This window comes from Gastrolobium bilobum, unplaced genomic scaffold (assembly GCF_033153095.1).
Source record: "Gastrolobium bilobum isolate Gb01-03AN ecotype WA unplaced genomic scaffold, APGP_CSIRO_Gbil_v1 utg16495, whole genome shotgun sequence".
Classification (NCBI taxonomy): domain Eukaryota; kingdom Viridiplantae; phylum Streptophyta; class Magnoliopsida; order Fabales; family Fabaceae; genus Gastrolobium; species Gastrolobium bilobum.
Window position 1 is genome coordinate 86687 of NW_026897958.1, and position 263513 is coordinate 350199.

Here is a 263513-nt window from a genome sequence, read left to right on the forward strand (position 1 = left end):
AGTATAAATTTTACCTGTGAATACAAAATTGTTTCTCTGAAAAATCTGTATAAATCAAAGGGTTTAATAGTTCTGCCTTTTACAGTAGAAAAAATTTATCCATTATACTCATATAAAGGTTAGTAGATCACACTAATTTTTTTTTTTTTTTTTATAATAGGATTTACTCACTTTTATGTAAGTATGATAGATAATTTTTTTTTTTTTGCAGTAAAAGCAAAAATATTTTTTCTTAAATTAAAAGATAACTTTTAATTAAAAAAGAAAAAAGCTGGTAAGTTTAATACGATGAACATTTGTAAATTTTTAATGTAAAATACGTTTATATAAAATTACCCTGCTAAAATATTGAACAGTTAATTTATGTCAACATCTCATCTAACGTCGACATTAGGTCATCAGAACACCAACCTTTATTGTTGAGACAACAGTGACCTTTCTATTACAAAAGAAACAGAGTCGAATAAATGCAGTAATTGGCGAGAAAAAAAAAGATATATACAATATTTATAGTCATTTAATGTATAATCTGTACAAGGGACAATTACTTCTTAATCGTAAAATAATTGCACAAATAGCTATATTCAAAGGGAATTGTCTTCTTATGATTGCCAACGAAATGATCATAAAATATGAATTCCCCGGTCATTACACGCATTTGTAAATTTAATTCTCATCTATTGTGGGGCGTAAAACTTATCGTCTTATTATTATTATTTTGGTATTAGAATTTTTTTTTCTTTTGAGCAGAGACTCAAGGGTGTCCCCACTCCGAAGAATAGGATTAATCTCTCCATGGCTTGTAGTGTTTAGGATTCACTACTGGCTCCAAAATGCTTCTCCTAGTCATCGAACACGTGACCTCGTCGGCCACAAGAATTCAATCCCTCGAACTGCAGTCCACTGACCAACTGAGCTAGAGATTTGGTATTAAAAATTTTAGATGAGGTTAAACACCGCTCTCCTAGCAGGGTTAGAGCAGAGCCCATAGGCTGAGAATTTCTGGAAAAAATTATATTCAGCGATTGTCTTATTGTTTTATGGGTTTTATTATGTAAGTGTTGTTTCCAACTCTCACATCAAAAGGGAGAGAGAAAGTAGAATGATGAAAGAGAAAGAAAAACATGTGGATCTCACCTCTTTAATGTGTGTGTAGGAAAGTGAAGTTATATATGTTAAATGATAAACATAAAACCCTTGTTTTATCTCATCATTAATATTAAATGTTTTGTAAGTTGTTGTTTTTTGTTAAAATAAACAGTTAGTTTCCATGGCTTCCCTCGATATAGATTTAGGTTACTATACAATCTTTTAAAAAAATTCAGATAGTTTCACATATTTAAATATTAGTTCCTTGGCGGCCAATAGACTTTAACAATTCAAAATTATAATAAATAATGTTTTATTAAAAATAAATAAATTAATAATTTAATGGGTAAAACCCCTGCAAAATATAAAATTTAAATAAAAAAAATATAAAATTAATATCTTAACACTAGGATTGAAAATAAAAAACTTAAAAATATAAAGACTGATATTGAAAAAGCATAAATGAAATTGTAGGATTAATTATTTAGTTTCACTAACTTTTATTTCAATATTATGATATATATGATTGAATGTTAATTTTAAAAAAAAAAAAAATTCAACATTTAGAGACAATATTGTTTTAATGAGAAACTGTACAAATCAAAATATAACTTTAATACAATGAAAATGTGTGAAATTTGAAATTTCAGTTTAAAATATGTTTATATAAAATATCCCTGCTGAAATATTGAACAGTTAAGTTTACATCGTATCCAACATCGATTTTAGGTAATCAGACTTTAACTACACCAACTTTTGTTTTCGAGACAAGAGTTTAAGTAAAAACAAAGTTACATCGAGAAAGAGGGAAGAGGGGCCAGAGTTTGAAAATTCTTACCACAAATTCAGCTTATTGGAGGCATTACAGTTTTATGATCACTCTCGCTAAATATTTCAATATTTAAATGGATTTTCTCAAAGGGAGAGGGAGAGGATGTGCAGTGGACTCTTCGTCAATGAGTGCTGGAAGATGTTGACCGCGCCAAATACTTTTTGGGTTTTATTACTCTCATTCAACATAAGATAGATATCTTATGTTGTAGAGAGAAAATAGGTGGGTCCCACCATTACAAAAAAAAAAAAGAAAAAAAAAAGATGGGGCACGAAAATCGAAAGGAGAGAAAATGAGAGATGATATCTCATGTTGAAGGAGAGTAATATTTCCCATACTTTTTACCTAACTCTCTAACAGTAAAACATATTATAATCATCCATTGGTTTCTAAATAAATAGAGTGTTGAAAGTCTCGATACCACATTCTTCGTTTCTTTCTTTCTATCTTTCTTTCCAATATCCCTCTTTCCTTGCATCTACAATCTATATTTTCCATGAACATCAACATGTGTGGGTGGGCCAAAACCAAAAAACGTCAGAAATTTTTAGGAATATTAAATACGAGAGTTTCTTGGTTTGCGTTAAATATGAAATGTGACACTTTGTAATTAAATTAATGGTGATCTCGAGTTCGAGTACCAATACGTATATATGTTAAAAATTTGATACGAATAGCTTTATCCCTTGTAGTTCTATCAAGGTTAATCCGATTTAATTCACGGATGATTTATTAAAAAAATTAAAATGTCACCTCATTGTAATTAGTAATTGGAAATAACTTTGTGGTTAATTTGCAAAATTTTGAATGAACACCATCGTTAAATTTTACTTCAATAATAAAAAAATTGTGTAGAATCAAAAGGTGGGTCACAAGAGATTGGGAGGTCAAGTTTAACTATACCACAAGAGAGAATAATGCTTGCGCAAATTGGCTCACAAAGGCTGCACTTGGAGGAGTTTCTGGTCTCCAAGTACTCATGCACCGTCCTAAAGAACTGTTGCAGCTATTTGAAGCTGATTGTAGTAATTTAGTTTTGTCTACTTCTGATATTTCTGTGTAATTTTTTTTTTCTTGTGGCTTCCGGTCCCTTATGCTTACCAAAAAAAAAATTGTAAATGTTGTGCCAAAGCATGGGCCACTCTATTACCTGAAAATAAACTATAGAAAATCATCAATCCAAGAACGGTGTTGAGACAAAGCATGCTGGGCCACTCTGTTTACCTGAAAAGGACCTGAAATAGCAGGGCAGCCCAAAAAACCACAATGTCCAACTAAATTAAAGTCAAAAAAATAAGATTTGGAGGTGTTCATGTTATTTGGTCACAATCACTCATTGACGATGAGATAAGAGAGAAAAATATATGATTTTTAAATAAATGAATGCGATCAAATAACATGATCATATAACTACTTTTTTCATATTAAAGAATCCAAATCCATAGAAGTACCAGGTTAGTAGCAAAAACTTCAGCCAACTTTGGACCTATGCCGTTAGGAAGGGTCCAAGTTGCATTGCCAACTAACATCCCCTGCAAATCGCGTGCCTGCTCAACATAGATCATCCCCTCTCACCCATGCATCAAAATTGAGCTTCGAAACCCCCATTGATTATTTTTTATTACGAGATCGTTCAACTAATATTGCTTCAATATGACAAAGACTGTAATGATTTTTTCTTGTTGGGATATACAGACTTTATTGTAATGATAATGTAACACCTATCCTGCTTCGCCTGAACTTTGATCATTTTTTTTTCATATTAAGTAATTGTTAGAGAATATTATAAATTATTAAAAAGGTCATCATCCAATACCTTAAGATTTTGGATTGAAGTGACTCTTAACATAGTATCAGAGCTTGAGTAACTACAAGTTCGATCCTCACCGTCCCCACTTTAAAGTGGAATTAAAATAAAAGCATAAAAGGTAAATCAAAAATTGAATCTGTGCAATATCCATCCACGCTTCTAAGCTAACGGACTCTTGCACGAGGGTTGTGTTAGAGAATAATATAAATCATTAAAAAGGTCTTCATCCAACACTTTAAAATTTTGTGTTGAAGTGGGTCTTAACAGTAGTAGATTTTCTTTGAAACAAAAAAAAGTGAATTTAAAAATAAATAATTGCAACTTGCAAGCGGTGGACGTCAGACTGAGATGTTGATAAAATTTTCACTTATGACATCTAAAATTATTATTTTAAAATCTGTCTCATAATTATGAGACATATTTATTTTACTTTGTTTTTATAATGTCAACTGTAATATATTACGAAATTGATTATTCGAAAATTTTAATTTATTTTAACCGAATCGAATAGTCTGTGACTCTGTGGAGTCAATAGTTGTTTCTTTACGCGTGACTCGTCATTTAATGTTTAAATTGTAAATCTGTCCAATTATGTATTCGGAATAGCATATCAATACCCCCGTTTACTTTGACTTTTCACTATCAAACTTGAAGTTAGCCATTCAGAATTGGTGAACTCTTCTGAATTCCAATGACGAGCATGTAAATTGAACTTGATATTCTACTGTCCTATGCTTCATTTATGGTGCTCTTGAAGGCTGGAAATAAAAACACATTTTGACGCCATAAACATAAAACGAATCATCTTCCAACGACGGTCCACAAGGTGCAAGAGTCTCAATCTGCAAGTTCAACGCACGTGCTTCCCTTGATAGCCAAATAAAGGGAACGTGTAAAGGCTATATTCAACTAGTATGATAGGACAGCTTTGCTTTCGACTTCGGTTAGTGAATTTTTATTTATTAAGTTATATGTAAATTACGGAAAAATGTTATATATATAATTCTTATTTATTTATAAACTCTTACAAATTATACTATATATTACTAGTAAGACACTCTAGAATGAAACTTTACTAGTAGCATATAATGTAGTTTGTAAGTTTATATAAAATTTTTTTTTGTCAATATAATCTTCTTCGTAAATTATACTATAAATCTTTATTGAGGCTTAATATGTTTTAACCTTAAAATTACACAACCTCTCATCTCTTAAATACTTTGTTAAAAAAGAGAGTAGAGATATACTTTAAGGGAAGGGTTATTCTTATTACTACAAAAATTTATCACTCTTATAACCAACTTAATCACTGTTGAATCAGAACTAAATCTAATGACTTACAATCAATCTTTATAATCCTATTTTTTACTCTTTCATTTTCTCTTATCTTCACCTTCTCTCTAGGCTTGAGAACTCTCTTTCGACCCTTTCTCTTCTCCCATCAAAATTCATTCCAGTGGTCATTGATCGTTTTCGTTGATTTCCACCATCTCATCTTATTCGCAAGATTGTGGGGTTGACGCCAAAAAAATTGAATTTGAAATGCAAGTAATGATTTTTATTTTGGTTTATATGCTTCTTATAATGCCCCTAACCCGTTTAATTAAAAAAAGCATATGATTAAATATTTAATCATGCATAAATGGGTTAAATTAAGTAAAAGACTTAATTAAATAAATTAGGATTACTTTTGATGTAAAAAGTACAGTCAGTGAGATTTCTGAGGTAAAAATGGGTGTAGGAAAAATGACTAGGAATGCAAAAATATAATTGCATAATTTATGAATGATTATATGTAATTGAAATTGTGAGTGGAGGGTAAAAAAATTGAAAGTATAAAAAATCCCCTTGGAGCACCACACCAAGTTCGGCCATATTGGGTATTTAGGGGTTAATGTGCCAAAATAATTAAATTAAATAATTGTGAAAGTTTATATGTATGTGTATGTTGAGATTTAGGTATTAAAGTGAGAATACCAAGTGGAAAATCCATTGGAAACCCTCCTTATGAATTTCAATCACTAGGGTCTTATTAGGGATGATTATGTTAAAAATTATTTTGATGATGTGGTTAGGTCCTAATGCATGGCTTTAGTACGATTTTGAAGTTAAATGGTTTAAGACATAATGAGAAGCACCTTAGCTCCTTTGTATGTTTTGCAACGGCCTTGTGAACAAAAATAGACAAAGTTAGGCTTAAAATTGTTATGAAAATATATGAATAATTACGGACTAAGTGTGGATTCTAGGAACTATTGGTTGTGTCAACTATTTGATTTAAATCCCTAGCTTTTGCTTGTTGTGGTTACGGCCATGTAGGCTTTGTGGGGGGCTAGGAATTGTTAAAAATTATAAATGGTATTTTAGAAGCTTGGTTGGGTTATTTTAGGATCCTATGTGAGTAGGAAACCATGAGGGTGCTTGTGGTACATGTAATCATCCTGAAAATGGTCTAATAAAGAAATTGAGAAATTATGGTATTGACTTGTGTATTGGCATAAATTTGGCAAAAGTGTAAAAAATGAAAGTAAGCAATAAAATGTATGCCTCGTTTAGATTTCATGGCATTGTAGCATTTTATTGATTTTGTTTTGAATTCTTTCTCTAGGTGTGCCTAGGGACAGAGAGGGTTTGAATTGCCTTTGGAGCTAAATAGGTAACTTGTATTACAAGTGAGCAGATTGGTAAAGTTTCAAGAGGTAAGCTCTATGTTTAAGAAGTCTTTTCCTGCTTGAGTGCTCCACCATGGTTAGTGAACTATGGTTGGATTGTATGATTGTTTTTGATGCTTTGTATAGATGCATTCATATAAAGATATTTGATAATATGATATGATTTATTCTGATGTGATTTCTGTATTGATCTTTGGCCATTGATTGTATTGTACTCTAATGTCCGCTTGGGGTCTTCCCTCGGGACTGACGATGTACGCCTTTGATATGTCTGGTTTCGCTTGGGGTCCTCCCTTGGGAACACGTACGTTGATTTTCGCTTGGGGTCCTCCCTTGGGAATGATTACGTACGCCTCTGATAAGATATGTATATATGTATTTATTTAGTGATGATATCTGTTATATGTTGCTTTGTATACTCTGTATCTGACTCTCATGCAGGAGTGGGCCCAAGGGTATGAAGAATTCTCTATAAACCTAGAGCTTATTGAGATTTGTTATCTCACCCCTTTGTGGGGACATCATTTCAGGTTCTCAGATTCCCGGTGAGCCCTCACGAGGCAGGGACACGACCCGTGGGTAGAGGTGCCGCGACAGACTGGATTTTGAGTAGCTGTAGGCTACTGCCAATTTGGAGTGTATTTATGTTGTCTCGTATTCCATTATTTTGTGGATCATGATGTCAGATTCTTTATTTTGTATATGGCCTGTATATGATTAGTACATGTTTTCTGTTTTGATGCATGTACAATTATGTATTTAGGCATGTTTATATTACGATGTAGTATTCAGTTATATGCTTACCTGTTGGATTTGTGTGCTGTTAGACATAGTGGCACGGAGCCAAGTTATGCATGCGCCCTTGGATGGATATATAGTCCTATATAGATATCTGGTATTCTGAAATCATATATGGTATAAACTGTTTATCAGGAACCCTTGAGAGTGAGATTGGCAAATCTCCAGTTGTCCAATTTACAGAGATTACTTTGCCTGATTTTCGTCTTCGTCAAATAAGAATTAAATTAGGAGAAGTATACAATGTGAGATATCATGTGAAAAAGAATTAAAGAAAAAGAAAAAGTTAGCTCGTAATTTCGTAAGTTAAGTCTTCTGCTGTTTCTGTTAAGTATCATATGTATATTAATTGAATCGGCTCGAGACGGAGATGTTACACTTCTACATTAATGAAGAGTTGTCTTATGGCATGATTATTGTGCATTTCAGGCATAATGAATCAATCCTTAAAAGCTACCTATAAATATCATGAATTGATTTTGTTGGCCTAATGATGCTAGAGATGCTTATCCTGTTGATTCACGAGTGAAAAGCATGGAAAAGACGAATTTTTCTAATAAGGAAATAGAAAATGAGAATAAACCTGCAATTTTAATAGAATGAGAGAGACAAATTTACAAGTCTATCATGTGCAATTGGAAGACCTAAAGAGAGAATGGAGAGAGGGTTGTTAGACCTAGAGAGAAGATGAATGTGAGAGAAAATAAAAAGGTAAAAAATTAGGATTATAAAGATTGATTGTGAGCCATTAGATTTATTTTTGATCGAATAATGATTAAATTAATTATAAAGGTGATAAATTTTTATAGTAGTAAGTATAACCCTTCTCGTACTTCAAACACATTAGCTAACATAAAAAATAGGACAAAATCATTTTATCTTCATGAAATATAGACCTTTCTTAACATAAACCTTGATGCTTAGTTTTCATTGAAAATGTTACCAAGTTAGATTGAAAGGAATATAAGACACGTGCATATCATGTAACATTATCATTATAAAAATGGAAGTTATTTTTTTTTAATCATGAACTCCATTTAAGTTTCTCTATTTATCACTTAGCATCTTTATATTTGATTTAAAATGTTTTGAATTTTCAATTGATTTAATTGAAAAAGTAACACTTTCACTTAAAACTAAATTATATGGACAATAAGTGAAAAATAAAATCTGGGAAATAAGATGAGAAGGGCTATATATACTTCAAAGTGATAAAATGTATTCAGCCTATAAAATATCGTTTGGGTTTATTTATTTATTAAATGAATGGATAAATATAAATATGTTAAACTTATTAACCTATACGTGAGATCAGCTTAAAAATTTAAAGCCTTATTTGCTTAATTCACAAACATCTCGTTTAAAAATAATAAATTAGGTTCATTTAATTATGTGAGTTGAGTTTCACAATTTAAAAACTAACTTACTAACTAAGTTAAAAATAAATTAGGTTGACTAAATTATGCAATTACGTCTTACAATAGAGAACTAATGATTGATATCTTCTATTATAATTTTCTCTATTACATTTTTAAAAAAAGAAGAAGTTATATTTACGATCTATTGTTATTGGATCAAAATTAAAACAATAGCTCTCACTTTATACCAATTTATAACTATTAATTTAATTTTGATCCAACGAAAATAAAAATAATTGTAAGAAAAAATAATTTGTAAGTATAACCTCTCATTTTTAAACATTGTGTAAATATAATGTATACAAATCCCTTAACTTTTGAATATAATAGTAAATGAGGATTTTATTCTTATAAGTTTACATGTTTTAAAGGTTTAATTGGTTGTTTTTAATTTGAAGCATGAGGTTTACGTAATCCTAACTAAGTGTGGGATATCAGTGAGAGGATTTTATAATTTGTGTAAGTTCAAAAGTCGGGCTTACCATAACACCATTGAAGAAACAAAAAAGATTTGAAAAGTTCTTGTGTAAATTATCCAATAAAATGATATATATGTTTGAATATGTTGTTTATAATATATTTATTTTTCATTTATTTTTTTTGTGTTTGGATTAATTTATGTGTAACCAGACGCCGCCTATGTGGACTATCTTGTGTTACTTGAAAATTCCGTTGGAACCAAAATGCGTAATATGATTGGTCAACTCTGAACTATGTTTTTTTCGAATGCCATCTAGAACTAGAATCTGCCCTACCTATCACAAATACAGCGTGTATATATATAACCAGTTCATCCGATTAATTTGGTTGGAAGCACTATTTTATTTATTTTTTAATATTGCATTAACTGTGCAAAAATAATTTTAGCATAATCATTACCTTCTTGTTCTATAATTCTATTTGCCCTTGTTCATGCATAGTTGACTTTCCCTTAATGTTTGCAACTACATAGCCAACCCCAAGACATGGATTAGCTGTACAAATAATCAGAAGTCAAAATAAGTTAAGAACCTTCTTCACATTATTGAAAACTTAAAACACCAATCAAAATAATATCTGGGATATGAAGAAGTCTAATGGTCCTCCATGGCTCCATCCGATTTGAGGAACAACTCTTGTCTTACCACTGCAACATGAGAGGTTCTACAATCTTCCATATATTCTTTTTTTTTACCTTCGCTTTTCTCGCATTCTTTTTCATTACTGTACTCTCCGTTGATACCTTAACTGCAACCCAATCTCTTGGAATTAACCAAACCCTTGTGTCTCCCGAGGAGGTGTTTGAGTTTGGATTCTTTAATGAAAGCAGTTCCAGATGGTACTTAGGTACATGGTACAAGGATATTCCTGATAAAATAGTGGTTTGGGTGGCAAACAGAGACACCCCACTTGAAAATTCCAAAGTAACTCTCAAGATTGGAGACAGAGGAAACCTGGTTCTTCTTAATCAAACAGGTTACTCCATATGGTCATCGAATCAAACCACTGCCACAAACCCAGTTCTTAGGCTTTTGGATAGTGGGAATTTGATTCTCATAGAAGCAAACGAGAAAAATACCAACAACTATCTATGGCAGAGCTTTGATTATCCAACAGATACTTTGTTACCAGGCATGAAGCTAGGTTGGAACCTTGACACTGGCGTGGAGCACCGTATAACATCATGGAAAAGCCAAGATGATCCATCAAGTGGAGATGCTTATTTCAGTCTAGAATACCATGGGATCCCTGAGGTTTTCTTATGGAACAAAAAGGAAAGGGTCTTTCGAACTGGACCATGGAATGGTGAGGTGTTTGGTGGAGTACCAATACTAAACACAATTGCTGTTCTTAATGATAGAGTTGTTGCTAATGAACATGAGGTGTATTACATCCCTTCAACGCTTAATCAATCTCGTTTATCCAGACTTGTTGTGAATTGGACGGGTCAAATTCAACGCTATGCATGGATAGAAAGTAGTCAAAGTTGGAGCAAAGTATGGTTTGCACCTGCTGGCGATTGTGATCATTATGGAGCTTGTGGTCCATTTGGTATATGTGACTCAAATGCTTTCCCTGTATGCAAGTGTATTGAAGGGTTCAATATCAAGAATCAGCAGCAATGGGATTTGAGAAATTTTTCTGATGGGTGTGCCAGGAAGACAAAATTGGAATGTGGGAATGACAAGTTTTTGCACAAGATGAACGTGCAGTTGCCAGATACAACATCGGTGTTTCTGGATAAGAACATGACAATATCAGAATGTAAAAATATGTGCCTGAAAGATTGTTCTTGCACTGCCTATGCTAATGCAGAGGTTACTAATGGTGGGACTGGTTGCGTGATGTGGAATGATACTCTCTTGGACGTGAGGCAATTTTCTGAAAGTGGCCAAGATCTATTCGTCAGATTAGCAGCTTCTGATGTAGGCAAGTTTCTTTCATGTTTTATTATTCCCTTAAAGACTAGTTTTCTTATTTATGGGTTTTAGTTTTCTACTCAGCATTGTTTTTTGCTACTAGATTAAGGGGTAAGAACTTCGGCTAATCCTGAAGTGATTTCGTTTGATTGAAGGTATAGCTACCTTGCTTGATATCTTAATGTCAGCAAATTGTATTCAATACTTGGCTAAGATATATACGTTTGATTAGGAAGAAACCTACACTTAGGTCAAATTTAATGCAAATGTCTATACTAAAAGCTCTTTTTCTTATCAGATGACAGCGGGACAGGATTTGTTGGTGGGTCTGGCAAGAAAAAGAATGTAGGAAAGATTGCAGGCCTTGTAGTTACTGTAGCTATCGTAATTTTGGGAGTGAGTATATTCATTTTGTGGAAGAAGAGGAAATTGCATAGTATATCACAAGGGAACACGGAACAGAATGGTAATACACTATTAATGACCATCATCAAATGTGGATACTAAATTTTCCTTACCATGCTACTTAATGTGTTCTTCTCTCCTTATTCTCTAAATTAGGTGATCCTTGCTGCTTCATATAATGTTTTAATTGTTCTCTCTAAACCAGTTAATTTTGATAGAGGCCAGACAACGCTATCACCTGTGGCAATTTTTTCAAATAACATAGAACATTCAGATGAAAGGAACATGGATGACCTGGAGTTGCCATTGGTTGATTTTAATACCATAACAATGGCCACAAACTTCTTCTCTTCAGCGAATAAGCTTGGAGAAGGAGGCTTTGGAAGTGTTTACAGGGTAAATTTCTTTTTATTCAAAATACTACTATCATTGAATCTGTCACAAAGCACCCATTAACACCTAACACTGACACAACTAAATGTGGCAACCGCAGGGTAGGTTGGCTGATGGCCAAGAAATTGCTGTGAAAAGGTTATCGACAAGCTCTGGACAAGGAAGTCAAGAATTCAAGAATGAGGTCAGATCAATTGCAAAGCTTCAACATCGAAATCTTGTAAGACTGTTAGGTTGCTGCACTGAGAAGGATGAGAAGATGTTGATCTATGAGTACATGGAAAATAACAGCCTAGATTCTGTTTTATTTGGTGAGTTATTTTAACATTATGCAGTATGCACCTTCCAACTTATCAATGCTCCTTTCCAAAGTCTGGCTGATTGTTGTTAAAAAAATTGGATTCAAATTGTTGAATTTATGATAACGAATCAAAAACATTTTCCAGACAAATCAAAGAGTTCCTTGCTACACTGGCCAATGCGCTTCTACATTATATGTGGCATAGCCAAAGGGCTTCTTTATCTCCATCATGACTCCAGACTTAAAATTATCCATAGGGATCTCAAGGCAAGCAATATTCTTCTCGATAGAGAAATGAATCCAAAGATTTCAGATTTTGGGATTGCTAGAATTTTTGAGAGTGATCAAACTCAAGCGAATACAAAGAGAGTTGTTGGAACATAGTGAGTAGTACTATCTTAACCTCTAAATTTTGCTTAAAATACCATGCACAATGACCTCATTATTAATATATCCTTCTGATATGCAGTGGCTACATGTCACCTGAATACGCAATGGGTGGATTCTTTTCAGTGAAATCTGATGTTTTTAGTTTCGGGGTTCTAGTTCTAGAGATCATAAGTGGCAAGAAGAACAGAGGATTTTATTCCTCAGATGACCTAAATCTTCTTGGATATGTAAGTGAAAAAGCTAAGTTTACTAGAATGGTGATCATTTATTAACACTAATGGAAATTTTATTGTGCATTGTGATAGGCATGGAGACTCTGGAAAGAAGGGAGTGCATTGGAACTCATAGAATCATCATTTGCTGATTCATATTCAGTATCTGAAGTTCTAAGATGCATACATGTTGGCCTCATATGTGTCCAAGAACGAGCAGAAGATAGGCCAACAATGTCTTCTGTGGTCTTGATGTTGAATAGCGAAACTGCATCAATGCCACAGCCTAAACACCCTGGTTTCGTCCTTGGAAGGAGTCCCAGTGAAACTCATTCTTCTTCAGTTAATCAAGTCACAGTTACAGTGGTAGATGGCAGGTAGGTAATTTAGTCTGGCATAATCAGGCACATACATTTAAGTATCAAATTTTATATTTTTATTGATTTTGAATTGTACTAACCATTGATATTGAAATGTATATAAATACACAAGGTTAGTTCCAAATTGAGAATCTTTATTATGCATCTCAAAAGTGCTAATGCTTATATTCAGTAATTTGTTATGCATCTCAGTAGTCCTGTACTCTCAATACTCCGGAAAGCTTGGAATGAAAGACAAAACAATCCTAATGAAAGCTCACATGCTCAATAAGTGCATGCAAAAGCAATGTCATTAACGATTAACATGGCTTAATTATCAATAAATATGGCAGACAACATACATATAACACATTAAAAAAAGGGAAACAATGATATAATTATAATATCCTATCGTGAATTACTTGCAAGTAGCTAGTACAGCAGATTGAATATACCATGTCTACAGCAACACCAACGTGTTTGAGCATGCGCGTAAGTTGTACTTCATAGCTGAGAATGATATCCTGCAAGAGATTAACCATCTTCAACTAGCCACCCAAAGGCTTCATGTTCAGACCAAACAATATATATACATTATGTATATGATATGACCCCACCTTTCAAGCAAGAGAAATAAGTGGGCTGGAGAATCATGCTGAGTCAGCAAGTTTGTTAACAAAGAATATTCTAGAGAAAGCTAAACAGAAAACAGTTAGGGGCTTGGACATTGGCTGGAAATTCATAGTATAAATAGGAGTATGAAGGGAAAGTCTTGGTATCTGGAATCTATGGGAACTATTGGGATCCTTTTGGATATTGGGAGAGATCAACACCTCTCGAATGTGTTGAGCTTAATTTTCCTCTTTTATCGTAACTGTAGTCAATAGTAGAATTTGCCTTGTAATGGAGTTGATTATCTGTTGTTGTTGTTCTTCTTTCATTTTTGGATTGTAATTTCCTTTCCATATAATATAGAAAATCCAGAAAGTGTTCTTTCTGGGCCAAAATCGTTGTTCTTCTTTTCTATTTTTGTTTTTCTCTGATCCGATTCCTATCAGTATAACATCCTCGTCTCGAGCTGGTTAGTAAATATACATATGGTACTAAAGCACAACGTAATTTAAATGCATAAGCAAAAGTCTTACTTTTAAATTCTACCGTTAACCTATGTGACTTAATGAACAATTTGTTTTTCTTTTTTTTTCCTGATGTATTTTTCCATACTTAATCTTGTTGTACCGTTCCATACCAATACATAGTTCTTCTTATTAACTTCTCAATCCCTAACCATAAGCAATGGTCAATGACCATCAGGGTATGAGAACAAGTACCAACCCTGACAGAGTCAAATAGACATCTCCTCTCTAAACTGGACAAACTAGGAAATTAAACCCCACACAGTAATCATATCCTGCCCATCAGAAAAGTCCGGCACAATTTATACATATACAGATAGTCCCTACAAGGACATAGGACCCATCCATGGGCTCAATCACTATTGGCTCCGTGCCACTACGCATCTTATCATCTACGCATCTAACTAAATAAATACATACATATATGCCTGAGATGTCAAATGTACATACATCAAGTATGAATAAATCTCTCAAAAGATACAAGCCATATACAAAATGATTGGTCATACATCATGACCCCAAAAGAATAAACTACAGTCTCCAAAAAGAAAGACTATAATATTAAATCCATCTGCTCCTCTAGCCCTGGGCAGGCTCCTCAGCCCTAGAGGGCTCTCCAACTGTCGGTACACCCGAAACATGTCCTCAAATGAGGGGAGATAAACTATCTCAATAAGCTCAGGGTTTATGGAGCAGTCTCCACCCATAAGCCCACTTGCTGCATGAAGGGTTAGATACAAAGCATAGTATAACATCATATACATATCATATTCACATAAGACTTCCAAGAGCTTGAGTCCTCTAGTGGAAGTCTTAACAGAACCTTATGAGGGCTTGGGTCCCCCTGAAAGATCCCACATGATAATCCGAAGGCTTGAGTCCCTAAGGATCTCATGCATTGAGGCTTGAGTCCCTCCGCATGATATACTCTCATAGGCTTGAGTCCCTCAATGAAAGCGTATACATGACATTGTTCATTGGTTATGAACCACAAAGCAAACACATCATCTTACATATTTGTCTACATGAATGCATTTATACTAGGTATCTAACATTAAATCACACAATCATCCATACCATAGCCCCATTGGACCATGGTGGAACATACAAGGAAGGAGAAAGTTTCTTAAACATAAGCTTACCTCTTGAAGATTACACAAATTGCTTAGTTGTAACGCAAGAAAGCTAAGTACCTCCCTCCAATGCTTGATCCTCCAACACAATATCTATAGGCACAAACCTAGGGTAAGAATCAAAACCAACTTGTCATTATATAGGTCATATGTCAAGCATTACATACAAGACATCAACACTATAATGATTCCTTAATTAACATATATGACATTCCAATTGGTTAAATTCCATTTCATCTTTGTCACACCCTTACTTCACATATTATTATGCCAATTATATGCCAAACAATAAGCCATTGCTAATTATTCCATAACTTAACAAATAGGACCCTATAATGTGATTTCTTGTTGGACAAGCAACCACTTGGTTCCACACACTCACTTACCCTAAGAATGGTACAAGAGTACCTCCTAGATATTTCTTAACAATTAATTAAGCTTCCGATCCTAAATGGCCCATATGGCCGAACCATACCCCTTAAGGGTACCACACACTCACATGCCCTCAATGTTACAAACTAAGTCATTTGATACCAATTCACTCAAGGACCAAGAACTAGTCTCTATGCCAAGTTATACACTTCACTTGTTCCACAAGTTATTGTCAACTTGGTGACCTAAAGGTCCATTAAGGATTCCAACGATTCAAATATCTCATTAGCAAGTTTAATTACTCAAAGCTAGCCTAGTTGTCATACTTATCATTCAAATAACCCTAAAACACAACCATATCTCAATTCTTCCCTTTGAAGGCCGAAGCACACATACAAGGGTCATAGGGTTTTCATGTTTTCCAATGACTAATTAATGAGTCTAAACACCTTAACTAGGCTCACAAGTCACACATCATGAACATTATCTAATTAAACACACTTCCTCACCTCTTTTCCCACACACATTGCCTACATGGTGTTTTAAGCCATTTTCACACTTTTACATATTCAACAACTAACCAAATAAATCCAGTAATCCCAGTAACATCTAGGATATGTTCACCATCATTTAAATAATTCAAATCACAATTCCAACACACGTTTTCAAGTGAGGGTCAAAATACATAGGGTGAAGTTCATAGGGTTTACCAAACTTTCTTACTTTCAACACTAGTTTATGGTTCATTCCACACCTCAAACATCAATAGACATCTTACAACATCAAAGCATACAACCATTTATAAATTTTCCATATCAATACTTCACATTTCAATATGTTATTTTCGGTCCAAATATGAAAGATACCAAAATGATTATTTAAACCACTTTTCACCAATCATTTTATCTCATAAGCATATTTTCTCAAATTAGCCGTGTCCAAATCAAACTCTACTACTAACATCTCATATAAATTTTTTCATGAAAACCCGAAGTTCATCCACAAGTATTCAAGCAATTAAAATAGGATTTCATACCTTAAATGAGTTCCTAGGCACCTAAGCTTCCATCTCTAAGCTTGAAACCATCAAAATACACTCTCCTTAATTTCGCATGAACAGTACCCGCGGGTTTAGAGGGCTGAAATCTCCTTCCCAAGAGCTTCCCAAGTGAACTATCTTATAGGTTTTGTTCATGAGGTCAAGGGCTACAAGTTTGGTGAAGGTCACTTGGCTTGAAAGTGCCCAAATCAAGAAGCAAAAATTTGTGTGTGTGTGTGTGAGAGAGAGAGAGAGGTCGCTGTTTTCCACAGGGGAGAGGGAAGAGGAGAGTGAACAGTGAGGTTTTTAAAATATTTATATTGACTTTTACCTACTAACTTATGAAAATTGCTATTAATTCTTAGGTTTACACTCATTAAAATCTTAATTTTTTACTAAAAAAAACTTAATTTTTCTTACTTAATCCAATTTAAATAATTTTATTTCCATGATAATAAATTTTGTAAAGAATTATAATAGTACATCACAATTGAATTTAGGTCAATTTTTATATAATTACAATTTGGTCTTTAAATTTTACAAAAGTTATAATTTGATCCTAAATAATTCTAATAATTATTTTCATGGTTGTAATTTGTAAATGACTTGTTTAATGTATATTTAATTTTTTATAATAATAATTTTATTTTTTGAGTTTTTCGATAAAATTATACAGTAAAATTTTATCCGATAAAATTTACTATTTATATTTTTTTCCAAAAAAAATTCAAAATTCGTAAAATTGAATTAAGGATAAAATTTACTATTTATATTTTTTTCCAAAAAAAAATCAAAATTCATAAAATTATATTCTTAATTCAATTTACCATTTTTATTATCAAAACAATTTTTGATTATTTATTTTTCTTGTTAGGGTTATTATATTAAGTTCCTGAAGTAAACTCTTTTTCTATATTTTAATTCAATTTGTTCCACCCTCCGCTGTTTCAGTTCACCACATGAAAGGTGGATAACAAATCAATGGAAGCATTTGATCAAAACATATTTAAAGAACAAATTCATCTTACGCAATACTTCACCAAAATGTTACTCTTCATCAAGTTTTTTACCTAAATGGCACGTGAACAATGTTATTTTTCAATCTGCCATAGGGGTAAGTTCGCTACCCGGTGTAGCGAACTCTGTTTGCTGACGTGTCACGTTTTTAGTGGACATCAAGTTCGCTACACGGGGTAACAAACTTGATTTTAACCAAGTTCGCTACCCAATGTAGCAAACTCCTAATTTTTATTATTTTTTTATTTTTAATTTGGTACTTGTTATTCACTATAAATGTGACACGTCAGCAAACCGAAGATAGCGAACTTGCCCCCCCGTAACAGATTAGGAAATAACACTGTTCGCATGACATTTAGATAAAAACCTTAATAAAGAGTGATATTTTGATCAGTGTTCCCCTTCCTGGGCACTGGCTTACAAGGAATCAAGGATGTCTGAATATTTCATATCTCCGTTGGTTAGATCTCAATCTGCTAGTTCCACCCATTCGCTTTCCTATGATAACAAGTTCAGAGATTGACGTGTTGGGGAACACATTGGAAAAGGATGATTTATCTACAGTATACACGTCCTTGAAATTTCTATAAGAAGGTATCCATGTTCTAATGACTCATCATCCGTCCAATTGGAAATAATATATAATGTAGAAGTCCCAATGGTCCTCGAACATTAAGTAAATTAATTGACAAAATTGCTATCATGGTCAGCATTCGACCCAGTTTCTCCTCGTGCCTTCTAGAATCTGGTCCCGAGCCACCTAAACAAAAAAGAAAAGAAAAGAAAGATTAGTGTTAAAAATGAACTATTATTTCCTTCATTAACGGCACAATTTGGCATTATTATTACGGAAATGATGCTCTACTGCCGTAGGAGAGCACAATTGTTTTCTACACAAATTTATTTTTTGTGTCAATTAATTTTTTTTTCTTTTATAATGTATAATGTGAGATTCATATTTAATTTATCTTTATTTTTTTCTCTCATGCATCCTATAACATAAGAAAATATTTATTATTAAACCCTTTTTATTAAATTGTCTCTTGACACCATCACTGGCAGTCAGGCACTGCGTAGATGACTTTGAATTGAGATTTTTTTTTTCCTTTTTTTTTTTTCTTGTAAGTAGAAGTTAAGTCAAATAAATTTTTATAAAAGTTTATATAACAAATGAGTTTTTTTTTTTATAATGTAGAAAAAAATCAAACACCAAAAGCTCCTGCTAAAAGTTTTTTTTTTTTGTTTAAGTTGTATTAACTTTTTTTGAAATATATATTTTTTTTAAATGAATAACTTTTAAGTTAAAAATGTTATATAATCATTAAATAACTTCTAACTTTATTCTCAGGAGGCATTTGGTATAAGAAAAAAAAAATTATTCCTGAAAATTATAATTCTTAGAAATATGATTGGAAAATAAATTTATTAGAAATGTGACTAAAAAACTGTTTGGTATGTTATTGGCTAAAGTTTAATAATTATATATTACTGGAAATGTGACACCTTCATTATTTTTCTTTTGCATGAATAAACATGCACCGGGAACACAAACAGAATCCTCTACTTTGCTGCAGCCAAAAAAATTGAAAAGAGCATAATTCACACATATATTTGCAATCAATGGTATTCTAGATTGAGAGAAGTGTGTGAAAATTAGAATTCTGGAAGTATAATTTTCTATAAAAGAATATTTTGCATTTCCTTATACCGAATATGGGAAAATCAGATTGCCAAAAGTAGTTTTTAGCTAGAAAAAAAAAATTGCAAAACAAGCTCCAGGTATGGATTTCTTGTTTAAATGAGATGTATAATGCTTACTGATACATAGCCAACCCAAAGAGTTCGGCGAGTTTTAGTAGTCAATAGTCTACGATTACATTTCATTTGTTAACATTTGATAAAAAAATTTAATATAAATGAAAATTAGACACATAACTTAATACAAATTATCTAAAAAATTTAACACTAAACAAAACCTAGTTGCTTAACGTTTAATAAATTAATTCTTCAAAAACACACTAAATTCAAAAGGAGTCATTTTAACTTTCATGAAATTAAAAAGAAAAGAAAAATAACAAAGACTTGTAGAACTAGGAAAATTTCAGGCGAGTCAACCTAAATATATAAAAAAACTTGGTCATTAAGAAGCCTAATCTAATTCTTCATCTGCTTTGAGGAACAATTCTTGCCTTAGCACTGCAACATGAGAGGTTCTATTAACCTCCATATCTACTTCTTTTGGAGCTTCACTTTATTCAGTTTCTTTTCCAATATTGTAACATCTGTGAATACCTTAACTGCAATCCAATCTCTTGAAATTAACCAAACCCTTGTATCTCCCAATCAAGTGTTTGAGTTTGGCTTCTTTAGACCAAGCACCTCTAGATGGTACTTGGGTATATGGTACAAGGACATTCCTGAGAGAATAGTGGTTTGGGTTGCAAACAGAGACACCCCACTTGAAAATTCCAATGGAACTCTCAAGATTGGAGACAATGGAGACCTTGTTCTTCTCAATCAAACAGGTAAATCCATATGGTCATCAAATGAAACCACTGCTACTAACCCAGTTATTCAGATTTTGGATAGTGGGAATTTGATTCTAATAGAAGCAAACGAGAAAAACACAAGCAACTATCTGTGGCAGAGCTTTGATTATCCCACAGATACTTTGTTACCAGGTATGAAGCTAGGTAGGAACCTGGAAACTGGCATGGAGCACCGTTTAACATCATGGAAAAGCCTTGATGATCCATCAAGTGGAGATTTTTCCTACAGGATGGAATATCACGGGCTTCCTGAATTTTTCTTAAGGAACAAACAGATCAAGGAATATCGAAGTGGGCCATGGAATGGTTTGATATTCAGCGCATTACCAGTTCTGAGCTCAAATTTTATTCTTCAAGATAACATGTCTTTCGATGCAACGGAAGTATACTACTTCATTTCAAAGGTCAATAATTCAAAGCATACTAGACTTGCAATGAACTGGACAGGTGAAATCCAACGCCATGTATGGGTAGAAAGCAGCCAAAGTTGGAACAAATTATGGTATGCACCTAATGATGAATGTGACAAATATGTTAGGTGTGGTCCATTTGGTATCTGTGATTCAAGTGCTTTCCCGGTATGCAGCTGTATTCAAGGGTTCCATGCAAAAAATCAGGTGGAATGGAATTTGAGAGACTTTTCTGAGGGGTGTGTGAGAAACACAGGACTGGATTGTGGGAAGGACAAGTTTCTGCGTGTGCAGCATGTGGAACTACCAGAAACAACGATAGTTTTTGTGAACATGAGCATGACACTTAATGATTGTGAAGATATGTGCATGAAAAATTGTTCTTGCACTGCTTTTGCAAACGTGGAGATTACTAATGGAGGGACTGGTTGTGTAATGTGGACTGATGAGCTCTTAGACATGAGGCAGTTTGCTGCTGGTGGCCAAGATCTTTATGTCAGATTAGCAGCTTCTGATGTTGTAGGCAAGTTTCATTAATGTTTTTATTCCCTTATTGACTAGTTTATACTTCATATTTTTGGGTTTTAAGTTTCCTACTTTCCTTTTGGTATTGTTGTTGGTGACTAAACTAAGTAGTAAAATATTTGCTATAGATGTGATTGAGTATAATGTCCACAAATTGTGTTCTGTAATTGGTAATAACTCTACACTAGGCCAAATGTCAAGTAAATATCTCTAATTAAAGTTTCTCTCTCTCTCTCTCTATCTCTCTCAGATGAAGATCACACAGGATCTGCTGGTAGCTCTGACAAGAAAAATAATGTAGGTAGGGTTGTCGGCATTACAGTTACTACAGCTACTGTGATTTTGGGAGTGAGCATGTATTGTTTATGGAAGAGGAGAAAATTGCAAAGTATTTGGAAATGGAAAACCATACAGAAAGGTATTACAAAATTAAAGTCCATCATTAGGTACTGATGTGATATGTTCCTTCTTGTTCTGATTCATATAATGTTTTCCTTGAACCAGAAGCTTTTGATAGAAATCAGCATCCTGAGGTAACATTTAGAGATCCCTCAGGTGAAAGGAATATGGATGACCTGGAGTTGCCCTTGTTTGATTTCAATACCATAACAATGGCTACAAACAACTTCTCAGAAGCAAATGAACTCGGACAAGGAGGTTTTGGCTGTGTTTATAGGGTAAATTTTTTAATCATTGTTTTTAGTACAGTATTATTTATATTGCTGTCATTGTATATTCTCAAAATCTAAAAGAAGCTATTACACACTTAACACTTACACAAGTAAATGTGGCAATAACAGGGTAGGTTAGTTGATGGTCAAGAGATAGCTGTGAAAAGGTTATCAAAAACCTCTGGGCAAGGAATAGAAGAATTCAAGAATGAGGTCAAGTCAATTGCAAAGCTTCAACATAGAAATCTTGTACGACTGTTTGGTTGTTGCGTTGAGAAGGATGAGCAGATGTTGGTCTACGAATACATGGAAAATAACAGCCTAGACTCTATTTTATTTGGTGAGTTATTATTTTCTTTCTGGCTCTGCACCTTCAAACTTAAAAATGCCTTCGTGCCAAACATATATGGCTGATACTGGACTATGATTTATATTTAAATAATTGATATTTATCAGAACTATTGAAAAACTATTCCAGACAAAGCCAAATGCTCCTTACTAGATTGGCAAATACGCTTCAACATTATATGTGGAATAGCTAGAGGGCTTCTTTATCTCCACCAAGATTCCAGGCTTAGAATTATCCACAGGGATCTCAAGGGAAGCAATGTTCTACTTGATAGAGAAATGAACCCAAAGATATCAGATTTTGGGATGGCTAGAATTTTCGGCAGTGATCAAACACAAGCAAATACAAGGAGAGTTGTTGGAACATAGTGAGTACCATACTAACACCTTAATATTCTTTAAGATGCCATGCCTGATGACCTCATTGTTTATATATCCTTATATATATGCAGTGGCTATATGTCACCTGAATATGCAATGGACGGGCTCTTTTCAGTGAAATCTGATGTTTTCAGTTTTGGAGTTCTGGTGCTAGAGATCATAAGTGGCAAAAAGAATAGAGGATTTTATTTATCAGAAGAGTCAAATCTTCTTGGAAATGTAAGAGAAAAAGCTACATTCAATGGAGTGTTAATCATTTTTTTTTTTTAAATATCATCTTCTAACAAGAGATTTATTGTGAATTGCAGTCATGGAAGCACTGGAAAGAAGGGAAGGCATTGGAACTGATAGATTCATCATTTGCTAATTCCTATTCAGCATCGGAAGTTTTGAGATGCATACATGTTGGCCTCATATGTGTCCAAGAACGAGCAGAAGATAGGCCAACAATATCTTCTGTGGTCTTGATGTTGGGTAGTGAAACTGCATCAATGCCACAGCCTAAAAACCCTGGTTTTGTCCTTGGAAAGAGTCCTACTGATACTGACTCTTCAGCTAAGCAAGAAGAATCATACACAGTGAACCAAGTCACAATCACAGATGTAGATGCTCGGTAGGGGAAGAAATATAACTGCAAATTTCACTTTGATGATTTTTGCTTCTTGTGTTTCACTACAATTTTTTTTTTACCACTTTGGGTCTTCTCTACTATCTTAGGTTTACACAATGAGCACCTGCACACAAAATTACCGCAACATAAATTGTGAGAACTAAGAAACAAAAGAAAACTCAGAATTTTGATCCAACAGCATAGCATATAAATACGAACATTTACTAAGAAACCTGCATTGCAGTCATTTCCTGTACATCAGATGATTCTCTCCAAACCCCGAATTGAAAGAAATTCTCAAGTAGTTAGAGATAAATACACCCAGTTTACTAAAATTATAGTACTTGAACAGCATAACCATACATCCTTTAGGATTAAATTTTAAAATATTATATATGATAAATATATAAAATCCCATGATGGATGGAGACGTGTTAGAATACATAAGAATTTTTCGCACAACTTGTTCAAATTTTTTGGAAAGTGAAAAGGCCTATGTAGTCAAGTAGGTATAAGAAATTTAGAAGTAGTAGCAGTGGAAAAAAATTATAATTTTGGTTATCTCTTCTTTTTGCGGCTTCTGACGGTTTCTCCTTTCCTTTATACAACGTGTAAATCTTTATTATCCCTTGAATTAATAACTATAACTTCATTATCACTGATTAGTGAACGCCACTGGGACCAGCAACAATGAGGCTTTCTTTGATGGCTGGTGAAAGCCCATTTTGCTAATGCTTTAATGGAAGCAATCCTGTGGACTATTGATGCCAACAATCCATTATCAAAAGCAACTCCTTAAGAAAACTCCTCATTACTAAATTATATCCGTGTATCACTCTTGATTATTGTAAACATAGTTATAAGATTAGGAGCATAGTAATTAATTGCACCACAATAGCACCTCGAGCCACGCCGAATGAACGTTGCAGTGCCTCGCTACAAAAAATCGCACCGCATCCTAAATTTTGTTCTAAATTTAAATATGCAACAGAAATTTTTTAAGAAATTTTTAGTCTATCTACATCTCTCTTTGTCACTTCTTTTATCTCTACCCTTAAAAATGCTTCTTTAGAATGTAAAATGCAAGAGCAGCTTTGTGGAATTGAAATTGGCTATCATATTTGATGAAGAGGACAGTAACTATGAATAAAGTTCTCGTTGTTATATTTGTTTTTGCTTGTCTATCTGTCCTTCTAAAAATGTCATATGCAGCTGATACCTTGACTTGAAGGATGATGAAACATACGGCAACGACAATGAATTGAATTCACTGCTTGTAATTTGTAAACGTCATTGAACCAAATGAAAACCACTGGAATTGATTCTTTCGCCCATAACCACCAACTGATACACTATATAACATTACAACCCTGCTGCAAAAGTAGGTTAAATCCAAAGTGCAGAGTAGGAAATAAATGTAACAACCACAGCCCCTAGAACCCAAAATTGCACTTCCATTCAAAATTTTCTCATATCAAGAAGTCCAAGACTAAAAACAAGTTTTACTAATTGTGAAAGACTACAGCTATAGATTATTGATCTATCTGATTACCTTATAATCATAGATTATGCAGCTAATATAATCAAGACAGAAGAAGAGAAAATATGGATGGAAATATAAGCACGTTGCTGAAGCTGTAATATATTCATCCATTGCACCATCCTTACCATAGGCAACCAAAGTATCTTTAGGGATATCATGAAACTATGACACAAACATTGTCAAAAATAGATCATTATGATGAACAGGTTAAACCAACTGCATGCAAGATCAATTCATATCAAAACTTGTTTAGTTTCAACTGTTCGCTTTCTATTAATTCCCATATGATTAAGACCAACAATATCTCCACAACTTCAAGTAATACAAGAAACAACAGATTGACCTATAAAAATCACGGATTATTTTTGCAGAAAGAGACCCCAAAATATATTAAAATAAGTACAACTTGTACCAGAAAACCATGTAACAGAGGGTAACATAAACAAACTCCAAATGTAATACTAACATTAAGCGGAAAAATGATAAGGATGCTGAATAGCACATACTAATTCCAACTAGGATTTGTTAAATCCTACTTTGGGATATAATTAAATACTTAAGTCTACTTACACTCCAACCTTACTAAAATTACCATTAAAAGAGACACTAGTTTTGCATTGACACAAAATTATTTAAAACCAAATAAATGACATTCTCTTCCATATGCTATGCTTGTTGCTAGCAGTATCATCATCATCTGAAGGAAAGCTACCATATCAAGGTAACTGTATTAAATATTCTTGCATACTTCAAGGCCTGCAGGAAACATGAGGTTAATGTAAATGTCACCATTTTATTGTAAATGTTACTGTGATATTGTAAAAATGTAACTAGTAATCCCAGTTGTTTTACACCAAACATTAGTGTTTTTCTATTAAATTTTTTCACTGAAAATGCCTTTGATTATTCTGAGTAAGCAAGACATAATATATTTTTCCCAACCATTGGGGAATTCAATCCACCACCAACCTCATCTTTCCCTGCAATTTCATGTATCAATTTTTTTTTATAGAAAAAGAAATATTATTAGCTAGGACAGGGAGAGTACAAGATAGGTTAAGATATCATTTTCATGTATCACGCATTATGCAAGAAAATTTTCATTTTTCATAATGCAAGATTAATAAGAATAAAATGGTCAAAAGGATTGGAGAGCATTGCATACCCTAATTCTTCTTGTTTGTTACCATTGGTCATCTTTATGCTTCCCCAAAGTCACTAGGAAGTGATAGCAGACTCTCTCTATACATAATGGAGCATGGATTCGATAAGAACATATAATCTATGAAGTCTGGACCATATTTGCGATACTTAAGCAGCTTTCGATACTCAAGCAGCTTTCCTTCACCTTCACCGTCAAGTTTCATTATTACTCTCCTTTCTTCTGATCCAACAACAATTTCACCACCTTCGGTGAAGCATATCGGGGAAAAGTCGTTGTCAGGAGCCGTGAGAAAAGTAATCAAAACAGTGGACTTAGTCCAAGATGACTGCACTTTATATTCTTTCATCGTCCATATCTCAACCATTGCTTCACACTCACCCGTTGACCAATAAGTCGCCCGACAATTACACAGACTGAGACATCCTCCGTTTACCGTCAAATTATAAGCTCCAACATCCAATGTCTTGGCAAGATCATATGGCAGAGGAATCTCTGACAAAGTCCTTTCAGTCAAATCAAATGATATAATTTTGTCAATCACATCCAGACTACTACAGAAATCGAACCAATGAAGAGCCCCATTCAAGAATAAGCCAACTTTGAATGCAGACGAGACTTCATCATCCACCACCGAAAATGGATAATTGATACCCTCAATTCTGTTCCATGAATTGGTTTTCAAGGAGAAAAACTCCATGCCAGTTGCCACCTTACTCAATCCAGATTCAGGCAGTGGCATGATAGTAATTACCAAGTAGTCATCAGTTGCTGCGTCATACCCAAAACCACATAAAAATTCGCACATTGAGTAGGGACGAGAGAATGGTATTCCTTTATGGAAACCGGTTGATGGATTCCATATAATAAACTGATAATAAAACCGTAAGAGTATAAACCCTCGACAGGAACCCATAATTCTAAAATTAGAATTATGGAGGGATAATGGAAATGGAGAAGCGAGTTGTACTAGAAAAGAATCATCATGAAACAATGCTTCTAAATCTATGGATACACGAAAAGAATCATACTTAACAAAAAGTCGGTGGGTGGGTGCAGCAGCTAGGTCAAAATGGGATTTTGCGAATTGGGGATCGGAGATGAGACATAACCATGATTTAGACACACATTTGAAACGCAAAAGAGATCTCACCGGCAACTTCAACAGGATTTGTACTATCATATCATCAGGGAGTGTGAGAGTGAGATTCATCTTCTTCTTCTTATTCATCTTCACGTCGTCTCTTATTCACCGTTCGATTTTGGTTTTTTATGGAAAGAGAGGAGAGACTCCAAACCAAACGTCTTCAACAGGAGCAAATATTCACAGCTATCCTAAGATGCACAGACACTCACTATGTTGTATGACACAGACACGGGATATCATATACATATTAATTCTAAAAAAATGTTAAATTTTGATATTATATAATATTTTAAATTTATGTAGTGCATATTTTATTTAGAAAAAAGTGTTTGTCATTATAAATGACATAATATTATGTCATTTTAAGAGAGAGATAGACACAGAATAAATTTTTTTATTTAAATTTTAAATTAAAAAACCACTCACTTTCTCTCTCTCATGATTTTCATTTTATGTGTCTATCTCTCTCCTAAAATTACATAACTTATATCATTTAAAATGACAAACATCAAGCCCTTATATTTAATATTCAATAATTTAACAAAAAATAAAACTAAACTTATAATATCCATCAATTTTGCAAATAAAAATAAGATATCTCAAATGTTTATATTAAACTCAATAAAATAGTAATCGTAGTCTAATGAATCTAATAATTGGAACTCAAAATGCAACACAACGTAACCTTTGAACCTTTTTTTGAGTCTTTGCAACGGGTATTGGAATGTCGGGAAATGTCGGAGTGTCGAAAAGTATCGGATACGACACATCAGAGATTTTGAAGGCATGTTTCGTTCCCCTCTCCAACCGATGTGGGACATTACAATGGTGCTGAGGCATCGTCAAGAGGCCAGATGAGAGATACTATCTGACATAATAGTATGATTTGATTGATATACTTATATGTATTGGGCGTAGTTTTATTTTGGATATTTATTTGTATGCCATGTTATTATTTTGAGAGCATAGGGGATGTCTATGCCATGTTGCTAGTTTGTATATATTGTGGTGATGCATGCTCAGGTCTATGTTACTTATTTAATTGCATCTCTTTTGTTTATTTGATGTAATTATTTAAGTAACATTAGGGCATGTTTGGTGTACAAGATATGATAAGGCCTGATAGTATAAGGACTGATTGTATAAGACCTGATTAAATTTTAATATTATCCAGCATTTAGTATGACATTGTATAAGATAATATATTGTAAAATATAATACTATCCAATGTTTGGTAACGCACTGTATAATACTATATAGAATAAGGGATAAGTTATTCTGTCTACCCTTATTTTGCCTACCTTTGCCTATCCCTTTTAATACCGTTCGATTACAATCTAATTCAAAGGTCTATATTTATGAAATAAAATACATTTTTCCCCTTTTTTTCTCCTTACTTCCTTTCACACCCTTTCTATCTCCTCCCATTTCTCTCTTCCTCTACGATTTGCGTCTCTATGTGACTGGATCTAAAGAAAATCAAGGTTAAAAATTTTCCTCAAAATATGAATAGCCAGGTATAATTTTCTTATGATCTAACTATGGCCTCAGTTGATTGTTGAAGTGGTATCTGACTTGAAAGAAAGGTCAACTTGGACTCAAAGCAATAGTTCACTGCAGTCACGCCATTCCTTGTTTTAGCACACAAATTAATAGATCTAGTCACATAGAGACACAAATTATAATAACCCTCACTAGTAATTGTGGATTTAATATTGAAGAATAATTAGAAGTAAAAGAAATAAAGTCATCTTTGGTGAAAAAAAAGTTAAAATGACAGTTAAGGGATAAAAATGCGGGTAAATAAAGTTATCCAAAAAGTGAAAATAAAATAGAAACGTGACTAGAAAAATATTCTAGTCTATTGGGTAAAGTTTGGCAATGAATAGAGGTGGGTAGATAGATGAACTTATACCCGCTGGTATAATGAACTTGCTTAAGTGACTAGGGAGTCACTATTCCCATTCTCATTTCGTGACTTATACGGGAGGCAGAGACAGAGAGCATGAAAATGAAGAAAAAAAAAGGATTATGATGGAAATCTTCCAAAATTCATAACTTGAGCTAGAGATCTCCAAATCACTTCGTTCCAAAGCCAAACTTGTGAGAAATTTCGAGAGGAATCCATTGGTACTAGTATTTCTGGGTGGGTTTCACTGTAGAGAGAGATCTCCTCCTCCAAAGATTTCGAATTTCATGGAAAAGATGGATTTTGATGGAGCTTGAACCCATGGGAGCTTAGATACTCATCTCTCCTTTGTTTTAGAGTGCATTGTGGTAAGAAATTCCCTTCCTTTTCATGTTTTTATGAAGATTGAATTTATGGTTTCATTTTGAAAATTTGGTTTGATTGAGCATGTTAGAGCTTGATTCAGGTTTAGCTCATGTTGAGAAAAGTGTTTAGATGAGAATTTTAACGGTGAAAATGTATCTGAAAAATTAAAGATACCATATTTTTGAATAGTGTTGTATACGTGAATAGTGACGTATACATGAATAGTATTGTAGAGATGAACAGTACCGTAGTACCGTATATATATGAATTAATGAATCTTGGATTAGAGGTGTGTGATAAGCTTGAATTTGATGGACTAAAGCATTGGAATCATGAAGTTGGCATGAATTCCTTTATGTGCCTCTTAGCCATTTACAAAGGAAGTATGTGCTATGAGTTACTGTTTTACAAATCGAGCATACTTTTATGCGTGGAATAATATTCTAAGGTGTATGGACCTTCGCTTTGGTGAAATAAAAAAGAAAATAAGGTAGCTCCTTTGTATGACCTTAAAATGAGTTTTAGCCATTTTCAAAGGAGGTATATGTTCGGAGATATTATTTCACAAAGTGAGAACACTTATATGCGTAAAATAATTTATATAGGTGGCTAAGCTTGGATTTAGGCACTAGACAAAGAGAAATCTTATAGCTCCATTGTAATGGGCATTCTGCCTTAAGTTGGGACTATCCTAAGACTAAGTGAATGTGTGAAATTTTGTGGGGATTTATTGAACAAAGAACCACCCACTCATGACTTAATATGATTAAGTAAAAAGAAAATAAACAATAAAGTGTGTGTCTTGTATATTTACATGGCATTATATCATTTTATTGAGCTTTGTGTTGAATTCCTTCTCTAGGTGTACCTAGGGACTGTGAACGTTTGGATTCTCGTGGAGCATGATAAGTAGCTTGTTCTTCAAGTAAGCAAATTGTAAAGCTCCAAGAGGTAAGCTCTATGTTTATGGGGTTCGCTCCTACTTTGTGTTCCGCCATAGTGTACGGACTGTGGTCAGGTTGTATGATATGTATGAGATATATGATATAGATGCATTCATATAGAGTTATATGATGTTTTATATATTATGTATCTGACTGTCATGCAGGAAGTGAGCCCAGGGTATGGAGGGTTTTCCATAAACCTGAAGTTTACTAGAGATTCGTCTCTAACCCCGTTTGGGGATATGATTTCAGGAACACAGTTAATTGAAGAGCCTCATGGGACAAGGACACTAACCGTGGCTAGAGGTACTAGTATGAGGATGTGGAGTTCTGGGTGGTCGGATGCTACTATTTGTTTTAGACGTATTTTTGGAAAAGATGTATTGTTGCATAGTGTTCATATTCGATACATGTACATTTATGTATTCAGGCATGATGATATGACTATGTAGTATTCAGTTATGTTATGTATTGGATTGCATGCTATTAGATTTGTGGCACGGAGCCAAGTTCAGCATGCGCCCATAGATGGGTATCTGAGTATATTTTCATGACTGGTACTTCTGGAAATATATATTGTTTAAACTGTCTATCAGGAACTCTTGAGAGTGGGATTGGAAAATCCCCAGTTGTTCGATTTACAGAGGTTACTCTGTCCGATTTTCGTCTCCGTAAAATAAGAATTAAATTAGAAGAAGTATGCAATGTGATATGTCATGTGAAAAAGGATTAAAGAAAAAGAAAAAGTTAGTTCGTATTTTCGTAAGTTAAGTCTTCCGCTGTTTCTGTTAAGTATCATATGCATGTTAATTGAACCGGCTCGAGGCTGGGGATGTTACACAAATCATTAGGTGTGATTTTGTGTCAATTTTATAATATATGTTTCTTAGATCCTGTAACACCCCGTTCTAGAACCGGATTGTTATCATTGCGTACGGCATTAAGCGCAGTTACAATCACATTGGTTCAATTAGAAAACCGGATAAATTTTTCCTTTTTATACAAGCCGGATTCAAATAACCAAGTGCGTGATCATAACTATACATACTTCGCGGAATAGTGGGACAAAACTAAAGGTTATATTCCCATTATACTTGACAATACGTCGTGAAAAGTCTTCATCACTTTAATTATCAAATTAATTCTAAACTCCTTTTATGATTCCCATCTTCTACTATGTTATAGTATTTTTCATTAGCTACGCGTGGCTTCAAACCGCGCTCAAATCGGAGCACCGTAGCCAAAGTTATGCATTTTCTAAGAAAATGGTGTGAAACCTCCAGAACCCCCGCGCCCGCAGCGTGAGATCCACGCTCAGAGCGTGGGAAAACAGAAAGTTGGCGCCCCAAGCGTGAATCTGGCGCCCCAAGCGTGGATGCTACTGTCTGATCTCGTAATTTGGCGCCCCAAGCGTGAATTGGGCGCCCCAGGCGCCATCCACAGGGCTGGGTGACCCAAAACAAGGTCATTTAACCTACCTATGGTTTTTCACTCATAATTTGAGCTATACTCTCTCAAATTACACCACTTCGGTCTCTATGGAAAGATAAGAGGAATGTCTACCACTTCCATAGAGACATCAAAGTCCAATTCCATCACATTGGGTGTGAAAATTGGTCAAACGGACATGATGTATTTGTTTTCTCAACATTTCCCAATTTAGCACTAGGTACCTAATTGATTTTCAGCCCAACCAATTCAACAACTCAACACATAACAAGCATGCATATATTGAATTTCAAGTAGGCATCATTTACATTACATATCCTTTACAAATCATAGAACTTAGCTTACAAAACACTATGATCATTCCCTTGGCTCCCATCAACAAAAGGTGTAACCAAAGGCATGAGCATAGGCTAAGTTCATCCAATGAATCAAGATATACAAATGACCATGGGCTTTCAAAATAAAATCCTATACATGTCAACTACAAAAGGCATGCATAAACTCAAAGAAATGCCATATTTCATGCATAATCCAGATATGGCCACTTGCCACCAGAGGCTCCTGCAGCATCCTTACCTGAAAGGGGGTCCCCACAACACGGGGTGAGATATACGAATATATCCAGTAAACCAGGGGTCCTAGGAGCATCTCTCCACCCCACAGTTCCATATCAGTGTAATAGCAATAACAATAATAATGCAGTAAATACATATCTATGCAAAGTGCAATACATCTCCAGGAGAAATCCCTCGAGCTCTCAAGCTGTCCTAAGGAAACTCAGATGCAAATAGTCCTACTGGCCAGCTAACTACCAAGTATGATTTACGCATCGTCATGCCACATACCAACATAGGGAAACACCATCCTATGCCACACCAAATGCATACACATACGTATAACAAAGCATTACACTATTTTATTGCATTTATATACACAATCACAACCTCCACCCTTTCAGGGCTTGGTAGAACAGTCAAGGGAATTACACCCAAGGTCCGAAGGCTTACCTCAATGCTTCAGTCGACCTTTGTTCTTCACCAATGTCAACAATACTCTACTCCAAAACCAACACCTACACATGGTGTAATGCAATCAACACATTGCATCCAAGAGTATTTCACAATCAACCATCAATTCAAAACACAACTCAAGTATGAGCTTACCAATTCCAATGAGCTATTCAAGCTCCATAGCTTGCTCCAATGGTTGATCACTCACGGTTGGTCCAAATGTCTCAATCCTAGACATCATAAGGATCCAATCAATCATTCAACTCACTAATTGTTCAACATGCTAGAATACTAACCAATCCAAGCATGAATTTTCCAATATTATGAACAATTATCAAATGACTATCTAGGCTCATTTCCACCGATTAAATGTCGTTCCTAGCATTTTTCCCAACATGCTCTAAACTCCATTCTTCCTAGAACATAGCTAATTCAACTACATTTCATAAAAATCCCAATTTACTATTCACAAACCCTAACTCATGCAAATTTCAAGGAATCATGAGGTTCAAGGGTTAGAATCTTACCACCAATGGTCACACAACCAAGGATTGATGGCTCCTCAAGCTTCAATGGAGGTAGAAACTCTCGAAACCCCAATTTTCACCAAAGGGCCGAATTTTTGAGAGGTAATATCTCTCTCCACAATGCTCCCCACTCAAAACAAAGCTAGGATTATGAAAGAGGAGGAGATTTGGAGTGGTTTAGGCTTTGGAATTGCTCAAAATGGTTGAGGTTTGCTCTCTCTCTCTCTCTTCCTCCCTTTCCCTCCTTCTCCTTCTTCTTCCTCTCTTCTTTCCTCTGATTCAGGCTCGACGAAATGGGGTGGGAAATGGGGCTCATTTTGGCTTTTAGTCACTTAACATAGGTTAAGTGACTTTAAGCGGGTATTGGTTCGTCTATCTATTCAACTCCAATAATTACCAAACTTTACCCAAAAGTCTGGAATATTATTCTAGGAATATTACTATTTTTGTTTTTATATTTTGGGTACTTTTGCCAGTACCCATTTATACCCCTTAATTTTCACTGAGTACACTTTTTAACTCCAAAGTGACTCAGATTCATTTAATTAAGCCTTATACTTAATTTCACTCACTAAAACATGTTTAATTAATTAATTACACTTGATTTACTAATTAATTAAGATGGGCTATTATAGTCACCCCACCTTTTAGCGATTTTGTCCGCAAAATCAAGAACGTACCTGTCCTTAAACTCAGGATATTGCCGGAGAAGCTCATCTTCCCGCTCCCAAGTGGACTCTTCAGGCGTCCTTCCTTCCCATTGGACTTTCACCATAGGAATAGATTTATTTCTCAGCTTCTTCTCATCTCTTTCAAGTACCTTCAGTGGCCCAATAGGAGTCTTCAAATTCTCCCGGATTTTAACATTATCAGGTTGAACCACATGAGAAGGATCAGCTACATATTTTCTCAGCTGAGAAACATGAAACACATCATGCAAATTTGCCAATTGCGGAGGTAAGGCAAGCTGGTAGGCAACCGGTCCCACCCTACGAAGAATCTGGTAGGGTCCAATAAATCTCGGACTCAGCTTCCTCACTCCAAGGGCTCGTCCCACACCCGTAACCGGTGACAGCTTCAGGAACAAAAACGGAAAATAAAAAGAACTAGGAGGAAAATATAAGAAAAGATAGGGGTTGAAGAGTTTTTTTTTTTACCAAAAAAAGCAAAGGAGCACAAAAATTTTAGTGGGCCGAGTGTATATTAAAATTTTCCCACATAGAGACGCAAATCATAGAGAAATAGATAAAGGGGAGGAGAGAGAAAGGGTGTGGGAGGAGGTAAGGAGAAAGAAATGGGGAAAAAGGTTTTTTTATATCACAAATATCGGCCGTTAGATGAGATTATAATCGAACGGTATTAGAAAAGTAGGCAAATGTAGGCAAAATAAGAGCAGATAGAATAACCTCTCCCATAGGATAAAAATAAAAATAAAAATCTTTAATATTTTTTTGACCAAAAATAGTCAAATTCATCGTCATAGGAAAGTTACATTGCAAGGCCACTAGAGGAAATCAAAGAAGCTACAGAAGAAGAAAGAATTTGTGCTCTAGAGGTTGCAAAGGCACTCCAAATCAATTTGCAGTCTTCGAATCCATCATTTACCAAGTCAAAGGTTTGGTCTCATGTTTATATTGTTAGAGCATTTCCAGATTCAGTTGAAGAAGATCGAAAAGATATTTTGGAGGAAGATGGAAATACGCTTGCAACCAAAGCATCAAAAGCTGCCACTAAATGTGAACTAGAAAACAAGAAGAAGAAAAAAAGCCGAAAAAGGCCATGGTATGTGAAAATAAGGAATCAGAGTTCTCAAAATAAATAAATAATATTATTGCTATCCGGCAAAGACGTGTCTTCACACGTTGAACACAAACTTTGAAAAGGGGAAGAAGAAATAGGGGTTACGGTGCAGTTACAATCTATGTAGCACCAATACGACACGCGACACGTGACACGACACTCTGACACGTCAATCCTAAAAAATTATGGATTTCGACACGTTGGGACACATTTTAATATTAAATAATATTTTTAATTTATATAGTGTATATTTCATTTAATATTTAATAATTTAACAAAAAAATGAAACTAAATTAATAATACCCATCAACACGTTATAAAGATGGAAGCTTTAATAAAATAAAATAAACTGGGATAAGAGAGAGATGTAATATCAGATAGAGAGATCAAATCATATTAGAGAGAGATCAGAGAGAAGAAGATACAACAAGAGCGTGATAGAAATTGACAACAATGATGCTGAGATGATCTCTTATCTACTTAAGGGGGAAAAAGGCAAAAAGATAAAATTGACATGATCAGGTGGAAGCTTTATTAATATATTTTAACTTTTAAAAAAAAAAGTTTAAAAAAAAATTAAAATTTCTTTAACGAAAATGCCATTTGACCTGTCCGACACGGTCAAATTCGCGTGTCGGAATGGTTAACGTGTTGGAAAAAGTCAACCGCGTGTCCGACACCCGTGTTGGAGCGTGTCGGAGCGTGTCGGACTCGACTCTTCCTGTTTTTACAAGTGTCCGTGCTTCCTTGGTTACAATTGGGAACAAAAAGATGAGAAGGGATTAGATTAATACATCATTTTCTTATCAGGAGTTATCCTACCCACAAGACTTGTTAGGTTTATACACCATTTTAATGTATTAAGAGATACTGATGTATAAACTTATATTATATAATGGTCACACAAAATAACTAAAAATGTCAAAATATATAGTATAAGCTTAGATTATCAGGTCTTATACATGACATCAAACATGCCCTTATTATAATAGCTCATCTTAACTAATTAGTAAATCAAGTGTAATTAATTAATTAAGCATGTTTTACTGAGTGAAATTAAGTATAAGGCTTAATTAAATGAACCTGAGTCACTTTGGAGTTAAAAAGTGTACTCAGTGAAAATTAAGGGGTAGAAATGGGTACTGGCAAAAGTACCCAAAATATAAAAATAAAAATAGTAATATTCCTAGAATAATATTCCAGACTTTTGGATAAAGTTTGGTAATTATTGGAGTTGAATAGATAGACGAACCAATACCCGCTTAAAGCCACTTAACCTATGTTAAGTGACTTAAGCTACCAAAAGACCCCCATTTCCCCCAGAAACCTGTCGCCAGAAAACAGAGGAGAAGAGAAGAGAGGGAAGAAGAAAAGGGAAAGAGAGAGAGAGAAAGCAAATCTCAACCAAATCCATCCGTTCAAAAGCCTAAACCACTCCAAATCTCCTCCTCTTTCATAATCCTTGCTTTGTTTTGAGTGGGGAGCATTGTGGAGAGGGATATTGCCTCTCAAAAATTCGGCCATTGGAGAGATTTTGGGGTTTTGGGAAGTTCAACCTCCATGGGAGCTTGAGGAACACTCCTTGCTTGGTTGTGTGACCATTGGTGGTAAGATTCTAACCCTTGAACCTCATGATTCCTTGAAATTTGCATGAGTTAGGGTTTATGAATAGTAAATTGGGATTTTGATGAAATGTAGTTGAATTAGCTATGTTCTAGGAAGAATGGAGCTTAGAGCATGTTATGGAAAATGCTAGGAATGTCATTTAATCGGTGAAAATGAGCTTAGATAGCTAAATGAGTATACTTGTAAAATGGCAAGAATATGATGCTTGATATTGGATTTCTTGCATTGTTGATAAATGGTATGACTTGGTTGATTGATGATTGTGTCCTAATGGTGTCTAGGATTGAGACATTTGGACCGACCGTGAGTGATCAACCGCTTGAACAAGCTATGGAGCTTGAGTAGCTCATTGGAATTGGTAAGCTCACACTTGTGTGGTGTTTTGAATTGAGTATTTGATGGTTGATTGTGAAATACTCTTAGATGCAATGTGTTGATTGCATTACACCATGTGTAGGTGTTGGTTTTGGAGTAGAGTATTGTTGACATTGGTGAAGAACAAAGGTCGACTGAAGCATTGAGGTAAGCCTTCGGACCTTGGGTGTAATTCCCTTGACTGTTCTACCAAGCCCTGAAAGGGTGGAGGTTGTGATTGTGTATATAAATGCAATAAAATAGTGTAATGCTTTGTTATACGTATGTGTATGCATTTGGTGTGGCATAGGATGGTGTTTCCCTATGTTGGTATGTTGCATGACGATGCGTAAATCATACTTGGTAGTTAGCTGGCCAGTAGGACTATTTGCATCTGAGTTTCCTTAGGACAGCTTGAGAGCTCGAGGGATTTCTCCCGGAGATGTAGTGCACTTTGCATAGATATGTATTTACTGCATTATTATTGTTATTGCTATTACACTGATATGGAACTGTGGGGTGGAGAGATGCTCCAAGGACCCCTGGTTTACTGGATATATTCGTATATCTCACCCCGTGTTGTGGGGACCCCCTTTCAGGTAAGGATGCTGCAGGAGCCTCTGGTGGCAAGTGGCCATATCTGGATTATGCATGAAATGTGGCATTTCTTTTGAGTTTATGCATGCCTTTTGTAGTTGACATGTATAGGATTTTATTTTGAAAGCCCATGGTCATTTGTATATCTTGATTCATTGGATGAACTTAGCCTATGCTCATGCCTTTGGTTACACCTTTTGTTGATGGGAGCCAAGGGAATGATCATAGTGTTTTGTAAGCTAAGTTCTATGATTTGTAAAGGATATGTAATGTAAATGATGCCTACTTGAAATTCAATATATGCATGCTTGTTATGTATTGAGTTGTTGAATTGGTTGGGCTGAAAATCAATTAGGTACCCTTTTGTTTAAACTGGTAAACGATGAGAAAACAAAGGTCATGCTGCCCAAACTCTAGCTAAATCTCATGAGGAGAGGTTGGATGAGTGCTAGGATTTAGTTTTGGGGCATGGACAATTGGAGTTTGTAATGGGGATGCATTTTCCCCTAGGCTTGGACTTGAGGAATGTGGGAATTGGAATTCCCTGGCAGCGCGCTTAAGCGCCCAGGAGCGCGCCCAAGCGCCCTGCCGCCCCTGCGAGTGTCAATGCATTCTGCCTCCTCACGCTGGAGCGCCCAAGTGGGGGCTTAAGCGCCCAGGATTGCGCGCTGGAGCGCCCTGGCGTGCGCTTAAGCGCCCCTTTGCTGCAGAAAGTTGGGTGGCTTACTGCCCCCTCGTGTTTTAGCGCCCAGGGTGGGGCTTAAGCGCCCAGGGTTGCGCGCTTGAGCGCCCTGGTCCACGCTTAAGCGCCCTTCGCCACTGAAGGAGGAGATGCTTCTGTCTCTGCGCGCTAAAACGTCTCCGTGGGAGCTTGAGCGCCCAGGATAGCGCGCCTGAGCGCCCTGTTGCGCGCTTAAGCGCCCATCCACACTGGAATGTCTGATGCTTACTGCCTCCGTGCGCTTAAGCGCCCAGATGGAGGCTTTAGCGCCCGATAGCGCGCGCTTGAGCGCCCGGTAGCGCGCTGAAGCGCGCGGGGCCTGTGACCAACACTCTCTTGTGTTGCTTCAAATTGTCCTAACTTGGGCTACAGTGCTCCGATTTGAGCACGGTTTGAAGCCACGGGTAGCTAATGAAGAAACCTACAATATAGTAGAAGTTGTGAAATAAATAAAAAGTAAATTAATGGTTTAAAAATGGAAAATGAACATGATGTTAAGCTTAATTTATCTGTTTCCGCAAAGTAATATGGTTATGATCACGAAATTGGGTATTATAAGTTCGGTATGTTTTAAAATGAAAAATTTATCCGGATTTTAATTGAACCCATGTGATTGTAACTGCGCTTAATATCATAATGCGATGTTAACAAACCGGTTCTAGAACGGGGCGTTACACTTATGGACATTATATGGAGATCATATGACTATGAGATAGCCTAGATCGTGGATGGCTAGGCAAGACATTTATTCATTTTGGGCTTAGTATATTAATAAATTGTAGGATGAGAATTAATCCCAATAGTTCGAAAAACAGACAAAATGCCCTCTGCGAAATGTAAAAAGAGTAGATATGGTTGCAATACGTAAGGAAAAAGAAAAAAGTTAACCACGAATCTCCGCATTTAATAAGTTAGAATGTGTTGCGCTTAATATCATATGAATGAATGTTAATTAACCGTTTCAGACATGGTATTACAATCTGCTGGTAGCTCTGACAAGAAAAATAATGTAGGTAGGGTTCTAGGCATTACGGTTACTACAGCTACTATGATTTTGGTAGTGAGCATGTATCTTTTATGGAAGAGGAGAAAATTGCAAAGTATTTGAAAATGGAAAACCATACAAACACATTTACTCAAGTAGGTATAAGAAATTAAGTAGTAGCGGTGGAATGAAAATAATAATTTAGGTTATCTTTTCCTTATTGCGGCTTCTGACGATTTTTCCTTTCCTTTATACAACGAGTAAATCTTTATTGTCCCTTGAATTAATAACTATAACTTCATTATCACTGATCACCACCGGGACCAGCAACTTTGAGGCGTTCTATAATGGTTGGTGAAAGCCCATTTTGCTAATGCCTTAATGGATGCAATCCTGTGGACTATTGATGCGAAAAATCCATGAATCAAAAGCAACTCCTTACTAAATTATATCAGTGTATCAATCTTGATTATTGCAAACATGGGGACATATATGCCATTGCCGTTAATGGCACGAGATTGTTAAGCTTGTTTAAATGAAACCATTTAATATGAACACAACCGTGAAGTTTGAATTTTAGGTATAACTGGAACCTCACACCAACCAAATTGCTTAGTTAACAAAATCAAAGGGACGGCAACACATTAGAAGAGGACTTTATCAACAAATTATTTTGAATCGTTTCAATTATATAAGTAATCCAGGGAGAAAATAAAGATTATAAGGGATATAATAATTGGGTTTTCCAAGTTTCAACTTTCAACCATTAATTTATTCCTCAAGAAATTTCTGAGAACAACATCTTCTTTCTTAAAATTTATAAGGGATTTCACTTTCACCTGTCATATTTTATTATAACTGGCAAATCACCATTTGAGAGTTCTCAGCATTAAAAATCTCTATCCAAGGGAAAACTACTCGTGGAGTTTGAACCGCGTGGTCCTGCATAGTGGATCTTATATTAAGTGGACTTGCTTATAAATAAGACTAGAAACCTTTTGTTTATTAATAAGTTGAAACATTTCTCTTTATAATATGTTAGGATGTAAAATGCAAGAGCAGCTTTGTGGAATTGAAATTGGCTATCAAATTTGATGAAGAGGAGAGTAACTATGAATAAAGTTCTCATTGTTATATTTGTTTTTGCTTGTCTATTTGTCCTTCAAAAAATGTCATATGCAGCTGATACCTTGACTCCAACATCATCCATTATAGATGGACAACAACTCATTTCTGTTGGTCAAAATTTTTCTCTTGGATTCTTCAGTCCAGGAAGCTCCAAAAGCCGCTACATAGGGATATGGTACAATAATATTATGCCTCAAACAGTTGTTTGGGTTGCAAACAGAGAGAATCCACTAAATGACTCACGTGGAAACTTAACCATTGGTGCTGATGGGAATATTGTACTAGTTGATGGAGCAGATAACAGGATGTGGTCTACAAAGTCATCAAGATCAATTCAAGAGCCAATTGCAAAACTGTTAGATTCTGGAAACTTAGTCTTGATGGATGGAAAGAAGGGTGATTCTGATAGTTTTATATGGCAAAGCTTTGATTATCCAACAGACACAATGTTACCAGGCATGAAATTAGGTTGGGATAAGACCTCAGGGCTCAACAGATATTTGACTTCTTGGAAGAGTGCTAATGACCCCTCTCCTGGAAGCTTTATCTACAGCTTTGATCACAAAGATTTTCCTGAGTTGGTAATCCGCCAGGGAATGAACATCACATTCAGAAGTGGGATTTGGGATGGCATTCATTTTAATTCAGATGATTGGATATCATTTACTGGAATTACAGCTTTCAGGCCACAACTTTCAGTAACCAATGATGAGGTAGTTTATTGGGATGAACCTGGAGATAGATTAACAAGGTTTATGCTGAGGGATGATGGACTTCTTGAAAGATATATGTGGGACAACAAAATTCTTAAGTGGACTAATTTGTATGAGGCAAGAAAAGACTTTTGTGATAACTATGGAGCATGTGGGATGAATGGTGTTTGCAGTATTAAGGAAGTACCTGCTTACTGTGATTGCTTGAAAGGCTTCATACCTAAATCACAGCAAGAATGGGATTCATTTGATCGGTCTGGTGGTTGCATAAGGAGAACACCCTTAAACTGCACACAAGGTGACGAGTTTCAGAAATTGAGCTGGGTGAAATTGCCCATGTTGTTGCAATTCTGGACAAATAATAGCATGAGTCTTGAAGACTGTAACATGGAATGCTTGAAGAATTGCTCTTGCACCGCTTATGCGAATTCAGCCATGAATGAAGGGCCCCATGGCTGTTTGCTTTGGTTTGGGGACTTGATTGACATTAGGCTGCTTTTAAGTGAAGAGGGTGAACAACTGGATCTTTATGTAAGGTTAGCCGCTTCAGAAATAGGTATGCAAGGGTTCTGCTTTAATATGGCATGTAGTTTTTACCTTCACAATATGTCTTTGTCTTGGTATGAAATAGGAAGATAGAATTCGGAAATCTGTGTTCCCTTTCAGGTCTCTTCATGATCATTTTTTTCATCCACATGTCATGAACTTAAATCTTTTTTTTGTCATCCACATGTCATGAACTTAATCTTTTTTCATGATCATGTTTGTTGTGACACGTTTAACTCTAGGAAAACAGCAATAACATACAGTAAAGCAACAAATTATTTGTTCATTTGCATGTGAATACACTGTATCCTTGATTAGATTTTCTTTTATGTTTACATCTGCATGCTCTTGAAGAAAATATATATATATGCAAAAACTATAGTGTCTGCTTGATTTTTGTGAAGAGTCCACTGCTAATACTGGTAAAAGGACAAAGATGGCACTGATTATTTCAGCACCTTTGGCACTGCTTCTTTTGTGTACCATTTTCTACCTTTCTAAGAAGTATACAAAACGGAGGACTACAACCGATTTGGGTAAGATTTTTAAGCAATTCAACTTTTTCTGTGATAGATTACCAAATAAAAGAGGTTTAGCTGTGATAGGCTCAAGCCTCAAGCCATGTGAAAATCCTTATTTTTTCTAGTCTCAGGACGTAGAAATCAGAATGAAAATCAAGCGTCGCCTCTTTTTGATATAGATGCTATTCTAGCTGCTACAAACAATTTTTCTGTTGAGAACAAGATTGGGGAAGGTGGTTTTGGTCCAGTATACAAGGTAATTCCTTTTATTTTTTCCATTAAGGTCTGAACTTTTATTTATTTTCCTCACAATTTAACCTTTTCCATTAAAAATCAGGGTAAATTGGCTCATGGACAAGAAATAGCTGTGAAGAGGCTATCAAAAACCTCAAAACAAGGCATCTCAGAGTTTATGAATGAAGTTGGATTGGTAGCCAAACTTCAACACCGCAATCTTGTGAGTGTTTTGGGTGGGTGCACTCAAGGAGAAGAAAGAATGTTGGTTTATGAATACATGCCTAATAGTAGTTTGGACCACTTCATTTTTGGTAAGACCAATGCAAAACTAGGTAATTTGCCTTACTTGCAATTTGGAAAAGCTCTTGTGCAATATCATCGATTATCCTATTTTGCTCTTTAGCTTCATATAACCTGTAGTATAATGATTAAGTGAGCTCTCTCTGACCTTCCTCAGATCCTATACAAGGAAAATTTTTGAAGTGGAGGAAACGATATGAAATTATTATGGGGATTGCACGAGGACTACTTTATCTTCATCAAGATTCAAAACTAACCATCATTCATAGGGATCTAAAAACAAGTAACATTCTACTTGACCACGAATTGAACCCCAAGATTTCTGATTTTGGTGTTGCTCACATCTTTGAAGGAGATCAAGCTGCAGTAACAACAAATAAAATTGTTGGGACAATGTAAGTTACATGATGGATTACTTAGATACTTCCCCATTAATTAAGATAATATAGTTTCTTGACAGTATAAAAAAAGTTGAAAATAAAAATAAAATCATCATGTTTGCTGAAAATGTGCAGTGGTTATATGTCCCCTGAGTATGCAGTAAATGGGCTACTTTCCCTAAAGTCTGATGTATTTAGCTTTGGAGTTATAGTGTTAGAGATATTGAGTGGCATCAGAAATAGTAGCTACAACCATCAAGATCATCACCAAAATCTGTTGGGGCAGGTAATCAAAACCAACCATATGAAATCCAATATTAACTTTAAAAGCCACTGCCTGATTTTTCTTTGTAATTGTTTACCACTATTAACCTTTCTTAAAAACTACCTAGGCATGGACATTATGGAAAGAGGGACGAGCTGTGGAAATTATGGATGTTAATTTGGACCTAACAGCTATTCCATCTGAATTACTTAGGTGCCTGCAAGTAGGTCTCTTGTGTGTTCAAAAGTTCCCTGAAGACAGACCAACTATGTCATCTGTGGTTTTCATGTTAGGCAATGAAAGTATTGCACTTGCCCACCCAAAGAAACCCGGTTTCTTTGATGAAGAGTTAGAGTTTCGTGAGTACACCGAGGAGGACTGTTTTAGCAACAATGCTATGACTATTACGCTATTGGAAGCTCGAAATTAGTTGCTGACTTAAAGCTATCATTGCAATTTTTTTCTCTCTGCTTCATTGAGCCGAAAAGCTTTTAGGCAGTTTGATAAACTGAGGAAAGAGCACTATAGGTGCATTACGTGAAGGCCCTACATAACTTTATCTTCTTAGTTATTTTTCTTTTTAATAGATATTTTCTTAGTTATTTTAGTTAATAGAAAACATCACCACACTCTGAGCCTTCTGGCTGTAACATTTCATTATATTCTTATGAAAGAACTTGATATTTGTCCAATCCACTGTGAAACAGATATTAGTTTCTCTTTACTTCATGATGATGTGGGGAAGCCCCCAAGAAAATTACCACTCTATTCATTGATTATAGGAAAACTCTTCCTATCTTCACATAGCTAACTCCCCCCTAATATTAAAATAAGAATAGTTCTAAATTCTCCTGCCTATTTTCCTAATAATCCTCCTAATGACTAAAAAGGTTTTATATTTTCCAACGATATATTATTATATTATTCAAGATTTTGAGACCTCGTGTAGCAGTTAACAGTCATACTCATTAAATAAAGTACCACGCTATATTTGATGAAAGTATAGAAAAGTTTTAGCCACATCAAAATTAAACTCAATATAAATTTCAAATAGATTATAAACCTGACCCTGTTAGTTTTAGATAATGTAGAGACTCTGCAACTGCTAGACATAGAGATGGCCATGTGAGTGTATAATGAAACCAGATGTCAACAGCAGAAAGTAACTTAAAGCCTAAACTAAGTAGTATTTTTTCAATTAAAGTATCTCTTACATATGACACCAAAACAAGATCAAAGTAGATCTCAAAGATCCCGCAACTATCAGAGGAAGGAAGATATACAGAATATATTTGATTTTTTTGGGAATATACAAAAATTTGTTAGATAATGCCATGCTTCGTTCACTACCTAGCATCTAGCAATGTGACAGTGACTTGGTTCACACTCCACGGTTCATCTTGCTTACTTGAAGAAGAATCGGTCTCCCCAGGATTCCTCCCAACGGAAAATCCAGGGTTTCTTGGTTGTGGCATTAGTGAAGTCTCACTACTCAGCATCAAGATCACTGAAGACATTGTTGGCCTATCTTCTGCACGTTCTTGGACACATAAGAGTCCAACGTGTATGCATCTAAGAACTTCAGATGGTGAATATGATTCACCAATTGATGGATCAATGAGTTCCAATGCACTGCCTTCTTTCCACTGCTTCCATACCTGCAAGAAAGCAGTATCAATTGTTTTTTTAGCAAAAGATGATATTATCAACTAAGTAGTACTCTAATCAAAGAACCTCTCTCACGTACATTCGCTAGAAGATTCAATTCATTGTTTGAGTAATAGAATCCTCTATTCTTCTTTCCACTTATGATCTCCAGCACTAGAACTCCAAAGCTAAAAACATCAGATTTCACTGAGAAGTTCCCATCCATAGCATATTCAGGAGCCATATAGCCACTGCAAATTTGAGAAATATACAAATTAAAAGGTTGCCATATTTGGTCATTCAGAGAGTAAGATAGAGCGATATTGTGGTACTCACTATGTTCCAACAACTCTCAATGTATTTGCTTCTGTCTGATCTGTGCCAAAAATTCTAGCCATCCCAAAGTCTGATATCTTTGGGTTCATTTCACTGTCAAGTAGAATGTTGCTTGCCTTGAGATCCCTATGGATAATCCTGAATCTGGAATCATGATGAAGATAAAGAAGCCCTCTAGCTATTCCGCATATTATGCTGAAGCGTCTTCTCCAGTTCAGTAAGGGTCTTTTGGCTTTGTCTGGAACATGGTTATCATAAATATTATGTACTCAAAAAAAAAAACGTAAGACCAGAAAAAGCAAAACATGTCAGACCAACTCACCAAACAAAATGGAATCAAGGCCTCTATTTTCCATGTATTCATACACCAGCAGCTTCTCATCCATATCAATGCAGCAACCAAATAGCCGAACAAGATTTCGATGTTGAAGCTTGACAATTAACTTGACCTCATTCTTAAATTCTTCATTTCCTTGCCCTGAGGTTTTTGATAACCTCTTGACAGCAATTTCTTGGCCTTCCATCAGCCTGCCCTGGTATAGCCACAATCACTCCTGTTAAGATAGGCGTGCTATGGGTGCTTTGTGATTTTGAGTTATAATGACAGCTATAAAGCAACCTACCCTGTAAACAATACCGAAGCCACCTTGTCCAAGTTTATTTGCTTCAGAGAAGTTATTTGTAGCCATTGTTATGGTATTAAAATCAAATATTGGTAACTCTAGGTCATCCATGTTCCTTTCTCCTGAGTTTTCTCTTTTACTTGAAAACACCACCTCATTCATTAGCAAGTCCTGACTTCTTTGCAAAGAACCTGGTTTAGTGACAAGAACAAAGACATTTTTTATCATGTAGCACAACAACATTATACAACATACGCATTCACATGGAGGAACACTACTTGTACATTACCTCTGCGGTCCGTGTTCCCATTCAATAGCAATTTCCTCTTCTTCCATGATAAGAAACCCAATCCCAAAATTATAACAGCGGCTGAAAGTGTAATTCCTACAACCTTACCTGTATCATTTGTCTTGTGAGAGCCACCTGCAGATGCTAAGTCATCTGAGAAAAACATGTTTTTTTAGTGGAGATATCCACTTTATGGGATTAAGACTAGAAACTACAAAGTAAATGATGACTCAACATAATATTGTAAAATAGTCCAGATATAAAATTATGTCACGCTTCTACTTAACCAACTAGGAAGAAACCTACAAGCTCATAGCAAAAATGTGCAACCACTATTTACTGTGTACAAGAGAATGTTCATTGTGCATTGCATGGCAATTATGTAGAAAAGATGATGTGCCAAATCAGCAATAGAATTTCACTTCAAGGACCAAGAGAAGGAAATCAATCAAATTAGCTCAGTTTTCCATTATACTCCTTTTCTGTGCATGTAAAATCAAATACAGAAAAGTGTTTGTTATTTTAAATGACATAAAGGTACGTCATTTTAAGAGAAAGACAGACACAAGAAAATATTTTTTTATTTAAAATTTAAATTAAAAAAAAATCACTCATTTTCTCTCCCATAATTTTTATTCCTTATGTCTATCTTTCTCTTAAAATGACATAACTTATGTCATTTAAAATCACAAACATCAAACTCTTATATTATATTTCAATTATGGGTTTGCTTATGAAAGAAAATTTCAATCACATTAAATACAAAGGAAAATTAGAGAATTTTGTTTGTTTAGAATTTGATACACTTTCCCGTGTGACATAGACCTGCAACATTGGGAGGGCGCCTACCCCCACCGACGTGTATAAAAATCAGCTTTTTTGGGTCCCATCATAGAGGTAGTGCCTTGTTCGCTCGATATCCATTCACCTAATCCTAACCTTTCTTTTCTTTTCTTCTAAACATACCAAAATCCTACCTACCCTTTGGCAACTTACTATGGTCCAGGACATAAGGGAAGGTGATTTATTCCACTTTTATTGAGGACTGACTTTTTTCCTACACCAACTCAAATTCTATTTTGTTTGCCAAATTCAAATTCAAATTCAAATATGAACACATACATACACAGATTTAACTACCTCTGATGTAAATTCAACCATTCTGTCTATAACATTATCTAGATATAAATAATTTTAATGAAGTCACCTAAACTAAAATGTACCAATGCATGCAACTGTATGTAATAATTATGACCCTATACTTGTATCAACAGCATTAGCCTCTGTTTATCTCAGATTAAACTTTCTAGTTTCTACACAATAATATAAATTCATGAATGCAAAAATTCGTTTTCGTTTGAAAGGATATTTTTGGGTTCACAAAATTAAGCGAATGTGAATATGACTATTTATTACGATTGTGAAAAGCATATAACAGTAAGTCTGGCCCAAGGAAAAAATAAAAAACCTAGCGAGTCAAAAAGGTTGGCCCACGTCACAACGTCTAGCAGCCGATCGTTAAAATTCGGAGGGCCCATGCCACAAAGTGAGTGGGCCCAGCAAACTTTTTAAAAAGGTTCTTTAACTAGGCATTTATTAATCTATTAGTATTAGCTCAAGCAACCAAACGAAACAATCTTTACTCACATTTGCTGAAAAGTCACAAACACAGCGTCACCCCATAGCTAAGACAATTGACTAATTATTTTATCAAATCAAAATTTAAAAATAAAATATCCGTTGTTCCTTGATTAATCATGTAATTATTTTTTTTAATGAATCAAAACAAAGGTATCTTAGTTAATAAAAAAAACAATGATATTTTGGCACTTAAAATTTAATTTCAAATTATTAGCATGTTACTTATATTTTATTTTTGGAAAATTTATACGTAATTATTTATGCAGTTACACTTTGATTTCGAAAAGTATAAAAAAATTAATCACATCAGTATTTATGGATATTTACTCTTTTAAAGACAATAATTCTTACACATTGATTTCAGCTCACATTTGTGAAATTTATTGATGTGAATTCCACAAAATTCTGTATTTTTTTTTTCCTTCAAAAAATCATTGAGAGTTTCATTAGGAGAAGAAAAAAAAACTATCAATCTTAATCACATTCAATCAGCTAAATGCATGCATATACCCTCTTAGCCAAACTTCTGGTAAGCATACAAGTATGAAATAGAAAATGAAAGCCAGAATACAAGTAGAAATAGAACCAATTGTTTAAAGAAATAATGCATAGAAGAAACAACGTACCTACATCAGAAGCTGCTAATCTGAGATAAAGATCTTGCCCACCATCAGAATACTGCCTCATGTCTATGAGTTCACCGATCCACATCACACAACCAGTTCCTCCATTTGTAATCTCAATGTTGGCATAAGCAGTGCAAGAACAATTCCTGTGGCACAAATCTTCACATTCCACAAGGGTCATGCTCCTATTCACAAAGGCAGTAGTTGTCTCAGGCAACTTCACGTTCTGCATATGCAAAAACTTGTCACTCACACATTCCAAATTTGTGTTCCTCACACACCCATCAGACCCATCTCTTAAATTCCAAGCCTGCTGATTTTTAGGCTTGAACCCTCTCACACACTCACAAACCGGTGAAGCATTAGAGTCACATATACCATAAGGACCACACTCTCTATAAACATCACACTGATCCTTAGGTGCATACCAAAACTTGTTCCAAGTCTGGCTACTTTGTATCCATGCAAGGCGCTGCAGTTGACCATCTGAGGTCACAATTAGCCTTGAAAAAATGGATTGGTTCCCAATGGAAAATGAGTAGTATACCCCATGTTCATCTTCAGAAAACGTGAATACAATAGAATCTGTATCGGGTTCCATCTCTGGTACCCCGCTGAATCTCTCACCATTCCAAGGACCACTCCTGTATGTTATGTTCTGATTGTTCCTCAGGAAAATTTCTGGTAGTCCATGATAATCTATCTTGAAAGAATAACCTCCTGTTGAAGGGTCTTGTCCTGTGTTCTTCCAAGATGTTATGTGCTTCTCCATGCCTGTGTCCAAGTTCCACCCCATCTTCATGCCAGGTACCAGTGTATCTGTTGGGTAATCGAAGCTTTGCCATAGATACTTGGTGGGGTCACTCAAGTTTGCTTCTTTCACAACTAAATTCCCAGAATCCAAAAGCTGAACAATTGGGTTATTAGCTGTGGTTTGATTCGAGGACCATACAGGGTTACCTGATGGATTGTCAATAACTATGTTTCCTTTGTCTCCAATCATGAGAAATCCTGTGGAGTCCTCAAGTGGGTTGTCTCTGTTTGCCACCCAAACCAGTGTTCTATCATCAATGTTCTTGTACCATATGCCCACATACCAGTTGGAATCGCTCCCAGGAAAGAAGCCCAGAACGAAGGTTTCGTTTTGGGATATAAGGGTTTGGTTGGTTCTGAGAATTTGTGTTGTAGTTAAGGTATCTGCAGAGATTGAAATTGTGGTGAAAAAAGTGAGCGAAGTTAAGAACCAAAAGAGGGAGAAACGGAGGAGGTTGGTGAAACCTCCCATGCTTGTTTGCAGAGCAAACGTGAGAGAGTTGTTTGTGATTGTAAGAGTGGATGAAGTGTTTGGTTTCTTCTTGTGCAAGACAATTTAATTTCATAGTTTTATATTATTCCCTTGGTCTCTGTTATTTATCCGTTGAATAAGGCTTTTCCCAAATTTGAACACAGAAATTATCTTACGGCAATGGCCTTTATTTTCCGAGACTTTTGCTGGGTCAATTGTAGGAATATGGTTGCATCCATAAAATAAATAAGATTAAAGTAACTTTAGGTAATGAACAAATATCACGAAACCAATTTATTTTTTTAGAAGAAAAAAAAATTGATTTGTAATTTCTCTGAAAATTTATATTAATCCTTTTGAGAGATTAAAATAGATCTTCTTTAAATTTTAAAGGGACTATAATTTTGATTAACTGGATCTATTTTAAATTTTAAAGGGACCACAAATAAACTTTTTTTTCTTAAGGAATTAAAACAAGCCATATAACTTTTGTTGACAACTCAAAAAGTATTTTACTCATATCTCTTGTATAGAAGTTTTTTTCTCATGTATTATGACCAATCTGTATTTATGGATATATTTGACAAATTAATTTATTGCTCTATCATCTCAACAAAAATCAACTATAGGTGAAATAACCAGATCATTAAAAAAAAAAAGTAAAAACAGAAACATGTTCGTGGTTCTGCATATACTTTTTAGAAAGGTAAGAGAGAATTAGTGAGACAAGCATGTATATAATATTTGATTGTTTCCTTTTTTTTACCATCAATTGATTGTTTATTTTTAGGATGCTATCTACACATATTTTGCAAGTGACAGTTTTTCTTTATTAGACTTTAATATAATGTTCTTTGGGGTCCAAAAGGATGACTGTATCCACTTAATATAAAAAACAGTAGAATTAAGACAGCTAGTTAATTATGCTTTTATTTTGATTTTGGCAATATTTTTATCTTAAAATTGACTCTCAGAAGAGTGGCGGCCAAATTAGGTGAGGAATCTGGATGCCAAGTGTGGCACCTCTGTGGCACAAGTGAATACAAACAGGCGATTGAAACAAGCTGGCAATATTATACACCATTTATTTGAAAATCTTACGACAATTGATTTTGTTTCTCAAATTTTTTTTTTCTTACAGGTAAGTTATTTGGTAAGCTAATTTTTTTTTGAAAATGTTGAGTTAATTTTACTGATGTTGTATGTTAATTTTTTCACCACATGGAAAAAAGATAATTCCACCTCTTCAATGATAATTTTCCGGTCCATTTTACATAGAAAATTATGGAAAAAAAAATTTCTCAGCCATATTTTTACTTCATCTCCTATCAAACATAGACAAATAATTTTCTCATCCCATTTTTCTAAGAATTTTTTTTTACCTCTTATCAAACATCCCCTAAAGTACTTTTTGGGCCCTCAATAAAAATCACGAGGCCTATTTTAATTTCATGGAAAAAAATTGACTTGTGATTCTTTTAAAATTTAAAATAGATCCAATTAGTCGAAATCATGGTTCTTCTGAAATTCAAAGAAGACATACATTAATCCCTCAAAAGAATTAATATAGGTCTATTTTGAATTTCAGAAGGATCACGAGTCAATTTTTTTTCCAAAAATTAAATTAGATCCCATAATATTTGTTAATAACCGACAAAATACTTTACTCTCAGAAAAATAAGGCAAGTTTTCCACATTTTTCTCTGAAAGTTTGCATACTCCTTCTTCCGAGCCATCATGATTCATGCATGTAATGGTTATCAAATAGCCATAACTCGTGCCAATAATAACACACAAACGTGGGAGAAAAGGTAAGGACCCTATTATAGTCTAGCAACCCATAGTAAGCTTTATTGACCTGTGGAAAGTATGCTTTCGTAACTGCGAAATTTTGCTCACAAGAATTGACCCCTTTGTCAACTTTTGACCTGCCCTTAGAATCAGCTATTCAATATAAATTTATGTAATACCTTTGCTTAATCTAATTATGAGAATATAACAAAATATAATATAATGCTTAATATCAATTTAATCTTTAAATCCTATTCAGCTTGTCTTGTACTGCACCATGTTCTGTGGAAACAGTTAAAAGCTCCAATCCTTAATTAGTGCAGCTCGTGCTCATTGCAAAGAATGCAACTGTTGATATAATTTAACTTATTTTTATGCAATTTCCTACAGTTGAACTCTTTTCCTTTTGGTAAAGTAAAAGTTAAGATATTACTAAAAAAAAAATAAAAAAAATGTAAAAGTTAAGAGGAGAAAAAATTGTCCTATTGTGTATGTTACAAATTTAGCGAAATATGACCAATCAATGAATGATTATTAACAAAAATTTAACCTAAAACCTTTCGGTCAATAAAACTCTTTTTGCATACAGAGGGGAGACATAAAGACACACAGAGAATGAAAAATGGATACAAATAAATGATTATTACACACTACTTTATGAAGTACGTTGATTATTATTGTTGGCTCTTTCACTGAGATTCAATAAACATATTTAGTCGGTGGTTACGGCCCGGCAAGCTATACTTAATGTTAATCTGACTGCAGTCAGTCATCAAAGTTATGATTAACTGATGACCAATTGTTATGTTTACGTAATTCAAATTCATTAAATAATATTGTTTTGAAGACAATATATTCTGTATTTTGAAACAACCTTGGTTTTGGTACTTTGTGGCTGGCTTCTAGATCCTCGTGACGAAAAGGATGTTGAAACTTGACCAATTCGGATAGGAAACTTAATATGTAGAATCGATTCACGGAATTTGCAAGAGAGCTATATTCAACTCAGACATATGTTGAATCAAAAGAAGCTTCTTGAAAGAAAATGACTGGCACTGCAATAAATACAATTGATTGAAGAAGCAAAAACATAAATTAATTCATGAACTTCGAATGCCTAAACTTGGTTGGCCTACCCTAAGAAAGCATTGGATATATCGTGGATAATGATCGAAGAGTGATGAAATATAATTCTCCAATCTTTTTTTCAAGCGTTTTAATTTCGATAGAAATAGAATAATAATTTCTTAATGGAGGAATTTTTTTTTTAATACTGGTATTCAATTGACAACGTTAATAAATGTTGAATAATTACCGCGTGAATTTTAATATTAAAAATAAGGGCAGGTTATATTTACAAATTTTTTTACTTACAAACTACACTATATTCTCCCGGGAGAATACAAACTTTTACAAACTACACTATATTCTCCTGGGAGAATGTAAAGAACATTGGGATACACCACCCCAAAAGCTAGCTCAAAGGGTGAGAGTGCCCAAGGCCTTATAAACTCCACATTAGTTACACATACAACCAATGTGAGACTATATATCTCAACAGAAAATATAGTGTAATTTGTCAAAAAGTTCAAAAAAATTTGTAAACGGATCGTGTCCCTTAAAAATATGGGGAATGATTCATTTATGAATTTTTTGTATAAATTTTTGTAAATTATACTATGTATTTCTGGAAGTACATAACGTAACCTAGTGTACTTCTAGGAGTACATAGTATAGTTTGTAAACAAAAAATTTGTAAATGTAATCCTCCTCTAAAAATAATAATAAATGTATTTTATTCCAAATTTATTTCTAAGTAGGTCCAATTCTAAATTTTTCTTTCAACTTTACATTTACCTACCGAAACATACCCTTAAAATATAGAAAATGCTAGTTTGTTGACATTGATGCACCAGAGCCTCCTGATTTCTTCTGTGCATGTGGAACACGCAACGACTCATGCATGTGATTTAGATCATTTGGCCCCTCCCCAATAGTTTTTGAAGACATGATTATTCACACCAGCACACATGATATCACTTGAAGTCCAAAAGTCTCAAATCCCAATTGAAGTTTTATTTTTTATGATGTGAAACTAGTTTTTTCTGTGTTGAATAATTGCATACCCCCTACAAAGTGAACCTAGTCATTTTTCTTTTAATTGGCCAAGGAATAAAGCACTTTTCTGAAGACAAAAAATAGATACATACAATGTAATTCAATTTTTAAGGGTATAGCTCCAATTCAACAGAGCCAAAAAGGGAAAAGTATAACTATAAGCCCTGTCTATGTTTAAAGGGAGAAAGGGAAATGCAAAAAATGTTTACAAAAAAAGGAAAAGAGAAATGCAAACAAAACTGATGCAAAAAGGGCAGAATAATGCAATAATTCTATCTCCCTACTACCATTGTGACTGTCAAATCATTTGAAACATCAAGGCCATCCACACAAAATTCTCTGTTCTCAGATCTCCTCATAGAAGTAATCAAAGGTTGTATAGGCAAGGGAAGAGTTGATGCTTCACTTTCCAGCATCAACACCACAGTGGACATGTTTGGTCTATGAGCTGCTGAATCTTGAACACATAACATACCGATATGTATGCATCTCAAAGCTTTGTTTTTAGGGCTAGAATCACGAATACAAGGATCAACAAGCTCCATTGCCCTGTGCTCATTCCAAAGATGCCAGGCCTACATCAATTCCATCATAAAACATTACCTTTCAGCACTTGAATAAACTTGGTAACAAAAATGAGAGTAAAGACTCTTTTTGATCCCTAACAAAAAACACGATCCCCACTTTAGTCCTTTACAAAAATAAATTAGTTAGTTAGTCCCTAACAAATTCAAGGTAGACCTATTTTAGTCCTTTTGAGGGACTAATATGGGTCTTTTTTGAATTTGTGAGGGACCACGATTTCAACTAAATGGGTCCACTTTGAATTTGTTAGGGACTAACTGACTAATTTATTTTTGTAAGGGATTAAAGTGGGGACCGTGTTTCTTGTCAGGGACTAAAAATGATATTTATTCTAAAAATGATGCAACTCTCACATCGAAATTTCAGCAAAACTAAGAATTGGCATATTTCTAAGTTATACAGCAAGTCCTTAACAATTACAAACATGATCATGTGTTGGTAAATCCTTTATACAAAAAACAAATACGCAAAGTTGCATTAATAAAAAAATTAAAGAGCGGTTCGAGATACTCACATGTCCTATGAGACTTGAGTCATCTGAGTGACGAAAGCTAGTGTTCCTGCGGCCACTCACTATCTCTAGTAATAATACACCAAAACTATATACATCAGATTTAACTGAAAACAGACCTTCCATTGCATATTCCGGGGACATATAACCACTGCAGCAGATTTATATTGAGATTAGCCTAGTCCAAATAAGAATTAACAAGTAGATGAGTCAGCATACAAGCAAAATCAAGGCATACTTACTATGTACCAACCACTCTGGTTGTATTGGCTTCATTTTGGTTTCCACCAAATATCCTGGCCAAGCCAAAGTCCGATATTTTCGGGTTCATGTTTTCATCCAACAAAATGTTGCTCGCTTTTAGATCTCTATGTATTATTCTGAGTCTTGAATCTCGGTGCAAATAAAGTAGTCCTCTTGCAATGCCTTCAATGATTTCAAACCGTCTTGTCCAGTCTAGTTTTGTTTGTGTTTGCTTGACTGGATCTGCCAAAGTTTACCAGAAAGTGCAAAATTGTAAAGAAAATGTGATGGTAAAATCTTTTCGTACTGATTAAAAATGCAGAAAGAAATGGACAGGGTTAATGTAAAGAAACACACCAAATAAAAAGCAATCCAAGCTTTTGTTTGGCATGTATTCATATACCAGCAGCCTTTCTTCCCCTTCAATAGAACAACCCATAAGTCTAACCAAATTTCTGTGTTGTAATTTCGCTATCAGCATTATTTCATTCTTGAACTCCTCTAAACCTTGGCCAGACCGTCTTGAAAGCCTCTTGACAGCTATTTCTTCCCCGCCTAGCTTTCCCTAGTAAACGAAACAAATAATTTTATTAGATTTTAGCCAGCCTCTTATTCCTAAAAGTTCGGCTAAATAGAATCATTTCTACCTTGTAAACGGGGCCGAAGCCCCCTTCCCCAAGCTTATTTTCTTCTGAGAAATTGTTTGTCGCTATTGAAATGCAACTAAAATTGAAAAATGGAAGTTCTGGTCCACTTAGTTGATTCCCTTCCAAACTAAAGTCGGCTGATCCTGAAAATTCTGCTGACAAGTCTCTACTCTTCCTTACATCAAAGACCGGTATTACATCACTATTCTTGCAGCATGAAGCCGAGGAAACTGTAGGCAAAACTGGAAAGAAAATGAGAAACATACAGAAGTTAATATAAAAAACTGCATTATATACCTATCCATCATCCGAGAGAAAAAATTAGGGAAATTAATGTTTTACCTTTGAGTTTTCCCTTGAACCTCCATACCAGCCATACAATGATTCCTAGGAAGATTAACCCCACCACAACAGCTGATATTATCACAACCTTGTTCTTTTTTCCGCCATCACCTGTATTTGAAGACATGGAAGTCATATATGTGATTAGAACCTGACCATCATTAGAAGTTTGTGAGAACTTCTGACAGATTTATATATTTTGTCCTTCTCATCATCTTCATAGACAAGAAAAGTCAACGTATGTTAATGGTTGAGAAATTGGGATGGCTCCCTAAGATGAAAAGATGACGTAGGGAGGAATAAGAAAAAAAGTGAACCAAAGAAGAAGAGAAAGCATCAGCTGATTACCTATGACAATAGTCTGGTACCAGTTGAAGCAGTTTCTCAAGAACCATGCATGAAAAACAGTACTGGTAAATGTAAATCAAAATTGAAATATTTTTTATCAATGGAAACATAATAAAGGGGACACTTTCACCTTACCTAAATCAGAATCAGAGAGGCGGATGTGCAATGTATTTCCTCCATTTCCAAAGTGCTGAACATCAACCAACTCCCCATACCAAACCATGCACCCAATTCCAAGAACTTCTGCATACGCAGTACAAGAAGTATTCTTCAAACAATTGCTCTCACAATCCTCTGTGCCAATAAGATTAACCACACGTGCAAAGTCCGGCAACTTCATACACTTACGCTCCAAGAAACCATCTTCTCCAACATTAACCTGAGCTCCAGAACTAGTATTTCTCTCAGCCTTCAGTGGGGTCATCCTGTCACATCCACTTGACCAGTTTCCCTTAGCCGACTGATCCCTATGCTTTGGTTGAAACCCTTGTATGCAACTACAGATGGGTGAACCTGAAGTGGATAAATCACATGCTGCAAAGCTGCCACACTTGTTATAAACCTCACATTCATTATGAGGCCCTTGCTGTGTCTCAACCCAATGTTTCTCACCTTCATTCCACTTGAACTCCTTTTCATACCCATCCCATCCTACCTGAAACCTAACCTTGTCAGAGCTGTTTAATGGGTTATATATGAAGTATCTATGTCCTTTATCATCCCTATTGAGGGTAAAACCATAGAAATAGTTTCCTGTCATGTATACACCAGTAAACATCCTACCATCCCAGTAACCACTTCTCCATCTCCTTTTCTCTCCGCCCCAAACAACTATCTGGGGTAATCCCTCAGGATCAACCCCCATGGTGTAATTTCCCAGTGAAGGATCAGTTGCTGATTTCCATGAAGTGAAGATATATTTCTTCCCAATTGCACCATTCACAGGCACCTTCATACCAGGTAAATATGTATCAGTTGGGTTCTCAAAGCTTTGCCATACCTCTTTCTCAACGCCACTGCTTGAAAGAACAAGATTGCCATCATCATGAAGCACAGCTTCGGAGTCATTTCTGGTATTGAAAGCATTACTGGACCAAACTTGGTTCTTCCCTCCATCAAGTATAACCAAATTCCCATCCCTTGCAATAGTGATAGCACCTCCTTTGTCTTTGATGGGTTTGTCTCTGTTCGCAACCCATATAACTGCTGGTCCCGGAATGTTGTAGTACCATATCCCAACGTAACGAGAAGAGGAATTGTCCATAGTGAAGAAACCCATCTCGAAATTGAGGCCATCTGATACCAGAGTTTCACCATCTCTGATCAAGTCACCCCGTGTGATCCTGTTCCTGGAAGTTGCTGAACTTGAAAACACAGTATAGAAACAGAGGAAAGAGAACAGAAACACAAAAACTAAGCGTTGGTATGTGGTTATCATGATGAAGGCCATATTAAAATCCCCTAAAGATGGAAATGGAAGCGATAATCATAAAAGAAGAAGAAAAAGAACGAAGAAGAATCAATGTTCAGCGCGCTTTCGGGTGAGATAGTGGGTGTGAGGATGACGTAATGGTGGCCAACCCGAATATTTGTTTGACCTTTTGATGGCAGTGATGGTTGCGACGCCTCGTTTGATTCTAAGAAGACACGTTTCTGTAGCGGTTGTTGAAGACACGGTTCCGAGATTGGAGAATGAGTTGAAAATTGAAACCCAAGTCATAGTCATATGTATTATTAATGGGAAATTTTTTTGGGAAAAGTGTTAATGATACAATTAGGTCATTTTTAATGAAATCATATATATTTTTACATTCTCTTTCTTTTATTTTCTTTTTTTCCTAATTTATAAAAAAGAAAAAATGACAAAACATACTCAAATAACATAATTTCATTAAAAATAACACAAAGTTATGTCATTTAAAAAGATAAATATTTTTTCAAAAAAAGTCATATTAAATTTTTAATCTTATATCATAGTCATATTAAATTTCTAATCTCATGTCATAAATATAATAAGTGTGGGATACTCCTATTTAAAAAAAGGGCTTGGTGTTTGTCATTTTAAATGACATAAGTTATGTCATTTTATGAGAGAGATAGACACAGAAAATAGAAATCATGGGAGAGAGAAAGTGGGTGGTTTTTTTAATTTAAAATTTAAATAAAAAAATTTATTCTGTGTCTATCTCTCTCTTAAAATGACATAATTTTATGTCATTTAAAATGAAAAATATTTTTCTCTTAAAAAAAATGGCATACCTTTTTATGGTATCTATTGAAAGGGTTTATTTTTTCCTAAAACATGAGGAAAAAAAATCGCATTAGTAATAGGGTTTATTGTTTCTACACATATATAATAAAATTGTATGAGACTCGTATTTTCTCTTTTTTTTTATTCTCTTTATTCTTCTCATAAAAATGTACCTCACATATTTTTATGAATGTGTAGAAAATTGTTCCGGGTTGGTCATATGGGCTTAAGCAAGCCCTAATAAAGCCCAAATCAGAGTTATGATAACTGGGTAAGAGATGTCATTCATGCACGGAACCTGTACAAAGAGCCCAAAATGTGTTTACTACCTGGACATTAGTGGCATAAAGGAACCCTACCACAATCTCAATAATGAATTACCAATAAATGTCCACCACTATTCTAACCGTTTATTATAGTATATATAAGAGGGAAAAATCCAATAACAGACACACAAGATATTAACCCATTAATGTTCGTCCAGAACAGAAATAAAATTTATTTATTATGATACGAGAAATATTAAACTCTTATTAATATTAGGAAAAATTATTTGTCTGGATAATGATTTTAGTTAAAATTATCATTTTTATTTAATATTTAAATTAAAAAAATCACTTTCTTTCATAATTACTCTGTTTTTGCCAAAAACTAAGAAAAGTTTTATGGCTGATATTATGACTAATCATTGACTTAATAAAATTTCAACCATAGAGAAGACACCGTGGGAAGTTTCCGCGCTCCTCGTGATTCACGTTATTGTGTGTTATCTTAAATTTCAACCATTTTTCTCCCCTTTTCTTGTCTTTAGTAAGATTGTCTTTTCGCTAGGATTCTAATTCATACTTATATAAGTTAACAATTAGTGCACATTTATTAAAAAATATATGTTTTTACAACAACATAATGTTTTGTATATATAACTGTTAATACTAGCCCATGTTTGGACTCAATTATTTTATAAAATAGTAACAATTCTTTTAAGGTTCATGTAAAAAGATCTTAGTTATAAAAACTATAAATACATTATTTATGGGAAAAACATCTATCCTTTTAAAGGATAGAATCTTATATCATTTTAGATTCTAACTGTTGATTTCCGTCCATCAACAGTTATAATCTACTGGGTCAAATTTAATGGGCCAATTTTATTATTAATTAATTAATAATTTTGATTCAATAAATTATAACCGTTAATGAACAGAAATCAACGGTTATGATCTAAAATGATATAAGCTTACATCTTTAAACTTATATCCTTTAAAATGACAGATGTTATTCCCGTTATTTATACATTCAAACACCTTTTTCTTTCTTTAAATTAAAAGAGAGAAAGTAAGTATTAGGAGGTATATTTTTCTTTTTCTTTTTGTTTTTGAAAAAAGAAAGTTTTTGAGTTTGGTAAAGCAATAGCAAAAATTTAAGGGTATACACAATTTTAAAAAATTAATAAATATTATAATCAACTTTTTATTTTTATTTCTTTGGTAAATTATGACCGACTTTATTGATACAAAAATTCCTAACTGTATATAATGAAAAAAACTCCTCCTATTTCTATTTCCATTTCATCACCAAATTTTAATTTTAACATTTATTTTTTAAATACATATAATTTCATAGATTTTTTATGCAACTTTTCAATTAATTCTCTATTTATAATTAGGAATGATTATACTTACCACCCTTGCTACCTTTTGGTTACCGTCAGATAATTATTTGAAATCAACAGAGGTTAAATTTTTTTTTATCAATTGTTTATTTCAAATTGATCTAATATTAACCAATTAAATAATAAGAATGATAAGTCCAAAATAGTGGTAACTGGTAAGTATAACTACTTCCTTTATAATTATATAATGAGTAAATACTTTTTTGAATTCTCAATAAAAAAACACGAAACTCATTTTAACCTCATAGGAAAAAAAAATCGATTTGTGATTCTTCTGAAATTTCAGTTATTTAAAATTGTGATTCTTCAGAAATTCAAAGAAGACTTGTATTAGTCCCTCAAAAAAGATTAAAATAGATATTTTTTTCTAATGTATTAAAATGGGTTTCGTGTTTTTTTTTTTTTGAAAATTACTCTTATATAATTTAGTAATTAAGTCCACTTCACGTGCAACATGAACCCAAAATAACATGCAGATAACGACAAATATCAATTAACGAAGTTTGAACGATTGTAAGCTAGTAAAACTTATTTAATTTTTTAAATTATAAATATTTTGCTAAAAAAATTTAAAGTATAAGAAATTATTTAAAAATTCATCATATACATTTACCTATTAATTTATCCAATTTCAATTTATATAATCATTAAACAATTTTAACTTTATTTTTAAAACTCTTATTTTTATCTTTTAACTTGAAAATGTGTTTAATATAGTCTTCCAACCTCATCCCCTCACAGGATCCGGAAACATTCTGTCTTGATATCATATTTCTCTTTAAGTGCAAAATTCCCACAATATCTCGAGACAGGCTTGTGATGACTTAAATTATATAAATAAGTCATCACAGAATGATATCAAGACAAACATGGAGAAGCATCTGAAGTTATGTTAATGTGCACTTTTGGTTGTAAGTTATTGAGAAGCATCTGAAGTAATTATTGTGCTGAAGACAAACATGGATTTTCCCTACAAATTGAAAGTTGAACATTCGTTATTGCCATTAATGTTAGCTAAGTCATCATTTCAAAGACTAGACGAAAAATATCGGCATGCTTATATTAACAAATTGTTGACCTGAGAAGTGAGAATGATGTTACAACTTACAACCCATATCATTCAACACCGGCCTTACTGTAGGCCTAGGAATTGGACCTAAATCCATTCATTTCGTGCAGCCTGATTTGTTATGGCCTTTCACACCGCTTAAGGAACATGACGTTCTACAACCCTTTTTGCTTCTTGGCTAATCCGATTCTTATGTACAATCACAAGGCATCAAGAATAAACAAAACGCTTGCCATCTCTCTCAAGTGTAAACTCTAAAATGAAAGTTTTACCAGTATTGCTGGCGATCAACAATTGCTGTAAGAATTGATTGCTAGATATGGATCACACGCGTAATAGTTGTGTTCTTAAATTTTATGGTACTAGCGCATCGTGTATGTAAGAAAGTAAAAAAAAAAAAAAAAAATTAATTTTGCTTTTTGTCATTATTTTGTTTTACACTATTAATTATTGGACATTTGTGATATATTTCATGGGGTCGTTTTGTCTGTAGTCAGTGTAGATAATTTATTAATATTGAGTCCAAAATAATTTTATTTTAGGACGAAATTCAAAGTATTTTTATAATTCTAATTTATTTCAGAATTATAATAATCTTTTTTATTATATGTTTTTAATTTTAATCCAAAACAACATTATTTTGAAAATAAATATAGATAACTTATTTATTTTCATTTTAGAAACATTAAAGTCATATTTCATATAAAAACTTATCAAATAACATTATTAAAAGTAAAACAAAAACTTGACAGAGAATACTCTCACTTACAAGAGCACAAAGGGTATTATATAATATTAGACAAATATAAGTGTCATGTTCACGGGAAGTCACAATAATAACCAAAATCTAAGTTATCTCTATATTAATTTAGAAAATGAAAATATTTTATTTTATTTTTTCTTATTTACCTAAAAATTTAAATTACTCAATCAACCAAAAATCAGATTGAATAATTAATTTATGAGAAATCATACTCTTACGTTGCATAAGATGGATCTTTCATGTCACTCTCAATGTGCCTCTCTTTTTTTTTTTTTTCTTTTTTTTTTTAAAAGTTGGTAGAGCCCACTTTATTTATCTCTTGATACGAGAAAACTTCTCTCATGCTACGTGATAGAAGTAATCCCGATTCAAATTAAAAATAAAACCAATCACAATAGCATGAGAGAATTAGCATTCAGCTAGCTTCTGATTTTAAACAACATTCACAGGTCCACAGGCGCACTAGAAGGATTAAAACAAGGCCTCATAGGTCAAACGTATTCAAACAAATGATGAAGGCATTCAGGACACCAGTAACTTGGAAACTCAAACATCTAACAAATTCAAGAAAATTTATGTATCACAATGGAACCAAATGAACAAAGCAGTCAAATATGCTTGTACAAAGTACAACAGCAAATTACAAACAAAACAGAACAAAAACTACCTCTCCGCTCTTCCAATTTTCTCTCAATTCCCCTCCCTTTTGTGTCTCTATTCCTCACTCAATTTTTCAGGTATGTTCTTAGTCCCTGTATTTTTTTCGTTCCTTCTTTAAATTCCTCTCTCTTCAGGGCAAATGGCAGTGCCTCTCTCTCATGGTGATTGTTGCTGCTGCGTAGGGTGAAGCGCCTACTAGGGTTTGAGTGTGTGTTAGGACCTGGGTTGTGGGTCTTGGGTTAGCATTGTGGGTTAGTGAGTTTCACTTCACCAAAGCCAAAGCCCAAAACAAAGGCCATGTTTAATTGTATTCTGATTTTATTTTATTTTTCTTAAAACAGTTTTGTAGACTTGTTTATAAAAATTGTTTTTCAGAATAAAAAAAGAAAAAAAATTGTTTGATAAAATTGTTTTTTAAAAGAATTTTAAAACTTAAAAAACTGAAAAACTTGTTTGGTAATTTTGTTTTGAAAACATATTTTCAAAGTTAGAAAACAGAAAACTTTTTTATTACTATTTTTTTTGTCAACTTCATTTTATAATTTTTTTAACTATATGTAAAAATTTAAATACATCTTAATAAAATATTTTTAACACCATAACAAATCACATTATCATCATTTTGTTCACCATAAAATTCTCATAAACTACAGTACCATCATCAAGGATATAATTAGTTGTGTTAGAATATACCTCAAAACCTTTTACCGAAAAAAAAAAAAAGAAAAAAAAAATAACTCAAAACCAATTTGCCTAGAAGCTAACTAGTTAGCAGTTATGGTATTGTTTGTCACTATTTACTCCTCAAGCTCATATTCAACTCATACCCGAAATCAAGCAATGAGCCTAGCCAGTACCATCTTCCTCTTGGCTTAAATTGTCATACCAAGAAAAAATTTTAAAAAATGTTAACAAGGAACATCATAATGACACATCAACTGAACAACATTTTCTGCAGTAGAGAATCCTGATTTTGTGATAAAAACTTGTGCTGAAACAGAAAATTAAATTGAAGAAACACATGATCAATTTGATTCATACCTTCAAAAAAGGAGATTGGCAAACAGATGATGCAGGTCTAGGAGACAGAAGTGCTGATTTTACACTTCTCCGAGTGGTTTTAGGCAACATTATCAATGAAGTAAGTAAAACGTCCTACCCAATCTATTAGATGTCATCGATATTCTAGGATCAAAATTTGCTGAGCAAGTGAGGGGTATTGTGAGCTGAAATAGCAAATTATGTGGCTAAGAAAAGAAATAAACACTTATATATTAATGAGAAATTGACACGACAAATCAACTAATGAAAGTCAAACCATGTGGTATGAATTTTCTGCAAATGGCCAGCCATGCATATTAACATAGAGAGAGAAGCTTTCACAGACTCAAATCATGTATTCAAATGGGGGCATGCAAGACTGGAAATGAAATGTAAGACAAGATTTTCAATTCCAGCTAGTTGCGTACTTGCGTGGAGGTTTGGAATTATATAAGAGGGGGGAAAATAAGAATGTGAAGTGTTCAACAGCATTACCCAAATATATTACTCCTGAATGTTTTTCAGGTTTTTTTTTTTTATTTCTCTTTGCTGCTATTATACGCATTTATACTCTGTAGTTATATGCAAGGTAAGGTATTAAGATTATCACTTAAATTTCCTTTATATAAATATATAATTATGGGATTACGTCCTTTTCCGTTTGCAAAGTTTTATTATGGAAAAAATATTCTCGTGTTACATAAAATAATTTCAATCACATTATAAACACAACATGCCGGGTTCATTTAATTTTTTATAAAAAAAACTCAAGACATATTTTTGATAGAACGAATATTCAGTGAACCCGGCTCATATAATAGAGAGAAAGAAGAGGAGAGAGGAAAAAGGAAGAAAGAGACAGATCATTCAATTAATTTCTCTTTTGATGAGTGTGTAACATGAGAAAAATATAATTTTTTTTTATTATTGGACTATATGTGTGGTATTTATTTTTGTCACTTACCTAACAATTGGCATCGTAGAAGAATTAGTCTCTACATTTTAAATATCTATTTTGGAAATAATAATCAAATCACTGTTTTTGACATGCTATGCGATATTAAAAAATTGACCAGCTGTTGTTGTTGTGTATGTTGAATAACCAACAAGGCATCAACGAACCAAAATCGAATCAAGGACTTCTGAGTATATTAATCTTAAGCAGCTTACTTGTCTCCCCGAAATGAGAACTGATAGACCTTATTATCAGCAAAAATGGTATTCATCTGTTTGCTCACACCTTCCTAAATCTCCAATCGAGACAAGAAAAGCTCATTGATCTCATTAGTATATATTTTCGGTATAATGAAAGTAGGTAAATAGAAAAAAAATAAAAATATGAAAGAAAATAATTATAAAAATAAAGATAAAATAAATATATTATTTTTTCATATTTAATAAAAGATATATAAGTAATCGTTATATTCACAGCAGTTTGTATTTGTCATTTAATATGACACAACAAATTTTTCTACACATACAACATTTTGTGGGCCCACACTTTTTGAAGAAAAAAAAAAACTACGGCACATAAAACGAATGTCTATAACATTACACAATCATTTTTCTTACTATATAACTCTTATAAAATTTATATTCATAATAATGAAAATATTTTTGCTAATATTTTCGTGTTTGACCATACAAATTGGCACTTCCCAAGACACCATCACATCATCTTATTTCTTCTGAAACTTTACTTCCAGTGACGGTTTGTCCAGCTTGGATTCTTCACATTTTTTTACTTAACCTTTTGCTACCTGGGAATCTGGTATATGACTAGACCCCCTGTGGTATTGGTAGCTAATAGAGGAAATTCTTTTTATGTGAATCGGATATGGTTAAGTTGGGTATATATATTTTTTTCTAATAAAAGATAAAAAATTTCTTACATTTTAATTCATATTTTTGTAAATCTTTCCTTTTTCTAGTGCTGGTGTTGGTACATTGATGTATTAAAAAAACGTTAATAGAGGAATAGTGACCATTTTGATACGTCTGACCAAATTATTTATCAAATTGCCACGTCAACAATAAAAATTCTCAGAATGTCACGCGACATAATTCGCTACACTGTGCAACGAAATATGTTTGCAAATAATTCGCTACACAGTGTAACGAATTATGCCATGTCAGGCTGCATAGTCAGCAGTAATGACAAGTGTCAAGCAAGCAGTAATACAAGCATAATTCGCTACACAGTGTAGTGAATTACCGCATGCTTGACACGTGTCATTTTTGCTGACTGTGCAGTCTGGCATTACATAATTCGCTACAGTGTAGCGAATTAATATTTCGCTGCACAGTGTAGCGGATTATGCCACGTGGCATTCCGAGAATTTTTACAGTTGGCGTGGCAGTCTGGTGAATAATTTGCTGAAGTGTGGCAAAATGTCACTATTCCCCTAATAGAGACCAGCCAGTGAAGGTGTGTTTGGTACAAGGGTATCAAAAAGATTACTGGTAAACTTTCTTTGGTAAACGTCAATTACCATGTTTGGTAGAAGTAACAAAAATCAAATTTCAGATATTCAAGATTTACCGGTAATTTAATTATTTACAAAGAAAAGTCACTATCCAGATTACCAAAAATAATATGGTAATTCAGAATTTCAAATAAAGGGAAAGCACAACAACAATTTTTGAGATAAAAATACCCAACACATATCAAAACCTAAACCCAATCTATCAATTACAAAAGTAAAAATAGTTAAGGGTTATTTTAGTAAAATAACCTCATATTCCAAGTCATATTTCGTTCTAAACCAAACATAGAATTAGTAATCTTTACCCAATATTCCCGATAATATTTTGGCGAACCAAAAACATTTTTCGTAACATTTCGAGTAAACTCAATTTCTATTATATTCTCAATAATCGTAATTTCCGGATACCAAAAAATCTTCTTGTACCAAATACGTCCGAAAGGATTCTTTTGGAATCTGAGGACGGAAAAAGTTGACCGCGTGTCGGAAAAACGTGTCGGAACATGTTGGAGAGTTGTCCGCGTGTCCCCAAATGTTGACCGCGTGTTGGACGCGTGTTGGAGCGTGTCCGTGTCGGACACGTGTCCGACACGCACAATTCAACAAAATTGACGAGTCCGTGTATCGGAGAGAAGAACTCATTGATCGCATTAGTTTATATTTTCGGTACAACTGATAGAAGTAGGTACTCTATTACTAAAAAAATATAAAGAATCAATTTAATTCAAAAATTTAAATTACTAAGTGATATTACATTTAATGATTTTTTATTTTTCTAATATGTCTCCTCATATGATAGTTCATTGGCTTTGATTGGTGGATAATGCATCAGACTTAATTTACCTGAGCTAAAAAACTCCACAATATTTAATTATTAGAATGAGCAGTGAGGACTGAACCTGTAATACCAAGACTCTAATACTATGTAAAGAATTAATTCAATCCAAAAGCTTAAGCTGTTGGTGAGGTTACATTTAAAGATTTTATATTTCTCTAATAGGGGGAGGAATAGGGATATGGAAGGAAATAACCATAAAAGTAAGGATAGTTTAAATATGTTACTTTTTTTTTAAATTAGATAAAAGATGTACCTAATGATTGGTACATCCACTGAAAATAATTTTTGTTGGTTGTGATGAATAGAGAGGACGAGGGCAAAAAAAATTAATTTATTTCTTTTTTAATAAAAAATTACGAAAAAGTAGTCGTTTTGAAATTAATTACAAAAATATTGCACTTAAACACGCCCACATAAGGCGTGTTCCAATGCAGAAAGATACGCCCATGTGGGCGTGACCTAAAAGAGAGACACGCCCACATTGAACGTGACCAGTAGAGAGACACGCCCAACAAGGGCGTGACCTCCCTGGTCAGAGAATAGCAACAACAAAAAATTAAGATGGTGATGGTGTTGTGACGACAAGGATGGAGGACATGCATTGGATTTGGATGTACCGCAAGGTTTTTTCTTTCTGTTAGAAAGCAAAGTGGAACAACTTCAATAAATCTTAGATTCCCTAAATAGAGGGAAAATGAAAGGAGATTTGATTTCTCCATTTCACTGCTTCTCTTCCTATCCCAAACTTTCACCAAACAGGGCTAAAAAGATCCCTTTTTAATCCTCACATTGTGGGGCAAACGGGTTGAAGATGGGAGCTCTTTTGTTCCCGGGTACATTAGCTTCCTTCAGATTATAGATAAGCTTACAAAACAAAAGGGTAAAACAAGGTTAAAATGGCTTAAAAACTATTTCATCCATAACAATTCCAAAACCTGACGAGACAAAGCAATTTTAATTCATTATCACATACTTTTGAGAATATTAATCATTTAAGATTTTCACCCTTAAAGTTTAAGCAAGTAACAGACAATGCTTTAGTAGTGTTAATTATTCATCGCCCTCTTCCCCACCAGGAGGAGAAAGATGGGATACTCAAAGCCCCAGGTGGTTTCAGCCAATGGTCTCTACTTTCTATCTTCTCCATCGCCGGCATGCCTTCTCCATCAGAAGCAATAAAGAATTAAGAATTCACAAATAATTCAATTTTGAACACTTCCTGAACCCGTCGAAGTTACGCAGTTTTTACTGTACAAACAGCTTTTACTGAGCAATTTGTACAGATAAGACTTGTATCAAGAGAGGTCACGCCCCATGTGGGCGTGTCTCTCTCTTAGGTCATGCCTCACATGTGCGTGTCTCTTTTGGACGTCTCTCTTTCCTGGTCACGCCTCATGTGGGCGTGTCTCTCTTTTAGGGCACGTCCCACATGGGCGTGTCTCTCTCGTAGAACACGTCCCATGTGGGCGTATTTGAGTGCTATATTTTTGTAATTAATTTCAAAAAGACTACTTTTTCATAATTTTTTTATTAAAAAAGCAATAAATTAATTTTTTTGCTAGAGGACGAGATCCTTTGGTCAACAAATGTGTCCAATATTGCATTTAATACAATAACTTGAATTCTCAATACTGACAATCTTGTGTTCCAAGAAACCACTTCACGAAGCATGTTAGGAATATTGACCATTGTGCCACCTTTTTAAATAAAAAATGTCGAAATGTCACGGGGTCAGAAAATTTGCCAAAATGTCATGGCACCAAATTTGTTACAACTGCCGGTGAGTTTGGTTATGGCATGTTTGCTGAGGCCACCAAACTCGCTACTGGTTATAGCAAATTAAGTGATCAAATCGGCCAATCTGATTTCTTCTTGGGCTTGCAGTTTCTTATGTTGCAAGAGAAATGCAAGTTTTCCTACAGAGAGAGAAAGAGGTGGGGCCCACCTTAAAAAAAAAAAGTGATTGGCACAGACATCGAAGTGAGAGTGATAGGAGAGGAGACTTCTCATGCAACATGAGAAGTCTTTTTCCCTTTCTTCTTTTCAGTTACACATGAAAAAGAGAGATAAACTCATTGCAGGTGTAGCGAGTAAAGTCTAACTAGTGACTCTTCATGATTTTTCAATGACATGCTTTTGACTGCCATTTTTCAACTACTTTTTTGCTGAATCAGGATTTGAATCTCTGTGGTGGTTGAGTGACTCCTCGTTTTGGTTATTGCGTCCTTGGGATTCACTTTCCTTTGGATGTAATGTCTTATGTTGCATCGACATCGATACCGATATCGATACCGACACGATACACCAATACATTAATTTTTAAAAATGTTAGATTTTGACATGTTAGGACAAGTTTTGATATTAAATAATAGTTTTAATATAATATAGTTTATATTTAATACATATAACAATTCATAATAATTCATATAAACAATCTAATATTAAAATTTCTTAACATAAATATAAAGAAAAAATAGTTTTTTATGTCAAATTCTATAACAGAAAATATTTGATTTATAAATTAATTTTTTCATGTAGTTAAAAAGATAAAAAAAAAATTGGATCTAAAAAAATTGTGTTGAAAAACGTTGACCTCGTGTCAGAAAATGTTAACTGCGTGATGAAACGTGTCGATGTCCAACATGTGTCCGACATGCATTTTTTCTACAAAAGAACTTGTCCGTGCATCAGATACCTATGTAGTTGTGCATCTATTGTAATGTCTTTCTCTCTATAATTGGTTAATGGAGCGAGAAACAAGGTTTTTATTTTTTAAGTATTTTATTTTATTTTCTTTTTTTTGAAATGGTGAATTGTTTTTGGCAAAATTGAAAGGAATTAATATTTCTCATATTGTAGAAAATAATCATATCTCCAGCATATATATAAAAGTTGTTGGGCCGTGCACAGGGAGCTCATGACGGGGGAGCGACCGCCAACCATGAGTCAAGTGAGCAGCAACATTAAGTGGGCTCGAAAAATCACAATCAAACTCAAAATCTTAAGGCATTAGGTGCACGAGTCCTTCCATTTATTCAGTGCTCGCTTAGTCTTTTTTCACTGTTGTGTCTCAGAGCCCGACAATTTTCAGCCCGGCCTCAGATTCAATTATCCCGGCTTTCACTAGTCAGCTTGCAAAAGCGATAGTAAAATAACAACAAATCAAAAATAGAGATAGGGAGAAAAAGAACACCAAGAATTTTAACATGGTTTTTACTCTTCACATTGAAGAGGTTTTCCACATTAAAATTCTTGGTGTTCTTTTCCTCCCTACCTCTATTTTTAATTTGTTGTTATTGTTCACTGTCGCATCCGCAAGCCGACGAGTGAAGGCTGGGCTAATTGAATCTAAGGCTGGGATGAAATTGTCGGGCTCTGAGACACAATAATGGTATCAGAGCCTGGTTGAGCTCGAGCTAGCCTAGTGATTGGCTAGGAGACAGTTGAGTATTTGGACCTAGGTACTCAGTTGAGGGAGAACATACCAACGATGAATTTTACACTTAAGGGAGAGATTGTTGAAATATTCACGTGCGGTGAGTCCCACATTGATTATTAATGGGCTAAATCAAATGTATATAAGTGAGAGGACCCATAAACCTAATGCATTAAGGTTTTTGGTTGAGATAAGATGTCAGACCCACTGGCTACGTTCGATATAGCCTTAGTCTATTGGTAATGGTCCCTCGCCACTGGCTTCTTCCTGAACCCACCTGACAAAAGTAGATGGGGCCTATAGGAGCCATGTAAAGAGAAGAGGAAAAAAAATGAAGCTTATATACTTTTATATATGTATAGAAAATACAATTATCTCATAAACGAAAAACAATGGGAATTTTTTCATCAATATTTTATCTTCAACTAAACATACAGTCTTAAAATTTTACCTAATTTTTTCGGTAATATTTCGGCCTACTAAATAATTTTTTTTAAATTTTTCTACCAAACTTGTTTTTCCATCATATTCTTAGTAATTATATATCTCTGGTAATTTTTTTTTTCTCTTCTACCAAACGCTCCGTATTTCATTTATCATTTGCCCAACAATTTGGCATTGTAAACAACACCATGACAAATAATTAATACTTCGTCATATATAAAAGAGGAAAATGACTTTCATATATCATACATGATAGCGTCTCTCATATTGTAGACATAAAACATATGCGACCCATCTATTTTTTCTTTTTCTTTTTTAAAAACTCAAGGCACATCTTTTAACGACTATATAAGTATAAGCGATATGTTTTTTCTCAAGTAAAAGAAGTTTTGATCCTAGACCTGTCCCGAATCGGATTAGTTACGAAGCAATGAACTGATTGGAATATTAAAAAAAAAAAAAGAAGAAGAAGTTGGGATCCTTTAAAAATATATGTTATGAAATTAACAATCAAACCACTGCTTTTGACACTTCATGGAATATTAAAAAAATTGAGAAGTGCTCATTGTTGATGAATGTTGAATAAGTCTTTATACATATTATGGAATTAACAATCAAAACATTGCTTCTGACATTTTATGCAATATTAAAAAATTGGCAAGACTCTTTGTTGATGAATTTCAAATACCCACAAATAAAATCGAAGCAAAAATGGTATTCATCTGATTGTTCACAGCATCCAAAATCTCCAATCCAGAACCCAATAACTCATTCATCTCATTATGGGGTTCAGATTCAGTCAGTTTAGACACTTAACCTTTTTGCTAGTACTTTCCTTTTTGTCCATACACATTGGCACTTCCCTAGACACCATCTCATCATCCAATTTCCTGAAGGACCCTGAAACTTTAAGCTCCAGTGAAGGTTTGTTCCAGCTTGGATTCTTCACCCCTCCAAACTCAACTTTTTCCTACCTGGGAATTTGGTATTCTGTGTCTAGAACCCCGCAGATATGGGTAGCTAACAGAGACCAACCAGTGAAGGATTCTTCTGGAACAGTCAAAATATCTGAGGATGGAAATCTTGTTGTGATGAACGGACAGAAAGAGATCCTTTGGTCAACAAATGTTTCCAATATTATTGCATCTAATACAACAGCTCAGCTTCTGAATACTGGCAATCTTGTGTTGCAAGAAACCACTACAGGAAGCATGTTATGGCAGAGTTTCCAACACCCTTGTAATTCATTGTTGCAGCAAATGAAAGTTAGTAGGAATAAAACCAGCGGTGAGAGAATGGAACTCACCTCATGGAAAAGCCCTCAGGATCCATCCATTGGAAACTTCTCCACCAGTCTTGAAGGCCTAAACATCCCTGAAGTTTTCACATGGAGAGGAAGTCAACCATACTGGCGAAGTGGTCCATGGAATGGTCAGATCTTTCTTGGAATACCTAACATGACCACTAATTATCTTGATGGATTTTACATAGGTGGGCAAGATGAAGGGAAAGGCAATTATTATCTCACTTATGCATTTGCAAATCAGTCTGAGTTGATAATATATGGGTTAGGTATTGATGGAAACACAGCCGAAGTGCATTGGGATTATGGAAAGAGAAATTGGTGGATCTATTGGGAATCTATAATTTCTGAGTGTGATGTTTATGGCATATGTGGAGCATTTGGAAGCTGTGATTCTAGAAGTTCACCTATCTGCACCTGTTTGACAGGATTTGAGCCAAGGAATGTGGAGGAATGGAATACACAAAACTGGACCAGTGGATGTGTTAGGAAGGGACCTCTGCAGTGTGGAAGAGTCACAAATGGAGATGGGTTTCTCAAGCTGCCAAATACCAAAGTTCCGGACTTTATCCAGTGGTCATCTTCTCTTGAAGATGTTTGTAGAACTCGGTGCTTGCAAAACTGTTCTTGTATAGCATATGCATATGATGCTGGCGTTGGCTGTATGTCATGGAGTGCAAACTTAATTGACATACAGAGGTTTTCAAGCGGAGGAACTAATCTTTACATTCGGGTTCCCTATTCAGAACTTGGTAAGTCTTGTTTCTTTTAAATGAACTATTGCTCACTTTCTTGTATATGACACATAGAGCACCTGTTGACTTTATATTAAAACTTTCAATAACAGAAGAAAAGAAGAAGAATGCCACAATGCTCATTGCAGTTACGGTCATAATAGGAACGATTTTCATTGTGACCTGTGGATATGTCATGTGGAAAAGAACTACAAGAGGAGGTAATCTAGCATTGTACTGCCCTGGTAGACTAAAACATCACTGATATTTTTTTGTTGATTAATTGCTTCTTATATATATCCATATTGACCTCAATAGTAAAGCAGAATTAGAAGATGTTTATATCTTAGAGGGCTATTTGACATATGCCACCACACACGGGTTGAATTAGCAGTCTCAAAGTCCTCTTGGTGGTTTCCTTTTTCCTTCAAACAAGAAAAGAAAATGAGTCCTTTCTTTGATTTTTCTTTAATTCGTTATTTTCATTTGTTGTATGTTGGAAACCTAAAACCATAACCGAGCTTCACAATTTAGCTTCTATGAAGAGTTTGTTCCTTCCGCATTCATGTTTTATAATTAAACTAAATTCCATCACAAAGTAAAATACTCTTTCTTGGCATTTTATTTTATAGAAGTTTGTGTTTCTAACTGAAGTTTCGACCTTGTTAACGATTAACCATTTCTTTTTCAATGCTAATTAAGCTTCCCACTTTGTTAAAAGGGATTCTTGGCTCTTTCAAACAGCTTTTACGATCCCTACAATACTATGAACTGCTTTTGATTCTCTTAGTCTGTATAAGACATAGTGTTATGCGATTTAAGAACAATATCTTAAGTAGTGTAGCATTACAATTATACTATTTATTTTTCTATAAAAGATAATTGTGTGATTGTTGATATTTAAATACAGAGAAAAATCATAAAAGAATCCAGGTAAATGACCTGAGTAAACTCCCAGAGCTTTCCCAATTTGAGCTTGAAAAGCTTGCTACTGCAACAAACAATTTTCACTTAGCTAATAAGCTAGGGCAAGGTGGATTTGGACCAGTATACAAGGTATTTTCTTCGTAGTGAATTTCATTATCCCCCAAATCATGAAATTCATTGCTACTTCTTGAAATTTGCTTGCAGGGTACATTGGAAGGGGGACAAGAAATAGCAGTTAAAAGACTTTCAAGAACATCTGGACAAGGGCTAGAAGAATTTATGAATGAGGTTGGGCTAATATCAAAGCTTCAACATCGTAACCTCGTGAGACTTCTTGGATGTTGTATCGAAGGAGATGAAAAGATTTTGATATATGAGTACATGCCAAACAGAAGTTTGGATGCCTATATGTTTGGTTAGTTCTCATCATCTCCTTTTTATTTTATGATTTTGATGTGATAGTATACTAAAATCAAGGGTAAGTGGAGAGGGAAAAAGCGCTTACTTGGTGAGAGTGAGAATGAGTCATCCCTTGATCTTCGACTGAGATCTTCTTTGTTCACCCTTTTGCTTTTGTCATCACAGATCCATCTGAAGAGGTACTAAATTGGGAAAAACGTTTTAATATAATTGAAGGAATTGCTCGGGGTCTGCTTTACCTTCATAGAGACTCTAGACTAAGAATTATCCACAGAGACCTCAAGTTAAGTAATATATTGCTGGATGAAGAGCTGAATCCAAAAATATCAGATTTTGGTATGGCAAGGATTTTTTGTCGCAGTGAAGATGAGGCCAATACTAGAAGGATTGTAGGAACATGGTAAGCATTGCTTTGACCCTTTTGTCTAAGATTTTATTATTAAACTGTCAGGAATGAAAATTAACACCAAAGTTTATGCAGTGGTTATATATCTCCAGAATATGCCATGGAAGGGCTATTTTCAGAAAAGTCCGATGTCTTTAGCTTTGGTGTTTTACTGCTAGAAGTTGTCAGCAGGAGAAAAAATACCAGTTTTTATGAGGATGCTGTATCATTGAGCCTTTTAGGATATGTATGGATCTCCATTTTATTACCTCATTTCAATAGCTATATTTCCTCTTAATGAAATGATAATTTGACTTTGAAGTTTAACAACGTACTATTGCATCTTTTTAATATTTGTAGGCATGGAAATTGTGGAACGATGACAACATTACTTCTTTAATAGACCCAGAAATATCAAACCCAAACTTCCATGCTGATATTTTTAGATGTATACATATTGGTCTTCTATGTGTGCAAGAACTTGCAAGAGACAGGCCTACAATGACTGCAGTACTTTCAATGCTTAACAATGAGACTGTTAATCTTCCACCCCCAAGGCAGCCAGCATTTATTCAAAGGCAGACCATGTTGGACGTAGGATGCTCTCATAAAAGTGATGCAATATACTCTATGAATTATGCGAGTGTAACAAGTATCCAAGGAAGATAGGCCATAATGTTGTTATAAAATGATTACATTCTTGATGCATTTGATCCCAGAAATTTGGAGCCAATAAGCACTTGAACTTTGAATACCAGTGTATAATTTGCTTCTAGCATTTCGGTGGCTGTCTGCAACGATCATCAAATTTAAAAAGCTATACATATAGGCTGCATTTAAAAACATTGCCTATGCCTTAGGATATGCATCTTCTGAAAAGCATTGCCAAAAGGAGGAATAGACAACTCTTATCAATACATAGCCTTATTATTCATAGCTAGTTAATTTATAGAGTAAAGTTTTTCTTGGGTTCTTAAAGAAAAACACGATCCTCCACTTTTGTCCTTTAAAAAAAAAGTAATTTTTTATGTAAATCCTTATTATTCATAGCTAGTTAATTTATGGGTTTATCATCTATCATTTAACATGATCACAAAAATTTTCCTACACACACAATATTTTGTGGGGCCCGTAGCAAAAAAAAAAAAAACTTCGGCGCAAAACGAATCTCTATAACATAACACAATCACTTTTCCTACAACATAACTCTTATAAAACCCTTAATTTATAACCAATTTTTATGTACATGAGCACTTTAAAGTTAACAAAGAAGTCTTGACGAGTATCTCTGTTAGCAAATCCTTCTTCCTTTTATTAGTTTTTCTTTATTAATTATATAAGTAATTTTGGAATAGCGAAAATTTTAGATATCATTACTATTCTTAGAACTAGTTTTGATCAACAGACAAGAGCGATTTGCCAATGAGATAGGAAAATGTAGTTGTAAGAAAAGAAATTATTATTGAGAGAAATTTTTATTTTTATAAGATACGTTGTCTTATGAAATGGTAGGGAAGTCATTTTGATAAAAAGTTTGAAAAAAGATGTTTGATTGACCGAAATATTACAGTCAAAATTTATTTAAATTTGCAAAATCTATGTTTGGGAGGAACTTCGCACCTGTTTTTTTCTCTTTCCCAGTTACCTCAAAATACCATATCTCAAGTGGTATTTTGTAATAGTAAATTTCACCTAAAAATCAACATTAAAGTCGTTTCCTAGCCTTCCTATTTGCCTAGTATTTTTTTTTTCAAATACTTGAGCCAAACATGATATTTTCTAATATCCATCCACACTTTCTCATCAAACCCAAAATAAAACTTGTACGAAACACACCCATAAATATAGAACTTATCCTTGTTGAGACATCAATGTTTCCCAAATTGCAATATATTTTAAACAGGTTTTCAAATTATGGTAAAACTACTATCATATAACAGAATCTAAACAATTTTTATGTAACAGAATCTAAATAATTTTTGGGTTTGTCGTTTCTCCTTTCACTGCTGATGAGAAAAGTTGCAGCAAATTATTAATACTAGGATACGAGGTTGTATCCTGGCCTAAAAAAAAAAAACACATCAAGATTCGGACGCGTATCCTGATAAAAATAAGTGTTGCTGCACTTTTTTTCATCTGCAGTGACAGAAGAAATATATAACCCATAATTTTTTCAGCTGAAACAAAAATGCACGTGGATCCTATACATGTAATAAAAACAAAAACAAAAAATGCAATGCGTCGGTAGGTAAAAAAAATTATATCACGTTACATAATACTCATTTTTTCCTTCAAATTAATTCACTTATATAAAGAGAAAAGACAATTGAGTTGATTTGATCATATGGTCAATTATAACCGAGCAGGTAACATGACCAAAGAAAATAGAAAAAGCATCAGCTTATTATTTTATTTGTTTTCGTTATGTCAACTCATGAACTTTTGCTAATTTCCTGGAAATTATATCATGTACTTTGCAACTGTAGGCATCAATGAGAAGTAGACTTGTCAACTTTTGCTAATTTCCTGGAAATTATATCATGTACTTTGCAACTGTAGGCATCGATAAGAAGTAGACTTTGACAAGTAAACTAATAAAAGTCAGAGGAGGGCACAAATATTCTACAATGGACCAATTAACAAATAGAAGAGCTTTCACATACTCAAATCACATGTTTTATAACTATATTAGTAAGATAACCGTGCTACTTTGCGTGTGCATTTTTTCCCCTATTGTCTTGATCATTGTTTACTAAAATATCCCAGTTTTGGTTTGGAAATAACTTTTAAATATCAATTATTTTGTATTTTAATTCTATGATTTATCAGTGAGAAAAAACTACTAATTTAAAATTATATAAATTAATTAATACTATTTTTTTTTACCAAAAAGAGATTTCACACCCATATTCGGATGTCAACTAATCCATTGATTTCTTTTTTAAATCATTTTACTCCTCAATATTAATTATTTTTATTACTAATTTCGTTGCAAAGTAATGGACACTCAACACTTAGGGATGTGAAATCGGACTGCAACTAATGAGTTGACCCGAACAAATCAATAACGCATTTGGGATGGGCTAGAAAAACTGAAGTCCAAATATATTTGGACCCAACTTAATACGAGATATCTTATTCGGAAGTTCAAAGGCACTCCAAATATAATATTATCCACATAGTAGAGTTATTTTTTAGTTTCTCATCCGGTTCGATAACTTGTCATACCCTATTAAAAGGAAAATTCTCCCAAATCTTTTTTTTCATTCTTATGTTAGAACTCAAGACCTTTGGTTAAGGGTGTTTGATAAAGTAGAGTTAATTTAAATTATAAAACAATGTTTTAAATTTAATTTAAATGTATATATATTTATACTACTTGCGTATTATCTTTTTATTAAGGAGAGATTATACTTATTACCTTTTTTTCTTACTACATCTTACTATCAAGTCTTAATAGTTGATTTCGGCAAATTTAACGGTTATAATTTATTGAGAATTAATAATTAATTAATAAGTGTGATCCAATAAATTATAATCATTAGATTAACAGAAATCAACGATTAAGATTTGATAGTAAAAGATAGTAAGAAAAAAAGGTAGTAAATATAACATCTCCCTGAGACGAAAATCAAGGTATTTTTACAATTATAATTTATTTTAGGGATATAATAGTCTTTTTCATTATAAATTTTTAATTTTTCAACCCAAAACGGCGTCGTTTTGAGAGCGAATGTAGATAACTTATCTACATTCCCTGTAGAAACCAATGTTATTAAAACTGACCCGGTCATTGACCCGGTCGAGGTACTGGGTCACTGGTTTAATCAGTGGGTCAATGGTTCAATCGCATGACCCGATAATTAGATGCAATTTTATTATTTATATTATAAAATTATATACATACTCAAATATCTAAAAAAATGATTAAAATTTCAAATAATTTAATATAAAAAATAATAAATCACATATTATTATCCAATAAAAGATCAAACAAAAATATAATGATAGTGATATGAGACTTTAGGTTCAGAAAATGACATCTCTAACTATAAATTAATTCAAAATTTTCTGCATAGTACATAATTGAGATAATATTAGTGTTGTAGGTACATAACTTATGTAAGTCAATAAGCAAAAAAATATTCAAATATGTCCATTATGATTTTTTTTTGAAAAAAAAATGATTTTTTTTTGGGACCGGGCCGGGTCACCGGTTAACCAACCGGGTCACTGGTTTTTATGAAAACCGGCCGGGTCGGACCGGGTCGCACCGATTCTGATGCATGGCCGGTCCGTTGCTTCAACCAGACCGGTTTATCGGTTCCCGGGTCGACCCGGGTTTAATAACAATGGTAGAAACGTTAAAGCCTTTATTAATATGAATATAATATTTTAATAATGTTTTCGAAACTCCTCGTTATTTCCTTTAAAAGGAGTTTAAAGTCTTAATCATGGACCCGTCTCGAATCGGACTAGTCGCAAAACGATTAAGTGTTGTAAAAATTGAACCGGACCGGCCGGGTCGACTCGGAACCCGGTGAACCGATCATCTGACCAGTCCGATAATCGCATTGGATCGGCCAAGTACCAAACCCGGTGCGATGCGACTAGTTTTGATGAAAATCTGTGGCCCGGTGACCCGCCGATTTATTTTTTTAAAATTTTTTTTTCCAAAAATTATCATAATTGACATATTTGAGTGATCTGTTGCTTATTGACTTACATAAGTTATGTACCTCCAATAATAATATTATCTCATAGTATGCACTATACAATAAATTTTGATTTGATTTATAGTTAGAGATGTCATTTTCTGAACCTAAAACACCAATATCACAATCATTATATATTGGTTTGATCCTTTAGTGGACAATAATGTATAATTTATTATTTTTATATTGGAATATTTAAAATTTATATTATTATTTTCAATTATTTGAGTATGTTTATAATTATTTTAATATAAATTATAGATTTACATATAATCATCGGTCATGCGGTTCAACTAATGATCCAGTGACCCGGTACCTCAACCGGGTCAATAACCTGGCCGATTTTAATAACACTGCGATGGAATATTTCCCATAAAGAATACACAAATATTTTTAAAAAAAATTTAAAGATAGTCGTGCTCGGGATTTAATACCAAATTGCCTCCATGTTATCGATTGGTGGAGTAAGGAGTTACCTGCGAATTGCGATGTACATATTGAAGAAGAAAACAAAAGTTCTTTGCAATAGCGAAAGGTCTAACCAGTGTATCAATCCTCTATCGGCATCCTTGAATTAAATTTAAACATTGGGTAAAGTAACTTAAGATTTTCATATGAATAGATCTTTACGTTTAAAATATGAAAAATATTATATTTACAAATTTTTTATTTATAAATTCATACAAATTATATTATGTCTGACCGGTCATACTTAGTATAATTTATAAAAAAAATTGTAAACGAATCTTACCCTTTAAAATATATATATTAGGAAATTAACTATCAAACCACTGCTTTTGACACTTAATGCAATATTAAAAAAGTTGACAAGTACCAAATGGTGGTAGCTTAGTTCGCGCATGAGAACTAAGCCATGTGTTCGAATCTCTCCAGTACCATCTTTGGGAGGGATTTAAAGCCTTAATCATAGACTCGCCACGAATCGAATTAGTTGCGAAACAATAAACCGATTGAAATATTAAAAAAAAAAAAATTAACAAGTGCTCATTATTGATGAATGTTGAATAAGTCCATATATATATATATATATGAGGTAGGATCCTTTGATACCGGTGTCAAATTTTAAAATTTGACACCTCATCTTATAGTCGTTAGATCAAAAAAGATCAATGGAGTCACATGCTTACAAATCAGAGTCGTTGATTTTTTTTGATCTAACGGCTATAAGATGAGGTGTCAAATTTGACACCGGTGTCAAAGGATCCTATATATATATATATATATATATATATATGGAATTAACAATCAAATCATTGCTTCTGACATTTTATGCAACATTAAAAATTGGCAAGCGCTCTTTGTTGATGAATGCCAGATACTCACCAATAAAAATCGAATCAAAGACTTTAGAGTATATGCTATTTAATCTTATCAGTTAGCCAACATCCTCACCGATTGACAAGTACTTGAAGCAGCATAATCGCCTTCCCAAAATGAAAAAAAGATAGACCTTTGTTATCAGCAAAAATGGTATTCATCTGATGTTCACAGCTTCCAAAAACTCCAATCCAGAACCCAATAACTCATTCATCTCATTATGGGGTTCAGTTTCAGTCAGTTTAGACACTTACCCTTTTTGTTTATACTTTCCTGTTTATCCATACATATTGGCACTTCCACAGACACCATCTCATCATCCTATTTCCTCAAGGACCCTGAAACTTTAAGCTCCACTGACGGTTTGTTCCAGCTTGGATTCTTCACCCCTCCAAACTCAACTTTTTCCTACCTGGGAATTTGGTATAATGTGTCTAAAAACCCGCAGATATGGGTAGCTAACAGAGACCAACCAGTGAAGGATTCCTCTGGAACAGTCAAAATATCTGAGGATGGAAACCTTGTTGTCATGAATGGACAGAAAGAGATCCTTTGGTCAACAAATGTGTCCAATATTATTGCATCTAATACAACAGCTCAGCTTCTGAATACTGGCAATCTTGTGTTGCAAGAAACCACTTCAGGAAGCATGGTTTGGCAGAGTTTCCAACACCCTTGTAATGCGTTGTTGCAGCAAATGAAACTTAGTGCAAATAAAACCAGCGGTGAGAGAATAAAGCTCACCTCATGGAAAAGCCCTCAGGATCCATCCATTGGAAACTTCTCTACCGGTCTTGAAAGCCTAAAAATCCCTGAAATTTTTACATGGAGAGGAAGTCAACCATACTGGCGAAGTGGTCCATGGAACGGTCAGATCTTTCTTGGGATACCTGACATGTACTCTGATTATCTTGATGGATTTTACTTAGGTGGGCAAGATGAAGGGAACGGCAATTACTATCTCACTTATACGTATGCAAATCAGTCTGAGTTGAGAATATATGGGTTGAGTATTGATGGAAATATATACGAAGTGTATTGGGATTATGGAAAGAGAAATTGGATGATCGATTGGGAAGCTATAAATTCTGATTGTGATGTTTATGGCATATGTGGAGTATTTGGAAGTTGTGATTCTAGAAGTTCACCTATCTGCACCTGTTTGACAGGATTTGAGCCAAGGAATGTTGAGGAATGGAATACACAAAACTGGACCAGTGGATGTGTTAGGAAGGAACCTCTGCAGTGTGAAAGAGTCAAAAATGGAAGTGAAGCTGGTAATGGAGATGGGTTTCTCAAGCTGCCAAATAGCAAAGTTCCTGACTTTATCCAGTGGTCGTCTTCTCTTGAAGATGTTTGTAGAACTCAGTGCTTGCAAAACTGTTCTTGTATAGCATATGCATATGATGCTGGCGTTGGCTGTATGTCATGGAGTGCAAAGTTAATTGACATACAGAGGTTCTCAATTAATGGAGGAACTGATCTTTACATTCGGGTTCCCTATTCAGAACTTGGTTAGTTATTTGTTTCTTTTAAATAAATAATTGCTCACTTTCTTGTATATGACACAGAGTGCACGTTGACTTTATCTTAAAACTTTCCGTAACAGAAGAAAAGAAGAAGAATGCCACAATGCTAATTGCAGTTACGGTCATAATAGGAACGATTTTAATTGTGACCTGTGGATATGTCATGTGGAAAAGAACTACAAGAGGAGGTAATCTAGCATTGTACTTCCCTGGTAGACTGAAAAATAACTGATATTTTTTTGTTGATTAATTGCTTATTATATATACACATATTGACCTCAATAGTAAAGCAGAATAGAAGATGTTTATATCTTAGAGGGCTATTTGACATATGCCACCACACACGGGTTGAATTGCCAGTTTCCATTCCTCTTGCCGGTTTCCTTTTTCCTTCAAACAAGAAAAGAGAATGAATCTTATCTTTGGTTTCTTATTGACTCGTTATTTTCATTTGTTGTTTGTGGGAAATCTAAAACCATCACTTGGCTTCACATTTTTGCTTCTATGAAGAGTTGTTTCCTTGCCGCATTCATTTTGTAATTAAACTAAATTCCAGCACAAAGTAAAATACTCCTGTGTGGCATTTTGTTTTAATGAAGTTAGTGTGTCTATCTGAAATTTTGACATTATTGAACAATTACTCTTTCTTTTTCAATGCTAATTAAGCTTCCCACTTTCTTAAAAGGGATTCTTTGGCTCTTGCAAATAACTTTTACAATCCCTAGAATACTATTAACTGCTTTAATTCTCTTAGTTTGTATAAATTGAGGGTAAAGTGTGTGTTATTTTAAAGGATGTAAAGTTGTGTCATTTTAAGAGAGAGAAAGAGATAGATAAAGGAGGAGGGAGAGTTGACAAAAATAAAAATAAAAGTGTGAGTCTCACCTCTTTGTGAGAGTAAAATGATATAAGTTATCTCATTTAAACGGATAAACACTTTTCCCATAAATTAATAGTAAACAATATCTTAATTAGTATAGCATTACAATTATACTTTTTATTTGTCTATAAAAAATAATTGGATAATTGTTGATATTTAAATACAGAGAAAACATTTAAGAAAAATCAGAGAAGCAGCCAGGTAAATGACCTGAGTAAACTTCCGGAGCTTTCCCAATTTGAGCTTGAAAAGCTTGCTACTGCAACAAACAACTTTCACTTAGCTAATAAGCTAGGGCAAGGTGGATTTGGACTAGTATACAAGGTATTTTCGTCACAGTGAATTTCACTAATCTCCCAAATCATGAAATTCATCGCTCATTCTTGAAGTTTGCTTGTAGGGTACATTGGAAGGTGGACAGGAAATAGCAGTTAAAAGACTTTCAAGAACATCTGGACAAGGGCTAGAAGAATTTATGAATGAGGTTGTGCTAATATCAAAGCTTCAACATCGTAACCTCGTGAGACTTCTTGGATGTTGTATCGAAGGAGATGAAAAGATTTTGGTCTATGAGTACATGCCAAACAGAAGTTTGGATGCCTATATGTTTGGTTAGTTCTCATAATCTCCTTTTAATTATATGATTTTGATGTTATAGTATACTAAAATCAAGGGTAGGTGGAGAGGGAAAAAATGCTTACTTGGTGAGAGTGAGAAAGAGTCTTCCCTTGATCTTCTGCTGAGATCTTCTTTGTTCACCCTTTTGCTTTTGTCATCGCAGATCCGTCTGCAGAGGTACTAAATTGGGAAAAACGTTTTAATATAATTGAAGGAATTGCTCGGGGTCTGCTTTACCTTCATAGAGACTCTAGACTAAGAATTATCCACAGAGACCTCAAGTTAAGTAATATATTGCTGGATGAAGAGCTGAATCCAAAAATATCAGATTTTGGCATGGCAAGGATTTTTGGTCGCAGTGAAGATGAAGCAAATACTAGAAGGATTGTCGGAACATGGTAAGCATTGCTTTGTCCTTTTTGTCTAAGATTTTATTGTTAAACTGACAGCAATGAACATTAACACCAAGGTTTATTCAGTGGTTATATATCTCCAGAATATGCCATGGAAGGGCTATTTTCAGAAAAGTCTGATGTCTTTAGCTTTGGTGTTTTACTGCTAGAAGTTGTCAGCAGGAGAAAAAATACCAGTTTTTATGAGGATGCTGTATCATTGAGCCTTTTAGGATATGTAAGGATCTCCCTTTTATTACCTCATTTCAATAGCTATATTTCCTCTTAATGAAATGATAATTTGACATTGAAGTTTAACAACTAGTTCATCTTGTTAATGTTTGTAGGCTTGGAAATTGTGGAATGATGACAATATTACATCTTTAATAGACCCGGAAATATCAAATCCAAGCTTCCATGCAGATATTTTTAGATGTATACATATTGGTCTTCTATGTGTGCAAGAACTTGCAAGAGACAGGCCTACAATGACTGCAGTACTTTCAATGCTTAATAATGAGACTGTTAATCTTTCACCCCCAAGGCAGCCAGCATTTATTCAAAGGCAGAACATGTTGGACGTAGGATGCTCTCATAAAAGTGATGCAATATGCTCTATGAATTATGCGAGTGTAACAAGTATCCAAGGAAGATAGGCCATAATGTTGTTATAAAATGATTACACTCTTGACGCATGTGATCCCAGAGATTTGGAGCCAATAAGCACTTGAACTTTGAATACCATTGTATAATTTGCTTCCAGCATTTGGGTGGCTGTCTGCAACGATCATCAAATTTAAAAAGCTATACATATAGGCTGCATTTGAAAACATTGCCTATGCCCGAGGATTATGCATCTTCTGAAAAGCATTGCCAAAAGGCATAATAGACAACTCTTATCAATATATAGTCTTATTATTCATGGCTAGTTAATTTATAACCAATTCTTATGTACATAATCGAGCACTTTAAAATTAACAAAGAAATATTGACGAGTATTTTTCTTAGCAAATTCTTCTTCCTTTTATTAGTCTTTCTTTATTAATTATATAAGTAATTTTGGAATAGCAAAAATTTTAGATATCATTGTTATTCTTAGAACAAATTTGGATCAACAGACAAGGGCGATTTACGAATGAAATAGAGAAAAGTAGTTGTAAGAAAAAAAAATTACAGTTGAGTGAAAATTTTATTTTTAAAAGCTACGAAGTCTTGTGAAAATCTTTTAAATATAAAACTTATCCTTGTTGAGACATCAATTTTTCAATATATTTTAAACAGGTTTTGAAATTAATTCACTTATATAAAGAGAAAAGACAATTGAGTTGATTTGATCATATGATCAAATACAACCGAGCAGGTAACCTGACCAAAGAAAAGAGAAAAGGCATCAGCTTATTATTTTATTTGGTTTCCTTTTGTCAACTCATGAACTTCTGCTAATTTCCTGGAAATTATATCATGTGCTTTGCAACTGTAGGCATCAATGAGAAGTAGACTTTGACACGTAAACTAATAAAAGTCAGAGCAACGGACTAATTAACAAATAGAAGAGCTGTTTTTTTCCTTGATATACAAAAAAACAAAAACAAATAGAAGAGCTGTCACATACTCAAATCACATATTTTATAACCATACTAGTAGGATGACCGTGCTACTTTGCTTGTACATTTTCCCCCTATTGTCTTGATAACTGTTTACTAAAGTATCCCATTTTTGGTTTTGAAATAACTGTCAAATATCAATTGATTTGTATTTCACTTCAATTACTTATGAGACAGAAAAATAATAATAAGACAACTAAATTAAAATTTAAAAAATTAATAAATATTATTTATTATTTTTAATTTAAAGTTTGTTATCATAAAAAATGAGAAGATTATAAAATCAAGATGAAGATGTAAATTATATGCACTAAGGTTGATGTATTTGATGGTGTCACATCATCATGATTTTGATGATATCATACAAGTTTGGAGATGTTGATTCAAGAGCAAAATGACAATCTAAAATAAAAATTATAAAAGTAAAGTCGTATTATGTGACAGACGTTTCATGACAGTTACGCAAAAATCGTTATCTTATCATATTTCACGTGGTTAATGGTGCAGTTAAGGTAAATGTCGGCTTATTTGCGAGGGTTAGAAGTTTCTTATGTTACATAAAAATGTCAAATCATTCCTGCACAAACATAATAACATGGGTACCATGAAAGTTTAAAAAAGAAAAAGAAAAAGAAAGTTGAAAGCGACGTTTTTTCTATCTGCAGGAACGGATTGAATTCTTATGTTACATAAGAATTTCAATCCCCTATTTGCAATTCAGTGACGATGTTCAACGGTGGTTTGTACAAATCACCCTGGAGTAAAGGTATTACACGACAGTTATATGTAACCACTGCATAACATGATATTCCATGGCAGTTTTATGTTCTGTGACAGTTGGTTGTTAATTAGTAGGTGAGATATATTTTCCAATAAATTTAACTAAAAGGTAATATTTTTTTTAATCTTTTAATCATTTTCGCCCCACTACCAAAAAAATATCTCCCTCCACAATGATTCTCACTCAAAACTAAGTTAAGGTTAAGAAAGAGGGAAAGATTTGAAGTGCTTAGGATTTGGAATCAATGAAAATGGTTAAGAAATGAGAGAGTTGTGATCTTAGGGCTGTCGAAGAAGGAGAAAGAAATGAGGGAGGTTATGTGGTTTATTCACTTAACTTAGTTAAGTTAAGTTTGACTGGGTAAAAACTCATCTATCTAGTTAACTCTGTTCTCTTTCAAACTTTACCCAAAAGTCTGGAATTTTTTTCTAGGAATATTTTTACTTTTACTTTTATATTCTGGGTACTTTTTCCTATACTCATTTTTACCCCATAATTTTCTCTGACTGCACTTTTTATCTCAAAAGTGGCCCTAATTAATTTAATTAGGCCTTTTACTTATTTCAACTCTCTAATACATGCTAATTTACTATTTAATTAGGTTAGAGATATTATATCCCCAAAATTCATATGGGCAAGATGTGCACACACACACACACACATATATATATATATATATAACTCATTATAATTTTGTAAATACATATTTAATTTGTTAGAAAGAATATCTTTTTTTTTTTGAAAATATTCCAATCAGTTCATTGCTTCGCAACTAATCCAATTCGGGGCAGGTCCAGGATTAAGGCATTAAACCCCTCCCAAAGGTGATATTGGGGAGATTCGAACACATGCTCTCACCCCCACCTGCTTAGCTCCCATGCGCCAACTGAGCTACCACCATTTGGTAGAAAGAATATCTTTTGTATATCTGTAAATATCTATTTCCTTATTTCATTAGGATTTGTGTTAGGTCTGGGCTAAGCCCATTAATGTATTTATATATTGTACATCGTGTATCAATTCAATATTACACAGATTTATTTCAATGTTCCTCTCGTCTCTTGCTATTTAACAAGGTATCAAGAGCCTAACCAAAGGAACCTTGATCTTTTTTTTTCCGGTGAACCCACTAATCATCATCTTTTCAAAAAAAATAATAATTAGGGAACTGTCTCATTGTTAGTTTTCGGACGTTTCTTTCCTTTTTCTCTCCGCACAAAGACGCCAGAACCCCGTTGAAGCCTCAGCTCCGTCAACCACCACCATCCGGTGGCTTTTTCCTACGATCCACATATCGACATGCTCGTCTCGGCGGCGCGGTCACAACTGCACCAGTCGGGGGCCCAAAGGAAGTCACACGCGCTCTCACGCGCGCCTGTAAGTTGCGCCACCCTCTTCGCACCTGCGACGCGCGGCGACCCGTGAAGGCTCCTCTCCGGCCATGGCTGGTTGTGTTCTTCTCGTCTCACCGCAACGGTTCTGGATTTGGTATTGTTTTGGTGTTTTGACCTTGTTTTTCATTGACGCATAGATCCCTCTTCTACCGGTTCGTTGTGTGATCTGTCTTTCTGATTTCTTTTTCTAATCTTGATTATGGATTCCCTTATCTCTTCTGTTTTTGGGTCTCCAACTGGCTCTGAGTCGGAGTCTACTATTTTTTCAAATTATATCCTTGCTCCACTGAGTGTGGATAAATTAGATGGGTCAAACTATGATACTTAGTCGTCAGATCTGCGACTTTGGTTGGATGGGCAAGATTATACATCCCATCTCACTACCAAGGCTGATTCTGTGGCAGCTAATGAGCGCACACGATGGAAGGTGATTGATGCTCAGTTGTGTAGTCTTATTAAAGCTACTCTTCATCCGTCAATTAAGCAGATTTTTCGACTTGCCAATACCTGTGAAGCTATTTGGAGTCAGGCAAAAGCATTGTACACCAATGATACACAGCGAATCTATGGTGTGTGTCAGAAATTGATGACTACCTTTGCTCCTCAGGACTTCAATTGTCCTATGACTGAATATTTGGGAAAAGCTCAGAGTTTGCTTCATGGTTTTAATGAACTTCTGCCCCTCACTGGTGATGTTACTAAGGAACAGGAACAACGTAATACACTCTTTATGTTGTTCATTTTATATGGTTTACCTGACCATTTGTCTGTCAATCGGGATCAAATTTTGGGATCTGTTACAGCTCCTACACTGGATTCTGTGATGTCTACCTTGCTTAGGATTCTACCTAAGCCCTTTACGTCACCAACACCTCCTGTGACGCATGTACTTCCAGATGATACTGTTGACTCTCCTGCCCTTGCTGCTCAGGGTTATGGTCGTGGACGTAAACTCTCTAAGGGAAAGCTATTATGCACTTATTGTAACATCCCGAGCGCGGACGAGGGCGGGGAGTGATCGCCGGTGCAAAGAGGCACGGACAAGGAGTGGCTCCTGACAGGCTTCCAGCAGGGGGTTACATGCATGAATGAATCGAATCGACACCCGAAAGAGAGGGATTCCAAAGGCTATGCAGGTATAAGGCTGCACATTTTGGGATAGCTTATAAGAATTAATTGGTACTACCTATGCTAACAAGATGCATCTGTTTTTCGGTAGCCTGGATCGGAAGAACTCCACAGTTAAGCGTGCTTGACTTCGAGCAATTCTGGGATGGGTGACCTTTTGGAAAGTTTTCCCAGGAAGTGTGCGAGTGAGGATAAAGCACATTGAAAAGTCTCGTGTTAGTATATGGGGATAGTCATTGATTCTTGAAGCGGTCGGGCGTTACAAGTGGTATCAGAGCAGTTTCTTAGGGAAACTTGTGGATTGTTGTTATGTTTGCTTGGTGTTTGATGCTTTATAGTTGTTTTGGTACTCTTTATGATTATTGCATTTGTGATCATTGAGTGTGAGCCTGATCAACTCATTTCTTTGTATAACATGTGTAGTGTCAGGACGAGGAACCCGAATAACCCTGGACTATCGAATGCCAATGCACAGCCAGATCCTGTTTTGGCTGCTTTAGTTAGGCCCCGAAGTGGTCGTGGGGCAACAGGTGGGCAGTCTGATCCCGTGGTTGAAACTCTTGCAGATTTGCAAAGGGAGTTGACTGCTAGTCGGCAAGCTAATGAGAACTTGATGAAAACGAATGAAGATACGCGGAATGCTATGGCCGCGATGATGAACGAGTTGAGGACTTTGAGGGGTGCTAGACCAGAGAACCGACAACCCATTCTTCCTCCTCACACTGCCGCGCCTACTCCACATACTCTCCATGAAGAGGGTGGAGCGGGTAACAATGAGGATGAGGCTAGTCACCATTCTGGTAGTCATGTCATCACACTGAGGTTCGTCAACCACGTGTAGAGCATGTCGATGAACATGAAGCCGAAGAAAGGCGATTGACGGCTTTCAGAAAACATAAACCTCCTTCTTTTGATGGAGGCTACGACCCGTTGGTGGCGGCAAAATGGCTCCAAGCTATGGAGAAGATCTTTAGGGTGATGAGATGCCCTGATGCACTGAAGTTGGTATACTCAGTGTGCATGCTGGAAGGTGAAGCCGAGGATTGGTGGACGAACACGGTGCAACCGTTGGAAGCTGAAGGCCAGGAAATTACCTGGCGGTTGTTTGAGACTATGTTCTTGGATAACTACTTCCCTAGGGAGGCTAGGGAAAGGAAGCAAAATGAGTATAACGATTTGAAGCAGGGGACGATGACCATTGACCAATATTTCGCCAAGTTTAATGAATTGGTGAAGTATGCCAACTATGGGAGAGCTCTACCTACTTCAGCTGAGATGACCTCCAAGTTTCAGTGGGGTCTAAATGAGAAAATGTCTCGGAAGATGTCAAATTGCGATATCCGCATTTTAATTCAAATTTGTGATTATAATTGCGCTTAATGTCGTAAGTAATATTAACAAACCGGTTCTAGAACGGGGTATTACATTCCTGTTCCTTAGTAACAGAGCAGGGCCTCTCATCCAGTACGGTGTGGTTCGAGGACGAACCAGCCGAAGCTGGTGGGCATGTAACATCCCGAGCGCTGACGAGGGCGGGGAGTGATCGCCGGTGTAAAGAGGCACGAACAAGGAGCGACTCCTGACAGGCTTCCAACAGGGGGTTACATGCATGAATGAATCGAATCGACACCTGAAAGAGATGGATTCCAAAGGCTATGCAGGTATAAGGATGCATAGTTTGGGATAGCTTATAAGAATTAATTGGTACTACCTATGCTAACAAGATGCATATGCTTTTCGGTAGCCCGGATCGGAAGAACTCCACAGTTAAGCGTGCTTGACTTCGAGCAATTCTGGGATGGGTGACCTTCTGGGAAGTTTTCCAAGGAAGTGTGCGAGTGAGAAAAAAGCACACTGAAAAGTCTCGTGTTAGTATGTGGGGATAGTCATTGATTCTTGAAGCGGTCGGGCATTATACTTATTGTCATCAGACCAATCATACTGTTGATCGTTGTTGGAAGCTCCATGGAAAGCCACCCCAACCTCCTCGGAATGCTCATGTTGCTCAGGCTTCCTCTAGTACCTCTGCTCCAGGGTTACCTTCCGTTGCACAACCTCCAGTTGCTCTTCTTAATGAATTTGTGACTTGGTGGTCTGAGAAGCAAACATCAGGTCCTACTGCATCCATTGCTCCCACTGGTAATTCTTTTGCTGGAATCTCTCAGTTACACTCTCTAGGCCCTTGGACTCTTGATTCTGGGGCTTCTGATCACATTTCTGGTAATAAGTCCTTATTCACTTCCATTTGTATCACTGGTTCATTTCCTACTATTACTATAGTCAATGGGTCTCTGGTCCAATCACGTGGGATTGACACGGTTCTTCTTTTACCTCATTTATCTCTGGATCATGTTCTCTATGTTCTAGATTTTCCTTTTAACTTACTTTCTGTTAGTCATTTAACAAAATTCATTGATTGTGTTGTTTCTTTTACTAAAACCTCTGTCATCTTTTAGGATCGGAGTTCGGGAAAGGAGATTACCAAAGGATGTGAGTCTCAGGGCCTCTATCAATTGTTTCCTTCTTCTTCAGCCTGCTCCACCGTGGATTCTCTTCTTATTATACATGTTCGTCTGGGTCATCATAGTCTTGTAAAGCTTCAGAAGATGGTTCCACATTTATCGTCTCTTTCTAATTTAAATTGTGAGTCTTGTCAGTTTGGGAAACATACTTGTAGTACGTTCCCAAGTTATCTTAGTCGTCAAGTTGTCTCCCCTTTTTCCGTGGTCCACTCTGATATTTGAAGACCAAGTCGTCATTCTTCTATTTTAGGATTTAAGTATTTTGTTACTTTTATTAATTATATAAGTAATCTTGGAATCGTGAAAAATTTATATATCATGGTGATCCTGGATCAAATCTTGATCAACAAACAAGACCGATATGTGAATGAGATAGAGAAATGTAGTTGTAAGAAAAGAAATTATTGTTAAGTAAAAGTTTTACTTTTAAAAGCTACGAAGTCTTATGACAATCTTTTAAATATGGAACTTATGAGACATCAATTTTGCCCTAATTGCAATATAATTTTAATAGGTTTTAAAATTCACTTATATAAAGAGAAAAGAAAATTGAGTTGTTTTGATCATATCATCAATTATAACCAAGCAGATAACATGAGCAATTAAAAGAGAAAAGGTATTACTTACCAGAGACAGAGACAGAGAGAGAAGGCATCAGCTTATTATTTTATTTGGTTTCCTTATGTCATAACTCATGAACTTTGCTAATTTCCTGGAAATTATATCATCTACCTTGCAACTGGAGGCATCAATGAGAAGTAGACTTTGACAAGTAAACTCATAAAAGTCAGAGCAGGGTGCAAATATTCTACAAGGTACCAATTTACAAATAGAAGAGCTTTCACATACTCAAATCACATATTTTATTACCATGTATTAGTAGGATAACCGTGCTACTTTGCGTGTGCATTTTTTTTCCCTAGTGTCTTATCATTGTTTACTAAAATATCCCAGTTTTGGTTTGGAAGTAACTTTTAAATATAAATTATTTTGTATTTTAATTTTATCATTTATCAGTGAGAAAAAGAAGAATAACACAACTAATTTTAAATTATATAAATTAATTAATACTATTTATTATACCAAAAAGAGATTTCACACCCATATTCTGATGTCAATTAATCCATTGATTTCTTTTTTAAATCAATTTAATCCTCAATATTAATTATTTTTATTACTAATTTCATTGCAAAGTAATGGACACTCAACACAACACTTAGGGATGTGAAATCGGACTGCAACTAATGAGTTGACCCGAACAAACCAATAAAGTATTTGGGATGGGTTAGAAAAACTGAAATCCAAATATATTTGGACCCAACTTAATACGAGATATCTCATTCGGAAGTCCAAAAACGTCAGTCAATTAATAAAATTATCAAGTTAATTTTTTTCTTTTCAAGTTTAAGAAGATATTATTTTAAAAAATACATCTATTTATTTCAAATAAAAATTTATTAAAATCTTTAAATAAAAAATAATCAAATAAATATTTTTAAGTTAGCATTTTGAACAATAATCATTTGAATAAATAATGGGAAAATGTGCTAGTGGAGTTGGCCTACATAACTTGCAACCCACACAGCGTTGGCAAGGGCCAACCAATTTTTTTAGCGTGAACTATACCTGACCCAATCTAGCAATCTACCTTGGCTTCCAACAAATAGGCCTAAACGGGTCTAGCTGGTCGAATTTAACTACTCTTTTTTTCTCTATTTTTTTAACACAAAGCTTTTATCACTATATTACTCCTTCAAAAAATTTATTATCATCCATAGCTCAGCTGGTAGGTCGAGTAGGAGAGAAAAAAATCTAGATTGAATTGAAACTTGTGGGAATAGAAAAAAACCCTAATCAATCCGTCCTATAAATTCCTAAATACAAATTCTGAAAGTTGTATTGAAAATTTACATTGTTCTTGTAGGGAATTGAAGCTCAAAGAAGCAAAAGAGAAAAGGAAGAAGATTCTGAAAATTGAAAAATTCTAAGTGTTGGGCGCTAAAACGCCCAAAACTGAGCGTTTTAGCGCCCTGCTGCACAAAAGATGCCGGTGCTGAACATTAAAACGGCCAAAACTGGGCGTTTTAGCGCCCAAGACAGTTAAAAGCAGTTGGGCATCCGTCAAGGTTGAGCGCTAAAACGTCCAGAAATGAGAGTTTTAGCGCCCATGTCAGTTTTCAGTTGTAATTTGTAAATTATAAAAGGACAAGGGGCCTTCACAAGATGATCATCAGATTCAACTCTCTCATATCCATTCTCTGATATTCTGACTTTTCCCATCACACTAGGAGAAGGGAGATCAAGTCAGATCTTTCATAGATCTGATCTGACTCCTCATTTTCTCTGACTTTCCAAATTCTTAGGACTTAGTATTGTAATAGTTAGTATACTTTCATGTAATTGTACTTGAAGATTGAAGACTCAACTATCATGACAATGGAGTTTGATCTTTCTTCTTCTTCTCTTGTTATTATTTGTATTATGTCTGAGTAGAGTCCTTTGTAGTCTGATTCAATGGAACTCAAGTTTGAATTTATGAATGGTTAATTAGATGTTTTGTTTATCTATTATGTGATTGTATGAAGTTGTCTTGATTAATTCTTCATGTTGAGGAATGGTGTAGAACAGACATGTTTACATTGTTTCTCTATTTTTGACAACTTCATCATCAGTGTTCTAGTAGTCAAGGGATTGATGCTAGGATTCTGATGTGATCTTAAGACCTTAGTAATTAATGCATGTATTAAGAAAGGAATCACCAAGGGATTGAGGTTTCTGATTAATGTGTCTATCAGGGTACTAAGGGATTACATCTTGAGATGATAAGAAAAAGGTTGATCAACATCAAGTAGATAATTTATAATGGAAATTGGTTCATCTATAAATTCATGTTTGAGAGAAAATGACATCTGACTACTTGTTTAAATTATAAGTACATTTTATTTGTTTTATCAAATCTTAATTTTATGCAATTCAACTTTATTTCTGGTGACAAGAAATCAAGCAATCAATGATCTTTTGGTTGATTCAACTCAGATATATATGGTTAGTCAGTGCTTGACATAAATCCTCGTAAAAATGATCTTTACTCATCATTTTATTACTTGTACGACTAGTACACTTGCTAGATCCGCAACATGGATCAACACAGATGTCCTTCTCAGCTCTTGATTGCAATAATTAGAAACGCTTCCAAAAAGATTAACACTCCAAGAATTCGAAAGGAATCGATATATTCTATCCAACATATACAGATTAAAATAGACAAAGTATAAAGCCAATAAAAAAGTTAAACTAGGTATGAAGTATGTCAAACATAGCAGCAGAAGATCAACCCTACATTGTTTGAGGATATACATTGGTTGAAAATCTTCAGGGTACCGTGTCTATTGTTCGGATATTTAAGTGTGACGAGTCTTAGTAATGGGTGGGATATTTAAATGTGATAAGTCTTATATTGATAAGTAATGGGTTAAGCGAATTGATAATAAATGGACGGACCCATGAATCTAATGGTTAAGGTTTTGTGTTGAGATATGGTGTCCGACCCACTCGTTACGGTTTGTCTAGGTTAGTTCATTAATGGTGGTCCCCCTCCTCCCTGAACTCGCCTCACATCTACGTGAGCAGTGTAGTTATTTTAACCATGGCGTAGTCAACACCAGCTATCTACCTTGCAAATTTGTGACAGTAACATCATTGATGGAACTTGATCTGTGGCTCGGTTGAGATGACTCTCCACTCAACACAAGCTGCTTCTGGATGAATGCAGGTTGCTGTGGAGGAGGAAAGTTAACGATCTCACTTTTAAGCATTGAAACCACAGTGGCCATGGTAGGCCTCTCCCTTGCAAGTTCTTGCACACAAAGAAGTCCAATGTGTATGCATCTCAAAATGTCATTGCCATGATCTGGATTAGATATATTTGGATCTATAAGAGATATAATCTCATCTTCATTCCATAGTTTCCATGCCTTCAAAAAATACAAGAATCAAAAGCAGCATATGAATTTTAAAGTTTATTATTTATTATTAGCAACTAGCAACAAGAAATAATATGGAGAGGCTTACATATCCTAAGAGGCTCAGTGACCGCTCGTGATTATAAAAACTTGTGTTTTTTCTACCACTAATTATCTCCAAGAGCAAAACTCCAAAGCTAAAGACATCTGATTTCTCTGAAAACAGCCCTTCCATTGCATATTCAGGGGACATGTAGCCACTGCATTTAAGTTTCAACATGAAGTTAATTATTTGGCTATTGTCAAGATAATATAACCTTGGATAAAAGGAAGGCACGCTTACTATGTTCCAACAACCCTTCTAGTATTGGCCTCATCTTCGCTGCCTCCAAAGATTTTGGCCATACCAAAGTCAGATATTTTTGGATTCAGTTCTCTATCCAACAAGATATTACTCGGCTTCAGGTCTCTATGAATTATTCTTAATCTAGAATCTCTATGGAGATAAAGCAAACCTCGAGAAATTCCTTCAATTATATTAAATCGTTTCTGCCAATCCAAAACCACCTTTTTGACTGGATCTGCAGAAACAATAAAAAATGAGGTCATCTTGAAGAAGCATTACTAAAAGAAGAAAAAATTATCTTTTGAACATTGAGTTAGTATTCAAGTGAAAAGCTAAATGATTTTCTTGTTTGTTTTCAGTTCATAGCGGACTTAGTATGAACCCCCTTATATGAAAAGATAAGAGCGAAGGAATTGCACACTAAGCAAAGTTGAAAGCATTAAAATTATATGATCTACAGAATAGATAGGAAATATCAAATTAAGGTGGACTAACCAAATAGATAAAAATCCAAACTCTTATTGGGCATGTACTCATAGATCAACATCTTTTCCTCTCCTTCAATACAGCAGCCTAGCAGTCTTACAAGGTTACGGTGTTGAAGTTTTGAAATCACAATTACTTCATTCATAAATTCTTCTAACCCTTGTCCAGATGCTCTTGAAAGTCTTTTCACTGCCACTTCTTGTCCATCTTGTAATTCTCCCTACAATAAAAGATTAAGAAAAATTTCAAAATGCACAGATTATTGATAGGATCAAACTTCACATGACTAAGGTACCTTATAAACTGAACCAAAACCACCCTGGCCAAGCTTGTTAGATGAATTGAAGTTATCTGTTGCAGTTGAAATATATCTAAAATCAAATACAGGCAGGTCCTGGAAATTTTTAACTCGTTTCAGCTCTTCACTAAGACCTCCAGTTCGGTTTTCTGGATGAGTTTCCCTTGTGTTCCGCAACATTCTTCTTGCTGATTGCAAGGATATGAACCAGAATCCAACCCAACAAGAGCCACGCGGTCCAGAAAAAATGAAATGAAGAAAAAATGCATTTAACTAGATTGTTTAAAATGAAGTCCAAAGATAAGTAATCAAGTAATAAAACAAGAATTTTTAAAATCATCAACAGGACAAGAACTGAACCGGCAAACATACCAGACCGCTTAGAAGTCCATGCCCATAAGAAATATGCACAAGTAGAAACAATCAGCGTTCCTACTATAACTGTAACTAGGATGATAACTTTCTTGTTTCTCTCTCTCTCCCCATCTGTATTAACAGCAATTAACAGATTCAGGAATCTGGATATTGGACTAGAAGTTGAAGAATAAACTATTTATAAAGATCAGGATTTTGAAACAAAATTATGTAGTTACCGAGTTCAGAATAAGCTAGGCGGATGTGAAGATCAACTCCTCCACTTTGGAACCTTTGTATGTCAATTAACTTTTCACTCCAAGACATACATCCAATGCCAGGATCATGTGCATATGCTTTACATGAGCAATTATTTAGGCAATCAGTTCTGCATGTCTCATCAGAAACAGTTGTCTGATCTGCAAAGTCTGGCACTTTAGACATCTCCAGTTTCAAAAATCCATCTTCTTTGCCTGCTTCACTCCCCTTTCTCACTCTCTTACACTGCAGTTCTGTCCTTCTCACACATCCACTAGTCCAGTTTTGTCTATTCCATTCATCAACATTTTTCGGCTCAAAACCTCTCAGACAGCTGCAGATTGGTGAATTTCTCGAATCACAGCTTCCGTAAGTGCCACAAAAGCCATAAACATCACAGTTACTTTCTTGGATTACCCGTTTCCCAACTAGTTGTCTGTTGATCCAGGCAGTGTATATCAGCTTGCCATCTGAACTCAAGACAATGGTTCCAAAGAAAGAATTATTTGGTAGAGAGTAAGTTATCTGAACAGTTCCATTTTCTTCTCTTTCTATGTTGAATCCATTCAGATATGCAGAAGTATACATCTTCGCCAAACCAATAAACACCTGACCGTTCCATGGACCAGACCGCCAGAATGGTTGTGTTTGATTCCAGATAAACACTTCAGGAACACTGAGGCGTTCAAGGCTTCCAGAGAAGTTTCCAGTGGCTGGATCAGAAGGGCTTTTCCATGAAGTAACTTTAACTTTCTCCCCTGTTATTTGGTTGGTGCTAAGTATCAAATTTGGAAGGAATGTATTGGAGGGATGTTTTAAACTCTCCCATATTATCATGCCTGTAGTGTCATCCAACAAGACAAGGTTTCCAGAATTTAGAAGTTGGGCAGTTGAATTGGATCCTACAGTTGAGACATTTGATGACCAAACAACCTGTTTTTTTGCATTCAATACTACAATGTTTCTGTTGTCAGATATGGTGACAATCCCAGAAGAATCTTGTAGTGGTTGTCCTCTGTTGGCCACCCATATGACATTGGATTCTGAGAGATACCATATTCCCACATAGCGATTTGTTGTGTTTTCGGGGCTGAAGAATCCTAGCTTGAATGCATTGTCATTAGAGCTTACAGTTTCTGGATCTTTGATGAACCGAGATGCTGTAATGGTGTCTAAGGCTGTGCCAAAATTTGTGTAAAAGCATGATAGAGTGAGAAAAACAGGTAACAAGTTTTCATGCGTGCTGAATCCCATGGCTTAAAGCAGTGATCAACTTTGGATTCTGATTCACTGATGTCTAATGTCATGGACTCATAACATCATTTAGAGCTGTTGTTAGAAAACAGAAATGAACAGACGACCACCCGTACAGACTTCTATGTACTTTGACTAGTACCAATACCTTCCTTCAAAGTTTATAGAGTTTTGTGTTGGGAAAAACTCGATTCTCTCAAGCTCGGCTCATGGGCCTTTGTGCGGAAGTCAATCAACAAGATCCTGATCTCAGATCTCAGCAATACCTCAGCCTGAACTTCACCAGGTCAGGCAGCGCAGCGGAAAAATCAAAACGAAAACAGAAGAGAGAAGAAGAACACAACCAGATTTAACGTGGGAAAACCTTCTCCTACGAAGAAGTAAAAAACCCACGGGACCTAGTCCAGATCAGAAATCCACTATGAAAATAATGGTTACAACGAATCAAATACACCAATGTGGTGGTTAACTCAACCTCTCCAACAATGGTGATAATCAAACTACCCTAGAGATGTTTCACTCAAACTCTCTCTAGAGATCTCTCAAATGCAAAGCATAAAGCTTTTGCTCAAACAATCAAATAATTCTCTCAAATTTGTTCTCTCAAATCTGACCTAGCCTCCACCCACAACTAATGAGTATATATAGAGGAGGTGGAAATTAGGGTTAGGGTTTTTTAGGAAACCCCTCAAATGGGCTTGGGCTTAGCATTGAAGGAGGAAGCCCAACAAATCTCCCCCTCCGACTTCAATGCGTCGGCTTCATCATCAACCCGGCTCCTTCACAGTATAATAGTCCATCTTAATTATTTAGTAAATCAATTGTAATTAAATAATTAAGCATGTTTTAGTGAGTAAGATTAAGTATAAGGCTTAATTAGATGAACCCGAGTCACTTTGGAGTTAAAAAGTGTATTCAGTGAAAATTAAGGGGTATAAATGGGTACTGGCGAAAGTGCCCAAAATATAAAAATAAAATTATAAATATTCCTAGAATAATATTCCAGACTTTTGGGTAAAGTCTGGTAATTATTGGAGTTAAATAGATAGACGAACCAATACCCACTTGATTCCACTTAACTAATGTTAAGTGGCCAAAGCAAATAGAAACCCATTTCCCACCCCATTTTCCCGTCGCCAGCATCAGAGAAAAGAAGAAAGGAAGAAGAAGGAGAAGGAGGGAAAGGGAGGAAGAGAGAGAGAGAGAGAGAGCTAATCTCAACCATTTTGAGTGATTCCAAAGCCTAAACCACTCCAAATCTTCCCCTCTTTCATAATCCTAGCTTGGTTTTGAGTGGGGAGCATTGTGGAGAGGGATATTGTTCCTCAAAAATTCGGCCCTTTGGAGAAATTTGGGGTTTTGAGTGTTTCTACCTCCATTGAAGCTTGAGGAGCCATCAATCCTTGGTTGTGTGACCATTGGTGGTAAGATTCTAACCCTTGAACCTCATGATTCTTTGAAATTTGCATGAGTTAGGGTTTGTGAATAGTAAATTGGGATTTTTATGAAATGTGGTTGAATTAGCTATGTTCTAGGAAGAATGGAGCTTAGAGCATGTTATGGAAAATGCTAGGAATGTCATTTAATCGGTGGAAATGAGCCTAGATAGTCATTTGATAATTGTTCATAATATTGGAAAATTCATGCTTGGATTGGTTAGTATTCTAGCATGTTGAACAATTAGTGAGTTGAATGATTGATTGGATCCTTGTGATGTCTAGGATTGAGACATTTGGACCAACCGTGAGTGATCAACCATTGGAGCAAGCTATGGAGCTTGAATAGCTCATTGGAATTGGTAAGCACATACTTGTGTTGTGTTTCGAATTGAGTAATTGATGGTTGATTGTGAAATACTCTTGGATGCAATATGTTAATTGCATTACCCTTGTATAGGTGTATGTTTGTAAAAGTTGATTGTTGAAACTGTTGGTGAAGAACAAAGGTCGACTGAAGCATTGAGGTAAGCCTTCGGACCTTGGGTGTAATTCCCTTGACTGTTCTACCAAGCCCTGAAAGGGTAGAGGTTGTGATTGTGTATATAAATGCAATAAAATAGTGTAATGCTTTGTTATACGTATGTGTATGCATTTGGTGTGGCATAGGATGGTGTTTCCCTATGTTGGTATGTTGCATGACGATGCGTAAATCATACTTGGTAGTTAGCTGGCCAGTAGGACTATTTGCATCTGAGTTTCCTTAGGACAGCTTGAGAGCTCGAGGGATTTCTCCTGGAGATGTATTGCACTTTGCATAGATATGTATTTACTGCATTATTATTGTTATTGCTATTACACTGATATGGAACTGTGGGGTGGAGAGATGCTCCAAGGACCCCTGGTTTACTGGATATATTCGTATATCTCACCCCGTGTTGTGGGGACCCCCTTTCAGGTAAGGATGCTGCAGGAGCCTCTGGTGGCAAGTGGCCATATCTGGATTATGCATGAAATGTGGCATTTCTTTTGAGATTGTACATGTTGTTTTGTAGCTCACATGTATATGATTGTAATTCATAGACCATTGATAGATGTATGAATTGTATATTGGAATGGACTTAGCCTATGCTCATGCCTTTGGTCATCTCTTTTGTTGATGAGAGCCAAGGGAATGATCATAGTGTTTTGTAAGCTAAGTTCCATGAATTGTAATGAACATGATGTGTAATTGATGAGTACTTTGAGTTTAATATATGTATGTTCATTAAGTATTGGATTGTTGAACTGGAAACTAAATTAGGTACCTAGTGCTAAATTGGGAAATGTTGAGAAAACAAATACATCCTGTCCGTTTGACCAATTTTCATACCCAATGTGATGGAATTGGACTTTGATGTCTCTATGGAAGTGGTATACATTCCTCTTAGCTTTCCATAGAGACCAAAATGGTGTAATTTGAGTGAGTATAGCTCAAATTATGAGTGGAAAACCATAGGTAGGTTAAATGACCTTGTTTTGGGTCACCCAGCCCTGTGGATGGCGCCTGGGGCGCCAAATTCACGCTTGGGGCGCCAAATTATGAGATCAGACAGTAGCATCCACGCTTGGGGCGCCAGATTCACGCTTGGGGCGCCAACTTTCTGTTTTCCCACGCTCTGAGCGTGGATCTCACGCTGCGGGCGCGGGGGTTCTGGAGGTTTCACACCCTTTTCTTAAAAAGTGCATAACTTTGGCTACGGTGCTCCGATTTGAGTGCGGTTTGAACCCACACGTAGCTAATGAAAAATAATATAACATAGTAGAAGATGGGAATCATAAAAGGAGTTTAGAATTAATTTGATAAGTAAAGTGATGAAGACATTTCACGACGTATTGTCAAGTATAATGGGAATATGATCTTAAGTTTTGTCCCACTATTCCGCGAAGTATATATAGTTATGATCACGCACTTGGTTATTTGAATCCGGCTTGTATAAAGAGGAAAAATTTATCCGGTTTTCTAATTGAACCAATGTGATTGTAACTGCGCTTAATGTCGTACGCAATGATAACAATCCGGTTCTAGAACGGGGTGTTACACACAGCAGTCTTCAAATTTTCTTACTGGAACCGGCTTTGTCATCATGTCGGACCAATTTTGGTCAGTGTGCACCTTGACGAGTTCGAGCTCACCACCTTCCACCACATCCCGGATCCAGTGATACCTCACATCAATATGCTTAGTGCGGGAATGATAGGTTGAATTCTTCGCAAGATGGATTGCGCTTTGATTGTCACAACCCAGCTCGTACTTGTCTTGATCATGGCCGAGTTCCATGAGGAACTTCTTCATCCACAGCATCTCTTTGCTTGCCTCAGTAGCGGTAATGTACTCAGCCTCAGTTGTAGATAGTGCAACACATTTCTGAAGTCTTGATTGCCAAGAGACAGCTCCTCCGGCAAATCTCATCAAATATCCTGTAGTCGACTTCCTCGAGTCGGCGTCTCCCCCTAAATTAGAATCCGAGTATCCTTGCAACTCGGCTTTGCCTTCTCCAAATCGGAGACATAAGTCGGTCGTACCTCGGAGGTACTTGAAGATCCACTTCACTGCTTCTCAGTGCTCTTTGCCGGGGTTTGACAAATACTGGCTTACCATTCCAACAGCATATGCCAAGTCGGGTCTAGTGCAAACCATTGCATACATCAAGCTTCCGACGGCGGATTGGTACGGGACCTTCATCATTTCATCTTTGTCTTCATCAGATCTCGGACATTGCTTCTGGTTTAGCTTTATGTGTCCGGCTAGGGGGGTGCTCACTGTTTTGGCTTTGTCCATGCTAAATCTCTTCAAAATCTTCTCAATATATTTCTCTTGACTCAGCCACAGTAGCTTCTTCTGTCTATCTCGGATAATCTTTATTCCGAGAATCTGTTTTGCAGGGCCGAGGTCCTTCATTGCGAAGGACGAGCTCAACGCCTTTTTCAGGGCTGCTATCCTCGATTTATCTTTCCCTACAATAAGCATGTCGTCAACATATAACAACAAAATCAGAAAATCTCCGGCCTCATACCTCTTCACAAATACGCAGTGGTCGGCATCTGTCTTTTCAAACTTATGATCACTCATGAATGATTCAAATTTCTTGTACCACTGCCGAGGTGCTTGCTTCAAGCCATAGAGACTCTTCTTCAACCGACATACCATGTCTTCTTGGTCTGAAGCTTGGAACCCTTCTGGTTGCTCCATATATATCTCTTCTTCTAAATCACCGTGAAGAAATGCCGTCTTTACGTCCATTTGTTCTACCTCGAGGTCCATTGAAGCCGCCATGGCTAATACGGTTCGGACCGAGGTCATTTTCACCACAGGAGAAAAAATCTCCTCAAAGTCTACTCCTTTCTTCTGATTGCAGCCTTTCACTACAATCCGAGCTTTGTATCTCGGCTTTTGCCCGTTCTCTTCATTCTTAATCTTGTAGACCCATTTGTTTTTCAGAGCTCGTCTTCCTTTTGGCAACTCAGTCAGCTCATAAGTTTGATTCTCGTGCAGAGACTTCATCTCATCTTGCATTGCCTTTTCCCATTCTTCTTTCTCTGAGCTCATCATAGCCTCATCATAACTCAGAGGCTCACCGTCTTCAGCAACAATGGTGTATTCATCATATGGGTATCTCGTAGAGGGTCTTCTTTCTCGAGTTGGATATCTCGGCTGTTCTTCAGCTTGAGAACCCGGTTCATCATTCTCATCCCGGATCTCATCATCAACTCGAACCTCAATGTCTTGGTCATCTTCAGCTTGTTGCTGATCATCATTTTCTTGATTTTCTCCCCCTGCTTCAACTCGGACAGGAGGGATGGGTTCTTCACGTCTGACAGTAACCCGGACTTTGGGCTTCGAGATGTCATGAATGTTCTCATGCTCATGAAAGATCACATCTCATCTTCTCACGATCTTCTTATTGATTGGATCCCAAAGTCGGAACCCGAACTCACATCTCGGCGAACCAAGATAAATGCATTCTTTGGTCTTTGCATCAAGTTTGGCCCTTTCATCTTTAGGAATATGCACGAAAACTCGGCATCCAAACACCTTCAATTGATTATAGGCCGCTTTCCGACCTGTCCAGACTTCTTCTGGAATTTCTCCTTCAAGTGGCCGTGATGGTGAGAGGTTGATCAAGTCAACAGCAGTTTTGACGGCTTCTCCCCAGAATGATTTTGGTAACCCGGCATTGGATATCATGCTTCGTACCTTCTCTTCAATTGTTCTGTTCATCCTCTCAGCCAGTCCATTCAGCTGAGGTGTCTTGGGGGGCGTCTTCTCAAGTCGAATCCCGGCCGCTCTGCAGTATGCATCAAATGGGCCGCAATACTCACCACCATTATCAGATTGGACCACCTTCAATTTCTTGCCAGTCTCCCTTTCAACCATCGCATGGAATTCTTTAAAGGATTGGAGTACTTGGTCTTTAGACTTCAACAAATATACCCACACTTTGCGGGAATGGTCATCAATAAATGAAACAAAGTACTGAGCTCCTCCAAGGGATCTTTCCGACATGGAGCAAACATCAGTATGGACGAGGTCAAGAATATTCCTTCGTCTTCTTGGTTGATCCGGTCTCACAAAAGAAACCCGGTGCTGCTTTCCAGCTAGGCAATGCGTGCAACTCTCCAACGTTGGCCTTTCAACCCGGTCAATAATCCTTTCTTGTTCAGGATCTGTAGCCCTTTCTCGCTCATGTGGCCAAGGCGCTTGTGCCATAGCTCCAAGCTAGGTTCATCTCGAACAGAATTGGCTTCTCCGCCATTGATCTTTCCTTGCATCACGTACAAGGAGCCTTCTTTCTTACCTCGGGCCACAACCAAGTTTCCCTTGGCCAGCTTCCATCTCACACTACCGAAGTAGTTCACTAACCCGGCATCATCAAGTTTGCCTACAGAGATTAGGTTCAAACGCATGTCAGGAACATGCCTTACATCTTTCAACACAAGTCGGCATCCGACATCTGTGGTCAGAGTTACATCGCCGACACCAACAATCTTGCTGGTCACCTGATTTCCCATCTTCACGACTCCAAAATCACCACCTCGGTAAGAGGAGAAAAAACCTTTGTGTGGAGTAACGTGGAAGGAGGCACCGGAGTCAACAATCTAGGTGCAGTCATCATAAGCAACATTCAAATAATTATCCTCACCAAGGAGGAATATCTCAGCATCAGGGTTTGCAGCCACCGCAGTGGTGCTCTTGTCTTCCCTCTTCTTGGGAATAATCTGATCCGGCTTCACAGAGCCGTTCTTCTCATCATTCTGTAGGGTCCCGCAGTCTGGCTTCTTATGGCCTGTCTTTCCACAGTAAAAGCACTTCAACTCATATTTCGGCTTTGACCGACCTCTGGACTTGTCTCGTCTGTCACGACCTCTACCTCGGCTTTTGCTTCTACCGCGGGAGTCGGATTTCCCTTTTTCTCAGCAACGTTGGCCTCAGACGTACTCGAAGTACCTCGTTCTCTTCTCCTGGATTCTTCGCCCAGGAGGCTGTCTGTCACGACATCCATCTTCAATTTTCCATCTGGAGTCGAGTTATTCAGGGTCACCACGAGAGTATCCCAGCTTTCTGGCAGCGAGCTCAACAGCAGCAATGCCTGCAGTTCTTCATCAATTTTCATATCAGCCTTTGACAGCTGATTCACAATACCTTTGTAGGTGTTCAAGTGTTCAATCATGCTCATGTCGTCCTTGTATTCAAGCTTAACAAGTCGGCGAACCAGGTGTGCTTTGTTCCTGGGAGTCTTCTTCTGAATCATGGACTCTAATTTCGTCCACAACTCATACGCGTTCGTGAATTCAGACACGTGTTCAAAGAGGCTTTTATCAATATATTTCCTGATCGTGGCTACCGCCTTCCGACTCAGGATCTCCCACTCCTTATCTGTCTTGCCTGCTGGTCTCTCATCAAGGATAATGGGCTCATGCAAATCTTTGCAGTAGAGATGATCTTCCATCATCGGTCTCCAATAAGTGAAATTGTCTGCGGTCAACTTGAACATATCTCCATCATGAGTTATGCCACTGGTCTCCATCTCGTCTCCTTCAGAACCCGTCGAACTCGGGCTCTGATACCACTGTTGGGAAAAACTCAATTCCCTCAAGCTCGGCTCAGGGGCCTTTGTGCGGAAGTCAATCAACAAGATCCTGATCTCGGATCTCGACAATACCTCAGCCTGAACTTCACCAGGTCAGGCAGCGCAGCGGAAAAATCAAAACGAAAACAGGAGAGAGAGAGAAGAAGAACACAACCAGATTTAACGTGGGAAAACCTTCTCCTATGAAGAAGTAAAAAACCCACGGGACCTAGTCCAGATCAGAAATCCACTATGAAAATAATGGTTACAACGAATCAAATACACCAATGTGGTGGTTAACTCAACCTCTCCAACAATGGTGATAATCAAACTACCCTAGAGATGTTTCACTCAAACTCTCTCTAGAGATCTCTCAAATGCAAAGCTTAAAGCTTTTGCTCAAACAATCAAATAATTCTCTCAAATTTGTTCTCTCAAATCTGACCTAGCCTCCACCCACAACTAATGAGTATATATAGAGGAGGTGGAAATTAGGGTTAGGGTTTTTTAGGAAACCCCTCAAATGGGCTTGGGCTTAGCATTGAAGGAGGAAGCCCAACATTTTGAACCGACAACTATTGGTGACAAGGAGCTTTGTTTTCCTAACAAGCACGGTTAGGGAAATATAAAAACGATTAATGATCTTCACTTACCCCTTTGAGCTTTTGGACGAGATAGTTGTTTAATATGATAACAAAATCAATGTTCAGGATACTTGACGCTGAAATTTTTAAGCATAGCTAGCTGAGTCTACACATTATTCACCTTAACTGAGTTGCTAATGCATTATTCACTCTTCAAGTTCAATGGGATATGGGAGAGGATATGTTAGAGAAATCTAATATAAAACTATTAAAGTGACATTCACTTAATAGCTTGGACTGTTGAGTTGAATTAGTTGTTTTACATAAATCCCAAGGTACTTGAACTAGACTAAATATGTATCATATTTGCACAAAAGATAGGGAGGAAGAAAAGTTCTCCTTTAGTATTTTTTTTTTTTTTTTTGGTAATCTGAACCTTTAGTATTTTTATTATTTGAGTAAATATTATTTTTGGTCCTCAGTAAATTTCACGATGCCCTTTTAGTCCCTAGCGAATAAAAAGACTATTTGCGATCTTTAAAAAATTCAAAATGGATCTATTTAGTCGAAATCGTGGTATCTCACAAATTCAAAAAAGACCCATATTAGTCCCTCAAAAGGACTAAAGTGGGTCCACTTTGAATTTCTTAGAGACCACGAATAACTTTTTTATTTGTTAGGGACTAAAGCGGATATCGTAAAATTTGCTGAGGATCGAAAATTGTATTTACTCTTATTATTTTGTACTACAGATAAAAAAAATATGATTAGCTTAAAATCTATAATTTAATCATACTTTGTGAAATTTTATGAGACTTTAACAAATTATTTTTGACCTAAGAAAATGAACTTTTGGACAAAATCGTACGACCGAGTTACGAGCTGCTTTCAAGAAGTCTGCTTAACTTGTGATTTGGGTAATAGAAAAGGCATTGCCAGTATGTGGATTCTAGCGTGATCATTCAGCTAAATTGGAAGAAAACTATGATTGTGATTGTCATTAGTTCTATTCGAGAAGGAAAGTTGGGAAGTTGAAAGTCAACGAGTCCTCCCTCAATTACTGCTTATAATCTTGGCTGCAAGACTTTATATTTCACGATATTGCTTCATTGACCTGGCAATCCTGATAGAGATTGATGCTCTATTTGTCTGTAAAGATTCACGAGTACATGCATTATCCATAATGACACGGATTTCACTTCATGGATTTATTATTTGTGCAACATATCACACCATGACAATTCAAAGGAACGTTTCAAATGGTACATGACAATTCAAACTGGGAAGTTTCCATAAAGAGGAACCATTGAATAGGCAAACACTAGTTGATTTTGAATTTCTCCCAACAGTTATAGCAGTAAAGCAAGCCTCAACATTGGAGAATTAACTTCTACACCTAAAGTTAGTAGAAGTTGAATCGTAAAATGACTTCTTAGTTTATGAAATTGTCAAAATTTGCAATCCCAATTTTCTTACCCTAAAGTTAGTAGTAGTTGAATCGTGGTCTTCCATTATGAATATGTTGGTTTAGTACAGAGCCTAGAAAACATTTTTGTTTTTTCTCATTTGCTCAATTTAATAGGAAAGCCAAAATGTTGTTAAGTTTTTGCATGCGCATTTTAGAAGCTAAGGCAAATTTGAATTTCAGACTTTTGTCAATGAAGTGCAACTTAACCGTAATGAATGGTTTCATGGCTTTCTGTAACTTCTGTTTTTTTTCCCCGTGGAATTGGGCCTTTTTTTTGTCCTATAATGACTCTAGCATGTACATAATCAATTTATAAATTTATTAAGGAATGATAGTAATTAATGAAGAATTATTTACCGAAGAAGTCTAATTAGATGAGTTAAAGCCACATTGTGAAAAGAGTAAAAATAATCATGTAGTTATTTTAATTTAAAGAAGAAGTCTAATTAGATGTGTTTGTTGGATTCATGTAGTTATTTTTTTTTATTTTTTTTAGTACATTGCCGGGAGGTATCCCCATTCAACCTTCTCCGGGCACCATGTCCTCGGGGTACGGCCCGTTTGGACTAGCCCCTCATTGTAACAGTGGGTGCACTAAGCTTCCCAACCGGAGAAAGGACGAGACTAATCCCCCAACCAAAGATTTTTGGCTTATCCTCTGGCCCCCAAAGATTTTTCAAGAAACTGCTTGAGGCAGGGTTTGATCCCTGCACCAAGCAATCCCTTGGGAGCTCAGCTGCCAACTGAGCTACCCTTGGGGGTTTCATGTAGTTTTTTTAATTTACATAGTATGGATTTCTTTGTTGGATCTTATAAAATATATGTTATTTAGTTTGAGCATTTTGCTTTTGAAAGTGACTTAAATACAGATTGGGATGAGCTTTGTTGTGTTTCATAATTTTGTTTGGACGTTGAAATTGTGATTTTTAGTTTAGCAACAAAATTTGAGTATTTTGTGAAGTTGATTCATGGTTATGCTTGGAAGTTAAAAATTAACAGGCTAACGGGCTAGGTCAGACCATTTTTTGGTCAGGCCAAATTGAATTTTTTTGGTATAGGCTTGGATTTTTCGAGGCAAAACTTGGCCCAGCTCAACCCACTTTCACCCCTAATCATGGACATTATTTTGAGACAGTATGATTATGAGATAGCCTATGCCATGGATGGCTGGTGTAACGCCCGGCCGCTTCAAGAATCAACGACTATCCCCACATACTAACACGAGACTTTTCAATGTGCTTTTTCCTCACTCGCACACTTCTCGAGAAAACTTCCCAGGAGGTCAGGTAGTACCAATTAATTCTTATAAGCTATCCCAAATTGTGCAGCCTCATACCTGCACAGTCTTTGGAATCTCTCTCTTTCGGGTGTCGATTCGATTCATCCGTTCATGTAACCCCCCGCCGGAAGCCTGTCAGGAGCCGCTCCTTGTCCGTGCCTCTTTGCACCGGCGATCACTCCCCGCCCTCGTCAGCGCTCGGGATGTTACATGCCCACTAGCTTCCGCCTGGTTCGTCCTCGAACCACACCGTACTGGAAGAGAGGCCTGCTCTGATACCACTTGTAACGCCCGGCCGCTTCAAGAATCAACGATTATCCCCATATACTAACACGAGACTTTTCAGTGTGCTTTTTCCTCACTCGCACACTTCCCGGAAAAACTTCCCAGGAGGTCACCCATCCCAGAATTGCTCCAAGTCAAGCACGCTTAACTATGGAGTTCTTCCGTTCCGGGCTACCGAAAAGCAGATGCATTTTGTTAGTATAGGTAATACCAATTAATTCTTATAAGCTATCTCAAACTGTGCAGCCTCATACCTGCACAGTCTTTGGAATCCCTCTCTTTCGGGTGTCGATTCGATTCATCCGTTCATGTAACCCCCGCCGGAAGCCTGTCAAGAGCCACTTCTTGTCCGTGCCTCTTTGCACCGGCGATCACTCCCCGCCCTCGTCAGTGCTCGGGATGTTACAGCTGGGTAATATGGTTTATGTCTGGATTATATTAAACTGCAATCAGGTTAAGATTATCATGATGAGAATTATTCCCAGTGGTCCAAAATACGGAAAAAATGTTGTCCGTTTTTTTTTTGCCATGGAAGTGAAAAGTTCGCAATACATAAGGAAAAAAAGAGTAAACCTATTTAGTTAGCTTCCACATTAATTAAGTTGAGCATGCTGCGCTTACTATCATATGACTGTTAATTAACCGGCTGCAGACAGGATATTACATTAGTAATCCAAAATACAGACAAAATGTTGTCCGTTTCATTTTGACCAAAGAGGCGAAAAAGATTGCAATACTTAAGGAAAAGCGAAAAAATTAATCACGTTTTTATACTAGGTCTAATCTAGGGATTTATGAAAAGAGCTTTCGCATTTAATTATTTAAACATGTTGCGCTTATTATCATATCATATGTATATTAATACACCGAATGCACACAGGGTATTACAATTTTGTCCATGAACATTTTTTTAGATTTTACCTACAGAAACTGACAAATTCATATGACTGATTATCTGCTGTTCTGATGCGATTACAAACAACGAATTTCAACAACTTTTGAAAATCTGAAATCCAATCTTGTCATGAGTTTCATGACCAGTAAAAGTGACACTAAGTGCAGTAAGGGGAAAAAAGAACGTAATATTAGTAATAATATATGTAAGTACTTTGAAGGATGTTACAGACAATGCAGATAAATAGGATGGATAACAGCCAATTTTCCTTCTTTCATATGTCCACACAACTATTTTCAGCATAGAAAAAACAAAACATATAACACAGAAGAAAAATTACAATAAAGCTGACAAAAGAATCATAACATCAATATAACAGTGGCAAACTCAGGAAGGACAGAAAAATCATAACACCCAAAAAAATAAAATAATAATAATAATAATAAAGATTCTGAAGGGTAGAGGGAGCATCTTAGCCCTTAGCATGTTGCTCCATTTGGTGTGCGTGCTTGTTTAGAGTTCTACATCACAGGAGGCCCTTTCGAAACTCTTGGCTTTAGAAAAATGGACCAACACAGGAGAACAAAAAATCTTCATAATGCGATGCTTTGACTTCCACACCCCTACCTTAAACCTTATCCTTGCCCTGACCAACACATCTAACTCAATATCCCCTGAGGATCTCTCAAGCTTAATGTCCTTAGGCACTGAGTCATATAACGCCACAGTTTGAGCAGTGAGCCTCACATTCATCCTGGTCACATTTCTATGAGACTGGAAGAATGGCTGAACAGCATTTGTGGCAAGCGTTTGATCCTCATAACGCACTGACACCTCCACAGAGTCATAGTACAGAGAGACTCTAGAATTCGGATTGTATGCTCTTATGGTGAAATCAAAGTTTGCATAGAGATGATTTGCATCCGTTAAGTTGAAGTTGTGGATTGCAGCATCCTCCACACTGTACTCCAAGTGTTTAGGCCTCAAAACCAGCCAAATTATGAGCACAGCTATACCTACGAGGATAATCAAGGCCAAGATTATCATGGCAATGAAACGAAGCAGGTTTGGGCGTTTTGGCCTTGTTGCTTGAGGCTGCGACTGTGGAGCAGGAGGAGCCATTTCTTAAGGGCTAACTCTATTACAAGACTAGAACTCAGGGCAACTAGTGTTTGATTGAGGAAGCAAATCAAATGATGTTCATATATTGCTATCAACCAATATAGGATATCATTGGACCTACCTCTGAAACCTTAATTTATTAGCACTTTACGCTTTCAGAATAACTTGCATGAAACTCAAGACATCTATGGGATTCTTCATTCCACAGTATTGTTCCTTTCTTGAAATTCAAGTGTCACAATACATATGGTAACATACTATCTCAAGTAATATAGCTGTCGGCATAAAGTGTCGCTTATATAAAATTCAAATGGCTGGGGGGAAATAATTATATATACCACACTGCACAGCCTCTCTAGGATGCACGATTTTAAGATTTTAGTACAAAGAAACATTATGTGACATGGCCAAATCTCTTCCCTCAGTTGTGACACATAAGCATAGCGCAAAACTTAACGGTTACTGGTCAGGACGGCGCTTCTGTTTGTGTGGAAATATTTTTCGGAATCATTCATGTTTTCTGAATCACACTTATGCCCCATTTCATTTTCAATTTGGTTACAAATGGATATTTGCATTGGACACTTATTTTTAATGGCGGATAAATGTATCAGTATTACACTATAGCGCTATTAAGCTGCAACAAAGATGGGCTTAATAAGCTTAACAGCGAGTTATTTCCTTTTCATATCTGCTTTTTTTATAAATAAGAAAAATAAAAAAATTCTTTCCTATTTCCTTCTTTTTTTTTTAAGTTGGCGATAACAAGTTTTTATTGGTCTTGGTCTTTGGGCATATATAAACCAACCCAATAATTTTGTTGGTGCCCAAGTGCCCATTACCTGTACAATGAGATGGGCCTTATAATAGTTTTTTGTTCCACGAATTTGTAATTAGCATAGCCTTTTACGAAAAACCGGCTTAGAATTGTTGGTCCCTAAACACGCCACCTGTCCAAATAGTACCACACCACTTTTAAGTTGAACATATATGAATGGAATATGATATCATAATGCGGTCTGTATGCTTTACAGTTAATATCTCAATTGTAAAGGTTTCGTTTGGGTTCCAGCTTAGCCACCAAGGTATTCCAAAGCTGATGCCTTACTTGCTTACCCGGGCTTGAGCACCAAAACATACAACAACCATTGTATGTAATACATATGATTGCATCACAATTTTATTGTCTTTAATGTACGCACATTAATGCTCCAAAAACTATGACTAAATATTTTTTTAAAGTTTTGTAAGAGACTAATCTCTCGTGTTACATTAGGAGTAGTAGGCAGAGACACTCCTAGTGGTTTTTTTTTCATGTACATGAATTATGAGATCCAACCTAAAACATGTTTAAGAAATTATTTTACTTACAAAATAAAAAAGTTATTTTCAAAGCACTTCATATTTTGACCGCACATTCATTCATATGCATCCTCTATATTCATACAATGCTCTTAGTATTACATAGAAGTCCTTGCTACTTTATAATCCCTATAGTTCAACAAGTGAAAATGTTGCACCAGAACATTACATGATTGGTTTTGTAGTATTTGGACACATGATATGCTACCGAACCGAGATTGGGCCAGAATGCACCCGCCATCCAAAATCCAAATTGGATATGCTCTTCAGATTCAAGGAGGAGGAATCAATATATTAAAAATCAAATGGAAGATCGAGGTCCATCCTCTCCTTTCACAAAAGAAGTTTTTTTTCAATCTGAGAGAGTTTTTTTGGTGAGGTCTATTGGTTGTTTTGAGAAAAATAAAACAAAAAGCATATCATACATATCAATGCTCATGGGATGTGAGTGCAGCACCAAAAACAACTTCTCGTTTGAAATGAGAAGTTGTTTACCAAAAAAAAAAAAAATTTATAATTTTGACCTTGGCTGATGTTGCAATGGCGGCGACGGACAGAACTGAATCAGCTGTGGTGGTGGCACACGAGACAGTGGCGGACGAACAGGGCGGACGTTGGCTCGAGCAGCAACCGGATGGAAGACGATGATGACTAAGAACCGATCTGAACTGGCGGCGACGGTTATGGCACACGCAGGCAGTGGAGCGACGGCGATGGTAGGTGACCGTCTGAGATGGCTCGAGATTGACGACGATTGTGGCACACGCAGGCAGCAGAGCGACGGTGGCGAGAATTGACGGTCAGGCGGTGCAAGGAGGCTGAATAATTTTGGGGCGGCGGCTGAAGCTTGAAGAAGAAGCCTAAGTGAACAAACAGGTTGGGGAGAGTAATTTGGGGGAAAAATAACTTTAGGGGTAATTTAGGGTAATAGTAAATTTGAGGAATCTATATACAGTAATAGAGTTAGTTGAAATAGAGGTTGGGTTCTTTACTGACACTAGTAATCCGACTTGAACTTTTTTATATAAAAAAGAGATAGTAATAGTTCAAATAAAATCATCAAAATAAATCAAACTATGAATCGTTATAGTTTTTTGTTTTTTTAACAACAATATTTACATATACATTGTTTTTTCTTATAAGGAATTAATACAACAATATTTTGTAATATTAAAATATTTAAAATTTATATTATTTTTTCAATTATTTTAATATGTTTATAATTTTTTTAATATAAATTATGGATTTATATATAATCATTGAGTCATGCAATTTAAACAGTGACCCGATATCTCGGTCGGGTTAATAATCGTGCCAGTCTTAATAACACTGGTTCAGTAATAGAAAAAATATAATTAATTTAAATAACAAAAAATTTCTTTAGCGTAGAGTATAAAAACTAATCTTTTCCTTTTGTATATATGTTCAGTTATTTTTAATATTTTCAATAATTTCATAGAGTTTTATTTTCATTAGTTTTTCTCATTTTGTTTTAATATTCTAATTATTTAATAGTGTTAAAAATGTCTTTAATCAAATTTTTGTAAAAAGCAAAAACAGTTTTAAAAGGAATGAGTTTAACCATAACGGTTTGCCAATTCCTTGTTTCGACGTGAGGTCATTTTGGCTGTGATAACACGATTGATTTTAAATTTTTAAGTGATGACTCGGTTATGTAATTTTCGATCCCATACAAAGCGTAAACTTACCAAAAGTTAAATCTATTATGAATAAAAAGGATTAGCTAAGTTATGACAGCATATTAATCCTATTTTTTAGAATCATTTCAACTTTTAAAATGTTTAGTGATAATAAACCAACAAATAAACAATCATAGTTTTTATTTAAAAATTATTAATTTAAAAAGTAAAGAATAAAGAAGATTACTCTGCTATTAATTAAAATCGTAACTGAGTCGTTTGACGGTTGGATGATTTAAAATTTATCTAAATTTATCAATAAAAAATAAAAATAAAATTTATTTTAAAAGGATTAGTTGAGTTAAGACAACTTGTTAATCCTATAATTATCATTTCAGATTATTTTAGCTGCGGCAGCTTGATGATCCGAAACCCTTAAATCTAAGACTTCTAAATGAATTATTTTTAAAATTAAAATCATTCAACACACAAATATTTTCTACATAATGACGTAGTTTTTAGTTCTTTATTGCACCAAGAGATACGTCGGAGAATCATTCTTATTTTATTTTTTAAGGTGAAATAAATATTTAAAATTTTATCAATAATTTGCATAATTAATATAAGATAACCATTTTTTTAAGCAGACAATGTAGGATGCTAACAACTTCCTTATTAGTAATCGACTCCCGAATTCATTTATGTTTTCAAAGATCATTTTTCTTTAATAAAAAGATTTTTTTAATATTTTTTCAAATAAATTTTGACGTCAACTCCATTATTTTTAATCATTAATCTCTTCCGCCGTCATGTCACATCCGGATGCTACAAGATTGAAATCAACAAAATAGACCATGATTAGCACCTACATTATTAGAAGTGAAATATTTTTAATGCTACCATCGCACCGTTGATTGGGTGCGACAATCCAATTAAACTGCCTTGTTTTGTGTGTCATAGATACAGATTAAAGAAAAGAAGAAGAAAAATCCAGCTGTATTTTTTTAATTCTCAGTCGTATGTACTACGGTGGTATGAAAAGTGTTCTCTATTAGAAGCATCGCATAGGCAAGAAGTCTTATCAAGGACAGCAGAAAAGATGGAAATAATACACCAAAGAACTCAGAAGGCAACATGCCGCGTTGCCTAACATTTGACACATTTGAATACCGAATATTTTGTGACTATTCAGTACCATAAATTTCATCCTCAGTTTGATTATGTTAGCTGTCCGTTTGACAGTATTAAGACACAGTAGATTCGGACAAAGCAATTTGTTGAATTTTCATGGCTTAACAATCCTAATGTTAGCAATATAGTCTTTCACAAACTCTTTTCAACACTCTTTATTATTGAGTGAAATTTTATGTTGGTCTTACTAATAAAGAGTGAGCTTAGGTACTTAGTAATATTTCAGTCAATAATAATAAAAAGAAAAGGAGTGTTATTCTTACCACGTAAGAGTTTTACAACATTTTATAATTTATTTTATATTATTGATTTTCATCAATTCAATAGTTATGATTTATTAGGTCATATTTATTAATTATTATTAATTTTAAATAGAATTAATTGTCATTCATCTAGAGAAATGAAAGACATTTGACCTTTGATGCACAGATACGGCAAAACAGGTGTCAAAGATGCCTCCGATACATAGTTCATAGTTGCATACAGGACAGAGACCTATGTCTTGTTTGGTAAACTTTTCAGCTTTTATTTTCTTCAACGAAACAGATTGAATTGGCAAAACCCATTTGAAAACTTCACACACAGTAATAAAACACGCAAATGCGTGAAATGCAACAAAATACTTTAATTTTCTAAATTTAGCATTTAGAATGCCGAAAAACACCCAAAAAAACTCTAAACTACACTGAAACTAGTGTAAATGGTCTGGTAGCTTTAGAACATCTCTGTGAGAGCAATGGATGTGTTAAACTTAGAGAAATTGGGATAAAACCTTATGTTCTCCTTTGGAGAATTCTCATTTAAATAGTATGATATAATTACACAATCATAACTATACAATCATAACCTACAGCTAGCTAATTAATTAAGGATATAATTACACATTCATAACCTACAGATGGCTAATTAATTAAGGATATAATTACAAATCATAACCTACAGCTGGCTAATTAATTAAGGATATAATTACAAATCGGTACAAATAATGCCAAATATTCTGCTCATCAATTCTATTGACATCCCCCCTCAAATTGATGCTGGTGAATCTACATGCATCAATTTGCTGACGAGGAAATTATGTCGTTGACGTGTCAAAGACTTGGTGAGGATGTCAGCTAGTTGAACAGATGTTGAGACATGAGGTAGAGTGATAATTCTACGGTCATAAGCTTCCCTGATTGAATGACAATCGACCTCTATGTGCTTTGTTCTTTCATGGTATATAAGATTTGCTGCAATCTGTATGGCACTTGTATTATCAGCATACAACGGAGTTGGTGTTGCTTATGAATAACCAAGTTCTGAAAGAAGGCCCCGTAACCAAATAATCTCAGAGCATGCTGCAGACATGGACCGATATTCTGCTTTAGTGGAGGATTTAGAGACAGATTCTTGTTTCTTGCATTTCCAGGAAATAGGGGCATCTCCTAAAAACATACACCAGCCAGTAGTAGACTTCCTTGTGTCGGGACATCCAGCCCAATCGGCATCGTTGTATGCTTGAAGTTGTATTGTTGCATTTGTCGGAAAGAAGATACCACGGCTGGGAGTGGCCAACAAATATTTAATGATTCGTTGTACTGCTGTAAGATGCAAGTGTCTAGGATTTTGCATGAATTTGCTGACTGTGTGGACAACAAAAGAGATATCAGGTCTTGTGATGGTGAGGTAGATGAGACTTCCTACCAACTTTCGATATAAAGTTGGGTCTTGTAGAAGGTCACCTTCATCCCGTCTTAACTTTACATTAACTTCCATGGGAGTGTCAACCATAGTTGCAGTGGTGAGACCAGCTAGCTGAATTAGATCCTGAGTATATTTGTGTTGAGTGACAAAGATGCCTTTTTGTTGGAATTGTACTTCTAATCCCAAGAAATAAGTGTGCTGTCCAAGATCTTTCATGTGGAAAGTTGTATGCATCAATTGTTTGATTGTAGTGATAGCCTCTTGATCTGAGCCGGTGACGATAATGTCATCCACATAAACAAGGAGAATCACAATTCCTTTGGAGGTCCTTTGTAGAAAAAGATATGGAGCATAGCTACTTTGGATGAAGGAAAAACCAAGTAATATTGTGCTCAACTTTTCAAACCACACTCTTGGTGCCTGTTTTAATCCATACAAAGAACGTTTTAGCTTACAAACAGTATTAGGTAATAGTGAGGGCATACCCGTAGGAAGTTTGATGTAAACTTCTTCTTTGAGGTCACCATGAAGGAAGGCATTTTTGACATCTAGCTGGTGAATTGGCCAAGATTCAGATGCAGCAATGGCAATAATAGTCCGCACAGTAGTCATCTTGGCCACCGGCGCAAAGGTCTCTTCATAGTCTAGGCCATATTCTTGCTTATTTCCAAGAACAACCAATCTAGCCTTGTATCGATCGATGGATCCATCTGAACGCAACTTTATAGTGAATACAAATTTACTGCCAAGAGGTTTAACCGATGAAGGACATGGAACAATGTCCCATGTTTGATTTTACTCTAGTGCAAGAAGTTCAGTCTCTATAGCATCCAGCCAACATTTATGCTCCATTGCCTATTTATATGAAGAAGGAATAGGAATAGATGCTAAAGTTGCTGTCAAAGATAAAGATTCAGAAACACCATACTTTTCTGGTGGTTAATGAATGCGAGTACTGCGACGTAAAGGGGCAGGTTCTAGTGCATGCGCTGGATCAGCAGCCAGAGAATGATCAGAAGGGGGCCTTGAAGGGATTGAAGTCTGAATTGGTGGAACAGTCGGACGTCTTTGGTAGACAATGACAGGAGGACGAGCTTGGTCTTCTGCAAAACTGTTAGGAAACAATGGCAAGACAGATTTGGATGTAGAAGATTGAGTGTCTTGGTTAGTAGCAAAAAAATATGTATCTTCTTGAAAGTTGACATTTCTAGAAACCCGAATCCTATGTAAGTGAGGATCATAGCATAAAAAACCTTTTTGATGGGCTGAGTAACCAAGAAAAGCACATTTAACAGATTGAGCTGTGAGTTTGGTGCGTTCTGGTGGCTGAAGATGAACATAACAGACACAACCAAAGGTGCGAAGAGTTGAATAATTGGGTTGCTTACCAAATAACCTTAAGAAAAGGGAATCATTGTGCAAGACTGGAGAAGGCAGCCGATTAATAAGGTGGACAGCAGTTGAGAGAGCTTCACACCAAAAATGGGAGGGTACTAAAGAGTCCAACATTAAGGTATGGACACATCAAGAAGATGACGGTTTTTTCTTTCAGCTATCCCATTTTGTTGGGGTGTGGAAGGACACGACCTTTGGGATAATATACCATTTTTCTGCAAGAACTCTTGAAAGAAATGAGATGTGTATTCCTCCCATTGTCAGAACGCAGAGTTTTAATTTTTGATGCAAACTGAGTTTGAACATAGGAATGAAAAAATTGGAATGCAGAGAAAGCTTCAACTTTAGATCGCAAAAAATAGACCCATGTGAAACGACTATAGTCATCAATAAAAGTGATAAAATATTTGTAATGTGCATGAGATATTACAGGTGTGATGCCCCATAAATCACTGTGAATTATGTCAAAAGGCTGATTTACATTTGATTGATGAACTGGAAATGGTAGAATCTTACTTTTACCAAGTTTACAAGAATTGCAATCAAATTGAACAGCACTAAAAGATGGGAAATGTTTATTGCCAAGAACTCCAGATTTCATTAAGGCATGAAGTACATTCGAATTTGGGTGACCAAGACGCTTATGCCATAATTGAAAATTAACAGTTGCAGAATTACAAGAAATAAAAGGCTGAAAAGAACATGGTGACAACAATGAATAAAGAGGAAAAAGACGTCCAACTTTAGGCCCCTTCGCGATCACCTTCCCTGAGTGTTGATCCTGCACATGACAACCAGACTTTGAGAATTCAACTTTGCAATCACTGTCAACTAATTGACCAACTGAAATAAGGTTACTGGTGAGATCAGGGGAAACATAAACATTGGTAAGAGATGAAGAAATATCACCAATTGCTATGATAGGTAAATTGTTTCCATCCGCAGTGTGTATTTGTAAATTACCAGAGTAATTTGTAACATTGGTAAGTGAAGCAACATTGTTGGTCATAAGATTGGATGCGCCAGAGTCAAAGTACCAAGGAGAGCTGGATAAAGAAACTTTACCTGAAAGACCCAAAGCAGAAAATGCAGAAACAATCATTTGTTGAACCATTTCAGGGGTTAAAGTTGGCACAGAAACAGGCGGATTCTGATCCACAGAAACAGGAGTAGTAGAAGAGCCAACAGTGGCAGTGAAGGCTGTTGCATTTCTCCGTGGTGGTCTGATTTGACATTCTTTGATGATGTGACCTTCTTTTTTGCAGTAATTACAGAACTTTTTAGGACAGTTTGAAGCAAAATGTCCATGGCCTTTGCAGCAGAAACATTGGACAGTTCTCATGTCTCGACCTCATGGTTTGGCTTGTACTGCATACGCTACAGGAAGGGAGGCAGATTTCTGGTGTTCCATGTTTGTCTGAGTAAGGAGACGTTGTTCTTCACAAAGCAATTCATTTAAACATTCATCCAAGGAGGGAACAGGAGCCCTGTTCATTAGGTTGGTGCGAATGCCCTCAAAAGTACATCTCAATTTCATAAGAAATTGATCTCGTTTTGTGGTGTCATGAACATTTTGGACTGCAGTTTGTCCTTCAGTCGACAAATCTTTATAGACAATGTCAGTATATTCAGCCCAAAGATTCATGAAATGAGAATAGAATTCAGAAATTGAGAGACTATCCTGTTTAAAAAGAGAAATTTCATGTTCAAGCTGGAACCTGCGAGCAGTGTTTGTTTGGTTATAAATTTTCTTCAAATAGTCCCACATCTTTGCTGCCGTTGTGAAGGGTTTGAGATTGAGGACAATACTAGGCTCAACAGAGCCTATGATCCAAGTCATTACCTGTGCATCTTTGGCCTCCCATTGGGCATGTGCCGCTTGGTGCGTAGTTTTGTCAGGAGCAGAATTAGTTCCATCAACATGACCCCAAAGCTTCTTGCCTTTGACAAATATCTGGAACTGAAATGCCCAGGTGGAGTAGTTCTTTCCATTAAGACGAACAAAAAGAACATCATATTTTTCAGTAGACATGATGCTAAGAAAAATCGCGAGAGGAAACAAAAAACAAGAATTGCGACGTGAACAGTACGCGCAAAAGACTAGAACTTGGGAACTCAGAGACTGTGAGCACAACGAAAAATTTAGTAACGAAACCTAGACTGATACCATGTTAAACTTAGAGAAATTGGGATAAAACCTTATGTTCTCCTTTGGAGAATTCTCATTTAAATAGTATGATATAATTACACAATTATAACTATACAATCATAACCTACAGCTAGCTAATTAATTAAGGATATAATTACACAATCATAATCGACAGCTAGCTAATTAATTAAGGATATAATTACAAATCATAACCTACAGCTGGCTAATTAATTAAGGATATAATTACAAATCTGCACAAATAATGCCAAATATTCTGCTCATCAATTCTATTGACAGGATGTGCCTAGACACTTCAGATAATGAACACATAAATTTATTGCACGGTAGAATGTAATGAAGCACAAAGACATGTTATTACACTGTTACTTTATTAGAAATAGAGTCTAGTAAATAATTTCGCATTTTATGGGACCCTAGTCTCTAATTTCTAACTATTATTGTAGTACTCCGGCAGAATCAGAACTCATTTCACAAGAATTTAATTTTCTGCTTAAAGAAGGAATATGAACCAACTTTTGGGGATGTTGTTCATGAGATTAATACTCCATAGCCATCCTGATTTATTTAATCTATGGAGCTTAGATGAATCTTAGATCTTAGTGCATGTTTGAATTAGCTTATTTTTCTTCCCCAAAAGCTTTATTATCAAATTATTCAAGAGTGAAACTTGTACAGAAATGTTTTTGTTTTTTAGCGTAACATAATCAAAACCCAGGAAGCACTAATTTGACAAGTAATGATAGGCTTTGCCATGCCTTAAGAAATAATGAATAGATACGCTAGAAGTCTAGAACATATTAGACTTTACACGTAAAGAGTTATCAAACTATTCCATTACTTGATTACTCGAGTTCTTTATGTCCATTATTGCATATACATACAAAATATATCAAAAACTTTAGTGTAGTAAATTTTGAAGGAGTTGCTTTCCCCAAAAAATGAAAACATAAATTTAAAATTGTCACATGCTATTCAATTAGGCCTTTTTCTTGAACTTTTTCTTACAAAAATATAAAAAAAAATCAAAAAATCAGTGACAAGATACCTGATTAGTATTTATTAAATTAATAGTAATTATAGTCTTTTTTATTCAAGATTGATCAAGATCTTTCTTTTTTTGGCTTAAAATCATGAAAAAAATGTGTCATTTTAAAGGATGTAAAGTTATGTCATTTTAAGAGAGAGAGAGAAAGAGATAGATAAAGAAAGAGAGAGAGTTGACAAAAAAATAAAGGTGTGAGTCTCACCTCTTTGTGAGAGTGAAAGGATATAAGTTATGTCATTTAAAAGGATAAATATTTTTCCCTAAAATCATATATATATGTTGTAGGCATATCAATTGCACAGTAGAATGTAACGAAGCACAAAGACAAAATCATGTCCCAGCAATTTTTGTGGTGTCTTTAATCATCAACTACTGAGCATCATTGTTGTTTAATCAAATGTATTGACAACAAGTATGCGTCATTATTCTTTGTGTAAGATTGGTAAAGCAAATAATATTCTTCCAACAAATTATTGCTCTAGGAGTAGAAAGAAGCTCAATGTCAGCACATAGTTTAGCTAATAGCAACCAAGCAAAGCATGCAAACAGAAGATATACTGATGGCTATTTGGCACAGATGAGAAGATACTTACCAATACTCTCTTCATTTTGGTATTACATATTAAGTTAAAGAATGGAGGGTGAAAAGTGTAAAAAAACATTATTGAAATAAGTCCTCATTGAAGTAACATGCAATTCTATGAAATTAGAATGGAAAAGAGAAAGACAATGTCTCAAAGATACAAAGCTATCAAACTATTGAATATCCACTTATTCAAATAAATGGCAACAAACCTTAGGAGATATCGCTTCAAAAGTGCCACACACCTTGTAACTACTGCAGGATTGGTGAAAATATTGTCAATGTCAGAAGCGGCTGAAACTTAAAATGGAACATAATACTAAAAGGCAAAAGTAATAAAGAACTCCAGAGTCAATGTCCTCAAGATGGGACCCGAACTGCACAGTCCCTCCCATTCGCGTTGTATCTCAGAATCAATAAGGTTGGTGAAGTCATGACTCCCCCAACTTTTCCTGTATAACTTGCGTACTCAGCAGGGATACAAATCTCTCGTGATGCTCAATGCTGAGGAATAGTTCCTCAGTAGGTGTTGTCTCGATGGAAGAAGCTCTAACACGCTTCCTCGTGACTCTCATCCTAGGTGCCATCCTGATATTTGTGTAGAGGAAAGAAAAATATATACTGGACGTATATCAAAACTTTGTCACTGGAAGTAAATCACCATAGAAAATGCGAAGGGTCAAAGTCTCATCTTCAGTCTTATGCCACTAAGTGCCATCAGTCCTCTTCCACTTTGTGCCAGGTACAACGGTCACCTCCAAAATACGCCTAAGTAGGTCACCAACTGCATGTGCCCTCTCAACAGATAATGGAAGCCCGAAATCCTGCACTAGGGCCTGATAGCGATAATACATGGTGCCATGAAACCCGATCTTAAGGACCTCTGCAGTGACTGGGCATCATAGGAAAAACGCTTGCCCCACACAGAGGTCATATACTCTCGAAGGGCAATATCAGCTTTTTGGGTCCATGCATTAGCATAGAACTCCAGAGTCAATGTCCTCAAGCTGGGACCCGAACTGCACAGTTCCTCCAATCCGCGTTGTATCTCAGAATCAATTGGGTTGGTGGGGGTCATTACTCCACCAACTTTCCTGTATAATTTGCCTGCTCAGCAGGGACACAAATCTCTCATGATGCTCAGTGCTGAGGAATAGCTTCCTCGTGACTCTCATCTTAGGTGCCATCATAACCATGGTGTATGTCTGAAGCACCGATACGTCCAAATTTTTTTTTCCAAAAAGAACAAATCGAAGAAGAAATAGAAGATGAAGAACAACCAGAGAAAGAAGAGAAAAAAGGAAAAAAAGATTTTCCTCTAGCTGGTCAATGGGCACCAGCAGCAACAGTCCCTCGGGCATCTGGGTCATCCTCTACTCGTGGCAGGAGATGTAAGTAAGAAGCAATATCAATCGCAACCCGCTGGTTGATGGTCTCGCTGTTCACAGGACAAATCACCCCAGCTCTCAGACATAAAGCCTGGATCAAAGAACTATGGTCTAGGGCGGCGCGCGATGAACGCATAAGAATTGTCTCATAAAGTGAATCAGCCAGCAAGGTGCAGATGTCAATATCCTCTCTATCTATGATACAGCCGAAAAGAGCAGCCTGTGCAATGTTACATCATGATGATGTGTAGAGGAAAGCAAAATATATATGTTAAGCTGAAAGTATACCAAAACTTCGCCACTAGAAATAAATCATTATATAAAGTGCGATGGCGCAAAGTCTCGTCTTCAGTCTCATGCCACTCTGTACCTTCATCCCTCTTCCACTTTGTGCCAGGTACGACGGTCACCTCCAAAATACGCCTAAGTAGGTCATCAACTGCTTGTACCATCTTACGAGATAATAGGAGCCCGAAATCCGGCACTAGGGCTTGTTAGCGACAACGTATGGTGCCATGAATCCCGATTTTAAGGACCCTCTGCATTGACTGGGCATCATAGGAAAAACGCTTGCCCCGCACAGAGGTCATATCCTCTCGATGGGCAATATCAACTTTTTGGCTCCAAGCATTAGCATAGAACTCCAGAGTCAATATCCTCAAGTTGGGACCCGAACTGCACAGTCTCACCCATTCGCGTTGTATCTCAAAATCAATAGGGTTGGTGGGATCATGAGGCCACCAACTTCTCCTTTATAACTTGCCTGCTCAGCAGCCACATAAATCTCTCATGTTGCTCAATGCTGAGGAATAGCTCCTCAATAGGTGTTGTCCCGCTGGAGGAAGCTTTAGCACGCTTCCTCGTGACTATCATCTTAGGTGCCATCTTGAAAATAAGAAAATTTTCCAAATCACTAATACGATAAAACATGAAGAGCACAAATTATTCCCAGATTTGCATTTTTGAAAAATCTAGAATAAAATAATAAGCACATTAATCCAATAATCAATTCAGTCGCAAACAGCAAACCAGTAATTCAGTGCAAATCAATAAGAAAACATCAGTATTTGTATGAATGAATCAGAAAGTCATTGGTGTATGTATGAAGCACTGATACGTCCAAAAAATATGAAGAGCACAAATCCTTCCCAGATTTTCATTTTTGAAAAATCTTGAATAAAATATTCAGAACATTAATCCAATAATCAAGTTAGTCGCAAACAGCAAACCAGTAGGCCAGTGCAAATCAATATGCAACCATTAGTATTTGTTTGAATGAATCAGAAAGCCATCATTAATATAAGAACCATGGTGTATGAATGAAGCACTGATACGTCAATTATTTTTTTTCAAGAAGAACAAATCGAAGAAGAAATATAAGATGAAGAACAACTAGAGAAAGAAGAGGAAAAAGGAAAAAAAATATTTTCCTCTAGCTGATCTACGGGCACCAGCACCAGCAATCCCTAGGGCATCTAGGTCATCTTCTACTTGTGGCAGGAGAGGTAAGTAAGAAGCAATATCAATAGTAACACGTTGGCTGATGGTCTCGTTGTTCACAAGGCCAATCACCCCAGCTCTCAGAGATAAAGCTTGGATCAAGGAACTATAGTCTAGGGCGGCTCGCGATGAACGTATATGAGCTGTCTCATAAAGTGAATTAGCCATAAAGGTGCAGATGTCAATATCCTCCCTATCTATGACACAACAGAGAAGTGTAGCCCATGGAATGTTATATCACGATGATGTGTGGAGGAAAGCAAAATACATACGTCGGACGTATACCAAAACTTCTCCACTGAAAGTAAATCACCATAGAAAATGCGATGGGGCAAAGTCTTGTCTTCAATCCCATGCCACTATGTGCCATTAGTCTTCTTCCACTTTGTGCTAGGTACGACGGTCACCTCCAAAATATGCCTAAGTAGGTCACCAACTTCCTGTACTCTCTCATCAGATAATGGGATCCCGAAATCCTGCACTAGGGCCAGATAACGACAATGCATGGTGCCATGAAATTCGGTCTTAAGGACCCTTTGCAGTGACTGAGCATCATAAAAAAATGCTTATCGCACACAGAGGTTATATACTCTCGATGGGAAATATCATAGAACTCCAGAGTCAATGTCCTCAAGCTGGGACCCGAACTACACAGTCCCACCCATTCGTGTTGTATCTCAGAATCAATAGGGTTGGTGGGGTCATGACGCCACCAACTTCTCCTATATAACTTGCCTGCTCAGCAGGGACACAAATCTCTCATGATGCTCAATGCTGAGGAATAGCTCCTCCATAGGTGTTGTCCCGCTGGAGGAAGCTCTAGCACGCTTTCTCGTGACTCTCATCTTAGGTGCCATCCTGAAAATAAGAAAAATTCTCAAATTAGTGATAAGATAAAACATGAAGAGCATAAATTATTCCCAGATTTGCATTTTTGAAAAATCTAGAATAAAATAATCAGCACATTAATCCAATAATCAAGTCAGTCGCAAACAGCAAACCAGTAATACAATGCAAATCAATAAGCAAACATCAGTATTTGTATGAATGAATCAAAAAGCCATTAATATCAGAACCATGGTTTATACGTCAAATTTTTTTTTTCCAAGAAGAACAAATCGAAGAAGAAATAGAAGATGAAGAACAACCAAAGAAAGAAGAGGAAAAAGGAAAAAAAGATTTTCCTCTAGCTGGTCAACGGGCACCAGCAGCAGCAATCCCTCGCGCATCTAGGTCATCCTCTACTCGTGGCAGGAGAGGTAAGTAAGAAGCAATATCACTCATAACTTGCTGACTGATGGTCTCGCTATTCACTGGGCCAATCACCCCAGCTCTCAGACATAAAGCCTGGATCAAAGAATTATAGTCTAGGGCGGCATGCGATGAACGCATATGAGCTGTCTCATAAAGTGAATCAGCCAGCAAAATGCAGATGTCAATATCCTCCCTATCCATGATACGGCAGAGAAGTACAGCCGTGGAATGTTATATCATGATGATGTGTAGAGGGCAACAAAATATATACGCTGAACGTGTACCGAAACTTCGCCAATAGAAGTAAATCACCATAGAAAGTGCGATGGGGAAAAGTTTCGTCTTCAGTCTCCGAAATCTTGCAACAACGCGTGCCAAGAAACCTGGTCTTAAAGACCCTCTATAGTGATTAGGCATCATAGAAAAAACACTTGCCCCGCACAGAGGTCATATACTCTCGAAGGGCAATATCAGTTTTTTGGGTCCATGCATTAGCATAGAACTCCAGAGTCAATATCTTCAAGCTAGGATCCGAACTGCACAGTCCCTTCTGTGTTTATCTCAAAATCAATAGGGTTGGTGGGATCATGACTCCACCAATTTCTCTTGTATAACTTGAAATCTCTCATGTGTTTGGTGGCAAAAAAAAAACTTCATAATGAAAACGGAAACATTAAATCAATTTAAAAATATGTTGCATGAAAATTTACATATAAATATAGCACGATTTTGACTTTTTAGTTTTCATCTTACATTGAATCGCCAATTTTGACCACTTAATTTTTCTTTTCTTTTTTTAGATTTGATCCATTGTCATTTGATTTTTTTTTTTCCCAAAACCATAAAGTGATTTTTATTCTAGATTTTTCACCAACCCTCTTTTCACTTGTTCTTAGCATATCCTTAATCTATCCTGCTTAGCGCTACTTTTTATTTTTATTAAATGCCACCATTAAAAAGCTGCTTTTATATTTGAAGTACAGAAAACCCAATTTGAAGTACAGAAGCCATTATTTTTCTGGTGGTAGAGAAATAATGCTTGTCAAGAGATTATTACACAATATATTTTCGGAAATATAACGTGTGTGGCAGAAAACACTTTTTACAATAAAAGCGGAATTAATTTTCTGGACTTTTAGTATATAAGTATAACCGAATAATCCTCTATTTAATATATTCAGCACATAGAATGACAGCAAATATTACAGTGAAAATGATTCCACATTGCTATCTGCCTTGGATCTCAGTAAGAGTTACATTGTTGTTGGATTTATGCTGGTTTTCCTCTGAAGACTCTAAACTTGATGAATTTTGCTTGTGTACGAATCCAACTTGCTTAGGAGGAGGGAGCTTAAAAATCTCACTATTAAGCATCAAGACTACAGTAGTCATAGTAGGTCTTGTTTTTGCAACTTCTTGCACACATAAAAATGCTATGTGGATGCACCTCAATATATGATCCTCAGAACCTGAAGCAGATATCTCTGGATCTATCAAAGACCTAATGTTGTCTTCATTCCATAGCTTCCACGCCTAAGTAAAAGCAGCATAGAACATGTAAGTTAAATGGAACTATTAGCAAATTAACAAAGCCTAGGTAAATAAGAAAGGCTATGAGGTGGGAAGAGACTTACAAATCCTATGAGGCTTAGAGATTCTTCATCGTTACGAAAGCTAGTGTTTCTTTTTCCACTAACAATCTCTAGTAACAAAACTCCAAAGCTGTACACATCTGATTTCTCCGAAAATAATCCTTCCATTGCATATTCAGGGGACATATAGCCACTGCATTTATTTAGTTCACATAAAAAAGCTAATTCCAAGAGCACACAATATGCTAAAAAAACCAAGTACAATAAGGCATACTTACTACGTGCCAACAACCCTTTTGGTATTAACTTCATCTTCGCCTCTATATATTCTAGCCAAACCAAAGTCTGATATTTTTGGATTCATCTCTGCATCAAGTAAGATATTACTTGCCTTTAGATCTCTATGTATAATTCTTAATCTAGAATCTCTATGAAGGTAAAGTATGCCCCGAGCAATTCCTTCAATTATATTAAAACGTTTTGTCCAGTCTAGAAGTCTCCGCTGCAATGGATCTGCAAAAAGAAAAAAATTAGAGTAACATTCACATGTAAACCTTATAGAGGGTAATACATGCATAGTCATTTCAGCCACTGAAATAGTATGCTTACAGAAAGCTAAATTGGAATTAAAATAAATTGTTCATATTTCTTTTTGCTATTTTTGAATGACCTGAATGCTAAATATATAGATATATAAACTAACCAAAGATAAATGCATCCAAACTTTTATTTGGCATGAACTCATAGATCAACATCTTTTCGTCTCCTTCAATACAGCATCCAAGAAGTCTCACAAGATTGCGATGTTGAAGCTTAGAAATCACCACCACCTCATTCATGAATTCTTCTAGCCCTTGTCCAGATGCTCTGGAGAGTCTTTTCACTGCAATTTCCAGACCATCTGGCAATAATCCCTTGAAGAAATTGAACAAAATTAAATTAAGAGTGTTATAAATATGTGATATGAAAGACATGAATGTCATCAGACAAAGTATTACCTTATACACTGGACCAAAACCGCCCCTTCCAAGGGTATTAGCTAAGTGAAAGTTGTTTGTAGCAGTTTCAACCACTTCAAAATCAAATAACGGTAGCTCATCCAGTTTAGCTTGTTTTTCCACCCCAATCACTCTTTGACTCTGACTTTCTGGATGTGTTCAGTTTACATTGAGCAATATCACTTTCTTTGCTCCAAATGAATTAGTTTTTTTCAAAAAGAATAAAATAACAACTCTTTTCTTCCCATCTCTACTTTATATGAAAGAATAACAAACCCCACACATGACAAATACCTAGAATCATTTACCAATAATCTATAATCTTGAAGCTACTGAATTCAATGATGTTCTAAATTGTTTGTATTAAGCGGTTAGCATCAAAGTTAGAAGCACATATAACGAAAATAAGCACTATTCGTCCTTCTGAAATATAAGTTTAACAAACGCTATTATGGCTTGATTACCTGAATTTTTAGCAGTTCCTTTCCGCGAACGATATATACAAATGGCTAGACATGAACAGATGGCCAAGGTAATCATTCCGGTTGCCACTGCAATTGCAATGATTAATCTCTTGCCTCTTCTTTTATCCGCATGCTTTTGACTTTGTGCATTTACTAATAAAATTTTAAAAGAAAATTGAACCAGCCTCAGGATGATAAACAATAAATTGGAAGAATAGATTCTAATTTCATAAGGTCAAACATAAGACATAGAACAATAAAACAGCATACTGGATTGATATTCCGAATAGGCAAGACGGATGTAGAGATCAACTCCTGCACTTGAGAATTTTTGTAAGTCAATTAAGTGTCCACTCCAATACAAGCAGCCAATGCCAGCATCATATGCATATGCCAAACAAGAGCAATTCTTCAAGCACAGGGTTCCACATTGACCTTCCTCAACATCTAACCTCACTGAGAAGTCTGGAACTTTCATCGTTTGAAGTTTCAAAAATTTATCTTCTTGGGCATCTCCACTTCCATTTTTCGACCTCTCACACTTGAGTGGTTCCTTTCTCACACACCCACTAGTCCAATTTTGCCTATTCCACTCCTCTGAATTCATGGGTTCATATCCACTCAAACAACTGCAGATTGGTGAACTCTGCACATTACAGCTTCCAAATGCCCCACATACACCATAAACATCACAATCAGTGTTTTCCAACACCAGAGTCAACACTTTCTTTCTGTTGTAATATCTTACCAATTGAAGCTTGCCTTGTACATTCAAGGAAAGGATTCCAAATGCAGATTGATCAGCAAAACTGTAAGTTAGATACACAGTTTCATTCCCTTCATATCCCACACTCCATCCATATAGATACCCAGTTGACATCAATGGAGACCCAATAAAGATCCTACCATTCCATGGACCAGTCCTCCAATATGGGCGAGTTTCATTAATCCATAAAAACACTTCTGGAGCATCCAAACGTTCAAGAGTTGCAGAAAAGTACCCAGTAGAAGGATCAGAAGCACTTTTCCTTGATATAAACCGTGTTTTCTCACCTGTGACTCTGTTAGCACTGATTCTCATCGTTGGCACTGCAGAATCACAAGGATGTTGGAAACTCTGCCATATGGTTTGTCCAGTGATGTCATCTAGCAGAACAAGATCCCCAGAACGTAAAAGTTGAGCTGTTGAATTGGTTGCAGTGTTTGACGAACCTGACGACCAAATTACATGATTTTTTCCATTTAGTAAGACAAGATTGCCATCTTCAGAGATTTTCAAAACCCCAGAAGAATCAGTGAGTGGTTGGTTTCTGTTAGCTATCCATATGACGTTGGAGTCAGAGAGATACCAGATTCCTGCATAGCGGTCTGTTGAGTTTAGAGTGCTGAAAAATCCTAGTTGGAAGACACTGTCACTTGAGGTTATTGTCTCTGGGTCTCTGATGAATTGAGATGATGTAATGGTATCCCTGGCAGAGCTCAAACCCAGAAAAATGATGGAAAATACAAGCAAAGCATTTATCAAGATAGTATGACTTCTGAATCCCATACTTTTATCTGCAGAACTGTGAATTTAGTATTTGCTAAAGTTGATGCCTTGCCTTATTGAGGTATGCTACTGTCAAAAATTAATTTATTCCGTGACTCAATCTAAATTGTTATTGGAATATGTATTGCCATGAATTTTCGCGTCATAAAAAACAAAATTTTTAAATTTGTAAATAACTATAAAAAGGGGGTATAGATTAAAATTTGAGTTAGTTTATCTATATTGAGTCCAAAAATAACGTTGTTTTAGTACGGAAATTGAGGTATTTTTGTAATTGTAGTTTATTTCAGGATTATAATAATCTTTTTTTATAATTTTTTAATCTTTCAACTCAAAACGACATCATTTGAAAATAAATGTAAATAACTTACTTATGTTCAATATAGAAATATTAAAGCATTAAAATTTTCACTTAATGGTTACGAGGAGGGATATTCTCATTACCAAAAAATTTCACTATCAACTTACTACCTATCTAATTCTCATTAAATTAATATTTTCTCTCTTTTCAAAAACTTTGTAACATTCATTTTCTGGTAGATCATTCTTCAAGATTTTCGGGGAAAATACCACTAGGGTTAGCCTAGTGGTGTGGGGTGTGTGTTAGGAGTGTGTTAGTGTAGAGTGTTGTATTCAATTCCTTGTAACCTCAAAAAAAAAAAAGATTTTTGAGAAACTGAATTTTTCTAAATTTTAAATTATCAGATATTATCATAAACTGAATGAAAAAATTATATTTTTGAAAATCGAGATTTTCAGATAAAAAATTTTTTCTCCTCTACCAAATGTTCCACAACAATAATGTGATGGATAATAAATTAATAATAAAAAAATTTAGTAGTTAGAATATAGTCAGTATACGTTATGTTAAATCATTATTTTGACCATACATGCGAGTTATTCCTTGTATTTATTAGTTGACTCTCATCAGTGTTCACAGTCTGACGATGAAAGGGTAGTGGTGGGATTCATTATTATTTTTCGACAGCCAGCTGGTCCATAGCTTGAAACCACGTCGATTCCACCCTAAGCAAATGGACAAATCAAGTCAATTCCTTGCTTGCCCTCCTGCTTTTGCGCCAAGGAACAAGGAAAAATCATTAAGAAGTACTAGTCTGAATTTTTATTTACTTCTAAGGACTAAATAATCAATTAATCACGCAAGGTTGTTACTTCCAAATATTTTAATTATTTTATTTAGTTCATTGTCTTTGACTTTCTTAATAATTATGGCAAGCGGAAATTATCTATGGCCGGCGGAACGCACTATTTTAAGAAAAACAAGGGCAAATTCTAGAATACCACTTTTTTTTTTTTTTCTTCTTAAGAAGATGTGTAGAAATTTGTCCAAAATATCATGCGAAAGAAACCGCATTTATTGACTGAGGTTACGCTGGATTCTACACCATAGATTATTGACATCATTACAAACAGCAAAGGTATAATGACCCTCACATTTATTATGGATTTAATATTGAAGGATAATTACAAAGAAATAAAGTCACTTTTGGTGAAAAATGAGTTAAAATGACAGTTAAGAGGTAAAAAATGCGGATAAATAAAGTTATCTAAAAGTGAAAGTAAAAATAGAAACGTGACTAGAAAAATATTCTAGTCTATTGGTTAAAGTTTGGTAATGAATGGAGGTGTGTAGATAGATGAGCTTATACCCGCTAGTATAATGAATTTATATAAGTGACTCCAGGGAGTCACTGTTCCCTTCTCTTTACGGACGCGAGACAGAGAGAACGAAGGAAAGAAAATGAAAATGGAGATTTTGATTAAAATTCTTCCAAAATTCATAACTTGAGCTAGAGACCTCCAAATCACTCCGTTCCAAAGCCAAACCTGTGAGAAATTTCGAGAGGAATCTATTGGTACCAGTATTTCTGAGTGGGGTTCACTGTAGGGAGAGATCTTCTCCCCCAAAGAATTCGAATTTCATGGAAAATATGGGTTTTGATGGAGCTTGAAGCCATGGGAGCTTGAAGCAAGCTTCTCCCTTCATTCTAGGTAAGTTCATGTTAAGAAATCTTTGTTTTCTTTGAGTTTTGAGAAAGATTGAATATAGGTTTTCATTTTAAAAATTTGGATTGATTGAGCATGTTAGAGCTTAATTCAGGTTTAGCTCATGTTGAGAAAAGTGTTTAGATGAGAATTTTAACGGTGAAAATGTATTTTGGAAAATTAAAAATACCGTATTTTTGAATAGTGTCGTATACGTGAATAGTGACGCATACATGAATAGTATTGTAGAGATGAACAGTGTCGTATATATCAATTAACGAATCTTTGATTAGAGGTGTGTGATAAGCTTGAATTTGATGGAGTAAAGCATTGAAATCATGAAGTTGGCATGATTTCCTTTATGTGCCTCTTAGCCATTTTCAAAGGAAGTATGTGCTATGAGTTACTGTTTTACAAAGCGAGCATACTTTTATGCGTGGAATGATATTCTAAGGTGTATGGACCTTCGCTTTGGTGAAATAAAAAAGAAAATAAGGTAGCTCCTTTGTATGGCCTTAAAATGAGTTTTGGCCATTTTCAAATGAGGTGTATGTTCGGAGATATTGTTTCGCAAAGTGAGGACACTTATATGCGTAAAATAATTTATATAGGTGGCTAAGCTTGGGTTTAGGCACTAGACAAAGATAAATCTTATAACTCCTTTGTAATGGGCATTCGGCCTTAAATTGGGAGAAATAGGCTTTTAGGTGCTAAGAGGAGTAATGAGTGTTCTAAAGGCCTTTTGGGACTATCCTAAGACTAAGTGAATATATGGAATTTTGTGGGGATTTGTTGAACAAAGAACCACCCACTCATGACTTAATATGATTAAGTAAAAAGAAAATAAACAATAAAGTGTGTGTCTTGTATATTTACATGGCATTATATCATTTTATTGAGTTTTATGTTGAATTCCTTCTCTAGGTGTACCTAGGGACTGTGAACGTTTGGATTCTCGTGGAGTATGATAAGTAGCTTGTTCTTCAAGTAAGCAGATTGTAAAGCTCAAAGAGGTAAGCTCTATGTTTATGGGGTTCGCTCCTACTTTGTGTTCCGCCATAGTGTACGGACTGTGGTCAGGATGTATGATATGTATGAGATATATGATATAGATGCATTCATATAGAGCTATATGATAATATGATATGTTTTGTTTTGATGTATTTACTTTGATATGTGTTAATATGATATGTTTTGTTATGATATGACTTCTGTAATATGATTTCTGTAACAATATCTGGCCATTGATTGTATAGTACCCGGATGTTCGCTTTGGGGTCCTCCCTCGGGACTGATGGTGTACGCCTCTGATATGTTCTGGTTCCGCTTTGGGGTCCTCCCTCGGGAACACGTGCGTTGATTTCCGCTTGGGGTCCTCCCTTGGGAATGACTGCGTACGCCTCTGATATGTTCTGGTTCCGCTTTGGGGTCCTCCCTCGGGAACACGTGCGTTGATTTTCGCTTGGGGTCCTCCCTTGGGAATGACTGCGTACGCCTCTGATATGTTCTGGTTCCGCTTTGGGGTCCTCCCTCGGGAACACGTGCGTTGATTTCCGCTTGGGAATGACTGCGTACGCCTCTGATATGTTCTGGTTCCGCTTGGGGTCCTCCCTTGGGAACACGTGCGTTGATTTCCGCTTGGGGTCCTTCCTTGGGAATATCTGCGTACGTTTCTGATAAGATATGTGTATATGTTTTGTTTAGTTATGATATTTGATTATATGACATGTTTTATGGGATATGTATGATGATTTTGTATTTGATATTTGTTACGTACGTTGATTTCCGCTTGGGGTCATCCCTTGGGAACGATTGCGTACATCCTTGATATAACACGTTTTGTTCTGATGTGAGTATTGTGATGATTTTTGTTTTATATTTGTTACGTGTGTTGATTTTCGCTTGGGGTCATCCCTTGGGAATGACTGCGTTTGTCTTTGATAAGATATGTATATATGCTTTGTTCAGTTATGATAATTGCTTATATGATGTTTTGTATATTATGTGTCTGACTGTCATGCAGGAAGTGAGCCCAGGGTATGGAGGGTTTTCCATAAACCTGGAGTTTACTAGAGATTCGTCTCTAACCCCGTTTGGGGATATGATTTCAGGAACACAGTTAATTGAAGAGCCTCATGGGACAAGGACACTAACCGTGGCTAGAGGTACTAGTATGAGGATGTGGAGTTCTGGGTGGTCGGATGCTACTATTTGTTTTAGACGTATTTTTGGAAAAGATGTATTGTTGCATAGTGTTCATATTCGATACATGTACATTTATGTATTCAGGCATGATGATATGACTATGTAGTATTCAGTTATGTTATGTATTGGATTGCATGCTATCAGATTTGTGGCACGGAGCCAAGTTCAGCATGCGCCCATAGATGGGTATCTGAGTATATTTGCATGACTGGTACTTCTGGAAATATATATTGTTTAAACTGTCTATCAGGAACTCTTGAGTGTGGGATTTGAAAATCCCCAGTTGTCCGATTTACAGAGGTTACTCTGTCCGATTTTCGTCTCCGTAAAATAAGAATTAAATTAGAAGAAGTATGCAATGTGATATGTCATGTGAAAAAGGATTAAAGAAAAAGAAAAAGTTAGTTCGTATTTTCGTAAGTTAAGTCTTCCGCTGTTTCTGTTTGTATCATATGTATGTTAATTGAACCGGCTCGAGACGGGGATGTTACATGGTTAGGATAAAAAAACGAGTAAGTAAACTAGCAAAGCTATTGTTTCATGAACAATGACAAATTTGGCATCGTGGTGTGGTGGCATGCCTAATAATTGAGATTTTGAAAGTGGATGGATTTATGTAGAATTTGTTAGCTGCCTATGATGCACCGATATCGATACGGGATACAAGATATGATATAATACGATACGCCAACACGTTAATCCTAAAAAATGTCATATTTTGACACGTTAAGACACATTTTGATATTAAATAATATTTTTAATATATATAATATAATTCATATTTAATACATAAAACAGTTCATAATAAGTCATATAATCAATCAAATATTCAAATTCCATAACATAAATATTAAGCAAAAGTAATTTTTTATACCTTGTTGATTTTTTATATCAAATTTCATAACAGAAAAAAAATTGACTTATAAATTAATTTTTCATTTTTAGTTAATAAAATAAAATATTGACCGTACAAAAAAAATATCGGATGCGTGTTGAAGCTTTGGTTGCATGTCGAAAAAAGTTGACCGCGTGTCAGAAACTCGTATCGAAGCGTTGACCGCGTGTCGGACGCATGTCGAAACGTGTCGGTGTCGGACACATAAATTTACAAAAAAAAAAAAAAAAAAAAAAAACAACGTGTCCGTGTATTGTAGTTAGGTGCAGCATTGTCTTGGGCCTTGGTGCACATTTAGGCCTTGAACATGTGACATCCAGATTCCAGACTCGGAATGGCCATGGGCTGGGCCTGAATTTTTATAGCTTCCTTATGAAACTGAACAAATCGGCTCATTCAATCCCATTGGGCGTCTGCAAATTCTTTTGATTAATTCAAGCTTTAACGAATTTGGTTATGCATAGAAATTTTTATTTTTATTTTAATACTTGGGTTTTAATTTGAATCAAGATAATCAATAATCTATTTATGTTATAATCAATCATCTAATTTTATCAGGGATCAATCTACCAGCCACTCATTGAATCAGCAATAATAAGTGGATTTTATGATAAAGTAAGAAAACAACAAATAGGTACGCATACAAACCAATAATTTTGTACCAATAATTATTTCTACCAACAAATATTCAGAGCTGAAGACAACACACTTATCTGCAAATAGCATATCAATGCCATAATCATAAAGCTAGTGTATTTATTATGTTAGGCATCCAATTAACTTGTCATACGTAGCTCTCAGCTTGTGATAATTATCTTGTACCTGGAAAAAAAAAACACCCTTTAAGTGTTGGCCTCATCTTCACTGCCTAAAGAAACCTTTTCCAGAGCTTACAGTTTCTTTATCTGGCTTGGATATCTGTAATACTGACATGGTTGTTTGAAAGCAATCCATGACATTCTTCAGAGGACGATGAATTTAACATATTCTGCCTCAGGATGAATGCAGGCTGACTTGGGGGAGGAAGATTCACAATCTCACTGTTAAGCATAGAAATTACAGTGGCCATTGTAGGCCTGTCTCTTGCACTTTCTTGCACACACAGAAGTCCTATGTGTACGCACCTCAACATATCCTTCTCACGGACAGGGTCATATATATCTGGATCTATTAAAGATACCACAATATTCTCTTCATTCCATAGTTTCCACGCCTAAAAGAATTTAAAGAAACACGAGCATAGTCATAACAAATTTGGAAATCAAGAGTTGCATCAGCAAAATTAAAAAGCAATGGAGTTCTTGTAGTTGAGGAAGGCAATGAAAGTGGAAACTTACATATGCTAAAAGACTCAGAGACTGCTCATTGTTATAAAAGCTAGAGTTTCTTCTTCCACTGACAATCTCTAGTAACAATACACCAAAACTAAAGACATCTGATTTCTCCGAAAACAGTCCTTCCATGGCATATTCAGGTGCCATATAGCCACTGCAATAAAATGTGAAACAATTTATGACAACAACAACAACCAAGCCTAAAATGTGAGACAATTTAAACTCTAAGATAATTTAAAACTACAAAAATATTGGCCAAACGTGAACGGATACTTACTACGTCCCAACAACTCTTCTAGTATTAGCTTCATCTCCACGCCCTCCAAATATTCTGGCCAAACCAAAGTCTGATATTTTTGGATTCAGCTCCTCATCCAGCAATATATTACTTGGTTTCAGATCTCTATGAATGATTCTTAGTCTAGAATCTCTATGAAGATAAAGCAAACCTCTAGCTATTCCTTCTATTATGCTGAATCGTTTAATCCAGTCTAGAAATTTCTGCTTAGGTGGATCTGCAGAGGTGGAAACCATATGTTTATTTTTCCTTCCTATTATGCACGTTATGAGAACAACCTTAAAAACTTTTTTATATACAACCTTAAGAAACAGAGAATCCAAAGAACTAACCGAAGACAAATGTGTCCAAACTTTTATTTGGCATATACTCATAGATTAACATCCTTTCATCCCCTTCTCTGCAGCAGCCAAGAAGTCTTACTAGATTGCGATGTTGAAGCTTTGAAATCACCACAACCTCATTCATGAATTCTTCTAGTCCTTGTCCAGATGCTCTAGAAAGTCTTTTGACTGCTATTTCCTGGCCATCTGGCAGTTTCCCCTAGAAGATGATATTGAGAAACACCATTAAAAAGTAAAAACAATGGCCTAATATATGATTAACGAGTGAATTTACCTTGTATACTGGACCAAAACCACCCTGCCCAAGTTTGTTGCACGAGTGGAAGTTGTCTGTAGCAAATGCAAGCTTTTCAGTATCAAATAGCAATAGCTCGTAGAGTTCAGCTTCTGACGGTTCTCCAATTTTCTTTTCACTTTTATTTGCAATTGTTGCTTGACCTCTATTGAACAGAGAGAATCCTTCTCTCTTCCTTTTTCTAGCTGCTTCATTAAAATATAGCGACCTTATTTAGCAGGAGTAAGAGACTTAGAAATATCTCAAAAGTGGGAACACATAAAAGAGAGTACAGACAATAGCTAAACAAGGCTTAATTGATGAAATTTTCGTTTGGGGATGTTTCTATACTGTTAGAACTAAGTTTTATAAATGTAACAAAAGAACTTATTTACAAGGCTGGGGGGCAAGTACAAATAAAATTAAAAAAAAATAAATAAATACAAATTGACAAAACAATTTATTACCCAAATGTCTCCACAAGAAATATGCACAGGTGACAATTATGACCAATCCTATTATTACTGTAACAGGAATGATGATGGCTGTGGCATCTTTCTTTTCATCTGTATTTCAGAGAAGAAAAAGCACAGGAAAAAAAACAAGAGTGTTAGTCCAAACCCCAGAGATAGGTTCAAGGTAAAGAAAAGTATTGGACAGATGAAAACAATCACCATACCACTAACACCAAGTTCAGAATTGGCTAGACGAATATATAGGTCAATGCCTCCGGTTGAGAAGTGTTGTATGTCAATGAGATTTCCACTCCAAAACATACAACCAATCCCAGCATCGTATGCATACGCAATGCAAGTGCAATTCTTCAAGCACTGGCTTCCGCATGTGTCTTCTGGTATAAAATCAACAGACGTGTACTCAAAGTCCGGAACTTTCATCATCTGTAGTTTCTGAAATCCATCCCCTTTGCTGTTTACACTCCCATTTTGACTTTTGGCACTTTCACACTGTAAAGCTGTCCTCCTTACACATCCATTTGTCCAGTTTTGTCTATTCCATTCATCTCTATTACTTGGCTCAAACCCTCCCAAACAGCTGCATATTGGTGAACTCTCTGAACTACAGATTCCAAATGCCCCACATATACCATAAACATCACACTCAGATGTTTGAGCTTTCCATCTAACTTGCCATTCCTTCTTCTCCTCAACCCAGTATTTTTGCTCAAATTTTCCTTGCCAGTTCAAGACTAACACGTCCAAAAAAGATTCATTTGCAAAAGAATAAGTGAGGTAAAAAGTGTCATCCCCTTCTTTCCCTAGGCTGAATCCATTAAGATATGAAGAATTCATCCGAGGAATCCCAATAAAGACCTGATTATTCCAAGGACCACTGCGCCAGTATGTGCTAGAATCCTTACGGATTAATCCTTCTGGAACACTAAGGGTTTCAAGACTGAGAGAGAAGTTTCCAATGGATGGATCAGAGGGGCTTTTCCATGATGTAAGCTGAACTTTCTCACCAGTTCTTCTGTTGTTTGTTATTTTCATGTTTGGCAGCCATGTATCCGTAGGATGCTGAAAACTCTCCCATACTTTCTTTCCCGTACTATCAAGAAGGACAAGGTTTCCAGAATCTGAAAGTTGGGAACTAGAATTGTTTCCAATATTGGATACATTTGATGACCAAATCACCTGTTCTGTTCCATTCAAGACCACAAGATTGCCATCCTCGGATATTGTGAAACTACCGGAAGAATCCATGAGTGGTTGGTTTCTGTTAGCTACCCATATGACACTGGATTTGGACATGTACCAAATTCCCACGTAGCGATTTGCAGAATTTCCAAGGCTTAAAAATCCTAAAGTGAAGTTGCTACTATTAGAGCTTAGAGTTTCAGGGTCGTTGATATATTGAGATGAAGTGATGGTGTCTATGGCAGTACAACAGTCTAAACATAGGCAACAAAATATCATCAAAATTGATAACAAATTTGCGTGGCTAATGAATACCATTGTTGCAGAGACGTGTGTGCTTCCTGTTATCATAATGGTGGATTTTAGATCTCTTCAATGATATATTTTTCCTTCTAATTTGTGAGTTATTGTACAATTCAAGGATTCAGAAAAGTCTGTAGATGAATTGATGACTTTTTGCATGAAGCCGTCTATTTGGATTATCATGTCATTAGACTTATGACTATGCCTTTCGTATGTTAACTACATTTTGGGAGCTGGTGTCAATATGATACAAAAAATCTAGTCCCAATTAATAATAGGTTGATTATTACTCTGGCAACAATTTTTCTTTTTTTCTCCGTAGTTTGCCTCTCAAAAGGCAAAAAAAAATTATCAAATCTAAATTATCTCAAAATGAAGTAATGAAAATTAAAATGTTAATAACACAAACTGAGATTAATAAAAAAAGAAAAGAAAATAGTATTCCACGAACATTGAGATACACCACTCCAAAAATTAGCTCAAAGGGTGGAAGTGCTCGAAGCCTTATAAACTCCACATTAGTTGCACATACAATCAATGTGGGACTATATATCTCAACACGTCCCCTCATACGAGAGCCCACTGAACTTGAAGGGTGGACAATGCACAGGCCCCATTTTTGGTGTACCTTTTGTGTTTTTTTATTTTAATTCTACTTTAAAGTGGGAGACGGTGAGGATCAAGCTCTGATACCATGTAATAAGAACCTTGGAATACACCACCCCAAAACCTAACTAAGTTACTTACAACGGACTAACAAACTGACATACAGAGTATAATACACGTGTAAGCTCTATCAGCATAATAATATATCTCAATACCACAAACAGTGGATACCACATAATTCATCTCTCTAACAGTGACAATCAACTGCCATATATTCACATATTAAAGTGAAAATTTAAGTTCTGCCAGAACACCTTGACTCTTCCTAGAAGCTGTTGCCTTAACTCTAATGAGAAATAAAGCCGCCTTTCTTTTCCTTTCTTTGTTTTAGTTATAAGTTGCAACTGCAATGCTGCAATTGGTCCAATACAAACATGCTTTTTTATAATAATCTTAAATAAATTTATGAAAGTTTAATTAATCTCACTCACGATGCCAATAAATTTGAACTAAAGCCAATTTGAAGAATCTGGGTAAGTATTTCCTCACACTTGATCAGGCTCTACGAATCGGTCGCGAGGTTGCACGAGCACTAATATTTTTTGGGCTTTCAAAATTATTTTTATGAAATTTTTAATTATTTTCTATTTAATTTTTTAATTTGTTTATTTCCCTAAGGACAGTTTCTTAATTTTTATTATTTGGGTTTTTATTGTCTATTTAAGGACATTATAAACCCCAGTTTATTTAATTATTTTTAATTAAATAAAAATAATATTATGAATTGCCATTACTCTGAATCATAGTTCTTTTTATTTAGCGAATCCGCATATGCTTCGGCACCAAACAATCCAAAATTTCTTTTTTATTCCATTTAATTGGAAAACACTTTTTTTTGGGATATATAGTTAAAAATATATTTAGTCACTAATTATGATTAAAAAAAAAAACTTTCAATTCATTATTTTCAATGCCCCCTGGCGTGTGGGTGGTCCTGAACAACAGAAAGTAATATGTGTGTGGGTTAGGAACAACCACCCGTCTCGTAACCTACTAGGTGAGGAGTTATTTTGTCGCAATTGCAAGCTTTTCCGAAATAAAGTTAAGATCTTTTCTTTTTTTTTTTACCTTTTTGTCTCTTTTTAAAATAAAAATTATGAAAATATCCTGTTTTTATACTATTTAAAATTTTTAACATATCACTAAAACTTAATATTAATCTGTCTCTATTTGATTGATGATTGATGATTGGTTGATGTAATCGATTACATAAATCATGCATGAGTCGTGTAATCGATTACATGGCTCAAATTTACTCTAAAATTTCTTAAGATCATACCTTTTGGTTCGAGAATTTGAATTAAGTGATTTTTATTTTTTGATTTCACTTAATTTTTTGAGATTTACACGCAGAAATAATTATTGGTTAATATTGAAAAGTGAAAATAAGAATAGGAATTAAATAATATTATCCACATAAATAAATTATGCCAAATAAAATACCAGGAAGTATTTTTTGAAAAAAAGTTGACCAAAAACCTTGAGAAATGATAATTTTTAATTTAATCGAGAACAAAAAGGTGAAAAAGCCAAAGCTCCAGAAGTTTGAATTGACTCGGATCTCCAATTTACCCTCTCATATTCGTAAGATTAAAATAAATTGTAAATCTTATGTTGATGGTGATTATGAATGTGTTGATTATTTTATTTTTCATTCATCGCAACCTTGGCCGTACAATCTCTCTATTAAATTTCATTTTACAAACTGATATTCTCTTTCGAAACGAATTAGCTAATTAAACATTTTTGTAATTCCCCATAAAAAGAAGCTTTTCCTAATATTTTGGAGGGTAAAACTACTATCATGTAACATAATCTTAAAACATTTTTCTACTCAAATAAAAATGTATGTGGGTCTCATACATATAATAAAAACAAAAAATAAAAAATGATGGTACGAAAACCAATAGGTGAGTAAGTAAAAAACTTTACAAATTTACATAATATTAGTTTTTTCCTATTTTGGATCAATCATCAATGTTCCCTTTAATTTTTCTTTCGCATGATAAACTTTTGCTATCATGTAGGACTAATTGTAGGCCCAAGTACTATATCACATACAATCAGTATACAGTGCATACTTTAGACAAACCATCTTTCATAGAAGCCACATGAACAGCAGAAATCCAAACCATTAAGACAGAATCTATACAAACATGAAGTTAAATCCAAGCATTCGAAAACTACATGAAATTTCTATGATCTGACTCCTTTGTTCCTTTTTACTTTGCGCCTTATGTTGCCATGAAAAGATTATGACTTATCAGAAGGAAACCAACAAAGCAAATGCCTCAGTCCTTTCCCAATCGATGGAGCATTATTCCATGGAGGCATCTATGACATGCAAGTTCGGTATAATTATGAAGGAAAGCTTAATTTTTTTCATAAATTGAAGACGCAATTATAAACCTTTAGTCTTTTATAAGACAAAAGAATGTAATAATGATGCGTGTACCGATTATTGGATTGTCTTCTGAGCGCGTCCTCTAGCATCTCAATTCAATATATCACAAGTGACCAATTGGTAAAATTTATAAGATCCAAATTAAGAGTATAAATCCAAATTGATAATTTTAATTAATGTGTGGGTCAAATATTTGGATTATATAGCTACATCACAGCATCTTCGTTTTTGTTGCTTGCTTTCGTTGTTTGTTACCTTTCGCATTAATTTCGATTTGCCAGGAATAGCGCAAATTGGCACTTGGCAGTACACAACTGTGAGTGCTTCTTTGTAAGTTAGTTTTACGAGGGAAATAAAAGGAAGAGAAGTGGTTTACCTCTTACTTTGTCTGTGAGTTTAAAAAAATGAAGGAAATAATTTAAATATTTTCACAAAACTCTTCAAAAATCCCTTTATTGTTCTTAAAATTAAGAGTAAATATCGTTTTTGGTCCTCAGCAAATTTCACGATACCCATTTTAGTCCCTAGCAAATAAAAAACTCTATCGTGGTCCCTAAAAAATTAAAAATGAATCTATTTTAGTCCTTTTGAGAACTAATATGAGTCTTTTTTGAATTTGTGAGGGACCACTATTTTCACTAAATGGGTCCATTTTGAATTTCCTAGGGACCACGATGGACTTTTTTATTTGCTAGGGACTAAAACGGACATCATGAAATTTGCTAAAGACCAAAAAGGGTATTTACTCTAAAATTAAAATTCCTTCAATTTGGGAGTTTTAACTCCCAAACAAGAGAAGGGAATACCCTTCCTCTCCCTTCCCTTCCTTTTCTTTTACTTCCCCTCCAAACTCCCAAACAAAGTCTTAGAGAAATATAAAATTATTAATGTATCGTCACTCACAGTTTAAATTTTTGGGTTGAATTGGATCTTTACATGTATCAGAGTCTTGTTGTCACAAGTTCGATTATCAGCGCCTTTGTTCTCTTAATAAAAATAATTAATTATTGTGAACTTTCTTTGCACAAGGAGACTAATGCATCATCCACCTTTTAAGTTGTGGGAAGGGAAAGGGACGTGTTAGAGAAATATAAAATTATTAATATAATCTAACCCAATATCTTAATCTTTTGAGTTGAATTGATTGGTTATAAAAACTCAAGAAAGTACCAAATTTTTATTTTTATTTTGGAAATATTTCAACCGGTTCATTGTTTCGCAACTAATCCGATTCGGGGCGGGTCCAGAATTAAAGCTTTAAACTCGTCTCAAAGATGGTACTGAAGAGATTCGAAAACATATTCTCATCCCCACCACCTGCTTAGTTCTCATGCCGCCAACTGAGTTACTACCATTTGGTAGTACCAAATTTTTATATCATGGTAGACCCCGTGAGCAATCCTGAGTCCTGACAATTATGTACCTTGCTTAGCCACACTATTGAGGTTCCCACGCAGCTTCCACGAAAGAGTAAAACCCGGTTACGAATTTATTCAAGCAAAAATAGTGCCTATCAGCAACTCTTATCTTGTCAACTTCTCATCAACACTTCCTTCATGTTTATTTTCTTCTCCATATCATTATATAAATGCACATAAAACACAAACAACTTTCCCACAAAGAAAAGTTTTTTCCGTTGTTCTCACTATACAACACAAACCCCATTTCTTTTCTCTTTATTTTTGGTTATATAACTAACTGTGGTATTGCATTGAGGGATTCAGACTAATGGCATCAAAGAAGAACACGGTTGTTTTTGAGGACTACTTCCCGGCAATGATGGAGAAACTGGGCACTGAGGGGTTTATGAAGGAGCTGACAAATGGTTTCAAGTTGTTGATGGACAGAGAGAAGAAGGTGATTACGTTTGAGAGCTTGAAGAAGAACTCAGCATTGCTTGGGTTGGAAGGGATGAGCGATGATGAGATCATGTGCATGCTAAGAGAAGGAGATACGGATGGGGATGGGGCTCTTGATGAGATGGAGTTCTGCGCACTCATGTTCAGGTTGAGTCCTGCTTTGATGAATAATTCTAAGCAACTTTTGGAGGAAGCCATTATTAATGGTCATTAAGTTTTTCTATTTATCCCTTCCAATGTCCTTTTTTCCCTCTTAGGTGCTTCCTTTTTCTTCTGGGCCTGTTCTGTTCTATAATTTGTAATTGCAGATTTCAAGTTAGCTTGTTGAAATCTTATTCAACAATGAGACTTATTATTAATATAAATTTTGCCCATGTGGTTGTTTCCTCTGTATTGGTGATAAAGAGAGAACCAGACTCTGTAGGCAATGCCAATAGGCATGATAATAATAATAATAATAATAAACTAAATTTGAAGCGTGGAAACGTAATAAATCGTGTTGACCTTTATTAATGGGCAAGCCAGATGCTAAAGCAACGTTTGTTGTTCACAATACAGTCCAAGTAAGTTATGTGCTGGAAAATTCTCAAGGACAGTAATTCTTGTTGGATTTTTGAACTTTACTAAGTCTCATACGTAATTTCCAATCAATTATATATAAAAATATTGAAATTTTATCTTTAAGAAAATTAAGAAGAAAAAGTTGTCCGGGCACATTGCGATGAAATTAACTAAAAAACAAGGCACATCACAACAGAAGGAAATAACCAATACGGAGAGAATTTCATTGTCACTTGTTATTTGCTGAACCGGTACATTTTGGAGGTAAAGTATTTACCATAAGCACTTTATTTAATACTAAACATGCCTAACAATACGCCAATATCTAAATAATCCACTTATATAGACAAACTGTCAAATGAGGTGCCGAAATGATCATATAATGGACCCTGTATATCAAATAATTATCTTTGGCAGCCGTGGACCGCGAAGGGGATTATTGAACAAAGTCAGAAAACCCCGTTTACAACTTCAAAAATGACAATGAAAGAATAAAAAAGAAGGGGAGTGAATCTTTTCATATGTGATTTCACATGATAAGGTTATGTAAAGGGTTGTTAATAACTTATAGATAAATCAACAGTGATATGAGATAAAAGAGCAAAATACTAAAATATAGGGTGAGGAAAAATAACTGTTAAGGTTAAGAACCCTTCACAAGACTTAATTATGTAAAATTACACGAGAGAATCTATTCTTAAAATGGAGTACTCAATTATTTAACCTTATTCCTTCTTTGATTGTGCGTACATTCCCTGGCCCTGCCCAATGCCAGCTTGGTTGGGTACATGAATTAACATAGGGTTTAGATTTAGAGTTTAAATACTTAATTTTGAATGAATTCAATTTCATAAACTTGATTTCATCTAATAAATGTATTATAATAAGGGATTAATGTTTCTCCTATCACATGAGATAAAATTATCTCTTACAACCCCAAAACAACACCGTTTGAAATTTAAAATAAATAATAAATAATATTTTAGTAAAATACATATTATGATAAGAAAATAAAAATTCCAAAATACCCTTTATTTTTTATTCTAAATCCCAAATTCGGGGTTGCGTATCTCCTTTGGCAGGAAAAAAAAAACTTTTCCCGTATAACAAATGCCTAAGCAAGACTGATTTAATAAATTCGATTTAGCTAATAATCTCTCAAAATAAATTAATCCACATACTTAACATTATTGCAACAAATGCATAAGCAAGACTGAAACTAGCATTATGAGATAATACGTTTGCTTCTTTATATACCGGAGCTATTATCAGGAGTCATGTCATCGTAATAGTGACTTAACTCCCAATGCACAAAAGATACTAGCAAGAAAGAAATCATGGCCAACATGTAATGGAGTAACAGGCATCAAGGTGAGAATTTGATTATTAGTGCGTTAATGTTGACGTACTTTGTTGATCAATCTCTTCTAATTAGGTAAAACATCCTACACAATTGACATTCAGCATTAACAAGGTACAGGGCACACATGTCCTTAACAACCTAGCTCGGCGCAGAGCTCTTGAGGCCTTCCACACACCACCAAAAAAGTAACAAACAAAAGGTCATCCCAAGACGTCATCACTTTGGATAGAGGATATCATAGTGACCAGGGCGATATAGCAAAGTGATGAAAGGATTGTTCTTTCCAGAGCTACCACTAGCATTTGGGAGATCACCGGCAACTGGCACGAAATCATGATGATTTACACTGACACCACCAGTATCACATGAGCTACGGTCAAGGTACACAACACGGATTGGAATGCCCAATGCATCACAAAGGGCAGTAATATGCACATGGTCGCTCTCTTCACCCATTGGTTCAACAGATGATTTGCAAAACTAAACCACAATAAATAACATGAGTGAGATGGACAATAATACATTAAAATCATAAGCCCATATCATAGACAGTTTTCCAACAACAGAACTACTAGTTGCACTGTTTCATTTTAGTCAGATACTAACTTTACAATCAACTTTTGGAGGATGGAAAAAATTATTAACATTGAACAAACCTGATCAACTGTTGTATTAGTCAACCCCAGTATGAAAGGTTCAAAAAATTCTGAGCGCTTCTGTATTTCAGCAGAGGTAATGAATCTGAAGAACATAACAACTACCGAAACAAAGTTGTCAAGACATATTGAAGAAATGAGATCAAAGGCATTTTGAATGGGTTTTAAGTCACTCACCATAATCAGATATTGACTGATCTCGGCTTCTAAGAACAAGCTCTTCACGACTGTGATCATAATAATATATAAAGTTCATTCAAACAAAACCCCAGGGAAGAGAGAATAAGAATAAGAAAATTAAGAGAAAGATGAACAGAGCATTATGATAATTAAATATTCTAAGAACTATCCATGCTTCCAGTTCATGATTATCATTTGTTAATGCAAATTCATGGTGAAGGAAAAAGTTAACACCTTATGGAACTCTCTTTCCCTTGAATAACACATTCCAGCTGCTCAAGGAATAACTGAAAATTTTTTACAACAATGAGATAATCAAAAGTGAATTCATATCCTTAGATGAGGAAAATAATCCTATGTATAGCATTTTCTTAAAAATATTAAACAATGTATTCCTGGCTTTGCCCATACTTCTACCAAGACAAATAGAAGAATATGCCAGAAAATTTTCCAAATTCTTCCCTTTAATAGAGAACTTTGTTCTGATTGAACGTGACCTATACATTTGTTCTATTGTTAGATTTTCCCATCTTTTTGAACAACCAAAAGGGTTTCCCTCTTTGGTCGATTTTTATTGGAGAAGTTGGAAGAAAAGCAAGAAGCTATGAATAACTTCTAATGCAAAAACACCCCAGACACCATTAGCTCCAAATCAGCCCATTCCCAAAGGAAAGCAATTCACCAGCTCCATAAATGTAACTTTATGAGGCCTTGCCTTTGCGGCTTCTGTTTTTTATCCTGGTTTTCAGTATTTGATTTCACAAGATGTCAGCCTCACAGTGAACACCCTCCATAACCATTTGAAAGAGAAAGAAGTAGAAAGAAAAAGCGGCCATGACATTGAAGATGGTAATGAGCCATCACGTGATAGTTAAAGTAATATATCTAATTTCTTTAAATTTTGGAATAAAAAAAAGGCAATGCTTGTTACAGGAGAAAGTATTGCCTCATGTTGTGAGGCATCGAAATTTGAGCCCTTATTATTATTATTTTTTTAAAAAACAGTGGGGCACACTTTTTGTTCTCTCTGCTGGAAATGGGAAACTTCTCCTGCAACAGAAGTTATTATCCTATAAAAAAAAGGCCAGCAAAAATTAATTCAAATTTATTCCTACATGAATAAATTTAGTTACATAAGGATCATATAAATTGGTTAATTTTGGAGAAAAAATGAATAAAAGTAGTCACCCAATTCTCCCATGACTAAAGAAACTGTTAACGAATTAAAACTGGATAGATGGAAGATCTATTCAAACATTTCCCATAGTATACGGGCTTAATTGGCAGATGTTAAAAGTAGAGGTAGCTACTTTCAACTACCCCATTCCAAACTTTAGGAGAGATTATTCAGTATAGCCAATGCAATATACCTATTTCCATAAATAGCAATTAAAAGTTTGGAGCATTTTCAAAAGTTTAGTGAGTGTAGGCATTTTTACCTAGTAAATCATAAGACATTACTATAAAATAAATAAGCCAACATATATACCCAGAAACATAAGGAATGAAGAATGCAGTTGATAACTTACCCCAAAAAAGTCTTCAAAAGTCAGTTCTGCATAACCCAAGGACTGCAGTGCTTTTCTACTTTTTTCTATATTGGCTTTGATACGATCAATTTCTGTTTGGTCTTGAGTGTCCAAAATATGCTCCTGAGGAAAAAAAAAAAGGTTAATGACAATTTATTCATGGACAAAACTTATTAGAGTATTTGTTTTCATACTCCATAGATCCCAGAATAGCCATCCTAGGTTAAAGTAGAGAATGCTTCTAAGCTAGATACATTAAACCATACAAGGTATGAAAACATAAAGCCTCGAAAGAAGCAGTTTCCATCTCCGCGAGTCCGCCGAATGCCAGCATATTGCTCGTCAAGAACCTGTATTAAGGGGAACAAGAGAAAGATTCACGAAACAAGATAAGATGCAAGAAGAAACAAAACACAAAAGGAAATGGAGATAAAAGGTTCATCAAACCTTAATTTTCTCCAGCAAGATAGGACTGCCTGATTGATATTCAGCGGCTAAGCTACTTAGCGGTTCCTGCGAATTTGCCACATGAAACCTTTATTCTTTCACTCATCATTAAAATCGTATTCCACCCTCTCATCGAGAAAAGAAATCGCAACGAATGAAAGAAACAAAAAATAAGGGACACAAAGTAATGCAATTTCAATTTGAATGTAATAACTCGTAGCACTTTCCTTATAAGCACTATATACTGTAAACCAATTAAACCTGAATCACTACATAAAGAAATGAAAGAAATTTCAAAGAGTGATGCACTTAGTCTTGCCTTGTCACCCACAAACGGAACTTTCTTGTCTTCGTCAGCCTGAATTGCAAATTGCTGCTCCATTACGTCATCATCCTCGAATTTGGCCCACCCGTCGAATTCAGACACTGGAACATTCACAGAATTTATTTCCACATCTTCCAACACTGCTTCTTTATTATCCATTTTTTCTCTTCAAGCAATTCAGATTTTTACAACAAGCAACAATCTTTGCACGGACTATAAACCCTGCAGAAAACAATATACGTTCATGTTAGTACCTGCTGCTGCTACACCAATTTGCTGTGAAATCAAGCAAAGGTGTTTAAAAAAAGAAAAAGAAAAAGAAAAAGAAAATTCTTTTGATTTTTCTTGATGTTTGACCAAAGTATAAAATTGCGTTGAAATTACAGCAAAAGAGAAGAAAAATAAGGAAGAAATAGTTAGACAGTATAAAAGCGTTTTTTAATAAGAAATTTCAAGGGTGGCACTGCACCTAAGTGACGGTGAAATCACGATGAAGTCTTTTCCAATTCGCACTGAGAAAGAAAAAGAAGAGAACAATAACAAGCAAGCTTTACCTTATGTCTCGATGAGAAGAGAAACCCCAAAATCACTAAGCTGTAGCGACGGAGAGAGTGAGAGAGTGAGAGAGAGAGAGCGAGGTGTGCAAGACTGAGATCAGCCAACTCGAATCCCTAAATTCCCAGAAATGTTGATTTCTTAGCCAATAGATACAAAACGCATCGATGTTAGCGTTTTATAGTACACGGCGCTAACAGTTAATTAGAAAATTTAAGTGATAACAAGATTTTTTTAGTTTATGTTATCCAAAGAAATCATAGTTTTTTTTTTTTTTTTTGTATAAACCAAAGAAATCATAGTTTATAATAAGCGAATAATATTTATCCGGTCATTTGAAGATAAAATTATTTAAAATTATTTTTGTTGAACTCAAAAAGATGTTGTTTTGACTGTAATATATTAGAATTATAAAAATACATTGATTTCTCTTTTAAAATGACATCATTTTGAGTTCACCGAAAATAACTTATCTTCATTGACTGAAGATATTCTTATAATAAAGGAAAAAAGATTTGTACTTTTAAGTGACATAAGTTGTATTATTTTACTCTTATAAAGAGGCGAAACTTATATTTTTATTTTTTATTTTTCACTATTTTTTCTCTCGTGATCTATTTCTTTCTTTCACTTGAAATAACACAACTTTACGCTCTTTAAAATAACCAACATTTTTTTCTATTAATAAATCGGGTTCATAGATATTTACTTTTTTTTATAGAAATTTAAACTATTTGTTTTACTGTCAGGAGTTACTAATATGATATGGGTTATATTTATAAAAAAAAATTACCACTTCTTATACCGATAAAAATTAAATTAACAATTCTTGTTATTTATAATTGTCGATTTGATTTTTACATAATAATGATAGAAATAACTTTAAGAGATTGTAAGGAAAACAAAATTACAAGTGTAAATTTCCTTTATTAGCATAATATTTTTAGGGAAATGATATTGGAACAATCAATTAGTGTTACTACCAATCAATTTCACCGTTAAATCGATTATGTTGATCCAACGGTTATATTTTTTTTCATCTTTATATAGTTATGACTACCCATATTTAATGTATTTAATGTTTTCATATTAAATATAGGTAGTCATAACCATACAAAGGTGAAAATAAATATAAAGTATTAAATATGAAAAATCATAACCATACAAATATGAAAATAAATATAACAGTTGATCAACATAATCGATCGAACAGTGAAATTTATTGGTAGTAACACTAGTTGGTTGTTAGAATATCTTTTGTATGGTTATGATTTCTTATATTTAAAGCTTTCACATTAAATATGGGTAGTCATAACCATACAAAGATAAATATAACCGTTAGATCAACATAATTGATCTAACGGTGAAATTGATTGATAGTAACACTAATTGATTGTTTTAATATCCTTTTCCTAACATTAATTTTATATTTGTCTTTAAATAGTTAAATGAATATCAAAGTGCGAATCCTATTTAATCTATCTTTTTCGTTAGCACCACATGCTCCTCAATTTATATATTTTTAAAAAAAAAGTTAGTTAAGGTTAAAAAATAGTAAGAAACGACAGAATCCATTATTCAAAGTTAAAAAAGAAAAAGAAACACCTTACAATAGGAATTTCAAATATGAAATACCTAAAAAAGAAAATAGTAACAATTTTATATTTATTTTTAGGATATGTCTACTTTTATGTGATAGAAGAGAGCATATCTTATGGTAAAACACAAAGTGATGGGGTTCATTACTAAAAAAAAAAAGGAAAAAAAAAAAGCAGCATAATTATCAAAGTATCTATGGTATAAGGTAATAATCTCCTACAATATAAGACTATTATTTCTCTTATTTTTATTATTATTATCTTTTTGGTAGAAAAACAAGGTCAAAAACCCAAAACAAACACAAAGAAACTACAAATCAACATTTTTGGGTGGCACAAAGTGACGTGGTAGGAGAGAGCATATCTTATAGTAAAACACAAAATGATGGGGTCCATAACTAAAAAAAAAACAGAAAAAAAAATAGCAACATAATTATCGAAGTATTTATGATATAAGATAATAATCTCCTATAATATAAGACTATTATTTTTCTTATTTTAATTACTATTATCTTTTTGGTAGAAAAACAGGGTCAAAAACCCAAAACAAACACAAAGAAACTACAAATCAACATTTTTGGGTGGCCACGTTCCCACTAAATCCGAATGCAAAAGAAACAAGGATGGGTGTGCATGAGGAAAGAGCGTATAGCCCATGCCAAGAGAATGGCCTTTCTTTGCATATCTCTCCTCACAGAAACTACCCTCTTTCAAAGTGTATATGAACTTCCCAACCTCCAAATCTTACCTCACTAATGACTTATCTTAAAAATTAAATAACTATATGAAAAATTATAAAATTAACAAAAAACAGTTATGAACTCAAAAGTAAAAATTACAAAAGTTGCAAAAGAAATATATTTTCAATTAACCTTATTTCTATATTATATGAATCCATAACTTCTAATATAAAATCGCTAATAAAGTACCGTTTTAAAGATGGAAAAAGAAAAATTCTGATTGTGGTGATTGTAACCAATATTGTCAAAATTGAGTTTTTACGTAGAAATGTAATGAGTAGTAGAAATGTAAATCGTAGTAGACGACATAAAACGTAAAAAATTTACTACTTAAGGTCAAGATATAAAATTACATATATATAAGGGCAGGTTATATTTACAAATTTTTTTGTTTATAAACTCTTACAAACTAAACTATGTTCTCACGGGAGAACATAGTGTAATTTGTAAAAAAAATTCAAAAAAATTTGTAAACGGATCATTCCTCATATATATATATATATATATAAGGTAAAATTATTTCTCTAGCCGATTGACATCCAACAATGACAGGTGAATAATTGTTTCTTCATATTTGATGCTTTCACTTATTGTATGATTATTATTCTTCACATTTAATGTTTTCACCTATATATATATATAGTAACTATTTGACTGTTGAACCTCAAGCGGTTTGAGAAATATAAACCCAAAAAAAAAAATATCATAAGTTACTACTCAAAATTTAATAAATAATTTCATATTTAAAATATACAAGTCACATAACTATATAAGACATAAATTTAAAAACACAAAAAGAGAAAATTGAATTTAAAAAATGAAAAATAAGTTTTTTTAAAAAATAAATAAAAAAATTAAGTTTAAGTAAAAACAGTAAAAAAATGTAAAAACTTGCATTTCTACCAATTTTATGTTTCTAGCCGCATTTTTACCTATTTTTACTTATGTTTTTACGCATTTTTATATTGTGTTTATACGGTTTCTAAGTTTTTATGTTTTTGACAACAATAATTGTAACACCACACAGTTCTTTTATTGCATTATTGCAACAAAATATGCATACTAGTTTCCATGACATACAAGGTGACAGATTCCCCAATTATTTTCGTCAAGTAAAAAAAAATTAAGAACATGACCAATAGCCTTGATCCATTTTCACAGGACTAAATATTGTTTTTTTTTTTACCAAAAATATTTTTTTTAACCTTGGTACTCTTTCCCTCGCATTGTTTTTGTGATGATTTTTTTACATAGGGATGGGTCCCTAAGGGTACATGCTATTTTTATATGATGTATTAATCCTATGCGTATATTAAAAGTAATGCAAGTGATATGTAAAATATTATCCTTTTATATTTTTGTCACTATATAATTATATATACTTAAAATAGAACATAGTAGTTTCGATTATAATTGTCGAGAGTCGAGAGATAAAATATGAGATATATTTTTTAAAATTCAAATATTTTAATAATAAATTATGAATATATGTAATAAGAAAAAGATTTGAGTTTTGTTTATCAGAGTAAAGAATCTTCTAAAAACAAATGAAAGAAAGCTCAACGAAGCGAATACTAAGTGCCTGTTTGGATCCTCTTTTTTTTAAGCTACAAGCTACTTATAAGCATAAGCTAGGCCAAACAGGTTTTGGGAAAAGCTCTTATAACGAAAAGCTCTTTTTTTTATAATGAAGAAAAAAGCTGAAAATTAAAAGCTCCTAGGAGGAGCTTTTTTTAAGCTCTTATCTGTTTTTCTTGAATTGTATGCTTTTTTTTAAAATAAAGAGTGATAAAGATAGAAAGAGATAATTTTCTTGAAATATGTGCTTTTAAGTAATTTTTAAGCTAAAACTTTTATGTAATTTCCAAACAGCTTTTAGCTTATTTTTTTAAGCTCTTTTTTTTAGCTTTAGCTTATAAGTAGCTTCTAGCTTAAAAATAAGAGGATCCAAACATGCTCTAAATATTCTTATTGATTTTATTATTTTAACGAGCATGTATTTCACATTTTTGAGTCTTCGTAACAAACTAACAATTTTCCTCCTCAATTCTCACTACATACGTGTCTTAAATATGCTTATACAATTACCGTTCCCGTCAATATGTATGATAATATATTATCGTAATTTATTCATAATTTATAATTATATTTTATCATCCAAAGTGACGATCACTTTGAAGGATCTAAATCCTTAAATATAATTATGTAAGTATAAGAAAAAGATTTGTTCTTTTAGAGACACAAATTGTATCATTTTAATTTTTAAAATTATATATTACGGGTAGTACATAATTATTTATTCTCTCTTCATGTCAGCTAAGTGAAGATAATTTTTTTTTCATATTATAACTATATATTATTCGTAATATATAATGATAAAAATTAAAATAATAAAATTTATATTCTTTAAAAGATCACACACTTAACTCTAAGCATGCACAAGAACATTTCTCATAACACGCATGTATTGCTCATAATTTGTTCAATCTTGTACATTTGTGAATGGATGTGTCCACCAAGTAAACAAAGTATACCCAAAACCACAAAGATTTTGTATTGTACTGTTCAATGCCATAAGGAGAACATACCAACCTCTAAACCAAGACCACCTCCTCCAAGAGAAATTAAGCAAACAGTACAAGGAAGCCCACAGAAATACATTGATCACATGGTTCTAGACACGTGTCACCTATTCTTTGCCAAGTTATTTTCCAAAAATCAATGCTCAGATTTGGCCAATGGCGGTCCATATGAAATTTATTTGTTCAGATGCAGAGGGGCATAATTAAGTGTATCTGTGCATAATCATCAAAGGGAAAACCACATACAGAAAAAGAAAAGGATAACACACAAAGCTCTAGAAATGTCAGCAATGAGGATAATTAAAAAAATTAATTAATGCTATCTGATGTGGCAAGCTCTGGGTGGTGCTCACCCGAGCCACTTTAATAGTATCTTATCCACCGAATTCTCACATTAGAGCCAGAAATTCTCAAATAGTTTGCCTTATGTTACGGAATTTATCACATCATAATCATTTTGCTAATGGGTTTTGCACCAGCTGCAATTATCATAACTAAACTTAGTCAGAAATGCAATTTGGAAATATTTTTCATTCAATCTTTTGTCATGTGCATGTTAAGCAAAATATTGCACAATACTGGAAACTGTAAAGAACCAATTCAACCCAAAAGTTTAAGCTGGTGGGGGAGGACTTTTTAATAGTTTTATATATCTCAACACGCCCCCTCACACGAGAGTCCACTGGACTTGAAGAGTGGACAATGCACAGACTCACCTACTTATGCGAAGAAAGAAATTCCACTAGAAAGAAAGTGGGGGGCGGTGAGGATCTAACCCGGGACATGAGGCTCTGATACCATGTAAAGAACCAATTCAACCCAAAAGCTTAAGGTGGTGGGTGAATAAGAAGTTTGAAGAGTCGTGTCTTTTCGTTTCCAATGGTCGCGCCTCTTCGCTTGCGAACAGTCGCATCTATTCACTTGTGAATAGTTGCGTATTTTTGTTTATGAAAAGTCATGCATTTTTATCCTGTGATCATTCATCTATATAAATACAAGTGTTCTGTAAACTCAAAATAGAATTTTTTTCCTGACTCCTTACCGAAACTCTGTCAAAACTTATCCTCACACACTGCCTTGGTCTGCGATTGTTCAGCATTCGTTATATTTGTTAGTGTTGTTTCTTCTGGTAGTGCCACCATCGAAACAGAGGTAACCCGTTCTATTATAGGAGGCATTTGTCCACGAATCTTACACATTGTTGAGGGGGGAAAATTGTCTTAAAGAAACAATATATAATATGGGCTCGAGTTTGATTTTATGCAACTTTTATGCCTTGAATATTACATACTGTTTTTTTTGTGATTACATGCAATTTTGTGTTTTAATGATATCACCATAACCAACAACACATATTTTTGCACTATCACAAATAACATCTTCAACGCCATTATATCAGAATCTCAATAGAAGAGGGAAATGATAAAGGTTAGTTGAGATTCTGATCTAACAATATTAAAAATTGATATGTAAGGTAGGTATAAAAAAAGGTAAATAGAATAACTTATCCCATAAAAGAATCACATTCCATAAATAGATATACATTTAGGATAAGAAAAATAATTCTGTTATTTTTATTTATGTTCCTTGGAACAGTTTCTGAGAAAAAAATGTGTTTAATAACATGTTCTATTTTTATTCTGAGAATGAGAATAACTTATCCCATAAAAGAATCACATTCTGTTACCTGGCAGTGTTTCTGAAAAGAAATAATTTTTTATTTATTTATGTTCCTTGGAACAATTTCTGAGAAAAAAATGTGTTTAATAACATGTTCTATTTTTATTCCGAGAATGAGAATTGCTTTTGATAACAAAACAAATAATATAATAAAAAATAATTCCTATTAAGCATAATTTTTTTTGAATCATTACTTTTCTTTTCATAAGGTGTGGTGGTGGTAGTGGCGGCGGCAGCAACAGTGGTAGTGATGGTGATAGTGGCGGCGGCGACGGTAGTGGCCGCGGCGATGGTGGTGGTAATAATAGTGATGGTGATGATGATGATAATGGGGAAGAGTGGTCGAGAGAGACGATTTTTTCACATTTTATGCCCGAAAACTAAAAAGCAAAAAAAAAAAATTAATTCTTTTTTTTTTCTGTTCCCCAACACCAAAATTAAATCGATTTATTCTGGGAAAAAAAAATCAATTTTATCAAACAAATTTTATATCTATTTCTGTTCTCGAAAATAAAAATTAAAAAAAAAATTCCAAAAAAATTGTGATTCACACCCCTAGCAAATAACTATTAACAAATAACTCTTAACTTGTGTATTGGAAGGACTTAATGCAATGACTTTGTCTTAATAACCCAATCATATTTTCTTTGTCCAAATCCACCCAAAAACATCCAATCAAGTGCACCAATGGCGTTGAAACTAACAGAGTAATCAACTTGTTTGACTCCCAAGTCATAAACAACTATAGTTCTCTCTCTCTATCAATTTTTCCACCTAGGAGAGAGAAAACAGGAGAGGTTTTTAATAGCTGCAACTTGCCAGACACCATTGTATTCTATTTTTTGTACACAATTTAGTATATGTAGCCTCTGCCTATAACAAGAGAGATAAAGCGATTTAAGTTTGAGATGAAGAAGTGCGAGCTCTGCAAGTGTCCAGCAAAGTTGTTCTGTGAATCAGATCAAGCCAGCCTTTGTTGGGAATGCGATGCGAAGGTTCACAGTGCAAACTTTCTCGTCACTAAGCATCCCAGGATTCTTCTCTGCAATATTTGTCAAACACAAACAGCTTGGCATGGCACGGGACCCAAGTTTGTACCCACCATCTCCGTTTGCAACGTTTGTGTTAGCAATAATAATGAGACCTGCAATCAACATGACGATGATGATTACGATGATGACGACGACGACACGGAGGAGGATGATATAGAAAACGATGATGTTGGTGTGGAAGAAAATGAAGAGGAAAATCAAGTGGTTCCATGGACATCTACACCGCCACCACCAGTTTCTAGTTCTTCAAATGGTGAAGATGGTGTCTCAGACTAATGTCTTCTTTGATACTGAAGCATGTGCTCTGTCTATAAACCTTCCAATGTCATGGTTTTCTTCCTCTGTTCTTTTTTTTCTTTCTTTCTAATTTTGAGGATTTTAGGCTTGTCATGTATGGTCATAGACTAATAAAGATCTCCAACTCCAAGGCTTTTCTTTCAAACCAAAAAAATATGAGAAAATTATTGAGGACTGCTTGTGGATGAATCGTCTTCCAACTGAAAGAAAATTCTTGAAGATCCTTTTGAAGATATTGATTGTTTCGTGACTGATAGATTAGAGGTAACAAATCATGAATCCACTCTTTCTGTAACATTGCAAATCTATAATATTTTTTCACAAATCGGACCTTTTCATTTTCCTTTTCATGTGAAACTTAATAAAAAATTATGTGGTTCTGTTTAAATCATAGTAATGACATGGTTTCCGAATGCCAATATTGTAAAATATCAAAATATATAATATATTTGTATACTTGAAATGAAGCAATAATACTGCACCAAATATCAGAATATTTTTATGTGATTCTGTTTGTTTTATCTGACTGCTTGATTTGGGAAATTTGAAACCCCTCACGATATTTGTGTTTTTCTAAATGCCAACAGACACTACTATTGATTTCGACTTAACTTGTTTTTGTAAATTATGAAGGGTCACAAGTTCACAATTATAGAGCATTAAAGTTGCGGTTCAAATCAAAGATTACCCACTTGCATTAATTATTGGATTTATCTATTAATTAGAGTAGTTTAATTTTAATCACATTTCATGCGTTCAAGTTCTGTTTGATGTGATAGCATGGCCCTCCTTCCTTCCAACCTGAAATGCGAGTACAATTTAATTCTTAACAGCGATCGATTCTTACTGGTTGAGGAATTGTCTGATCTTTCAACTAGGGTAGATTGCCTAGAATATGTACTTGATAAATGGTATCAATTGATAGTATTTTCATTGATTTAAAACTGTACATCAATGTATCTTAAATAGAATAGGCTGTTACGGGTTGTTACGGCTGTTACCAAACCGTCTGTTACCAAATAGTAAAACAACTTCCTAAAGATAAGTAACAATGGAAATACTATCAATTGATACCATTTATCATGGTATCAGAGCTTGAGTTGACTATAAGGTCACAAGTTCGATTCTCACGGCCCCCAACTTTCAAGTGGAATTAAAATAAAAAAAAGCACAAAAAGGTAAACCAAAAATTGGGCCTGTGCAATTCCACGCTTCTAGCCCAAAGGGCTCTTGCGTGAGGTGACGTGTTGAGATATATAGTCCCACATTGGTTAGATGTGCAACTAATGTGGAGTTTATAAGGCCTTGGGCACTCTCATCCTTTCCTTTGAGCTAGCTTTTGGGGTGGTGTATCCCAAGGTTCTTTACATGGTATCAGAGCGATGCCTTGTTAAAAAAAAAAAAAAAACTTTCGCAACGTGTAGACTCTGAAAACAGTGAGCAGAAGATAGCTTCTGTTGAAGATGGCCAATGAAAACAGCAGTAGGTTGAAGCCATCAGACCTTGGATCATCATTCTATCTGACTGGATCAGATAGCCCAGGGATTCTTTTAACAACCGTTATGCTGAAAGGAGAAGCCAACTACGAGAATTGGAGCAGTAACCCACAAGGAGGATTCCATGCAAAGCCATTTGGTGCACACGCAGCTCAAACGGAGGAACCACTAGAGCAAGCAAATGCATTCGCCGTTCTGACACCTGACGTGGTGACACAATTGTTATCATTGGTTGACAACCCGCAACGCTCAAAGGACAAATTAAATCGTAAAGATTCCCATTGTCACTGGCTTATAGATAGTGGTGCATCACGCCACATGACAGGGGTATTGGAATTGCTGGAGAATGTTACAGATGTTGAACCTTTGCCAATCGGTTTACCCAATGGAGCTATTACTTATGCTGTGCAACAAGGATCTGTTTCGTTTACTCCTTCTTTTTCATTATCCAATGTCTTATTTGTGCCAAATTTAAAGTGTAACTTGATATCTGTATCTCAGTTGGTACGACAACATAATGTTGATGTGGTATTCACTAATAATAGTTGTGTTTTGCAGGACCGCAAGCTGAGGACGGAGATTGGATTGGGTGATCACAGGGATGGTGTGTATGTGTTTCGACCAAGCCAAGCAGCAGCTTTAACAGTTCGCTCCAGTGATACGCAAGAACTTTGGCACAAGCGGTTGGGCCATGCATCATCCGAAGCACTTTCTCTGATTCCTTTTTCTAGTAGCATTCGATTTGGCAATGTAAACAATAAGGCATGCGATATTTGTTATCGTGCCAAACAAAATCGATCCTCGTTTCCCATTAGTGATCAAAAGAGTAATAAAATTTTTGATCTTCTTCATTGTGATACATGGGGTCCTTACCGCACTTCCTCTTTCTCTGGTGCTTATTATTTTTTAACGATAGTCGATGACTTCAGTTGTGCTGTTTGGGTTTGTTTGATAGGTGACAAAAGTGAAACTTTTGGTGTGTTACGAAAATTTCTTTTAATGGTGCAAAATCAGTTTAATACAACAGTTAAGAGTATTAGATCAGATAATGGAACTGAATTTACTTCCAACAAGATGATTGAATTATTCACTGCCAATGGTATATTTCATCAGAAATCCTGTGTTCATACGCCGCAACAGAACGGTCGGGTAGAACGGAAGCATAGGCATATTCTAAATGTGTCTCGTGCTCTTTTGTTTCAAGCAAACTTGCCAATCAAATTCTGGGGAGAGAGTGTGATGACAGCAACTCATATTATTAATAGAACTCCCACAAAGCTTCTCAATGGCAAAACTCCTTATGAGCTTTTGCATGGATCTGTTGCTGATTACAGTCACTTAAGGATATTTGGCTGCCTATGTTATGCGGTGACACAACCAAAACCTACAAACAAATTTAGTCCACGGTCTAGGCGGTGTATGTTTGTTGGTTATCCTCATGGGCAGAAAGGTTGGAGAGTGTATGATCTTAATACTAAGGAATTCTTTGTGTCACGAGATGTCAGTTTCCACGAAGATGAGTTTCCTTTTGTTGCTATAAGTGTGCCTACACCTAGCCCATCATTACCTACATTTATACCAATAGATTCTAATGATTCTGCCAATCCAGTATCTCAATCAACTTCAAATGATTGTGAGGCAGAAGTGCAGTTGGAAGATAGGGGGAGTGTCCATCAGTCTGAAAGGGAGCCGAATGAAGATTCTACATCAAATGCTGATCAAGTGCAAAGGAGTGAGGATCCAGCTCCTGCTCTCATACAAAGGAATGAAGATTCAGCTCACGAACTTGTGCAAAGAAGTGCAGAATCAGCTCAAAACGATTCTCTTCGTCCAGCACGCACACAAAGGCCTCCGTCCTATTTGAGTAACTACAAATGTAATCTGATTGAGGCACATACATACACTCCCAGTTTCACCTCTTCTAGCTCCACCTCAGGTATACGGTATCCAATTGCCAACTATGTGAATACTAACAATTTTTCTTCAAAACATCGAGTTTTTGTTGATGCTATTGATGCAGGTAGTGAACCTCGGTCATTTAAAGAAGCAATGACCAATGATGTTTGGCGTAAAGCTATGGCTCAGGAGATACATGCACTAGAAGAAAATAATACGTGGACTATCACTGATTTACCTGCAGGCAAACATGCCCTTCCATGTAAATGGGTATATAAAATTAAATATCATTCCAATGGTAGCATCGAGCGCTACAAAGCAAGGTTGGTAATTGCAGGTAATCATCAAGTTCCAGGAGAAGATTTCCATGAAACTTACGCTCCTGTAGCGAAAATGGTGAGTGTTAGAACTCTACTCTCGGTTACAGCTGCAAAAGGTTGGTACTTGCACCAAATGGATGTTCATAATGCGTTTCTTAATGGAGAACTGGACGAAGAAGTGTATATGCGCATACCGGCAGGCTTTAATCAAGGACAAGGAAGAAAAGTGTGTCGTTTGCAAAGGTCGTTATATGGCTTACGACAATCTCCCAGGAATTGGTTTGCAAAGTTGAGTTCCTCACTTATTAAATACGGTTTTGTTCAATCCGAAGCAGATCACACTTTGTTCACTTTGAAGCGTGGTTCTACCTTCTTGACCATACTAGTCTATGTTGATGATTTGGTGTTGGCAGGCAATGATTCCCAAGCATGTCAAGAGGTTAAGATTTATCTTAACAAGTGTTTTAAAATTAAAGATTTGGGTCACTTGAAATATTTTTTGGGCATCGAGGTTGCCCGTAGCAATGAGGGTATCTTCTTGTGCCAACGAAAATATGCATTAGATATCCTCAAAGAAACAGGTTTGTTGGATTGTAAACCGGTTCAGTTTCCAATTGAACAGAATCATCGCTTAGCTCTGGCAGATGGACCTGACTATGATGATCCAGGTCGCTATAGAAGAATTGTCGGCAAGCTAGTGTACCTTACGATCACTCGTCCTGATTTGAGTTATGTAGTGCACACTCTTTCACAGTTCATGCAAGCTCCAAAGGAAGCACATTATGAGGCTGCCATTCGGGTACTAAGATACATCAAAATGAATCCTGGCCAAGGTATCCTCCTTTCTTCCAAAAGTGATCTCAAAATTCATGCTTTCTGTGATTCAGATTGGGCCAGCTGCCCTTTAACTCGCCGGTCAGTTTCTGGGTTCTTCATTATGCTTGGAACCTCACCTGTTTCTTGGAAAACAAAGAAGCAACTCACTGTCTCACGCTCCTCAGCAGAGGCTGAGTACCGCTCCATGGCTGCCGCTACAGCAGAATTGATATGGTTGAAGTCTTTTCTTGCTTCACTTGATGTTATCCATGATGATCCTATGGAATTATGTTGTGATAATCAAGCCGCTATACATATCGCGGCAAATCCTGTGTTCCATGAGCGAACTAAACACATTGAAATTGATTGCCATTTTGTCCGGGAAAGGTTGGTTTCTAAGACGATTCGAACTACTTTTGTTCGTTCTCATTTGCAACTCGCAGACATTTTCACCAAAGCACTTGGTCGTGTTCCATTTCTTGCCGTTCTTTCCAAGTTAGGCATTTCATGTCTTCATGCTCCAACTTGAGGGGGAGTGTTGGAATAGAAGATACATTGATGTACTATCAATGGAAATACTATTTGGAATAGAATAGGCTGTTACGGGCTGTTATGGCTGTTACCAAACCGTCTGTTACCAAATAGTAAAACAACTTCCTAAAGATAAGTAACTACACCTAATTACAATAGGACTCAGTTATACATATCCTAACAAACTACATGTTACAACATATCACAGCAAATCATAACAACATATAGAATCTTCTATTCCAAGACTACTTCTATAAACAATACACTCGATGATCACCTGGTATTAAATAAAAGCGATCATCAAATATATTTGTAGGAGTATAACAGAAGCAAGCTGTGTCTTCGATTAAAAAAAGGAAAGAACAGCCTCTAATGTGAATTCACAAGTATAGAATAAACTTATTTTGAACCTTAGAATATGGAAGTGGGACCAAGCAAATCCGACACGTCCACGTGCCTTCCATAAACATAATTTATTATTTAAGTAGCAAGTTGAGCATGGATAATACTATCCTAAAGAATGTTAAACTAAATTAATGTCAAGTTAGCCAACGAGATTTGAAGGAATCGAGAAAGGAGGTGGGGGTGGGAATTTAATTCGCAATGACTTTGTGTGTGAAATGGTTGCTTTGGAAGAAGAGCTCGAGGGTGTTTGTGGTTGTAAGTGTATGCTTTTGCCAAAATTTACCACCACGAACTCGAGAGATACTTTTCGGGGAGTTTTTCCGAGCTTATTCCTTGGATTCTATCAGCTCCAAAACCGTTGGTTTTTCTCTCTCATTTGTCTCAGATTGTACAATAGTGTGCATGTGGGAACCAATTACGCAAAAGGAAAATATTCTACATCATGGATACAGCCTTTATCTGGGAATTATAGTCACTACTACAATGCCCTTTGGTATCCACACATGTCGAAAGTCTCTTATGAGCCCAAGTGCTTTCTACAATGAACGACAAAATCGTAGCTGCTTGAATTTGATGTAATAAAGTTGAGTAATATTCTGTGCTTTTTTAATCACGTTTAAGTGGAGTTTTATGTTAAAAAATATATTCAAAGCTGGATCAACCACGTCTGGATGGCTGATCCTAATAGTTTTTGGCATATTAAGCCATGAAGCTTGTATTACTTGAATAAATAAATAGCAAAAAAGGCGGATCTCACATGCTTTGAGTTGAGAAGAGTTGCGAACTTGTTTTTCCTTGTGTATTTTGTCGGTGACTGTAGTTATATTTTTGCTTCATTTTTCAACAAAGAACAACAAATATCGATGATGAGTGTTCTGTCAACTGTACTTTTCTCAAACAAATAAAGAAGGATTTGGATGCTCTAGTGTATAAAAGTAATTACGTGATTATGTTATTTGATTACAATTACTTATTTAAAAATTATTTTTTTTTCTCTTTTATCTTATCATCAATGAATAATTGTGATAAAATAATATAATTATATGATCACTTTTTCATACGAAAGAATCCAAATTCAACAAATAAACCCTTCAAACTGTAATATATGCTTCTTCTTTTTTATTACATTCGTTGTACTAAATTTTAACGGCCAATTAATTCAATTTTGAATTTGAATCTCTTTTCCTTCTTAAGAATTATAATTAGCAGGAACCAAACAGTACCACCGATCAAATCTTATGATAATATTTGTCTTTTTAAATAACATAATTTATATTATTTTACTCTTATAAAGAGATGAGACTCATATTTTTATTTTTATTTTGTCCACTCTCTACTCCATAATCTATCTCTTTCTCTCACTTAAAATGACACAACTTTACATCTTTAAAATAATACACCACTTTGCATACCAAAATAAAAAATAATACACCACTTTTTCTACGTATACATAATGTAATGTTACATAACATAGAAACATATTCCCACTCAGCAATCGGAATAAATTTTTGGTGTTACTGTTGCACTAAAGATTCAGTACATCCCACCAATAAAAATATTATATGTCAGTTAAAGCTTTTTTTCTCTACCAAATTTTTTATCTCTTCTAAGATGTGTCATGCTCCCATTGATGGGATGCACTGAATCTTGGTGCAATATAGCACCGAAAATTTATTCCAACAATCGGTAGGAGTGCCTTTTTTTTTTTTTTTTTAAAAAGAAAAATATCATGGCCCCCCCTCTAATTGTATCTTCCTGCAATGTAATAAATATAAAATTCATATATTTATGAAAAGTTACAAAATTTTTATTTACAAGTTTAAACTATATATTCCGAAAAATATACACTTAAAGTGTTTTTATTATTAGAAATACACATATAAATATCTGTATTTCCTCAAATATATAATTTAACTTGTAAAAGTTTATAAATATAACATTTTCTTATATTCATTGACTATATTAATTAAATATTAAGAAGGTTATTCTTTGTATACCTGAAAAAAATGTTATTCTTTGATTTTGTTAATTATTGATTATTTGTCGATTTATAATTATTAGTACCATGAGATAAACTTAGGAAAATATTGACAAAAATACATATTTGCAAAGCCCATTAAAACTCAGAAGCCCATTAGCAGGCCCTTTGCGCCTCCTTCTCTCCTTCGTTATGAAATTTGGGAATCAAATCGAAGGGTTTTTTAGGTTGAAGATCTGAAACCCTATTCCATCATTCTGTGAAATTTTCGAAAGTCTAGAGGACGATCGAATCGACGCTCTGAAATTTGAAAATTGTGATTGGGGAAAGAGATGCCTCAGAGACACTCGAAAAACAACAACGATCTCGCGTTCTTCACGTACGATGAGAAGCGGAAACTTGGGTATGGGACCCAAAAGGAGAGGCTGGGCAGGGACTCCATTAAGCCCTTCGATGCTTGCTGCCTCTGCCTCAAACCCTTAATTGACCCTATGAGCTGCCAAAAAGGACATGTCTTTTGTAAAGAGTGCATTCTCCAGTGCTTGTTGTCTCAGAAGAAAGACATTCAAAGGTTTTCTAACATTAATTCTCCCTCTTTCTCTTCTGTGGTTTCCTTATTATTTTATTTTTTTCGTTTCAGAGAAATAGTTAGGGATGAACCTTTTTTATTCTAAGCCTTCTCCTAACCGTTGCACCTTGCAATGCTATTTTCTATTTTGTTTAATGTTAATTTAGTTTGAATTCTCTAGTTGAAGTTATGAAGTATAGGATACAAGTTGAAGTGCATGCATGATTGAAATTCATTGGTCGTTCGTAGTTATCTTCATTGGAGTAAGGGTGGGAATGGGATCACTGTGGTTTTATGGTTAGATGTGAATGTGAAAAGTTCAAAGTATGTTCTTATTGCCATTTGGATATGATTTTTTTTTTTCAAAGCCGTATGGTGCTACTGACATACAAAGAATCTGCATAATTTTGCTAGGGTTGTGGCATTCATAGAGGAAGTTCTCTACAAGATAGCTTTATTCTTTTTCATAATCAATCGCCCTCACTACTTTTGAATGCTTTGGAATATGGCTTGTTGAGCTGTATAGTCTAAGGCATCCTTTCTGCAATACTGAAATTTGTTTTGTGAGTTTTAGTTGAATTTCATCCATTGCAACTGGGTATTGGCGTATAGCACGCTGGGGAGGGTGGTCTCCTGTTCATGAATATTAGTCCTTTCTTTTTCATGTCTCACCGGATGGAAGCATTAATGCAAGATGCGGATTCAAGGTTTTGTTAACCTGTGATGTCCTATTTAAGATTTGAGACAAGTGTCGGTAGAAAGCTTGAAGAAAAAATTGACAAATAAGAATATACTTTGCATGAGTTTGGAATTTGGATTATGGAAAGAGGAGGTTGCCTCATGGTGACAGTAGCTCCAATTTTGAAATAAAATATCATATTATATATATGTGCTTATTGGCTTTTAAAATGGGTATACATACATGTTTGCATGCTAGATGATGATTAAATATGAACAAGAGGAACTGATAACAATGAAAGTTTGAACATATTACATGATGAAAACTGAAAAGTTTAATGAACTATGATTTTAATTTTTTTGAGCGGGACACCACTTATTTAAAATTTGGAAACAGGTTAGTGAGAAAATTTAAGAAATTATTCTCTTGTTCAAGAAGTTTGCTTGCTCTGTAGGATTTGAATAATTAACTTGTGGGGTTCTTAATACGGATTTAATCAGGTTTTTTTTAGAGAATAATACAGGATTATATGGATATCCCTTTTTAGCCCCTTTTTCGTTTCCCAGTTTTGTGGCAAATGTCTTGCAAGAAAGGATAAAATCCAAGATTTAAGGCACTCTTGTATGCTATGTGTGATTATGATAATGAAATATTGAAATGATAATTAGGGGGATTTCTGAATACTTTGACTTTCTGTGAATTAACTAACGAGAAAAAGTATAAATTTTTCTCATAACCACATTATTTACCAAGTGTTGCTGTCTATCTGATGATTGCCATATCACGATTCTGCTCATTTTTGTGTGCCACTGAAGTTGTATGCTTCATAGCATGTACTTGCCATCAGCATTTTTTAAATCTGGAATATGGTTCCAGTTGACCATCGATACCACTCTTCAATGAGCTTTCAATTTGCTCAATTTAGTTTTACTTTCCTTTGTCATCAATGTTGGTATAATTTATAATGCATCAGAAAATTTTCTTAATATATTTTATCTTGCCCCTTAGGGGCCATAACTTGTTTTGGATGTTGCATGAGTTGTTAAACTTTTTGTTCTATCAACGGTTGCTGAGATTTTGTATTTTTCTTATAATATACAAAATGAATTTACCAGTTTTATCCAGAGGCTGCTGTTCTGAGTTTTTATGGAGAATAACTTCCATTAATTGCTCAGAACTTTAAATATATATTATCTTTGTTTATGTTATGTTTTTTCCTGGTATGGATATAAACACTGTTATGTTGGAGAACCTTAATGATGTAGTTGTGATGTTGATATTTACAACAAAACAGGAAGCTTGTGGCACATGCTGCTCAGCAGAAGCAAGAAAAAGAAGAGGAAGAAGAGAGATTGATGTTGCAAAAGGCTAAAGAGCTTGATGCTTTTGATCAGCAAAATCATGGTGCCGTTCCACAATACAGTGATAGAAATTATAGCCGTGATAAGAATGGTTTCCATGGGGCAAACAGTGTGAAGGTCACTTCCTATGAGGAGGAAGCCCTTCGGACAATGAAGGCATTTTGGCTTCCTTCTGCTACGCCAGAAGCTTCTGTTAAAGTAGAAGCACCTTCTACCAATACCATCTGTCCAGAAGGCAATGAGAAACTGAAGTTAAAGACACTATTCCCTGTCCTGTTCACTGAAGATACTAGTGAGCAGAAAAAATCCAAGGCTTTTGATAGGACCTACATTTGTCCTAGCTGCAAAGTTACTCTCACCAACACAATGTCACTTGTGGCTCTTAGTTCATGTGGGCATGTATTTTGCAAAAAATGTGCTGACAGATTTATGGCTGTGGATAAGGTTTGCCTTGTTTGCGACAAGGCATGTAAAGAGAGACATTTGGTGAATTTGGAGAAAGGTGGGACAGGTTTTGCCGGTCATGGGGATCATCTTGAAGCCAGAGATTTCAAGCATTTGGGAAGTGGTTCTGGGTTGGGGCTGGTTAGACCTGCAATGAAGACTTGAAGCCCAATTGATTTAGCTTGTCGGGTGTATGATACTCCATTCGGGATAAGAAAAATGTGCATTAACTTCTTCATGTTACCGTATTATACTCATCATTATCTGTCTTATCTAAGAGCTGTTCTACTTCTTGTACCAAAAAAAGAAAAAAGAAAAGACCTGTTCTACTTCGTGTAATTTTTATTTTATTTTTCTACCTTATAATTTGAAAAGTGAGCTTGTTCCATTAATACTGGTGCTTGGAAATATTAAAATGTATATAGGACGCAATCTAAGCTGTATAGTAGCCCTATTGTGCACGGGTAGGGGAGCATCAACGTAGATTGGTAGGCGATATAGAATCATCTACCATGGTAGGTGGAGTTAGTCAATATTAAATTATTAAACAGCTATAAAACTTTGATGGATAGTTGTATACCAACTTGGTTCGGGTACATGACAAAAAGATAATAATAATATTGATTTTGGTTATTGTATATAATTGATATTTGGGCGTGAACATGAGCTGGACCTTCTAGTCACGTGATAAGAAATTTGTCCAGATCAAACATTACCTGTATTTTTTATATTCATATGCTTGGCCCTTGTGTTGTGAACTATGATTTTAAGACGTAAGAAATTATAAAATCTAGGCCAAGGATTTGATATGGTGGATATAAAAGACCAATACAATGAACATTTTGAAGTATTCATCATTCTTAAACCATAACAATTCAAGAACAGGATAGATCCCTGAATAGATTAGATTAATTAGATTTTACAAGAATTTTTAGAAAACTAATTGTAAATTTTTTAGATGATTAATGAAGATATTTACTAGAGAAATTTTGTAAGCTTTTTAAACATTTAAATATTTCTAAAGTTAGGTAGGGTAAATTTTAAAATTTTATCTCCACAATATTCCTGGCTATATCTCCACCTTCCAACACCCTACGTTGAAGAGGTCAAGTAATTATAAATGGCTTTTTGACCCTTATAACCCTTTACTAATAATTAATTACCAAATTGACCTTCATTATAAACTATTTCAAAAATTTAACCCTCTCAAAAAACATAACACCAATCTGCCCCTGTTTGACCGTTGACCACGAAGCCTACCCGGGTACACCCCTACCTACCCGGGTATATTTTGAAATTTTTTGTTTACCCGGGTAAAAAGGTGTGTACCCGGGTATTGTTCTTGATTGCTTGAATTATTTACCCGGGTACGGATTAGTGTACCCGGGTAAATCTTGTATGCCCAATTTTGGAGTTCGTGAATTATCAACTATCGTTTCCTTCTGAATAAATGAATACAGACAATTTTTGTTTCTTTGTGTGTGTGTGTTTTTTTTTTTCCAATGTCTCTACTATATATTACTGTCCTTCCGTTTCTGGTATGTCAAACAATTCTATGTATAGATTTAGGAACAAATGGTTAGCTTATAATCTCCAGTGGTGTTACACGAGTTGGAATGCCAAGGTGCACTAAATTATGCGCTTGGGATAGTGGTGTTACAAAGTCTCAAAGTCTCTGATACAAGATTTACCCGGGTACACTCATCCGTACCCGGGTAAATAATTCAAGCAATCAAGAACAATACCCGGGTACATATTTTTCTATCCGGGTAAACAAAAAATTTCAAAATATACCCGGGTAGATAGGGGTGTACCCGGGTAGGCTTCGTGGTCAACGGTCAAACATAGGCAGATTGGTGTTATGTTTTTTGAGGGGGTTAAATTTTTGAAATAGTTTATAATGAAGGTCAATTTGGTAATTAATTATTAGTAAAGGGTTATAAGGGTCAAAAAGCCAATTATAAATAGATGAGACCCTGATAAGCAGGAATTAGATTGTTAATTAGCTCTTAATTTGAATTTACCAAACAAGCAATTGCTAACTCTTCAATTAGTAATAGACAGCTATAAAATTTTGATGGATAGTGGTTTGCCGAGTTTGATCGGTTACATAAAAAAAGTAATAATAAAATTGATTTTGGTTGTTGCATTTGCATATAATTGACATTTTGGTGTGAACATCACTTCCCGACTTTGGTATTAAATTATTTTTCGTGAAGATGACCAGGACCTGCAATAGTCACGTGAAAAGGGAATTTGTCCAAATCTAACATTATTATCTGTAAAGTCTAATCCCATCAGAATAGCTGAATGCACGGGAGCTGTTGCATTCCGCTCTTACATACGAACGAGATGCAAAAACCACAACCCCACAAAAAGCAAAAGCTTAAATCAAAGTGTGGAACTCTTTCATTTTCAGGCAAATGCCCTACACGCTGCTACTTGTTAATTGTGGCCATCATTTTGTAAGGCATTGAAGATACTTTAATTTTGAGGGTAAAAAAATCTAAGGAATAATAAAACTAACATTGCATAAAATTAAAATATCAAAGATTTAGATTTATTTATTTCGAAATATATTTTTTGCTATTTCAAAAGATTGTCACGCTTACTCTAATATTCCTGCTGAAAGATTAGGATTTTACTCTATAATTGATATCAGTTTTTGTTCACAATTATTAATAAGTCAAGTTGCAAAATTGTTTCGACAAGATTAACCCTAGTTTCCTTTTTATCATGGCTCAAGGGATTAATCTTACTAATAAGAATTATATATATATTCACGCCTAATCAAAAGAATCACTTAATTAAGAGAATTTTATGCCGTTCATATAGTCATAACTTAAAACTTATTTTTATTGAAAAAAATAGATTTGATTGCAGTTCATAATAATTAAAATATATAAATTAATGTATACAATTATCAGAATATATACATAAGTTATTTGAAAAATTATTAGTGTAGGTAGTATAAATTTAAAATAAATTTAACAATATTAAGTATGAGAAAAATATTTCTATGTTTGGTGTAATTTTTTTTTTCGACAACACTTAGCAGCAAAATAGATATGTTAAACCCATAAAGTATTTTTTAACAAAATTTTACGTGCATACAATTAAGGAGGTAAAAAGGAAGGGAAAAAGAAGTATTCTTTTGATTGACACAAACTTGTGTCATTTTAGTTGTTTTATACAAAGTACGATCGGTCGTACCTTGTGTGGTAAAACTGAAAAGTTGCTTTTTCTCTCTCTTTTTTCAGTCATATCGCTGACGTGTAAAGTGAAAAAAAGTAACTTTTTAGAATTACACAAAGTACAATTGGTCGTACTTAGGGGTGTTAACGAGCCGAGCCGAGCTTTGGTCTTAACGGGCCGAGCCTGTGTTCAAATGTGTCAGACTGACTTTAGCCTGTTACCTATTACGAATATAATATCAGCATGTGACCTGACTCATTTACAAAAAAAAAAGCCTTGTTTAGCCTGTTTAAAAAAAATAATACAACAAAAATTTATCCAAACAAAATATTCAATCAACAGCACTAGTAATTCCATAAATATTCATAAATTTAATGTATATCCAAATAGCATAATATAAAACAAAATCATTTAAAAAGTCTGTTTAATTAATAAAATAGGATGAAATGAATTGAGAAGAGAGAGAGCTATCACAAGTAGTATAAAAAATAAAAAAAATATTAATATAATAGGCAAGCCTGAGAGGCTCTAAGGCCGAGCTTTTGAATTGGAGCCTAAGACCTTTTTATTAAACGAGCTTTTATACAAGTCTAAGCCTGAGTCCAACAATCAATTTTAGACATGTAAGCTCAGGCCTTCACGAGCTGAGCCAAAGGCCCCTGTAAGGCCCTGACTCGTTTAGCACCCCTAGTCGTACTCTGTGTAAATCACTAAAAAAACACAACTTGTATCTTTTTAAATAATACACGCTAAACCCAAAAAGGAAAATAGAAAACATTGTCATTTGTCAAGGCACAAGATGGTGAAAATACAGCTCAAGGTGGCTTAGGTTTGGTGGGCAATGACACATGACGGCACGGTCTTCTTTGCCGCTGTCTATAATTCACCTCCCATCACCCACTTTTATAATTTTTCCTTATATCTCTCTTATATAAAAATGATATAATATAGAGGGCAAGTCTCCAACTTTTTAAGTTTAACCCGACCCAACAACCTTGCACATTGGTTTTTGTCCATTATTTTTTTTTTATTTTTTTTTGGTGTGGGTTTTTGTCCATTTTAAACGCAAACAAGCAGAAATATATTTTTTTTTTTTAATTCTTCCCATTTGTTCATTATCTCTATTTTGTTCATCGAAGTAGTACTTTGTCAATAATCACAAATTATGATAATTCAATTACTTAGCGATGTATTTAACCAATTTGAAAATTACAATTTGTACAAACTTAGTATATTAATTCTTTCAAAATTGAAGTAATATTATTTCAATTTTTCCATTACAAGCAATCCTATTTAACTTTAGATTTTCGAAAAATAATCGCCTGTTTTTCTAATTCAATTACTTAGCGATGTATTTAACCAATTTGAAAATTACAATTTGTACAAACTTAGTATATTAATTCTTTCAAAATTGAAGTAATATTATTTCAATTTTTCCATTACAAGCAATCCTATTTAACTTTAGATTTTCGAAAAATAATCGCCTGTTTTTCTAATATAAACTTACCATGTGAAAGATATTGCGGGAAATAAACAAAAAAACAGTATATAGCATAGCATATTTAATTTTATACAAAATATGAAAATAAGTGTTAATCCAACAGTTTTCGTTTTCTTCTGCACCAACAAAGGTGTAAATGAGCTGTACACGAGAGAGGGAGGTTCAAAATTAAAATCTTGGAACAATTTATTAAGAAGGTAATTATTGGAAGGATTACATATTTATAATAGTAATATAATGATTTGTTACATATATATATTAGCAACCTCTTATTGGTTGAATTAAGGTAATTATTGGAAGGATTACCTATTTATAATAGTAATCAAATGATTTGTTACATATATATTAGCAACCTCTTATTGGTTGAATTAGTAATTTCCTCCTAGAACTAGTAATCAACATCCTGACTGAGTATTTGCTAATAGAGACTCATGATTAGATTAGAATAGTATAGAATACTAACATCGCTTTCTGATTAACTTTTAGCCCCTTTTTTTAATTTAATACGTGATTTCGACTTTTTAAAGAAAGTTGTCTATTATTACCATATCCCAATAACCAATCAAATTCATAAAAGCCATATGCTAGAAAACGCAACTTGCCTTGATTCCTTGACAGTAAATTTGGCTACACATTCAATCCATTCAAACCATTGAATTTTCCACACGAATATACATAGTAATATAATATAACCTATTTTATGTATTAAATTTAAACTTAATCTACAGAAAATGGAATAATTTTATAATTTAGATATTTAATTTTTGGTGGGCAGGTTTGACTTATCTTTTGTGTTCTCCACTTATCTGAGAAATTGATCACGTTTATTATTTACGACTGAAGTTTCATTTAGGAAGATCCAAAATCAAAATTAGTAGACCGTAATTAATAATTAGAAAATATTATTCTTATTTTACAGAAAATTTAGGTGGGACCCATTATTAAGAGACCAAAAGTGAGAGGGGGTTGAAATTTTCAAAATGAAAGAACATCAAATAATTATTTGATATAAAATGAAATTAGTATTTTTCTTAATAATTGGGGGGAAAAATCTAAAAATCTTAGCTATATTCTAGTGATCATGTGGTAAAGCATTATCACCTAAATAGGGATTTGTATCATCTCATGTGAAAAAATAATTATGTGATCATGTTATTCGATTATAATTATTTATTTAAAAATCATATAATTTTTCTATCTTATCTCATCATCAATAGATAGTTGTAATTAAATAACAAATAGAGTAAAACACATTTTGGGTCCCTAACAAAAAATATGGTCTTCACTTTTGTCCCTTACAAAAAAAAGTCAACATTTAGTCTTTCTACAATTCCAATTCTTTGAAAATGTGATTCTTCAAAAATGAAATGAAAATCCTATTTAGTCCCTAAAAAAAGACTAATATAAGTTTTTTTTAGAAGAAACAAAAGCAGAGATCATATTTTTTAGCGTTTTATTAATCTCATGTTAAAGGAGATATGTTACCTCATATCATAGAGACAAACTTATGTACTCCACCACCTAAAAAAAATGACAAATTATAAAAAAATGTGTAGGAGAGAATCTTATCTCGAGAGTCATTGTTTCCTATTTTTTGTTACAAACTACGAGAGACTTTACTTTGACAAATAACATACCTAGATGATATTTTTTTTCAACGGAAGAGGATCCAATCGGACATTTATGGGTTCCACACGCCATTATTACCCGCCAACCATGGGATCACTATTACAATATAATCATAATATAGCCAACCGGAACAAACATCTCCCACTAGCTTTCATTACATAAACCTACGCCCCACCAACAACATAACAATCCGCACTGTGTCTTTTTTTTTTTTTTAATTGAAAAAATTAATCTTTCTTCTTTTTTCCTGAAAACCCAGAAAGTAAAACCGCGAGAGGTGTCTTAAAGAAACGAAAAGGAGGGATTTTGGGGGAGAATATAGAGTAGTTGGGGGAAGAGAAGAAGAGAAAGGGCTAAGCGGATTTTGGGTTTTGCGGCAATGGGGGATTTGGAGAGAGTTGTGGTGTTGGAGGAGGCAAAGGAAGGGGATGGGGAGGAAGAAAAAGAGAGGCTTTTGGAGGGCATGGCGGTTTTGGATTTTGACATGCTTTGCTCCTCAGTGGCGTTGCAAACTGCGCATGGAACTTGGGGGAAGCTTGGGGGAACCCTTGGTGCTGGCGATGAAGAACAGCACGGTGGGGTTTTGAGGATGTGGGAGGGTGAACTCCTCGATTGCTTCGATGACCGCACTATCGCTCTTGAATCTGCATGGTGAATTTCTGTATTATGTGCTTTTTTTATAAATAAAAAAAAAATTGTCTTTTGAGATGATTGATTGTGTTTGATATTCTGTATGATTTGAAGATGTGAATTTGCAGTGATACTGTTCATTTTGAATGCTTTTTCCTTGTTTTGGTGGAAAATAACATTAGTTATAATAATTTTGAAAGAAATGGTTTAGCATTTTTTTGCGATGGGTTTCCATTCACAACTGGCTGGTTTTACTATTTATTATTATTATTATTATTATTTTCTCAGCTCGGGGTGAGGGATTTGTGACATTCTCTGCACATTGAATGCTTTTGGCCAATGAAAGACTAAAATGCCAAAAGACACTCTGCATGGATAATGTGATGGGAGTTTGCGGTTGTTTACAAGGATTTGTATGATATATCATGCCTATAAATAGTAGCTCATTTTGTGTTGCAGTTGTCCTTGCTACCGATTTGGGAAGAACATGAAGCGAGCTGGTTTTGGCTCTTGCTATATTCAGGTATATTTAAATTGCTTGGAAATTCAAATTATCAAACCATAGCTTAATACTTTAACTAAAGGGAATCACTTTCAGAATTGGCGATTTCCATATTCATCTTTTTTATTTTTTAAAATATATCTCTGAAGTTTAAATTTACTTACTTTGTATTACAGGCAATAGTTTATTTTCTTCTTGCTACCGGTGCTTTGCTTAACTTCATTGCCTTTACTGTCACGAGGCGTCCCTACTTTCTGTACATAGCAGTTGCCTTCATCGTTACTGTTGGAGCGTATTTAGGATTCTACCGAACTTGTATGCGAAAGAAATTCAACATCAAGGTGGGTATTTCTGCTTATACTATAACTGTTTATTGACACTTAGGTATAAGGTATTTATAGATAGGTTTTGACAGAGATATTCATATGTTTCCTTCTATCTGAATCATAAGTTTTGTCTTGTTTTCTTGTTTATAAATACTAATAGAGATATTGTTGAATTATACATTTATACTCATTCTCCTAATATTTGTAATGAAATTATTACTAGCTGATCATTAATGCTGACTCTGGTGTAAATATGGCAATTCACATAGTTGGAGTGGGGAGTGGAATGTACGGGTTTAATTTGTCTGTTTACGGACAACAAACTAGTTGAATAAATTTGGTAGTTTACACACTTGGGAGAATACGCATTTTGTGAGTTTCTACAGATCTACTGAAATTATATATTTTATCACATTGAGTATAAACTGCTGGCACAAAAGAGAGCTTATGATGTTAAAAAGTATGATCTGACAACATTTTGGACTGTATGTATTATTTATTTATCTTGTTGTCTATGTAGTTTAATATAAATCGATCGTCTAGATACAAATCAACGGTCATTGTTTTTTCACCCTTTATCTTAATGCACTCCCCTATCACCGTTAATTTGTATTTGAACGGCTGAAATTCTTTCAGATGACCTTATGTCATATGAGAAGATCCATTCTATGAAGAACATTCTAATATGCGATCAAATGACAAAACCATTGTGTTGTCTCCTTTATTCATTTGTACTACTGTGATGGAGGATGTAGCAATATTCATTTTGCACTTTTGCCTGCATGCACATGTGTTGGAGTCAGTATTTAACAACCCAGCCTGACCATCGATCCGGCCGAGGTCACGGGTTCCACCGGGGGGTTGCAGGGTCACTACGCTAACCCAATTTTATATATTAAAAAAATATAAATATATATATCCTATATGAAAATATTAAAAATCAAACCACCAATCATCAAAGATTCAAAATATACTTAACATAATTCACCAATTACAACCACAAGTCAATATTACACAACCTAATTAAAGTATCAAGATGTCAAAGTACAAAACTCATATTCTAATGAGGTCACTACGCTGACCTGGTTCTGTCTCTTTTGAGAAGGTCCCTGACAAAGGAAAATTTAAAGGAAGTAAGAATGAGTTTTTGTTTTCCATCAACGACCATTAGTATTTCATTTGAATGGGTAAAATTCTTACCTTTTCTAGAAGATTCACGGCAGCGAGGTGAAGATTGAAGACATTTATGTCGCTGGGAGAGAAGAAAACAATTAGATTTAGGTCTGCAAGCATTTTTATTTTATTTTTTTAATAAAACGATGTTGTTTCATGGAATTTAAAAAAAAAAAAAAACATGCAGTGACTCCCTTTGACCCGGGAGTCACTAAAACCTGGCCGAGTTTTGGGGGTCGGAGGGGTCGATATGCATATAGAATCCAACTTGTGACCCCAACCCTCAGAGGAGAGGGGTTAGGGTTGACCCGGGTCAACCCGGGGGCGGGGTGGGGTTTTAAAACACTGGTTGGAGTATGATTGTTTTATATTTGATACTTTGAGTTATGTGACTTCCTAGTGTGTGGGTTGTAATGCATGTTGGCTTTATTTTTGTCAGGTACGTGCTTTTATTTTTATGTCGAATATAGGTTGACTAACTTTGATGTAATTTTGGCTGCGTTCGTATATCTAACACTATTAATTGGCACCTTTTTCAGGGTAGTGATAGCTCGTTGGACGATTGTGTTTATCATTTTGTCTGTCCTTGTTGTACCTTATGTCAGGTCATTTCAAAATTCTCTCTTCTTAGCTTGGGTTGTATAGACTAATTTAACTGTTTTCTGAGATAAAGCTATTGATAATGGAAAAATTTTCAAACTAGTGATGGCCATAACCAAAATGGGGGGATATGTATAATTGGCATCATTCATTGTATTGAATTTTTGTATCTTTGTAATATGATGCAGGAGTCAAGAACACTGGAGATGAACAACGTTCAAGATGGCATTTGGCATGGTCGGGGCGACACAATGTGCATAGGTGGCGTTAGGGATGTGAGTAAAGCACTCTATGAGTTATGTCCTCCTCCTATCGAATCCATCAAGTCTAATGATGAAAGTTGCACTGAAAAGAGCATAGATATCAGCAATCAATCTTGAATCTAAGTAGTGGGTATGTTTTGAATCAATGGCTCTTCATCTTAATTCTATCCCTAGTGTCTGCACCTCATATTGCATTCCAAATTCTCATCAAATTTCTTGGCCAAGAAATGAATGTAATGACGGCTGCAACAGACAGTTCATACTAGGACTAAGTATTAGCAGTCCACGGGAAACAATAAATGTATGCTCTTTCCCTCTAGGATTTGCATGACTTTAGGATGGAGAACAATGTTGTTTTTAAAAATTATCCCAGTAGGTAGAGATGTTAGTTTGCAAATGTGCATATTGGGTCTTTCATTCTCAACTAATGGGATCTTATTTTAACCATCCCATGTAGTAGTATACATTTTGATTAGTTCTATGCTGTTGAAAGAATGTCATCTTAATTGTTGTATTATAATGAAAACTTGTTCATTCTCTCTAATGGCCCGGTTTTTACTGAATTTAGGGAGTGGCAACACTCTTTCATGTGAATATTTTTGGATAGGCTCGAAGAGAGTCAAGTTTAGCTTAGCTAGACTCAATAAAAAATTAAGCTTATTTTTTTGGCTCAAGTTTAACTTGCTTTCTAAGGAGGCCACTAAAGTTGCAATTTGAAGCCTATATTGTGACAAAATATTATAATATTAGTTGCCACTTGCCACTGGGACATGGTTAAAGAGTCTGCGAGGAAGTTGTTACTTTTAATCTTCGAATCATGTTCTTAAATAAGGGAATTTCCAAATGCAATTTCACAGTTAGCTCATCTAAAAGCGCCTTGCTCTGCAGAAACCAAATGATGTGGGAAAATTTGTTTCCATCACAACAGTGTCGTCTTATCTATGTTGAAAGTCATACCTACATGTGATTATTTTTCGTGCCATATAATATAAAAGTGCCATGTTGACAGTTCCTTTAACAAAAACAAATCCAACTTAACTTAGCGATTGACTTGCCTGATAGTCTGATATTTTAAGGACTTGGTGTGGGGTTTTAAAAATATAAGGAATCATGTAAAATAAGTAAAAAAATTTGAGGACCAAAACTAATATGTCAATGTTCATGATCTTGATGGGCTCGTTTGGTGGACAATATAGGATAAAGGCATGATATGATATGGGATTGATAAGGGTAGAATATGATATGAGACTAATAAGCTTATATCATGCTCTGTGTTTGTGTTTGTGTTTGATGAGCACCTGATTAGCAATCTAATAAAATTATGTAAGAAGGAGAAAAGAGAGAAAAAAAATAAAATATAATGCAATAAATACAAATATATTGGGTAGCGTGAGGATATATTGGATATCCAATATTGGTATCCTATCATGTTGAATCTTAACACATCTCCTCTTATAGGATAAGAAATCATGTATTGAATAGGATAAAATGAGACAATAGGATAAGCTAATCATATTCTATTGACTTACCAAACAAGAGATAAAAGTAGGATATGATAAGTTATCTGTTGCGTAAAATCAGCAAGTGCACTGATCGTATCAAGTAATAAAAAGTGAGTAAGAATATCGTCCCACGAGGATTGAGGCACCACAATTATTTTAACTATTCCTTTCTTATTGGATGAATAAAAGTTGGTTTGAGAATATTTGTGATTGTAAAAATTGAGAACTATTCAAGACTTGTGAACAATTCAAAAGATGATTTTAAAAACTTAAAATAAAAGGATGAGATTTGAGAAAATTATTTAAAAACTATTGCAGTAAAGGACTTCAATTGTAACATCCCTGTCTCGAGCCGGTTCAATTAACATACATATGATAAAAACAGAAACAGCGGAAGACTAAACTTACAAAAATACGAGTTAACTTTTTCTTTTTCTTCATTACCTATTACTAGGCGTAAACAAAAATCGGGCAGAGTTTCCTCTATAAATCGGACAACTGGGGATTTTCCAATCCCACTCAGAAGCGTTTCTTGATAAACAGTTTATACAACATATTAATCCAGAAGTACCAATCATGCAAATATAATCAGATACCCATCCATGAGCGCATGCAAAATATGGCTCCGTGCCACTATCCTAATCAGCATGCAATCCAATAAGAAATCATAAACTGAATAATACATCATCATATAACGTGCCTGAATACCCAAATGTACATGCATCAAAGTGACAGACATGTACAAAACATATACAAGCCATATACAAAATAAAGGATCAATATCATGATCCATCAAATGCGGAAATACTAAAAGACATCAAACACTCCAAAAAGGTGGTAGCCTACAGCCACTCAAAATCCGATCTGTCAACTGCCTCAGCCACGTGTCGTGTCCCTGCCTAGTGAGGACTCACCGAAAATCTGGGCACCTGAAAATATGTCCCCAAAGAGGAGTGAGATTACAAATCTCCATAAGAATACATCGTTGCTTTCTAAATTCTTATTCAAGTTACAGACTTATATGTGTCCATATGAATACATCCCGTACTTCTGAACCTATATATACTTGGAATAAGATATTGTGACACACAAATAATGTTACGCACAATGTTACGACCACATCTTAACCGTTGATTTCCGCCAATCAACGGTTATCATTTATTGCGAATTAATAATTAATTAATGAGTTTGATTTGAAAAATGATAACCGTTGATTGGCGGAAATCAACGGTTAAGATGTGGTCGTAACATTGTGCGTAACATTATTTGTGTGTCACAATATTCTATCCCTATATACCTTATTATGGACATCCGTGGCAGAGTTTTATGAAATTTGAGTAAACCACTAGCATAAAGTACTTGTTTTATGATTTTTTATTTTCTGAGTAATGTTGTATTTTCTAATATCTATCTAATTACTTAAAACAGAAAGTACTAAATAAAAAATTGAAGCAGTGAATGTGTTTATAATTTAAAAAATAATTTCTTGTTATCAAAAAAAATAAATAATAATAATAATAATAATTTCTTTTTTTAATAACTATGAGAGACATTAGGCTGATTAGTTCGAAATATATAGACTTATTTTATGTGGAAAAAAAAATTAAAAACTATTTTGAAAGTTTGACATATTTAGTAATTGTCTTAAAAATAAACTATCCCAGGTTAAAAAACATAAGCTCCATCATTCCTAGCTCAAAATGTTTGCTCTAGTTTTGAATATTTTATTATGAAGAAACACAAGAAATAAAAGATGTAATTGACCTCACAAGCCTACGTACCCAAAGCCCCAATAAAAAGAAAAAGAAAAAAAAAAAAAGCTCCATTCTCTGATGACTATGGGCCTCAATGATGCAATCATCTTTTTGTTGTATTGATTGCATAATTTGTTAAAGTTACTTTGGTCAGTGCCTTTCTTCTGGGCTGTAATTGTGCAAAACTTTCACTGTTCACGCATTTGTTTTTGTATTGTGCAAGTTTACGCCTCATTAATGTCCTTATTTGTCCTTGGTTTCAGAAATCTGAGCTGTGCTTTTTCAATAAGTGGCAATTTGGTTATATAAAGAAGCTGTGGGAACAATAATATATCCAATGATGCATTTGACCATAGAAAACATGATTAGTATTAGAAAAGACAGGCATGATAATGGTCTCGTTTCTTAAAGCAATGGAGACCAGCATTCATCCCACAATTCCTATTTTTGTACATCTATTTTTATATCTAATCGGAACAATGTTTTGTCTTCCTTGTCTTTCAAGTAATAATGCAAGAGAGTGGAATGTTCAAAATAGGGCCTTGTGGCCCCTCTCTGATGGCTCTAGTTTTGGACTGAAAGGAAACATTGACACACAGAACATATGGACCGAATAAGATTGTTATCCCTCAGCTTCCTTTGAGAAAACTGGAATTTTGTTTCTGCAACTGAGACCATCAAGTTCTCTACCGTTTGGAGCTTCTCTCCAGTACACTCATTGGAGTTTCAGTGCTTAAAAAGCTTGTATCTATAGTTGACTCATTTGCTTCCATTCTCACCATCTCTTGCATCAACTCATAGCACTTGGAAAATGCCTCCTAAAATAACCACCATCAATATCTTGACAATAAATACCAATAAAGAATCAAAACATTTGCTTTAAAGGATAGTTGTTGAATGTAAACTTACCTCATCTAGATACTCACAAGCTGTAATTGTTCCTCTCAAGATAAAATATTGATGCGGGATTAGTTCATTAGACGCATATATAAGAGCAGTTGCAGCAATAGTTGAAGGTTTATGCTCTGATAGCTTAATGTCTGCAGCCAAAAGAGGTATGCAATTCAGATTGTGTGTTGATTGGAATTGAAGAATTGAAGATTAAAATGGAGTTACATGTTTAAATATAAGAATTGTACCATTATGAGCATTGAAGATTATCTCTGAAGCTCGCTTTTTAAGTGCTTGTTTCAGTGACTGGTCTTTGATTTCAGCCAAAGAGATGAAGAAGCGCAAGAAAGGAAAAGGTGTAATTGACCTCATACGCCATTTCAGAACCCCAAGAATTAGAAGCTCCATTTTTTGAATGCTTCGAGCATCAAAGATGAAACCTTTGTTCTGTTTCATTGATTATACAAGCGTCACTTGTTCATATTACTATGGCATTGTATAAATTCTCTTTCTGCTAATGAATTTGAAGATTTACCTGGATATTATGGGAAAGTGATAAAGGTGTGTTCTTCATCTTTGACGCTAGAGAAAGACATGATATGACAACGAGCCTTAGTACCCACGGCTTCCCCTGCAGCAAAATCAGAGGACTGAGCTTGTACATTGCCATAGTCTTGAGGTACAAATGGAAATCTTGGAAACCTTTTTGAGATAGGATTGTTCCAAGGCTTCCTTACTAACTTAAGATTAAAGGGGAATCATTAGATGTTTGCTTACTGGAATTTCATGCCTTGATATGAAACGGTGCAAGTAATTTATAGCAAGATAAGCAACAAATGGGTCCAAATTGCATGAAAGCTGGACCTGAAAAAATATGACATGACAAACTCTAGCAAATGTGACATGAAAGAAAGAGAAGGAATTGAACATACTATACTATACTATATGGACCCTAACTTTCACCTTATGTATGAGAGAAATGGCTTCACGACTGAAAGAAACGTGAAAACTTGTTGAACTTGGAGAGTTTGGTGAGAGAATGTGATCAGATTCGGATTCAAAGAGTTCTGATATATTACGGCTTTCCTCTTCATTGAAGATGGCTAGTGGGTTTTCAAGATCAAACTCCATCTTTTCTTTCTTTCTTTACTGTTTGTTTGTTTGTTATTGAGGAATTCAAGGATAACATGAGAAAGACAATGAGAAAAAAAGGTCTCAAGATGGTAACTGTAATGATGGAACAGAAGCTTCGCTCTCTGTGCTGATAAAGCGATTGTGCTGACCTTCTTAGTTGGCAGAACTATTGACACATTATGGATCCTTTGTTCCTCACTCTTCTTTAAATTCGACTGGTTTCGAAGTAAAAAGTATCTGATTTAATCCTTTCACTTTCATATTTCAATTCTTATCTTTTAGTAGGAGTGTTTTTAAATTTCAAATGATAACAGAATAATATCGTTGGAGTTAAGTTATCTGTATTTATATTTTCAAAACGACATTATTTTAGAATTTAAAAATTAAATAATTATAATTATAAAGATTATAATAATTTTAAAATAATTAAAATTATAAAAATTTCATGATTTTTATCCCAAAATAACATCGTATTACACTTACTGCAGATAACTTATTTTCAATAACTGCCTCCTAAAATCAATTAGCTTATAATCCACCACTACATATTAAATTAGAGTAAATTCTTTTAAGAGTGATTAACCTATTCTTTATTAAAGAATAACACGTTATTTTCATACTTCTTTTCTTTTAGACTTTAAATTTAATTTATTTTGAAATTAATTATACATATATATTTTTTAGAATTTTAAAATATTATATATATATAAGATTATATCCAATTAATTATTAATTACATATACCTTATTATAATTTTAAAGATTTTATTTCAATTTAGGCAAAGCTGACTTAAATTCTATTATTTATATAATAATAATAAATAATATAATGAGTTTAATATTTTTTTTTCTATCCCAAGAGATGCTATTGTTTTAGGATTTGATGAGGATATTTTAAAAAATTCATCCTACAAGATAGAAATAAAATTTCCAAAATATTTTACATTTTTTTTCTAAAACCAAAATAACATCATTTTAAAATTGAAAGAGATAAAATTAATAATCTATCAACAGGATATACACTCTTTCTTACTATAATTTAGGGGTGTTCGCGGTCTGGATTGGATCGATTTTCGAAGCAAAACTCATCTGATCCAATCTCTTCGGTTTGATCATGTAATCATCCTTTCAGTTTAGATTTTTTTTCAAATCCAATCCAATTTTTTTCGATTTGGATTGGATCGGTTTTTAGTTTTTTGAATATCCTACAATTAGTTTCATGATTATTGTGCAAATAACATCTTTTGTATATATTGGTTTTGTAAAAAAAAATTTGAAATACAAAAATATCAATAAATAATACTATAGTTGATGAGACGTGACTAAGTTTTTTCTTGGGTTTAGTTGATGAGTTAATGGGTCTTGGGTTTAGAAATTTTTGAGCTATGATTGGAGAAATGACCAAGTAGGTAGAGGAGAATTAATATATTGGATCGGTTTTCATCAATCCATCCGAAAACCGATCTAATCCAATTAAAATTTGCGGGGTTTTTTCAGTTTTTGGTTTATTCGGTTATCGGTTTTTCGGTTCGATTTCCGCGGTTTGAATCGGTTTGGATCGGTTGATGAACACCCCTACTTTATGTTATTGAATTAGAGAATAAGATATTAGAGAAATTTTAAAAAAAATAAATGTATAATACATTGAATTAGTTTTCACCAATCAAATAAAAAACTAATTCAATCCAATTAAAATGTATATTTTTTTCAATTTTTTTATTTTTAATTAATTTGATTATCAATTTTTTGATTCGGTTACCATAATTTAAATCAGTTAATGAATATCGTGCGTGTGTGTATATATATATATATAAATTCCGTATCCAGAACTTTTGTTGCCCTATTTAAAAATTCATTGCTGAGTTTTTTTTTCTTCTTCATTATTAGAGTTCCAATAATTAGAAAATGGATCATAAGATATTTTTTCCCCTGTAAAAAGAAAAACTCACGAGAGGTGAGATAAGGAGGGCCTAAAGGGTTCAACAAGTTTTGGGCTAATTATGAGTATTAAAGATCGCATTTTCTGTCACCTCACATAGATAAGAAAAGTCCTACCAGTTTTGTTATCAAAAAAAAAAAAAAAAAAAAAAAAAAGTCCTACCAGTTTATAAATTTAAGAAAGGGAACATAATAATAAAGCATGTGCGCTTGAACTGACATTAAATTACAATCTTTTGGTTAAAATTGGGAGTGTCACATTTACTTCCAAAAATCTACACACATGAAGGGTTGAATCCCAGGTCCCACCGATATCATGATGTTCATAAATTTCTATTATCCGTGCTTACATATTCTAGTCAAAATTATACGCTGTAATAGCATAATCATGCAATTCCCTTCTGTTTATGTGGGTATCACATTTTGTGTTCTAATATTTCACTGTAGAAGATATCTATCTACATTCTGTTTAGTAAGGCTTAGTTTAAACCTCCAATTTGAAAAACATGTTTCCATCAGAGTGTAAGTGGTCCTCTGCTTGATCTTATAATCAGAGCATGGTAGAGACAGTTGTGGTTTGTATTCTCCCTTTTGGCAGAGAAAAGCGCTGCTAAACATTGAAGCGTGCTGCTAAATCCATCACTAAGTACAAGCTGGAAAACCAACTTGTCCTATTGGGACTCGTTCACACCTTTGTAATGGAAAGCATGAGTAGCTCTTTCTGTTCTGTGTTTATTTGATGAATAATTGAGCTTATTACTAGCTAAACAATGTTTCATGTCATTTTAATTATGACATAGTGCACAGCACACCCATTTTTAGTTTCGGCTTTTGATATTAGGCACACCCCTTTTGCTTGGAAAAGAAAAGGAAAAAGCAAGAAACCTACAATGATAGCTATGAAATCTTTACCTTATTCCCTTTGACTCATCTGCTCTCTGAATCCCAACAAGAACAAAAAGGAATCCTCTTTTACCATTACATCCTCAATAATATAATAACTTTGACTAGTTTTGATAACTCTACTATTATTGTTAGACTCACTATGATAGTAATATTTTGCCGGGTTACCCCACTGTGATAATGAAGTTAATAATGTTGCTAACTTGCTATGTGTCTTATATCGCAGAATATTGAACACTAACCATATCTCATCATGTAATACTGATTCGGCATTTGTGTTTTAATTTATAAGACATAAATGCAGAGTTGTTCACATGATGATGATCAAGACAAGAAGTGTGTCAGAAACGTCCCACTTGAATTGACTAGCGTCTGGATTGGGAATTATCTGTAACTTTGAGGCTATTGGGGGTCTTTAGGGACATTCAATTGTCTTTACTCTTTACCAACAAGAGGTACCATTGCATTGCATGTGACTTGTGCGAGACAATTATCTAATTTAGTTTCGTACAAGCGTCATATCTTGTGAAATTTTCACGAATTACATATAAAGATAAATAGAGTACTCCAAGGAGCTTAGCCTACTAGTTAAAAGATATATTTTATAACTTAATTATACGAGTTTAATCAATACTTTAGTTTATATAATTATTATATTTTAAATTTGTAGAATTTATTAATTTTAAAACTATATATATGTATATATAAATTTAAATATCAATGTAGCCAATGACAGAGCCAGAAAAATTGAAAAACTAACGCCAAAAATCAGCCAACCATAAAAAAAATTAGTGCCAATACCAACAGCTATGGAGGAAGCAAACCATTTACAGTCACTGAAGATCAAAAAGATTTCTGATTTGTCAAGGCACTTGCTGGTTCCAATGTGGCTACACCACTTAATGTAGCAAGATATTTTTTATTTTGGGATTATAAGATATTAGAACTTTTTTAATTTATAAGTCATTAATTTACAGGTATATATATGTAGTGTTATTTTACTTATTTTGTTTTATATTTATTAAGGAAAATTTTGAAGAAATTAATTATAGTCGTATAAATATTTTATTTGGGCCAAATAAGGAATAAAATGTTGGTAGGAAGGCAATATGTTGTTTTTAGATAAGATAATTTTTTTTCCTACATCAAACACCACCTAAAGTTGCTCGAAAATAATAATAATAATAAAGGCTAAAAATATTGTTACATTTAATTAAGGTAAAAGCTAAGTCAAGAGTGTTTCCTCACATTATGAAAAACAAATTTTTTTTAGGGAAAAGAGTATATCATTTTAAAAAATACAAAGTTATGTCATTTTAAGTAAGAGAAATAGATAAATCAAGAGAGAAAGTGAGAATTTTTTCTAAAGATGTGGGTCTCACTCTTTGTGAGAGTAAAATGATGTAAGGTGTCATTTAAAATGACACACTTTTTTCCTCTCTTTTTTTTATCATACTCGGAGTATGGTAGTTAAAATCTCGATTTAAATCTACGCTTTTACGATTTTATAATTTTTTTAATCAAAATAATTTCATCAAAATTCTAAATATTTTTAGGTTTTTACGATTTTTTTAATATTAAAATTTTACGTTTTATGATTTTTTATTCACCTTTTGAATTAAATAAAGTTATTGTGTTGTATGGCATTGAAATGGTCCGTACGTATGTCGCTATGCTTTTGGGTAATCGCATTCTAAAAAAAATTCCAGGTGAATATTACAATTTTTTTTGTGTGGTGGATTGATGAAGACTACTTATTGCATACTATTTACGCGTTACATTCATTTATATCATCATGAATCATATGTAATTAAACAGTAAAAATTATACAAATGTGAGATAACAAATATGTGTAAATAGTATTATTTTTAAATTAAATAGAGCATATAATTTTATAATATTTCTTGTTTTGCTCTGGATACAAGGCCAGTGAAAGGTTTTTTTACCTTATAATTCTACTTTTATCCTTCGTATTTCGATGGGAAGTCAGAGTCCTTTCAGAAGATAATTCTTGTCGTTTAGAAATTTGGTCGATTTTTTTTTTTTTTTGGTGAAATAAATTTGGTCGATTTTATTTCTTTTGTTCTTTGACACTTAAATATTTAATTCTATTTGTATAAACTTTTTTAAGATTTGACAAGTCAGGCTACGACAAGTCGACAACTATACTCTAAATTTGTACCTTTTCACTGTGAATCTGTGATGGACCGGTTATGGGAATTTTAGTACGGAATTTTTTTTATAATATATATATATATATATATAAAGAACATATTTTTATGATATTATTGAAGATAGTTATCTTATGTTATATATTTATCGAATTTTGTGTTATTTTTTTTAAATTATGAATCCCACATATTTGTCTCACCAACGTGAGTATTATCTCAAATAACATAAGATTAGTAACTTTCGTAAAAAAATATATTGAGGTTTAGTCTGGTATGAATTTAAAAAAAAAAATTTATTTTGTAGAAGTACATGATTTTTTCTTCTTGATCATTGAAAAACGCGCTTTTTTTTCTTCTCTCCTTACGGGCCCTACTTTTTGTTGAGTACGCAAGAAAATATTTGCTTCTTCTTGTAGTATAAAAATTGGTTTTATAATTCTCATGTTGAAAGAGAATTCAAATCTTATGTTGTAGAGATAAAAAGCATATGAAATTTATGTATTAAAAAAAATTATATGTAGGACCCATGTGTTAAAAACGCGCTTTTTTTTCTTCTCTCTCCTTACCGGCCCTACTTTTTGTTGAGTACGCAAGAAAATATTTGCTTCTTCTGGTAGTATAAAAAATGAGTTTTATAATTCTCATGTTGAAGGAGAATTTAAATCTTATGTTGTAGAGATAAAAAATATGTGGGACCCATGTGTTATAAAAAATTATATGTAGGACTCATTTCAGCACGAAGATCGAAGGGTGTGTAGGAAAATTTGAATTCTCATGTTGAATGAGAATTATAAAACCCATAAAAATTATATTGCCCTTTAAAAATATTGATAAAAAAAATCAAAAGTGTATTTTTCATATAATTTTATATAAACTTCATTCATGTTATTTTCACCCAAAGATAAACTAAAGTGAGTTTATATAAGTAATGATAAAAAATTTGCATTAAGGATTAATTTAGCATAACCTGAAAATGAAAGTAAAAATTTAAGAAATGAATATTTATTTTTATAATACAAAAAAAAAATTTCTTCATTTTTCGAGATATATATATATATATATTAATTGTTAAATTATTATTTTCTTATTATAATAGGCAGATCTCGTTAATAGTCAAATATTTTTTTTATAGGATTTGTTATTTCTTAAAACTTAAATTATAACATATTATCGTTGTATATTCTTCAAATAAATCAATGGTTTGAATATAAGTTTTTTTTATATGTATTTTTTATGAAAAATCCTAAATAACTTTTTTTGGGTAGGTAAATCCTAAATATTTAGTATTAGACATTGAAATATAAAAATTTATCTTTCCTTCAATGTATTGAAATATAACTCATATAGAACATAAAACATAAATATTATCTTTGTGATTAATATATTAATATTTGGGGAGAATTGAGTATATATTGCATTGAGACATAAGAATGTGTGCTACTTTTTTTGTTTTGTTTTTTTAAATTAAGTGAGCCTTATATTTCTATGTCTCACAACATGACATATCATATGTTATGTAACATATTATTCATTTAAAAAAGAAAAAGAAAAAGTAACACATATTTCTATGGCTCATAACATGACATAGTATATTAATGTCATGCAACATAATACTTAATGGGTTTTATAATTCTCATTCAACATGAGAATTCAAATTTTCCTACACACCCTTTGATTTCCGTGCTGACATGGGTCCTACATATAATTTTTTCCAACACATGGGTCCCACATGTTTTTATCTCTACAACATGAGAATTGAATTCTCATTCAACATGAGAAAATCAAACTCCATACTTAATTCTCTCTAATATTTTTCATATAAAAATGTTATTCCGCATATAAAATTCACATCTAAAAAAAACCATATATTCTCGCTAAAAGGACCTATGAGGAAGTTTTCTGAAAAAAAATATCTACTAAAGACAACCTGTTTAACAATTTAAGGGATTTTGACACTAAACAAACATTTAACAAAATAAAACATAGATACTTCAGGAGAAAACCCATTAAGAGAAGCTCAGTCGAGTATGGTAATATCTCAAAGGGACTAGTTTCTAATAAAGAGTTTTTGTAGATGAAAGTGACAAGAAAACAATAAAAGAAAATACAGAGCCAAAATATATAGAGCTATATGTTCCTGGCCTGCGATAATTTAGATAATAAATAAATGCTTGGGCTTAATAAGTAATAACTCTCATAGAAGATAAAATTATCTCTTACGTACATATAAAAGTAGAGAAAAGTGTTTGTCATTTTATATGACAGAAATTTATGTCATTTCAAGAGAGATACAGACACAGAAAATTTGAATTTTAAATTAAAAAAATCACTCACTTTCTCTCTCCCATGATTTCCGTTTTTTTGTGTCTATCTCTCTCCTAAAATGAAGAACTTATGTCATTTAAAATGACAAACACCGAACCCATAAAAGTATATAGGGTTATATTTTTTTATATGGTCCCACTTATTTTTATATATATGTAAAAGATAATTAAGTAAATACCATTTTTGGTCCCTGGCAATATCTACGAAATCCTTTTTAGTCCCTGGCAATAAAAAAAGACCAAATTGATCCCTAAAATTATGAAAAAAGAGTCACATCAGTCCTTCTGTCAACTCCTCTGTCACTAACGTGGCCCTTTTTACATACTGTTAGGGACCAATTTAGTCCTTTTTTATTGCCAGAGACTAAAAAGGATTTCATAGATATTGCCAGGAACCAAAAATGATGTTTACTCAATATAATTTTATCTCTTAAACCAAAAACATCAAACTCATAAATCCTAACTATGATGAAATGCCGAAAACAAGCCTGTAATTCAAGAAGTTGGATTCAACCTCACACGACGGCAATAAAAAAAAATAAAAAATTGATTGGACAATTTTTATCACTGAGTTGCACATTTACGTTTAGCCCAACTGCTACTATCATCAGATGGAGTCCTCATGTATGGTATGGGCCAACCCATTCATAAACCTCTGAGCTCCGTCTTTCGTTTTCCTTTTTACCTTTTCATAAGAGGCTGCCCAATGATTTAAAGTATTATATTGATCATTCGTTTTAGTTCCACCTAGTAAGTAATTATTATTTTACCATAGAGTATAGATATAAATTAAAAATTATATATATACAAGCATGTGTATTGGGTGTTTAGCATGTATATATAAAGTTTATTTATTCTGTCATTGTGTACTTTCATTGAATTGTCGTGATGAAACAATGTCTCTCTATTTTTTTTACCTCCTCTTTCCAGTAACTCGTAATTGAAAACATTATATCAACTTGTGCGTTTAATGCGGATTATGAACCAAAAGAGAAAAAAAAGAAAAACTAAATCCATGTAGTGGTGATGGAGATGAGTAATGTCATTATTATAATGTTTACCCCAAGTGGGACACACCCCCATTTTAAGCAGAGGTCACGAGGTAGATTGAGTTTTTAACTTCTCAAAAATAGATAGATACATACATTTAATAACATGACCTTAAAATATCTCCTCCATTCAGGCTTCCGAGGCAGGGAAGAAGCTCCAAACCTAAACCTGTCTCTCCCAGAAAAAAAAGAAAAACACGACCAAGGGTTGCATACACCTTTGTTTTGTACCTTGATCTTCATAATCTTTTTGAGCCTAACATATTTATTTGAAAAGGGAAGAATACAAGCAATATAAATATATTTATATATATATATATATATTTTTTTATATTGCTTGTGTTCTTGATTTTGGAGTTTGGAGAAAATGGACAACGTTGCGAAGGAACCGTTTAATATGTCAGATGGATCAGTAATTTGCTATACACCAACTTTGGCAACAACAAATGGTGTATGGCAGGGAGATAACCCTTTAAATTTCTCCCTCCCTCTCTTCGTCTTGCAATTAACGTTAGTTGTTCTTTCCACACGTTTCTTTCTTTTCCTCCTCAAGCCATTTCACCAACCCCGTGTAATTGCTGAAATCATAGTAAGTTTATTTTTCCTTCCAACTTCTATTTCCTTGTTCCAATTAGAAGCAGAGAAAAAGGACACATTCATAAAGCGTTGACATTATTCTTTCCTCTCTCTTTTTTTTTTTCTTTTCCCAATTAGTTATTATTTCTCTTTTCTTAATTTGGTTGGGAAAAAAAGCAGGTCTTTGAATTTCAAGAAAATCTTCACCAAGATGCTTTGAATAATTATAAACGTAAATTTAAGCCATATCGAGTCAAAGATAGACTTTGACATAATGTACAAGTATACAAATATAATATTAACCCATAGTTATGAATTATAGTTTCTTTTAATTTTATCAACTATTAAGTTGTTACCTACCTCCGAAAGCATCAGGTAACTAACTATATGCAATAGACTTTTGTTGAACATATGTCAGCAGGAAATTAAATTACAGTTGGTAACCTCAATTGTGATCATAATATTGCAATTTTGACTTTTGAGAGTCATTGGCTTTGCTGTTTTTAAATATTTTTCAACCTGATAATTGACTCGAATCATTTGATAATATTTACAGGGTGGATTGCTGTTGGGCCCATCAGTGCTTGGTAGAAATGAGAAATATGGAAGTACTGTATTCCCTCTAAAAAGTGTGGTGGTGCTTGAGACAATGGCAAACATAGGTGTCATATACTTCTTGTTCCTAGTTGGGTTAGAGATGGACCTTTCTTTTATCAAACGCACTGGAAAAAAGACTGTGTCCATAGCCCTTGCTGGTATGATATTGCCATTTTTAGTTGGTGTTGGTGTCTCCTTTTTATTAAGAGACAGAGAGAAAAATATGAGCATGGGCATGGGCAGCTATATCCTTTATCTTGGTATTACTTTATCTGTGACTGCATTCCCAGTGCTTGCTCGCACACTTGTTGAGCTGAAACTTATCAACACAGAGCTCGGCAAGCTTGCCCTCTCAACTTCTCTCATCAGTGATGTGTGTGCCTGGATTTTGCTTGCTCTAGCTATTGCTTTATCAGAGCAACATATTAGTTCCTGGGCCTCCATTTGGGTTATACTATCAAATGTTGTTTTTGTTGCTTTCTGCATTCTTATTGTTAGACCAACAGTTAAGTGGATGATCAAGAGAACCCCAGAAGGAAAACCCTTCAGTGAGTTCCAAATATGTATGGTGCTCATTGGAGTTATGATCTCAGCCTTCGTTACGGATGTACTTGGAACACATTCTGTTTTTGGAGCTTTTGTATATGGCCTAGTAATTCCAAATGGCCCACTTACAGCTGCTATAATAGAAAAGCTTGAAGATTTTGTTTCCGGGCTTTTACTCCCACTTTTTTATGTCATTAGTGGGCTTAAGACTGATATCAACTCAATCAGTGCAGCTGGTAGATGGTTGATAGTACTCATGGTGATTCCTCTTGCTTGTTTGGGCAAGATCCTCGGGACTACTCTTATTTCAGCCTTTTTCCAGATACCAACCCGTGATGGTATTGTTCTTGGTTTACTTATGAATACTAAAGGCCTTATTGAAATTATTGTGCTCAATGTTGGGAGGGAACAAAAGGTACGAAACTCAAAACATTTAGTGTTATTATATATATATATCACCTTATTTTCAATTTGAACTTGGCAGATCACTTTGGCATATGCAGGTCTTGAGTGAGGAAATATTTTCAATTATGATTGTTATAACGCTTATAATGACCGGAATAATTCCACCCATTGTGACATTAATTTATAAGCCAAGAAAAAGGCTCATACCTTACAAAAAGAGAACAGTGCAAAATTCAAGACTTGATGCAGAGTTTCGGGTGCTGGTGTGCATTCACGCACCTAGAAATGTGCCTACAATAATTAATCTCATCGAAGCAACCCACCCCAACAAAAGGTCTCCCATATGTGCTTATGTGCTCCACTTGGTTGAACTCACTGGTAGAGCTTCTGCTATGCTCATTGTCCATGCTGATCAACAATCAGGACGCCCAGCCCTCAACAAAACACAAGCACAAACCGACCACATTATCACAGCATTTCAGAACTTTGAGAAACACGTTGGTTATGTCTCAGTCCAACCCTTGACAGCTGTTTCCCCTTACTCCACCATGCATGAAGACATATGCAATTTGGCAGAGGAGAAAAGGGTATCCATCATCATCATTCCTTTCCATAAGCAACAAACAGTTGATGGAGATATGAAGGACACAAATCCAGCATTCAGAATGGTGAACCACAACTTATTACAGAACTCTCCTTGCTCAGTTGGTATACTTGTTGATAGAGGCCTTAACGGTTCCAACCGCTTAACAGCAAATCAATCATCTCATCAGGTTGCTGTGTTGTTTTTTGGAGGACCAGATGATAGAGAAGCACTTTCCTATGGATGGAGAATGTCAAGGCAGCAAAGGGTACGCCTCACTGTCATGCATTTCATTCCAGGCAAGGATGCAACTAGGCCTCCACCTACAGATCAGTTAAACACTGAGGATGAACTAGACAATCAAAACACAAATACTGGGAAGAGTGACAACAAAATGGATGAGGAGTTTATTAATGAGTTCAGAATGATGGCTGCAAATGATGACTCAATTGTTTACATGGACAAGGTTGTAAATAATGGGGAGGAAACAGTATCTGCTATAAGATCAATGAACAATGTCAATGACCTCTTCATAGTTGGGAGAGGTCAAGGTACAAGTTCACCACTAACGGATGGCCTAACAGATTGGAGTGAATGCCCCGAGTTGGGAGCCATTGGGGATTTGTTAGCTTCATCAGACTTTGAAACAACAGCTTCAGTGTTGGTGATACATCAATATGTTGAGCAAGGAACAGAAGGTGAGGACATTTTTGTAACTGAAAAACCATGGCAAACAAGTGAAAACTATCATAATGTAAAACAACATATGGGAAGATATACAACAGCGCCAGTCTATATTGGACAACCTCTATTCTAATGTTTCCTTGTTTGCGGTTTTCTTGTCAAAAACCCCCCCAGGGTGGGTGGATGTAAATGTAAATCTTTCCAAGTTAGCATAACACTTGTTTTTTGGTATTAAAAAACCTTGTTAAGATCAATATGAAAAAAAAAATGCTTCTACTAGTTTTGTATGGAAGTTTCAGAGTCAAAGGCAAAGCCTTACAGTAACACTAGCAACGGGGACATAGCATGGGTTTACTCCTGCAAGACAAGGACACCGTTCGTTGAAGTGCTATCAGTTCATGGCTCTTGTTCCTCTTCGTCTTCGCTATATCTGTACATGGAAAATGGTCACACCCCATGAAGCTTTTTTCTTGCGGTTTGTTATGCCAAATTGAGCACAATATGTTGTTTAGGGATTTGTTCGTCTGTACAGTAGACAAAACCATGGTTGATTTCAAGTGTATGACTAAAAATTAATTTAATTTTTTAGCTTAATTGGCAAAAAAGAAAAGAAAAAGGAAAGGTTATACTTCATAGCTTTTTTTCTTACTACTAAATTTTAACTATTGATGTCATCAATCTAACGCTTATAATTTATTAAAAATTAATAATCAATTAATAAGTGTGACTCAATAATTATAATCATTGGATTGACGTAAATCAAAAATTAAGATTTGGGAGTAAGAGGTAATAAGAAAAAAAGGTAATAAAAAAAAAAGGGTAATAAGTATCACTTTAAAAGTTTTAATTTTTTTTATTTAATAACTTTGAATTTTTATAATTAAGAGTAAGATAAACTTTATGCATATTTTTCTTCTCATTTAACTGTATTCTCCCCATTTTGTCACACATATCTTTTATATCAAAGCAAATCATATATTTATCTTCGTCATTCATTCAAAAGAATTTTTTTTACTTTCCTTAATTTATTTAATCAATTATCAAAAAATTTCAATCAATATTAGACATGATCGAATGTGCACAAATCACCAGTAAAACAATCTTTTATCAATTAAACTAATTTTTTAACATTTTTAAAACTATAAGATTATTAATTGAATCAAAAAAATTATATTTGCTTAAAATTAAGAATATTCAATAACTTTGTTAATTCTTGTAAAGTATGCTTAAATAATAAGGGATATGTTATTTTACCTACTATTTTTTCTGCCTACATTTGCCTACCACCCTCCAACACCGTTACATTTGCCTACCACCATCCTACATTTGCCTAACCCATAAATACCTATTTTTTGAATTGGGTTTAAATATTGACCCACTTTTATTTGGGTCAGTTTTAGACCTGACTTGTTTTAATAATGACTTATTGATCCAAAACTTGACCCACACCCATTATGTAAAAAAAAAGAAAAAAAAATCACAATTATGGTTATTTCTTCTCTCTGTCACATTCTTGCACTCCACCAAAAAGGATCTCCGATATGCTTCTCGACTTTTCTTGTGCTCAATCCCGAGCTTCTTGATTAATTTAAACCCATATGGTATGATATGCCTGAATACCTGATTGATGTCATGTTTTGCTATAATGGTCTTTGTTATTGGCTATGGATTTAACTCTTTGATTCCTCCAACATCGCCTCCTTCATTTCATAACAAGCAATAGATTTCCTTTCTCTCTATTCCTTCGTTTTTTTATTTTATTTTAATGGCTTTTATATCGTAGCTTTTCTGGTAAAATTTAGGTGCATAGTAACTGAGAATTTCATAAATGTCTCGCATAATAATCTTGAAGGCTCGCTACCGATTGAGCTCAACAAATTAGCAATTATTTCTTTCTCCAATTTTTATTTGAGTCATTATGTGTGGAGTTACAATTATTACTTTAATGAAAAAGTTTCTATACAACCATTCTACCTATATAATATGTCGTTGTTTATCAATCTAATTCCTTTGCATTTTCTATTTTCTTTGTAGTTTATAACTTAAATTATATATGTACAATCATATTAGTCAAAAGTTTCCTTAAACTAATTGATCTTTCCCTAATAATAATTGAATAATTTGAGTTTGAATTTATGAATTTTCTATCAATAGACATTATGTAATTTTATAATATATCATTGTTAAAATTAGTGATTTGTTATCTTAAGATGGGAAGAACGTTCTCTGATCGTTTACTTTTCATTAATTTTCACTAATTTTGCTTCAAATGTGCAGGGGGCTTAAAATTACATTCCTTCATTTATTCAACAAATATCAAATTTATTATAAAATTTATATATTTTAAAACAAATATATAATTAAATTACATGAGTTTAAAAAAAATCAATAACTACAAAAAAAATAAAATTAAAAATATGTTTTGAAACCAAGTCAAAAACGGGTCATGTCGAATTTGACCAACTTTAGAAAACCAAGTCAGGCTCACTTCAGAAACCAAGTTAGGTCAGATCCGACCCGGTTGTGAACTAGTTCAAAAAAATTCAAAGCAAGTCAGACTTGACTTGGATCAAATTAAATTGGGTCGGGTCAAAATACCTGACCTATAAAGAGTCGGCATAAAAACCTGACCCATGCACACCCATACTTGCAGGTACACCCCCATCTTGTTTCATTGAAGATCCATGGGTTAAAACTGCCACAACTGTAAGATGCGCTTTGACCCAAGGCAGTTCCAGGCCATTTGTGTAGAGGAAGATCACATGATCAACCCAATTGTAAAATTGGTTCTGATCAATTTTGACATTGCTTTTAGCTTTAATTGAAATTAACTTTCTTTAAAATTTAAATTGATGTTATTTATATCTTAAAAAGAATTAAAATAAATTTGTATTTATTTATCTTTTACTAGTTAAAATTTTGAATAATATTATTTATATAATATTAAAATTTATTTAAGAATAAAAACTTCGTAGAATATTGTATATGTCTAAAAGTAAATTGAATGGTATTCATTAACCCAAAAATTGCATACATATCACAAAATCGATTGGGATTGATTGTGTTAGTATAGAAAAGGAATTTTTTTTTTCTGTTTTCTTTTTTGGCATATTTTAACTTTAAATATATAATGAGTGAGTTTTTTTTTAAAAAAAAAAATTGACAATAGTTTTCAATATCTGAAATACCTTTTAATTTTATAATTATTGTTTTAACTTTTAAGTAATTTGAAGGATATTAAAAAGATATGGTAGAATAATTCTTTATAAAATGTCAGTATTAGAAAGTTACTTTATTGTTTATCAAAAAAAAAAAGTTACTTTATTCGTGAGAAAGAGATGGGAAACAAACATTACCTTTCTTACACAAAGAGAAACAATTGGCGTCTCATTTGTTTATTGTTCAATTTAACTTCAAATTCGGCGACGCCTTTCTATTCTACAAAGAGAACCAATCAAAGTACTAAGTTTGAAGTCAACAAGTGACGAATGTACTAGTGTCCGCTGGCTAAGCTAAACATGCACACATATGTACATTTACAAGCATTTCATGTTAAAAAAAATAAATTATTATCTCATTTTACATGAGATAACTATTTCACATTATTCTCACGTAAAAAATTATGCTATCATTTTTTTTTACTAGGTGGTGGGCTCCATCATATCATGTATCTATAGTAGAAGTGGTGGACTCCATCATATCATGTATCTATAGTAGGAGTTATCTCCAATGACATGAGAAAATAGAATTCCTAAAAAATATATATACAAAATTATAACCATATAAAAATGGAGAATGATCCGTTTACAAATTTTTTTTTACAAATTACACTAAGTCTGATCAGTCATACACTCTTAATTAAAGTATTATTGGTCAGACATAATATAAATGGTAAGAATTTATAAATAAAAAATGTGTAAATATAATATTCCCATATAAAAATAAATTAATAATGATAGATGAAGAGAAATTTTTTTTTTTTACATACACCGTTCCTGCTAAGCCAGTAAAAAAAAGAAATACCTGCATTTATATTTGGTTTTAAAAAAAACACATATTTAGATTTTTAAAAATATATTTGATTTTTGGCTTCTTTTTTTCTTAAATTAAAATTCTTAACTTTCAAAAAAGACATAATTTTGACTTTTTTGATGACTTCTGGACATCCAAACAGACTTTGTGAAAAAAAAAGTTTTTGGAGAAAAAAAATCATCCAAATGGACTAATAGGATCACCATGACATCACCCGCCTTTCCTATATTTCAAGAATTAGCTGCAACGTACACAATAATCATGAAAAGTGAAAACAATCTCCACTAGTGTTCTATTCCTCTGGAAAATTAGCTGCAACTTAGTCATGACTATTTCTGATGAAAATGGAGCACCAAGAAGGCTGGAGGTATGTTATTATTATTATTATTTCCTTTTTCATCCATGATTGTTGTTCTGCCTACAATAATTCTGATCGATTTATTGCAAGCAGGGAAAATTCAAAGCGATGGTTGTATGTTTCATTCTTGGACTCGGGTCCCTTATTGCATGGAACAGTATATTGACAATAGGATATTGCTACTTCAAACTGTTCCCTGTAAGTATCTCATGACCTCTTCAGTTTCCAGTGAACAAAAAATGATTTTATAAGCTCCGGCATTCTTCCTTGAGATTTCTTATGAATCTCATTTAGTTTTGGTTCCTGGATTACATTTTTCCCTCACCTTTCAATGACTTATTCACAGTGTGTATTGAGATATATTAGTCCCACATTGATTGGATGGGTAACTAATATGGCCTTTATAAGGCCTTGAGCACTCCCACCCCTTGAGCTAGCTTTTGAGGTGGTGACCTCAAGGTTCTTAACATGGTATCAGAGCCTTACCGTCCCCCGCTGCAATTCACGCTTCTGTGTTGAGATATATTAGTCCCACATTGATTGGATGGGTAACTAATATGGCCTTTATAAGGCCTTGGGCACTCCCACCCCTTGAGCTACTTTTGGAGTGGTGACCTCAAGGTTCTTAACATGAGTGTGTCTGATTCTTTGTAGAATGGAAATAAAACGAGGTGATTATATGCGAAATTGGAAAATATGATTGAAAATAAGACTCGTACACTTCAAAGTTCCAACTGCAATGGATATGTTATCTTTATTTGAATAATCAACAACAAAAAAATGTCATATTTGGCTGCAAGTCAACCACCGATTCCCTTTCATGCTTTATTTTGTGTTGTCTACTTGAAATTGATTGTAAAAAATTTACAAGGTATTATTCTAACAAGTTTTTCTATAGAGATACCATCCTTCGCGAGTACTCACCATTGTTTATGAATCATTTGCACTTGTATCTATGATAATACTGGCGCACAATGAGTCAAGGATCAACACTAGGATGAGAAACTTATTCGGATACACTCTTTTCTTCGTTGTCACTTTGTTTGTTGGTTCTTGTCGTAAGTTAAACTTCTCTAGTTCAGTATTTTTTTATTTCTATTTTTTTGAATTTGAAAGGATAAAACATATGATCTTTATAGCGCTTGAGTTTTGTGACATCTAATTTATGTGATTGTTAATTTCATCTAATCTGCTTTGCCTATAATAGCTTCAGAATATTTCATGTGACAGTTAGATCTAGCAACTTCAGGGAAAGGGGGAATTAGACCTTATATTGGTTTATGTGCACTTTCCGCATGTTTTGGAGTTGCAGATGCTCTTGTCCAAGGTGGCATGGTTGGAGACATGTGTTTTATGTGTCCTGAGTTCACCCAGGTTGGTCTTCCCCATAATTTCTTTATTCCTTCCCGTGTCCTATATTTTGAGAAATTCTTATATACTCGTGTGGAGTAAGTGAAACATCTTACTGTGGGCCCCGTGGTATCCTGTGCCCGTTTTTCTTGCATATACTGTCTTGAAATAATAGTTTTGTTCATACCAATTTAATGTTTCTGCAGTCCTTTCTTGCTGGTTTAGCTGCCTCAGGAGCTCTAGCCTCTGCTTTGAGACTTGTCACCAAAGTGGGTTTTGAGAAATCTGATAATGGTCTTCGAAAAGGGGCTAGTATGTTACTGTTATTCATCAATGGACATATAGATCAGTTTTACTTATACTTGTTTTCCATTCTGCAAGTTTTATACAGCATAGTAGACTTAGTAGCCACCAATAAACTTTTGAAACTGCCATTCTTTATATAAGATTGGTTACTTCCTCATTTTGCAGTGTTATTCTTTGCAATCTCCACATTCTTTGAGTTTCTGTGCATTATTCTCTATGCACTCTATTTCCCTAAGTTGCCCATAGTAAAGCATTACCGTTCAAAGGCAGCCTTAGAAGGATCAAAAACTGTTTCAGCTGATCTTGCTGCTGCTGCTGGCATTCAAAACAAGACAAACGAGCAAGTAATGTAACTTGTGCTAAACTGATTATACACTAAGCTTCATGAATTATTTTTCAATAGCCTTAAAAGACTTTGGAACTAACGCAGGTTGGATTTGAAGAGAAGGAAAGGTTGCGCGATAAACAGCTATTTATTCAGTACATTGATTATGTAGTTGACTCGTTTCTGATATATGTGTTAACCCTGTTAAATTTGCCTGGATTCTTGTATGAAATTATTGGATTCCTAAGAAAATGGTAAGCGCCTATTCAATTCCAAATCTTTTAGTCATCCAAGTGCGTTTTCAGATGACACGTGGTGGGGTTTTTTTAGGTACCCCCTTGTTTTGATTGCAATGTTCAACATCTTCGATCTAATATCCAGATATATTCCCCTCATCAAATGCCTAAAGTTGGAATCCAGGAAAGGCTTATTCATTGCAGTTCTTTCTAGATTCCTGCCGATCCCAGCATCTTACTTCACAGCAAAATATGGTGACCAGGGATGGATGATCCTGCTTGTGTCTTTCTTGGGACTAACCTATGGCTATTTCGCTGTTTGTGTGCTTACCGTGGCACCTAAAGGTTACAAGGTCAATTTTTTTAACACTCTTTTTTAACCTATCAGATTTATGAATTATTATGTGCAGTTTTAACTGTGTATGTCAATTGGTTCTATTGCTCAAGGTTTTCTGGTTTTGTAGGGTCCTGGACGGAATGCATTGGGTAATTTGCTCGTGCTGTTTCTTTGGTGCGGATTATTTGTTGGGGTTGCTCTTGATTGGTTGTGGCTCATAGGAAAATCAGGATTCTAAATGAAACATCATGTGTAAATACTGAATTTCCAGGCAGTTTTTCTTTGCTTAATCATGTATCTAAAAGACCCAGCTAGTGCTTCCATCTTTGAGCCATGTTCTAGATAGGAAGAAAATCATTGAATACAACATTCATATTTTCTGTGTTTATCCTTTCTGACTATATAACTAGAGATGCCATCAGCAAATTATGCCTATGTTTGGAGGATTGGAACTTCAAACTATTATATTAAACTACGGAAATTTCCAAAATAACGCCAGCAGATAAAATCACTCATCGAACGGTTCTAAGGGTCCACCCCCAAAACTGTTTCATCTTCAATGATATAAGACGTGATTGTTTAGTTATAAGCTATCAACTACATCAACTAAAAGAATAATTACAAAAGCTTAAATAAGATAAAATTTAGAGAATAATCTCTTACTCCACAATTTAAAACATTGATTCATTCTAAATGCTATTCTTCTAGAAGTCAATTTGTTTTGCTTCTAATACGGTATAGTGATCAGTAGTAACCAGTAATAGTAACTAGGCTTAGAAATGTTTTCTTTAAAAATATAGCTACTTTCCCATTTTACAGTGCTATTCTTTGCATTCACAACATTCTTAGAGTTTCTTTGTGTTATCCTCTATGCAAACTACTTCCCTAAATTATCCCTTCTGAAGTACTATCATTCAAAGGCTGCCTTGAAAGGATCAAAAACTGTTTCAGCTGACCTAGCTGCTGCTGGCATTTAAATAGCAGAAAATCAACAAGTAATGCAACGTAGGCTCCACTGACAATACAATAAACTTGAAGCAGTATTCTCATTATCCTATATGATTATGAATTTTTTGTGGGTTGGACCCAATGGCAATGCTACATAGGAAGACCGGTTGACCAATAAACAATTATTTCTTCAGACCATTGATTATGCAGCTGACATGTTTATGACATATGCATTAACATTGTCAACTTTTCCTGAATTACTGTATTATTACATCAGTCAGACGAATGATAAGTAACTAATTTATCATTCATATCTGTTTAGCTTATCCATGTATGCATCTTAGTCATGGCATGTCTGGCTATGCTTTTAGTTGAATTCAACATTCATGTCTGGTTATCTTTGAAATACAAATACTCTTTATGAAGTAAATAGTTGAATTCAACAATCATATTTATTGCCTTGATCATTTCAGGATGTGTATAACTAGGGGACTCCTCCTTGAGCTTTATTTGTTTTTCCAAAAGAGGAATTTCAAGAACCATGTAAAGCAACTATGAAGCATAAATTAATTGTTTATGAATCACCGGAGCCACATCTGAAGCTTAAACGGAACTTTATCACACCCTCATACCCTCCCACGTGACACATCAAGTGATCTGATACCATAATGCTGTTTTGTGAAGAAATTGATAACAACCTTACAGCACCTATAACTAAATTAATTGTATCAAATAATTATACATCATGCATGTATAGAATACATATCAATACATGTACATATGCATGTGCAGCTGCAGCCATGATGTGCCCTTGTAGATCCCAGTGAGTGATGTTATATACACACCCAAATTTTTAACATAGTTACTAAATTTAAAGTTAAAATTTACGGGGAAAGTTACATGTCAAATAAAGTTGAAGGAGTTTTTTCTAAGCATTTTTCACTTTTAATAAGCACAAAAAAAAAAAAAAAAAAAAAAAAATGGGCTGTCTGATATAAAAACTTTAGGAAGGAGTTCTCAATTTAAACTCAAGGTGCCAACCTCGTTGGAGCATGTTACAGGGTAGCTTCGGATATTGAATATTCAAAGTGACATAGATATGGAATAATTAAAAACCCATTGAACCTCGTGTCTGAAAGTCCAATAAACATTCATCAGATACGGATACATGACGGTCATTTTTTATTTTACTTTTATTATTTTTGTAATGATACATGACGGTCATTAATTGTTTAGACAAAACCAAGACGTAATGATGGAAAAAAATGACATTTGTTTGGCGCAAATGACAAATTGAGAGTACAAGAACAGCACGAAACATTGGACCACACGACACCGCAGACCCATTAATCGACGTCAACAAGTGATGTGTTCAAACGGATCTTCCAAAGCGAAAGTTGGTTCAAACAAGAGCCCAATACGTTTTTCTTTTGAGATAGCCCAACACCTTATCTAGCCCAAGGAAAATGTGACTTGGTAACCGTGGATAACTTTCTATTATTGCCAAGGGCAAGACCGTATCAAAAAATGCTAACAATGGCTAATATTATAATCAGCATAGAGAAAGAAAAACAAATATTTTACTTTACTTTATGGAAAAATAATCAGATTAACTAATCGTATTTTCATAATAGAAATAATCATATGGTGATGATATGGGCTTTTTCACCCTTTTGCCCCTTATTAATTAATTAATAACTATTTTACCCCTGATTTGAAACTATTTATCAATTTGCCCCTCTTTAGTCGACTACCTTGCATTTTTAGTCGACTAAATGGCCAAAACAGACAAAAAATGGCTGCTGGAAGATTTAGTCGACTAAATCTTCCTATTTAGTCGACTAAATCTTCATATTTGACAAACAAAAAAAAAAAGTCAGTGTGATTTTAATCGATTAAGTAGGGAGATTTAGTCGATTAAATCTCCCAACATCCGTTTAGTCGATTAAAAATGCAAGGTAGTCGATTAAAGAGGAGCATATTGGTAGATAGTTTCGAATCAGGGGCAAAATGGTTATTAATTAATTAATAAGGGGCAAAAGGGTGAAAAAGCCTGATGATATGTGTAAATTGTCTTTCTCTATTATCTACATGACCAAGTCTACCGCCAGCCAACCAAGTCAAACTATTATCTTCAAATGCTTTATAGAATATAATATAAATTTAATAAAACTTTAGCAATATATCCAATTAGTTATAGGAAAAGATTATATTTACAAAAAAAATTATTTACAAATTATATTATGTCTTATCGGTAAGACACGTTTAAATGAAGTCTTATCGATAAGACATAATATAATTTATAAATTTATAAAAAATAAATTATCAATATATAACTCTCCTCTTAGTTATATTTGCATTTTCACCATAAGCCTTAATTATATCCGTGTGTGCAGTTAAAGCTAAAACCAGGTTTTTTTTATTATGTGGTAGTATATATATTTTTCTTACATTGGTTTTTTTATTTATTTATATTTTAAGTTATCTAATACACACGTTGTTGTATGGTTGTTGGCGGTTACATACAAATATAGCCATCTTTCAGGTTCCCATATTTGGATAAGTACGATATTTAGTTTTTACTAATTATACAATTCAATGGTTAACGTTACGGGGAAAGAATATGCTGTGTCTTCTTTCTTCGATCGTGCAGCATTTTATGGCAGTGTTCATGCACGTAATGTTCTTTACTGAACGTTTAAAGAATATGCTTAAGTTGAGAGTTTCTGAAGAAACCTCTCTGGCCATTTTCCATTATTCCGATATTAAAATGTTGCCTTGAGTTTGCAAAATTCTGAATCTTCTTTGCTTTTTTCTCACTCCAACTTCGTTAATGTGAACTTCCGTGAAGCATGCTCCATTGCTTTCATAATAAGTAGGACGAACCTTCATCAACCCTTCTTCCATTACATTGCCTTTGATGTTTGAAGGTTTCTATTTCTGCTAGACATACCTAGCTTTTAATTAGACCTACGTTGTTTTTCAAAATTTACTCTCAAAATTGGTACGTATTTAACCTCTTTATTTAGTTCTGTATTTGGTGGAAATTCATTCAGAGAGAGAAAAAAAAAGCGAGGAAATAATTTGCTACATTGAATTTTTTTCTCTCTCAATGTTTTGTTTCCATTTGCATTGAGTTTCTGCTCCTTTTGACCATCGATTCAGTTGCAAAAATATTTTCTTATGATTATGAGAAACTAATTAAGATTATCTTTTGATCCTAGTTTTTTTAGCTTCTTCATATTTGTAGGCTAATATACATTCCAAAAATCCCAGTCACTTTTTCAACTTCTAAGTGATTACTAGAAAAAGTACATATATTAGAGATAAAATGTTAGACATTATAAATATTTTTAGGTACCAAAAAATAGTGCAAAGTCCAGTTTCTCAGTTGATTAGGTATTTTCATAAGGAACCAATTCAAGTGGCATGGAAAAAACCAGGAATTGGATGGACCAAATTAAATTTTGATGGGTCTTGCAAAGGTAGAAGTGGAAAAGCTAGCATTGGAGGGGTTGTCCGAAATCATAATGCAGAGTTTTTGCTTGGCTATGCTGAATCCATAGGACAAGCCAATAGCACTATCGCCGAACTAACTGCACTTAAGAGGGGCCTTGAATTAGTCCTTGAAAACGGTTGGAATGATATTTGGCTTGAAGGAGATGCCAAAACATTGGTTGAAATTATAGTGCAAAGGAGACAAGTTAAATGCAATGAAGTACAAAGACATATTAGTCATATAAATTCCATTCTACCAGAGTTTAACAATTGCATGGTGAGTCATATATACAGGGAAGGGAATAGGGCAGCTGATAAATTTGCTCAAATGGGGCATCACTTGGATGAGCCTAGAATTTGGAGAGACATTCCTCCTGATGAAGTTTTGGCTATTGTGCATGAAGATGCACAAGGCAAAATTGTTCTTCGAAGGAAAGGGTAATTTATTGTATATATTATTTATTATTTATTTATTCTTTGTATATAGGATATAGGAATTATTTTTTGGGTAAGATGATGTACATATACATATGTAATAAATCTATTCATGTGCAGATATTGGATGTAGAAATGGAATTATTAATTTGTTGAACATATGAATGAACAGCTGAATTGGGAGAAACATTCTCTTCGAAGTTCAAGTTGCAATCACTTGCATTTGAGATGCTTATCTTGTTAAGTCTGATTATTGTGACAAAAACGGAATTAAACAGCTTATCATTAATATAAATATTTATTTTTGCGGATAGGAGAGGCTTCTCAACAACTTATACGGAGGTCAATAACTGAAAAAGTTGGGTTTATGAGATGACATAAAATAATAAAGCAAGTTGTTATGTGTAATCATTTCTTAATGAGTTCAATGAAAGTGACTTACGCTGGAAGTAATAAGCTGACCATTAATTACTTTACATGAATTTACACTATATCTTGATCATTTTGATGCTTCTATTTTGCATAAAGGAGGCTACAATACAAGCCCACAGCCCACACGCAAAACCTGTGCTATCATATGTGATGAGTTTTTAATTTATTATGTATTAAAGTTTAACATGAGAATGAAATTGATTTAAAAGTAATTAAAAGTTATGAGTATTATAATTAAAGCGTTATTTTATTCTCAATAATATTCTCATAAAAATTCTTATATTTTGCAGTAATTTTCAGCCTGAAGTTATCAAGTGCATATGCCACAAATAATTGCAAATTATGAAGTATATTTAATTTCTTATTCATATATAGCATGAATCTGCTAATTAAATCAGGTGTCATCTTGAAACCTTCAATTATTATTGGGAGTTACTTATCTCATGTTGCATGAGATAGTTCTCTCTTGTATGTGAGATAAATATGTGGGGTTCACACTTTAAAACAAAAGAAAAAAAAAATGAAAAAAGCTGACATAAAATACAATGAACGTATAACATGAGAGAGCTCTCTCCAACGAAATGAGAAAAAAATTTCACATTATTATATGCAGTTTTCAACGAAAAGTTGTGAGAGAAAATAATTAATAATACAATTGTAGACCTAAGCAAAAATAGTAGTACAAGATTCCCTTCCAGTACAATTGACCAGTACAATTGTGAAGCTGAATAGTATATAGAAAGAGTAGTAACGGCTAACAACTTGGTCAAGTAACGAAAAGGTAGTACAAATCAATGGAGGTTTGGTGTACTGCGTTGTCTTAGGTTTGCTTCACGAATGCTATCATATTTATATAACAAAAGCATTAGCCATAAATTTGCAACAGAGCTATGGATCTCATCAAGTATTATAAACTCCCATATTGGAGAAACATCATTGAGTGCAGCGTTGATGAAATCCTAATGCTTTTGTTTGTCTCCTTTAGATGCCAAATGGTTTTATCGACGCTGCACTCAATCATGTTTTTTTGGCAATGTGGTATATATATTCACGGTGCTAAGTGGAATGCATCTATGCATTTAACAGGTTATGCTTCTCTATTTTTTCTACCTTTTCAAGTTGCAGAGACTAATTTGTACGATGTTTAGGTATAGGAAATCTTGCAGTTATATCTTCTTCTTCTTTTTCTTCTTTTAATTTTGTAGTTATTGGAGATAAAATCATCTCGTACATATATAGAAGTGTGTGGGGCTAACGTGAAGAAAAAAGAGAGAAAAAGAAAATATAAGTCCCATACACTTTTATATGTATAAGAGATAAAATTATCTTCTATAACATTAATCCCATTTTAAATTCAGGAAACAATGTTATGATTTCGGCCAAGTTTTCAGTTTTACCTACCCTTTCAACTAATGTAATTGCAGAAATTCAAAGAATGTAGCATCATGAGAACTGACACGTTTATTTTACCTACTTTGCGTGATTGAAGAGAAGAGTAGTGAAAGAAACAAAAAAACATAGGCCCCCGTACAATTTTTGTGTATAAAAAATAAAATTATCTGCTACAATTTGAGAAACATTAATCCTATTTTAAATTCAGGAAACTATGTCAAATGATTTCCTTAACTATGTTAAATGATTTCCTTCTGTATTGTGCCAAGTTTTCAATTTTTCCTACCCTTTCAGCTAATGTAATTGCAGAAATTCAAAGAATGCAGCATCATGAGAACGACACGTTTATTTTACCTACTTGCATGATTGAAGATTTGTTTTGATCAGAACACAAGCAATGCAAATAAATTTGGAATTTCTCTATCCTTTTCTCTTCCAGCATGTATACAAAGATGCACCCCATTTTACTGAATATATATGTCAAACAGCATCGAAACATGAATTGAATGAAACAGAGGTTCTCTCTGTAAACTTCAATTTAGTCTTTCGAGAAAAAATATATGTAATCGTTGATTTTCTCTTTTGTCTATTCTACTTCTTCCTCTTTTTTGAATTTTGTATGAATGCCTAATTTCAACTTGATGTGAATTATGTTTTCCTTCTTCTTCATTACTTTACAATTTTTCACTTTTTCCACTTAGTAACATCAATTTGAGAATAATAATAAAAGACGGGTATTAGCGAGTTGGTTATCTTGCTCTGCATCAAATTAAAAGTGCAACTATGCCATTTGAAGTCAACTACTTGGAGGGGAACAAAACTAAAAAAAAAAAAAATTAAGAATGAAAGAGGGAAAAAAAAAACTGAATCCAGCTACTAGGGAGAGCCTTCTAGTAAGCTTACTAAAAGCTAAAAATAAATCAAAATAAGCGACCATTTTTAAATTTGTTGCAGTAGCAACAACTCATACGCAGATGTGCTTCAAAGATATTCATATCCATATTCAAAGATAAAGGTACTGGACGAACCGGAATAGTGGTAAAACTGTTTTTCTTTGACTGAAAGGTCATGAATTCGAATCCAGGAAATAACCTCCTTTGCAATTATGTATGAGTAAGGCTGCATACAAGAATTTCCTCCTCTTCATATTCGATAGTCAGGGGTTTGATGGGGAGTGATTTTTATTTAAAGATAAAGCAAGTAAATAACCCAAAGCTTTTAGAAGGTCAAATTCATTCTATATATAAATTATTGAACTTTCAAATAAGCAATTCTGCACTTTCAGACCAGCACACTTTGTCCAAGGATTTCTCAAACCTCAGCTAACACGTGCCCATTGATAAAAAGAAAAAAATAAATAAAGCAATTACAGATTTGAAAACTATGATCAAATATCAGGAAATCATACTCATTTCAAATATTTAAAACAGATTGCAAAGTTTTAACAAAACAAAACAAAAGTTAATTGATTGGTGTTCATATGTGTCATTCATGATGAGAGACACCCTCTTCATCCAATGGATGCCAGCAGATTGACGTTACTCTCCCTGCATTCAATTAAGAGCCCAATATTTCAGCACAACATAGACACAAGAAAAATGGGCTTCATCAAACAAACAATTCGTGGTTTATTAGCCCATACAGTGCTCTAATTACACAATTGAACCACAAAAAATAAGCTAAGCTCCGGGAAATATTTCTCATATACCATGCACTATTATATTAATTGTGCAGGCTTATCAATTCTTCTATTTCAAAATTCCTGACATCCAAAAGTAAAAGTTAAAAGGAAAATCAAAACGTTTGGCAAATTAGTCCTTGAAAACTTTTCAATTTACCTGTTTCAAACAAGTGATTTTCACAAAGTATAATATATATATATATATAAGGCATTACTCCCATATTAACATTCTGCTATAGTCAAACATCAGTGAGATTGCACAGAACCAATTTATCAAAAATTATTGACTATGACGTGAGACATGAACAAAAGCATACACTATTATATTATATACATCAAAAATAGCTCCCAAAACAGACAACATTGCCTTTGGCTATTCAGGGATTTAACTTATATGTGCATCTTAATTGCTTAATTAAAAGCTGAATGCTAAATTACAACACTGCATTGAATTCAGTCCAAAACCTCCAAGAATAGCAAATCTGCCCAAATAATTCCACAATAAACAATCTGAAATTTGCTACACAGAAACAAAACAGAAAAACAACAATGTTTTAAAAATAAAAAATAAAAGTGAAAGTGAATTTGCACTCTATCAGATTCCTGATGAAATCACAATCTCACTCGTTCCTTTGTTGAGGGTTACGAGACTAAACAGTACTCTCTAGTTGTCAATAATTACGGGAATATGCCATGCTATCCACACCGTTACTTCCCCCAACAAATGCACTCTTTTTGGGCCTTGAAAGAAAAACCCTTTTCTATTCCTCTCCGCGCTTCGCTTCCACTTTCCCCAGCAAAATTTTCCCGAGAAAATCACAATTCAATCAGAATTAAAAAATAAAAAATAAAAAACGTTTTTTTATGGGAAGATCATCAACGACGGAGGAAGAGGAGGAGGAAACTCTGCCGGAACATCTCCGGTGCAGCAGAACCGACGGGCGGCAATGGAGGTGCCGGCGGAGAGTGAAGGAAAACCTGAAGCTGTGCGAGATTCACTATCTACAAGGTCTGCATCGACAGCACAGGGAGAAGGTCCCCGAGTCACTGAAGCTTCAGAGAAAGAAGAAGAAAGGGCATAACAAAAACGACACCGTCGTTGAGATTAGGTCGAAGAGGAAGCGTGAATCGACAGAGGAATCGGTAGCTCTTTCTCCCGCGAGGAAAAAGGCCTCGAAGAAGAAGCAAGGTGATATGCAGTTGGAGCTGATAAGGATGGTTCTCGAGAGAGAGATTGAGAAGAAGAATAAGAAGAACAATAAGAAGAAAAAGAAGAAGAAGAAGAAGAAGAAGAAGACGAAGGAGAAAGAGAAAGAGGAGGAATTGCATAACAGTGAGGGAGAGGGAGAGTTGAGGAGAGAATTGCCGAATGGGGTGATGGAAATTGCTGCAGCTTCAACACCCAATGTGGGTTCTCATTGTGATGTTAAAGCAGTTACTCAACGTTACTTCAGGTCCAAGAATGTTGAAAGGGTTCCTCTTGGCAAGTTGCAGGTGGGTTTTTATTCACACTTTACCTCTACTACTTGTTCTTATGTTTTTTGAGGATTTTATTTATTTATTTATTTATTTTTAGTGATTCAGCTATTTTTTTATTTTTATTTTTTTTTGAAGGCTGTACCATATGGACGAGACTTGAAGAAGGGAAATAGGAGGAAGAGGTGTCATTGGTGCCAGAGAAGTGATTCTTGGAATCTTATAAAGTGTTCCAGCTGCCAGAAAGAGTTTTTCTGTATGGATTGCGTTAAAGAACGGTTCGAACTCGTTACATTCATTTACTCCCCATTTTGAGCATGAATTTGATTTGAGCTCGTGTGACATTACATGTGCATATACCTATTTTCAAAATTTCTTTCATGGGGAATTTCGTGCTTTCATTGTTATCCTCGTTTACAGAATTCATTGTTAACGACATTGTATAGTATATTTTGGACAATGCTGAAGCTTGAATTTTTAAGAAGTGTGGTTTGATTAGTTAAACACCTAGTTGGAGATTATTCATGATGCAGTTTTAAAAATCAAATTCTGGAAATAGTAATACCGCACTGATCAGTGATCAATAATGATTAGTACTCAGATATTTACCGATGTTACTTCTGTCGACTGCACCTTTATGGTGATGATCAAAATATGAGACATTTTCCAATTTATTTGTTGAAACGAATTTAGGTATTTTGACACTCAAAGTGAAGTTACTATGGCATGTCCAGTTTGTCGGGGAACTTGCACCTGTAAAGATTGCTTGGCAAGTCAATACAAAGACAGTGAAAGTAAGGTCTGACATCGAAGATGGATGTTTTTTTCTTTGAAAGTTTTTTTTTAGCAGCACTTCCTGACTCTTAACTCTTTTGCAATTTTTTTCAGGAATATTTGACTGGTAAAAGTAGAGTTGATAGAATATTGCATTTTCATTATTTGGTCTGTATGCTCCTTCCTGTATTAAAACAAATAAGTGAAGACCAGCATACAGAGCTAGAAACAGAAGCGAAAATTAATGGTAGTTACTTTCATTCTTCTGATATCATGATTTCTGAATTATTTTTGTTAATTAGAACACGGTTATATTATATGCCTTTGTGTGTGACAGGGAAAAGAATTTCTGATATTCTCATCAAGCAGGTCGAATTTGGCTGCAATGAGAAAAATTACTGGTAAGCTTTCTTCTGTTGATGTTATTAAGAAAATTCAAATGATTTACTAGTGCTACTTGCTAATGAATTTAGTATGTATGTAACCATTGTCTCAGCAATTACTGCAAAACACCCATTTTGGATCTTCATAGAAGCTGCCTTAGTTGTTCCTACTGCCTTTGCTTAAGTTGTTGTCAGGAATTAAATCAAGGAAGCACCTCTGAAGAAATTAACTCTTCTCTGTCCATGCTACCTGACAAAATGAATGCTTGCATTTCTAGTGAAAGCAGCCTTTTGGATGATAAGGCCATTTCTAGTGGCAATTTAGCTGATACTTCAATATTACCTGAGTGGACAAGTTGTAATGGTACTGACAGTGTATCATGCCCACCTACAGAGCTAGGTGGTTGTGGTGACAGCCACCTTGATTTGAGATCTGTTTTTCCCTTAAGTTGGATCAAAGAACTAGAAGTTAAGGCAGAAGAAATAGTTTGCAGCTATGACTTTCCTGAAACTTTGGATAAAAGTTCAAGCTGTTTACTGTGTATTGACAAAGATCATAAAACTAACAGATATAAGCAATTGCAGGAAGCTGCTCGAAGAGAAGATTTTAATGATAATTGTATATTTTATCCTACAGTTTTGGACATCAGTAGTGATCATTTTGAACACTTTCAGAAACACTGGGGAAAAGGCCATCCTGTAGTAGTGCGAGGTGTGCTTCAAAGTACACCAAACCTCAGTTGGGATCCACTGGTCATGTTCTGTGCTTATCTTGAGAGGAGCATTACAAGATATGAGAATAATAACGACTTACTTGAAGCTTGTTTGGACTGGTGTGAGGTCAGTTCATCACCTAAATGTATATTTAAATACTTTTAAACTGATACTGTCGTGTTAGTTGGGACAAAAAATCCAGCACTGTCTTAGAAAACTGTTTATTCCAATTAATGTATTTGGTAATATTGACTGACTACATATTTAAACTGTCCATTGCTATTGGTAATTTGCATGCATATATGTTCAGATCTGTGACCAATGTTCTTAATAATGATGGAGCTACTCTTGAACCAAAAGACCATTGTTAAAAGTATATTATTAATTTTGGAAATCTTGCTCTGTGGCAGGTGGAAATTAACATCAGGCAGTATTTTACCGGCTCTCTCAAATGTCAACCTCAGAAAAATATTTGGCACGATATGCTGAAACTAAAGGGGTGGCTGTCTTCCCAACTATTCAAAGAGCATTTTCCTGCTCATTTCGCCGAAGTAATTGATGCTCTTCCAATTCAAGAATACATGAATCCCGTGTCTGGTCTTCTGAATTTAGCTGCAAATTTACCACAGGGGAGTACAAAACATGACATAGGACCATATATCTATATTTCATATGGCTGTGCAGACAAAGAAGCTGATTCTGTGACTAAACTCTGTTATGACTCATATGATGTGGTGTGTTCCCTACTTCCCTTGTTATGTTTGATTTGATCTCTAATATTATGGAATACGCCTCTTCATTTTATATTTCCTTTGGTGACAAAATTACCATGTTCATCTTTTATGCATGTATCCTGTCATGATAACTTAGAGGGTATCTCATCTTCTGAAGTAAAAAGCATCCTTTCAGAATGCTTCCTACTCATGAAGACTGTCTGTCCCTTGTATGCAACAAATACCCTGTCCCTTGTATATATGCTTGTTGCAAGTCTGTGAGTGAAAACATGAAAACTTTTCCCAATATAAGTCATGTTGCATCTTATATTCTAATAATTTTTCAAATTTTACAATTGTTTTTTGTTTCAATAGCCTTGGTATTCATAGTTATAGTGAATAGACTACTCAACTATGTGGAAAAGTAGATATTACAACCAAAACTTGGCCAAATCCTTAGTCGACAAATAATCTGTTTATGAGGAATTGGTTCCTTAGTCAAACAAAACAAACTGTTAACAAAAAAAAAAAAAAAAAAAAAACTGTTAACAAAGAATTTGTCTAGCATTTAAAACTGGTCCATGTAAAGATGTTTGAAGTACAAATTGTCGTCAATTTTAGAGTCTATGTTCTTAAATTGCACACCCTAACATATGTCACAAAGAGTTCTCCCTCTTAGGCATTCTTTTGCTTGGCTTCCAAATAAATATATGATGCATACAAGTAGGTGCTGCTTCCAGAGTACTAGACAACATGAAGGTTTGGCACAAAAAGAGACACCAAAATTGATTTATAAGGCTGTATGTGGGGGTGACCCATGCCTTGAACTTGCAGCTGATACCTTCTCTCTTTAATTGTCAAATTAACACGTTCAATTCAGTGGTTGAATCATTGTAAAAGCTTCCTGTCAAATAGCAGTGCTTGTTTGCACTTAGTAAAAGAATTGTGTGCAGATAACCAGTTATCTATGACATTTACTATGTCTGATTTGTAATTCCAGGTTAATATCATGGCACATACCACAGATCTCCCTGTCTCTACAGAACAGCTTACTAAAATAAGTAAGTTATTAAAAAAGCATAAAGCTCTATGTCAAAGGGAGTCTTCTAAAATTACTACTGAGCATGTAGAAGACAGGGAACAAAAGGGAATGCAGAGTATGGTAAGAGAAGGAACGAACTTTTTCAGGAGAGTCGATAGAACATCTTGCATCTCCACTGAAGCCAAAACAACAGCTAGTCAGAGTTTAGATACCAATATTTCTGAGGGTGGAGAATGTGGTTCCAATTCTGATACTGAAAAAGCTCAATACTCTTTACCTTTCCACGGGATAGATCAAAGCACTGAAATGTCTCCAGACCAGAATATGTTTACTGAGAATTCTGGTGCCCAGTGGGATGTATTTCGAAGACAAGATGTACCAAAGCTCTTAGAATACCTTAAAAGACACTCTGATGAATTGTCTCATGCCTGTGAATATCAAGAGAAGGTAAGTTAAGAAGAAGACAATTCCTAGGCATCATCTTGTTTGAGTTGGTGATGATTGATTTTGTCTCTCTTATGCAGATGGTTCATCCAATTCTTGATCAGAGCTTCTTTCTTGACCAAACTCACAAAATGAGACTTAAAGAGGAGTTTAGTAAGTACACCCATGTGTTTTAACATCTATTACAATCCTACATAACTAAATTGACTCACCTGTTACTGTTGCCAGAAATTGAGCCGTGGACTTTTGAGCAACATGTTGGAGAAGCTGTCATAATTCCTGCTGGATGTCCATACCAGATTAGGAATCCTAAGGTCTTTATTGCATTAGTTTAAAATATTTTCTTCCCCCCATCTATCTCTAGTCAATTTAAACAGTATAAATTTCAAACTGTTATTGAACTAGGTATACGTTCTTGTTGAAAGTGATTTTTACATTTTGAAACTTCCTGACAATTTCAATTTTGAAGTTACATTTTAAGCAAATAATTTCTCAAGACTAAATGAATGTAATGTATGTAGCTATTAATTTACATTGTATGCATAAATTTAAATGGGAAAAAAAGAATGATCACGCAATAGAAATGGTCTTACCTTCCACATAATTGCTGATAAAGGATATTATTATCTCAGTATTGATTTTATGTCCTTTAGTTCATCTGAGGTTGTGTGAATGACAAGTATTTGATTCGTGATCTGCAGTGTTGTGTTAATGTGGTGTTGGAATTTGTGTCCCCTGAGAATGTTACTGAGTGTATCCAATTGATTGATGAGGTTCGTCTGCTTCCAAAAGACCATAAAGCAAAAGTAGACAAGCTTGAGGTATACTTCATAATAATAAATAATAATTGGGAAATATGTTTCACACACAAAAAATAGGTTGAATCTATTTATTTATTTTTCTCTTTTCTTTTTAGTGGATCCAACTTATTTTTTTATATATTGCATGAGACAAATTTTTGTCTCTGGTAACATCAGAAACATATTCACCATAATAATTACCAATTCCTGCTTTATTTTGTTAGATGTGCGCATGAATTAACAAGTTTTTGTTTCTTTTTTGGTTTTATGAAAACAGGTGAAGAAAATGGCCCTTTATAGCATGAGTACAGCAATAAAAGAAATACGTGAGCTTACGTGCAAAACATGATTGCACCAGCTATAATATCCTTAGATGCGTCTGAAACTACCGTATCTCGACCTCGATACCATGTCATCTTTTTTTTGTATAGATTAATTCTCAAACTCATTAAGATCTAGCAAGGTACTTAATTTGATTACTTTCAATTTCTATTCTTTTTTGTTTGTTGTGACATTTATCCCTTACCTGAATCTGAAATAAAAATTTTCTGGTCCGAATATATTTCTCCAATTCCTTACTGCTGACAGTGCTGGAGTATTTTCCATCATCCATCAAGTTGAAATGGCATTATTTCATGTTACGATAGCAGCGGCAGTAGTAGGAACAAGCATTTGGAATCACGTTTAAATGTTGACCCAAGAAAAAATATATATTACCAAAAAAAGAAAAAAAAAAGAAAAAATATATATAGAAAAAAAAATAACGTTTACATCGTACAATCATAAGCATAGAATTGAAATGAAAATGGTTATGATATTTTACAATATTTGTTGAGTACAAAAATTGAGCCTGCAAATACTTTCGTTCTGGTTTTCACTTCATATGTGCCTCGTCCAGAGTAATAAAAAAGCAGCAAAAATATGAATGGAAATTTAAAAAAAAAATAAAATTAAAGTGTATTTTTAAAGGGTAAAAGATTTCTCCGGTCAATGGAGATTGTTATATCCGATGAGTCCAAAACGACGTCATTTTAGGATGAAAATTAAAGTATTTTTGTAATTATAATATATTGCAGGATTATATTAGTCTTTATCATTATAATTTTTTAACTCTATAACCACAAAATGACGTCATTTTGAGATAACTTTATCTCCGGTGACTGAAAAAATATTTTTCTCATTTTTAAAAACATTCAATATGGAAAAAATATATATAACGTTTACAATTCCTTATTCAAACACTAACTATACATTTATAAAAAAAATTTAAATATTTCAATCAATTTATCGTTTTGCAATTAATCCAATTCGAAAAAGTTTCCGAAATTAAAATTTTAAACTCCTCCTAAAAATGATATTGAGAAAGATCAAACACATAAAAAGAAATAAGCAAAAACATTAAACGCAGGTCTCACTTAATTTACATATACGTATCCAGAGGGAAATAACCATAGTCTAGCCCACAAAGGAATAAACGTAACTCCAATAACATAAAAGGCGTTAGAGATGAAATTTACAGTAAGCTAAATTATATTTCCCTACATATGTTGCAAAGCACTAACAAAGGCTTTAAGTGAGCCATTCCTGCTTCAATAAAATTACGTAAAACTGTAACATTTTAAATCAATACGGTCTGAATATAGCGTTTGTTTTCATTCCAAGTTTCAATCAAGCATAGCAATCATATGAAAGATACTTGATAATCTTATGTATATGTAGAATCCCAATCTCATTATTGTCCTGCAGGTACAACAGAGTGTAAAGGAGGGAGAGGATAAATCTTCACTGCTTTATTCTTTCAACTTTCATTTTTTTTGTAAACTGTGATGCTAAAAAAAATGTCCGAAATTATCGGAGATAAATACAGGAGATAAATTTTTTTTTTTTAAAAAAAAAAAAGGAATCGTAAATGTGGGAGAGCCCTTAGAACATGAATGTTTAGGGTTATGTTGTCAAAATTGTTTCTCAAGAAACTCAACAAACAAAGAAACTTCCGTCAAGGGGCCATGAGTCCCTCAATTGTATAAGAAAGAGATTTAGCCCAATCAGCTCTAAGTAGCAATGTCTGCAGCGTCTGCATCACATTGTATCCAGGATCAAGCTTTCGCTGCCAACCCTGCAAATTCAACAAATATAAATGTTACAGGGGGAAGGGGTAGTAGGAATAAAGATGTTCATAAACCAAACCAAAAAACTGAACCAAAAAAACAAAAAATATGAAAAACATTTTTGTTCTATTGGATTGGTTCTCAGTTCCGATTTTGAAAACCAAACAAATCCAAACTGAAAATAACTTACACATGCGTATAATTTTATTTATGTATTCACCGTACCACTCATACTTACATATTACTTTACTCTATTTATTTATGAAATTACCATACAACATACACTTATCTAAATTTTAGTAAAGACAGATTTTTTATTGAACATTTTGAGAGAAAAGTACATTTAAATGAACACAAATAACCGTAACTCGTTAGATTATAGATTTTCAGTACTGACTTGAGGCATGAGATTTTAGCATTGTGTAATTTCCATTTTAGTAATCTAAATTTGAAATGAGCTTTATTAGTATCGGCATCCTATGACTTACGAGATGAAATATTTGATACTTAGAATTAATTTTTATATACATATGGTATGTTTCAGGGTTTATTTATTGCCCCAACAAAAAAAAGGGCAGAGACAAAAATGGATGGGATGGGATTGGATTGGATTGGGCTTTTCTCTTCAAAACTATCCAATTCAACCCTCCAACATCCCTATATAGGAAGGTTCGCCCTTTGGAGTATGCTGTTAGGAGATTTTCTAAATCTAGTTATGCTTTCCCCGTACAGATAGTGTTTCTCATGCATGTCGATCAGGCAATAAACTCTTGTATGTATAACATTAGTGAACATGGTAAAAAGAAAAAAAATTACCTCAAGAACCAAGGTCGTCACCATGACAGTACAAACATTACCATCAATATTAACTCTATGACGCCTAACTTTCTCAAGTAATTGCTCCATGCACTCTGCAGGATGAACCAGGTCACCCTCTGGGGTGCCCCAAAAAGTAAATGCCTCTGTCACTTCCTGTTAGAAAACAAAACAAAGAGGAGACAATGTAAGAAATGGTTCCAGATCATATTCAAGGAGTTCAGAAACACAAAACATAAATAAGAAAACAATAAATTTATTTTTCAAACAAAAACCAATGTTGATTGCTCCTTGCAAATGTCATTCCATATTCAGGGTCAATCAACCGGAAAAGTCTCAATAATAGTCCACAAATTCTACGTTCATGTATGCTTATATATTTTGACAATAGATATGACGAAACAAAAATAAGTCTTTGTAGAATATTCTAGAGTCTTTTACTTGTTTCTAGCTACTAGTATCTTTGAATAGTGTGATGCCTCTTCGGTTACTGTGTATTTTATTTATTACTTCATCTCCTTAACTACCTTGTAATATGTATAAACAGAACCCTTTGGGGTGTCAATCTATATATGAAAAAAATACATTTCAGTCTTATATTCCAATATGGTATCAAGAGCAGGTTATCCTGTGGTCTTCTTGTAAACCTCCACAGTCTTTTTTTTTTTCCATTTTTTTCACGGTTTCGTTTTTTTTACAATTCAGAAATCATATCTGGACCCCTTCAATCACGAAACCAAGACCACCACTGAACTCAGAAGCCATTTCCGAGTCGACCCACGTCAGCCCCGTCGCCGGACCGTCAGCCACGCGCCTCCACGCGCCGCCACCACAGATCTGCTTCTCCGGCGCGTGTGAGCCACGCGCCACCCTGCTGGCTTCCGTTTGTCACGCGGCTTCCACAGAACAGCTCGCCTGGCTTCCCTCTTCCTGTTCTGAGGGTTTAAATCACGATTGGATCACTTTTCTTGCTAAGTCCAGTTGTTTCCTCTTTGTTATCAAAGACAATAGGCGTGACCTGTTGCTCTCTTTCTTTTTAGAACGATGGAAGTTGGAAATAATGAGGATGAGAATAAACATTCTGAAAAATTATCCAGTAATGTTTCCGGTGTCTCTCCTCTTTCCTGTTCTTCGTCTTCTGGAGACAACCCAGCTATACAGATTACTAACCACCGTTTAAACGGTAAGAATTATGTGCAATGGCATCAATCTGTCAAGCTGTTTATCCAAGCAAAAGGGAAAATGGGGTATCTTGATGGAAAAAAGGAAAAACCCGAAGCTGATGATCCTGATTATGATAAATGGATGACTGAAAATGCCTTGGTCATGACCTGGTTGACTAACTCCATGGATCCTGATATCAGTCAAACTTATTTGTTTCTTGATACGGCTCAGGAAATTTGGGATGCCGTTAAAGAATATTATTCTGACCTAGGCAATGCTTCTCAAGCTTTTGAACTCAACACCAAGGTAAGAGAGTTACATCAAGAGGGGATGTCTGTTACTGAATACTTTCTTGCTTTAAAAACTCTGTGGCAGGAGTTGGATCTTTATGATGCAGCAGATCTTCAAGGTTTAGAAGCTAATGCAAGGTTTAAGAGTTATTTAGAGAAAAGACGTCTCTATGATTTTCTTGCTGGCCTTAATCGTGATCTTGATGATGTTCGTGGAAGGATATTGGGGCAGAACCCGTTACCTTCCATTGCAGCTGCTTTTTCTATGGTACGACGGGAGGAACTTCGCCGAAAGGTAATGTTGGGAGACAAGAACTCTAAATCCTCTGATGTATCTGCCCTAGTAGCAAAACATACTCCTCGTCCCCCTAGTGATGCAAAACGTTCTGACCGATGGTGTTCTCATTGCAATAAGAGTGGTCACACTCGCGAAAAATGTTGGGAAATTCATGGAAAACCACCAAACTGGAAAACAAAGGGGCTGAACAAGGGTCGTGCTTATCAAATCTCTTCTGATGATAAGGGTGAGGAGTCTCGTGCCTCTCCAAACTCCGATGGTGTATTCATCCCGAAAGCTCAATATGAGCAATTCCAGAAGGTGATGTCTCAATCTGCTGAGGCAACTAGTCATGTTGCTCAACAAGGTATGGCATTCCATGTTGATCGTAGTAGTCGTTGGATTCTTGATTCAGGAGCCTCTGATCATATGACAGGTAATGCATCCTTGTTTTGTTCTTATACCCCTTATTATCACCCGTCACGAATAAGGACTGCTGATGGTAGTTTCTCTAATATTGCGGGAAAGGGATCCATTAAGCTCTCTGATCATATTACTCTGAACTCTGTCCTTCATGTCCCTTCTCTTACTTGTAACCTTATCTCTATTGGTAAACTTTCCTCTGAATTGCATTGTGTTGCTAAATTCTCTGCCAAAACTTGTGTTTTTCAGGAACAGGATTCGGGGCTGATGATTGGCAGTGCTAGAGAGGAAGAAGGACTTTACTATTTTGAAGAAGATTCTCATGAAAAGAGAATTTTTGCAAATCACTCTTTATGTTTATCAGACGATTGTAATGATGTTTTGTTGTGGCATCGTCGTTTAGGACACCCAAATTTCTTTTATCTTCAAAAGTTGTTTCCAAACTTATTTATCAATAAAAAACCAAGTTCCTTTTTTTGTGATGATTGTCAGTTTGCAAAACACTCTCGTGTTTCTTATTCCCTCAGAGATTATAATGTTTCGTCTCCATTTACATTGATCCATAGTGATATTTGGGGGCCAGCTCGTGAAAAAAATATATCTGGAACTCGTTGGTTTATTACTTTCATTGATGATCATTCTAGAGTATGCTGGGTATATCTTCTAAAGGATAAGTCTGAAGCTGCAGCCACTTTTAAAAACTTTCATGCTATGGTACGAACTCAATTCCAGACCTCTATCCAAATCCTGCGAACTGACAACGGTACTGAATATTTTAATTCAGTTCTTGGGGATTACCTAACCAAGCAAGGTATTATCCATCAAAGTTCTTGTCCTAACACCCCTCAACAAAATGGGGTGGCCGAAAGAAAAAATAGACATCTCATTGAAGTTGCTAGAGCCCTCTTGTTTACGATGCATGTCCCTAAATACCTATGGGGGGAGGCTGTATTGACTGCCTCATATCTCATCAATCGGATGCCCTCTCGTGTCCTGAATTTTCATTCTCCCCTATCTTGCCTTACCCGTTTTTTCCCCTCCTTTCGGGCTTTCTCTTCCCTTCCTCCAAAGTTGTTTGGTTGTGCGGCTTTTGTTCACATTCCTCCACATCAAAGGTCAAAACTTGATCCTAAGTCTGTTAGATGTGTCTTCATAGGATATCCTCCTAATCAAAAAGGGTACAAATGCTACTCACCTTCTCTTCGAAAGGTCTTTGTTTCTATGGATGTTACCTTTTATGAAACAATAATTTTTTCCTTCGACTTCTCTTCAGGGGGAGTCTATTGGTGTAAATGAAGACAAGTCTTGGATTCCAAATAATTCTACTGTCTTACCTTTACCCTTGGAAACAAGTGTTGTTTCTTTACCTATGGAGACAGGGGGAGTTAATGAACAGGAGAAAAGGACAACAACTGTACCAGAGACTGGAGATCCTCCCGGTAAATGGGGAAAAATCTACAGCAGGCGTAAATCTCCTCAAGATCCTCTAGACTGCCAGAGTTCTGACCCGAGTCCTAGTTCCAGCAATCCACTTGAGAACCGGTACATCTGACCTAGATATGCCCATTGCCCTTCGAAAAGGTACTAGATCTTGCACTGCTCATCCTATTTCTCATTACATTTCATATGAAAAGTTATCTCCAGGTTTTCGTGCTTTCAACACTATATTAGACAATACAAAAATACCAAAAAATATCCAAGAGGCACTTAATGACCCTAAATGGAGGGATGCAGTTTTTTAAGAAATGGATGCACTTAAGAAAAATGGAACTTGGGAATCCGTGGCACTTCCCAGAGGAAAGAAAACTGTAGGTTGCAAATGGGTGTTCACAATAAAATTTAATGCAGATAACAGCATCAACAAATATAAGGCCAGATTGGTTGCCAAAGGATTTACTCAGACTTATGGGATAGACTATCAGGAGACGTTTGCTCCCGTTGCCAAACTTAACTCTATCCGAGTCCTACTATCACTTGTTGCCAACCTTGATTGGCCCTTGCATCAAATGGACGTAAAGAATGCCTTCTTAAATGGGGACTTACATGAGGAAGTTTACATGGATCCACCACCTGGTTTTGAAGAGGGAGATGGTTCAGTATGCAAGTTGAAGAAGTCTCTTTATGGACTTAAACAATCCCCTAGAGAGTGGTTTGAAAAGTTTACTCGTGTTGTTAAAGAAAGAGGATTTGTCCAAGCTCAGACTGATCACACTTTATTTTTTAAACACTCCGATAGTGGCAAAATTGCTATCCTCATTGTTTATGTTGATGACATAATTGTCACTGGTGATGACTGGGAGGAAATAAAATCTTTAAAGGGGGATTTAGCTAATCAGTTTGAACTGAAGGATCTTGGATCACTCAAATATTTCCTTGGAATGGAAGTTGCTCGTAGCAAGGCCGGAATTTCCTTATCTCAGAAGAAATATATCCTAGACCTGCTACAAGAAACAGGTATGCTCGGGTGCAAGCCAGTAGAAACTCATGTTGAACCCAATATTAAATTGGGAATTGAAGATGGAAAAGATGTTGACAGGGAGCAGTACCAAAGGTTGGTAGGGAAGCTGATCTACTTATCTCACACTCGGCCTGATATTGCATTTGCAGTTAGCATGGTTAGCCAATTCATGCATTCTCCTAAGGAAAAACACCTTAGTGCGGTTTATAGAATCCTCAAGTACCTCAAAAACACCCCTGGTCGAGGAATGCTCTTTAAAAGGGGACACAAGAGGATGATAGAAATCTATACAGATGCTGATTGGGCTGGTTCTGCAATGGACCGAAGATCCACTTCAGGATATTGTACCTATGTCTGGGGAAATCTTGTGATTTGGAGAAGTAAGAAACAAACTGTTGTTGCCAGAAGCAGTGCAGAAGCAGAATTTCGGGCGCTAGCCCATGGCATTTGTGAAGGAATCTGGTTAAGAAGACTCCTTGAAGAGTTAAAGATATCTTATTCTCTACCTGTCAGACTCTATTGTGATAATAAGGCTGCAGTCAGTATTGCTCAAAATCCTGTACATCATGATAGAACCAAACATGTGGAGGTCGATCGTCATTTTATTAAAGAAAAATTAGAGGAGGGTAGTGTATGTTTGTCATATATACCTACCAAGGAGCAAACAGCCGACATTCTCACCAAAGGATTACATAAACCCATCTTTGAGGATTTAATTAGCAAGTTGGGGATGATCAATATATATCTCCCAACTTGAGGGGGAGTGTAGAATATTCTAGAGTCTTTTACTTGTTTCTAGCTACTAGTATCTTTGAATAGTGTGATGTCTCTTCGGTTACTGTGTATTTTATTTATTACTTCATCTCCTTAACTACCTTGTAATATGTATAAACAGAACCCTTTAGGGTGTCAATCTATATATGAAAAAAATACATTTCAGTCTTATATTCCAATAGTCTTCTTCCGTGAACTAAACATAAGTTCATTGAATAACAAATAAATGTAACTGGGAAAAACATTACCTCAATAAAAGCCTTTGGATTTGGGCAATTCTGTTGTTTTGATAGACTGAGCGCACATTCTGCAGCAGTACGGCCATCTCGGCGGGCAACAGCTTTGAAAAATTCCACTAAATTTACCCGATCACTGCCAGAGAGTTCAGCAGTCATGCCTACATCAAGGAAAATTACATGAGGCTTTGATTTGAAAAGCCGTTTGCGAGACTTGCTCTGAGACACTCTCACAAGGATATTTCCAGGATGCATATCTGCATGAATGAAGTTGTCCACCTGAAAGAAGACACGGCAATGTCTTGGAAGCTAAAACTTTGACATTCAATGGTTCAAGTTTAAAACTATTATAGGATAGATGCTTCTTTTAGTTCATACAAAGGAATGGGATATGATATGATTATTAACATATCAAACATGTGCAGTCAAAAAATATTATTCTGGGTAAAAGAAAATTCATTATAATTTATAGATCAGAGATAAATAAGTACAGCCATAGATGAAAATATCTTCCTCAAAGAAAACCCGAAAAAATAAATAAATTCATAAAAGGAGGAGACGAAGAAGATCCAAACAAACCAAGACCCGCTAATTAACTAAGAAAAGCTAGCCTCATTTTTGAATATCCAACAAAGAAACCCCTCCAAATCCAAATAGTCATTAGCTAAACACTCTAAAGAGCTAAGATGAGCAGCTTACCACTTTGCAAAGATGGCTTCTAAAAAGAGTTGATAACTGATGAAAAAATGGTTTGGAATTTTATAAAATAAAATACAAGCACCATAACAAATCATGAATATGAATATGAGAGAACCCACTCAATTAGTTTTCTCCGTTAGCAATTACAACTTGCATTTTACTAAAGTCCAGCTGGATCCAAATCCTCAAATAACAAACTGAAATGTATTAATTTTAGTAAGACAAAGATAACAGGACAGATCAAAACTAATGGTGCAAGAACAAAAATATGTAGCAATAATTTACAATTATGCTCCAGCACAATAACCTAAACAATCCCTTCCAATAAAAAACTTGCAATTAATGAGTAATGAGATAGCATTAGACCAACAGGAAATAACCTAAACAACCACCAAATATGTTGATCAACTGGTAAAGGATTGTTCAAGCTTAATCAGTGGTCTCAAATTCAAATCCTGGGTACGCAACTATGATAAAACTTAGTAGGAAAAACTTTGTACCCCTTATGGTCCTGCTTGACTTGAACCGGATTAGTCAGGTAATCAATGAACCGCCAGAGAACTACAAAAAAAAAATAATAATAATAATAATAGCCTAAACGTCTTTTGTACCAATACTCAGCCCCAAGCTCAAATTCTAATATCAAGTGGTGAAACCATATAGAAGCCTCTCATACTACTACAAGAACAACCAGGCCTTATCCCACTAGTTGATGTCCACAAAATGGATAAATAGATGCCATTATAAGGCTCTATTAAAAACAAAAATTACAGAAAAACCATTCATACCAAGGTCTTTTTGTTAATTGGTTCACCTAGTGTTTTCTAGATCTTCCTCTATTCAAAATTTTCAGATGCCCACAAAGAACCCTCTAAATCCCTCTCAAATTGTATAAGATCTTGCTATGGTTTCCCCCAGGTAAAGCCAATCATTGGTTGCAGTATTTTTTTAGTAAGAAGAAGGGAAATAGAAAACTCAAACAAATACACTGTATTTTGCCAAGCTTACAATTCATAGTTGCTTATTAGATAAACAAGTTATCTTAATAAAACTGATCCTGACCCCTATCATGAAGTTATATATGCAGTATCTTTATTTCCTAACAATTGTTCCAGTTCTCCAAGCTAATTGAATTATCTAGGATTATGCTGGCACTACTACACATGGCTAACAATTCCTTTACTATTATGTTGAGTACTTGAGTTATATATTCTGACTCTAATTATATAATCTGAGGTTATAAGCTATAATGATTTGCTCATTATGGTAAATAATAAATCAAGAACGCTCAAAATAAAAGCATTGAAAATGATGCTATCCTCAAACACAGCAATGGCACAAAGATTTGGTAGTGAGAGATATATTTACCAGAAGCATCTTCAAAAGTGCATGAGTCCCAATGTGAGCAAGAGCAGATTTAATCTGTTCATGTCCTTGAAGACCGTCAACAAAATGCGAGACACTTTCTCCATTTTCATATGTTTCCACCAAAACAGAAGGGTGCACGAGTGGATAGACTGGCTTAGGGAAAGAAACATCCTTCCATCTACGGAAATTATAAATAAAGCGGCTCAAATGGGCAGCTTCCCTAGCAAGGTCAACTTGAGACATCATGAAAACTGCAAACTGTTGTACACTCTCATCTAATCTTAACCAATTAAGACCAGGAATGAACTTCGAAGCTTTTGCCACCACATTAATAATAGCAAAGTCCCTTCTGATTGAGTCTCCTACACCAGGATGTCTAACCTTAACTGCAACCACCAGCGGCTTTGCTTGCTGACCAGGATAACGATATTTTAATGAAGCACGATGCACTTGGGCAATGCTTCCAGATGCAACAGGCAATTCTTCAAAATCCTCAAAAATTTCAGAAATTTTTCGACCGAATGCTCTTTCTATAGTTTTCTTTGTGTAGCTAAAACTATGCTCAGGAGCTTTGGTATGAAGTTCTGCAAGCTTAGTACATAGATCTCGAGGAAAGAGATCAGGCCTTGTAGCTGCCCACTGACCCCATTTTATGAACGCTGGACCCGATTGTTCTAGTGTGCGATGAACAACATGGAGCCACAATTTCCTGAACTTTGGTCCAAAATAATCCGCAAAAGGTGCCATCACAATGCTTGGAGAGAATAATATTGCTAGATAGAGAGCTCTCACTAATAAGACAAGGCCTTCCACTATCATGAATGTAAATGTAAACATGTAATTATACCCATCCTGTGCACGCATATACAAAGCATTCTGTGACGGGTAACGTTCTGCATCTGCCCAATTTCGCTGAGCTAATGCAAGATCTCCACAAGTAAATGCAAAAATACCAGGAACTAACACATAAGAACGAGCCAAAGCCAAGCTCACAGCCTGAGCCATCATATGTATGGTGGGAGGAAATGTACCACCACCGCTAGAACAATACTTTCTGTAGAGCCTTTTCCAAGCAATTTGAGAATGATGTGTCACTCTATTAATTGCTGAGGATACAGAAAAGTTCCTAAAAGCATGGCATTTGTGCAAGTATTCCCTAGACCCATACCACAACAATGAACTACGTGCTTCACTAGGAAACTTATATTGCCTGTACAGCCTGCACTGGTGGATATTCGGTCCAACTGAGACAATTGGCCCATTTCTACTCACTTCCAGGCATCTGCTTCTATTGATTCTATGAAAGGACAGAACAGCTCTCCCTATCTTTCTAAGCATCAAAAACCTGCAAACCAATAATTATGTCAACTACAACAATGTTTAAATCGCATAATTCAACTATTTTTCCAGACATCCAGTTAATTTATCCATATATATAGTAAATAAATAAGCAATTACTTTTAAAATGCTACCCACAGTGGCTCCTCTTCACTCCTAACCACAAAAGGTATACATGTAGAGGAGCATTAAGTTTTAGACAAGTACACTACATGCCCGTTTCTCCAAAAGGCATCAAGGGGTCAAAAACTCAGTTAGTATAGAGAGGATAATATCCCCACCCCTATCCACCCAATTTGTTCTACATATTTTGGAGTCTCCACTAATACCCACCTCACCTGTAATACCTCTTTTCTCCACTCAATTACTGCCTGCCTGCTTTTAATTTTTAAAAAATTGTTTAAAACAATTATAATAAATTGTACTACCCTCCGACATTTGATACATAGGGAACTTTACGTGGTTGGATATTTCAGTTAGAAGGTAAGAATTGTTTTTTCTATTACATTTCCTTTTGTAGATTAGATCTCCAAGGTAGTGAAGGTACTACTCAATTAGAACAGTGTACACACCCAGCTCAAATTGTAGATGTACATAAGATTGAGGGTTCCCAAATTGCTGGAGAATCACCAATTAAACCCAAACTCTTCTTCTGGGTACCACAGCAGAATCGAAAAGCATTGGAAATTTAAGGATTCATACTATAACTCCAAATGTATTTTCCCGCATCAAAGATCCCTGGTCTAAAATTCAACCCCAGAAAGAGACGCACATAAAAATATTCCTTTAATAAAAAAATAAAAAAAAAATAAAAAAAAAAAAACACACCAACATCTATGCGATAGCCATAATATCTACTAGGAAAATGAAAGCACTAAAAAAACAAAAACCCTTAAACGCAATACCAAACCAAATTTGACACCAAAAAACAAAAACAAAAACAAAGAAACAAAGGGGGGAAACGAAAGAAAAAGGAATGGAGAGAGAACCTGTGAAGGAAAACAACATGCTAATTTGGTGAAGAATTGGAAGATGCAATTAAGGAGCTGAGACTCAGTTTTGAAGGATTGTGAATGTGATTGTAGCAACGCGTGTTTATGGGGGGGGCGGCCATAACTAATAGAAGAAAGAAACCCTACGGTCCAAGAAATTCATTTATGTCTCCCATAAAGGAAAGCAATATTTTATATTTAAATAATAAAAATATCTCTCTCTCATTAAATAAAAATCCATAAAGTGGGATGTTGTCAATCTCAAAAGTTATTTTGCTCAAAAAAAAATATATTGGAAATCTTTTTTTTCTCCTTTTTTTTCTTTTTGGAAGAATCTTGGAAATCTTTTTTTTTTTTTGTAATTAGGAAATCTTTAATATATGGTTACGCTAACGCACTCCATGACATTATTTTTGATAATTTTTTTATTTTTTGATAAAAAATCTCATGAGTCTCGTAAAATATTTGGAAATCATCTATTATGTACGGTAGGCCTCACATAATATTTTAGATTTTTATCTACTACAAAAAGTATTAAATATTGAAACATATTTTGTTTGATTTTCCTATCTCCTTCCTCACGAGTCACGAGCGTTTCTTTATTTTGGGAATATAATTTTCATATTGAATGAGATAGTTATATCTTACCCACATAAAAAAAATAAAAAGATTCTTTATCTGTCTTCTTCTTAATAGGTCACATTCACTTTTATCATTCAGAGAAATATTGCTGCAGATAAATTATCTGTATTTACTCTTAAAACGATGTCGTTTTGTAATTGAAATAAAAAATTATAATTATAAAGACTATAATAATTAATAACCCTGAAATAAATTAAAATTACAAAAATACCATTATTTTTACCGCAAAATGATGTCGTATTGGACTTACTGCAGATAACTTATTTACCGTAACTACAGAAAAACGAACCCTTTATCGTTTTATGTAATATGAAAAACTATATTTATTTCATAAAGAAAAAGTGGTATAAAATTTTTAAAAACAACAATAATAGTTCAATTACTCTTGTAACGATGTATATTAAAAAAAAAAAAACTTCATTTTCACTCATTGTGATTTTGTGATTTATCATTTGACCCCGTAGTTTTAAACTTATCACTTAGATTCATTGTGCTGAAATAATTTATCATTTAACTCCTTATGGTTTCAACTTTTTACTTAAACTCCTTGTGGTTACAAAAAATTTCACTTAAACCCCTTGTGGTTTAAAAAATAAACATTTTGAAAACACATTTAAAATAAATTTTCTCTTTTTTTATTTTATATCCTCATGTAACGCATTTAGGGTTTGAAAAATATTTGAAGTTATTTATTCTGAAATTAATTTATAAATTATCTTAATTTTTTTATTTTAAAAATATATTTGAAATTAAAAAGTTTATTTAAGATGAAATTAAAAAATTTATTTATGATAAATTAAATATGTACTATCAAAATAAGATATTTAATTTCTTTAAATAGATAAAATAAAAATATTTTATTTGAATTTATTTTCTTGATAAAAATAAGTTAATTTTTTAGATTCTTTTTTATTTTTTAAACCTTAAATGCATTAGGTGACGATATAAAATAAAAAGGAGAGAAAAATTATTTTCCTTTTATTTATTTTTTAAAATTTTTATTTTTAAACCACGAGGGGTCTAAGTGAAAATATTTTTAACCACAAGGAGTCTAAGTGAAAATATGAAACCACGGGAGGTTAAATGATAGATTATTTAAACACAATGGGTCTAAGTGATAAATTTAAAACCACGGGGTCAAATGATAAATCACAAAATCACACTGGGTGAAAATGAAATTTTCCCTTAAAAAAATACGAGACTCTGATTCTCTGAAGTCGTTTATATTATAAAATCAGATGAATTTTTTCTCAATATATAATTCCTTAAATGTCGTAGTATTAATACGAAATACAACTAAAACTAAATAAACATAAAATATATCAATAACTTGTGGCAACCACATAACTCGTAATAATACATAATAATTTTATAAAATATGATTGACTGAGAGAAAAAAAAATGAATAAATCAATATGATGAATAAATTCAAGGCATTCGAAGAATTTAATATACTGAGTAATGCTGTGACTTGTTATGCAGGTAAGAAAAGTTTATAAACTTATTTGTTAAAAAAAAAAGAAAAAAAAAGCACCTGTTTTCCAACAACAAAAAAAGCACCCAGTTTTAAAAATTAAAACTATATGATTTAAAATGGATTTATTCCATTTCAAATTGAATTCTTATGTTTGAAAGTCGTTCAAAATATATGATTTTAATTTATTTTAAATTAATCTGTGTATTTTAATAAATGATTTTAATTTATTTTAAATTATTCTATGTGTTTTAATATTTGTTTTTATTTTTAAAAATTAAAAATACCTACATTAATAAGGGAAATTATCAACTTTAAAAATGAAAAATAAATATAATAATATTTGAATAGATGTAGAGAGGTTAGTTTTTCTGCAGTTATCTGTAGTAAGCCCAATACGACGTTGTTTTGGAGTTAAAATCATGGTGTTTTTGTAATTTTAATTTATTTCAGAGTTATTATAGTCTTTATAATTATAATTTTTTATATTTTAATTCCAAAACGACGTCGTTTTAGGAGTAAATGCAGATAACTTATCTGCAGTAAATGTGGAAATATTTTTGTGTACTAAAATATAAGAATTCTAATATTTAAATCAGGGGTTCACTTTTTCTGCAGTTACTGCATATAAGTTATCTGCAGTAAGCCAATACGACGTCATTTTGGGACGAAAATCATAGTATTTTTGTAATTTTAATTTATTTCAGGGTTATAATAGTCTTTATATTTATGATTTTTTAAGATTTTAATATTAAAACAACGTTGTTTTGAGAATAAATACAGATAACTTATCTATATTAACTGCACAAACATTTTTTCCGGTCGTTGTTTCTATGACATTCTAAATAAAATATTGTTTATTAACCAAATCTATTCCTAAGATATAGGATTTAAAGTGCACTCTAAGATTGTATTCGGAATCACAAGAATCTAAATTGATTTCATTGAATTTGTCGTGAAAATTAATTCGTTTAGAAAAAAAGATTTTTTTTTTTTTTTGGTGAAGTAGAAAAAAAGATTTGAATTAATCTGTAAATCAAATTCTATACTCATTATACCTGAGAATTTATAAATTAATCTTAGGTAAAACACTTCTTCTGTCATAGACTCATCAAAATTTATGCCATATTATTTTTATTTTTATTTTTCAAAAAATATGGTGGGTCCAACACTTGCTTCTCTCTGCTAAAAGACCTGATCCTCTGTAGTAACAGGCTATCAGCAGAGGTATAAAGCCCTTAGTCTTATTACTTTTGATTACAATAAATATAAATAAACATAATGAGAAAAATGTTTCTGCAGTTAATGCAGATAAGTTATCTGTATTTATTCCCAAAACAACGTCGTTTTGAGATTGAAATCTTAAAAAATTATAAATATAAAGACTATTATAACCCTGAAATAAATTAAAATTACAAAAACACTATGATTTTCGTCCCAAAAAGACGTCGTATTGCCTTACTGCAGATAACTTATCTCCATTAACTACAGAAAAAACGAACTCAAACATAATTTGTTAATCCATACAATTAAACCTAAACTCAAATCAAGTCTACTTAAATGTAATCAAATTTGAGTGATTTTTTTTTATATATATAACTTAGATAATATTCTCATTCAATCTTCTCTGATCACCTTATTCTCGGAATACAGTTCAAAGGTTACCCGTCATTGAAACAGCAGGTGCATTGAGCTTAGAATCCATGACCTAAGCAAACCCTTGAAAGCTACCCTTCAGGGTTACACACAATATGAATTGAAAAGTTTTAAAAATGAAATCAATTAGTATTTTAAATTCTTTGAACAAAAAACTTTATTCATAAGTTAAATTAATATCTAAAATTAGTGACTCAAACATACTCAAAAGGATTTCAAGTGAATAGTATATGGAAATAACAAACTTAATTTATAGAGGCATGCAATGTTTTTGTTTTGAATCGCGTTTATTTTATTTTTACGAATTCCGTAGTCCCCAAGCAACAAACGTGATTGACTTTAGACCATCCTTTTTTATAGCGAGGATACTTTTCTGTAATTCAATTTAATTTTGCAATTTCTGTGGAACATTTAATGAGAGCAACTCCTAGCCACATTTTGGTGCCGTTGGACGAAAGCTCCATTTGCGTCGTGATATCGGAGAACGTGTTACTTTTAAAACCTATGCATAACATCTGAGTTTTGTGCTTATTTTTCTCCTTGTAAATATTAAGTAAATGGATTCTATCAATATTTTTGAATATTTATGAAAAAATAAATAAACATAAAATTTCAAATGAGAAGATGAAACTAGTCGCTATGTATGTCTTTACACATTCATTAAAATACACGTGAAAATCTAATTAATTTAGTTCAAGTACCCTAATCTAAGGGTGTAAATGGGCTGAGCTTTGGCCTTCCTGGTCCAAGCTTACGTAAAAAAAATCAATCTATCTGGTCTACTGGCCTATTAAAGGCTTTATTTGTAGGTCAAACCCGGCCTACTTTTAAAAATAAGAAAGCCTGACATGGCCTACAGGCCTTGTAGACCTACCACTGCAGATCCTAAGCAAAGAAAATAATTGTATAGAACAAAGAAAATTTCATTCATGCATGCACTAGTACTTATCATAAGAAAAAAATAACAAACAAGAAAGAGTCGACATAATACCCCAGCTCTAGAATGTATATCATAGAGGAATAGAGTCAAAGAAATAGGGAAAATAAGAAAAATACAATTATTGGGTGCTGAAATAAAGTCTACAAGAGAAATTACATAGGTACTGGTATTGGTACTTTGTCATGCCACATAAAATAGATATTATTTTATTTTTAATAAATTAAATAGGCTAGCCTACAAGTCTTTGGACCAGACTTGACAAAATTAGCCTACGGCCTATTTGTTAAAAAGGCTTTCTTAAAAATCAAAGCCCTATTTTTTTGAAAGGCTAGGCCAAGTTAGGTTTTATGTAGGCTAGGTTGGACCAGCCTGACCCATTTATACCCCTACCCTTATCATATTGAGACGTTTCTCCAATATTATTTTTTCCATTAACTGGCTCAATCTTAAAAAATCTAATTAAGAGAACAAGTTCATTGTCACTTGCAGCAATGATTATGATTATGATATCAATATCTTGATTCAACGATTACAAGGCATAACAATAAAAATTAATAAAAAAATGTTTCTCTCAAAAATCTTTGGTTTACCAGGAAAGTTAAAATTGGCCTATTAACATTAAGATGTGCAGCTTCAAAATCCCAGCATTAATTACACACATGGAAAGCAGAGAAGAAGAAATAAGCAAAGATAATCGAAATGTTAAAACAAGAAGTTTATTTACAAAAAAAAAAAAAAAAAAAAAAAAACAGAAGTGGATCTGTCTAAGTAGCATTTAGCTATGCCATTGGCGTTTCTTGTTCTTAGGTTCCTTTTGTGAATGGAAGTAAACAGCAGCAACCGGAAGCCCAAGGTGGTGTCGTGAAGCAAATTCGCGAGACTTGAAATTGGCACGCCCTTGCGGTGGCCCAACTCCAACTAGTGGCCCATCTGTTTGCTTAAATGCCACAAACACGTAACGATGAATTCCAGCGAGTGGGCAAGGCCCCATGTACATCACCACTTCCCTCCCTAAGGTGCCACCACATGTGCAATTTATAAATGCATTTTTATAAATAACAAAATCATTATATGCATTTCATTTATTTTATTACACATTATAGTTTATACACCCTTCTGGCTTTGGAATCGGAAAGAGCTGTCTAACCTTGACTGGCATCGGACCCCTCTGGAATGTCTACAACTATCCTGTCATTTGGCAATTCCTATCATTATTAAACCGAATCACATCCTCGTAATTCAAAACAATAAAAAAAGGGTAAATCTAAAGTTGAACTTTCATATTGGATATTGATTGGACTGGATTAACTCTTTGATTGAACTTTATGTAACATTTGATGAAAATGACTTTCATCTCTTAAAAAAAAAAAAAGAATTCGTCCAATTTTATGTAATAATTGATCAAAACATTTTTATTAATTTAAAAAATATATACTTACTTTTGGAACATGACATTAATCTTGTTTCGAAATAATAAATATATTCATCTTTACTAGTTTTTTTCTGCATGTTTGAATCTTTAATATTATATAAACCTTTCATCCGTTAAGCTTGCATATTACTCAAATTACCCTTAACATAGTGATAATACATTTTTAAAAAAATATTTTTATTTTTAAAGGATAATTATTTTAATTAAATTTACTATTTTGTATTTAATATTTAAATTAAAAAATTCACATTTCTTCCACTGTGATTTCTATTTCTCTCACTATAAATTACTGTAAAATATAGTTATTTTGACTAAAATGACATAATTTTATATTTTTTAAAAAGATAAATATATTTTATTTATGTTTATTATATGTCTTTATCGAAATTGAATATAAAAAGGTACAGTTCTCGTAAATATAGAATATAGTGAATCAATGATTTCCTTGCCATTAGCAGGACAAGGGGTGATAATAAGGCAGGGCCTATCCGGCCCGTTTCGGCTCGGCTCGGTTCATCTTTTTTTATTATTAAGCTCATATTTATACTTATGCAAAAATCTTTTTATTTAAAAGGTCTCAGGCTTTCATAGCCAAGCCCGGCCTTGAAGCCTTGGAGGCTGGCCCATATACATTAAATTTATTTATTTTTTATATTTTTATATTAATTATTTCAACATCTTTTTCTCAGTTTTCTATCTTTGCTTTATCTCTTCTCCCTGATCTAAGTCATCGTCCCACCAACAGGTAAATGAAGTCATGTTCATCATCTATTTTTATAAGCCATGCGGATTCCACGGCTTATAATGATGCTTATGGCGGCGACCGTGGAAGAAAATTTAATGTAAAATGTGGAAGAAAATTTATTGGTGGGGTTCAAATCTAGTGTAAAAAATCTAAAATATTGAGGAATGTGGAAGAAAATTTAATGTAAAAAATCTAGAATGTGAAAGAAAATTAAGCAAAAACAACGTAAAATAAAGTAAAAGTGCTGTTGTTATTTTGATTTTTTAATATTAATGTTTTTTATTATAAAAGAAACAACTATTATTTTATTACAAAAAAATACATATCAGTGCATGATTAATAAGCTAAGTACTGCTACAAATTGGAAGGTAATGTTTTTATTTTTAATAAATAAACAGGCCACATGTTTGAGACAGGTTTTTTATTTTTTTTGTAAACGAACCAGGCCACAGACTAATATTATATTCGTAACAGGTAACAGGCTAAGTCCAGTCTGACACGTTTAAATACAGGCTTGGCCCCGTTAAGATCAAAGTTCGGCTCGACTCGGCCTGTTAACACCCCTAAGGACAAACTAAAAGAAAAGACTATGATTACCAAAAAAAAAAAACTATGCGGGCATTATCAACAACAAAAGTTCGAGCAAAGTATAAAATACCAATGGAGCCACTCTCTGTATGTTGGTTCACTGGGACTTGGAGCATCAGGATCCACCATTACCTACCAAACATATATGCAAAAACTCTCTTAATTTTCATTTAAACACAGTCTATTATACATAACCTCATATTATTCTCTCTTTCTTTTACGTGATGTGATTTGACAATTGACAGAACATTTGGTGAATGTATAATAGACAACATAAATATAATGGCATACATATATACATACCAGGGTGTAAAGGTTGCCACTATTAGAGGCACCGAGAATTCGAACATGGGGTCTTTCAGCAGCTAGAGAGGGTTTGATGTCACAACCATTGGCGACCTGCTTGGAGCCATAGAGGATGGTGATTTCGGCCGCAGGAGCGAAGGGGTCGACCACATCTCCGATTATCTTCCCTACAGTAAGTACCTCAATTGACCGATTCATTAATTCTTCAGGGAATTAATTAAGGGAACTCAAGTAAGTGGAATGTGTTAATGTGACTATCTAGTGTTGAGCACTTTTCGTTTAGCGTATGCCATAACATTTTTATATTAGTTTGGTCTTTTTATTTTTTATTTTTTTTCCGATCTGGATTAATTATAATGCCAACGTTGTTTGTGTGTGTTGGGTGAGTCCATAAGGGACACGTGTATGCAATATGCAAGATTGTGCTGAGTGGCATATGGCCTTTCCACTACGATGGTGGCAAATGCAACAAAATACTTGTCGCTTCTCTGTTCGTCAGACTGTTGCTAATGCCTCTACACTCTGTGGAGCGTTGACAATCATGTGCCGCCACAGTTTCCAATTACTTACTTAACCTTTCGTCCTTTTTCTCAGTCACTACATTCTTTTTGTTCTTGTAACTTTCAAGTTTCAACCCGTAATTATTCTCACAAATTTTGGTATATTTAAAGCATACGCTAGCCACATTATTTGTTTGATTATTCTCTTGTTTTGTTATTAAAAATAACATTTGATTACATCCCTCCATTTTTTTTTTGTAGGGTTGGCAAAACGGATCAATTCGGTTTGACCCGGCCCAACCCGTGTATGCAACCCATAAAAAATGAGTCAGGTTAGGGTTAGTTCGCGGGTTGGTTCAAAAATTGACTCGCGAGTTGGTTCGTTTTCAGAATGAGAAGTAAAAAAAATAAAATAGAAAAGGGTTATAGAATGAGAAATAAAAGCAAAATGTTCTAGTTTTGAATTTTCTTCACAACAAATTTCCATCAATATCGAGAAACAATCAGAACCACTTGCTACCAAGTGGGTAATATTTGAACTAAACAATGTCAATCTAACAATATAAAAATGGCAGCGATGTGAGAAGATTAGAGACTTAGGTTTAGAGAAGGAAGAAAGACGATGACAACGTGTGTGAGTTTTGTCCATTTTTGTATATTACATTTTGTATTTTTTTCTACAAAATAAAAATAAAAACTCAACCTGCGAGTTGGTCTGTTTGACTCGCCGGTTGGCTCGTTTTTTCTCGAGCTGGCAGCTCATTTTTGCAAACCCAACCAGACTCATTTTTGACGAGTTACGAGCCAACTCGACGGATTGACTCATTTTTTCCAACCCTACTTTCTTATGACAATTAACTTTATTAAATTTTGTTAATTTCTTTTTTTTTTATGTTGTTTGGTCAATAACTAAAGACATTATGTAAGTGTGCAAATTAAACTCACAAAGGAGTTGAAAATTAAATTAATATTTTTTTTAAAGACTCTATGCAAAGTATTTGTCTATAACCCAATATACAAAATATATTGGAAACCAAAACCCAGGACCTTATTCATAAACAAAAATGAAAAGAAGATAACCCGATCCATAGATATGTCCCTAATTATCATCTTAATACTTTTCTTTTTAATAATCTGAAAGTGTTATCATGTATATTCATTCGGAAAGTTATTAATGCATTATTTAGCTAGCTAGGGGTGATGCTGAAGCTGTCATTTCGACCCGGAGGAGAGGACAAGAATTTGTTTTCTTTCCCAAATCGAAACCACTGAAAAGTTTACAAGCAAGCAGAGTGTTTTCTTACACTGTTCCCACTTCGCCAAATTGCTATTGATTATGTGTAAAGCAAATAAATTTTAAAATCGATGTAAACTAATTGGAGTCCACATTAAGCGTGGGAATAGGTAGAAGACTTATGGAGAATATTCTATGCGATGGCCGGTGTTAGGTTTGATTTAACTTAGATCTATTATTATTATTATTATTATTTGAAGATATTTCAATCGGTTCATCGCTTCGCGACTAATCTGATTTGGGGTGGGTCCTGGGATTAAAGCTTTAAACTCCTCCCAAATACAATATTGGGTAGGATCAAACTTTCACCCCCACCTGCTCAGTTTTCTGACGCCAACTAAGCTATCATCCTTTGGAACTTAGATTTAATAAAATAAGTTAAAAAAAGAATTAAATTAAATTATTTAGTTGAAATAATTAAGTTTTGGATAATTTAAAAAGTTTATTTAGGCCTAATAAGTCAAAAAGAGCAAGAATCTTAATCAACCGTGAATAAAAAGACTCTCAAGTGCGAACAAATTGATAAATCATACTCAGGCATCTTATCATTGATTTCTTATATTTTTGTAGGAAAAAGTACAAGAAAGGACCCCAAATTGAGTAGCACAGAAAAACACAAGAGTGGATTCACAGAGTAATCGCATTATCAGCACGAGATTCGCGCTAGTAGCGTGAAGACACTATCTCCAAACATAAGTCTCACGCTATCAGTGCCAATCTGGCACTAGTAACGCAGGAGGCACGTGAGAATTTTAAATAATGCCTCAAAGTGTATCAGGAAAGAGTTCTAACCAAGAGATATGATTAGGATTTGAACCAAGGAGAAAAAGTCTATAAAAAAGAGACTGAAAACCCTTAGAGATGATATTTGGCTAAGGAGCAGTGAGAACCAAAGAAATTCATAGAGTTCTTGGAAACTCACGTTGGAGATCGGGATTCTGAAGAAATTGAAGATTGAAGACGATTGATTCTTTCTCTTCATCTTCTTCTTTTCCTTTTTTTTCATGAATTCCTTTTATGATTTTGAATTATTTATGTCAGATTTGTCTGACTAATTTTTCATTGTAGTTGGGATCACGGATCCAATGTGAATCCTTTATATTTTCTAAATTGTTTTTATACTTGTTTAATTCAATTAGTCTTATTTTACTTGAAACAAATTTTCCATATCCTTTTTAGAATTGATCACTTTATTATAGGGTTTTGAGGGTTAGAGCTCACAATAGAAATATTGGGATTTTAATTCTGACAAGGGTAGAATAACAATCTATGCATGATCTAGACATAGACTTACATAGATTGCAGACTTTTAAATTCATCCGCTTAATGTTTGATTCAAGAGGGATCACTAGGAAACTAGGGTTCTAATTGGGTTAAAAGGTTGAATACGCTAAGACATTAGGATTCAGCTATTTCTTATGGGAAAGATGAATTCTCTGAGCTAATGAATTAATTGATTATAAAATTTAATTAAGAATTGTAAGGGAGGATCGGAGGTGAAGTGCATTCTGGCTACAGTCTCTTTATATTAATTATTCATATTTTCTCTCACGTTCTTGATTATTCTTGAATGTTTTTGCTTATTACTGTCTTTAAATTTAATTCAAAATCTACTGTCTTAATCAAACCGAATTTTCCAAATTAAGGGGACTGGTTATAGTAATAATTGGTGCATTAATCCTCATGGGAACGATACTCTCTCGTCACTTTATTACTTGGAACGATTGGTATACTTGCCAAAAATGCAACACAGGTCCTGGGATTAAAGCTTTAAACTCCTCCCAAATACGGTATTGGGTAGGATCGAACTTTCACCCCCACCTGCTCAGTTTCCTGACGCTAACTGAACTATCATCCTTTGGAACTTAGATTTAATAAAATAAGTTAAGAAAAGAATAAAAAAAATTATTTAGTTGAAATAATTAAGTTTTGGATAATTTAAAAAGTTTATTTAGGCCTAATAAGTCGATTTATTTGAGTAAACATAAATATTATTATTATAATTATTTAAAATTATATAATTATTGATTTATTTAAAAATTTAGACCTATTAACTTATTTAGAGTTGTTGGCGTATTTAAAAGCTAATTATTACAAAGTTGACATTTAAATAGACTTTTAAGCCAAATTAAACTTTTAGAAAATGCCTATCTTTGTAGCTAGATTTAGAACTTATGCTTTTTTCAAACCCATTTAAGATAGTGTATGGCGTTTCTACCATCATAACTAAACAATATAATATTTATTGATATATATATATATATATATATATATATATCAATAAATATAATAGCTATTATTATTTATAAAATAAAGAAAAATTAGTGGAATTTTTTATTTTTCTCTTTTGTGATTAATGCCACTATTTGATATTTGTAACGGGGTTAGCTTAGATATGTTAAATTCTGTGACTCGTATACTTTAATCGGCATGAAAACAATTATAATTATTTAGAACTTAATCCTTAGTGGATTATATGTAAGCATGAGAAGTTGTTTTTGTAGTTATATGATGACCTTTTCTGTTCCTCTTAGGGGCAAAACATCAGCTTTGAAGTACACAATGTATATCTTAATGTTAGTCATCTCAAAGCTACGGAGATCAGCACCAGCTTGCATCCAATAAATGTCCTCTCAGAATTAGGGCAAGTATTTTAGATTAGTGATGCAACTTCCTCCCTTTGAAAGATACGGTATCGGTAGAATCAAATCGAACATGATATTTGGACTATTAAGGATAAATAAAAAGAGTTGCTAATGAGGAACACTATAGATTTTGACCACTTGATCTAACATTTGATATCGGAGTCGAGATCATGGATTTGATTCCCCAAAATAACATATTACAAAAAGCAGGTATTAAGAGAATTATTGGTTTGACAAATATCCTACCCTTATCGATCCAACATTTAGGGGCAATTTGGTACGCGGAATTTTGTAAGATTCTTGGGAAACTGAATTTTTCTAAATTTTAAAATTTTGAATATTATCGTCAACTGAATGTAAAAATTATATTTTTGAAATTCGAGATTTCCGGACAAATAAAAATTTCTCCTGTACCAAATGCCTAGTTAGAATTTTCACCCACTATTTCTTAATTGAAAAGCAAGGGTAAATGTTAACCGGTGAAAAGCCAACAGCTTGTCCTTTACGGGGACAATAACTCTACTCTTATTTTTTAGGGCATGCGATCGAGGACTCCGAGAAACTTTACAGGAATTTTATTATCACTTGAGAAAATGTCACTTGGTTTCTTTTGAGATGATGACGTCGTCCCGTATATGCAGTGGCGGACCCAGGATATTTTCTTTATGTGTGCACACTTTTTTTATTTTTTATTTTAAAGATTATGATCATGATTCAATTTTCGCTTCCACTTCAAAAGTAAAGCTCTGGTGAATCAACTAAAGTTTTAAAGAAATAATAGATAATAATAATTAAAAAAAGATAAACACCACAAAAAGATATTTGTAAAATAGTATAATTATAGGAGTTAATCAATCAAAAATCCACCTTTGTCGATGTCTATTTGATCCAAAGTTGGCCACTTTTGTTTCACAAAAAAACGTGAAAAATTCTGTGCGATTCTCCTCCATTTGATGAAGATTGAATTCCAGAAATATTGATGTTTATTAAGATTTAGAGCTAATAAGGTTTATAAAAAAAAGAGATAAAGCAATGGGCTAGGGTTTAAGCTTTAAGCTTTTAATTGTAGAGGTTGGTTGGGTTGGGCATATTTTTACCTTTTTCCTTTAATCTTTCTATTTCTTTTCTTTTTTTTACTTGACTTGAATCACCCATCTGATGTGAATTTTTTTCTCCAATTTTGTGTGTGCAAGTGCAGGCACTTGCGCTCACCTGCGTCCGCCGTTGCGTATATGTGATGAAGTTTTGGATTCCACGTTAGTTGAATACAAAAATTTAAATTATTAAATATAGGCAATGTTAATAATTTTATATATTATATTTTTAATATACCACGTAAAATTTTTTGAACTTAAAGTTAATAATATATAATTTTTTTTTTTAATTTTTTATATCTAAGGTGTCTGAACTCTGAACGAAGGTTATATGGTAAAGGTTGGCAGATTAATTATCATTGGCCCATCAGCCTTATGGATCAGTGCTCTAAGGGCCAAATCCAACTGTGAGAGTAGCACAATTATTAATGCTTTTTATAATTAGGCATCCAGTGAGGACTCAACCTCTAGGAGAGGAATCTTTACCTTGGGAGTACAGAAGGCAAAACGGGCTTAGTTCGGTGGGCCAACTAGTTCAATCCGTTAAACGGGGCGGGGCAGGCTGAGTTTTTCAATCCAACTTAAAAGTGGGGCGGGGCGGGCTCATTTTCTAGCGGGTTGATGGCGGGCATAGACGGGCCGAGACGGGTTAGTGTAAAATAGGCTCGGGCTGGCGGACCAACCCACCCAACCCGTCAAACGGGATGGGACAGGCTGAGATTTTGAGCCCACTTTCAAAGAGACGGGGCGGGTTAACTCAATTTTTGGCAGATTAATAACGGAGTGGGGCGGGACGGGACGGGCCGGACCGCCCACTTTGTCACCTCTATTTGAAAGATAAGATAGTCCAGCAGGGGATTCCGTGGGTGACGCATAATGGTCATAATGTGAGATTGACGAGATGTAATGGTCATCATTACGAAAACATTTGCTAGAGAACTGTTGATATCATGTCCTTCTTTGAATTACAAATTGACATTAAAATATGATTGAAAAGCAACGATTGGATCCATCGATCTTTCCCGTGGACAACCCCCCCCAACCCTTTTATGAATTCCCCACCAAATAAAAGACACTAATCAAACAAGGATAGAGAAAGGATCCGTTAAATCCACAAGGTTAGGACTTGGTTTTTAGTACAATTGTTGGTACGTTTTTGTTTTAGTTCTATAATCTTAATTATCCCTTTATGACGAAATTGCCACTTGAACCAATCCGCGAGATTAGTCAGACCAAACTTACATAACATGCAAATAACTTAAAGTTACCATAATGCTATTTGTCACGGAATTTTTTTTATAAAACAGAACTACAAATAATGTGGCAGTTGCATAACCCACTTCTTAGTTAATTTCTCACCTACCATAATGCAACGCGGTTAAAGAAAAACAAATTATTTAACAAATTATAGCATGCCAAGTTATTCACAGATAATTTCATAAACGCATTCAGTAAGAACTAGCTTTTTTAAAGTTAACTACAATTGTTATTTTTTTGCCATCTCTTAACCCCGTAGCCTCAAAAGCAGAAACAAAAAAGTTGCTTTAATATTAGTCACAAATTAAAGGAAATTAGAAGACAAGTGTAATAATCTTGTATCAATTTTAATTTTCTCACTAATCTCGCCTAAGAAAGTTGAATTAGATAGCTTTCCAATTTGATGAGTTCGAATGTCGTAAAACAAGTAGGCCTAATATCCAAATTAATTAAAAATACAAATATAATAATAGTATGAATTAGTCAATATGGCCGTAATGCCACAAGAGAAAACTTGCCCACCAACTAAGACTATTTTGCTCTCCACATCCTGCATTGGGCATATTGCACATTTCCCTCATGTAATCTCAAAAAATACTTAGAACATTGAAAGAAACAAACTAGAGATAAGAGAAAAAAGAAAAAGAGAATTAAAGCGAAGCGAAGACGATAAGACATGAATCCACTTTTAAGTGTTTACTTATTCAAAAGCTTTTGAAGTTTGAAGCAGCTTTTTCTTTGGTCGGTTGAGACAGAAAGCGAGTGTCACTGGTATGAGAGTCAAAGGCTAGCCATACGCCCATACCCTTAAAATTAAAATATACAGGCATGCATGCCCATGTTTTTTTGGACACGTACATTGAGATCTACAAATCTGAACCCTTATGTGCAACGACGAATACGACTTCTTCGTGTACATACCTTTTGTGCAAAGTCAATCAATTTTTTGTTGACGTGAATGTGACGAACAGCTTACATGGCTTCGCTACTGCAATCATGAGTAGCAACCCAGAATTAGGGACCCTCAAAATCAAATCGTGTGAGTAGGACAAAGTCTAAGCAAAGATGGTGACTTGGCAACTTACTATGGCCATTTAATGCAAAACATTGCTTGAAAGGTATTATGTGGTTGAAAATTTGCAGTTGACCAAAACATATTTAACTTTCCTGCATGGATAATTATTGGAAGTTCCAAACTGTGATATGATTATGAATCATGAATTCATGATGCATATATACAATGCCATCAGATGTTTGGTGGTTCTAGCACACCTAAATGATTGTGTTGTTTCAAATTTCATACGTTTTTTAACATATATAAAATTAATTAGTACTTACTTAATAAATAAGTCAGTCTCTAACTATTTCTGTTTTTCTTAAAACCTTTTATCTTGATTTCTTACTGAGACAAAATTTGATCCAAAATTTTAATGTCTGGTAATGTTTTTTTTTTTGTTTTTTTTTTAGTATAGGACCTCAAGACAACACAACTCATCAAGAAAGGTCATCCCTAAGCAAACTACCATAACTAGGAGGAGGTTGAATAAGGATTAATTAACACACAATGAATTAAAATTAAATTCAGCAAAAATAAAATAAAAAAGGTACGTAGTAGCTAGAAATCGCATATTACTTCTGGCTTTTGTGTTTTAAAGCAAAATGGAGTCGGAAGAGAGAAACAAAGCTAGTCGGCATGCTCCCCAATTGAACGCATGTGGCAGAAGAAACCATGTATAGCCAATTCAACATTATATCGAGACGTGTGCATGTTGGAGAACAATTCCAGACACAAAAAGGACATGAAAAAGTATATGAAGACAATGGGGTGTTGGACTTCTTGTTTGCTTATGAGTAGTCCTTTTTGTTGCGATCAAATTAAGGCACATGCAAAATTCATGCCTGGAATGCGCCTTCTAAAGACTGAATTCTGGATCGACAAACTTTAGTACTCATGGAATAGCATTGAAAGGAAATTCAGTGGGCGTTTGGAGAAATTTTATTTTATCAGGAAAAAATAATTTTCGAGAATATAATAGGAATTTTTTTTTTTTGGGTAAGTTGTTAAAAGATGTTTGGTAGACCAAACTTTTTTCGGGAATGTTGCGTGTTAATTTTTCCACATGCGAAAAAAACAATTACACCCCTTCAATGATAATCTTCCCCAACTATTAAATTTGCTTATACATAACCGAAATGGGTCCCTCAAAAACCCTTTTGTGTTTGGAGAAATTCAAAATGAAATTATTTAATTAAAATAGTATAAGCAAATCCTCCCTTGAATGGTAATCCACATTAATCCACATTATGTATAAGCAAATTTAACGGAAAGGGTATTTACTCTTATTTCAATTTATTTTCAGATAATGTAAAAGCTTGAAGTTTAATTATGTATCAATAATTAAATTTTTTTAATGTACTTTAGTATCGATCGAATATATTAAGTTGGGGATTTACAGCCAAATAAAATTAGTTTAAGAGTTATTATAATTAATGACTTGTTTAATACAGTTAATAAAACAATTTATTGAACATTATTTCATTTGAAACTAGAATATGAACTTAATAACAATTTTTGTTGTTGTAAAATATGGGTGGTGATGCACTTTGGATAAAAATAAGTCATGAAACATCGAATCTAATCAATCTAGCTGACGGTTGAATTAAAAGTTCTAACAACATAAATTAAGTTCAAGTTTTTTCAATTTAGTTAAAATTAATTAGTACTTTATTAATAATTATTTTATCTTAATACACACTTAAGAACAAATAAATGTAAATTATTAAATTATATACTTAATAAATTTTGAATTTATATCAAATCTGACAACATACAATAATCATAATAGTAATCTATAACTAAACAATCAAAGTAATTAAATTTGTATTTTATAATAAGTTAATTTATGATATTTCGTATCCAATAAAATCTTACACCAAATCGCAATTCCTGCCCTGCAGCCCGCAGACTGCAACAAGTACTTTTTCCACTCAATCATGAGTCATGTGCATATTATTGCAGGCCACTCAATTGCTTTATAATGCATCAAAAACTGGGCATGTGTTTCAATTTAGGAAAGCCGTTCCCGGTTCAAACTCCGTAATTACTTGAAACCCACGAACCGGGTTCACTCCTTCATTATTGAATTCCACGTGTCTCGAATGCTGACGCAATTAATATTAGTTATCCATTTATTAATTGTAACGCTACCTTTAAAAAAATGAAAAACAGCACAGGAAGCATGGTGTGGATTCCGATGCAAAGTAACGTATGGGCCCACACATTTCAGAGTCACCGATGAAGAAGGGACACGTGCCCCTACATTTTCAGTCAACGCCCTCTCCTAATCTAGTTATCCATAATCTCCATGCAAATCATAATTCACTATATTTTTTCTTTTATTATAAGTACGTGAAAAGACAGCTATCCATTACAGGTGTCTCGGACACGTGTCAACCCCATGTGCTCCGGCATCCCTTCGCGCGTAACCTCGCCGGCATCTTAGACTCACTGTCTAGATATCTGAAACCTGATCTTGGATTCCTCATCATTGTTAGATTTGCTCTCTCACACCACCCACTTTATTTAGATGGTTCTATTTTTTTTACATAACTCTCTTCTATCATAGACATATGATGTAGTGAGATCCACACCATCTATAAAATAAGAAAAAAAAAGTGATGACACAATTTTATTTTATATGAGAGGAAGATGAGATAGTTATCTCATGTAAAAAGAAACAATAATTTTCTACTTTAATTTTTATATTTTTTCCGTTCTACTTTTTGGGTAATAATTTCTAATTTAAGAAAGACTAATTAAATATTATATACACTTAGTAAACATATAGTAGATTGAGAAAGAAATATAAAACAGGTAAGCAGTTGTTCTAATACCTTGAGGCCATTTTTTTATAGATATCAGAAACCTAATCTTGGATTCCTCATCATTGTTAGATTTGCTCTCTGACACCACCCACTTTACTTCAATTTTTATATTTTTTCCGTTCTACATTTTGGGTAACAATTTCTAATTTAAGAAAGACTAATTAAATGTTATATACACTCAGTAAACATATAGTAGATTGAGAAAGAAATATACAACAGGTAAGCAGTTGTTCTAATACCTAGAGAATATTGAATAAAATGTTAACATCGTGGGAAGCGTGCAGCTGTATTTTAGAAATTTAAACATTAATGCCATTGCTCTTTAGATTTTTCTATATTTTTTCTATATTTTTGCCTAGGAACAAAATTTATACATTATTAATTTTGGCTTTTCTATTTTATATGTGTTGATTTCTATTTTTGTAAAATACAGTCATGCATTGGAGTGAAGTACTTGGTTTTTGTCTAGCGTTTTTTCTTTCTTTCTTTTTTTAGTAATGCGATTGATAGTGGGTTGCTAAAAGCAGAGCGTGCACAGTGGCATAGCAATAATAGAAACTTTGGATAAAATAAAAAAATAGATTAGGACCATGCTACTTCCTAATAAAGGCAAAGCTCAATTAAGAAATTTAAACTATCAATCAATAATACAAATTTAGAAAATATTACAAGTATCAACACCACGGATCCATGGTTTATCTAGATAGTAGATATATCATAGAAAAACCAATGGAGGCAATGATCTACCTTTTGGTTGATTTGATCGTTGATGATCGATCTAATCACATTACACGAACTCATTCACATATAAAATATCTGAGATTTCAAATTGCAGTTTGTTACTACTGTCATAGCTTTCTCTCTCATCTTCAGTACTGTTGCTCCCATTGATATACGCGGAGTTCGAATTCAACGGTGTGGGGCTTGACGAAGGTGTCGATAGAACTGAAGTGAAGCCGAAGTTCTGGTTGCTGTTATTGGAATGGAAGGTTGAAGTTTCGGACAATGGAGGATACATGAGATTTTGATTATCAGAATCATAAAAATTATTATTATAGCTTGATAACTGAGGGATATAGTCATCTGTTAATAAGGTGCTTAAATCAATTCCATTTTTGTGCCAATCACTTGGCTGAAAATGGTGTTGGTAACTAAAGTCGGTGAAACTAGAAGGATATGGCTCCTCCGCATTGGGTTCAACCATTAATTGTGGTTGCGTTAGAGGCATTAATGAAGCGGAAGGGTCACTCAATGTTGTGGAACCTGCTGTTTGTTGAAGTGGGTCTTGATGAAATTGGGCATAGTGTGGAATTGGATTCTGAATTTGGGGATTGCAGAGTTGGTTCTGTTGATCATTTTGCTGTGAGGAGATGAGTGAGGAAGCCAACTTTAGAAGCTCTGGATTCACCAAAGACTGCATGCCAAGGAGCCTTTGGATGTTGATTTGTGATGAACCATAGAGAGATGAGCTTAGAATGGAAGATAGGTCCAATAGGTTAAGTCGTGGACTGTGTGTCACAGGATCAATTCCCATCCTCAGAAGCCTTTTTCTAATGTGGGTGTTCCAATAGTTTTTGATTTCATTGTCTGTTCTTCCTGGTAAGCGAGATGCAATCGCAGACCACCTAGACAATTAATATCCAATAACACATACCTTTCTATTAGGACTCAATTCAATAATAATTTAATTGACTTAATTAAACTATATAAATATATGTGTGTCTTATTTGAATTGACTAATTAAAAAAAGGCTCACTTGTTGCCAATAATGCTATGCAGCTGAATTATTGTCTCCTCCTCTTCAAATGAAAACCGACCTCGCTTTATATCTGGTCGGAGATAGTTTGTCCACCGGAGACGGCAACTCTTTCCACATCTTTGCAACCCTATGATCAATGAAAAGTTAATAACCAAAACCCATTAGTTCAAATATATATATATATACATACCAAAAAAATAACCTTTTTTATTTTTTTATATATATTTAATTTTGTTTTGGTGGAAAAAAGAGACATACCAGCATTCTGTGGGAGTGTCCTCCAGTTGCCACATCCATGTTTCTGAATGTAATCAATGAGTTTCTGGTCCTCCTCGGTTGTCCATGGCCCTTTCTTGAGGCCATTCTTGTCACAACAAGGTGCTCTCCCCATAGCAGTACTGCTAAGTGCTAAACTAGGTAGCTCTGTTTGATAAGCTAAAGATTTAAACTTTGTTGAGCTAATTAAGCTAATTTGCTCGATGAGTTTGCTTGATGCTGACGAGAGGTCGAGGAGAAATTTTGGAGACGTGAGAGAATAGATAAAGAAATTAAAGAGGGAGAGGAAAATGGTGTTGTAATTGTAGGGTCCGTAATGGGACGTAATTGCTTGTGGAGTTGTGGTATAAATAGCAAGAAGCTCAAGGTTAAGAAACAAAGCAAGTCAAATGGATTCGGTGCCGTCCTCTGTTATCTTTGTGCCCTGTGGCTACGTGTCTTCTCTAATCTCATTATTTTTTTCTCTATCTATCCATGCATATATGCATCTCTCTAATTTTGGTTTGCTAATTAATTACATATCTAAAATATTGAGTTAACCTATTGTTATTGTAGAAAAATCTTTAAATTACATCACTGTGGTCATTGAATTTACCAGTGTTTGATGTTAAAATTTTGAATTTAAGTGACACAGTTAAAACATTATTAGTGTAGTTAATATTAACATATACTGATATTTTGACATATAAAAAATTAATTAATAATAAATATTGATGTGAAATTATTTTATATATTAATTAATAATTCATATATATTAAATTCATGAAAAAAATTGTAAGATTATCAAGGAGTGAATGCATCATTTCCGGAGTGTGATCCCCCAACTTTCTGGATTCATATTAGCTGTAATCATTGTCTGGTGCCACGTACCCTGTGTGTACGTACGAGGGCATGTTACACGGACAACACGGCGTTTTATTTTCTTGCTTTATGCGTGGGCGTGGCATTTGTTTTCTTTCTTTTGGCGAAAGCCTTTACGTTGTATGGCTAGCAGATCTGTGAAGTGTACATATATTTTAAAGAGGGAGATTGGTAATACATTATCTACATAATCATCATTAAATTACTATTTTGTCTCTCTTAATTTTTTTTTCTAACGTTCTTTCTCTTTGTTTTAATAGTGATCATGGAAGTAGTAGATTGGTAATAAATTTTTTTTTAGGCAAAATATCCCTACTCAATTTTATATTAGAATAGGCCTGTCAGTGGTGGAGCCACACTTTAATTTGACCTCGGGTCAAAAAATTATATTTTTATATTTTTTATTTAATTTTAATTAGTTCATATTATAATATATTTAAATTATATTAAATACAGATGCACTTGAGCAGATAATACCAAGAAAAGTTATAATTTTATTAAATATTTTATATTTTTACTAAAAATATATTATTATTTTTTATATCAGTAAAAATTCAATACATAACTTAATACACCTCACTCAAATCTCTTATCGAATATATTTTAATTTTTACATATGACCAAATTATAAATTGTAGCCCGGATCAAATTATAAGTAATTATTTAATTATATATAATAAATATAATTTGTTAAAATTTATCCGGATCGAAGTCATCTTAATATCTATGGGGCTCCGCCACTGGGGATAAGTCAATTTATATTGATATAAAAATAATAAATTTTATACTTAATTTTAATCATTAATCTTTGTCCATCAAATAATTATAATTAATTGAATTATTCTTACTATTTAATTTTTAAAAAATTATAACTATCAAATATAAAAAATTAATAATAAAAATTAAGTATATAATTTATTATTCTTTTACTAATAAAAAATCACTGTGTCCTTTTATATTAGTGTTTTATTGACCCACACTCATCTCTAGCTGCAGATCAAGCAGGCTTGGGATATCTACACAAATATAACGTCAAAATTGCGCTTTATGTGAATTGAAAAGACATGTTTACCCCTGTTCATCCAGGTATTTACTGTACAATTTGTATTATGTCGGAAAAGGCATATTGATAATCCACTCTTACATAATAAATTAAAACTTACTTTTAAAATTAAAATAGTTTTTGTATGTATTTTTATTTTTATGCGATTAAGAGTTTTTTAATTTTGTAATACATGTTTTTATAGTTTTTTATATAAATTAAATTAATATATTGTTCAATTATAGTTATTCTTTCAGATGAATTTTTAATTTTTTTTAATAATCATATTTCTTCAATCAACACTAAATAAAGTGAAATATTTATAATTCACCAATAAAATAAATTTAAATCAATTAAATTAACTTTTGAAATTTCTTAAAACTAAGCTTCAAATTAAATGTCTATATGTTTTATAATTTAAATTTTATTACCAATGAAATAATATTTTATCAAATTAATTTATTTTTGTTTTGAATAATTTTTTATTATTCTTATATTTAAAAATATATGTATAATACCAAAAAAATTTATTAGTCATAAGTATAGAAGTCACTATCTTATATGTGTGTACCTAATAAATGCACAGAAGATTCAGGATGAGCATTTAATACACTGGGGCAATAATAGAGTTCGGTGTTTGCCGAAATATGAAATATATTTAAATTACGAACATTTATTACGTATGATGGGGGATAAGGTTTATTTTTTAAATTTTATTGAAAAGAGATTTTATTATTTTCTTAACATTTCTTTTTTGGATAGAATAGTGACACTGAGATTATAATCTCACTCAGATTATCTAAATCTCTCACCACTAAATTAATTCTAATGACTTATTTGGTAATAAATTCTAATTGGTAAACATATTTCTTATGTCACTGCATATGAGAAATTTTATAGCAACAAATAGAAAGTTAATTTTTTTTTTTTTTAAATATCAGGATTTACACGTGAATCCTGATATAAATATATTTGTTTCAAAATTTCTCATCTATTGTCTATGCAGAAGTGAGAAACACTTTCTAATTATATGTTAAAGTGAACTCAAAACTGTATTGACTTTGCCCAAAATAATACGAGTGCTTCAAACTAATAATGTCATTTCAATTTCTTAATAGACTAAATGATTTTTCCATGCAACTTAAGTCACACGTTACTTTTTCTTAAAAGGCAAGTCATCTTTGACTGTATGGGGTGAAATTTTCATCCCATAAGGACTGAAATTACAACCTAAGTAGGGCTTAATTTTAAAAAATAATAAGTAGCAAAAGCCACACCTTTCTAAAGTAAAAACATGATTATTCGTTGTTAATAACTTAAGTACCTTGTAGCATCTTATCACGTAATAAAATAAGTATTTGGTCTTTTTTTGTAATAAGTTAACTAGTTTGTCTTTAAGTAATGTAATTGTAGATTATACACCTTCGTCTCAGAATACAGAGTTAGCTATACAAACAAATTACAAGTCAAAGATGTGATACTCATATACTTCCCATATTATATGTTGATATAAATGAGTGTTACAGAAAAGGAAAGCGAAATACAAATCGTGAATCCATAATGCCCGACATCGAAAAGTATAAAATGATGTGTCCACTGAGACAGACATCCTAATCTCATTGGATGTTATGCATATATGCACCTAAACCTTTCATATATCTTCTTAATTTATGTTCTTTTCAATAGATAATTCTATTTTTTTATGTGATTTTAATTCATTTCTCTTTCGAAGAAAGTGTATATTTATATCGGATGTTTGAAATTATGGTCTTGTTTGAAGACTTGGGTTTCTCTATTTTTTGTTAAATAAACAAATATAAAAGGTTTTGGAAGCACCCCTTCTCCGTCAATGTTGCTATATGAGTCCATAATATTATATTCAATTTTTTAAATGAATGTTAATGCCAAGTTTATCCCTTAAAATCTTAAATTGTATTTCACTCCATGGGCTTCAAGTAAGAGTTTCCCATTGCCCACGCTGGTGAATTTCAAGGTTAACTAAAGCATTAAGTTTTTGTCAAACAAGAGACCTAAAATATATTTGACTACGTGTTTTTTTACTAATGAAATAAATTTCCATAACAAGAGACAGCAACGACCATTGGCAAACAAAGCATTAAGAAATGCACCGAGAAGAAATATAAAATAAACTCAATATCGAGAGAAAAATTAACAGATTTGGCTATGGAGTAAAAATATTTGTATGTAAAGCTGACTAATTCCGTTTATTATTTTTTATTAAACTTTGACACGGTACAATTATGTAGTTTTGGTGGTTGTAGCTTGTATAAATAATATTATTTCATAAGATACTATCAATGTTTGCATGCATAACAATCATTCATGTTACTGTTTGTGGAGAGATCTGATTCGTTTGCTTTCTATTATAAGATATAATTAATCAATCAGACTACTAATTAAGAACTTGCCAGAAACGTCTCCTGATATAATAATGTTGTTCAGATCTTCATTTCCAAAAGTAGAGACAATACTTCACTGGATTAACATAATTTATCACTTCGTTCGATTCACAAAGTGCCACGAGACCAAGTCTAACGCCTAATGTCTGCTGAATTGGAAGTGGGGTTTTTATTTTTGTTATTCTTATTATTATTTTTAAAACAAATCTTCATATCCTTGACGTATGTTGTGAGTCTATTATTTTGTTTGTTTATATATATGTATTGCTAATTAATTTTTCATTATAATGGTCAAGTACCTTCCATTTGGATATTGATGTTTGTTTTTTAATATACTTTTCAAAATTCATGCATTGAAATAATGGTAAGATGTAAAATTACTATTGGTTACTTTGGAGACATTGTCTTAAAAGGGTCTCACCCAACTTTGTCCAATGCACAAAAGATATGAAGTCAAACATTAATTTAATCATGTACTGAGATTTCCTCCCTGGATTTGTTGTCTTTTCTTTAACATTTCTTCTTAGCCACCGTTTATTTAAACCTAACTCTAATCTTTTTTTATTAACATTTCGTTAAGTTCTTCCTTTAATTTTTCGATAGTGTGATAGCCATTGTTAAATTATGCAAGTTGATGGATTCAAACCCAACTTTCTACTTAATTTACAAAAATAAAATAAAATCATGATGTGTGGCTTATTTAATTTTTCCGTGCTTGATATCCTAAAGACACTGCCACGAGTTATGCAATTAGGAATCATCATGTGTAGCTTATAGCGTAGATTATTGCATACATTTAATTTATCTCCAAACGAGAAGTCTTTTTTGCTTCCCTTATTACCTAAAGAGTAATTATTTATCCCAATTATAGGGTTTTTTTAGTTCATAATCATCCACACGAAGTTGTCCACGTTTAGTCAACAGGCATTAATTAGTGTGTACAAATTTGGTAGACTGTATAAGCATTTGTTAATGTTTGTTGTGAGCTGTTCAATAATAGTTCCAACAAACTTTGAAAAATAAGTTATAATTATTTTATTTGTTTTAACGACATTTCCTTAACATTGTTTAGCATTTTTTTCAGATACGAGATCCGAAGCTTGGACGAATAGAGAGCCAGTATTGCTATTTTAAGGTAATCAAGCAATTTTTTATTATTACCGTCACCATCTTCTGCTATTATTGGTAAGAACTACATTCCAGTCTCAAAAAAATTGACGATGATAACATACAATTAACAAAGATGAGCAAAGGTGAGACGATGCTTGCAAATTTATAAAGAACACCTGGCTGGAGCTCGAGAACTTTCCTCCATTAATTAGGGTTTTATAAAGCTTTCGAAGCCTATCAATATCATGAAAATAAACTATTATATTTTAAATTACTAATATATATTTTAGATTCACATATCATATTCCCATACGACTCAATACTATTAATTTTTTCTTCTTAAATTCTTCTATTTATAAATTTCGCGGGCAAGAATGGTAAGAAAAAGAAAATAAACAAACGATAAAGATATTTTTTAAACAATGATTTAAATTGTAATAATTTTAAAGATATCTAAGAAATCAAAGAAAGTAGAGGATAATATGGCTTGTCTTAGAGAAGAAGAACAACAACAAAAATTTGAATAGGTGAAAAGTTAAAACCATGAATAACAAAAATTAATTAAATCAAAACCAAAAATATGAAATTAAAAACCAAATAACATAATATGAAACATCATATAGTCTAAATCATTTGTATTTAAAAATTTAAAAAAAGAATTGACTAAAATGAAAAATATGAAACCGTAAAAACCAATATGAAAAAAGAAAAATATTAGAGAACACTTGTATAATAATAATTGTGATTATTGAATTCAATTGCTATAATAATAACTCTTATAAAACCTTTTAATGAATTACATGGGCACGGAAATATTGGTATATTTGATAAATTCATTTGGAAGAATTACTATGATTAATAGTAATTAGCTTGATTTAAAATATGATAATTATTCATGTACATTCTAATCATATTTGTTGAATTTATTTAATTTAATTGAGATAAATTCTTTTTAACTGATTCACTTAATTAATTGACTTTTATTCATTTTTCATATCAAAAACAATTATAATTATTATATTAAATGAACTGTGACAACTGACAAATTTCTTTTAATTGATTGATTGATTTTTTATTCATTTTCAGAATTAAAATATTACAATTAATATTCAAATTACTTAAATCTAATCAAATTCATTTTTAAAGGTCATATACTATATTGATTGAGAAAAGTAACTTATTATATTTTTTTTTTCACAAAATAATTAAGATGATGAGACGTTCATAAGACCTGAATTTACAAATTTTATTTGATATAATATATCAGGCGTAGATAACAAGCAGCCAAAGAGGTTGGTAGGCATAGAAAGAAAAGGGAAAGTTTACTATTTTATCATTTTTATCCGTATTTTTTTAGGATAATACTTCTCTTATGTTGTATAAGAGAAGTATTATTTCATGCTCAAATAATAATTAGGAGAGAGAAAAAAGTTGAAGGTGAGAGAAAAAAAATCTTGTGAGACCCATTTGAAAAATGTGAGTGTAGGAGATAAAAAAAATTTATGTAACATAAGAAAAGTAATTCCTTTTTTATCAATTACTCTTATGTGATTATTTTCCATCCAAAATCACTTTTAGCACTATTAATAATTAAATTAATTTATCTATTTTGTCCTTATTTTATGTTTAGAGTTTTATTTATAAAAAATAAAACCCTAAAAATAAAAAAGGTGGCAAAGTCAAAGAACATTGGCCCAACATTAATATGTAAATTACGGTCTTTTTTTTTTTATCTTTTTCTCTTATCTTACAATTCAATTTTAATATTATATTATGAGAAACGATTTATGTACACTACACCATATTTTTTATATATTTTTGAATATATATATATATATATATATATATATATATATATATATATAGGGAAATAGTTTTCTTATGTTGTAGGAAAAAATTTCTCATGTAATAGAAACAAAATTATAAGTGGGACCCACAGGTAAGAGGATAAAAAAAAACAGAGGTGAGACCCACCTCTCTTTTGTGTGTGTAGAAATTTGACTTCTCTCATGTAACATGGAATAAATATAACCCATATATATATATATATATATATATATGTTTTAATATTTCTGCTTTTACTGCAGAAATTTTTTTCTACCACACTTATGTTAAAGTGAGTGAGTTCCATTGTAAAGAAAAGAAATAGAAAAAATTAGTGGAACCCACTCACTTTGATGTGAGTGTGGTAGAAAATTTCTTTATGCAGTAAAGCAAAAATATATTCTCCATATATATATCATTACCTAAAAATATAATTTTAAATTATAAGAAAATAATATAAGTGAAATGTAAATTATATTATTATGATAACATAAAAACGATAAAAGGGTAGCTGCTTGCCAAACAATGGGGGATTGGTTCAGGAGTAATAAAAGAAAGATTTATTTTGTTTGGAAATGATTACATTCAAAATTTCAAATGTTAACATTTTTTGTATTTTTCTTTTTAGGGATATTCTGTCCATTATGTGAAATATTTGAAAGGGACGTGACACATAATTGTTCTTCATATCTTTATAATGAACCTAAACTTTGCTTATTTACTGTTTGTGTCCAAAAATTTTATGAGATTAATTAACAAGTAAAATAGGAATAAAACCGTAACATGAGTAAATTAGTTCAATCACTATCAATGTTAAAGTTGAACTTGGATTTAATAAAATCACAGAGGATAATTAATAAAGAAAAATATCAAGATGTAAATGATAAAAGAGGAAATCATAAGTGAGTTTACAAATTTTCCCAAAAAGATTTGATAATATCCCATCATAATAAAATATATGCGTTAAGAACATGCGGTACATTTGAGAATAAATAGGGTGTTTTCTTAAGTGCCTTTAATATTTATCCAGATTCACGAGATGAAATCGTGTCCATGTCCATCATGCCTTGATGCTTTTCTAAGAGAGAGATAACATATATTGGATTTGTCATATAAGGAAGTAAGGAACCAACTATAGGGTTTAATTCAGTTTTTCAGAAACACAGAAGAGAAGGTTAGGAAGAAAAGAGAGTTCAGGGTTAGAGAGAGAGAGAGTAGAGAGAGAGATGAGCTAAATTCTTGTTACCTTCTACTAACTTCCAAGTTAACCTATAGTGCCAATTATCATTGGGCCACCTAATACCAATTCAAAGACATGAAAATAAAAAGGTCCGTCAATACTAGAATGTATTAAAAAGGTCATAACCCCTTTAGCCCGTCTCAAAGTCCTTGAGATAGCTGGGCTGTCTTTTAATCCTTTTGGCATCCTCCACCAAGTTGTGCGTTGGGCTTGATACTTCACAAGGGCCCGTAACATCCCCTTGGTGTTCAAAATGATCCTTGTCCACAAGGATAATAGCTGAGTGCGGTCCAATAGGAAGCAAGGGTGGCAGTGGCGGGTCAATAAGTATGGATTGACTGATGGGATGGTCACTTGAATGGCTGAGTGAAAGTGGTTGGCAGGCATGCTTTGGGGACACGCAAAAGAGGGGCTCGGGCAGTGTGTCATTAATTGAGACGTTGGGTTGAGGAGAGGGCATTAAGGTCGTTGTATTCTCACTCTCCAGCTGCAAAGAGTCTCTCTGTTTGAAGTCCTTACCAGTTGAGTCCAAAACCAAAGCCCCCTGTTTGGTGAGATGTTTGTCGGAGAGAACCCGAGAGGAACGACAGTCATCCTTAAAAACGAACTCCTCATCCTCCCATGTGCAATCTTCGGGGGATAACCCATGCCATTGTACGAGAACCTGGTTTATCCGGTTACCTTGACGCCAAATTTCTCTGTTCCCCACCACAGCTGCTGGTGTGTGTGCCAATGGTGGATCATTAGAAAATGCCGGGAGGGCGTGGATCTGAAACTGACGGTCCGTTTTAAACGGTCGCAGTAACGAGACGTGAAAAACTGGGTGGATGCGAGCCAAAGGTGGAAGCTTCAAGCGATAAGCCACCGGACCAATGCGTTCAACGACTTCAAAGGGTCCATAAAATCGTAAAGCCAGCTTCTGGGAGGAGCGACGCTGCACGGACAACTGCCTATACGGTTGAAGGCGTAGGAGTACTTGCTCCCCGACGGTAAAAACTCGATCTTTTCTCTTTTTATCCGCCTGATTTTTCATCTGTGTCTGTGCTCTGAGTAAATTTTCCTTTACGGTTGCGAGGATGGTGGCTCGGGAAGACAGGACGTCGTCAACGGCTGCGTTAGATGAAGAGCCCAAAGTGTAGGATAAGAGATTCGGTGGAGGTCTACCGAAGGTTATCTGATAAGGAGTCATGCCGGTTGAACTATGGAAGGACGTATTATGATGGTACTCCGCCCATGTTAGATAGCGAGACCAAGCAGAAGGATTCTCAAAGGTAAATGCCCTCAAAAATTGCTCGACACATCTGTTGACACGTTCTGTTTGACCGTCTGACTGTGGGTGATATGCTGAACTGAAACGGAGTGTGGTGCCTTGCAGGGTGAAAAGGGTGGTCCAGAACTTGCTCAGAAAAAGAGGATCACGATCCGAGATGATGGACTTGGGTAGACCATGTATTTTACCTACGGTGTCCCAGAAAACTTGAGCGATTTTTGATGCGGTGTAATGAGGAGGCAAAGCTGCAAAGTGCGCTCCCTTTGAAAAACGGTCAACAATAACTAGGATTGCTGTATGACCATGCGAAGGTGGCAGGTGAGTGATAAAGTCCATACTCAAGTCTGTCCATGTATCGTCTGGTGGTTGAATGGGTTGTAACAGACCATAAGGGGAGTGGTTGGGGGGTTTGATTTTTTGACAAGTTTCACAGTTAGCTACATATTCACGAATTGTTTTTCGTATGCCCTTCCAAGTAAAATTTTGGCTAATCCGCTGTAGAGTACCCATGAAGCCAGAGTGGCCGCCCTGTACAGAAGTGTGGAGATCATGGAGCAAGTGATGAATGATAGAGGAGGCAGCCGGAAGAACAATCCTGTTGCGGAAGAAGAGCAACCCATCTTTATGTTTCCAATGCTGCCAATTTGTTGGTGCAACTTGTACCCCTTGTAAAATCGTAGCACAGTAGGAATCTTGTTGTAATTCATGTAGCAATAGGGGTCTGTAATCGCTAATAGGACCACTAAAAGTAGCTAATTGGGGTGTGGTCATGGGAAGTGCCCCTTCTGGAAGGTGTGATAAAGCGTCGGCTACAATGTTAGTTTTACCAGCTTTGTAGACAATGGAGTAGTCGAAGCCCAAAAGCTTTGACAAGAACGCTTGTTGCTCCAGAGTTTGGATAACTTGATTCATAAGGTTATGCAAACTCTTATGATCCGTACGAATGGTGAATGGTACTCCCAATAGGTACTGTCTCCATTTGGCTACGGTCGATGTTATGGCAAACATCTCCCGTATATAAGTGGATTTGGTCCGCATAGTTGGAGCTAATTTTCTGCTGTAAAAAGCAATGGGACAGTTATTTTGCAACAAAACTGCTCCCACCCCGATGCCAGATGCGTCGGTCTCCACAATAAAAGGCTCCTTAAAATTTGGTAAGGATAAAATTGGTGAAGCCGTTAATGCATCCTTGAGTGTGCAAAATGCCTCTGCCGCTGTAGGGGACCGGCGAAACCCCTTTTTTGTGAGGAGATCCATTAACGGAGCTGCAATCGAGGCATAATGCCTAATAAATCTGCGATAGTACCCTGAGAGGCCTAAGAAAGCCCGTACTTGTGTGGCAGATTGAGGAATAGGCCATTCCCTGATAGCTTCTGTCTTGCTGGGGTCTGGAGCGACACCCTCACCCGAAATAATATGCCCCAAAAACTGAATGGAGGATTGGGCAAAGAGACACTTGGAAAGCTTTGCAAACAGGGAGTGTTCCCGCAATAAGAATAAAACTTGAGCGAGATGCGTAATATGGTCCTGGAGACAAAAACTATAGACCAAAATGTCATCAAAAAATATCACTACAAATCGGCGTAATAATTCAGAAAAGACCTGGTTCATGGTAGCCTGAAAGGTCAACGGTGCATTTGA

General features: G+C 34.3%; 21 protein-coding genes, 4 long non-coding RNA genes and 2 pseudogenes across 32 annotated transcripts; 13 read left to right on the forward strand and 14 right to left on the reverse strand.

The window, feature by feature from the left end:
* Nucleotides 1-9676: 9676 nt before the first annotated feature.
* LOC133311710 (receptor-like serine/threonine-protein kinase SD1-8) lies at nt 9677-13274 on the forward strand. Of its 3 annotated transcripts, none has more exons than XM_061512800.1 (7): nt 9677-11043; nt 11380-11484; nt 11629-11819; nt 11917-12127; nt 12263-12500; nt 12587-12734; nt 12813-13274. In XM_061512800.1, exons 1-7 carry the CDS (start codon nt 9696-9698, stop codon nt 13098-13100), a joined length of 2529 nt encoding a protein of 842 aa, XP_061368784.1. In that variant the 5' UTR covers nt 9677-9695; the 3' UTR covers nt 13101-13274. The 3 variants fall into 3 exon arrangements, with proteins under 3 accessions (XP_061368784.1, XP_061368783.1, XP_061368785.1); XM_061512799.1 differs by having other exon boundaries at nt 9677-11028; nt 11317-11484; XM_061512801.1 differs by having other exon boundaries at nt 11033-11173; nt 11317-11484.
* Nucleotides 13275-13350: 76 nt separating this feature from the next.
* On the reverse strand, nt 13351-17036 carry LOC133311719 (uncharacterized). Its single transcript, XR_009751584.1, has 3 exons — nt 16756-17036; nt 15357-15454; nt 13351-13602 (listed from the first exon to the last, which is right to left on the reverse strand). It is a non-coding gene; the product is annotated as an uncharacterized LOC133311719 (long non-coding RNA).
* Nucleotides 17037-19958: 2922 nt separating this feature from the next.
* On the forward strand, nt 19959-23544 carry LOC133311713 (receptor-like serine/threonine-protein kinase SD1-8). 3 transcript variants are annotated; one of them, XM_061512807.1, is made up of 7 exons: nt 19959-21257; nt 21510-21705; nt 21777-21936; nt 22060-22270; nt 22409-22646; nt 22731-22878; nt 22968-23544. In XM_061512807.1, exons 1-7 carry the CDS (start codon nt 19979-19981, stop codon nt 23274-23276), a joined length of 2541 nt encoding a protein of 846 aa, XP_061368791.1. In that variant the 5' UTR covers nt 19959-19978; the 3' UTR covers nt 23277-23544. The 3 variants fall into 3 exon arrangements, with proteins under 3 accessions (XP_061368791.1, XP_061368790.1, XP_061368792.1); XM_061512806.1 differs by having other exon boundaries at nt 21510-21677; nt 21764-21936; XM_061512808.1 differs by having other exon boundaries at nt 21516-21705.
* A 1627-nt stretch (nt 23545-25171) lies between these two features.
* On the reverse strand, nt 25172-27271 carry LOC133311716 (F-box/kelch-repeat protein At3g06240-like). Its single transcript, XM_061512811.1, has 2 exons — nt 25978-27271; nt 25172-25568 (listed from the first exon to the last, which is right to left on the reverse strand). Exon 1 carries the CDS (start codon nt 27203-27205, stop codon nt 26012-26014), a length of 1194 nt encoding a protein of 397 aa, XP_061368795.1. The 5' UTR covers nt 27206-27271; the 3' UTR covers nt 25172-25568; nt 25978-26011.
* Nucleotides 27272-32089: 4818 nt separating this feature from the next.
* Nucleotides 32090-33377, reverse strand: LOC133311718 (uncharacterized). The gene is made up of 4 exons (XR_009751583.1): nt 33327-33377; nt 32953-33029; nt 32797-32861; nt 32090-32365 (listed from the first exon to the last, which is right to left on the reverse strand). It is a non-coding gene; the product is annotated as an uncharacterized LOC133311718 (long non-coding RNA).
* Nucleotides 33378-37057: 3680 nt separating this feature from the next.
* LOC133311720 (uncharacterized) lies at nt 37058-37983 on the forward strand. The gene is made up of 3 exons (XR_009751585.1): nt 37058-37110; nt 37210-37274; nt 37706-37983. It is a non-coding gene; the product is annotated as an uncharacterized LOC133311720 (long non-coding RNA).
* Nucleotides 37984-40521: 2538 nt separating this feature from the next.
* LOC133311735 (G-type lectin S-receptor-like serine/threonine-protein kinase At4g27290) lies at nt 40522-43929 on the forward strand. Its single transcript, XM_061512829.1, has 7 exons — nt 40522-41806; nt 42201-42332; nt 42449-42573; nt 42655-42865; nt 43012-43249; nt 43370-43520; nt 43627-43929. Exons 1-7 carry the CDS (start codon nt 40522-40524, stop codon nt 43927-43929), a joined length of 2445 nt encoding a protein of 814 aa, XP_061368813.1.
* A 694-nt stretch (nt 43930-44623) lies between these two features.
* Nucleotides 44624-49985, reverse strand: LOC133311712 (receptor-like serine/threonine-protein kinase SD1-8). 3 transcript variants are annotated; one of them, XM_061512803.1, is made up of 7 exons: nt 48662-49985; nt 46395-46529; nt 46106-46296; nt 45805-46015; nt 45483-45720; nt 45247-45397; nt 44624-45157 (listed from the first exon to the last, which is right to left on the reverse strand). In XM_061512803.1, exons 1-7 carry the CDS (start codon nt 49944-49946, stop codon nt 44846-44848), a joined length of 2523 nt encoding a protein of 840 aa, XP_061368787.1. In that variant the 5' UTR covers nt 49947-49985; the 3' UTR covers nt 44624-44845. The 3 variants fall into 3 exon arrangements, with proteins under 3 accessions (XP_061368787.1, XP_061368786.1, XP_061368788.1); XM_061512802.1 differs by having other exon boundaries at nt 46395-46547; XM_061512804.1 differs by lacking the exons at nt 46395-46529; nt 48662-49985 and having other exon boundaries at nt 45805-46010; nt 46106-46173.
* A 3987-nt stretch (nt 49986-53972) lies between these two features.
* LOC133311715 (G-type lectin S-receptor-like serine/threonine-protein kinase B120) lies at nt 53973-56797 on the reverse strand. The gene is made up of 7 exons (XM_061512810.1): nt 56667-56797; nt 56184-56294; nt 55842-56083; nt 55552-55759; nt 55194-55437; nt 54955-55102; nt 53973-54430 (listed from the first exon to the last, which is right to left on the reverse strand). The coding sequence occupies exons 1-7, from the start codon at nt 56752-56754 to the stop codon at nt 54128-54130; spliced, it is 1344 nt and encodes a 447-aa protein (XP_061368794.1). The 5' UTR covers nt 56755-56797; the 3' UTR covers nt 53973-54127.
* A 4-nt stretch (nt 56798-56801) lies between these two features.
* LOC133311736 (G-type lectin S-receptor-like serine/threonine-protein kinase B120) lies at nt 56802-57981 on the reverse strand. The gene is made up of 2 exons (XM_061512830.1): nt 56911-57981; nt 56802-56825 (listed from the first exon to the last, which is right to left on the reverse strand). The coding sequence occupies exons 1-2, from the start codon at nt 57979-57981 to the stop codon at nt 56802-56804; spliced, it is 1095 nt and encodes a 364-aa protein (XP_061368814.1).
* A 13992-nt stretch (nt 57982-71973) lies between these two features.
* On the forward strand, nt 71974-90180 carry LOC133311737 (uncharacterized). The gene is made up of 15 exons (XM_061512831.1): nt 71974-73246; nt 73342-73449; nt 74139-74284; nt 74360-74570; nt 74741-74975; nt 75057-75207; nt 75321-75612; nt 81319-82527; nt 83583-83746; nt 83823-84033; nt 84204-84438; nt 84520-84670; nt 84780-85013; nt 88540-89177; nt 89763-90180. The coding sequence occupies exons 1-15, from the start codon at nt 71974-71976 to the stop codon at nt 90178-90180; spliced, it is 5676 nt and encodes a 1891-aa protein (XP_061368815.1).
* A 4962-nt stretch (nt 90181-95142) lies between these two features.
* LOC133311738 (G-type lectin S-receptor-like serine/threonine-protein kinase At1g11300) lies at nt 95143-98819 on the reverse strand. Its single transcript, XM_061512832.1, has 7 exons — nt 97547-98819; nt 97326-97439; nt 96951-97141; nt 96665-96875; nt 96167-96404; nt 95933-96083; nt 95143-95835 (listed from the first exon to the last, which is right to left on the reverse strand). The coding sequence occupies exons 1-7, from the start codon at nt 98817-98819 to the stop codon at nt 95527-95529; spliced, it is 2487 nt and encodes an 828-aa protein (XP_061368816.1). The 3' UTR covers nt 95143-95526.
* Nucleotides 98820-111389: 12570 nt separating this feature from the next.
* On the reverse strand, nt 111390-111998 carry LOC133311748 (uncharacterized protein At1g08160-like). Its single transcript, XM_061512840.1, has one exon. It carries the CDS (start codon nt 111996-111998, stop codon nt 111390-111392), a length of 609 nt encoding a protein of 202 aa, XP_061368824.1.
* Nucleotides 111999-128376: 16378 nt separating this feature from the next.
* LOC133311739 (uncharacterized) lies at nt 128377-141279 on the reverse strand (annotated as a pseudogene).
* On the forward strand, nt 133556-136238 carry LOC133311733 (uncharacterized). The gene is made up of 3 exons (XR_009751586.1): nt 133556-133828; nt 134747-134835; nt 135934-136238. It is a non-coding gene; the product is annotated as an uncharacterized LOC133311733 (long non-coding RNA).
* Nucleotides 141280-145848: 4569 nt separating the features above from the next.
* On the forward strand, nt 145849-146396 carry LOC133311707 (calcium-binding protein KRP1-like). The gene has a single exon (XM_061512796.1). The coding sequence runs from the start codon at nt 145929-145931 to the stop codon at nt 146271-146273; it is 345 nt and encodes a 114-aa protein (XP_061368780.1). The 5' UTR covers nt 145849-145928; the 3' UTR covers nt 146274-146396.
* Nucleotides 146397-147873: 1477 nt separating this feature from the next.
* On the reverse strand, nt 147874-151810 carry LOC133311706 (OVARIAN TUMOR DOMAIN-containing deubiquitinating enzyme 1). The gene is made up of 9 exons (XM_061512795.1): nt 151675-151810; nt 151115-151342; nt 150796-150861; nt 150615-150698; nt 150349-150471; nt 149054-149106; nt 148817-148866; nt 148640-148740; nt 147874-148463 (listed from the first exon to the last, which is right to left on the reverse strand). Exons 2-9 carry the CDS (start codon nt 151277-151279, stop codon nt 148200-148202), a joined length of 906 nt encoding a protein of 301 aa, XP_061368779.1. The 5' UTR covers nt 151280-151342; nt 151675-151810; the 3' UTR covers nt 147874-148199.
* Nucleotides 151811-159158: 7348 nt separating this feature from the next.
* LOC133311750 (B-box zinc finger protein 32-like) lies at nt 159159-159792 on the forward strand. Its single transcript, XM_061512841.1, has one exon. The coding sequence runs from the start codon at nt 159184-159186 to the stop codon at nt 159601-159603; it is 420 nt and encodes a 139-aa protein (XP_061368825.1). The 5' UTR covers nt 159159-159183; the 3' UTR covers nt 159604-159792.
* A 7497-nt stretch (nt 159793-167289) lies between these two features.
* LOC133311721 (E3 ubiquitin-protein ligase CSU1) lies at nt 167290-170511 on the forward strand. The gene is made up of 2 exons (XM_061512813.1): nt 167290-167637; nt 169608-170511. Exons 1-2 carry the CDS (start codon nt 167399-167401, stop codon nt 170281-170283), a joined length of 915 nt encoding a protein of 304 aa, XP_061368797.1. The 5' UTR covers nt 167290-167398; the 3' UTR covers nt 170284-170511.
* Nucleotides 170512-176539: 6028 nt separating this feature from the next.
* Nucleotides 176540-180472, forward strand: LOC133311745 (cell number regulator 2-like). The gene is made up of 5 exons (XM_061512837.1): nt 176540-177094; nt 177533-177596; nt 177752-177916; nt 179614-179679; nt 179863-180472. Exons 1-5 carry the CDS (start codon nt 176823-176825, stop codon nt 180052-180054), a joined length of 759 nt encoding a protein of 252 aa, XP_061368821.1. The 5' UTR covers nt 176540-176822; the 3' UTR covers nt 180055-180472.
* A 3407-nt stretch (nt 180473-183879) lies between these two features.
* Nucleotides 183880-185215, reverse strand: LOC133311740 (putative cyclin-D6-1). The gene is made up of 6 exons (XM_061512833.1): nt 185027-185215; nt 184862-184948; nt 184620-184715; nt 184333-184531; nt 184103-184233; nt 183880-184011 (listed from the first exon to the last, which is right to left on the reverse strand). The coding sequence occupies exons 1-6, from the start codon at nt 185213-185215 to the stop codon at nt 183880-183882; spliced, it is 834 nt and encodes a 277-aa protein (XP_061368817.1).
* An 8754-nt stretch (nt 185216-193969) lies between these two features.
* Nucleotides 193970-197126, forward strand: LOC133311741 (cation/H(+) antiporter 15-like). Its single transcript, XM_061512834.1, has 3 exons — nt 193970-194191; nt 194735-195736; nt 195825-197126. Exons 1-3 carry the CDS (start codon nt 193970-193972, stop codon nt 197124-197126), a joined length of 2526 nt encoding a protein of 841 aa, XP_061368818.1.
* Nucleotides 197127-201350: 4224 nt separating this feature from the next.
* LOC133311731 (equilibrative nucleotide transporter 3-like) lies at nt 201351-204175 on the forward strand (annotated as a pseudogene).
* An 8943-nt stretch (nt 204176-213118) lies between these two features.
* LOC133311729 (lysine-specific demethylase JMJ28) lies at nt 213119-219197 on the forward strand. Of its 2 annotated transcripts, XM_061512826.1 has the most exons (13): nt 213119-213817; nt 213938-214077; nt 214493-214598; nt 214688-214820; nt 214911-214974; nt 215070-215796; nt 216081-216221; nt 216300-216404; nt 217384-217872; nt 217950-218022; nt 218098-218183; nt 218571-218690; nt 218947-219197. In XM_061512826.1, the coding sequence occupies exons 1-13, from the start codon at nt 213188-213190 to the stop codon at nt 219016-219018; spliced, it is 2886 nt and encodes a 961-aa protein (XP_061368810.1). In that variant the 5' UTR covers nt 213119-213187; the 3' UTR covers nt 219019-219197. The 2 variants fall into 2 exon arrangements, with proteins under 2 accessions (XP_061368810.1, XP_061368809.1); XM_061512825.1 differs by having other exon boundaries at nt 216081-216404.
* Nucleotides 219198-220390: 1193 nt separating this feature from the next.
* Nucleotides 220391-231721, reverse strand: LOC133311725 (uncharacterized). Its single transcript, XM_061512818.1, has 5 exons — nt 231610-231721; nt 229283-230627; nt 227228-227494; nt 221594-221749; nt 220391-220785 (listed from the first exon to the last, which is right to left on the reverse strand). The coding sequence occupies exons 2-5, from the start codon at nt 230618-230620 to the stop codon at nt 220666-220668; spliced, it is 1881 nt and encodes a 626-aa protein (XP_061368802.1). The 5' UTR covers nt 230621-230627; nt 231610-231721; the 3' UTR covers nt 220391-220665.
* Nucleotides 231722-237099: 5378 nt separating this feature from the next.
* On the reverse strand, nt 237100-239593 carry LOC133311742 (protein MOTHER of FT and TFL1 homolog 1-like). The gene is made up of 4 exons (XM_061512835.1): nt 239393-239593; nt 239160-239221; nt 237472-237512; nt 237100-237335 (listed from the first exon to the last, which is right to left on the reverse strand). Exons 1-4 carry the CDS (start codon nt 239591-239593, stop codon nt 237100-237102), a joined length of 540 nt encoding a protein of 179 aa, XP_061368819.1.
* Nucleotides 239594-250819: 11226 nt separating this feature from the next.
* On the reverse strand, nt 250820-252411 carry LOC133311747 (transcription factor MYB102-like). Its single transcript, XM_061512839.1, has 3 exons — nt 252088-252411; nt 251827-251956; nt 250820-251695 (listed from the first exon to the last, which is right to left on the reverse strand). The coding sequence occupies exons 1-3, from the start codon at nt 252218-252220 to the stop codon at nt 250858-250860; spliced, it is 1101 nt and encodes a 366-aa protein (XP_061368823.1). The 5' UTR covers nt 252221-252411; the 3' UTR covers nt 250820-250857.
* Between the last annotated feature and the right edge of the window lie 11102 nt (nt 252412-263513).

Coding starts and splice junctions, on each gene's coding strand:
- LOC133311710 (XM_061512799.1), top strand. CDS start 9,696: ATGGTCCTCCATGGCTCCATCCGATTTGAGGAACAACTCTTGTCTTAC. Junction 12,128..12,262: donor CCTAGATTCTGTTTTATTTG/GTGAGTTATTTT, acceptor AACATTTTCCAG/ACAAATCAAAGAGTTCCTTG. Junction 12,735..12,812: donor ACCTAAATCTTCTTGGATAT/GTAAGTGAAAAA, acceptor GCATTGTGATAG/GCATGGAGACTCTGGAAAGA.
- LOC133311713 (XM_061512807.1), top strand. CDS start 19,979: ATGAGAGGTTCTATTAACCTCCATATCTACTTCTTTTGGAGCTTCACT. Junction 21,258..21,509: donor AGCAGCTTCTGATGTTGTAG/GCAAGTTTCATT, acceptor TATCTCTCTCAG/ATGAAGATCACACAGGATCT. Junction 21,937..22,059: donor GTTTTGGCTGTGTTTATAGG/GTAAATTTTTTA, acceptor TGGCAATAACAG/GGTAGGTTAGTTGATGGTCA.
- LOC133311716 (XM_061512811.1), bottom strand. CDS start 27,205: ATGAATAAGAAGAAGAAGATGAATCTCACTCTCACACTCCCTGATGAT.
- LOC133311735 (XM_061512829.1), top strand. CDS start 40,522: ATGAATAAAGTTCTCATTGTTATATTTGTTTTTGCTTGTCTATTTGTC. Junction 41,807..42,200: donor GTTAGCCGCTTCAGAAATAG/GTATGCAAGGGT, acceptor ATTTTTGTGAAG/AGTCCACTGCTAATACTGGT. Junction 43,521..43,626: donor ACCAAAATCTGTTGGGGCAG/GTAATCAAAACC, acceptor AAAACTACCTAG/GCATGGACATTATGGAAAGA.
- LOC133311712 (XM_061512802.1), bottom strand. CDS start 49,946: ATGGGAGGTTTCACCAACCTCCTCCGTTTCTCCCTCTTTTGGTTCTTA. Junction 46,297..46,394: donor TGGGAACACGGACCGCAGAG/GTAATGTACAAG, acceptor TCACTAAACCAG/GTTCTTTGCAAAGAAGTCAG. Junction 46,016..46,105: donor GCTTCGGTATTGTTTACAGG/GTAGGTTGCTTT, acceptor TGGCTATACCAG/GGCAGGCTGATGGAAGGCCA.
- LOC133311715 (XM_061512810.1), bottom strand. CDS start 56,754: ATGGTTTGGTATGGGGAGTTGGTTGATGTTCAGCACTTTGGAAATGGA. Junction 56,084..56,183: donor GTTCAAGGGAAAACTCAAAG/GTAAAACATTAA, acceptor TTTTCTTTCCAG/TTTTGCCTACAGTTTCCTCG. Junction 55,103..55,193: donor ACCAGAGTGGTTGGTACATA/GTAAGTATGCCT, acceptor AATCTGCTGCAG/TGGTTATATGTCCCCGGAAT.
- LOC133311736 (XM_061512830.1), bottom strand. CDS start 57,981: ATGGCCTTCATCATGATAACCACATACCAACGCTTAGTTTTTGTGTTT. Junction 56,826..56,910: donor ATACTAGTTCTGGAGCTCAG/GTTAATGTTGGA, acceptor TTATTGGCACAG/AGGATTGTGAGAGCAATTGT.
- LOC133311737 (XM_061512831.1), top strand. CDS start 71,974: ATGGGGTTCAGATTCAGTCAGTTTAGACACTTAACCTTTTTGCTAGTA. Junction 73,247..73,341: donor GGTTCCCTATTCAGAACTTG/GTAAGTCTTGTT, acceptor TTTCAATAACAG/AAGAAAAGAAGAAGAATGCC. Junction 84,439..84,519: donor AGAAGGATTGTCGGAACATG/GTAAGCATTGCT, acceptor AGGTTTATTCAG/TGGTTATATATCTCCAGAAT.
- LOC133311738 (XM_061512832.1), bottom strand. CDS start 98,819: ATGGGATTCAGCACGCATGAAAACTTGTTACCTGTTTTTCTCACTCTA. Junction 96,405..96,664: donor TTTGGATTTTTATCTATTTG/GTTAGTCCACCT, acceptor TTGTTTCTGCAG/ATCCAGTCAAAAAGGTGGTT. Junction 96,084..96,166: donor AGAAGGGTTGTTGGAACATA/GTAAGCGTGCCT, acceptor ACTTAAATGCAG/TGGCTACATGTCCCCTGAAT.
- LOC133311748 (XM_061512840.1), bottom strand. CDS start 111,998: ATGGCTCCTCCTGCTCCACAGTCGCAGCCTCAAGCAACAAGGCCAAAA.
- LOC133311707 (XM_061512796.1), top strand. CDS start 145,929: ATGGCATCAAAGAAGAACACGGTTGTTTTTGAGGACTACTTCCCGGCA.
- LOC133311706 (XM_061512795.1), bottom strand. CDS start 151,279: ATGGATAATAAAGAAGCAGTGTTGGAAGATGTGGAAATAAATTCTGTG. Junction 150,472..150,614: donor GCTTTATGTTTTCATACCTT/GTATGGTTTAAT, acceptor TTTTTTCCTCAG/GAGCATATTTTGGACACTCA. Junction 149,107..150,348: donor CTTTTGAAGACTTTTTTGGG/GTAAGTTATCAA, acceptor AAAAATTTTCAG/TTATTCCTTGAGCAGCTGGA.
- LOC133311750 (XM_061512841.1), top strand. CDS start 159,184: ATGAAGAAGTGCGAGCTCTGCAAGTGTCCAGCAAAGTTGTTCTGTGAA.
- LOC133311721 (XM_061512813.1), top strand. CDS start 167,399: ATGCCTCAGAGACACTCGAAAAACAACAACGATCTCGCGTTCTTCACG. Junction 167,638..169,607: donor CAGAAGAAAGACATTCAAAG/GTTTTCTAACAT, acceptor ACAACAAAACAG/GAAGCTTGTGGCACATGCTG.
- LOC133311745 (XM_061512837.1), top strand. CDS start 176,823: ATGGGGGATTTGGAGAGAGTTGTGGTGTTGGAGGAGGCAAAGGAAGGG. Junction 177,597..177,751: donor TTGGCTCTTGCTATATTCAG/GTATATTTAAAT, acceptor TTTGTATTACAG/GCAATAGTTTATTTTCTTCT. Junction 177,917..179,613: donor GAAAGAAATTCAACATCAAG/GTGGGTATTTCT, acceptor CACCTTTTTCAG/GGTAGTGATAGCTCGTTGGA.
- LOC133311740 (XM_061512833.1), bottom strand. CDS start 185,215: ATGGAGTTTGATCTTGAAAACCCACTAGCCATCTTCAATGAAGAGGAA. Junction 184,949..185,026: donor TGAAAGTTAGGGTCCATATA/GTATAGTATAGT, acceptor ATATTTTTTCAG/GTCCAGCTTTCATGCAATTT. Junction 184,716..184,861: donor TATCAAGGCATGAAATTCCA/GTAAGCAAACAT, acceptor ATTTTGCTGCAG/GGGAAGCCGTGGGTACTAAG.
- LOC133311741 (XM_061512834.1), top strand. CDS start 193,970: ATGGACAACGTTGCGAAGGAACCGTTTAATATGTCAGATGGATCAGTA. Junction 194,192..194,734: donor GTGTAATTGCTGAAATCATA/GTAAGTTTATTT, acceptor TAATATTTACAG/GGTGGATTGCTGTTGGGCCC. Junction 195,737..195,824: donor ATGTTGGGAGGGAACAAAAG/GTACGAAACTCA, acceptor TGGCATATGCAG/GTCTTGAGTGAGGAAATATT.
- LOC133311729 (XM_061512825.1), top strand. CDS start 213,188: ATGGGAAGATCATCAACGACGGAGGAAGAGGAGGAGGAAACTCTGCCG. Junction 213,818..213,937: donor TTCCTCTTGGCAAGTTGCAG/GTGGGTTTTTAT, acceptor TTTTTTTTGAAG/GCTGTACCATATGGACGAGA. Junction 216,405..217,383: donor GTTATGACTCATATGATGTG/GTGTGTTCCCTA, acceptor TTGTAATTCCAG/GTTAATATCATGGCACATAC.
- LOC133311725 (XM_061512818.1), bottom strand. CDS start 230,620: ATGCTTAGAAAGATAGGGAGAGCTGTTCTGTCCTTTCATAGAATCAAT. Junction 227,495..229,282: donor CACTTTTGAAGATGCTTCTG/GTAAATATATCT, acceptor GTCTTCTTTCAG/GTGGACAACTTCATTCATGC. Junction 221,750..227,227: donor ATCCAAAGGCTTTTATTGAG/GTAATGTTTTTC, acceptor GTTTTCTAACAG/GAAGTGACAGAGGCATTTAC.
- LOC133311742 (XM_061512835.1), bottom strand. CDS start 239,593: ATGAATCGGTCAATTGAGGTACTTACTGTAGGGAAGATAATCGGAGAT. Junction 237,513..239,159: donor TACAGAGAGTGGCTCCATTG/GTATTTTATACT, acceptor GCCAAATGACAG/GATAGTTGTAGACATTCCAG. Junction 237,336..237,471: donor GGGGTCCGATGCCAGTCAAG/GTTAGACAGCTC, acceptor GTGGCACCTTAG/GGAGGGAAGTGGTGATGTAC.
- LOC133311747 (XM_061512839.1), bottom strand. CDS start 252,220: ATGGGGAGAGCACCTTGTTGTGACAAGAATGGCCTCAAGAAAGGGCCA. Junction 251,957..252,087: donor GACACTCCCACAGAATGCTG/GTATGTCTCTTT, acceptor CATTGATCATAG/GGTTGCAAAGATGTGGAAAG. Junction 251,696..251,826: donor CATAGCATTATTGGCAACAA/GTGAGCCTTTTT, acceptor TTAATTGTCTAG/GTGGTCTGCGATTGCATCTC.